Genomic DNA, 288,358 nt, shown 5'->3' with positions numbered 1-288,358 from the left:
TGCATTTTGTGGTATTTTGCATATCCAAATATCGTAGCAATTTGTCTACAGATAGAAGTTGGGCAGTGTTGTGTGTACGATTGATTTAATGAGACACAAATAAACAGAAATGTAATGAACAGTATAATACAGGGTAAGCCAAAAAGAAGTACCAATTTCAAATGTTTGTTCTACAAAAACGCTACAAGATAAAACAAATTTCATTACGACACAAGAAAGGGTATACAAAATAGATTTTTTTTCACTGTTTTAATATTGATGTCTTCAAGGTGTTGGTCATCATTAGCAATACACTCTTTGAGACTATTTCTGACTCATTTGGACATTTCAAGGGGAATTGCGGCGATTTTGTGGTGGATAGCATCTTTGAGGGCTGCAAGGTTTTGAGGAAGGTGTATGTATACCTTCGAGTTGAGAATTCCAACAAGAAGAAATCGTATGGAGCAAGATCAGGTGAACCAGAAGGCCTCCCGACATCACTGCGCAGGGAGATCAGCTGGAAATATCACCCGCAAAACTTGCAATAATCTCAGCACCGTATGAGCTGTTACTCTATCCTGTTGAAACCAGGCATCCACCACATCCATTTCTTCCAGTTAAAGGGCTGTAAAAAGTTCTTTAGCATTTCAATGTAGCGTTCTGAAGTGACGGTGACCATTGCTCCACTCTCCTCAAAAAAGTAAGGGACTACAATGCCAAATTTTGCAACGGCGCACCAAACTGTAACATGTTCACTGTGCAGGGGTCTCTTATGAAGTTCACAGGGGTTGGTTCCAGTCCAATAGCGAAAGTTTTGCTTATTTACAATTCAAATGGAAATGTGCCTCGTCACTGCACATGATGATGGCATCTCGATGAACGGTTTGCAGAACGTTCGTGCACGGCTCTCCCAGTCTCTCTCAGTGAGTTCCTGCACTACCATCATGTATGAATGGAAATTAAGGTCCTCATGCAAAATCCTCCTCAAAGACATGTTAGAAATGCATAAGGCAGAAGCATGTTTGCTCGCTGAACATCTAGGAAACTGCAAAATGGATGCCCTTACAGCTTAGATGTTTTCAGACATTCGTACAGTCCGAGGACGGTATGGAGATTTTCTGTTCAATGTTGTACCCGCTTGTGTACATTTAGTCACCCACTGAAGAATTGTTTTCCGATTTGGGATGTCACCGTTAGGAGAAATACTGAAGTGCGTTCGGAAGGCACATTGCATAGTGATGATGGATTTGTTGTTTTTGAAGAATGCTTCGACAGGGACTACAAGGGATCGCCTATCAAAGGACCCCAACCCACTTGGCTGCCTCTACCTCGCGCAATGACCTTCAGAAATGTGGTACTTCATTTTGGCTTGCCCTGTACTACAGCTTTCACTAAAGTTCACAGTGTACATCGCAATTTTGGATTGATGTCATGATCTGAAGTTGAATAAACTTAGACTTGTCAGACCAGCCCCAAATTTCCAAGTTAGAAATCCGACATAACTTCCTTAGCGTTAGACCCAAGCATCACTCGGGCTGTGAAAACAGTCTCAAAATAGTTAGTCCTGACTGTCACTTATGCAACTGCGTAGACACATCTCGCATAAGGATTGCTCGGGCTGTAAAAGTGCTAACAGAGTTAGTCCTGAGCGTTACTCGGGCAACGGTATAGGTGTGTCTTACATAAGCATCAGGCCTAAGCATTATCCAGGCAACAGCGTTTAGATGTATCTTCTCCTAGCCTTATAATGGTGTCTCACAAGGAACATTTTTCAGGAGCCCAGGTGTTGTATGCTCTTGACAGTAATGATGAAGTGAATCTGTCTTCAGGCATTGAATTTGAAATGGACAGTGAGACAAAAAGCAAATCTGATGAATCCAAAAGTGACACTCGTGTTTGGGTTTCTTTTGACCCTGCTTTAAATAAACTAGCACCAACTTATATTGATTTTGTGGGGTAGCCAGGACTAAAAGTGAATGTTGACAGCCAAGATCCACTTACTTACTTAACCTGAAAATATTTCTTGGTAATGATGTGATTGAAAGAATTCTTGTTGAGATCTTGTTGTTGAACCATGTTGGGTAAAATGACTGTACACTGTTACACATGTGTGAGTAGGAGGCAGCTAAAGGGTCTGAGTAAGTGTAATAAAATATCCGACCAGGGGGCGGCGAAGTGTGCTGACTGTTTTTCTCAGTTCCCTACAGACCATACAGACCTTTCCTGGGAAATCCTTCAAGGTTCCAGCGCCTCAGCTGACGTCACTTCCGAAGCCGACCCCTTTGCTGATGTCACTTCTGAAGCCGGCCCCTTTGCTGACGTCACTTCTGGTTCTGGACATTTTGATGACATCAGTTCCTCTACAGGCTTTTAAAGCCTCCATCTTGGGCTACTATAGTCAGTTCTGTTTTGGACTCTAATATGCACATCGTGCTAATTATTGCAACCCTTTTGCAGCTGGGAAAAACAATATACAGGTGGCTGCCCCAAACCTTTATAATGTCTTGGACTCTTGATTATCACAACACCTAAGCAGTTTTCCCATTCAAAGATATACTCCACAAAAGGCGTATATTGACATCATCATTATTATACTTTTTATACTTCTGAAAGTAGAAAGATGATATTTAATAAAAATATAATTTTTCAAGCCAAAAAATGAAATGCTTTTTACATGTTTTTTTGTGAAAAAATGCAATGCCTAATAAGGAGGTTAAGGGGGTGTTCAAGTTGACAATTTCAGCTAGCTTGACTTTTCACTACATTCATAATGGCTAACACGGTACAACACCCTAGTACAACTAGGAACTCAGAAATTCCAACTTCCCACTTCAAATGGAACACAGCATAAGTCCAGTATTTTTGAAGATAATGTCATTTTTTAACAGTCATGTCATATATTTGTCTCCCCCGGAAGCCTGTTTTTTTGAGTAAAACTATATTTACAAAACAATGCACCTTCCCCAGTGGCTTACAATTGTAATGAATAGTGCGCCAGATGAAGTGTTAAATACAGGCCTTGCAACTTGCAGAATACATTGATTTCAAACTAGTAAATGTTCTAGTTTAAGAAAACATGCCTTCATAGTTTCTGAGTTATGTTTATGCCAACAAAATGAAATAATGTATTTTCATCACAAATTGTTGCCACTGTTGGAAGGATACTTGTTTTTGAATTCATTATTATGTAACCAGCATCACATGAAGGATGTTAGAGAGCCAATTGTTATGGCAAGACAAATCCAGAAATAAACATGCATTTGTATCTGTACAGTATGACATTGCCTTTCAGCTAAAATGGCTTGGAAATGCACACACCCATGATGTTGAAAGTACTGTGTATATTTTTCATCACTATTGAAGTGGATGGATCTGGTAATTTTTTGGATTTTGTTTCACGTTTCTTCTGGTGCTTCATCAATGGTAATTGTAACTTTACAAATACAGCACATTGAACAAGGCAGGTCTGAAGGGAAAATTAAGATATGACATTATTATTAAAAACTGTCTGACTTCAAACATGCTGAACTTATCCTTTAAGGGTGTGTTTATAAAATGGATGAACTGAAGAACAAAATGCATGTTCTCCCCGTGTCTGTGTGGGTTTCCTCCGGGCGCTCCGGTTTCCTCCCACAGTCCAAAGACATGCAGGTTAGGTGGATTGGTGATTCTAAATTGGCCCCAGTGTGTGCTTGGTGTGTGGGTGTGTTTGTGTGTGTCCTGCGGTGGGTTGGCACCCTGCCCAGGATTGGTTCCTGCCTTGTGCCCTGTGTTGGCTGGGATTGGCTCCAGCAGACCCCCGTGACCCTGTGTTCGGATTCAGCGGGTTGGAAAATGGATGGATGGATGGATGAAGAACAAAATGTAAAAAATAAAGACATTCATTGTCAGACAAAGGAGATGACATCTAACATCATATACATGAACTCTCTCCTTTTGTAATCATCTACTTCACTGCTGTAATAATCCAGAAATTATTGTAAAAATAAAATCTCTGTAAACAATATAGACCTAATAGATGAAAAAATCTTCCAGGAAACAAGTCTTATTACTAGAAAGAACAACACCAGATGGCTGAAATAAATGGAATATGGTGCAAAAACAACTACACTCACCCTTACTGTGCAACAAAGTCTTCTGGGAAGCTAAATTTGGACAACAGCCAAGAAAGACAGAAATATTTTTTGTTACGAGTTTGTTGTGTTATAGCCTTTTTACTGGTTCATGTGATATTAGGCATATTTTTGGACTGGAAATTGTTTGTATTTCGACTTTTTTTACCTTTCACTTAAAGTTAACCCCCACCTTCCTGAAATAGAATAAATCAGAATACTCAACACTTAACATTTTAAGAAGCAAATGAATGTGCAAACTGAGAATCTGTTGAGCTCCATGTAGAAGTGTCTTGCTAAACATCCCCAAAAGTTTTAAACCTTCCTAAAAGGAATTGATAGTGGCAAGGATAAAAACTTCTCAATCCTTCCTTTTCAGGATAATGGGACATCTGGTAGATGAAGAATGAGCTTAATTCAAGTTAATGCACTTTCCTGCAACTTAGCCTTTAAATAGTGGTGCCTTTGCTCCTTAAAACATGCCATGCTCTGTCTCCTTCACTTATTTGCACAGTGTTGGCAGCAGATAAATTATGGGTGCCTAGAACTGCCAGGGCTCATTGTGTGGCAGACTAAACAGGGAGTGTCTTTATAAAGTTCTATTCATGTCTGAGGTGATAGTAAAATCAGCACAAACACTAGAAACAATTACGTTTACAAGAATGTAATGTCGAAATGAATGTCAAATAAATGTCGAAAGGAAAGAACTGAAAATTGTTGCTAGTCTTTCTAAAGTACTGCAGGAGAGACCCTCTTTTTTAGAAAACAGACAAGGTAATGAAGAAGCTTCTGAATTTATAGAAGAATATACTGTAGACATGATTAATGATAATTGCTGTACCCTCAATATGAGTATATGAGGGAGACCTCTGCTTGCATTTGGGGTGCAAACATCATTGTCTGACATAAATCATTTTACAATAAGGGGTGACAAATCTCTTTGGAACTGCCAGTGGAATAGAGGATAGCAGAGGTTGAAAGGTAATGACAGCGAGGTTCAATGATGTACCACAGGTAGTACATTTACTGCCTAATTCCACCTTCTATTGGAATCATTCAAAAAATTTGGATTTGTAAAAGGAAGTAGACACCATCAATGGAAAACACACATAAATAGTTTGCCAAAAAAGGAATCAAAGTGAAGCTGGTGAACTCTGATTTCATTTCAAAAATGCTGCTGAAAACAAAAGCAGGTCATCTATCCGGAGGAAAAGCAAAACCAGCTGGGAGAAACCAACAAGAATGGAAAAAAATGAAGTGAAGCACCAAGGCACCACAGGATGGGAAATGTCTTCATTGACAAAACTGGCTAGCAGAGATCACTTTACCTGGCATAAGCCAGTTGTAGCACATGAGGCTTCAGGGAGCCAGAATGGTTCCTCATTGAGAGCTGTTGTATAAAGTGAAAGACTGTTTTAATGTAGAATTTCAGAAACTGACCCAACATCTATTACACGACTTGCTATTTATTATATTCTATATAATCCTAGGAAGTTGAGTCTTCCAACATGTATAAAGGTTTCTTTCTGCACAAACAATGTGTTCCATGTAGAACAAAATGATTAAAACTCTGTAATGGGCAAACCACCTTTCAATATACTAGAAGGGGCCCGATATTGACCTTCTGACACCTTCTTCTTCTTCTTTCGGCTGTCCCATTAGGGGTTGCCACAGTGCATCGCCTTGTCCCATATCTTTCTGTCCTCTGCATCTTCCTCTGCTACACCCATCACCTGCATGTCCTCTCTCACCACATCCATAAACCTTCTCTTAGGCCTTCCTCTTTTCCTCTAACCTGGCAGCTCCATCCTTAGCATCCTAAACTTTTCCCAATATACCCAGCATCTCTCCTTTGCACATGTCCAAACCAACGCAATCTCGCCTCTCTGACTTTGTCTCCCAACCGTCCAACTTGAGCTGACCCTCTAATGTATTCATTTCTAATCCTGTCCATCCTTGTCACACCCAATGCAAATCTTAGCATCTTTAACTCTGCCACCTCCAGCTCTGTCTCCTGCTTTCAAGAAGTCAATGGAAAGGGATATTAAAACTGAGCCAAGGGATATTGGCAACTAATGAATGCAATAAAATAGTCTCTGCTCTGTTTAACTTTTACATTATTTAAAAAAAAAATATTATCTAAAATATTTTATTTTCATGTTATGGCAAATATATCTACTTGGGAGTATGCATAATAACAAGAGCAATGATGAAATGATACAAAACAGCAAAAGCAACGAAGAGAAAGGTCACTTTGAGTTTGTAATGAAGTGCCTAGTAAAAGTCTAACAAGGGAACCTGCACTAGAACATCAACAAACATCACTGCACCTGTGAAACAAGTACCTCCGTCTGTACAAACAGCTGTGCACCACGTCCATATCTTGTTAGATAATATCCATTGTCTTTATATGTATGGGCTTAGCCACACTGAACATATTTCTCTGGCAATTGATGAATCAACAAACAATACTAATGTTGTATAACTGCATTTTTTACCTTGAGATTTAGCCCACACAGCAAAATTGTCAGTGTTAAATTAACACTTAAAGTATATATGAAAAACTTTTTCTTTATGCATGCCTGGACAGGGTTATTTTAACACTGTAATTGTTAACTGAATACTGATTTTTTTATGTATCTTTGGGCAAAAAACAAGCATTTCATAAAATGCATTTTTTATGTTAATTCAACATTATTTATTATAGAGTTTTAATAAAACAGAAAATGAGTTATTTACCTTTTTTACTATTTTCTTTATCTCTTTCTTTATTGTTTATGGAGTTCTAAACATTTTACAAATTCAATTCATGTATGGATACTTTATTTCAAGGGTTCTTGCTTCAGCCTGCTGGATTCCACTGCTGCTGCAGTGCTCATATGCTAGAAAGTGTGTAGTGTGTAGTAAAACTGTCAGTAGAGACTGATTCAATGTGATTTGTACTGTGTAGACAGCGACTGACACAGTCTGATCTTTATCATCAGTATAATACAATTTTAAAATCTCTGTTATGCTCAGCAAATACTCATATATGTGATAGCCCAGTTAAAAACCACACACTATAGGAGTATGAATTCCAAATACTTTTTTACTCTAGCATTCTGAACAATCCATCCATTATTAAAACAGAGGTGCACTCCAATCTGGTTGGATGTTGGAATTCAATCCTGATGCTGTGCTTATACAAAGGGGTCTAATACATTCCACTCACAATTAAACCACCACAATTTGCATTAATGACATCTGGCACAATGAATGCCTGGATTCAATGGGTACATTCTGGTCTCTCTTTAGTGTACACCAGCAACAAGCAGCATGCTGCAAAACAAACAATGTTTTCTAATGTTCTAGTGTCCTCTTTTTGAGCTCTTTAGCCTTGTACAATTACACATGTTTGCTTTTTTTTCCAACAGGAGTGAAGGCTGTTTCCCCATCAGTAAAAAAATTAAAAGAATTTTTTAATTCTGATATGAATATGTTATTCAGATGGTATTTGAATAAATGTTACCAATTTGTTACTCTGAACAAGTCATGTTATTCCTGTTTTCTCCTTTCATCAGTGCTATGTTCTGATTTCAGGACTGTCATTTTTTTAGTGGTGCTCATTACTGACACATCAGTGACTCTATCAAACATGAAAACCCAAGCCACACTGCTACTGCTGATATAATTATGCATTTCTGTATTGTATTCAGTACCATGTTGTACTCAAAACCAATGCATTAGTTTTGGCTATTCTCCTGCTGCATTAAACACTCACATGGACACACACACAGTCTACCTGCTTACAAAGCAGTACCTACATACAGTATATGATGTGGTCATATGCAACAGTACTTCATAAAATGGCCATTCTGTGTAGGTAAAACTGACTTGCATTTTTACTAATTTTATACTAATATTATATTCTATTTTCAGAACATTTACTACTGTGTCTTTTTTCTCATGGCTAACTTGAAGAATGTTTCTAGGATATAAAATGAATTTAAAGAGAAATTTTAAAAAAAAACCTCTGTGTTCCCTTCCACACAAGCATAACACATGATGGGTACTTTAATGAAAGAAAGGGAATTAAAATGACCAAATGGAGACTTTAAACACCAAGTTTGCTGATTCAGTTTCTGTCTCACACTGTGTTACTGTATGTCCCTCCTTAACCTCCTTATGCTCCAACTATGAATTATATCTGTAAATAGCAGTAGTACTGAAAGCAGCAATATCAGATGTACAAAGTTAATTGAATTCTTACTTGCATGTCCAACTAACATGTAAGACATCTCCACTCTCTGGTTCTGTGATAAACATGATCGAGCAAGTTCACACTATCATCCTTCATGTAAATCACATTAACTGTGTGTCCATAGTAACATAGCTGTTCTTGCTCCAATTATAATGTATCCTGATGTTGTAAGTCAGATTGGATAAAGATGGCAGCTAAATGCAAAATAATATGAATGCTGCACAATATCACATTTAGAGTACTGCAAACTGTTAATATGATATTGTGTTGTTTAATAATTGAATTAAGTAGATCATACATTGAATTTTAAGTGTAATACAAATATAAACCTTTATATGAACGACATAGCCACCTGTAAAAAACAATATGTATCAGCCACATCCTATGGAAACAAGATTGTAGAATATAACAGACAGAGTCTAAAAAGTTCTCTAAATATCACCCCATTTTAAAAACACAGGTGTCTTAGTTACATCAGGGTTAAGAGAAATGGGTTACTTGAATGACAGGTTTTAACAATGGTGCGACTGAACAGTCTGTACTCTCTGCTCATCTGTCCGCTTTAATGTCTTCTTCCAAGCATGGCCTTCATTCACACCCGCTCTGCAGGAGCCACTTCAGATGGTGTGCAACTGCTGCTGCTGCTCCTCCTTCCCATCTGCAAAACAAAAACAGTTCAGGTTGCCAAGTGTCAGCAAGTTGTCTAATGATAATGAGTGCCCTAAGATATGCATGTAGGGAGAAGAGTTCAATGTAATAGGTATGAATAAAAAGGAATCATCTAAAAATGTAAACCCTGTACACAATGAACTATATGTGTATCAAAAGGTTAAGAGATTATAGATTGCTTAGTCAATATAAATCCTGTATACTGTACTGTTTTCAGTATAATAATCTGTTTGGTATAATATGAGTAGCCAATATGTTTTGCTTGACAGCTCAGTTTGGACCATTTTTCATCTGGTTTCCATTCTTTAATTCTTTTAATGAGGTGTCAAAAATGTTGTGGTCTAGGTGGGAAAACATTCAGCCAACTCTTCTGACATTCCTCAAATATCTTTTATTATTATGTGATGTGTCTCAAAGAATCTTATCTATTCAGTGTTCATCTGGCTGGGATTGGCGTTGGCATTATGCCAGCCATCATTCATAAAGTTTATTTTCAAAACACTCTGCATCAAGGGCATTTTACATCAGTATAATAATGTGCACTGTGCGACTCCCTCCAATTATTCCATCAATAATGAGCAGCATAACAGAGACCAGCCAAGCTAATTACAATAGCAGATAATGCATGAATGCACAGAACCTCCTTAGAACTGTGAAGGATGATTTATACATTATCAGTTAGGAGTTTGGCAATGGGGAATATGTTAAATACTTTAATGATAAGTCATCAGTAAAGGAGATATGTGACAAGGCAATGAGTTGGAAAGAAAAGCAAGAATGTCTCCTTGTTTCATACAGTCTGTTTTTGAAAGTGGAAAAGAAGTCATTTATTAGTGCAGAAGAATTCTTGAATTGTGAATTTTCTATGATTAAATGATATTTCAGTTTACAATTCAAAATAAAAATACACCTGAGCATCGCAACACTTTCATGATATGCCACTTGTAGTTACACAGGAACTGATCATAGAAATTCTGCAAAAAATTTAACCTAAACATTTTCTTACCAACAAGGCATGAAGAGTTGGAACAAATTCTGTTTGGCATATTTGTTCAAGGCGGCACAGTGGTGCAGTGGTAGCGCTGCTGCCTCGCAGTAAGAAGACCTGGGTTCGCTTCCTGGGTCTTCCCTGCAGTTTGCATGTTCTCCCTGTGTCTCAGTGGGTTTCCTCCGGGTGTTCTGGTTTCCTTCCACAGTCCAAAGACATGCAGGTTAGGTGCATTGGCGATCCTAAATTGTCCCTAGTGTGTGCTTGGCGTGTGTGTGTGAGTGCCCTGCGGTGGGCTGGCGCCCTGTCCAGGGATTTGTTTCCTGCCTTGCGCCCTGTGTTGGCTGGGATTGGCTCCAGCAGACCCCCGTGACCCTGTGTTAGGATATAGCAGGTTGGATAATGGCTGACTGACATTTGTTCAATCCTCATTCTATTTTTTTTAGTTGAATCTCACAAATGACGATTCATCCATTTTTTCTTTAACAAGATTGAAGAAACAGATCTGATGTCACAGGCCACATTATCAAAGCAAACCCACCTGTATTAAATGAACACCACTGTTCACATACTGCTATCACACTGGTGATTTTGTTGTGATTTCACATACTCTGTCTCATACTGGGTCACATCTTTGTGAAAGTGATAAAAACAGTTTCTGAAGAAAACAAACCTGTGTATGGGGTAATGTGTATACAGTACTTTATATACAGACTCTATTTTGGCTATAATTTGAACTGAGAACCCTGAAATGGTCCAACTGCGTTTCTGTGCCACTGAGTTTGTAAAGGATCTAGAGCCTTGGGCTCAAGAATTCTAGAGCTTTGCAACAGGATTGGTAACCAATGTACCACCGAGTTTCTAAAAGTTCTGAATGAGCTCTTGGCTCATTTTATTTCATTGCTAAAATGAAAATAAGTTGACCCTTGTCTCTGTGAATGGTATGCTGAAATATTTCCAGCTGTCTCAGCCATTACATTCCTTTCTCAACTAAATAGAAACACGAGTAATGTTAATATGAATGAAATGTCTTTGCCCTTTCCATGGAAATGTGCTGAAGGACGTATTTATCACTAGAAGCCTGTTTTTTTTTCAGCCCATGGAAATATAATGGAAGTTCTTATATCATGCATGGATTTATACATTCAAAATTTGACATTCTACTCAGGTTTTTGTAATTTTTTTTCCTGCCTTGAATTAGATACTGCCAGTTAAACGCTGCCGTTTCAGTCCTACACACAGTATATTGGTTGAACATATATATATATATATATACAGGTGCTGGTCATAAAATTAGAATATCATGAAAAAGTTGATTTATTTCAGTAATTCCATTCAAAAAGTGAAACTTGTATATTAGATTCATTCATTACACACAGACTGATGTATTTCAAATGTTTATTTCTTTTAATGTTGATGATTATAACTGACAACTAATGAAAGTCCCAAATTCAGTATCTCGGAAAATTAGAATATTGTGAAAAGGTTCAATATTGAAGACACCTGGTGCCACACTCTAATCAGCTAATTAACTCCAAACACCTGCAAAAGCCTTTAAATGGTCTCTCAGTCTAGTTCTGTAGGCTACACAATCATGGGGAAGACTGCTGACTTGACAGTTGTCCAAAAGATGACCATTGACACCTTGCACAAGGACAGCAAGATACAAAAGGTCATTGCTAAAGAGGCTGGCTGTTCACAGAGCTCTGTGTCCAAGCACATTAATAGAGAGGCAAAGGGAAGGACAAGATGTGGTAGAAAAAAGTGTCCAAGCAATAGGGATAACAGCACCCTGGAGAGGATTGTGAAATAAAACCCATTCAAAAATGTGGGGGAGATTCACAAAGAGTGGACTGCAGCTGGAGTCAGTGCTTCAAGAACCACCACGCACAGACGTATGTAAGACATGGGTTTCAGCTGTCGCATTCCTTGTGTCAAGCCACTCTTGAACAAGAGACAGCGTCAGAAGCGTCTCGCCTTTGGACTGCTGCTGAGTGGTCCAAAGTTATGTTCTCTGATGAAAGTAAATTTTGCATTTCCTTTGGAAATCAAGGTCCCAGAGTCTGGAGGAAGAGAGGAGAGACACAGAATCCACATTGCGTGAGGTCCAGTGTAAAGTTTCCACAGTCAGTGATGGTTTGGGGTGCTATGTCATCTGCTGGTGTTGGTCCATTGTGTTTTCTGAAGTCCAAGGTCAATGCAGACGTCTACCAAGATGTTTTAGAGCACTTCATGCTTCCTGCTGCTGACGAACTTTATGGAGATGCAGATTTCATTTTCCAACAGGACCTGGCACCTGCACACAGTGCCAAAGCTACCAGTAGCTGGTTTAAGGACCATGGTATCCCTGTTCTTGATTGGCCAGCAAACTCGCCTGACCTTAACCCCCATAGAAAATCTATGGGGTATTGTGAAGAGGAAGATGCAATACTCCAGACTCAACAATTCAGAAGAGCTGAAGGCCACTATCAGAGCAACATGGGCTCTCATAACACCTGAGCAGTGCCACAGACTGATCGACTCCATGCCACGCCGCATTGCTGCAGTAATCCAGGCCAAAGGAGCCCCAACTAAATACTGAGTGCTGTATATGCTCATACTTTTCATGTTCATACCTTTCAGTTGGCCAACATTTCTAAAAATCCTTTTTTTGCATTGGTCTTAATTGATATTCTAATTTTCCGAAATACTGAATTTGGGACTTTCATTAGTTGTCAGTTATAATCATCAACGTTAAAAGAAATAAACATTTGAAATGCAACAGTCTGTGTGTAATGAACGAATCTAATATACAAGTTTCACTTTTTGAATGGAATTACTGAAATAAATCAACTTTGTCATGATATTCTAATTTTATGACCAGCACCTGTATGTACTATGGCAGGCGGCTGGGGTCCATGCCCAGCCAGGATGCCCCTGCACACTATATTCAGGGGGAGCAGCCCTGGACAATGCAATAACTCCCCCTGGATGCTAGATGGCTGCCCCTCTGGGTTGGAGTGGTGCCTCGGATTCCCGCAGAGCTCCATGGGACTTGGAGTTGGGTGTAGCCCTGTTGGGTCCCGCAGGCACCACCAAGGGGTGCTGTACCTGGGACTGCTGAGCCCGCGTGGGCAGCATATTCGTCACACCCGGAAGTGCAGCTGGAATTCGGCGATTCCAGGTGAACTATAAAAGGAGTTAGCGACCACCACTCAGCAGCCAGAATTGGGAGGAAGAGGATGAGGTTGCCATGGAGGAGTGGTGGAGGAAGAGAAAGTACTGTGTTACTTTGTGTGCTTATTGTACTGTGCTTGGGACTGAGTTGTGGCCTGAGGAATTACGGGGAAGACGTGCCCTCCAGCTGAAGAAAAATAAATAGTTTATGTATTTTACCCGTGCCTCCCGTGTGAATCTGTGTCGGGTTGGGCGCAATATAGCGCCTTTTCTTACAGTATGTATGTATGTATATACATATGTATATGTATGTGCCTCACAGTGCTTGAAACTCGGCTCACTTTGATCCTGTGGAAAATTATTTGTGTAATACATGCTTATTTCAAGTACCCCAAAGTTCTGAGCTAAAAGACCACTGTGTTCTTCTCAGAAGCTGCACATTTAGGCCTGTCTTGTACAGGCTTGATGACATATATAAGGAGAATGGAGTTTAGTTACACCTGACTGTGTATGAACAGGATTACGGCTACCCAACTGTAAAATATTACAATTGTTAGAAAGTGCAGTGACTGTACCTCAGAGAGTTTAACTTGCCTATTCAATGCTTGCTCTAGCTATACAAACTGATAACAGCATTGTCCAGGTTATAGCTGGTATATTATGAATTTTTTTGTCCTTCTCGCTAGCAGTTTTTTGGCAACAGAGTGCTCTCTTCCTCTTGCTAAACAAAGAGTGAAGCTTGATAATTGCACAGCTCCTCCTGTAGGGTTTGTTCTTTCCATTTCAAGTGTTTGTTTCTTTGGGTACCCCACTTTCATCTGAAGATGTGCTGTCAAGTGAACACTAAACTGGCACAATTTGAGCAATTGGGACTGTGTGGCAGACGGTGGACTAGTCTTTTCATTTTACATGGTTTCACATCTTAGACCTGTTCCTCCCACTGGCCACCTTAACTTAAGCAGAAAAAAAAAAGAAAAGAAAATCAAAGGATGAATTTTAGTCTGAAAGAATTTCTCCTAAAATAGTACAGGTCAAAGCTCATGCAAAGTTTTAATGCCACCACATGCTACATAACATAGAAAATTCTAATATAGAAAGAAGTACCCACATATTTTTTGTTCTCTCATTTGCACATAGGAACATATGAACTAAAGACTAAAGGAATAGACTGAAATGCCTGCAATGAACGTAAAACATTACTTTTCTTTCTTTTTTTATTTCTAGCGATCAATAGTTTGTTTTTTCTTAAAAACAGTGTATTATATGAACACTTTAATGAAACGCTCTTATTCCTTCTTTTTTGCATTCTGTCTTCCATCATTAATCGTCAGTCAACATTTTCAAAAATAAAATTCACATAAAGTCTTAAACACAGTCTCTACTTGAAAATCATGGCACAGATGGATTTCTTGCAATATGATACACTTGAGTGGTGTGTGACAGTGCTGTACAGATGACAGTGAGGACTGGTTGTTATTGCTTGGCTGAGATTGATTGAGTCACTGATGCAACCACATGGTAAGTGTAAAAAAAAAGTTACCCTCAATTTGACTTTAGTGGCACCACTCAGCTAAGATGAGATTCTTTGTCACAGTTTTCTCTGCAGCAGTACTGCATGAAATCATAGATGGATATTAATGGTAAATCATTAGTATGTTTATGTTTGCAAGCTGCTGTGAATTTATATAGTTTAGTAAATGGTAAATAAAGAAATTTAAAGGTATGGTAGAAGGCAGATTGCAATAATATGTAAACATAAGAAAAACATGTTGATTATATAAAAATATGAGATTTTAATAAAAATCTGTGATTACAAAAGGTTTATCCATCCATCCATTATCCAACCCGCTATATCCTAACTACAGGGTCACAGGGGTCTGCTGTGCGACTATGCGACTCTTCAGTTCCACCCGGGGGGGGGGGTAAACGTTAACATTATAAAAAGTTATTGTCTGTTTTTACCTGCATTATTATCAATCTTTAATTTAATATTGTTTTTTTGTATCAGTATGCTGCTGCTGGAGAATGTGAATTTCCCCTTGGGATTAATAAAGTATCTATCTATCTATCTATCTATCTATCTATCTATCTATCTATCTATCTATCTATCTATCTATCTATCTATCTATCTATCTATCTATCTATCTATCTATCTATCTATCTATCTATCTATCTATCTATCTATCTAGAGCCAATCCCAGCCAACACAGGGCGCAAGGCAGGAAACAAACCCCCGGCAGGGTGCCAGCCCACCGCAGTACAAAAGGTTTATTTTCAGAAAAAAAAATTACTGGATTTACTTATACTAGTTAAGCCAGCATGTGCCACACAACTAAAATGGGTGATTAGCAATAGACTTTAGACTTTATTACATAAATTCAGTTTAACAATCTCTTTTCACAAGCAACCACACATATCATTTCCACATAAGATGTGTTACTAATACAGACAACAGCCTGGTTGTGTTTTAAATGTGTACTAGTAGTAATAAAAGCTTGTATTCTGTAAGATATGTTGTTTTTCTTGTGAAATGGATAACAGTTATCATGATATTACAAATGCAAACAGAAGAATTTATAGAATTTTAAGAATTATGTACTTGTGAAGTGGAGTGATCATTTTAAACCAGCAACTAAATAACTGTGCAGGAGCAAGTCAAATTTGAACTAATAAGAACAAAGAAGAATAGACACAGACGGTGATGGCTTTGATTTCTAAAGGGATGTTTGTAAAGTAATCAGTTTAAATTACAGAATAAAAAAGACAGCAATGCAAAGGATTTTCTTATTCCTCTAGATAATAAAGTATTATAAAATAAATGCACATCTTAATTCATAAGAACCAGAAAGAAATAAAGACTGAAATAAATATCTTAATTTTTACAACAATGTGAGACATTTTTTTTTCTATAACAAGCTAATTTTATAGTAATAAACAATTTTTTATTAATTTTTTATGATTTTTTTTTCACAATCATTATACTTATTGTTCTGCATATATTGCTACACTCATTCATTCATTTTCCACCAATTACCCGAAACTGGGTTGTGGGACCAAGAGTCTTAGCAGTGAGGCTCATACATCTCTTTCATCAACCACACTTGCCAACACATAACTGCAGGATCCCAAGGCATTCCCAGTCCATCTAGGAGATATAATCTTTCCAGCAAACCCTAGGTTTTCCCAATATCTCCTCCCAGCTGGTTGTGCCCGGAAAACCTCCATAGGGAGGCGTCTAGGAGGCATCCGTATCAGATTCCAGAACCACCTTAATTGGCTCCTCTCAATGCAGAGGGTCAGAGGCTCTACTTAGGGCTTCCCCAGGCATTGCCACTTTATTGTGGTGGAGAGTTTTGTGTGCCCTTGTGACCCTGGCAGCTATGTTCTCTGGAGCAGAAGCTCCTGATAGGGCCTCTCAAGGCAAATTGGTCCCTGGTGAGGGGTCAGACAAGGAGCTATTTACAGACCCATATGAAGCTACACGACAGATTTAAAAAGAGTACCCCACTTGGCATGGGGTTACCAGAGTTTCTTCCTGGAGCCAAGCCCACAAGGCCTGGTCAAGCACAGCCCAAAATTGCAACGTGGGACCACATTCCTATAGTCCCATCCACCTGTAGCAGGAATAGGAACCAGGTGCAATTTAACTTGGTGGCAGTCTAAGGCAGAGGCTTTGGCTGACTGCAACCCAAACACACAAACTGACTCTTGAGAAATATTTTTACATGTGAAACATAAACAGGATCAAAATAAAAATGGATAAAGGTGAAACTGGACCCCTGAAGCTGCTGACTTTGAAGTTGGACATGTTACCATCTACACTATTCTGCAACCAAAACAAGCTGGCATTTAAATAACATTTCGAAATGTTCAGTGTTAAACATCATTACATTTTTCACAGAGTTTATTTTTACATTAACTTTTTAACAAAGCTGGATTTTTGTGGGCCTCTGAGCCATGATATTGATCCATTAGTGATCTGCAAATAGCCAAGAACATCTTGTTATTCAGTGAGTGACTGAATTAGAGACATGTATATATATATATATATAATGTTAAAAAATTTTACTAGACATGTAATGTAAATCTTGTTCCATATTACAGGAATTTTATTGTGACTTGCTTTTTAAAAGACCAAAGGGAGCACGAGAAGGAGCATGCTTATTTCATGGATCTGCTAAACTTCTGAGGATCACAGCTGTTTGTGCAATGAATGACAGCATAAATTTACAAAGGACAGCACTAAGTTTCATACAAGATTTCTCAGACTTTCTTGGTATAACTGTGCCTAAATGGGTTAAGTTTTTAATTGTGGGGGATTTTAATATTCATATTTGCTGTCGTGATGGATTTTATTAATTTAATCTGACTCAATCTGTTTTCGGACCAATGCATAAATGTGGCCACATATTGCATTTGGTTTTATCATATAGCTTTAATATCAGTGATTTGCAAATATGTACACACCTTATTTCTGATCATATGCCTATTGTGTTTAGCACTAACATCCCAGGTTTTGTTGGGAAGTGTTGTTCTCCACCCTGCTACTCACAGGCTATCAATAAATTGACAATAACCCAGTTTGCTAGCACTTTTACTGCTATGACCACTGTATTAAATCCATTTAGAAATTTTACTTCAGATGAGTTGCTGCACAGTTCTAATTCATCCTATGAAACCATCCTGGACTCTGTGGCCCATTTTAAGGTTAGGAGATCGATAGCAAAGCCTCAGCCATGGCTCAATAAAACCACCAGAGCACTGAGGCAAGCCTGCAGAAGGACAGGAAGAAAGTGGAAGAAAGATAGGCTACAGATCTTTTATGAAATCCTAAAAAATTCCTTAGCTGTTTTCCAAGAGGCCATTAAGTCAGCTAGAGCAAAACACAAGCACCAACCAAATGTCCTTTTCAATACATTAAGCACTTTAATAAACCCCCCTGAGACATGACAATGGTAAATATATCTTCAAAGCGTTGTCATATTTTCTTGAATTTCTTTGTTAATAAGATATCTGCTGTCCGTGCTCATGTATATTCGAGGGGTGCACTAGTAGTAGCTACTCCAGCATGCACACCTACCTTAAAAAACTTTCATCCTATTTCTTTTTCTCTTTTTCTCCGATATGAAATCTTCCACAAATCCATTAGACCCTATTCCACCTTGGGTCCTGAAAGAGGTATTTGACAGCTTATGTCTTTTAATTCTGTCAGTTATAAATAGTTCACTAACTTCTGGACAAGTACCAGCACTTTCTAAACATGCAGGTGTGCAGCCTTTCTGCAAAAAGGCCGGTCTGGACCCAAGTGATCCGAGTAACTATAGGCCAATTTCGATCACCACATTCTTCTAGGGGACCTGGAAAATTGGGCCAGCATTTCAGCCTCTGCTCTCAAATGGTTTACTTCTTTTTTGGAAAAGAGAACGTTTTCAGTTTCTTTTAATGGATCATCATCTGATCCTGCCCCCATCCTGTATGGGCTACCACAAGGATCAGTGAATAGCTGTATTTTATTTTCATTGTACATGTTACGCCTAAGCCACTTTATAAAAAAGCATGGAGAGTCCTATCACTGTTGTGCTGATGATACACAGTTGTACCTCCCTTTGAGATCTGGCAGCCCAGATGCACTAAAATGTCTGTTTGACTGCCTAAGCGTCCTTAACCAATGGATGGGGGAAGACACAAATTATTATATTAACAAGTTTCAGAAGTCCAAAACTTAAAATTTCCAATCTAGGGCCAATCTCCGGTTATGTCAAATCCTATGCGAAAAATCTTGGCATTTTATTTGATTCCGATTTTAAATTTGATAAGCAAATAAATGCTGTTGGGCGGCACGGTGGCGCAGTGGGTAGCGCTGCTGCCTCGCAGTTGGGAGACCTGGGGACCTGTGTTCGCTTCCCGGGTCCTCCCTGCGTGGAGTTTGCATGTTCTCCCCGTGTCTGTGTGGGTTTCCTCCGGGCGCTCCGGTTTCCTCCCACAGTCCAAAGACATGCAGGTTAGGTGGATTGGTGATTCTAAATTGGCCCTAGTGTGTGCTTGGTGTGTGGGTGTGTTTGTGTGTGTCCTGCGGTGGGTTGGCACCCTGCCCGGGATTGGTTCCTGCCTTGTGCCCTGTGTTGGCTGGGATTGGCTCCAGCAGACCCCCGTGACCCTGTGTTCGGATTCTGCGGGTTGGAAAATGGATGGATGGATGGATAAATGCTGTTGGTAAGGCCTCTTTTTATCATCTGAAAGTCTTACACAAAGTCAGGCACATGTTCTCTTTTAGAGATTTTGCGACATTAATCCATGCTTTCATTTCTTCTCGTCTGGGTTACTGTAATGGGCTGTATTTTGAGGTTAGTCAGACTACTCTGTCTCGTCTTCAGCTTGTGCAAAATGCAGCCACATATCTGCTAACAAAAACAAAGAATATTACCCCATTTTTAGCATCTTTAGGCTGGTTACCTGTGAAACTTAAAGTTAATTTTAAAATGTTACTGTTCATCTTTAAAGTTTTAAACGGGTTAGATCCAGCTTACCTTATTGACCTCATACATCCCCTACTGTCCTTGTAGAGCTTGGTGGTCAACTGATAAGCTGTTGCTTTCTGTCTCAAACAGTCGTTTGAGGTGTAAAGGTGACCATGCTTTCTCCTTGGCTGGGTCTAAATTGGGTCTAAATTGTGAAATAGTCGTCCTCTCCATGTTCAATCAGCCCCCACCAATGAATGTTTTAAATCTAGGCTAAAAACCCACTTATGTACTCAGGCTTTCAGGTGTTTTAATGGTGTGTTTATATGTATTTTTTGTTTTACTCTATTACCCATATGTTGTTATATGTTTTATTTATTTATTTATATTAATTTATTTATTGTTAAGGCTGTAAAGCACTTGGTTAATCACTAGTTGTTTTTAAATTGTGCCATATTAATAAACTAAACTAAACTAAGTTCTTAGGCAATGAAGACAAAGGTTTTGAGGAAAGGTCGCTATTTAAAGTAAGTAAAACAGAAAATTAGGTAAGCTAGTTATACACTCTAATCAAGGCACCTCAGTGTGGTGGCGTGTTGCATGTTGACCTTGTGCAAGTAAAAATTTAAATGTATTCTGTACATTGGACAATAATGACCCTGTAAACTTATCAGTGTACCTCTACTCTCTAGGGAGCTTCAGAGATGATGGACCTCATTTTTTAAAAAATTTTAAAAAATTATATTGTGTCTTACCACTTTGGATATGTTTATAAAAATTTAGACGATGGCATAGAATGCAGGTTGTTAAGTAAAAACTGAATACACTAAAGACTCTACCCCAATCACTTTCTGCTGAGGCTAAAGTTAAACGGGCACAGAGAGTGGTGTAATTCCTGCTATGGAGAATGCCCTACTAGAGCAGACAACAGCCCCTAAATAACAGTACCAGGTGGAGGCTCCTATTGAACAGGAGGCCACTGACATCCTTCAACCATTTCTCCGTAACAGCATAGGCGGGAGACCCTCATGAAATATGCAGTCAGTTTTATCTATATCTCAATTTAAACTAAAATATTCTGATCACAGCACATTGCTTTATCAGGTTTCTTGTGGTATGTTCTCCATCTGACCAAAATGTGGAGACTACGGCTGACACCGTCATCTGAGAATTAGAAAGCCATCTGTGCTATGCTTTGACAAGGGCACAAATGCTGAAGAGTCAAGTATTCTATTATGTACACAGTATGAAGATTTCACAGTCATTTTCCATACCATAGCCTCCTATGGCTACAGACTGACAGTTTGCTTCATTGTCAACTCTTATAACACGGTCTACCCTTACCATATTGCAGGACCAGCAGGAATGATAACAGCAGTTGCTCTTGGTTCTACTTGTCTAATGCCCTGCTGTGTGGGGATTGTAAATGCTGGGGCAGGATGGCCTCCTGATTCCCCAGCTTAGGTTCTGAGCCATGAGTATGCTTTATCATTGTATAAATGCTATGAGACAGTTCAGGTTTTCAACAGGAGCCATATCTAAGTGACAGGGGCAATGGAGGCTTTCTGAGGTTCAGTCAGGGTGAATAGTAACAGAAGGCAGATATAAAATGATTATTAAGAGCATCCCACATTCTGTTAAGGTAAACAAGATTTGAAATACAGGAGCAAAAATATAAAATAGAAACAACATTGATGAAAGAGCAAGGTTTTTGGCTGGATAGAGAAAAGAACAGTTAAACAGGCAAACATATGTTTTTGTATTTCTAAAAATGTGCTCCATATTGAAGAAGTAGAATTTATCATCAGTTTTAGACTTTTGTGCATCCTCATTTCACCCATAAATTCAACACAAGTATTTACTTATAGGTTCAAATTTATAGTTTTTTATTTTTCTTCGAATTTATTAACCCACACCCAGATAGTAAAAGAATATCTTCTGTTATTAAATATATAATAACTGTCATGTAAATATTAAAATACTGTACATATTTAATTGAATTTAGTTATACTTAGGTAAAACATTCTGGAGCCTACATGTGTAACAATAAATGATTTATTACAAATTTTAATACATTTCAGGTTGTGACACAATCAAAAATGCATATATAGGGTTTCAGTACAAATAAAAGTTCTGTGGTAATTAACTGTGGCAAAAAAACAAAAAAAAAAACAATGATCCATTGTTTTAATGACTTTTAAGGAGTTTTGCTTTAGCTCAAGCTGGATTTGAATTTCATGAGAGGAAGAAAGTTTACCTAAGTTGAATGAAGACAGACACAATATGATTTTGGAGCTGTTTATACTAGTTCTTATTTTGTGCTTTTATGGACTAATTTTGTTCATTTTTATAATGGTATTTTTTTATTGCTATGTTTATTTATCATTTCACTGCTATTTCATTTATCCTGGGCACCACCATTGTGCAGGAGTTTCAGGTTAAAATAGCTTAGCTATTGCTGATGAAGTGTTCCTGTTGCTACCATGTGACACCATAAAGAGTGCCTAACGGCATCGTCACAGATTCTTCATTTAAGATGCATACTGATCCTACCATCCATGATTTTATATCAATTCTAAAAGAAAACTTTATGGTGTTACTTAGTAGTTTAAAAAGTTTAGAAGGTATTTGGAACTTGGAATGAATTAAGATTTAGATACTGGCTTGAGTTTTTGCGCTTCAGTACTTTGGTTAGTTTGAATTCCTGGTGTTGACCATTGCCTGTTATGACTTTGAGCTTTCTCTTATTTAGTTTTGGTCACATTTTACTTGAAAACTGTGAAAGAACTGAGACTTTACACCATCACATTGATGGTTCAGGGAGGTTTTATTCAATACTAGCAGAGACAACAGGACATAATACTTGTAAAATATAAAGTTCATATACAGTCGACCCTTGATATACGACCAGCCTGACATGCGAACAACTTGCTTTACGACCAAAATTTTTGTTTTGAATTACGACCAACATCTTGCGTTACGACCCGAATGCGGTCACGTGTATCCGCTTGTGCGATTGTAAACAAACAGCCGAGAGCGTTTGTAAGTGTCAGTCGGAGCCCAGATACATGTGTTTGTGGATGTAATTTCGGTCAGTGCAGTGATTTATATAATTTATTTCGATAATTGCTAAGGAAGGAAGCGAAAGTAAAGAAAGCGATCACAATCGAAACGAAGAAGGAAATTGTATGGACATATGAGAGTGGCGTTCATGTGACCGATCTCGCTAATATGTACAGCATGTCGAAATCCACCATCTCGACAATTTTACAAAGGAAAGATTTGTATAAGGAAACTCTTTCCAAACAATAACCACCTTCCATTTCATTCTACTCCTCCTTCCTTCCTGCAAGCCAAAGATGTCAACTTAAATGGTGAGTACAGTATGAAATTGTTTCTGGTAGGCTAGGCACTTTTTCTAACTTTTTGGTTAGTACATTAGAAAAATTATTGGTGTTTTTGATAAATTATACACATTATACAACCCTTTTCTATTAAAAAAAGTTAATTAAGTGTTGCAGTGGGCGGTTCGGAACACATTAAGGGCATTTCCATTATTTCTTATGGGAAAAATAGTCTTGACTTACAACCAACTTGAGTTACAACAAGCCCTCGCGAATGAATTGAGTTTGTAAGTCAAGGGTCCACTGTACTGTGAAATGCATGACAACTCCTAAGAGACCCATGTGAATATAGTAGCTCTTGTATGAATGACTTGAAAATACGCCTCTTCACAAAGCATCCTGGGACAGCGCAGACTTTCTAACTCTTTCTCTACTAGATCTATAGCTGTACTGACACTGTAAACTGTCAGCTGTTATGTTTGTGCCAGGGTAGGATTTATGTTTAAATTATTTATGTCTTTTTTTTAATTTTTATTTTTTTTATAATTGTCATTATTGTTACATTTTTGTCAGTGTTTTTATTATTTAGCTTCTATTTGTGAGAATTTGTTCTACCAAGTTCCTTGTATTTTGTGGTTTCCCAAGAGACAGGGCCGCCTGTTCACCTTTCTGTAGGGACTACCCTCAGCCATATAAAGGCTAAGGTGGCAGAATGTTAAAAGCAGTACATTGTATGTGCTGGGTGTTTGCATGTGTTTTGCTTATTTTTGATTGATTTTTGATCTTTTTGCTCTGTTTGTTTTAGCACATTATAAAAATGTGTTTTGGCACTCTGCTTGTTACTGGATTGCCTTTTTTAGGCAGCTTCTTTTGTGTCTTTCTGCTTTTTGAGCTTGTTTTGTTATACACAGCATTTCTGAAATAAATCATTTATTTATAAAGATTCTTCATTTTCAATTTTCATCTCCTAGCCAGGGATTTGTGTTTCTCCCTCCTCTAGCTGGGCATTTTTGATATACTGTGATTTTTAAGAATATATATTTAATTTAAGAGTGCATTTTGGCCCTGGTGTAGGCCGAAGCCAGTTAGTCTTGATAGATCTCAGGCTGTCTTTGTGTGCACCCTTTCTGGGCAGACCGGTGGAGACTCCAGCCTGCTTTCATGACCATTTGGTGGCCTCACACCACGTTGCCCATTTCAAGTGAGTGGAACACTACATCAGCCAAATTAGGTTATATTAGATGACCAGTTTTTAGCTAGGCTTAGGATGGATTAACTGAGAAAAGGCTATCCCTTTTATGTATGACAATAGTGGATGTTAATATAATTATAAAATTATAAATAGGCTGTTGCAGTAAGTACTATGAGGTCTGAAATTTCTGCAATGTTATCTAAGTCTGGTGTAATATATCAACTGGTTAGTCTTATGGTTTAGTCAGGGCACTGTCCTTTTTTTAGTTTCTGAATAAGACTTTGTTTTCTTTCTTTTTTGCATTTTATTATTTTTTAAATAATATTTGTGTGTTTAATATGAATTTCAATTTAGGCTGTTTTTTGCCTTAATCTGTTGTTAGCTCATATTTACAGTAACAAGACTAACTTTCGGGTTTAGTGTTGTTTCAGTATACCTCTGAGATGCGGACTTGCAGCAGACCAAGACTAAGACTAAGTGCAGTTGCAGTGTGCTTTTTGGAGCCGGAGAAGGGAAACAAAGTTGTGTAGTAACTTAGAATACATTGTGAGTAGATTTAATGGAATTTGTATAGTGGGTAATGGCGCAAAATTAATTCTGCACACATCTTAAAGACTGTTATGCACAAGAAAAACCACAAATGCCGTTAAAAAAATATAGAACAAATTTATATATTTGAAATGTAGTATAGTGTGATAATGAAACACATATGTTTAACTTATTGCCCAGAAAAAGACAAAAGCGATACACTGAAATATTTTTTATTGTGTAATATAACAAATAGAAAAATACAGATCAAAACATAGATCAACATACCTTTAACCATTAATCTTCAGTACAAAGATGCAAAGTCGTTTCTAATTAAGTGCTTGGGTGCCAGATCAAAAAGTGCGCATTGAAAGGTTCTACCAGTTTCTTCCACATTGTATTTACTCAGAGTTTTATGAAGATGACATGTCTTTAAGATTCCCCTCCAGATCTGATATGAGATCTGTATAATATGCATCACACAGAGTTTGCGTTCTATTGTGAAATGTGCACTACAACAAGAAATACTTTACGAATATTGTCCTGCCTCTGACTTGGTATTTTGTAAATGCTTTAGTGACTGCAGTGGCATAGCTAGGGGCGGGTGGAGGGGGCGGTCCGCCCCGGGCGGCACTTTATTGGCCAAAAGGCTCAGAACACTTCATGTGTAAGCAGCAGGGTTCGGAAAAATATCATTCATGAATGAAAAAAAGTCAAATTCTCTGATTTTCATCCACAAATGCTTCAAAAATCATTTTCAGACGGTCCTTCTGTGACGGCATCAGACACGGACAGTTGAAATTTATGAGGCAATAACAAAAATAAACAGAAACATTACACCGATAATAATTTCTAGGAAGATAAACAACTAATTCACAATGTATAATTTCGTTTCGTTATCAATCCGAATGCGTTCTTGCTCATCCCCACCTATCACTTGTACATCACACCGGTTCTGGTTTTCGCAGCGTAATTATATTAAACTAATAATCAGAACACGGCTTATCAGTGAGTCTGTACTATATTCTTGTCTAGTTGATGCTTATAAATAATTATGTGTGAAAAAAATATTGCTGTTTCTGTATATATAAATAAATATATGCAAAATGTATCTTATTTTTTCTCAATACGTCATTTTAATTTTCTGTTTAAATAAGTTAACATATTCAGATACGTTGGAGGGTGGTAAATTGAAGCCCCTCCCCGCCCCGAGTGGCGCGAACTCGAGCTACGCCACTGAGTGACTGGTTATTTATGAAAAACTAGGTTCATAATTAATGACACGTATCAACCCTTCTGTACTTTCTACATAATTAGGAAATGAGTTACAAGAAGACCAGCTGCCCCCCAGAGTCTCCATCCCATCACATATAGAAATAAAACAGGTAGGAGGTGGTTTTCCTCGGCAGCGGCCACTCATATATTAGATCGAGGGGTGGTGATATAATGTATGAGTAACATGTGTTGCATGTAAGAATGCAGGATAAAAGCTGAAAAATGCTGGAATTGCTTTTTATTCGCATATGCCAAGGCCCCAGGTTGTGCAAGTAGGTTACTCTGATGGTAGATCCACCCATGTGTTACAAAGAGAAAGTTATGCTTCAGATTTTCTAATAATTTTATTAAAATTTACCTTTCATTGCCATTATTTTCCATATAGGGATTAATTTAAAGATCTATTCATGCATTTACAACAACCTGTACAATAACGACAGCAACACTCATTTAGATCTAATGTACTTTGGCAACTGCAATTTGTTTTTTAATAAGTTTACAAGAGGACATACTTTTTCCCTGTGCTCTGTCTTTTCAAATCAACAGGAATGTGTAGATGCAAGTCCTTAATTGAGAGAGAGTGAGATGTTAATTGCCGACTTTCCACTGTTAACAGGCAATCAGAGGGCCAGTTGAGCAAACTGAGGAGAAACACAAGGCGAAAATATGATTACCTACGTATTAATTATACATGGTATTGATCCAGTTCTGCTGTTAAATACTGAATTGTCTTTAGAGTATTGGCATTTGGACTTTGCAATATTTTCTTGACTGCCTAATTTTTGCTGCAATCTTGTTTTTTAAGTTTTTGATAATAAACTCTTTAATTGTATAAAATATTTTTATCATGTTGGGCTGGAGTTCTATGGTTCACCTCTCCCATTTTGGTTCCTTTTTCGTGTGCAGGGCTTACTTTGAACTTGAGGCCTGGCATTTTCAGACATGTTAGAAATACAGAATAATTTTGAGTTTGATGGCTGTTCAAGAGTTTTGTGAAGCCACATCATAAGAACAGCATAGCTTTCTCGTCTAACTTCAAATACACATGTGTTTGATTTTTTGTTATCCCTAATATACAGTACAATTTCTAAAATTTTAGAGTTTTAACTATTTTTCTCAAATCTTCTTCTCTGGGAAATACATCACCTCATTTAGTAAAGAGAATTTTCTATACAACTGAACATTACCACAGAAGAAACTGACTTAAGCATCGCTGAAGTTTTCTGGTGGTATATTGTTTTTTTAGTTTAATTTCTACTGTTGGAATGTTAGAAGTAAATATTAATCTTTTCATGTGTTTATAGATAACACCTGCTGTTTATTTTTTCCAGATAAAATTTGTAGTACATGCAGTGTTTGTTTCCCAGTCTTTCATTCTCTTCTGTTTTTCAGCATAGCTTGTCACAAAGCAATTTACAATTTATATGCTCAACAGCATTTTTTATTTTGAATAACTGCACGGGTCTGATCAGAATGCTGTGCTTTACAAAAATAAACACAATTGAATTTAACAGCTAGTACCCTATAATCACATTTTATAATCACTTTTAACATTCATTCAAATGTCCCAAGTACTGCAACACTGAAGTATCTATTCAAAATACTAGATAATAAAAGGTTGAGACAGTTAAAAACAGTTTAAAAATTCAATGAAAATGCAATTAAACATTTTCTTAATTATCAAAATATTATGAACATATATTTCACATTTCATTCATTTACATTAATTTAAAGATAATAATATATGCCATTAATTATTTAATAAGGCACAACATTCTAGTTATTATAAGTGTATCTCTGACTTAAAAAGCTGTTTCAGATAATACTACAAATATTAAAGATGCTTCTTTTTTTAAAAAGAATCACAGTTTGACTTAAAAGAGGACATTATTTTTATAAAAAGTTTGAAGATATTCATCACTAATCACATCCTAACAACACATGGGCAAGATTTGGATCTTAGCCTTATAATGTCTATATTGATGAGTTATGTATAATAAAAGTAAAGAATTAATAATTATAATACAAGTAAGCAGTAACAAAGAAAGGATTTATTGCTTTATATCCACAATTCGGAACAATGGCTAAACAAGATTTATTTCTTTTTAGACTGTTAAGTGTACATACCACTATTTTTAAGATAACCTTATTGAAGGGTCTTGTTATTAAAAAATATGATGCATCTGTGTACTTTCTGTTTCTTCACAAATGCCAATGCTTTTATTGTAGATAGTAAGCATCAAGATGCTTTAACATCATAATGAAAAAAAATCATACTGAATAAAAGTGAAAAGGTCCCTTCAGTATATGAGATGGCAATTTTCTAAGCATGTTGCAGGCCTCTGGCCATTAACGCTACTTAAATAATATATTTAAGGTGCCCCCTAAAAATAACAGCTGTTATATATTTTGTTGCATGTATGAGGACTAAAGTTTAGTCATAAGAAAACTTATTCATTTTGTTAATTGAAATAATTATATACAGGAAGTTTGTTCCTTAAATAGTAATGCATGGAACTAACTTTTTTAAAATTTTGAATCCCAAACAACTATTTATCATATTCAGAAATCCTTTTTTTGTAAAAATTGATCTATTTGTATGGAATGATTACAATAAAATCAATAAAATAAAAAAAACAAACAAAAAAAAAAAAACACCAACTAAGATATAGGCTAGGTTAATTGCCAGTGTGAGCAGACCCTTTGATGGTCTGGCAACCCATCCAAGGCTATTTCATGTCTTGTGCCCAGTGCTGTTGTTATAAGCACCAGTCACCCCTCCTAACCCTAAATTGGATTATGTTGGTTTGAGAGTGTTATGCTACACTTTTGTTGTGATTTATACCCTGGGTAGTGAAATTATATTCAAAGGAAGTTGTTTGTCATCTATGTGAATAATAAAATATAACAACAGGTAATTATTAATTATAATATTTTTTTTCTTATTATTGAATTTAACTATAAATAATAACTAAATGAAAATTGTAAACAAATGACTTCTGTTTGCCTTATTTTTTAAACTGACTTGGCGGTTTTGTGACATTGTATAAGTCCATGTTGCATTTATTGCATTTTTGTTTTTTTTAGTTTTTATGTCTTCTCATTATTTGCATTAAACTAATTATGTGCTTTGGAGGAGTTGCCAATAAATTCACAGTTTAATTACCACAGCTAAAACTCTATTAAAGTCCAAAAAATCATTGCTTGGTTTTTGGTTTCTTTTCATATTCTCTACAAAAATAAAGGTGACTAAGCCATGAAATTTACAAGCCAACACAGTTCAGGTGGTCATACACAGACAGTAATATCAATATTGTTGTATCAATTCATCAACCAACAGATTTTCTGAACCAGCTTTTTCTGATTTAGGTTTTAGCACAGCAAGAGATTTAGATGCAAAAGCAGGAAGCAGTTAAGTGTGGGGTGTAAGTCTACCATTAGATAAACCTACTGGGTCAGTTGCAATGTGTGAGCTTGGGGTGATCCCGTGCTGATCTGGTTTCAGTACATATTTAAGATAACAAGAGTAACTTTCGGGTTTAGTGCTGTCACAGTGTGCCAATGAGCTGCAGACTAGCAGCAGACCAAGACTAAGAGTGTGCAGTTGCAGTGTGCTTTTTGGAGTCAGAGAAAGGGAACAACGTTCCTTACTAACTTAGACCTTCTTATGAGCAGGTTTAATGGGCTTAGTTCAGTGGATAATGTTACAAAATGAATTCCGCATTCATCACAGACTGTTACGAACATGAAAAAGCAAAAATATGTCATATTTTAAATTTATATTTGGAATTAAGTATAGCATGTTACTGGATCAGATTTTTTGACTAAATGCCACAGCGCAATACAATGGAAAACACGTGAAATATTTATATTGAGTAATATAAGAAAAAGAAAAATATGGATTATCATACACCTAACCATTAATCTCGTCAGTGTCCCTAATTAAGAAATCACCTGGGCTGCTGTTCAGAAATTGTGTATTCAAAGTTGCTGCCAGTTTCCTGAGATTGGTCTAAGCAGCTATGCTCTGTTGGGAGACTTTCTTCAATATGTGGAGATATCTTTGCATATCCTCTAGATCCGATATGACATCTCTCACAATATGTATTATATAGAACCTGCACTCTATTTTGAAGGTTCTGCTGTGATGACACATTCTTTACGAATATTACCTCACCTCTAACTAGGTATTTTATACATTTTGGTGACTTGTTAGGTTAACTTGGGTATATTGTTAAAACTGTGTGCATGATGAATGACAAGTATCAGAACTTCTTTACAAGTAAGCCCGCAATTCGCCAGCGAATCGGAAATCCAAGAATGGCAATCAGTTTCTGTGTGTTGAAATATCATGGAGGGTATATGCGGTGGTGTGGGCGGTCGCGTCCGGGCGGCTGTACAACGTGGCGTGCACGCTTTACCTCAGGTGTAGTTCAAAGGTCGTACGCATGGTAAAGTTTCCATTTAATTCACTAACCCTATTTGAACTAAAGTGGTTTCTTTGTGTGGGCACCTTCATTGTTTGTATCCATGACTGTACAGGTTGTGTTGTTTGGGCGCTCACAGGTTGTGTTGTCTGGGCGCCACTTACTGACTCTGGGAAGCCGCTGCTTTTGACTCTGGGGCGGGCGACACGGCGCAGCACGTTGAGTTATTTGGGTGCCACCTACAGAGTCTGGGAAGCCGCTGCGTTTGACTCTGGGGTGGGTGCCGCCGCGTTTTGGGAAGCCGCTGCATTTGACTCTGGACTCTGGAGCGGGTGCCAACACCGCAGTGTGCATGCGGTGGTGTGGGCGGACGCGTCCGGGCGGCTGTAGAACCTGGCGTGCACGCTGTACCTCAGGTTTAGTTCACAGGTCGTGGGCATGGTAAAGTCCGTTATGTGATTCAAACATGCCACACAGACCGCTGGCACATACATACTACTGTCTCTGGGAGGCCGCTGCATTTGACTGTGGGTTGTGGTGTTTGGGCGGTGTTTGGGCGCCACCTACTGACTCTGGGAAGCCGCTGCGTTTGACTCTGGGGCGCCGCGGCGCAGTGCGCATGCGTGTCGGTGCCTCCGTGCATAAATGAAAACTGTGGTTTAGTAATGTAGATTATCTATGTATTTAAGAAATGAGTTACAGCAATAATAGACTAAGATCCCCAAAGGCATCAGGGTGTCACGTGCATATATATAAACTCTGTGAACATCACATATAAAAATTTAACAAGCCTGGGGGGTTGTCCCCTTTGGTGATTTGAGCAAGCAGTCAATCATGCACTACATCTGGCAGGCAATATTATGTACAAGTCACCGTATATGTGTGTTGCATGGAAGAGTACAAGGTAAAAACAGAAGCAGAAAAATATTGGCATTACTTTTCCTCGTTGGTGACCAGAGCCCCAGGACACACCACCAAAGTCACACTGATGGAAGATCTGCCCATAAGTTACAGAGAAACAATTATGCTTCACATATGATTCTGATAACATTTGCTTCTCATCATAATAATGTTTACAATAGTGACAGTGGATATAAGGTAGTTTAACGATTGTAATTGTTTTTAAAAGTTTACATTAGGACATACTTTTTTCCTGTGCTCTGTCCCTTTAAATTGAGAAGAATATGTAACTGCAAGTCGTTAACTGAGAGACGGCAAAATGTTAATTGCTGGTACACCACCATTAATGGCCAATCAGACAACCGGCTGAGTAAACTGAGGAGGAACACAAAGAGAAAACAAAACTAGCTGCGTATTAGTTAAACTTTGTATTGATGTTGTTTTGCTGTTTACTGCAACAGCACTTAGACCAGATCATCACCTCTGACTATATTCATCATATAGATATGGTATCTGTTCTTGACTTCACTGCTAGTATGAAACTATCTCAGGTACACTGCAACTGACCCACAATGACTAAATTTGGAGTTGCCAGTTCACCTAACATGCACAACTTTGGGATGCTGGTGGAAAACCATTGCACCTGTAGACAACATGAGCAGGATATGTAAAACCCATACATAGCCGATATCACAGCAATAGCAGGTAATACATAATCTTATGTTAATGTGAAATATTTTTTGTGAGGTATCGATTATTGTTTTCCTTGTTGACTAATTGACAAAGCATACCAAAATATAGTATGTTATTATAGTAAATTTCAGCAGTCCACGTTAACCCTATTATAAAATGGCAATGGCAACAATCAAGAATGGAAAAAAAAAATAACAAAAAGTAATAATGGTTATATTTGTAAGGCATCTTCATTAAATAATTCAGCAAACAAAAACAAATATTTTTGTAGTTCCATTAAAGTCATTTGCATAATGATATTACTTTTTCAATTAACTAGATACAATCTTAATATATACAAATAATGAGTTCCCATTGCTAAACAAATTGTTCTGGAACCATACTGTGCATGTGCCCCAATTATTGCTTTGTTAAACAATGTATATATTTTTACAAGACACACAGTTCTTTTTTTCTTATGACTCTTTATTATTACTAAAACTGTTCTAATACTACTAAGACTGAAATACTTCAGAAATATTATTAATTGTACACATTGCAAACAATAGATAAATTGTACCAGTTCCAGTCTCTACCTGGTTATAAGGTATTTAGTGTTTTTTTTCTGACATTTCAGAATTAAATAAGTAGTCTTAATACTAATTTTAAAATGCAAGACAGCATTAACAAATTTAAATATTAATTTTCAAAAAACTCAAAAAAAAGTTGGAAAGATTAACGGAGAAAATAATACAGAAAAGCTTGAGGAAGCATTGCTAAAAGGATATAAGTAAGGAATAAGTAATCTGATTAATACAGAAATTTTCAGTCAAATTAATATTTTAGCAAAAATCAGTTGGATTACATATTAACAATTACCATGATATTTAAAGAAGAGGCAAACAAACTTCAGGAAATTCTCTGACAAATAAATATGTTAGTCCTTTAATGAGGAAGCAGATACCTGCTTATTAAGTTTCTCTTGTTGTCATATTCACTAATTAATTGAAGCTACAATATAGCAAACAATACTTACAGGAGAAATACTGACAAATTTGCAGAAAACAGCATACCTGTATTCTGTATGTATTGTACATGTATTCTACTGAAAAACACAAAATATTTCCTTCACCACCCCTTTCTCTCTCTATAGCCTGGGGTCTTTCTTTTTCCAACCAGTCAACTCCATCCCCAAATCTACACTGTAGTAACTTCTGCTCTGAATTTGGTTTTAAAACAAAATAATTAGGATTTATTGTATTATCAGATCATCTAACATGAAAGGTACCAACTAACCAGGGCCAAATCATTTTAGCTGCCCCTGGCGAAGCTGTAAATGATACCTTCCCCATCACCCCACTCCGCTACATTTCAGAAATGTATGATTTTTAGTATTTTACATATTGATATAGTATTACCTATATACTGTAACATTTTATATATAATCTGCTGTATGCATTAAGGAGTATATTTCTTTTAATGAATTGTATAATTCTTGGTAAATTATACCAAAGGAAACTAGCAGTTTACTACAGATATTATGTAAATTAATATAAATTTGACTTAGTTTTTAGTACAGAGTATATTTTATTTACAAAATTTATAAACACAACTAATATATACACATACATTTTATAACATACTAAAAAAAGCCAAGCAAAATGACACATTTTATTGGCTAACTAAAAAGATTACAATATGCAAGCTTTCGAGGCAACTCGGGCCCCTTCTTCAGGCAAGATGTAAGAAGAGGCCTGAGTTGCCTCGAAAGCTTCCATCCATCCATCCATTTTCCAACCCGCTGAATCCGAACACAGGGTCACGGGGGTCTGCTGGAGCCAATCCCAGCCAACACAGGGTACAAGGCAGGAAACAATCCTGGGCAGGGTGCCAACCCACCGCAGGACACACACAAACACACCCACACACCAAGCACACACTAGGGCCAATTTAGAATCGCCAATCCACCTAACCTGCATGTCTTTGGAATGTGGGAGGAAACCGGAGTGCCCGGAGGAAACCCACGCAGACACGGGGAGAACATGCAAACTCCACGCAGGGAGGACCCGGGAATCGAACCCAGGTCCCCAGGTCTCACAACTGCGAGGCAGCGGCGCTACCCACTGCGCCACCATGCCGCCCTGCCTCGAAAGCTTGCATATTGTAATCTTTTTAGTTAGCCAATAAAAGGTGTCATTTTGCTTAGCTTTTCTCTACATTCATAATGGCTAACATGGTACAACACCCTAGTACTATAACATACTAATAAATATATTAATTGCTTGGTGTTAGCTTCCTTTTACAAAGATAATACCAGTTTTAAAAAGTAAATAATATGTATAAAGTAATTTACAATTACAAAAATATAAGTCCTTGAACTTCAAAACTGCTTTTTTCTTAATTTCATCTTTGCAAACTAAGAACAAACTTCTTTTTAATCCACTGTTTCATCTAACTCTCTCTTTGATAAGGTTGCTGAGAATTATTTGAATCAAAAGGATACATGCTTACATATTACTATTACTTACAACTGGGCATTTTCATCTTTCTAAAAGTACACTTTTACAAAGTAATTGTTTCAGATAAGGAAGACAAAAGTTTTGAGGGAAGGTTGTTATACTCACTAATCATGGTGATGGAGAGTATTGATGTGTTGTATATTGATTAACACATGCAAGTAAGAAGGTGGTCCCTGTGTGGAGTTTGCATGTTCTCTCAGTATTCACAAGGGTTTCCTCTGGGCGCTCTGATTTCCTACCAGAGTCCAAAGACATGCAGGTTAAGTGGATTGGTGATGATAAATTATCCTTATTGAATGACCGTGTGTGTATGTGCTTGTGTGTATTCACCTTGCAATTGACTGGTACCCTGAAGCCTGCTGGTATAGGCTTCAGCTGCCCTATTAATGGATGGATGGATGTATGTGTGTGTGTGTGTGTTTACAACAGAGCGTCTGGATAGGAAGAGATGTCAAAAACAGCTATATAAAAGTTACCCGTAACCTCTTACCTGTCTCACTGTCGGTATTCTAAATCCTCGTAGGGCCCTCTAATGGCAAGCTGCTTGCTAACTGGGAACGACTTTATTTACACTGTTTATTTGACTCAGTTTTACCAAGCAATACAGGAATTCTCAAAAGTGACTTTAACGTAATGAAGATAGGACATTTTATTTTGAAGTTTTTCATAGCCCAGATAATGCTTCAGACATTGTTATCAGAAGTTCCCAGTTAATTTTCTGAGACTCCCAGGTAAGCATAAAAAGTTTAAAATAATAATTAAAAAAAAAAAAACAAACTCCAAAGTCCTACTTAGTGTTCCAGTATGCATTGCACTTCCGCTCAGCATGACAAGATTTCAGACTAGAAGTAAAAGGTCTCTTACCTGAACAGTTTAAAACATCTCCTTTACCATCCCTATAACCACCAAGGTCAATTCTGGTCCAGCCTTGGAAATACTTCCAGGGTTAAGGGCAGGCCTTAATAATAATAATAATAATTATTATTTACATTTATATAGCACTTTTCTGACTACTCAAAGCACATTATTAAGTGGGGCACAACTTCAACCACCACTAATGTGTATCATCCACCTGGATGATGTGACGACAGCCACTTTTGCACCAGTGTGCTCACTACACATTAGCTATTAGGTGGTGAACTGGTGAGAGGGATAGCCAATTAGAAACAGAAGATGATTAGGAGGCCAGAATGACTAAGCCGTGGTGGGCAATGTAGCCTGGGCATTGGGCTACACTGTACTCTTTACAATACATGCCCAAGGATCTTTTAAGACCACAGAAAGTCAGGACCTTGGTTTTAGATCTCTTCTGAAGGACGGTGTCATTTTAACAGCACAGTGTACCCATCACTGCACCAAGGCATTGGGATCCACATTCAGACTACAGGGTAAGCACCACCTGCTGGAATCACCAACAACTCTTAGAGAAGCAACCCAAGCTTTCCTAGATGGTCTCCCATTCAAGTACTGGTCAGGCCCAAACATGCTTAGCTTCAGGTGGATGACTGCTTCTGAAGTGTATGTGGTATGGCTGCTGGCTCAAAGAACAGTAGACCTCCCCACTGGGGCACCTACATAAGATATACTGCCCATATTATTGCACTGGCATTATTTGGGCTTGTTGTCTATATCCTTTGCTGCATTGTCCTAAAATTATGGCCTATTACTCACTGTCTCTTGCAAGCACTTGCTACAATTTTAGGTAAAGTAGCATCTCTTGCTTGGTTGCATTTGTTAGAAATTTCCAGTATGGTTAAGTAAAAAATAATAAAGTAAGTACATATTATCTACACTTGTACATATTAATCTCTCATGAGAAATCCTTGAAGCATTCATGTGATCAAACATTTCAAACATCAGTCGTTTTATAATGCTATTTTAAACATATGGACATATGCTGTTTTGTACTTGGAAGACTTGCCCCTAGCTCCCATCTGTAATAGGATGGATTTTTCAGGTTGTTGATCACACTTGCTTAGATGGAAATCTGTGGTTTACTGACACAATGCTGTTGTAAAATATTTGCGGTCTCTTGAGGGCAATGTAAATTTATGCCATAATCTTGCATAGATGACAGTCCCTGACAGTATATGCAGCATGCTGTACACAAAATCTGTTTATATTGCTCACAACTTTCTTTTTGACATAATACACAAGCTGACTCCTCAATACAAATGTGCTATATGAAATATAAAGGAAAATAAATATTGTGTTACTATAGTATCACAGTATATCAATTTTGCAAAGTCACTTGCAGTATTTTTCATTCAAAACCATAGTTTTCAGTGGTATATTTTTAATGTACACAAGCATAAAAGTATATGGATACTTAATTTTAACTTGGCAATGCAGAAGACAACTCTCTAGACATAACAAGAAACAAAGCCCTCAATGAGCTTTAACAGGCCCTGTTTTTTGATAGAGCCCAAGCCTTGAAGGGTATAATATGCAGTAAGCCTTAAATAATCTCGCTCCATCCTATATTTCAGAATGCCTTTCACCTTACACTCCAAATCATAACCTTAGATCTTCAAATGAGTGTCTGCTTATAATTCCAAGAGCTAAACTTAAAAGAAGTGGTGAGGCAGCCTTCTGCTCTTATGCACCTAAAATCTGGAATAGCTTACTGATAGAAAATCGTCACTAACATGATGGAGCATTTTAATAAACTGCTAAACTGCTAAAACCCATTATTTTAATATGGCTTTTTTATAGCTTCATTTTAGCATAACTCTGATATTCTGTATATGCATTTAATTTTCATTTTTATCATGGCTCTGCAATCCATAATACCCCCTTACTTTCTCTGCTGTTCTTTTTCTGGTTTTCTGTTGTGACAATCTGCGCCACCACCTACTGATCAAGGCACCATGCTTTCCCTACATTGATGGATTGGAGGCCAGATATCCACATGACCATCTTCATCTAATTCTTCCATGTGAAGCCTGAAAACCATAAGGACCGATTTCGATCATTTATGTTAGGTACAATGCCCAGTGGAGACTGGGTGGTCTCGTGGCCTTGGAACCCCTGAAGATTTTTTTTGTTTGTTTTTTCCAGCACTCTGGAGTTTTTTGTTTTTTTCTGTCACCCCCAGTCACCAGACCTTACTTTATTCTTAGTTAGTTGGCATTGCCTAATCATATTTTTATACTTTTGTTTTTTATAAACTTTTCTTTCTTCATCTTGTAACTCACTTTGAGCAACATCATTTGTATGAAAATGTGCTATATAAATAAATGTTGTTGATGTTGTAATGTCCAGTCACTGCAGAAGTGTGTCATTTGACAGTCCATGAAATAATAGAAAGCAGCCAAAATGATGATCAAGTTGCTTTATCTGTTTATGGAAGGTAAAAACTGTTTCTAAACGATCAAAGTGTCTGCAGTGGATAATTCATGTTACGTACCAATGAATTCAGAAAATAATTATTCAGACCCCTTCACTTTTTTCCATGTTGCAGCCTTGTGTTAAATTCATTTACATTTATTTTTCCCCCCATCAATCAACACTCAAAACCCCAGAGGGACAAAGTGAGAACAGGATTTTAGAAATTTTTGTAAATTTATTAAAAATGAAAAATCAAAATGTCACTTTGACACAAGTATGCAGACCCTTTACATAGTTCTTTGTTGAAACATCTTTGGCAGCAGTTACAGGCTTCAGTCTTCTTGGATATGATTCAACAAGCTTACGCACCTGGATTTGGGGTGTTTGTAGCGTTCTTCTCTGCAGATCCTCACAAGCTGTGTCAGATTGAGTGGAGACTGCTGGAGGAAAGCTATTTTCAGATCTCTCCATAGATGTTCAGTTGGATTCAATTCTGGATTCTAGCTGGGCAACTCAAACAAATTTCCATAGTTGTCTCTAAGCCACTCCTGTGTTATCTTTGCTTTGTGCTTAGGGTCATTGATCCGTTGACTGGTGAAACTTTGTCAAAGTCTAAGGTCCAGAGTGCTCTGGAGAAGGTTTTCATTAAGAACGTTTCTGTACATTGCTCCTTTCAGCTCTCCCTCAAACCTGTCTGGTCTCAGTCCCAGCCAATGCAAAACAACCACACCATGCTTCACAATTGGAATGGTATTGCACAGATGATGAGCTGTGCCTTATTTCCTGCAGACATGATGGTAATTTTGGTTTCCTCAGACAAGAGAATCTTGTTTCTTACAGTGTGAGAGTCCTTTGCATGCCCTGTTGCAAATACTACCTTTTACTGAGGGGCGACTTCTATCTGGTCACTCTTCATAAAAACCAAATTGGTGGATGTTGTAGTGATGTTTGTCCTTCTGGAAGTTTCTCCCATCTCCACAAAGGTTATTTGGAACTCAGCCAGGGTGACCATCGGGTTCTGGGTTACCCTTCTTATCATGGCCCTTCTACCACAATTACTCAGTTTGGCCGGATGGCCAGCTCTAGGAAGAGTCATGTTTGGTCCAAACTTATTACTAAGTTCTGCAAACAATTCTTTAGACCTCATAGCTTTTGTTCTGATACACATTTTCAACTGTTGGACATTCTATAGACAAATGTATGCCTTTCCTGATCACGTGAAATCAATTGAACTGACCAAAGATTGACTCCAAAAAAAGATGTGAAAACATCTCAATAATGATCACTAGAATGGAATGCACCAAATTTCACATGTCATAGCAAAGAGTCTGAATACTTGAGGTAATGTGATATTTCAGTATTTTATTTTTAATACATTTGCAAAAATGTGTTTTGCTTTGTAATTCTGGGGTATTGAGTGTTGGTTGAAGTGGGGATAAATACATGAAAATGATTTAAGCACATCACTGCAACATAGCAAAAACATGATAATATGCCTGAATACTTTCTGAATCCAATGTACCATGTGCATATTATATTAGTATTAGCAGAAGACTTCTTTAATTGATGATAAGTTAAAGATGGTAATTTTACTCTACCTCATGGTGGTGCCCCCAGTCACAGTAATTTCTTAATTGCCACTTACTTATTTCTGAGGTGTGAATTTTGCCTTAGCATTTTGGTGAGTTCACCCAAAGACCATTTTCAGGACAGGACAGGGCAGAGGTGAGGACTCTTCAAATATCAAAAAAGATAGACTGTCAGGGCAGATGTGAAAAAAGAAACACAGCCTTGTGAAGTAAATTAAGTTTCATCTGTACAATTATAGTTGTTTTTTTTACTGATATACTTCTGAAATATTCAGATAGTTAGATTAAGTACAAAGTATAATACGCTCTGCTGAACTGCAAGTCAAGTATTGCTTGTGTATTCATGCTTTTGTTGATAAGAGATAAGAAGCCAGTGTAAATCAATTGTATAACTGCTACCATAATCCACATAAGAATTCATAAGCCATTTCCAAGTTTTATAAATATGCCCTTTTGAGCCCCATTTATAATGTCATAAGCTAAAGCAGCTGATTGTGGGGACAATGTTTTAGTTTTATGAACTTTGGATACTTGCAAAGAGCTTTATTAGTTCAGGAAAGGAGCTGCTCAGGAAAGAAGTGGGTTTCAAACCAAGAATGTTCTGACTTACTGCTGACACTTCAAGCAACGCAAGAAATCAGCCACCTACAAAGACAAAACATATGGCAGCACCTGGTTGCAAAATGTACCTTGCCCCACCTTATTTTCTTTTCACTTATGGCACTATTTAAATATTGCTTAAAGATTAAAATTTATTAAAGACAGCTCTCCTGCCTGTCCATTTTCTTCATTTTAACCATCAGGAGCTGAGGACTAAGTTTCTTTCTTAACTAGGTCAGTCAGGGGTGAGGAAGAGAGATCACTCTCAATAGAAAAGCTACAGTGACAGTCATACTTGGGTGAAGTCTGAAGAAACTACTGACAGAAGGCAGTGGACTGTAGTTTTAGGTGCAACTGCATTGCAACTGTGAAGTATATACATATTTCCAAAGGTTAACAACTGTAAGAATAAGCAAACTAAACCAGTTACAGAGAATTAAACATTATACAGTGGGTCCTCATTAAAAAGAATCTGTCTATTTGAAAAGGGGTTTATGTTTTCAGGGAAGTGTCCCCAAAACATTTCCATGATAAAACACTTGTATATTTTGTTTCTAAAGCAATTTCTTTGCTTGGCTATTCACCTTTGTATTAACCTACTCTACAGTCAAGTGCACACCCTTTTCAGAGAGCAGAAAGCTCATACAGAAATGCATTATGTGCTTGCCTGTGCTGGCTCATGACATATATTGGTAGATCAGTGAAGATTTGGGTCACAGTAGCATTAGCTTGTTCCTCTGCAGAGTTAACTTGGTAGGTAAATATATTCTGGCAGGTCAACATCTCCTAAAATATGATCTGAAATCATCTGCTGGCAGCATTTGCTAGTGCAAAATTAACAGTGCCAGAGATTGCTCAATTTTCAATTTTGCAAAACCAAAAATAGCAGTCATTGCTCCTTGTTTTATTTTTGATATTGTCATTGCTGGAAAAACATACAGTAAAAAGACAATAACAAATGCCCTGGGTGACTTCCTGCTTCTCCGTGCACAAAAACTTTTGCCCAAGGCTGACTTGTACATTTGTGTGCTTTTCACCTGAAAATTTAAAAGGTGTGTGTCAAATTGTGGTAGGTCTGATATATTATCATATCAGGCTGCTAACTAACACCTGCATAACATAACTACAAGAGAAGCAATGTGTACAACATAAATTTGTGATAAAAAGAATTCAGTTAGCATTTTACTTTTATGCTTAAGTTATAAAACACTCAATTATAGAAAGCTTACACTTTAAATTATAAGAGAAGTCTCCAAACTTTCATACATCACCTTTCAGATGAGCTTGTGCCTCATTCAGGAGGGCTGAGACCCCCTCACATGCCTTTGTATTTCACGGCATCTTTTGTACCTCTTTCAGTCTTTACAAAGTCATAAACAAAGAAAATGTATAGCGCAGCGCCTGCACTAGCTTTGAAGAGCTACAACATTCAAACTCCTAGTAGATGAGTTTTTAATGTGTATTTGTAACCACCTGCAAAAATATAAAATCCAAACATAGAAGATAATAGAGGCTCACATTTCTCAATCTGAAGAGTATATTACTGAGATAATAATAATAATGATAATTTTTTACATTTATATAGTGCTTTTCTCACTACTCAAAAGCGCTCTTCACACAGGGAGGACCCGGGAAGCGAATCCACAATCTCCTTACTGCAAAGCAGCAGCACTACCACTGTACCACCTGTGAGGATAGATATTGATTGCTTTAAAGTCAGAGCTCTAGTAAACAAACAGCACATTAACATAAGGAGCCTCACCTTACAAGATGGTGAAGGTGAACATATTAGGCCAAAAAGACTACAACATACTAGACCTTTTAATATTATAGGGAAATTGGAGTGATTCTAGAACAACAAAAATGTTGCCTTTGGGAGTCATCCATTCAAAGCAGCTGTCACAGTTATCAAGTATGTTGTTTGTAGCTTGTTTTCTAAGGCAGTGCCAATATGATAGGTTATTCAAACACATGTAAAATGAGATGTTTGAAATGTTATTGAATGCAAAGGGTAGCTGTTCTGGAAAAGTCTTGAGCATACAGAGTGAAGTTACTACTACTTTGTGGGTCTTTACCTTCAAGAATTCACTGTTCATGTCAGAGTTTAGTGAGTTGCAGTGTTGTAGAATGCCGCTGGGAGAAGCCAAGAAAAGGTTTGGTGTTTACAGTTTCAAAATAGGTGTAAAATGTATTCAGCTCATCCAGAATTAAATTGTCACCGGAATTCTCTTTATGGTTGGTCATAGCTTGCAGGCCCGACCATATGTGCTGTGATTCAGAGCACTCAGATGCTATTTAACTTTAGTCTTTTTTTTTTTTTTTTTTTTGACCTAATAGCTTTTTTCAAGGTCATAGTGGAATTTTCTTAGTACAGCTCACTATTGCCTTAATTAGATCCAGAAGTTCATATTTTAATATTAAGGCAAATGTGATTATTTATCCAATGTTCCCCTTTTAAGTGGTAATAAATTTCTGCACACACTATTTAATACAGAATAAAACTGACTATGTTCATTAAAATCTGTGAAAGAGACTTTGAATTTACTCCAGCTAGATCTTTCAAAGCAGTTCATCAGCTGTTGCTCAGCAGTATCTGAACAAAGCTCAATAGTTTTCTCAATAGGAGGGATGCTCTTTAGAAAGTAGGAGAATGGAGGCATATTCAAATTTATCAAAGTGAGAATGTGAATAAAGCTGTATGCTCTCTTAGCAAGCAAGCTAGATACAATTTTATTTGTCTAATGTAAGATATTTGGCTTTATTTATAGAAGTCCAATATACAAACAATTAAATACATAAGTATTATAACAAACAAATACACACAAGAATTAAAAAAAAAATAAAACTTTGGACGTCAGCGTCAGTAATCTTTTCTCCTAGGAACCAAGTCACCCAAACTATTCTATAACATTTAGTAGTTACTGTATTTACCACTCTGATGCTGATCTTTCTGATCATAAAATAGGTAATTACAATAGCAATTGATGAGAAGAATTCATAATTAATTGCAGAATTACAGTATCTGAGAGTTCCTCTAGAGTGCCTCTTTTTCTTGCATAATGTGCCTCAAAAACTAATCAGCACATTGTCATCTCATAACAGGCTTAAGTTTCAAGTTTGGTATTTTTCCATCCAGCCTTTTAGCTCTAGACCATCCTCAAGAAACTGTGATACACATACACACACACACAGACAAACACACATACCCATCATTGATATATCGATGTTTTCGGTATCAGGGGACCCTAAAACATAGAGATTCATCGAATACCAGAGATCGATTTTTTTTTAATAAATCAAAAGCTTTCACTCATTCCCCCTTAGATGATAGGTTATAGTGGGGTGGGGGGGAAATCACAAAGCAAAAAGTAATCACAGTCACAGTGATCTCTTACACAGGCGTATTGCCATTGGTATAAAGGAATCCCAGTAGCATTTATGGTGTTTAAAGTTAGTGTGTCATAGAGAGGATGTGCAGCTTTATTCATAATGAAGACAAAACTGATGGCCATTATCTCCCCTGCTACTACTCCAGGGGGTCAAGAGCATGTTCCATAACTGAGCCTGCCTACTTAATTAGCTTGTTAATTTGATGGATCTCTGTTGAAGTGTCAGGGCTAGAAATCTAAAGCAATGGTCATTTTACTGAAAATAATTTTGTTAATACAGTACAAATGGAACCATTTATTGAACATATTCTGAAGATATAAAAGAAAATTGTTTGAGCTGATTTACATTTATCCACTATTGCAAAATTCAGTAAATGACCCAACCCTAAATGAGGTGCCAGTACATTGCACATCTGACTTCAGCATACTCCAAAGCTTATTTTAGTACACTTGATCAATCTAACATCCATGTCTTTAGATGTGGGAGAAGCATCACCATGTGCTGAAAACCTTCACAAAGAAATACAGAGAATGAGCAGAATCCACACAGACAGTGGAATTTAAACTCAGTTTCTTGAAGCAGCACACCACTCTGGCAAGCCTACTAGCCCTTCCCTAAACACTCTTTATATAAGCTGCTAACTATCTGCAGGATAGTATAGTCAGTTCTATCCAAAAAAAAAGCAGCCATCCCCTATCTGCAGTTTCAAATGTTGCTGTTGGGTCTTATGTAGTAATTACATGTTTTGGCATGTGGGTTTTTTTATCATGTGAAATTGATTTGTGAGAATTGCTAATCATTTTTTTTTTTTCACAAAGTTTGTATTTCATTTTGATCTACTACAGTGGTGCCTTGTTTTGCAAGCATAATTTGTTCTGGAAACGTGCTTGTAATCCAAAGCACTCTTATATCACAACGAATTTCCCCATAAGAAATAATGGAAACTCAGATGATTCGTTCCACAACCAAAAATGTTCATGTAAAAAAAATTTTATACAAAATATAAAGTAAAAATACATAAAACAAATTAACCTGAACTTTACCTTTGAAAAGAATTGTGGCTGTTGTGAGGGAGATGAGAAAGAGGAGAGGAGGAGGAGGGTTATTGTGTAGGACGACTTTCACTATAGCTAACAGAATCACTGCTATCTGTTGGCTCTCTGGAACCTTTTTTTTTTTGCGACTTTAACAAGGAACCTATCCAATGACAGTTGCTTTTGCCTCCTTTTGAGGATTTCGTGGAAATGTGACATTGCATTGTCGTTAAACAGATTCATCACTCGCACACAAAATAAAAAAATGCTTTATGCACACACACGTGGTCACAATTCTATAGTAAACAGTATATGCTCGTACAGATGTTGACTATACGAGTGAGGCATGCCAACTGAAACCGAGCAGGGAGACAATTACCCACAATCCTACAGCGAGAGAGAGAGTAAAACCATCGGCTCAGCTGTGATTATATGACACTCCAGACAAAGCGTATACAGTATATACTACTCGTATTGCAAGACCTCGCTCGTTTATCAAGTTAAAATTTATTTAAAATTTTTGCTCATCTTGCAAAACACTCATAGACCACGTTTTACTGTATATTGTTCATGTGACTTGGGAGATGTGTCATGTGACTACGATTTACACATTTTTTGATGTGATAAGCAGTAGTAAGTACGATGTTTAATGATGCTTAGTGATAGTTTGCAACTCAGGTAGGCCAAGTGCTAAGTTTTGTTTCTTCTGACTTTGCCTCTGTATTTTGTTCACAAGTGTTTCTTTTTGATCAACTAGATCCTAACTATGATTTTTGACTCATTTTATTATGTCCCAGTTTTGTCTTTCAGAATAATATCTGGAGATGCTGTCTTGTGACACCTTACAAATAAAATCTCATATCTGTTATATTTATTTTAAAAAATGTTTCTTCTTTGTTTGGATAGATAGATAGATAGATAGATAGATAGATAGATAGATAGATAGATAGATAGATAGATAGATAGACAGATAGATAGATAGATAGATAGATAGATAGATAGATAGATAGATACTTTATTAATCCCAAGGGGAAATTCACATTTGCAGTTTCCTGGTAAGTAATATTTGTTCATACATATACATATGGTAGTACACTGCATACACGTACATTAGCAAACATACAAATATACGATTCTGTTTATATGCTCAGTATTTGTCCTTTAATATTAAAAAAACAACAACAATGCAGTAACTGAGCATTAAAGACAAGAAAAAAAAAATTTGAATAATACACTGGCCAAATAAACTGAGAATGAAGAGAAGGGACAGGAGTAGTGGTGTAGTGGTGGCTTTATTGCTAAGGGCATGTTGATGATTGTGGTGGTGGGTAAGAGACTGTTGGAGGAAAAAATAAAGACAAAGTGGCACTTGTTTCAGGTGGAATCCCGTTGTAACGATTTTCATTGGACCTTAAAAATATTTTGTTATAACAGAAATTGTGTTATAACAAATATGAGGAAAATACATATACTGTTGGTGATTCACCATCTCTGACAGCAGCGGTACAAGGACAGCTCTGTGGCTGCTCTGCTGCATCTAACCACGAAACGTGCTTGTTATATGATGTTTAGAACATTTAACATCAACCTCTCACATGCACCTAACTCTGTGACCCAAGCTTCACAATACTTGTATAAAAAAAAGCTTCTAAAACTGCAAAAAGTATGTTATTTGAAATTGACTCATTAGATATAACTGGTTTTTTTAGATATACAGGTATGAATACAGAATGAAAATGAGACGTTAGATGTAACATTTTTTAATAGAAATACAAACTCTCTTTTAAGTTTTTTTTTGTGTTCAGGTCCCAGTGCCTCATCTTCTCTTCCATTTTTTTCCGATCCTTCAAAATCTTTGACTGCGTTGAAGGTATGATTCCAAATGCTTTCACCATGTCATTTTCTTCATTCTGTAGTCAACTTTTTCCAGAATTGTTCATTTTTCTTTCAGCGTAAACTGACGCCATTTCTCAATTTTTTGTTCACCACAAAGAAAACTTTGAGAAGTGCTATGAAAATCGCTATCAGCACTGACTCAGAATTCGCCTATGTGTATGATGTCTCGCCTACACTTGCACTGAGCCTTGCAGAGACTGCCCAAGACCAGAAAATTCACTACAGATGGTCGCTTTCTTTTGGTCTAATAAGAAAGAGACAGCCAGTTGCCAGTTTTCTTGAAACTTGGTGAAAGTGTAGGTGCGGCATTTTTTTGTATTGTATTAGTATCTTTGGTATAACATTTGTTATAATGAAATTTGCATTTTGTTAAAACGGAATCCATTTAACATGATGTTGTATGAACATTTGTGCTGGCCAACAAAAACCATTCATTAGTCTGAAAACTTAGCTAATTAGGTATTCACTATAATGGGATTTGACCTGTATAATGTGGATTTTATTAAATTTTTTCTGATTTCTATACCATATTTTTCTTTTCTCACTCTTCTGGTGGTATGTTACAGCTGGGGGTTGCTCCTTTGCTTCTGTTTATTTTTCTTTTTATTCTTATCTTATTTTTGTTAATACTTTTCACTTTATTTTGTTTTTATGTCATTTTTGTAAAACCTTGTTTTATATAAATGCTGTTTAATTGTTTTGAAGTACATATATCTCACTCCCTGTGATTTTTTTTATTCACAAAAATAAAACTGAGAAAGAAGGGAAAAAGATTTTCTACCATGTTGGAAATCCTAGAGAAAATTTACCAGGGGCTCTGGACATGGCAACAAAAGACGAATGTAAAAATATTAACAGGAATGGGAAGAGTGCTGGGAAAAGTGTATTGCATCTCAAGGAGAGTGTTTTGACAGTGATTAACAGGGAATCGCTGTCGCAAAATAATGTGTTTTTTTAAACAACTGTAGGAATTTTTTGGTCTTTACATCAACCCAGTCTAATTCTGCATTGTACAAAGGTAGAAAACACTTTAACTCCGTATTTACTGAATATATAATTTGTAATGGCTTTGCTCAAAGCAAACTCATCATTCAACATCTAGTGTTGAGAGAGATACATGATCTACCATCAATAGAGTGAATTAAGTAAATCTTTGTTCTTTCATGGTTAAGGTCAAGTATAACAATCAAATTATTCATCTTCCTTGGGACTTTTGACATTTTATTGAGTATGATGTGGAATGTGCGATCTGAGGGCTATAAGGATATTTGAGATATGTTATTTAAAGTAATGTTGACAATAAAACTACAAATTGTGTCAAGCAGAAAACAAGAAAGTTAAGAATTTTAATGGTTAAAAAAATTGCACTAATTCACTGCAGTGCCTTTTTCACATGCAACCTATGTGTGTAATGTATTGAGTTTTTGTTTATTTTTAGATTTATTTTGAGTTTTTTTTCATGTCTTTTATTTTTATTGGCTTCATATGTGTTAAATATGACGATGTTCCATGTTCTTTGTAGGTGAAAATCCAAGTGGCAGGACCATCCTGACATCACCATGGAGACTTAGCATGTGGGAATCATTTGCTGTGAGCTGGAGTTGTATTTCTCTTTGTAATTGTTTTTTTTCTGCATTTTTTTTATTATTTTTGTGTTTTTGGAACTTATCTGTAGATTGTCTTTAATGCATCTTTTTGCTCTATGGAGCTTTTTCCATATTTTTTGATATTTTGCAAATAAATCTTTGTTTTGTTGGCCAATCTGTGGACAAGTTGAGGGTTACGGATACAGGCTTTTGTGATATTTAAAGATATTGAAGATTATTTTGGGACCAACATCCCTTTTAGGACTGCAATGTCTCTGTAAGGATTGGCCCAGCAGGGTGAGGTTTATTCCAGGAAGGCAGTAAATGCCTAGCCTGGCCAGGAATGTCTTTGTGGAGCATTATTGGAGCCTCACACCATTTCTCATTCATGGAGGCTCAAATTCATAACACTGTGTAATGTTAGCATCTAAAAATCTAATGTAGATTAAATATCACCCAAATGTACTAGGCAGTAAAACATATAAACAGCTTACAGTACGCACAGAAAAACATACTGTAATGTGCCCTAAATAATTATTGCAACAGTACATTCAATATTTATGTTTACAATAACAACTTGAATTTAAAATAACATGAATTTGAAACAACAGTACAAAGTTATTTATTTTCTGCATATATACATTTAGCAACCTCTTTATTAGGTCTCTTTAATACCAACTAGAATCCTGAGATTTTTGACTGCTGAACAATGCTGATTTCATAACATAATGGAGTTCCTGCATTAATTTCAGCAAAAGGTTTATGCTGCAAACCTCCTGTGCAACCTTATTCAAAATCGGCTCAGTTGAACTGAAACAGTGGCATTTGAATGACACTGAATTTGTAATAAGAGTCTAAATATGTACCCAGAAAACACTTCCCTCACCATTACTTTACAACTGGAAGCTTGAACAGTTGGCACATGGCAGGGTGGCTACATTTTGCCAAATCCTCATATAAATGTTTCCATAAAAGTCACAAGTTTTCAGACCAGGCAAGATTTTAAGATCTTAAATCATCATGTGATTTTAAGAACCTAAATCATTTATTGTCATGTTCACGCTCCCCCTGATCTGATCTCACACCTGTTTTCAAATAAACACATGCTATAACAAGAGGTGAACTCAGATGAGAATGAGCAAGGCATGCCAAGCTCGGCAAAGTATCATGCAAAGTTTTTTTTGTGATTATGTTTTGTGATGGTTTTAATATAAAAAACATGTATATGTTCCCTATATAAAAGCCACATTGAATGTTATTTACCTGTTTGTTTACCTTGATTTATTTACCTATCTTCCTGGAGTGTAAAGTCACAAGTAGACTACAGAGCTTCCTGTGTTTGATTGACACGGGAATGCTGACAAAGTATACCTGTATGTGTAATGCCACTAAAAGTGCAGTGGCAGCTTTCACATGCAGCTATAGACTCTTCAGTAGGCGAGCGACTTTCCACACTAGTGTTTAGATCTGATGGTGCCATGCTGACAATTCAGTATGCAAGCATAGTATGAGAATAAACTAGGCTTGAGCTGGAAGAACGTTTTGCTCAAGTTGAGCTGCGGAGGTTGGGGGGATGGGACGACAATCTGCTTGCTGCTTGTGCTGACCGACACATTTACAAAACAAAAGACGCTGATGGTAGAGGTGCGAAGGAATTTAAGGTTGGCCAGGATTACGAGTTTTTTCGTAGGCTTCAAGGATTCTAGTGTTAAACAGCATTTACACAAATCTGAAATCAGATACAGTCTCTTGTTTTCAGCCAAATTGAAAGTGAATATTGATGACCAATTCTACATCTTTAATTCTCCTGAAGAAGCAGAAAAACAGTTAAAGACACTGATCCCGACATCATTCAAAATATGAACATGAATCACATTGTGTCCTGGAAATGCAAAGACGAGTCTGCTTGCAACTTGTTCTATCTGTAATTATCCATACCTATACACACTTTTGCTTTTTGGCAATTTTTGTTTTTTTTCTTCGCTTACCATATTGAAATTTATTCTATTAAGTATATGTATATTTTGGTAACCATTGTTATTTTTTACACCAACAACTGTAACTACCATCATAATAATCCTTAGCTATAATACCTGACAATAACATGATATCTAGGCTAAAGCTATTGTATGAAACAACAAACTACGTTTACTTAAGATTACAAAATGTCCTCAAAAGTTCAGGAGAAGTGTCTCTGTAACCAGACAGTGAACTTTGTGTGCTTAAATGCCAAAGGTTTAATAGTAATCTAAAGAGAAAAAAGTATTTTCTCAACTAACAGGACTAAATGCAAGATCGTATTTTTTACAGGAGACTCACTTAATAAGTAAGGAGCAGTTTCAGTTTTCGGTTTGGATTGGCCAAATCTTTCACTCCAGCTATACAAAGAAGACTAGAGGTGTGGGAGTCTTAATATATAAAACAATCTCATTTGTTGCATCAGATGTAGCATCTGATCCTGAAGGGTGATATGTCATGGTGATGGGTAATTTATTTAAATCTAAAGTAATTTTGATAAATATTTAAACACCTAAGGTTGATGATAGAGATTTAATCCAAAACGTATTTGCATCTATTCCTAAAATGAACACTCTGAAAATTATAATGGCCAGAGACTTTAATTGTGTTTTAAATCCAGACCTGGATCGGTCTTCAACTACAGTGGTGATAACATCGCACAGCTTGTAATGGATCATAACTTATCAGACCCATGTAGATTTTTAAATCCAAACTGAAGAGCATATTCCTTCTACTCATCAGTACATCAAGATTACTAAAGTATCGATTATTTCTTGAAAGATAATAATTTACTGCCCACTATCAAATCTTGCAAGTACAACATTGTTGTTATTTCCGATCACGCCCCTCTGATCATGGAACTTAAATCACTATGCCCTACATACATATTTTGTAGCTGGGGTCTTAACCCCAAGTTATTGGCAGATGAGAACTGTACAGAATTGATCTCCAAGCAAATAGACTATTTTTTAGAGACAAATGCATCCTCAGAGGTCTCAGTAGGAATGCTCAGGGAAACTCTGAAGGCATTTTTTAAGAGGACAGAATATTTCATATCTTTTCCACAGTAATAAATTGGAAGCCAAGAAGGCGTCAGAGTCAATCGGCAAAATTACCATAATAGATCAAGAATGCGCCAGGTCTTCAAATGATGCACTTTATAGGAAAAGATAGGTTTTACAATCAGAATTTGACCACTTGACAACAAAGGAAATGGAACAGCTCATCTTTAAATCAGAACATCATTACTATGAACACAGAGAGAAGGCTAATAACATCTTAACTCAACAAATCCACAAGCAGGAAATTCACAGTACAATAATAGAATTAACCAACACAGATGGAGAAAAATTATTGACCATAAAAATATAACCCACACATTTAGAAAATAATATAAGTCCTAATATTCTACTCAGTTTAAAGAAGATAAGACACAATGTAATGAGTTTTTTGATGCATTACAAATACCACAGGTAGATACTCTTAGTACTGAGGAACTGAATAAATCTCTAACACTCTCAGAAGTACTGGATGCTATAAACTCAGTCTAAAGTGGGAAAGCAGCAGACCCTGATGGCTACCCAGTGGATTTTTATAAAAAAAAAAATCAAATAAGTTAGCTCCACTATTACTAGCAATGTTTATAGCAAATCTAGAGACAACAAGTCATACCTCAAACTTTTTGCAATGCATTAATTACTGTCTTTCCAAAGAAAAGTAAGGACATATTACAATGTACATTATACAGACCAATTTCACTTCTGAATAATGATAAGATACTCTCCAAAGCTCTAGCTAGAAAGATTGAGAACGTGGTTCTCTCTGTAATATCACAAGACCAAACCAGATTTATTAAAGGTAGACACTTAGCTTCTAATCTTCAATGTTTGTTTCATGTACCATACGTATGCATGGATAAAACTACTCTATACCAGTGCTGAAGCCTCTGTCTGTATTAACAACATTATCTCAAACTACTTCAAACTACATTGTGGTACTCGACAAGGATGCCCTCTATCACCATTGCTTTTGCAGTCATCATTGGCCATTCACTTTCAAAATGCATCAGAGATGATGGGGATTACCAGATAAAGATTTGAACAGAAAATATCATTATATGCAGATGATATGGTACTGTATATATCAGTCCTACAATCTTCTGTACGAGTAGCCCTTAATGAACTAGCAGAATTTCAACAGTTATCTAGATTCAGTGAACGCTCTAGCACACAATATTAGACTGGTCACCTACCCATTTATTTTAGCAGAACAGTTTAAACACTTAGGGGTAAACATCACAAATAAATATAAAGATCTTTTTCAACAAAATTTTAATATAAGCATGGAAAAATTAAACAAGCTGTGAACAGGTGGTCTACCCTCTATCTCAGATTAGCAAGGAGTATCAACACTATGAAGATGACATCCTTCCCAAGCTTCTTTTTCTATTTCAGAGAATCCCCATATACATTAACAAATCGTTCTTTAAGAAATTAGACTCAATTATAACCTAATTTATTTGGAATTCAAAACATCTATGTATCCAAAGGGCGACTCTAAAGCAGAAAGCGGCATGGCACTACCTAACTTTCAGTTATATTACTGGGCAGCAAATACAGAAGCTATAAAGACCTAGAAATTGACACAAATTGATGAATATACACAAGCCTGGTCTGCAATAGAAACAAAATCTTGCTGTAATTCTTTTATTATGCCTTGCGTTTTAGAGCTATTTTGTGTCCCAGACAAGAAAATCTACCAAACCCCCCCTCGCCCCTTTCACACCACCATACACTGACCCCCCCCCCCACACACACACGCACAGACACCCTCCCCCACACACACACACTATTAATACAGGTTAATCACTTATTTAATTAAAAATAAATGAATGTAAATAGAGTAATAGTAATATAACAATAGAACTCTTTTGCATATAAATTGTGTATGCACCAAAACATACAAAACTTATATAGAACAATAATATTAACCACTTTATATGTAAATAAATTATTTAACGGATTCTACAAACTTTATATAGAAAAAGGAAGTACAGCAAATAAATATTAGAAATATGCCGCTGGTAAATAGAGGGACTTAACATTGCAAATAAAGTCTTTTTAAAATTGTACACAACTTTACTTTCTTACAGAAAAATAAGTTATAATATCATCATATACTGCACTCCTAGACACGTTTCTTAATATTCAGCATTGCAAGGCCATCAAGACGGTTTTGTGACATTGCAGACCTCAAGTAATTTTTAGGAGTTTCAGTTTTAAGAAACCTCTCTGCAGAAGCTACAGTTATGGGAGTAGTAGCTGCAATACTGAGGGCTATCCACATATTTAGATGTATTTCATTTAAATTAGTTTCTTGCAAGAAAGATAACAAGTTCAGTGTGGTCATGATAGCTTTAGGAAAATCCAGGAAATCTTCCACTTCTTGTGTCAGTGCTTTCCTATCAAGGTTTGACTGATCATTGTAGCATCACCAGCGACCTTGGGTTTGTGAAAGGCGCTCAATAAATGTAACCTATTATTATTATTATTATTATTATTATTATTATAACCACCAGTGCCTCTTTGTGGGGAGGGACAATTACTTCTGTAGTGCTAAATATCTCAATGCATAATATCCCCCTGGAGTGGATGTATTCATTAAAATTCCCTAGTTTTGTAGTGGCCAGCGTGTCCTTGTTGTAGTGACAGTGCTCCTGCCCCAAGATGCTCTCCCCTCAGGCTCACTCTCTCACCTTAGTGCCTCCTGACCCAGGGAACAAGCCAAGTAGGTGGCGGCAATGACCAGAGGAAGCTGCCTGGACTCAGTGGCTCACTGGAGGAGGATGGGACTGAGACCCAGCTGTATGCACATCTGGTAGGCTGCGCGTCACATGGGAAGACCAGGTAGTGAATCCAGACTCCTGGGGCCTCATGTATAAACGGTGCGTATGCACAGAAATGTTGCGTAAGAACGTTTCCATGTTCAAATCGCGATGTATAAAACCTAAACTTGGCGTAAAGCCACGCACATTTCCACGGTACCTCATATCCTGTCATACGCAAGTTCTCCGCTCGGTTTTGCAGACTGGCGGCACCCAGCGTCAAAGCAGTGCTACTGTTCCTGTGTGGTTTATCATTCTTTTTCAGATCCACATCCCTGACGCGGCTTTATAAATACACTGAAATTAACTGCATATTGTTTATTAGTTTAACGCATCTGATTGTAATTAACCAGTAACAATATAATGGTCCAAGGAATGGTCAAACTATTCCAAATACCATAACTGCTTTAACATTATTACTCTCACTGCACCTTCTTCTTCTTTCAGCTGCTCCTGTTAGGGGATGCCTCAGCAGATCATGTTTTTCCATATTACTCTCACTGCACCATCTCGGAGCAGCTGATCGGAAAGAGAATTATTGGTATACAGCATCAAGCACACGCTGCCTCAGCCATGCTTCCTATTTTAACTGCTTCTCACATGGCAAACGCTTCAAACCTTTCCTGTACAGACCTCGCAGTTCAGAAAGAGTTTCACCCCAAGAGCTCTAAACAAACTCAATCAGTCCATCAACTGCTCCTTGTAGAACTGTTTGGACTTGCACTACAGTTATAATATTGCATAACCTGAGCCACTTTATAAAGCGCGTATTTACATATGATGACAATATCATTTTTAAGATGAAATGCAGCAAAATATGTTTATTATACAGATAAAAGCACTGTATGCTTCACTGGGACAGGCGTGAACGATAGAATAAAAACATGTACTACGAAGATATTTCAATGTTCCTTAAAAGTTTTGAAGAATCTGTGTTTTAAGCTTACAGATGGCTTAAAGCCTATTACAGAGCTGATTGTGTGGCAATCGGTTACTTGGAGAAAGAAAAGGAAGGACAGGAATTGGAGGTTAGTACGTTTGAAAGAGACAGTACTGCAGGGGCGGCCTTAGGCATGTGCAAACTGTGCACCTGCACAATGCCGCCAAATCCCAGGGTCCGCCACACCAATATATATTGAATATAAAACAGAAAGAGAAAATAACGACACAGCTAAAAATGCAGCGGCAAATTTCAGCAAAAGGTAAACACTTGTGTCATGAGCACAAGGTGGCTAAGCAGTGTCCACAATGGACGTGGCCATCCGCTGTGCATAAGATACCATATTGACATTGACAAGGGGCCACCGATTCTTTCTCTGCCCAGGGCCACCGTGAGCCTAGAGCCGCCCCTGAGTACTGCTGCAATAAATTATTTCATCGAAGGTCACGCACAATCACTGCGCCACCGTGTTCCATTGTTTAATAACGTGCTTTAACTCCTATCATCATGAAAATGATATCACATATACATCTCAGTATTTTAGTTATTCTGAGAGCTGTAATATCACGAATGTAATGGATTCTGTGTCCTGTCGGAGGAAGAGAAAGCCAGTTTAAGAAGCACATAGTGATTCACACACAGAGAGCACATAGAAGAACACATACAAAACAAAGCATTTAATGTGCTACTTTAATTACGATGTTATTTGAGAAACTGGTTAATTAAACGATTTTAAGATGAAGTTTATGATGGTCTACTTTAATGACAAAATAAACTATGTAATTAAAGTGGAAATTTCGAGATTGAAGTTGACATTTCGTGCTTTTTCCCCACTATGTGCCTTTTTTTTTCTCTGTACCCTAATAAGCTTTCATTTGACACTCAGATGGTGGGCTACGTCTCGCCTTTTCACGGCGACTTTGATATCTGACAACTTCTTTTTTATTTCGGGCACTGTGCGACTTTGTGAACTTGAGCTTTCGAGTTTCTTCGACACACTGTCAGTTGATTAGCTTCCTTTTGTTGTTTATATCACTGTTTAAACTAACAAATAGTATGTTTTTCCTTGCCTCCACTTGGTATTCGCTGAAATTCTTCCATTTTCCCTCTTGCTTTTCCCATTGTCTTTTCACACTGATCTTAAGGGCTATTTATATTGCTTTGCATATTCAAAGAGGTGTAATTCTGGAAGGAGTTGGAGCAGGTGACAGCAGGCGCATGCACGAGCGTTACTCTTCACGCTGATCGAGATTTATGTACGGAAGAACGTGGAAGTTTGCGTACACACAGATTCCTGCATCTGGATTTTTCTGTGCATAAGCACATTTCAGCTTTTGTGCTTACATCATGTTATAGTGCGAATTCTACGCACGGCGTTATGCATGAGGCCCCTGGTCCTGGCAAACTGCTGAAGTTAAAGTGGCTCTACCTCATACCTACATAGCCTATACCCAGAAATTGACCTGCCCACTAAATACAAATTATCATCAATATATAAATAATCCAATTGTCCATGAGTCATGCAGAATATGGAACCATTGCAGGAAGCACTTTGAGGCAGAGAAGCTTTTATCTAGTGTACCTCTACATGATTATCACCTTTTTCTACTCTCTCATACTTACACAGTATTTAATGTTCAGAAAATGTCTGGGTTTAAAACATTTAGAGAACTGTATATATCGATAATGTCTTTGCATCTTTTGAACTATTATGCTTTAAATTTAACTTCCCATCAACATAATTTTTCTACTACTTGCAAATCAGAAACAGGAACCTGCCCATTTTTTCTCACTTCCTATCTATTTCTATTCCAGAAGAAATACTGATCAGTCTTCTAGGATCTCAATAATATATAAAAATATTTTAAAGTCCCTTCCTGTCAAGGGGCCCAGGGTACATTGGGGAAAGGATCTTTTACTTAACGTCTCGTCAAAGTAGTGGAAGGCAGCCATGCATATGATACACTCCAGATCCATTCAATTATTAAACTTAAAATTTTTTATTGATCACATTTAGGTTGTTTAAAATTGTCCAAAATGTATCTAGGCCAAGATTCAACCTGTGAACGTTGCAATCTAGCTCCAGCCTTCCTAGGCCATATGTTTTGGGAGAGCACAAAATTAACATAATTTTGGAGAAAAATCTTTGAATGCCTATCAGACAGCCTTGGTGTCACAATCCCTCCTAATCCACTAACATCTGTGTTTAGTGTACTCCCAGACAGGCTTAAAGCGGAGAAGGACAAATTGATTGTAATTGCCTTTACCTCACTATTAGCACGTAGACTTTTTCTTGCACAAGCAGAAGAATCCCAGCCCACCTGTTATAAATCAGTGGGTAACTAATGTTCTATACTATTTGGCTTTGGAAAAGATCAAATTTTCATTTAGAGGACCAATTCAAAATTTTTTAAAAATATTGTAAGATCTAACTAAAATAAAATTAGAATAAGCATTTATATTGGGGGGAGGCGGAAGGACATTTTCCCTTCTTTGCTGTTTTTAAAGATATGCTCTTGCTCTTTGCGCTCCTGTCTTTCTCTCGGGTGGGGGCTGAATTCTGGTTGTGTTAAGTTTGACTTGGTTATATGCAGTGTTATTTTTTGTTGTATAAGATAAACTTTATTGTATATAATGTTTTTTTTTCTTCTAGCAAAATCGATTTAAAAAGTTCACAATTTTTTAAGTAAATCATTATAATATTAAACTTCTGTTTCTGGTGCTGATGGGAGTTTACTGTATTGAAGTGTATAACCAATATGCTATAATTTTTGTTCCTGTGGGCTTATTTATATCCAAACAGCAATGTCAATTTTTCTAGTTTTTATGGGAAATAACATAAAGTGATCTTCTGGACAATATTTTTGTTTTTTTTTAACGTCTTTGGATTGCCTTGTGTTTACCTACTTATCACTGGGGTGAAAAATCTCCTATACTTTGAGTGTATTTGTTTGATGAGAAGCAGTCATGTAGGTTAACATCAATCTTGCAGGTACCCTATTCACCAGGGTCAAATCAATAACTTCAAATTAGCCCGTCTGGATCGGTAAGACTTACTGATTTTTTTCCTCCTTTGTCTGCAGCTATTAAAATTTGCTTGCATATTATACAAGTTTTTACATGGAATTATATTTTACATTATTATTATAATTTGAAACATAACACAATTTTGAAAAAGCAGAGTGAGATTGATTCACAATGGCCTAGGCCTTCATCCTGCATTGACTGCATGGGAGTTCTGAAAAACACCTCTAGCTGGCAATGCCAAAAATCCCCTTTTTTGTTTTAGTTCACTTTAGTTTATCCTGTATTTAGTTTTCTTTATTAAACTCTACCTACTCACTGCTGTTGTAACTATGATGTATAGATCTATCAAACATTGCATTTACCGATGGTGTGAACCTCTTGACAGCAAAAAATGATTAATGCACAAATTTGCATTCAGTGTGGGCTCGGACATCAATAACTCAGCTGAAGTAAACATGAGCTTTGCTTAATTTATTAGCTTCATTATAGATAGCTTGTTCAAGCTGAAATCCCTAGTGATGGCAAAGTGATCTTTGTGCTCCTGAAATAAATCCTGATGGGTGAATTAAGTTGCTTAATATTTGTACAGATTTAATTGTATCTTTCTTTTTGGAATAATGTATTCTTAGGTATTGGTTTTTGTTGCTTGTCCCACGTTTTTCACATTTTGGAAAACAAATTACAATATAGAGTATGAAATAATAATGTCATCTGTCATTATGGTGAATAAAAACATGTTTAAAGTTTGAATAAATCCATTAACATATCAAATAATTAATAGTGACCATGGAAACAGATATTGATCAGTCACTATTTATAACCTAAATGATGCAGCAGTCTTAAGATTTCTAAAGCATACTGTGGTGTAAGTATTTTCTAAGGAGTATGCAAATCAATAAGGTAAATTAGATTAAAACAAAAATATACCTTAAGATTAAATAATGTAGTCCTTACCTTATACTACAATGACAACAATAACAGTGAGTGGAATGTAACATGTTTGTCAACAGTACTCTCATTTCCATCTTTGTCACAAATTCATTTTCCAGAATCCTAATAGGGTAAACATCAATCCATCCCTCCCTTATCAAATCTGATTAATTCAATTTATGACAATTGGAGCGGAAGTCATCCTGGCAGCAATAGTATGAAGGCAGGAGATAAAAAATCAGCCTTCAGTATAATTGATAAAGTAGCATTCCTGTCATTCCTAGTATTTGCAAAGAGATGAATTTAAATTTTAAAAAGTATACATATAATATATATTAGGATGATGAGTGGCAAACAGGATCTTTAAATGGAATTACTTAAGCACTAGCCTGTTCTGGATAATCATAAAGTGTCAGGCACTACAAAAAGAATGAGAGAGAAACCTATGTGCATTAATATGAGAACAAAACGTTGTGTTGGGTCAGACATGAAGTAAAAGTGAGGCAGGTGGTGGTAAGTATCTATCTATCTATCTATCTATCTATCTATCTATCTATCTATCTATCTATCTATCTATCTATCTATCTATCTATCTATCTAATGCACTGTTTTTTTGCAGGCAGTTTAAATTAATGTCCGAGAAAGACCTGAAACACCTTTGTGGCCTCAATTCACCTGAAATTTGTTTGTGGTTTCAATTCAACCAATCATCAAAGAAAAGTTAAAGAAAAGTTTTACATTTCAACAAAACAGAATTCAAAGTGTGAATACTACAAACACGAATAACTGTTTAATAACTGACAAAACAGCAAGGAAGATGTACATTTCTTCAAAAATTATATGTTCCCATATCAGACTTTTATACATCATATGTAACTCTTTAAAAATATAATATATGCTAACAATATACACACAATCATCTATAAGTACTTTTAAAAATATAATATGTGGTAACAATATACACATAATCAGTCATTTGTAAATAATCTGCTGCCAAGATCACCAAACATATTATTAGCCCATGTTGTCAATTCATATGCAGTAGGTTGCTTTGCATTATATTAACTTTTTCAAAATATGTTATATTCCAAATTAGTCCATTCATCTATCTATTATCCAACCTGCTATATCCTAACTACAGGGTCACGGGGTTCTGCTGGAGCCAATCCTAGCCAACACAGGGCTCAAGGCAGGAAACAAACCCCGGGCAGGCCAGCCCACCGCAGTCCAAATTAGTCAGTATATAAATAGTTAAAGTTATCATTAACTGTCTTGCCTAGCTGTATACTGCTGCAGAGTTCATAGTGTAAAAGCTTTCTAAAGTTAGGTTAGTCACATTAAATTGAACAGAGCCAGAGTCTTTATTGACTGTCAGTGAGGTAGATCAATACAGCAGTGCAAAGTCATATTGATAGGGCTTCCTACAAATAAGGTGTCATTCCATTGTCTTGATTAGTTCTGGTTCATGTTGAGGCTGTATCTTTGGTGGTTTGAATTGAAACTTCACAGCTACCTTATATTAAATCATCAGTCCCAGCTATAGTCTCAAGGGCATTTGTGTGCGACATTTTCAACTTGAGCACTTATATTTTAAAAGCTGCAAGGGCAACAGACAAACAGGACAAAATTATTTACTGAGATTTCAGCACACTGATTATCAGCTGCGAACTGGGGCAGAGCTGGTGGTCCTTTGAGAATTCAAGGCAAAGGAAAGTGAAAATGAGACATACTATATACTGTGTGTATATATATATATATATATATATATATATATATATATATATATATATATATATATATATATATATATATATATATATATATATATATATATATATATATATATATATATACACACACAAAGTTAATTGTATTAATGATAAATTCTTTTTTCATTAGATGATGCCAAATATTCATACTTGGGTGACAGCACTTAGATTTGTTGGCCTTTACACTGAGACTACCCAGTTAAATTGCAAGCACTCATGATGGTTCCATTTTGCTGCTGTACTGAAAAAAAGGCCCAGAGAACATCCTGCATGACATACAGTCAAGACCCTTTCACTTCATGACAATGACAATGACAATATATACCAATGAACACTTAAATATTTAAATTTTACTGTATAATTTCTGGGCAGCACGGTGGCGCAGTGGTAGCGCTGCTGCCTCGCAGTTAGGAGACCTGGGTTCGCTTCCCGGGTCCACCCTGCGTAGAGTTTGCATGTTCTCCCCGTGTCTGCGTGGGTTTCCTCCGGGCGCTCCGGTTTCCTCCCACGGTCCAAAGACATGCAGGTTAGGTGGATTGGTGATTCTAAATTGGCCCTAGTGTGTGCTTGGTGTGTGGGTGTGTTTGTGTGTGTCCTGCGGTGGGTTGGCACCCTGCCCGGGATTGGTTCCCTGCCTTGTTGGCTGGGATTGGCTCCAGCAGACCCCCGTGACCCTGTGTTCGGATTCAGCGGGTTGGAAAATGGATGGATGTATAATTTCTGGTATTTTAGAATGTCAGTTGTATAAGTCAAATGCGGAACACTCACGCTGTTGGTCTAGGAGATGATGATATGCTAACGCCCACCTGAGAGAATAACCACGGAGCACACTGCATTTTTTTTCTATGTGTGTGCGGCAATGCGCTGTATCAGCGCGTGATCCTAACCTCTCACTATTGTGCCTACGTGACCACATGGTAATCCCCGAACTATTCTGAAGAAACGTTTGCACTGATTTGTGTTTTTTGTATCTCACACCCTCATACACCTTTATCGCAAGAGCATCCCTTATCTACAATGGAGCATTCGATCAGAAGAAAATATGAAGCTGGTGTGAGATTTGCTCGGACACCACCAGTCGGAAACCACATCTTTATAAATTGCACATGTTTATTAAACATTAATAAACACAGTCCCAACACTACACACAATGCACTCAGCAATAATCACCCCAATAAATCTGTTTCTCAGTCCTTGGCCGCCTCTATTCTCCTCCTGGGAGGTTCGTCCTGCTCCCACTCCCGACTCTGGCTCCCCGACTGTAGGAAGGTGGCGCCTTTTATCCCTGCCCGGATGTGCTCCAGATGTCTGATGACGTCCATCCGGCAGCACTTCCTGGTGTGGCGGAAGTGCTGCCCTTTGCACCAGAAGCACTCCAGGCATCCCTGGCAGGTTCCTCCGCCATCTTGCCGAGTGTGGTGGAAGTAACTATTTCCAAGTCCTACGAGGCTTGAGGCGCCCCCTTGCGCTGGCCACGGGCCCCAACAGGCCAGAAGCTCTTTGTTCTTCTCCCGTGGTCCTCTCCTGCTCCAGGGCGGTTGCCCCCTTGTGGCCCGGAAGCTATTCCTGCCACCTTCCGGTCCTTTTAGGCATCCCGGCCATCTGCCACACTGGTTTTAAATTAAACGTCATTAAAGTAACGAAAGAAATTGGTAATAAAAATCGATGCATCTGAGAAACTGGTGCAAGATTGGAGATTGGAGGAGGCAAGAAGATGTATATACGGGTGTATAAGTCGGGGTCTGATATTATGATTGATTTTTTGGGTTTCAAGACCAGACTTATACATGAGTACATACGGTAATTTTCATCAGAACATAAATGGAATAACTATTGCAAAAGTTCATAATTAATTGAACTCACTACGAAGCACACACCAACTGGATAGTCTTTTGTTTCCAGTCCAGTCACAGACAGCCCAGATATCTCCTGGAATTAAATTTATATGGTTGCTTCAATGACTGCGTATTGCCCTGCCCAAGCTAATTAACATAGCAACCAGCACAAAGAAACAGTGGTGCCCATAAATAAAACATACAGAGAAAGAGAGACACGTGATAATAGTAACTAAATAACTCATATACAGTATGTAATTATATTTTTTATTAACTAATGCTCTGTTGTAATGCTTGTAGTAGAATGTATACGTTGTAACAAGGCGCTATATAGGTGCCTGACCCAACACAGAGTTACACCGGAGGCACGTATAAAACCAAGAACTTTTTATTTTTCTTCACCTGTGGGGGACATCTTCCCTGTGACCCCCACAGGCACAACACAGTCCCAAGTAGACAAAAACACAAGCACAAACACTCTTCTTTTGCACCACCACTCCTCCTCCCAGCTTTGTCCTCCTCCTCCCGACTCTGGCCATTGAATGGTGGCTGCTGGCCCCTTTATAGTCCACCTGGAAGTGCTCCTGGTGGTTGACTGTCGAGTTCTGGCTGCACATCTGGGTGTGGCGAATACACTGCCCATACAGGCTCAGGAGTCCCAGCTGCAGTACCCCCTGGCGGCGCCTGCGGGACCAACAGGGTTGCACCCAACTCCAATTCCCATGGAGCCCTGCGGGAAACTGAGGCACTGCTCCAACCCAGGGTGGCGGCCATCTAGTGCCCAGGGAGAGGTATTGCACAGTCCATGGCTGCTCCACCTGAACATATAGCGAAGGGGCTTCCTGGCCAGGCATGGACCCCAGGCGTCTGCCACTACGTATATAGTATCTTTCACCCACACTGACACTATCCACAAAAAAACGGTTTAAAAAAACTAGAAGGATGTCCTCAAATCATGAAAGCTACATTATCTAAACCTTACAAGTTGTTACATATGTCAAACCAACAATGAGAACAAAAAAGAAGCATACCTCCTTGTGGTATGCAAATTACTAGCCACAAACTGTGAAATTTTTGTATAAAAATAAGTCACCATCACTGACAGCTGAAAGTACAATTTAACATATTCTTTCTTAGGTAGTGATAATGGGTCTGTCATCCTCTGGGTGACGGCTGTATTTTCACTTGAAGAGATCTGTCATAGGGCGCATACGTGATTGGGGTAAGTACCTAGATATAGACCTAGCTGACATGGGTTCCCGGCCTATGAACTTCACAATGGTAAATCTTGTCTAGTATGAGTAGAACTGATGTTTTTGATAATTAAAGCAAGCAAGTAACAGTACTAACAAATTAGGAGCATGTAGAATATGGGACAGGTATAGATATTTTGGTCTAAATTGAGGCTGATATACAGGACTTTCCCAGGAAATACAGAGTATCTGGTCATCCTACAGATATAAAGTAAGATTACTTGTTTCTATTTCATCTAACATATAGGTTTTTGGCATTTGAGAAGAATGCAGAACACATGAAGAAATACAGAAAACATATAAAACATATTAATAGATTTAATTTAATTTATTTATTTTTGGTTACATTTAAGGGCCCTTGATAAAGGATCAACCTAGGGTAAGAAAAAGCACATACTCTTCCCTCCAAACACTGCTGGCTCTTCCACAGACCAAAAATAACTGAAAAATGTAAACTTTGCCTATCAGAGAGAATGACTAAAATAGAGAAGAATTAAAAAATATTTTTTAAATCAAAGTACAATATACTTATAATAAGTTTTATGAGAGGAGGGCATAGGATAAATAACATGGCAATACACCGCATAAAATGCTGTCCCAGACTATATAATCTTCAGGTCTTTAGTAGGTCAATAAATGCATTAGTTTCTGCACTTTAATACAATTTAATATATGATATCTGTGTCTGTGATGTGCATACATATAGGTAGTCAAGCCTACCACCAGTAAAAAAAGGCTGGTATATTTTATTGGTGTTTAACCAAGGACATCAGTGTCTTAAAGACCTGGTGGCTTTAAATAGCAAAGGCACTAAACATTCAGACTATGAAGAGTCTGATAAAATTCATAAACAGGTAAAATTCAAGAAAAGGACATATATTGGTGTGTGTTTACATTTGTCACTTATAGGGTTCACCTCAGGGTATATTTGTTGCAATTTTGCTTTAGCCATATGAAGCCAATGCAATACCTTAAACTGCATTAAGGTGTGTCATGAACAAATAGATGATGAATGTATTCTATTAAACCCAGAAGCCCATTTATTACTGAATGCACACCTTCCTTAGCGGTTGAGTTCAGGACATGCCACACTGCTCTCATTTCTATCTTAGTAGAGGGGAGGCCATTCTCAGTCAGTGTGCCAGCCTTGCAGATGTTTTTTTCTTTATGGCCTAAATTCATTGTCACTACATCAAGCTGTTTTCCTTAGTATATGTTAAAAAACAAAGGCAAATCCTCTTAAAATATTTAAAAATTGACAAATAACCATTATTGTATGCGGTGCCTTTCTATGGTGAACATCATCCAAAGATGTTGTCCAAATACAAAAATCCTGAAGAATTGTCTGCCTGTATACAGTATGTTTATAATTGGAAAATACACCAGTAAGTGATTTTATTAGGGGTACACACAGTAAGAAGAAGGAAGGAATAAACCAAGGACTATGTGGCTTGAAGCCCATATTATTAACCACTGTTTAGTGCAGTCATCCAAAAAAATAGAACAGAAATGAGCATGTGGTGGCACAAATGAAACAGGCGTCATATCTGCCCTTTTAGCCTTAATGGCTTTTCTAAACAATCTGCTCTCTCTTGCAGGTCTGTGTTGGGAAGCTTGTACAGTACATACAGGATGAAGTTCTGCCAACTAAGATGGCATCCTCCATGAGCCCTCTGCTTCATACAATCTCTGCCTTAAGGGTCTCTACCTTAAGGGCTTACTTCAATGGGAGCAGGGCTGAGTGGCCCTCCATGGGTGGTTTCTTCGAGCTGGGGAAGGGAAAAGAGAAGATATGGTTAGCTTTGGTGCCCCCTCCTGTCCTGGTGGGTTATTGCATACCTGGTTCGAGCCAGGAAGGTGATCCTCAAGCGCTCATGCATGACAGGGGATATGACTGAAATTACAACCCCAATTCCAATGAAGTTGGGACATTGTGTAAAACGTATTTAAAAACAGAATACAATGATTTGCAAATCCTTTTCAACCTATATTCAATTGAATACACTACAAAGACAAGATATTGAATGTTCAAACTGATAAACTTTATTGTTGTTTTGCAAATCTTCACTTATTTTGAATTTGATGTCTGTTTTAACTTGCAATTGTAGATGTAGCGACGAACTGTGTTAACTGACAATGGTTTTCTGAAGTATTCCTGAGCCCACGTGGTAATATCCTTTATAGAATGATGTCGGTTTTTAATGCAGTGCCGCCTGAGGGATGGAAGGTCATGGGCATCCAGTGTTGGTATTCGGCCTTGCCGCTTACGTGCAGAGATTTCTCCAGATTCTCTGAATCTTTTGATGATATTATGGACAGTAGATGATGAAATCCCTAGATTCCTTGCAATTGTACCTTGAGAAATGTTCTTCTTAAACTGCTGGACTATTTGCCCACGCAGTTGTTCACAAAGTGGTGAACCTCGCCCCATTCTTGCTTGTGAACGACTGAGCCTTTTGGGGATGCTCCTTTTATACCCAATCATGACAAACACCTGTTTCCAATTAACCTGTTCACCTGTGGAATGTTCAAAACAGGTGTTTTTTGAACATTCTTCAATTTCCAGTCTTTTGCTGCCCCGTCCCAGCTTTTTTGGAACGTGTTGCAGGCATCAAATTCAAAATGAGTGAAGATTTGCAAAACAACAATAAATTTTTATCAGTTTGAACATTCTATATCTTGTCTTCATAGTGTATTCAATTGAATATAGGTTGAAAAGGATTTGCAAATCATTGTATTCTGTTTTTATTTATGTTTTACACAACGTTCCAACTTCATTGGAATTGGGGTTGTAAAAACTAAAACATTATACAGTATGTCAGAAGGAATATTTTGAAATTCACCCTAAATGAAACTGGAAGCCAGTATAAAAACTTAAGAACAGGGGTTAAATGGACATATTTGCAGCAGCATTTTGAATTTTTAGAAAGCTACAAATAGAACAATTTCAGCAGGATATGAATAACACAATTCAACTATCAATCCTAGAATAAATAATTGCATTAAATAATTTCTATACATCCTGCTTACTAAGAAAACATTAATACAGTAATCCATCCTCCATCGCGGGGGTTACGTTCCAGAGCCACCCGCGAAATAAGAAAATCCGCGAAGTAGAAACCATATGTTTATATGGTTATTTTTATATTGTCATGCTTGGGTCACAGATTTGCGCAGAAACACAGGAGGTTGTAGAGAGACAGGAACGTTATTCAAACACTGCAAACAAACATTTGTCTCTTTTTCAAAAGTTTAAACTGTGCTCCATGACAAGACAGAGATGACAGTTCAGTCTCACAATTAACAGAATGCAAACATATCTTCCTCTTCAAAGGAGCAAACAAATCAATAGGGCTGTTTGGCTTGTAAGTATGCGAAGCACCGCGGCACAAAGCTGTTGAAGGCGGCCGCTCACACCCCCTCCGTCAGGAGCAGAGAGAGAGAGAGAGAGTTAGAGAGAGATAGAGAGAGACGGATAAAAAAATCAATACGTGCCCTTTGAGCTTTTAAGTATGCGAAGCACCGTGCAGCATACTTAAAAGCTGCACACAGAAGGTAGCAACGTGAAGATAATCTTTCAGCATTTTTAGACGTGCGTCCGTATCGTCTAGGTGTGCGAACAGCCCCCCTGCTCACACCCCCTACGTCAGGATCACAGATAGTCAGCGCAAGAGAGAGAGAAAGAAAAGTAAGTTGGGTAGCTTCTCAGCCATCTGCCAATAGCGTCCCTTGTATGAAATCAACTGGGCAAACCAACTGAGGAAGCATGTACCAGAAATTAAAAGACCCATTGTCCTCAGAAACCCGCGAAGCAGCGAAAAATCCACGATATATATTTAAATATGCTTACATATAAAATCCGCGATGGAGTGAAGCCGCGAAAGGCAAAGCGCGATATAGCGAGGGATTACTGTATTCCTAGAATTGCTTGAGTGAAAAAAGCAAGTTTTCAATATTTGAATTATGTAAGTTAACATATTATGTAACAGTGGCATCACTAGGGTTGGTGTCACAGAGTGTGGTAGCCAAGGCCGGATTAAGACCCCCCACAGCACAAACAAGCATAAACAGTTGCAGCAAACCCCATATAATTTATAAGAAAATGCAAAGTAAACATCTATGCAGACACAAGTCTCTAGAGTGCTCTAAGATGGTGATGCTTTTGGTTAAGTACAGACCAGACAGAAAGAGGCGGGACCAGAGGACAGACACCAGAAGTGACGTCAGAGGTGGTAGAGCGGTCATTCGTCTGGTCTGTAGAGGGAGAAAGAGAAGAGGTATTAGTAAACCATTGCCACCTTGCAGATCAGTGAGGAATTACCACCACCAGCTCCTTTAAGCTGTCCCCAAGGTGCATGTGTGTGATACAGATGACTGATATATATATATACACACATACAGTGGATTCAGAAAGTATTCAGACCCCTTCACTTTCTGCAAACTTTTTTGTATTGTCATATTAATCTTAAATGGATAAATTAGCCATTTTACACTTTCAGTCTACAGTCAATAATCTCTAATGACAAAGTGAAAACAATTCTCCAAATTGTCATCTGGTCTTTTTGCTTTAACTGTCCTTGTGATGTGTCGAAAACTTGAGAGAATTCACTTGTGGCGAAATGATCTGACATGACTGGACATCATTTAGAAAATCACACATGCGTATATAACGCCCCACGATTCACACTGCAAGTCATGACAAAAACAAAGCCATGAAGTCCAAGGAACTCTCTGTAGACCCCCATGGTAAAACTGTGGTGAGGCATAGATCAGTACAAAGGTATAAAACCATTTCTAAAGCTTATAGTGTCCCCAGGAGCACACTACTGTGTGGCTGAGCTTGTACATTGAAAACCTGCCATAAAGTGCAAGCAACTTTGGGATGACAGTTCACTTTCCAGCTCGACAACAACCCAAAGCATACAGCCAAGACAACACTGGAGTGGTTTTGGAACAAGTCTCTGGCTGTCCTTTAGGGGCCTAGCCAAACTCCAGATTTAAACCTAATAGCACAATTGCGAAAAGACCTGAAGATAACGGTTTTTAGACAGCTCCCATCCAGTCTAATAGAAGATGGAGCATGAGAGGATCTGTCAGGAAGAAAATAATAAACTGCTCAGATTCAGGTGTGCAAAGATTAGAGAGACTTGGCCAAGAAGTTTTGAAGCTGTAGCTGCTGCCAAAGGCTTCTACGAAGTACTGAATTAAGGCTATGAATACTAATGAATGATGTTAGTTTTTGATTTTTAATAAATTTGCAAACATTTCTTAAAATATATTTTCACTTTGTCATTCTGGGTTATTCTGCATAGACTGATGGGCAAAAATGGCAAATTTATTTTAAAATTAAATCTACAACATAATAAAATTTGAAGAAAGTTCAGGGGTCTGAATATTTTCTGAATCCACTGTATATACACACACAAACTGTATATGGCTCACCAACAAAAGTACTCAGGACAAATGCACGTCAACAAAAGCTTATGGTGTGACAAATGCTGTCATCTAGGAGGTTGCTCTTATTAATCTAAGACAGATGCCTGTGGATTTTATTTTAGTGGAATTTTTCAAAAAAGGAATAGCACAAATTATATATTAATTAATTTTATTAATATTATCAGCTTTCAGGTTTGAGTCTTGTTATGGTGTTCCCGCTTTTTTTTAAAGAGCTTGTGGATGATTTCCCTCTAGAGGTAGAGGTGGCAAATTTAGGTATGTCCAGCTTAACTGTTACCTGCAACAATGATTACCGATATATAAATGGGTGCCACATTTAGATTTTTTTGTAAGGGACTGCATATGATGCAACACTCTACATTGCACATCATGGTTAATGTTTAATTTAAACGGTTTGTGTTTTCCCTTAATGTACAGTATGTACAGTGTTTCTCCTCATATTATAAAGTCACAATTCAAGTATAATTTTATAATTCATGAGAGGCATGTATAATCAGTCAGTCAGTCAGTCATTATCCAACCCGCTATATCCTAACACAGGGTCACGGGGGTCTGCTGGAGCCAGTCCCGGCCAACACAGGGCGCAAGGCAGGAACAAACCCCGGGCAGGGCGCCAGCCCACCGCAGGGCATGTATATCATAATGTAAATTTTATTTATTTGTGTACTGTATATGTAATAGAGAAAGTATTTCCCAGGATGGGGTTGTTTGCTAGGAACTCGCATTGGTTTCTGCATGCATTTTTCATCTCTGCATTTGTCACTGCCCACTTTTGTCAGTGCGCTTCTGTTCCGCATGTTTTAGTCATGCCATCTATACTGCATATAACAAAAAATGAACTTTAGCAATATGAACAAGCTTTGATATCAGTACAGATTGACCCTACAGAGTAAATATCATTCACACATATGTTCTTTTTTGACATTTGTTCCAGGGTAACTCTGAACTGTTCACTAGTCCCTCACAAACATGCACACATATGCATACTGATATTGGGACACTTTAGATACTACAGTCAGATTAGCATACATATCCATTAATAAAAATACACTACCAAGAACATACCCACAGGCCAGGCAAACATACAAACTTGGCACAGACAATGGCTTGACCAGTATTTAAACCCTGATCCTTGGCTCTGCACAAAGCACCACAGGGCCTAGCTTCTCTGCAATGAATTAATTTCTGATGCACTGTACTATGTAACTGAGAATTTGGAGACCTTTCCTTTTTATTTAGGTCTTTTGAGAGGGGCTTATTAGTCATGTAAGCACAGATTCTATATGCAAGAATGCTTAAAAAGTATTTGGGGATACAGAACGTAATGTAATGAAATAGTCAGAATACTTCTGGAGGAACAGTATGTTCATTTACATTTATTAATGCAGAGTGCTAGTAATGAGAAAAATCTGACCAGCTGGTCTATTAATTTTTTCTACCTGTGGATCCAGTAGTGCTAAAAAAGATGCCTGAAGAGATTCTTGTGGGATCTTGTGATGAATATCCCAAGGTACATGAATTTATCTTGCACATGTTTACAAAATTGTGAGCTCAAAGAAATAAATCTTGTTAGATGTGTCTGTAATTGGAAACAGGTTGCTTTTATTTAGGTTACGGTTTATGTTTATTCAGGTTAATTTACTAGCAAGCTATACCACCATGCTTTTCAGATGAGAGTAAACATGTTGCATCGGTTATATATAAAATATAACTATCATGTGTGTGAGGATTTCTGCAGGTCTCCACTTTCACAAAGCACAAGATATACAGCATGTATTGATTTTTAAGTTATACAATGACTGGAGGTTCAAAGGCAACAGCCAGAATCCAGAGTTATCTTGAGCTACAGTGAGTTTAGCAGAGTATTTTACAATAATAGGATTGATTATGGTTGAGGTAACAGATAATGGGTTAAGTGTTCTAAGCGTGAAAGTTAATATTTAATATAAATTTCATGTGCTATGTAAAAGTATTTGTATAGGCCAGTTCACAGGTCTTGCACTTGGACTCAGTTCTTTTGCTGCAGCTCCACTTAATAGCACATCCAGTTCAGCTAAAGAAACATGTTCATGCCCAAGTGTATAACAGTTTCATGGGAACTGAGGAACCTCACCATTTTGTACAGACAAATTCAGCATCCTCAGCAAAATGTAATGGCTGTGCGATAGCTATCAGAAATGTAAGCAGTCCATATGCCGTCATGTGACTTCATAAGTGCTTCTGCTGCTATGGTGTGGCACAGTGGACCCTTTTCCTTGAGGAGCTGAGAACCTTACAATTTTGCTGTAAATGTAAAGACTTTCCCAATTCCAAAAAAATTGTGCATTATTTTCTAAGAATGAGATGCAGCGTGTAGTAATACTAACAAATTCAGCTGAATTACAAAATGAAATACTTTAATTATAAGCCTTGGCAGTTTTGCAGCAGTACTTTTAATGAAGTTAAATTCCAAGGGTTGTTTTTAGGGCGGGTGGCACGGTGGCGCAGTGGGTAGCACTGCTGCCTCGCAGTTAGGAGACCCGGGTTCGCTTCCTGGGTCCTCCCTGCGTGGAGTTTGAATATTCCTCCGGGTGCTCCGGTTTCCTCCCACAGTCCAAAGACATGCAGGTTAGGTGTATTGGTGATTCTAAATTGTCCCCAGTGTGTGCTTGGTGTGTGTGTGTGCCCTGCGGTGGGTTGGCACCCTGCCCGGGGTTTGTTTCTTGCCTTGTGCCCTGTGTTGGCTGGGATTGGCTCCAGAAGACCCCCATGACCCTGTAGTTAGGATATAGAGTGCTGGATAATGGATGGATGTTTTTTAGGGCAGTAATACTGCAGTCTTGGCCCAAGATGAGTAAATGACAAGAGAATTTTGAAGATTTGTTTAAGTACTAGTTTGAAAATTGAAATAATGCTGAAAATAGTGACATAAAATGAAGATAGTCATGGAAGACAAAAATCAATAATGGCAACAACTCAAATTAAAATGTAACATTGTGTGAGAGTTTATCCCCGTGAAAAAACAAGTCTTGAAACAAGAAAAAGGTTTGGGGACCATCCCCGTATATTGTCCTCAGACAATATGAAAAAAACAGATCAAAAGTCTTATTTTTAAAGCTCAATTGACAGTTTTATTTTTGAGAAAATGGTGGTTTTATACAAGAAGGATTATGGGAACAGGAAATGGTTGACATGAAGTGACGTTAGAGACAGGAACCGGAACCAACATCATTGTAGTGAGCCAGAAGTGACGTGATCTGAAAGAGCCGGAAGTGATGTCATTGATGATGGCCGGAAGTTACGTTGTCGCGGCCATTTTGATACCCGGAAGTATAGGTAATTATTTTCCTTCTGGTTTTCTGTGGAAAGAAGAGATTCAGGTGAGTACCACGTGACAAGCCCATATCTCGCGATAGTTCACTCACCTTTAGGCTCTTTGACTGCCTCCTAATCGCACGTGTGTGACAATCGATATTAACAAGGAAACACTTTCAGACAGATGTCTTTCTTCAAAGAAATCTTTAAGTTTTTTTTTTTTTTATATTAGCAGTGCAATCCCTGTCGTACTTGTCAGAGGAAGAAGTATCAACAGTTGATTTTGCAGTATACAGATCATAGTAAACATTGTTAAATTAAAGTAGTTACAAGACACTGACTACTGTACACCCGAGTAGCGCATACCTAGTGTGCCATCTTAGAATTGTTTCAGGAGTACTGGAGGATTGATCCAACTAATATGTCAGAGGTATTTTAGCTTTCTTGTTATACTCATGTAATGAGAATAGGTTGAGAAAAGTCAAATAAAAGTCAACTTCTATTTTTCATCTTTGCTTTTAGCAACCAGGTTAAAGAATAGGCATCATTTTCCAAAAAGGCAACACAAAACACAGAATACTGAAGTAGTGTTAATTAAGAAGGAATCTCTGTGTGAGAATGTGTAATGCAGGTGTGAAAAAAACAACTTCCACCTCATGTAGAAATCACATGGGAAGAGAAAAAAGCAGTATTACATAAAAATTCCTAGCACACCATAACTAAATCAGAAGGTGCAGTATACCTGCAGAATGAACTGTTACTGTATTAAAGAGACAGCATTTCAACTGGCTCCCTGTAATTACTGTTCAGCTCAGTCACTTTAGATCAGACAGGCGAAAAATCTGAGAAAACAGATTTGTTGTCTCTTTAAGGGTCTAACCTTTTGCTAAAACTACAGATATAATGTGGTGTTTGGCAAGTACAACAATGAAATTGCCATGATTAGATACATAGTTCAATGTATCTGTTAAAGCTAATAAACTCATTACTGATACATTTTCAGCACCTCAGTGTGCACATCCTTACTAATTGTGACGCTGCTTTGCACTGCTTCTGGTAAAAAAAACACTACTTTTCTACATATTATACCTTGTTTACTTCCTATCAAGCTCTGTCTAAAATAATGTGCCTCGTTATTAATCATCTTAGTCATTAAAGTAATAGTTTCATTATTGTACATAAGCAACCCTCATTTATTAAATTTTACACCATTGCCAAAATATTTTTGAAGCTAGAAAGGAAAATGTAAATTGTACATATTACAGATGAAACGAGGAACCAGGAGATGAAACATGTCTTATAATTTCTACAAGATGCATCTCTAATACACCATGCCCAACCAGGCAATAGAATGATAAGCACATATTAGATGCTGCTGAGTTGCCAGGATTATAGAGAGATATTTCAGGAACAGAATATGATTGGAAGCCTTAGTACTAACCTTAAAAGGGAGTCCATAGTGGAGGTTTTATTGCAGAACCTGGCATGTCTTACTGCACTAGCCTGATTCTGCATAGTCCATAGTGACTCAATAAAAGTAGGTCTTATGAACACAAGAATAACACCAAAATAGTTATAAAACAAATATAAGAAAAAAACCACATTGAAGCCTCAAATGAAATAAAAGAAAAATATATAACTATTGCAAAAAAGGCAACATGTAAAACCCATCGAAGGAGAAAAAAGACTACCAATAGAAGATGCAGATAATAGAATCACTAAGATGGTGCCTGGTCTTCTATCTTAGATCAGAAAAGCCAACTTCTGGGTCCATCTTTATAGGGAATTTTTGTGGGTTACAGTGTCATACGCACAACAAGTAGTTATATTTGCTTGTGGACAAATACAACAATTACTGGCATAACTGTCTTTTAACCTCACAAGGATGAGAGCATGCACTGATACAGTGCATTGCCGCACTTACAAGGCAGAAGAAAAAAGAGGTAGCAAAAATAAATGATAAAAAAAGGAAAACAGTGCAAAATGTGCTCAAGTCATAACATTATGTAAGTTTACAGCCACCAAAGTCTGGACCAATGGTCAATAATTAAAGCAATGGAGAAAAGTATAAACCCATTCTTCACTCCACTACATAAATCTGTGCATGAACCAAAAAATAAACTACAAGAATGGACACATCAATGAGAAACAAAAGTGCTATGTAGGAAAGAAAGTGGTAGTTTCTCCCCAGGAAACCAGAGCTCAAGCTTCCCAGCAGACAACACGAATATTTTCAACCATTACATACACATGCATGGATGTTTGACCCTTTAAATAAACACATACACTACTGTAGAGTTTTTGGACACCTGATCGTCACATCTGTTTCAGCTTGTTGGCAATCCCTTTTCAAAACCATAGGCATTAAAATAATTAATTAATTAAAATAAATAAGCAGTAGCGTCACTATTTTCCTTTAGTTTATTTTATATTTTTATGTTAAAGCTATGTTTATACCTCATACCACATTATTTATGTTTTTTCCCTCCTTCATTTTTATTCTGGGTGCGGATGGTTTCCATAACTGGATATATAGCACAGGACAGAAAGAAATGTCATTAGAGTTTTCATTAGAACAAGGACAGATTCTTGTTATTTTGTAGGAAATTTAAAAAAACAAAATCAAAACAATAAAATTATTAAATAATTACACATATGAATCTACTAGAGACAAAGTCTGTTTACACTATATCTTAGGCTTTAGTAGTTTTTTTTTCTGTTTTACATTGAATCTTCTGACATTTTCTTTGCTTTGAATTTTGACAGGCTACATAACCTTTTCCATTCAAATTAGTAGTGCTTAGTGTTCCTTAAACATACTCTCCCTCTCTCTTGCTCTCTTTATATATATATATATATATATATATATATATATATATATATATATATATATATATATATATATATATTACAAACCATCTGATGGTTTGAAATAGCAAAAACAAGTCATGAATGCAGTACCCATTTGTCACTGAACAGCTGACAAAAATCTTTGCTACAATATTTTAAAGAATACTGCAAGGTCAATCATTCACTCAAAATCTCAAGCTGAATGAGCAAATTCGTATGCACATTGGACTTTCCATTGAGTCTAATAATGAAATTAAAGTCTGTTTATTGTGTCTGACTTGAATACATTAACTGCTCTTTTCTTAATTGCCAAATAATGGGAGCAACTATAATTTTTTTTTTCAAGCAGTCTCTCAACAGACAGATTCAGTGTTGTCACTCAGGAAAGCTACAGATGCCACCCAAAATAGGCAAGATATTGACTAAAAGGACAAATCCAGACTATACATATTCATGCATTACCAAGGCAATATTAGCTCTACCTAGCTTTGGGTTTATTTTATAGGTTGACAAAATATTGCAGTAGTTGGTTGCTTGAAGTGGCTGGACCCTGCTTTACATTCAGTGCTTCCAGGACAGGCTGCAAACTCCTGCAATGCTAACATTTGATTAAGCAAGTTTGAGAATGCATGGATGGGATGTTTTGATAAATGCTTTCGTAAATCTTTTATCATTTTTTAAAATTCTTTTCAGATTTTTCTTACAGTTGCACAATTCTTGATTAAACAGAAATCACAATTCAATGGCTTAGAAATGAGATTCTGATTTATGAGTTTTTCACACAGCAGTTTTTATTAAAGAACAATATATTTCATAACTTACCCCTTACGGTATATCTTTTGATTTTTGCCTAATAACATGTTATTACAAAAATACAGACAAAACTATAAATAAATTGCCTTCTACAATTAGACTTATTTTGAAGGTGCTCAGTCAAAGTCTCAGGAAACCATGTGGTTGTGGGTTTTTAAAGCTAAAATCAAGCATGATTTAAGAAACTTTGAAAATAAACTATAAACAAACTTATTGCAAAAATTCTGTACAGAACCATAAAAAAATGTCTTATTTAAAAGGTAAACAAAGAGCTTGTTTTTAAAGTATTAAATGGTTCTTGTCAAAAATATTGCTGTTTTCTAAGGATTAACATAATCCTTACCTTACACATCACAAGCAACTGCTTAAGCATTCTTGGGAAAGAAGACCAGCATGTCAACACTTTCAGGCTTTAGTGAAGAATGTAGGCAAATCAGAATGTTTCTCCCTGCATGGATCACTCTCTCTAATGGTGACTTCATGGCTGAGACTGTCACCTAAATATAGATGGCATTAGGAGTTAACCCATCCATCCATCCATTTTCCAACCGGCTGAATCCAAACACATGGTCACAGGGGTCTGCTGGAGCCAATCCCAGCCAACACAGGGCACAAGGCAGGAACCAATCCCGGGCAGGGTGCCAACCCACCGCAGGACACACACAAACACACCCTCACACCAAGCACACACTAGGGCCAATTTAGAATCGCCAATCCACCTAACCTGCATGTCTTTGGACTGTGGGAGGAAACCGGAGCGCCCAGAGGAAACCCACGCAGACACGGGGAGAACATGCAAACTCCACACAAGGAGGACCCGGGAAGCAAACCCAGGTCCCCAGGTCTCCCAACTGCGAGGCAGCAGCGCTACCCACTGCGCCACTGTGCCGCCCTAGGAGTTAACCTTCTCATTTAATTGCAGATTTATTATGAGAAATTTACACATCCAAGAAAACCTGGAATAAATAGCTTTCCCATTTCAAGGTGTCACATGTGCCCAAATACTTGAGTCTTTGCCATTTGTTAAAAAGAAACTTCTTTCACAACATTCAACCTGTTATCAGTTGTTGTGCAGCTCTTCTTCTCCTCTTGTAAATTCCTTTAACTCCTGTGCAATATTCACACCTTCATGACAATTGTCTCCAAACTATGTTTATCCATAATGGCTCCTCAGAGTAATAAAGTAATAACACATTATATTAGTAATAAAGTTAACTTTTAAGCAAATACAGTGTCCCATGGTTCTGCTACACCATAAATCTTTCGTAGCCACAAAATATTCAGAATGTCTCAAATCTATTTTATTTTAAGCTAAATATCTGGTATATAGAGCAGGAAATGCAATTTTGGTTTATTTAGCAAAAAATCTGCCAATGCGATGAGCAAAATTTACTTGACAAGACTTTTTTTTAAATAAGCTGAATAATTGTCAATAATAATTGTGTCAATAAATCTTACAGTAATGGTAACATAATTTGATAGCTTGATATAAAAAACTTTTCACTTGCTTACATTACATTTTTGCAGTGTACTTTGTTCACTCAAAAATTTGTTTTTGAGCATATTGCCAGTTGGGAGGGAGTGCATTTCTATAGTATTAATATTATTATTAGCTGATTTACATTTTTTATGTCATTCACTCCAGTATTTGTTTTCGCGTTTTTTGTCCATTATACTGTATAGTAAAGCTTTATATATATATATATATATATATATATATATATATATATATATATATATATATATATTTTTTTATTTAATTGATGTCTTTATCCCAAAAGCCATCGGCAAACAATAAAGTTCTAACAATGAATCATATCTTACTTTTACTTATTACAAATAGCAATGATGTTTACAGTCTGCACATTTATATGACACAAGTAGTAAATGAAACGTTTGCATTTTTGAGGTTGTTTTCTCTCTATAAATGTTCTAACAATAGTCACTAATGTAGACAACCAAGGAAAAAGCTTATGAGGGAATAGTGAGGCACAAAAAGGGAGAGATGTAAGGATTGTACTGAAAAGAATAGGTGAGAAGGAATAATATTGTGAAATACTGTTTGTGTGGTGTGCATCCCCACTCAGTTCTGGCCATGGGGAACCCCTTAACTGGCCTGTGCTACATTTAAAACAACCAAGGGACACTTTCTCTCCTGGCTTCTCTTGGACCCAAGGACACCACTTCTTCTTTTATTTCTCTCCCCTACCCTTTTTGCTCCTGGCTAAGCAACATCTATGCTCACAACCACAGCACCTGGCAACTGCACTCAAGCTTTATGACACGTTTGCTAACCACATTGTTCGTGAACTTCACCAAACTTTCCTCCTTCCACTTAACAGCTCACTCTCCACGCAAAATGTCATCCCATCTCTTTTTTCTGTCCAGGAACCTCCCCTGTTTCCCTCATCTGTCTACTCTATTGGTCAGTGCTGCTTTTCATTTACCCCTTCCATTGCTTCTGCTGGTGCCCTTTATTTGCATAAACTGGCAAGCTACAAACAACTGGCTGGCTCTTTTTCATCTCAATGCTATGCCAAGAAAAGGATGCAGCACGTTTGCATAGCCTGCTTGCTACAGTGTTTTTATTATCGACAAATAAAAAACACAGGTCAGGTATTTTTCTTTATTCTATAATGACATCAAATTTTAATTAAACCTTTCAAAAATAGTTTAGATTTTAGGATATTTTGTTTCTTTATTGTAAGGGTAAATATTGATATACTGTAATGCCCTTTCTTAGCAGCTATATACTGCCCTAGATGGACAATCGTGCCAAACTTTAGTTTTGTAAATTAAATCTGAGTAAGTCAGCTTTGCATTTTATATTTATAGATTAGACTTTTTGTTTTCTTCTTTTTCTATAACTTTATATGCTTAACTCGTGTCCCAGATGGATGGGGACCCTACTCAGCTGGGACGCCTGGATGGTCCCCGTGATGGACAATACTTCCCCTGGGCCACGAGGGGGCAGCCACCCGGGTCTGCTTATGGGCCACTGGACCGGAGTTGGGACACTCATCCCTGCCGGAGGACGTGGTCACCACCAGGGGGCGCCCAGACAGTCGTGAAGTCCTGGATGGCAGCACTTCCGCCACACCAGGAAGTGCTGCCGGAAGAATTCCCAGGGGCACCTGGAGTGCTTCCGGGGGCTCTCTTGACACTTCCGCCACACCAGGAAGTGTCATCAAGGGGAGCACCTGGGGCTCATCCGGGTCAGTATATAGGGGACTGCCTCCCTCCAGAAGCTGAGCCAGAGTTGGGAGGAAGGAGACGAAGCTTGTGAGGAGGTCGGAAAGAGAAAGAGAAAAGAAAGAAAGGAGGAAAAGAGTGTTGGAGGAAGGCATTTTGGTGCGTAAAGGAAGTTAAAAGAAGTGTTTTGGACATTCTGGGGTCTGTCTGTGTCCGAGGGTATGCTTTCCACAATGGCGGCCAATGTGGGGCCCTCCTCCTGCTAAAAGGAGGGGACCCCGTTTTCAAAAAAATAATTTTGTGGAGGCTGCCCGCATAGCGGATGAAGATGCACGCCTACCGCAGCACGCATTCCTGGGCCTACAACTCCAGAAAACACTCGCCGAGGACCACGTCTACCGGACACCTAGTACATTGGGATGGAAGAAGGGCAAAAATGCCCTGAAGGCAGCGATGCCTGTACCCCGCGTCGTCGTTGCGGATGCACGGGTCGGCGGAGCAACGGAAGAGGCCACACAGCCACAGCACGCTCAAGCAGACGGGATTCAGGAGCTAAGCCTTGCGTATGACGGCGATACACTTGGCGGGGCTTACCCTGCGGTCTCCTGGTCTTGCTTTTTAGCAGGGGATTGCCCGGATCCGCATCTGTGGCCAAAGCACGCCGACCCATGGAGCGATGATGAGACTGCGACGGGAGACAAAGAAGAGCCACTGCTAACTGCAGAAGGGCTGCGGGGCGGACGCTGCCCAGAAGACTCTTCCCCAACCGAGTCCGCTCATAGGGTGGAGGGAGCGTTGGAGGACTGGAAGTCCCTCCCAGAGACAGGCACAGGATTGGACGGAGTGTGTTGTGTACCCGCCGGTGAGTGGTCGAAGGCAGGACTAACGAACGTCAATCCTGGGACGGTCGAAGACCCAACTGAGCAGGCGCAGGAGCTCTATGGCTCCCAGCCGGATGGGAAAACTGAACAAACTGTAAGTTCCGTGCCGGCTGATGTTTTGGTTTTGCTGGCGGCTGTACGAGAGCTGGAGGATGCCCTTTGGCCCGTATAGTCGCTGTTTCAGGTCCTGCGCTTGATGAGAGAGGTGATCGACGGGCTGGAGAAGAAAACGAAGGCTTCCCTGACGACCATAAAGCAGTGGGGGGGTAAGTACACCGTGGGATTCTCCAGCCAGAGTGTTGATGCGGTGCGGGTAGGTATTACTAGCACCGTAAAGGAAAGGGGAAGCCCTAGCGAAGGGACCCGTGACGGCAGTGACCGGAGTTGAACAGCAGGGCGTCCCACAGTAGATCAGGGAACGAGTACTGAGCAAGCAGCGGGAGAAGAGACGGGGGGACAGTGCCAGCTTGTATGTGTCGGCACCCAAACCGCCCTGCTCCAAGAAGCTGCAGCACTCGGAACCCGATCGAGAGGACTGCAAACAGCACGGGGTCCCTCTTTGTCCCATAAGGGGATCCAGGCTGTTGCAGCACCCCAGAGTAACGGGAGGCCCCGGAGAAAGAAGGGGGGGTTTCCCGACAGAAAGAACCGGGGTCCGGAAAGCTCGCAGGTGGTGAGAGAGCTCTCCCCACGGCGGTGGAGAGCAGTCCCAAACCTAACTGAGGAGAAACAGGCACGGGCGTTCCCATCTTGTTTTCAGGTCCGGAGGGCACCGGAAAGACGAGGGGGCCGCTAGTGTTACAAGTGCCATGGGGCCAGTCATCTGTGGAGATGTTGTCCGTACGCCAGTAGGCGGCGTCGGGACGACGTCTCCGCCTCTTTTACATCATGTTTTGCAGGACCGGACCATGGACGATGGTATGCCGGCGCCCCGCCATGGGAAACACATAGCCCTCGCAGGACGGGCCACTTTGCCTTACGGGCTTCAGCTGGTGCTGGGGCAGTGTCCCAGATGGATGGGGACCCTACCCAGCCGGGACGCCTGGATGGTCCCCGTGATGGACAATACTTCCCCTGGGCCACGAGGGGGCAGCCGCCCGGTTCTGCTTATGGGCCACTGGACCGAAGTTGGGACACTCATCCCTGCCGGAGGACGTGGTCACCACCAGGGGGCGCCCAGACAGTCGTGAAGTCCTGGATGGCAGCACTTCCGCCACACCAGGAATTGCTGCCAGAAGAATTCCCAGGGGCACCCGGAGTGCTTCCGGGGACTCTCTTGACACTTCCGCCACACCAGGAAGTGTCATCAAGGGGAGCACCTGGGGCTCATCCGGGTCAGTATATAGGGGACCGCCTCCCTCCAGAAGCTGAGCCAGAGTTGGGAGGAAGGAGACGAAGCTTGTGAGGAGGTCGGAAAGAGAAAGAGAAAAGAAAGAAAGGAGGAAAAGAGTGTTGGAGGAAGGCATTGTGGTGCATAAAGGAAATAAAAAGAAGTGTTTTGGACATTCTGGGGTCTGTCTGTCTGTCTGTGTCCGGGGGTATGCTTTCCACACTCGCTTTGCTGCTTTCCTATTGATTTACCTTTCTTCTGTGTAGTTTGTTTCCTTAATTGTATCCTCATAATGACAATTAATATCAAGCAGAGCAAGCATTCCAGGCCAGTAACACTGAACTCGGAAAGGCTGCAACTACTTCATCCTCAGACCCACTAACATGCTCATTAGTAAATAATGGACTAAATAACCAGAATTACCTTGACAAGCAGAAGGAAAATCATTTAAATGAAAAAAATTGTAAAACCCAACTTAAAATACTGAGCTGTCCACATGCAGCCTACACATATTCTTGGTATATTTTAATAAAAATTCACCAATTTAGTTTTCTAATTCGACGTTGACCCCAACACATACACACTGGGAAATAACAGCTTTACTAAATTAGGCAATTAAAAACAGAAATTTATTGAAAGAAAACTGCAGCTACAAACTGAGATCATGATTTTAATACGATTAATTGTGTAGCCCTGATTCTACTTGGTCACTTGGTTCTACTTGGTATCTTCTTTTAATGACCCAATTTACATAAATGACATCCAGACTAAATTGCTTCAGTAGTTCTAAGTTGAAACTATTTTAGTTTAACTGTTAAGCATTAAGGAAAGGAACACAATAAAAGTTTATAAGAACAGCTATACGTGTTATGACTATTGATTGTGTTCTGATCATTTTTTAGGAATAGGTTTATGTGTTTCCATATTATATAGTTCAGAAATCAAGTACTGATTCGCCAGCATCCAAACACATGCTTCACAAAGGGAGGATGAATGCATCACTGCCTCCATTTTAACCCTGGCCCAACCTGATGTCATTTGCAGTTACAAGGGTCTAAACAACAAGGGCACAGTTCTACTCTAAACTACTATACCTTAAAAATAAATAAGTGCTACATGTTAGTTTATTTTTTATTACCAGAAATCTGGTTGAAAATGCACAAACAAACAACAGACAAAGAAAGAAGACTACAGAATAGAAAAGATACTCGTTCAAAAGATTTAGAGAGAAAAGAGAATAAAGACAGAATGTTTTATTAACTTTTAAATATGCCCAAACCTCAATACACACACTTTGCATAGATTAAACAAAAAAAAATGAAGACTGCAAACATCTGAGAATTGGCAAATGTTGTTTAATATAAAGAGCATTTGTACATAGGTATACTCAAAGGCAGGGTAAAAAAGTTTAACATTAAAATTGCAGAATAGGCTATGGTGGGTAAAAGATCTTTAAGCCAATAAGTAGCATTTAGTATTTGTTAGCTGCAGGGTCAAGCTAATACAGAACAAAAACATGCCATGTTTAGACTTCCGTTCGTTTGATCTCATGGTCAGTGACCCAGCAAATAACATTAAGACCTCTCAACTTCAGTCATACTTGGGGACGTTATTATTATTATTATCATGTAAGCTTTTCATGATTCAGTAGTCACATATTACTCCTTTCTTCACATCTACACAAACCTTGACTGCTCACTCCATCAATCATTGACCTCTATGACTTGTATTTTAAAATGACCTTCAACTTTCTCTTTTGTCATGATGTGAGCGAGAATAAAATTGGTTCTCACTCGGTTATTTCACAACTCTCAATCCAGATGTCATGATTTTTGCCCTTTTGTTCCAATGTCCAAATGGAAAATAGCATTACATTGACAAACATTGGTACTGCAAGAATATAATATATTGCAAAAGCATGTAGTCCCTGCACAAACATGAAGCAGCAAACATAGACATGACAGTGGATTCATTCAACAAATGAAAGACCTTACCGGGTGTTGGCTAGCATGATGTATGATATCATAAAGTGTTTCCTTGGGTAACACAGACACAGAATGTTCTGTGTAATCTGAATACCTCAAAAACAAAAAGTACCCTGAAGGAGAATAAAACCCATATCATATCATATTATCGATATAAGCTTTGTAGAATTCAGTGATTTTTCCAATGTATACAACAACAACAACATTTATTTATATAGCACATTTTCATACAAATGATGTAGCTCAAAGTACTTTACTGGATGAAGAAAGAGAAGAAAGACAAAATCTCCTAGAACATCAACCTCTACAATCCATGCCAGTCTTGTCCACTTTACCTGTCTGTGAAACAAACAGCATGAGAGTGTCTATCTGGCATTCATCAAAAAAATGAAATAAAATTGAATTTATTACCTACTAGCCATCCCCCGCGGCTCTGTCCATGTATAGTGAAACAGGACAGTGAGGAGGGCCATGCCCAGCTCTCCACTCCTGACATCACGCTTCCCCCTCCCTTCAGCCTGAAGCCTCTGTCTTGGATTCACATAGATATATTGCTCCTGCAAGAAAACTATGATTCTTAACGCAATGAGAGAAGTCGCAAAATCAACCGGAATGTTCAAGCAAATTATAGAAAAAAGCCAGATCTAAATCCGTTTAAGTGTAAGTGAGGAGGGCCTCACCACCTCTTCTCGGTGCGCTGCGTGTCTGTCGGATTCACTCAAATAATTTGGTACCACAAGCAACTATGATACTTAGCATAATGAGAGAAATCACAAAATCAACCGGAACGTTCAAGCAAATTATAGAAAAATAACCCCATCTAAATCTGTTAAGTAGCTCTCTCATGAAAAGCAGACAGACATACACACAAACAGATTCAGATAAGTGCATTGTTTCATATTGAGTGTATAGGGATTGAAGGAAAAAAGGAAGTGATATTCTCAGGAATTTACATTAACTATCATTTTTATATGTAACATTATATTGTGCTTTTATGATATTCACCATCCACAAGCATTTTACAAGTTAATTATAATATTGAATAAAGGTACATATTCCAATACTTAAATCACATGCAATTAAACAAATAGGTTAAAATCCTGCAAAAGATGGAAGTGATGTTTAGATATCTATGGAATTAAAGCCTAATTCAAACAAGATGAAAAAATACTAAATCATTTATCTTCTTATTCCAATTGTCAGCACGAGTGCTTGGGGAACAGCTTAAGGACCCGATTTGCACTGCGACAAGTTCTGCCGGGGGACAACGGCAGTGTGCTAGCCTCTCTCTCTTTGTTTCTTCAGAAAGACCGAGACACCGCCGCCATAAAGACCACCCAGATGACTTAAAGAGATGCCCTCTGCTTCCCCATTGATGACTTCAGACTCCCATACACCACCACAACTCTCCCAGCATTCCACGTTCTAATTTCCGGTCCTTCCCTATAAACTACGCTTCCCTACCCTTCAATGTCTTTTGAGTTTTGTAAAACAATTGACATGATTTTTCTTGCAGTATACAGGGCTAAAACCCCAAACCTTTATGAGTGTCTCATCTGGTTATTACACAATGTAGAATATTGATTTTAATTTTAGTGAACAGTAAATATAATTTAAAAATGCAAAGTAAGCTAAAACAGTTATAAAAATTCAATTTGTAGGGGAATCATGTTCTACCTGATTGCTGCTGGGATTTAGTACTCCAGCTGCACCAAACTTTCTGACTCATCTAGAGCTAACTAGCCAACTACAGTATTCAATCAGAAGCCTTTGACACACCAAAGGAATCCTCATGGCCTCTATCGGATACTGATGAATTAGAATCCTCTAATTGGAGGATGATGAAGAATCTCTTCATGAATTCAAGAGAATACACTAAATGATAATATGCAAGCTCACTTGACAATCTGAGAAAATGCCAATATCAAGCTGGACCAAGTCTAGATTCAAAAACATACTTACCTGATAGAGCAATGAAACTGGAGCCTTTTCAAAGGGAAATTGTACCACTGAAAATGAAGTTGGTAGACCAGGTTTACAGAGGTTATTGTAAAAATGTATGAATTGTGGGTCTACTTGTATTGTAAAGGATTATATTTGCTAGTCCTGACTATGGCCGAGATGATTTCTTGCATTAAATGGTGGCACCTTGCAGACTGAACTCACAATATATTTTTTGATCTAAATAATCTCAGTTAAGACCATTGTTTCTCATTATATGGTTTTTAAGATATGCTAATAGGTAGTGTGCACTTACCAACATGCATAAGATGCTGCGGGTTATTCACAAGGGTTCACGCATCAAGTTTTCCAAGACTACAGTGTGGTGAAAGATATGAATTCAGTAATCAATAGAAACAGAATTTCAACAGTGGATGCTATAGTGAACTTTTAATGTTAACTCAGACTGTTTTGTCCAAGTATGGCAAAATTCTGTATAATGAACTATTATGCTGATTGTTTCTACTAATTAAGGCAATCTGCTTTGTGCTACTAGTATTGTGGACAGTTACTGGGTTGCTAGTATTTGACTTAAATGCTGTTTTTACTTTTGGTCTGCATATGTCCTTAGTCTATGTTTCGTAGGGTGTACTTACATTAGGCACATTTGATCTGTAACCGTGCCCAAGCACAATTGTGATTCCCTACTCTCCCGCTGGCATGTACTCACACTGCTCTTTAATGTTCTGGGCCCAGGTAAGCTTTCATCATCACCATGAGACTTTGTGTAAAATCAAAACAAGACGGAGTGACACAATGCATGTCAAAATGTTTTTCATATTTTGTGGATATTATGGAGTCATGTAGGGCAGGATGATGATCTACCTTCTTACAGATTAATTGAGTATGCAGCATTTTGCTATTAATCATGCTGCATGTACAAGAAGATTTTTAGAGACAAATGATGTTAAAAGAGGAATTTGCAACTACAATTTACATTTATCTGTAAAGCTAGAATAAAAACCTGTTTTTAACTCAAATGGTATTGAATGAAATGACGTCTCATCATTGACGTCACATCTGTGTCAAGTTTAGTGATCACACTGTTCCCAACCCCTACTGAACTGTGCCCAGGACCACCTCTTCCAAGCAGGACATAGTGCGATTGGCCCGGCATGGAGGGATCACACTAGTCAAACGAACTAGACTTTGGGGGCTTACATGCAGACAGATGTGCTCTAACACAGAACAAACTGCTAGTGTGAATACACCCTTACTCTTCCTCCTTCTGATCCCTGCTGCTGGATGAATTGTGGCTTTGATGTTCATACATATTTTCATAACAGTTTTAAGATCCCTGGTCCAATTTGTTTAATTTTTGAAATTTCCTCTAATAATTTCTCATTCACTTCCATACTACCCATGCATGTGTCATTTTTACTTTCACCACATGTTGGCACATTTTAGTTGTTATAGCAATGAATATTAGTTTGATTACAAAAACCCAGAAAACAACATAAAGTTAATGTTTCGATTTCACCAATTAAACCTTCTGTATTAGTAGCCCTGCTGGCTGTGTGTCTCCAAGATTATGTGCTTTCGTTAACATGTAACGTTAGAGAACTGCCTAGTGCTTCAAAGCTATATGAGCTGAGACACCATAGTGTCTGGGCAATGTGGACATTTTGAAACTCCCAACTAAATACATTTCATTTTAAAATGAATCCATGGAGCAGCAGATTTTATCACTCATTTAAAAAGACATGTGTCAGAGTGATGCATCATCCAATAATTCCTGCTTTGTGCTCAGTATACCTATAATAAGGACCAACACACCTGACAATCTTGAACTGAATAAGTTGGTAATAAAATGGAAGGTTGGTTAGACACACAACTGTAGCCATGCTCATTACTATCAGAGGAAAGCTTCTTGTCATTTAGCAGGGCAATGTATGGTTCTGTATTAAAAGACAATTAAAATTGCCATCATTTCAACTCCCTTATTCAAATGTGCAATACTGAACATTAACAAAGACTGAAACTGGCCTCTGATTGACCTCATTGAGCCTTCAAATCAAGCACAAATGAGGTAATTTTCTTTATCTCTGAACCAATTCCATAAATGGATAAAAGTGTTAATAATTAAATCTTTTGTTTTCTTTACATATTCATATACTATTTTCTTTTTTCTTTTGTTCCCTTTTGCATTACTCTGTAACTCCTCATGTTTCATAGGTTCAGAACTACTAGGCTAGATTAAATGATTTTTTTTAGATAAAACTGGCCTGTTATGATCCACAATTCATTTGGGCAGTTACAATGTACCACACTGGAGACTCTTCAATCTCAATTCTATCTCAAAATTTGCAAAATTTAAAATATGCTAACCTTGAATATTGGTTTCATGACCTGGAAAACACATGACTCTACTTAGTGGCTAAAAATCATGAAGTTACAAGTTTGTGAAGTACAGCTGAGGTAAACAAATTCCTGTTTCAACAGGCTGACCTTCAGATCCATTGCACAATTGTTCAAAATTGACCTTTTGGCAACAATGTTCTCATCTTCACTTTGAAATACTGGATGTGATAACCATAGTTTAAACACAGCAATTATTAAGCCTCCTGTTAAGAAAAGATTGACAGAAAGAGGGAAGGATAGGGGCAACCAGGAAAAGAAAGACAGAAGGGCAAGGAAATATTGAAAGTCTGAAAACAGGCTGGGGTCAAAAAGTCAGACAAAGGAAAATATAAAGTTCATCAACCAAATCAAAATATTTTTTTTTCACATTTACATGTACATCTGGTACATCACTACAGTGATTGATGAAAGCAAAGTAGCTTGGACACATACAGTAGATCCATAAAACATACATCTAGTTCTCTGTATTATAACATACTATATGTTTAATGTATGAAGCCGACAGACAATGGAAAAGACAAAAGACAACTCACATAGTAAACTGTGCAGACAATATTTTCTGGGAAGTTGGTAAGAAGCACCATGGTTTCATGGATCCAGTGTCCTTGCTTCAAATCTTTTCTCTTGTTAATTGTCTCTGTTGTGTCTGAACAGTTAAAAGGGTTGAATTTTCTCTGGTTGTTCTGTTTTTCCTCTCTCATCACCAAAAAATGTGTGTTTGGTTTACTGGTGATTCTAAATTGGCCCCATAGCAGTCTGTATGTGTACATGAGTGGATCTTGTCTTGAGACCAACAGTACAGGGAGTATAATCTATCGCTGAGATTAGGTGTGTACTGTAATTGGAAGTAAAAATAAAAGGTATAAAGGCCAGCAAGATATTATGCAATTATCCAATCTAGAAGATATTCTAAAGCAAGAGTTAATCTAAGGTAGTAGACTTTAACAGTATGTGCCGTGGTTTAAGGCTAGGAAGCATTACTTGTCTAAAGATGAAAGCTAAACAAAGGACCTTAAAACAGAATGAAATGATAATAGGTAACAGTCAAAACATATAAGCATAAACCTGATCTAGATGTAAATTTCAGACAATTTTCCACATGAACAGCTGTACTGGCAGCTCTAACAGGAGCAAGCTAAGTTAAAATGATGGTTCTTCTGCTTCATTTTAAATTCTGAGATCGATGGGGCATCCCTCACATTTTCTGGCATGTAGAATAATTCTGAAACTTAAGATCCATGTAACGTAATGCTCTACTTCCTACAGTAATTTTATTTATCCTTGGTATTATAAGACTGTCTGCTTCTTGTGATCACAGAGTACACTCTGGGGTATACATATTAATAAGTTCAGCAAGATAAAGGGGAACATCTTTATAATTTGAAAGGAGATTTAAAACTTGACTTCAAAATCCTAACTGGAAGCCAAATTCATGTATTAACATCACCAAGTCAAAGACAATTAACCTACAGTAGTAGTATTTTGCTTTTAAGCGTAGCTCAATATAAGTTTTATCCACAGGAAAGTTCTTGAGCCAATTAATAATAAAAAAAAACTCAGTCTATGTAAATTATAAATAAAAAATCACTTCAGTGTGAAAGAAAGTAATCACTCAGGTGTTTTTAAAATTTTCTGCCCTGGTTATATTCCACGGGAAGCTGCTCTTATGCTAATGCTAATACTTTCATACCCAATGTAATCAGCCCTTTAACAGGGAGCACTTACAAAGAAAATAAAATTTAAAAAATATGTAGTAATAAATGCACTAAAACGTCATAACAGTCATGTATTTTTTACTTATGTAATTAAGATCACCATTGTAGTATATAGGCTTTAAATACTTTATAATTACAATTAAATGAATGCTGAATACTTTCTACTACTAATTATTAAAATTCTAAAAATTACCTACCATTTTTATAATAATTTAAATTATTTTATTTAATTTTGTGCATTTGTATATATTAGTATTCATATGCGTGTCTCTTTTCAAACTATCACACTACTTTAGTCAGATTAGTATGGAAAATAAAGTGTCCCAGTTGGGAAACACAGCTTTGTCACGTATGGATCAGTTTCCACCTGCAACTGGAGAGTGACAATGGTGAGTACTTCTTTTGGCAAGTACTGTTTATCAGAGCTCTTCTACTGTAAGTGGCATACATCTGAAGCATAGTATATTTTGACTGAAGATTTTAACAGTAGGACAAACTGAGAACTTTTTTCAGGGAAACTGTTTTGCCTGGGGTAAAATAAGCCAGCCATTATTAATGTTCACTTGATTTTCATTTTCTGCAAAAACAGACTAGTACTGGGTGTTATTATTTTATTTTTTACTTTTCTATTTATGTATTTCTGTGTCTGTTCTGAGCTATTATAAATAATGTATATAGTTTATGTGTATGGATAATACATTATGGATTTAAGCATTTCGCTCGTGTGATCGACAGGTTGATGGGGGGTATTTTACAATAATATTGGTTTAATCTTGGCCTTAAAATATCCGTCCCATATTATCAGGCATAGCAGCCTAATGGCCTCTACAATTTGTGGGTTTGCTAAAAATTAGGGTCAAAAAGAATATTAAGACAGTCAAGGAGAGATTTCCAGTGCTTGATAACAGTATATGTGGTGGATGTCTCTTTTTTGTTGTTTTGCTGCATTTAAACTCTTAGTGTATGAAGAGTTATGCCAAATAATAAATCAAAATGAGTTGCTTCCTTGACTAATCCCTTGTTTGTTTGTTGATAAACTTGTACTTGATACTTATTACTATCTATGTCTTTAATTAGTTTACTGCTGATATAAGTTAAGCTAATTCCCCTCTGGCTCTTAGGAAAAGCAAAATCACATTTTTTTATAATTGGATTACCAGTTTCCATTTTTTAGGAATTGCTTTAGAATGTAATTATTAATAAAAATGAAGAGTTAATGGTCTTATTTTGTGACCACTGAAATTATGCAAATAGGCAAGAAAAACCTAAAATGTAAATTAAGAAATAATAATCAAACAAGCACAACCAAGTCAATGGAATGTGTCATTTTCCTCTCTAAATTAATTGCCACCAAAGAGGCAGATTTTTTAAATGTTTTGAGATAAAGTCTGAATACTAAACACTGCACGACACCTTGTTAAAAAGGGGGAAAATGATTGGACAATTCATCACATGACCTATATATAACAACAAGCAAGGCAACCGTAAACAATATGCCTGCAGCCATGTAAAAATTATACATACAATTTACCAGGTGGCTTTACGCTTGTATTAAAATGTCTCTTTCCATTCTTGAGGAATATATATTTAATATAATAATTTAACTTACTTAAAATGTTTAAAAAATATTTTCAAAGTATTGTTGCCAACTAACCTCTAATGTCCCTTTCTTTTTTTAACCACCCTTAATAGAACTGCATCTTGCAGTAGCCCCAGGTTTACCATACCACTGGACAGCTTTCAGCTATTGCTGCTGGGAGAAAGAAGAATAGGCACTGAATTTAAAACAGAGTTGCAAGAAACCAGATCATAATTGTCTTGTGTGTTTCCATTGCTTTCACCACTACAGTGAACTTTTCAGATTATAATTACCCATTCTCTAGGGATTACAATTTGCACTGGGTTTGTGCTCTTGCTCTGTACCTGCCTGTTCATGTGTTTTTTATCTGGCTTGGGAATTGTTGGTGACAGAGTGCTCCCCAGTCATTTGTAAATCATCCTCAAATATTCAAAAGCACGATAGGACGATTGTTACATCTCTTTCAGAAAGCTGTTCACTGGGGACATTTCATCCATACATCCTTGCATCTGTGAAACTGGACTGTGTTTTGGACATTGCTGTGACTGATTAACATTTATCATTTAGTGCATAGCATCTTGTTGGTTTTCTTTTGTATTTGTGTTTAGTTAATTAATTATTGGTGTCAGGCTTTATGTAAGTGGGTTTGTGTGTATGCATTGTTTAATGGTTTTTGCATTTATCCTTTAATGAATACATTCTTTCTCATTTATTTATTTAACTTCTGTGTTATGTGTCTCTGTGTGACAGCTAAGTCAAGGCTAGGTGCAATCTTGGGGTTAACTAAATAAAAAAACAAAATATAGGCAAATCTGAGTGCCTCGCAACTAATAGAGAATTGAAAGAAAAGTCAAAACAAGTTATACTATCATTGTCCATATTGTAAATCTGCAAATTCAGCCCCAGGGACCTGTAACAGCAGGATGCTTCCTGACTGGAACTGTCTTTATTTCCAAACTTTTATCTTCAACCTAGTTCTACCACCAATAGAGAGCTTAAGGGACTGCAGCTAGACAAGGAATCGACAATGTAGCTTTTGGAGTGCTAATAATAATTAGATAAAGATACTGACTTTTAAGGTTTAACTTTAAAATTATGTTTATTTGTGTCAAACTCATTAATAGAAAATATATGGTTATGCAAAGAATCATAAAACCGGGGTACTTTAAATCTTCTTTAGTCCAAGCAGAAATAATATGATGCTGCTGATCTTTCCACTCCATTGTGTCATCAATGTTCTCAAGCAAGGTAAAGATATAGCAGTAAAGAGACAGAGAACTCTTACCTCTCATCAGCAAGCACAAATGAGGAAGCACACATCAGTACCAGAGTAAATTTACATTAACTTGCACTTTGTCACAGAGCACAGAAAATGTCCTGCTTCTTATTCCAACTTAACCAGTATGCACTACACGTCTGTTTAGTCTTCAAACTGGAACCAAAAGACCTCTTACGTGAACAGTTTAAAGTATCTCCTGTACAGACATCCCATTTGTAATCAGGGCAGTAAGAATGTTACCCCCACCCCTCATACGAGTATTAGAAATAAACTTGATCCATTAGGCTTAAAAGTCAAGATAGACGTAAAGAATTTTGGGGTACTTATTGACTCTGACCTAAATTTTAAATCACATATTAATCAGATTACTAGGACAGCATTTTTTTCACTTAAGAAATATAGCAAATGTTAGGTCCCTTATAACTTTGCAAGATGCTGAAAAATGAGTTCACACTTTTGTTTTTAGTTGACTAGATTACTGTAACGCACTCCTCTCAGGACTATTCAAAAAAGACATCAATTGGTTGCCACTAGTGCAGAATGCAGCTGCTAGAATCTTAACTAGGAAAAGAAAATCAGAGCACATCTCTCCAGTTTTGATGTCACTACATTGGTTACCCGTGTCATTTCAATTTGACTTTAAAATACTGCTTTTGGTTTACAAAGCCTTAAATAATCTCGCTCCACCTATATTTCAGAATGCCTCTCACCTTACACTCCAAATCGTAACCTTAGACCTTCAAATGAGTGTCTGCTTTAATTCTGAGAGCTAAACTTAAAAGAAGTGGTTAGGCAGCCTTCTGCTGTTATGCACCTAAAATCTGGAATAGCTTACCGATAGAAAAATCGCCAGACGAATACAGTGGAACACTAAAATAAACTGCTAAAAACCCATTATTTTAATATAGCTTCATTTTAGTGTAACCCTGATATTCTGCATATGCATTGAATTATCATTTTTATCATGGCTCTGCAATCCATACTAACCCCTACTTTATCTCTGGTGTTCTTTTTTCTGTGGTGGTGATCTGGCCACTGACCTGATCAAGGCACCATGCAGTCACTACATTGATGGATTGAAGGCCAGATGTCCACAAGGACTGATTTAGATTATTATGTTAGGTAGAATGCCCGGTGGGTGCTGGGTGGTCTCGTGGCCTCGGAACCCCTGCAGATTTTGTTTTTTTTCTCCACCCCTCTGGATTTTTTTTCTGTTCTCCTGCCCATCAGATCTTAATTGATTCTTTGTTATTTAGTATTGCCTCATCTTATTTTGATTTTTTATAAACTTTTCTTTCTTCATCTTGTAAAGTACTTTGAGCTACATCATTTGCATGAAAATATGCTATATAAATAAATGTTACTGTTGTTTCCATCTCCGTGAGCATCCAAAATATGTTACTACTTTTCAGAAGTGTAAATTACACTTAAAGAGTACAGTATAATTAACTCACTCTTGTAAAATAAAACTACATTTGAAATTAAAATAACAATGTGAAGATGTAAAGTATGAAAAATCAACACTGAGAGGTCAACTCTACACATCATTTGGGATACAGTATTACCTCTTGGAAATTTGCTATGTTTTGCACAGTTTTACCAGTATAGGTTACCTCCATCATGACCCTAAATCTGAATTAAAGAGGATTAGAAAATGGATGGATATTTGCTAGATTTACTTGAAGGTTGCAGATTAAAATGTACAAACATATTCATATCTGTTAATTTAAACTGGTGTACATATCCACTCCTGCCTCATGGCTATTGAATTTTGGGCTCAACTTCTTTCCTGGGCATCGACTGTAGATTTTACACATTTTTTTTTTGCACGTTTTTCCTGGGTACTCTTTTACCCTCTCACATCCTCTTGTAAGCAATAGTTTAATTAATCAAAACACATTAAAATAAATAAGTGGATAAAGTCATAATAAGCATTATCAGAAAAGCTTGGTTATACTTCTTAAAATTAGCTGGTAGATTCTAATGAAAATAAAATAAACCTGATAGGGAATTTCTGGACTAATGTAAAAAAAAAAAAAAAAAAAAAAAAAAACAACAAACATTATGTTTAATTAAGATAAAAAATTAAAGACACTCTGCAGCTACTGTGGCCCTCCTCGAGTCAGCCCACAATGCATTCTGCAATTGGGGAAAAGTCTAGCAGAAATGCCATTTCACTGCTGCAAACACAATCCCCTTTGGGATGCAAACTCAGATTACAGTAGATAGTGCCATCTCTCCACATTAAGGCAAAAAACAAGCCTCTTAATTAATAGAGGTAAAGGAACTTCTCTTAGTCTGAGTGACTGCTATGGACTTTTACTGCACACGATGACATCTCTCACAATATTTACTATAAAGTGTGATAAACGGCAGGACTGGGCCAACATCCAGGGTAGGATAAACCCCAGAATGTTTCCTTGTAGGGATGCCAGTATCGTGGATAGACAAGAGTACATGCTTCCCTGACACACAGGGTGGCAGCATTCCTGGACCAGTATGCCCACTCATGTGCCTGCAGGGCATGCTGAAGTTCCAGTTGGGGAGGGCCAACCCTATAATTTTTGGCGCATCCACCTGATCCGGGAGTGATGCCTCCTTCCTAGGTTCATCATAAAAGGGACCTCCCCTTTCCACTCAGTAGTCAGAGTCTGGAGAAGGTGAATGAGACTGCATGGTAGGTGGAAGTGGAGAAGACAAAGGGGAAACTTATTGCTTTGCTTGGTAGCTTGGAAAGAATAAAATTGAAACCCAGTGGAGGTATTGTGTGAAATAAACTCCTTGTATTTGAACTAAGGACTGTTAGTATTATGTAGTTGTGTCTGGGGGTTTAGGGTACTTCAATGCCCCCTACAGGTCACAAATGTAATATATTTTGTAAGAAGCTCAACCGGCCTTATTGCATTCTCTTTGTGGTGAAACATCCCATGATGGCTAGGATATATCAGTACACTGAATGTGAGTTACTAGAGCTGGTATTTTGCCACCATAAGTAGGCTGTCCCCTTTGACATGCTAATTTAATCATTGGTTGTTTTGCTCTTTTACAAAGTTGCACCAAAAAAAGTAGGACAACCAATTAAGCAAAAAAAGAGTCTCTTTTAGCCACTTTGACAATCAGGCCTTTTCATTACAAGTGGCAATGTCTCTCCTTTTTTGTATGCCATTATTTTTTAAATTGGAACACATGGTGCACACATGGTGCACACACTACTAAAGGACAATGCAAAAAAAAATCTACAATCTCTGCTTCCTCAATAGCTGCATGGTTCCTGTTTTACAAAGCACAACATTTTAAAGAAACCACAGCTTCACGGTTGGCAAAGCCATAAAAACAGAGTTTGTTTCAAACCACTCTTTAAGGATTCTCTATTCTAAAACAGGTTAACATTCTAATCAGGCACTACCATGTCATAAGCTAAGCCTTGAACTCATTCCTCTCATTGCAGAACATATTGTCAAAAGTTGTAGAATAAGCCTGAAATGCTGCCTGTATAGTAGCATACTATAGTTCTGCAATCCATAACAAAACCCTGAAGTAAAACTCTGAATTTGTTATGGCAGACTGACCTGCTAGACAGTACAATCATCATTTGTAATCTTTATAAACAGATTCTTGATGTCCAAAAACCCCCAAGGGAATCAGTAATTGGAAAGAACAAATAACTGTGTCCTGAGAATAGTGATGTTGCTTGTGGTATATTATGTACACTGACAACCAATCAACATTGAATGAATAGTAAATTTCATGCTGCTCAGATAAACACTTCATTTTGAAGGACATATTTACCTTGCAGTAGTGCTAGAAGGAGATTTGAAAAGAAAATGACAATGAAAATGCTTGAAATTGTAGTAGTATTCAAAATTAGTGCCACCCACTCACATCGCTAGAAAATTCTCCATAATCTCTGTGACCTTTCATGATGCCCTCACTTAACAATTGTACAAAGCTGATACTCAACTTCAGACTGTTCTCTTGATTCTGAACTTTATTTTTCACTCATAGCTAGAGAAAGAAATTCAGAAAATGTTAAAAAATGAAACAAAAGAAATGTCATTCACTAATCTCAAAATATGACATGGAATATATATAAATGGACTGGAAGACTGTCACACTTAACAGCGAATGCTGCTGTGAAAGACTAGTAGGGAAAAAATGGAAGAAACCTTGGGAAAGGCAGTTCAATGAGAGACCCCTTTCCAGGTAGGTTGGGCATGCAGTGGGTGTCAAAAATAAGGGGGAAAATACAATACACAGAACAGAACACAAGTAAGCCTCATTACAATATAATAGTGCAACAGAAACATTACAAGTACAGAGCTGAATTCAACATTAGATAATATTACATAAAATGATTTGAAAATAATACATAATAAAAAATAAATCTTGAGTATCATCCACATAAAAATAATTTTTGCCACAGTTACACATCATTTAGTTTTCACTTCAACTTCCACCAAGTAGCAATTTCTTGTATATTTTACTGGAGTAATCATCCAATTAATTCATTATGTTCATCCATCCATTATCCAACCCGCTATATCCTAACTACAGGGTCACGGGGGTTTGCTGGAGCCAATCCCAGCAAACACAGGGCACAAGGCAGGAAACAAACCTTGGGCAGGGCACCAGCCCACTGCAGGGTACGCACACACACACACACCCACACACACTCTAGGGATAGTTTAGAATCGCCAATGCACCTAACCTGCACGTCTTTGCACTGTGCGAGGAAACCGGAGCACCCAGATGAAACCCACGCAGACATGGGGAGAACATGCAAACTCCACGTAGGGAGGACCCAGGAAGCGAACCTGGGTCTCCTGACTGCGAGGCAGCAGCGCTACCCACTGTGTCACCATGCCACCTAATTCATTATGTGAACCTGCTAAATCTAATTTACGGTCACAGGGTAATGATAGATTTATTTTTGTTCTACATTGCTCGAACATTGTTCAATTAATTACCAAATAGTTAATACTTTTAACTATCCATGCATATTTTTAAAATTCATATTTGTGAATCTTGGGAGATGTTACAACTTTTAATATAAAAATTAAGCTCAATTATACATATTTTATTACATATTAAAGAAAAAAATATTAAATTTGTAAATGAAATAAGATTCACAACAGCATGTTTAAAGGAATTCAACTAGAAAATTAAAAAGAAAATCCACAAATACTCTTGTTTCATAGTGTTCTTTGACATATCTGGAATATTTTTTTTTTGTAATATCCCAATTGTACCAATAGCAAATTATTGATTTATTTCTTTAATTGTACAGTTGCATCGTGTTTGCAACTTTAGGATTTTTCTTTCTATTTGCCTTCTTCTGTCATCTTTTCTTCTTGTAATTAAATGACACAAACCACCTACTGAAAATTTGGCAGTCATTTTAACAGCAAAAACAAAAGTGTACATCAAACAATGGCAAAATATAATGATCATCATCTGCATGTTCAATTTCTATGCATTATATTTTTCTTTTCAGTCACCATCTTTCCCTTCATGACAGTATATGTACCAGTACAGCACATACTGTATATCATTCTTATATTTATATATATTTTTTGAAAGAGTACTGTATATAGTTCTGGTAAGAATAGCCCATTAAAGCCATTATACTTCTTTGCTCGCAGTCTACTCAGGAAAGGGTATTGAGTCAAGACTGTAAGATGTTCATTGGTAACTTGTTCCATGTATTTATAGTTCACTCCATAAACAAATATTTTCTTACACATGTTCAAAATTTAAATTTAACCATTTTCTATTTTTGTGTCTTTGTTCTGATTTAATTACAAATTTTAAAGTAACGACTAATTGTCACCTTACATAACCCCTTCACAATGTGAATTACATTCAACACGTCAGATTCCAAGCCCTGTTCGTGAATCCTGAAAATATTTAATAACATTTGAATTAATGCATTACCTTAAGTTTGTGAAATTTCATAGGTGTTAATTTCATCTACAATACTTGATAAATAATTTGTTCTGTGCGCTGTGTCTCTAATTCTTTGTGTACAATATATAACCAGCTCCCAAATGTGCCCTTTTTTCCTTGCTGAAGAACCTATTTTAAAAGAACACCTAGCATTTACCTTAGTTACTTTCTTACTCCTTTCATAATTTAAACACTGTACTCTTATCTTCTCTTAATTTCTGCTTGTTTTAAGCTTTTTTTCATGACCCTTGCTCAACAAAGTAAATGGTTTTTTAAAGAAAAAGTAATTGTTTCTTAAGCTATTAAAAAACTACAGATGAGACAATATCTTTTAGTCAGTACATGTTTGAAAATTATTTCTATTATTACATTTCCATTAGTTATTTATCTTTATTTTCAATCAATATTTATTTTTGTTTACATCATCAGAGTATAATTTTATTATGATGTTCTAATGGCTGTGGCTTTCTTGCTCGAGTGGCTACCATTTGATGTGATGCTGGCATGCAGGTGATGAGACCGCACCACCATTACTTAATATGGCAGTGTGCATCTCCTGGTATTCTGTCACTGAATTCTTTTCTTTATTGCTCAGACCTCAGTAGCATAGGGAAAGGTTAATAAACACATGCAAGAAGATTAAATGTTAGGGCCTTTTTCTTGTGTTGTTGCCCAAAATGACCCGTTTTTAATTATGACTTACAAATTTTGTCTCCCTCACTCCATGTTTTCACCTCGCCTGGTCCCTAATAATGATTTTTTTGTCTCTATAACTGCTTTGATTTACAGGTTGTCTTCCTTTAAATTAAAGTTAGAACAGTTTTCACAGTTGAAATACATTTCACAGTTAAATGGAATACATAGTAAACAAGAACTGATTAGAGTAGACAGCATTATGTTCATGAGTATTTAGATATCATTATTTAAAATATAAACATTAAGTCCTGTTGCATGGGACATTCAGCTGAATGACATACAACACAAAAAAGTATTTAACAAAAGACTATTGTCAGCCACTCAGCCCTAATAAATTAATATTGTACATAAAAACTAAAAATCTTTACTCTGCATATGCATCATACAATGACTGCTTAAAACATTCATGAACTTACATTGTATTACAAATTATAGAAAAGTAGTGTTTTGCAGCTTATTCAATATGATATATCACATTTGTGAATGATATGAATTACCATTGCATTCATTAGAATGTTGCAATTTAAAATAACAATTCTAATGATACAAATTGCACTGATCCTGTTCAATTTGATGCTTTCCACTGTGAAAAGTCTTGCAAATCACTCAGTCACTGTGGATCTCCAATAATCAAGTGATTTCCTTAACCTGCTTTATTCAGCAAATGGTCTTGAGGGAGAATGGTGCCTAAACAGATCACATCTAACACAATGCAGGAATCAATCCTGATCTAAGGAATCTTAGACAGTTCTTGTATTTTGATGGCTTTCTAACCAACATTTAATCACATTTTATTTTTACATCCCACTTAACATCTTTACATCCCACTGCACTTTACAGAGCACGCAAAAAATATTTTAAAGGAACAAAGTGCAGTGCTTTTGCAAATCAGTGCCTCAGCAGTTAACAGAAATATGCTAGGCATGTATTCACTCTGGCATGTGAGACTAAGTGTAAAGAAATAAAAATAAAACAAAGCAAGCACTATTAAAAATAACTGGGGTGTGCATATAGACTGTCACCCATCAAGTATCACTGTTTATTTAAATCCTTTGTAAAAATCAAAGGAAAAAACATTGTTCTGTTTTCAAGTAACCATGCTTTTTTTGAATATGTTGATTTCTTAAAGGTGTTTATGTTAGAGCTAATTTTGGTTCGGGATTGAATTCAGGTTTGTTAAGATTGACTCGATTGTATGTAATGTTATTTTCTTTGTTGTAAATGTAAGTCTTGATTGTATGAAATGTTATTTTCTACAAATAAAATCTATTTAAAAATGAAGCTCAATGAGTATTTTCTGTCCATCCAGTTTCTTTTTAAATTTTTATCCAGTTTAAGATCACTAGAAAGCAGAGCCTATTCTGGCACCACTAAGCACATATTGAGTTTTAAAACCCGGATTAAGCTACAGTCTATCACAAGGCACACCTCTCCATATACTGCCACACCAGATTAATTTGGAGTTGGCAGTTAACATATCATGCACATGTTTACAATGTAGGAGGAAACCAAGGGAAAATCTTCCCAGACATGTACTCTTAAAAATAAAGGTAGCCTACCAGAGTGGTCCTCCAGAGCAATGCCATAGGGGAACCATTTTTGGTTACCAAAAGACCTATCCACATGAAGGTTTCAGAAAGAACCTTTATGTATTTAGATTTATAACAGGCTCCATACAGTGTATAACCACGAATAGATGGTAACAGATTTGTAAAATACCAATGAGGATCTCTGCATACGTCCAGTAACACAAACTGAGTCCAAGGTTTCTTAATCTGTTAGTGTCCTGCAGCCCATGTTACATTAAAGTCTTTGTTTTATCTTTTTTTCTACATATTAGGAAGTTTTTCAAAGCACAAAGAACCAATTGCATATGCAAGGAACCCATCCCAGAATGAAATGGTGCTTGGTCAAGCAATGGAGCTATGATGGACCACACAACATTGCAAAAAGCCATATAGTGTCATTAAAGAACCATTATTTTAAAGAGCTGGGGAGAGTTTGTAAACTCCACCCAGCCAGTATTAAAAACTGCGCACCACCTTCTTCTTCCTCTTCATTTTTTCCCATTTCAATGTGAGGTTGATGTGCTTGATAAACCTTCTCCAAACATCTCAGACCTGTACCTTTTACTCAGTCAAGCCTTTTTCCTTCAAATCTTCTTCTTTTCATCCACCTCCAGTATGACCACCCTTGTTTTCTCATCCCTGTACTTCCATTCCCATCTTTTGCCCACATATTTTTGTCTATAATCCTTAATATCTGCTTCATTCATGTTGTGTTTGAAGCACATTTTTATATTTCATAAGACCGAAAATAAATAGTTGCACAACATGACAACTTTTGTTTGTCAATGAACACATTTGATTTTTCACAATTTTCTTACGGACTCTTTATTGCATTTTATTAAACAAGGAACGGTGTATATTATCCAAGCTTTCATTTCTATTCGTCCATTTATTTTATAGACAGTTTATTCAGTTCAGATGTGTAGAGGCCACTGGCTGTCTTGTCATCATTGAGTTCAAGATTTGAACCAAACATAAAAAGCGGCAGTCATTACAAGATACACAGATACACCTCTACCCTTTTATACTGGAAAAAGTTTGAGTTGCCATTTAGTCTCATGCCCGTGTTAAAGGGAATCTAGTGTACTTGGAAACAAAACAATTAAGAGACTGGGAAAATGCTGTAATATTCACTTAGACAGTGATGCATTTGGGAAGCTATAAGGCAACATCACTAACCACCATTACTGCAACACCATTCTGTCCTACTCTATAAGTACTAAAGACCACTGAATACTAAAACCAATGTCAGCACAAACACTGTCAACAATTAAAATGCTTATTAACTCAACCCAAGTGTAACTTCTTAAATCTCTAGAAAAATGGCCAATTTAAAAAACAAAGACATGTCAGCTCAACACTAATTTAGATCACCTGAAAATAACATTTGATGTGTGAGTCAACAGACAGTAAAAGATCCTGTAAGATGTTGAAGTAATTACTTTCTGCAGTGTTTTTTTTTTTTTTTTTGCTTCTTTAGGTAACTGAAAGCTGCAGCTTCAAGATCAGCAGCTCTGCCTCAGGACACATGTCAGCTAACTGTGAAATAGTTATTTTGAAAAATGAAATGGAATATCTACAGGTAGACTGATAGCTAATTGAATTGGTAAGGAGGTTACTATAGCAAAGATACAGAATGTCAAAACATATATCTCACATTCCATTGAGATTGCTCATTACAATGACAAAGTATTAAAATTCCCATCAAACAATTCAGCTTCTACTTTTAATTATACTGACAACCCTGGTTAAGCCATTGCTATGCCTTTGCAGGTATGGGGTTGGTGAAAAAGTAAAAATATTATGTTCTGTAGCAAAATTTTAAACTTTGTCAACTGAGTGCAACATATTTACTGTTTTGCTGTGATTCTGACATATGACCTTATGATTCTTGTTCTATGTTGTAATGAAGAGCACATTTTTTTATTTTGTTGTCTAACAATATCATATTTTAAAATGTTTAAACAGGCATGAATGTTAATGTCTAAATTTAAAATGTAGGGAAGCTGTATGAGCAAGTCCTTGGTCTGGGACATTTATGACTTACTAGATCAGACAAAACCTTTATTAAGTGCTGGACTAGAGGATTTAGGGCTTTGCATCAAGAGAGTTAGCCTGGGGGAATACAGGTGTCTGAGATGAAGATGGTAATCTGGCTTTGGGATATATAATGGGGCAGAGTAGTGCTGAAACAGGACTGTAATGAATCAGGGAGTTAAAGGGAGCTGCCTTGCACACTATGACATCCAATTGGTCTGGAAGGTACATCAAGGAAGCTGGACTAACAAAGTGGTAACAAAGAAGCCTAGTCTCCTGCCTGGTACTCTAACTTGGTGCATGAGGTGACAGATATAAAAAGTAGTGTAACATACTGTATGAGGGCTATAGTAGGTCTACATAATAAAGAATATAAAAGGTAGAATATGATCACTCTAAGACCATGCCATGACAAAACATATGTTATCTTAGTATTTTACTGATTTTTTTTGTCATCCGTCACTTATAGTAAAAGGACAGTAGTCTGCTTATACAAATAATTACACTTTGAAATAAAATATGTTTTTAATAGACAAGGAACATTGCAAATGTTTATTGTTTAATATTTTCAACAAAAAGACATATTAGCAATGTGAAAGGATAATGAAGTAGAAGGTAATAAATAACAAACTGAGTATCTATGGTCAAGCCACCACCTGAATAAGTGTAATTTCATAAAGCATTTTGTAAATATGTGAAACTATACAAGGATGAATACATTCATTTAATATAAAACAATGTCAGCTATCAATAAAAACTCACTGGAATTATTTATTAGAAATTTCTATAGCTATAATGAAGTTTTTGTTTTAGACAGTGTTTTTGAAATATTTAGCCTTGCTGAGGCATGTAATCCTAGAACAGTTTGTATGGCAAATATAAAAAAAACCAAAACCCATAAAATAGAAACTTTCAAACTTTATAAAAGTATATCACAATTGAACATCACAGATTGCAAACAGGAGACTAGGGTTCCTGGCCTGGGTGCTCCCTGTGTGGGGTTTGCACGTCCTTCCAATGTCTGTGTGGGTTTCTTCTTGGTGATCCGTTTCCTCTGACAGTACAAAGACATTCAGGTTATGTGGATTGGTTGGTGATGCTAAATTGGCCCCTGAGGTGTGTATTTTGTTCACCCTGGCGTCCTAACCAGGGATTGTTCCTAACTTTCACCTGATGCCTGCTGGGATGGGCTTCAGCTTTCCCACAACTGTGAAGCGGATAAGCGGGTTTGGAAGGTTGATGGATGGATTTATTTGCTGGAAGATCATAACATAGACAAACAGGATTTGCAAAGTCAAGTAATAATCTTTACTTAATATATGCTCCAACACTTCATATACAAGTAGAAAATTTGGAATGGCTACCTGTGCTTTGTTTGAAGAATGCAATTGGAAAGGTGGCTCCTTCAGAAAAGGAAACATAGAAAATAAAAAAAAACGTTTTTGGATTTTTTGACATACATTTTTTCTTCTTTTTTTTGTCTCTTAATATAGGGCTTGTTCACCACAGGGATGTGACTATGTTGCTACCCAGATCTAGAATCTTGGATTGTAAAAAATATTTGAGTGGAGTTGTGTATGCCTTTCCTGTGCTGTATGAATTTTTCTCGATGTACTTTGATTTTTTCTCCAACGTCCCAAAAATGTACTGTGTGATTCTAATTGGCAGGGCCTCAAGTTATGATGTATTACTGTCTTAATAATGAATCAATCTAAACGAAATAAAGATCACAGTATTCCTGGATAAATGTATGAACGAATGAGGCATAGCAATCTTTTGTCGAGACTTTCGGCGGGCGGCAGAATGTCGCGCCTGTCTGCCAGACTGGCACCTACAGTGAGCTCCTGTGTAACAAAGTTAATGTATTGGCAGTTCTCATCTTAGCAATTCCAAAGTGGCCATTTAAAATTGCATATGAATATAAGTGAGAACACGTTGCATATTGCACTAGCATCAGTCACCCTGTCAAAGGTTGGTTTTTACCTTCCTCCATATATTCTATATCCATTATGACCTCATACTGCATTGAGTGGATAAGGAAATAGACGGGTAATAAAGACTTGGGAGCCCTGGTCTTAGTTGAAGCTCCTGACTGTCTCACACTGAGCTATACATGTGCCCTGTTCTTGAAAAGCTAGTAGTGTCTTGCTGAGCAAAAGCCATCTTGCCCTGCCAAGCCTGCCATGTAATGCCAATTACTACAGTTTGTTCCTTAGAAGATGGCAATACCAAATTGTGCGTGTACACTGCTTCTGAAGGGAGTCATCTCATACCAAATACCTTTTTTTTCCAGGAAGGAACTCTTGTAAATCTTGTAACTTTTTTTTTTTAAACTAGTTTTAGTGATTTGACTCCATGTATTTACTGCTTGTAAATTTCATATACTTGTGTACATATGATAAATATAAGACCACAAGAGGCATAAAAAAGTACTGCAGATCCACCTCGGATGTCCCGTTCCAATTGTTACAATCAAAGGGTGGAATCAAAACAAATTAAATAAGAAAGTTCCTGCTTCGGTAACACCAATGTGGTTTTGTACTTAGTGCATACTCTGGATTATCAGGATTGTCTGTTTTTGGAGGTTCTTTGAAACAGTTCATTGTGATCATTGGTTTATCATGCTTAGTTAACACAAATTAAAAAATAACACACTGTCACATTGTCATTTAATTCGGCCTAATGCTATAGAGGGCACACTTTCAGCTATTTCAACAATAAGAACATATTGCAAGCATGACTTTCAACCAGACTGGAATCTCGAAATTCAGTGTCAGATAGTCAATGGCCAGGTCATGATGGTGTCCCCAAAAGAATATGTGGATGGTAAGTGTTGAATGCTTTTAATAATTTAAAGTCTTAACACACTTCATATTTACCTCAATGCTCTGTTTACCCACTAGTTGGACTGCAGCTGTGTTATATTCCTCCCATGCTCTGATATTGCTTCAGTTTTGAGATGTGTCCAAAGTTTCCAGATGTTTTTCAGCAGGGTTATACAGTGCAGTGCTTCATCTTTAACTGATTTAATAACCTTACCAAGCTAAGCTAGCTATGATAGCCAAATATTTGGAGAAACTCCTGGCTTCTTGTTTATTAGGATACACTGTAGATATAAACAATTTCATACTGAGATTCACTTCAAGGGCTATAATACTCTAGCAGGGAGCTCCTGTTGATAGGCTGCATACCTTTGTCCTTGTAGTCCTCTCTTTCTCTTTCTTTTCCCCTCTCAATGTTTCTCTTCCTAATAAAGATCAGTTCTCTTTTTATCGTTCTTCATCCTTTGTGGTTCTGGTAGAAAGTCAGATAACTTCTTTTCAGCAATAAAAGATGTCTAAAGATGTTCACTGAAGAGAAAACAAGTACAACTTTAACACAGCCATTGGTCTGCCACTTCTGGCATCCTGATCAAATATTTCTCTATAATAAAATCCAGTTGTTGAACCATTCTATGACTATGATAGTATATACTGTAGGAGGTAACCCAATCAGGATGAAGATTATAGGCAGGAGATGTCACAGGACAAGGGCGTGACCTTTCAGAGCCGTAACAGCAAGAGGGGAATCCGAACCTGTATTGTCCCTAAAGTTGCCATGCTAATTTTAGAAAATGGCCCAAGCTGGTGGTTATGTGTACCCTCTGGATGTTTTTCCAGAAGGGCAGCAGGTAGGAGCACCAGCATTAAAGAGAAAGAAATGCAACCTGTAGAGAAACATGTCATGTTCCATCAGGACAAGAAAATGGAGGTGATCCTGCAGTTTCTAGGGTTGCCTGGTCTCCTGCTAAAACATAAAATGAGGCCAAAGGTAAAATGAAAAAACAAGAGAAAGTGTTGGAAGATGTAAAAAGAAATGCTTATGAGAGGCACAATAAGGTAGGCACGTGGACGAGCCACTCTACCTGGTAAGCAAGTTCTTGAACACATATAGTTAGGCCTTGTTCTTATTTATGTAATTTGTTCTTTATGTTTATATACTTTTAGCACCATATGGAATCACCTAGAACAGGGGTAGGCAACGTCGGTCCTGGAGTGCCACAGTATGTGCAGGTTTTTGTTCCAACCCAGTTCCTTAACGAGAACTCAATTATTGCTGATGAAGCACATATTGCTTAAGTGACATTTTAATGCTTCATTTTAGTGGTCTCGCTTGTTAAGGTTCTCCAACCTTAATTGCTTATTTCAATCTTAAACTGCTGCATTCAGTGTTTTAATTGCTCCTTATTAGCAATAAGATGTAAAAGACAAAGCAGCCAGCAGTTCTCCAGCTAGCTTTTTTCCAATTACATCTGTGTGTGTTCATCATGCACGGTTTGATTTAATAAAACTCTTAATAGAAAAATGTGACAGACTGAAAATTATCTGTTTTAGGCTTCAAATCATTTGGATGATATCCTTGGAAAGGAAAAAAATCTACGATATATAAGCCTTACATTGCACAGACTAACAAGCCATAAAATTAAATAAGGTCTGAGATTGGCAATGATTGGTTTCTAATTAAGCAATTGGGTTGGAATGAAAACCTGTAGCCACTGCGGCTCACCAGGACCGACATTGCCTACCCCTGTTTTACATCTTACTGCTAATAACGAGCAATTAAAACACTGAATGCAGCAGTTTAAGATTGAAATAAGCAATTAAGGTTGGAGAACCTTAACAAGCGAGACCACTAAAATGAAGCATTAAAATGTCACTTAAGCAATATGTGCTTCATCAGCAATAATTGAGTTCTCGTTAAGGAACTGGGTTGGAACAAAAACCTGCACATACTGTGGCACTCCAGGACCGACGTTGCCTACCCCTGACCTAGAATGTATCCCACGAAAATGTTTTATTACTAATTATTTTTCAAAAGCTAATTTTAAACTATACTATAGAGATGTTTATTTGCAAAGAATAGATATTTGGTGCATTATTTAGAGATGCATACCCTGAGGTGGATATATCACAATTTAACAACTCCTTGTGGGTACTGTAAAAAGATATCTGTTTTAGATCTATATGTATTCCAAGTTAAATCTACATAAAGTAAAAGCTAGATGTGAGAGACACGCTGTAGTTTAATGTGGCACATCAAAAACAGTTTTTAAATTTAAGAGGACTTAAAAAGGAGGAGAATAAAATGGTCTAAATGATTTTTTAAAGAAAGAAGACTGCATTTTTAAAATCATACTAGCATATGAGATATTTCAGTATGTTTCAAAAAATGTCATGAGAGCTAATACTGGCCTTATTTAAAGACTAGTTGACTAAATACTTTTGATTTCTTGAACATTTTTAATTTAAATGTTTTACCATTTTTTTCAAATGCTTATAACATAATGAAAAATATTAAAAATATTGCACATTTTACATACAATTCCATTACATACACTATCACAGTTTTCTTTTTCAAACTTATGCAAATAGCTTAATCATTATTGATTATTAACACCTTTTATATCAGTATCAAGTTAATGTTTTGAAGTTTTGCAAATTAAACTGTATATACATAGATATTTATGTTTGTGAAAATGGCTGCAAAAAGAACAGCGAACCTAAGGGACTTGAGACTGTAAGGGTCAAGTCTCAAGCTGCTTGAGCCCTCATGCAAAGAACATCTCTGATTAACAGTGCTCCTCACCATTCCTCTGTGATTTTATGCTTGGCTAGTTTGGCCATATCTGTCATTAGCCACATTGTTTGCATCATTGATCTAGGCTAGAGGTATACTGATACTGCAAGGCTATCGTAAAGGACTACAAAAATAAAAACAGAAATATTCAGTATGAGAAGAAAACATAATTATAACATTTACTATGTGTGTACATGTGATATAGATACTCTATGACTATCCATGGTACCTGTCAAAGACAGGTAATAGAAAAAATAAAATTTTTTTGCTATCTCCTGCTCTATGTGGACCTTCAGAAGAGGGATACCACTTCCACTGTATTTGCATTTGTGACTGTTTCTTAATCGCTACTCCTTTTCTCGAGTGCGTTCTCATAAAGCCTGCTTCTCAGACTCGGACATTATTTTCAAGGCAATTTTCTCACCTTCTGTCCAGTTTCATCTTTGAAGGTGACTCTCTCAGCATGCCTCATATGCCTTTACTCCTCCTTGTGCATCCACACTTGCACTTCCTCTTTCGTTGCATTACTAAAGCCAAACTGACCAATCAGATTGCTCAGGAGGACTGGACAGACAGAACTTTGTGTTTTATTATATAGTAAATGTATATATAGTATGATATATATTGGCACATTGCCTGGCTAGAAAATGGTTGCCATGTCAAAATGATCACCAAAATTTCACGATGAATATATGCCTGGGTGATCTTAACAACTGAAGAGGCATTTAGGAGCTTTGATTAAGGATAGTGTATGCTAAACAACCTAAAACAGGGTTCCACACACCCCTATCAATAAAATAATGAAGTCATACTTAATCCAGAAACAGATGGCATCCTCGGGAAAAGGTTTGGCATGTTGTTTCTCTGATTTTTAATGGAATACACCATTACAGCAACACAACAGTATTTTTTTTTTTAGGTTTTCCTTGAAGATCATTGCTTTACTGCTATGTAAATTACCTTTTACTGTCGTGCAGTGTAATTTAATTGACTTCTTGATATGTTATGTAAGTCACTGTATACGAGATTACATAGATTGCTTGTTTAATATCTTGTGCAACAGTCTTTAGTTAGTGTTATTAGTCACAGGACTCAAACATTGTAATAATCTTAACTGCTTCCTCTGGTGCATTACTGAAGATTCCTAATTCAGGAGTTGGATTTCCATTTATTTCTTGTAGATGTATAACTTGATTTTGCTAATTCACTATTATTGACATATGTAGGTTGAGTTTTGATATTGAGTTCTATATCTTGATGAAGGATGTTTTGCCTGAAATATGTTAGTGGCTCTTCACCATTTTTTAAAAGGCTCTAAAGTAATCTCAGAAAATGTTATTATGTGATTAAGTAATATAGAGTATTCTGTTTGCACCTGCCCTAGAAATCAGGCATTTAGAATGCAACTAGCAAAATACCCGCGCTTCGCAGTGGCAAAGTACTGCCCTAAAATTGTTATTAAGAAGAAAAGTAAACATTTTTAAACTGAGGGAAAATATACAAATAATTATTTGTTAAGGATCTCTTTATATACCACGTTGTCAGTTCGGCCCTCCGGTTGTAATATGACCAAGCTGTGCGCTGAGCTTACTCTTGAGCATGCAACGTACAGTTGGCCATGTGAAAAGCAATCTTGCCTCAAATCAATGCCAACCTTTTGTAGGGTTTGTCCCTGAGACTTATTAATTGTCATTGCGAAGCAGAGCCTTACTGGAAATTGGAGGCTGTGGAATATGACCCGGACACAGACAGGCAGACATATTTAAATCACCCCACACACGTTTATTTTGGGTCTCCATTATACAGTCCATCAATACTCACAAGCCTCAATACCCCACAGTCCAGGCCTTATCACAATGCCTTCTCTCTTTGTCTCTTCAGACCGCCTCCTTCTCTCCTTCAGCAACCTTGTCCTCTCTTCCACCCGACTCAAGTCCATCTCTGAAGGGAGGCGGCCCCTTTAAATAAGCACCCGGATGTGCTCCAGGTGTGTTCCCGGCAATCTCCCACCGACATGCTCCAGTGTGGTGGAAGTGCCAGCTGTCTCCCCGGAAGCACTCCGGGTGTCCCTGTTCCTCTTCCCCCCAGCACTTCCTGGTGTGGCGGAAGTGCTGCGGTCCAGGGTCCTCCAGGTATTGGGGTCTCCCTGGCGGTGACCACGGGCCCCTACAGGGTCGAGCTTCCCAGCTCTGTACCCGTGGCCCCCAATACAACCAGGGTGGACGCCCCCTCGCATTCTGGAGGAGGAATGAGCCCTCCTTCTGTCCTCCTAGGCGTCCCGGCCGGGCATGGACGCCCACCGGGCACCACAAGGTGTTTGAATTGAAATGGGAGATCAGAGGGTATAACGGGGATGCGAGGAATAAAAACTCTCTCCCCTGAGCCACTGCCAGTAAAAATAGTTGCCTCAATTAGGTTCTTTTGCAGACACGTGACCTGAAGTCTCGTGCCATTACAAAGTTTTGGTGGCTGTGCGCAAATCCACAATCGGCTTTTTTGAGCCAAACCTGTTGTTTTCGTATGAGCCGCTTTTTATTATTGGGATCGTACCTAGAAACAGAAGCTCTATTAACTTGTGGATTTGCATGCAAATATTTAGCGGCAGCGTCTCTATTAACTTGTGGATTTGCCTGCAAGTATTTGGCGGCAGCGTCACGAAGTTGTTTCCGTCTAGCTGCATCAGAAAATGTACCATGACGTCTGACATGCCTCCTTTTTACTGTTTTCTCACAGCTTGGATTGCTGCTGTCATAATCGGTTTGAGTTTCATGGTTTGTTTCAATTACGTTAGTATTTGCAGGACTTGTTGTGTTGAAGTGACATTCGGCATCTGTAAAGCGTTGTAAGCATACAACCGGTTTCATCGATAACTTCACATCCAGCTTTTGAGAGTTGAAACATTCATAAACATCAAAGTGTCCACTACTCAAATCGTCACCTGTGAATCTAAGATGTTTAAGAGGCATTGGCGGTTCTCCAAACGTGTAAAATAGGCAGGCAGCCAACTATGTGGGAGGCGTGGGGATGGAGGACGCAATATAGACAAGCAGCCAACTACGTGGGAGGCCGGGGGATGCAGGACGCAACCCTGCCTTACACAGTGACCGATCTGCAGGCTATGGACGTAAGTAGGATTCAGTTATGACCGTTACGTGTAGAATTTCGAAATGAAACCTGCTTAACTTTTGTAAGTAAGCTGTAAGGAATGAGCCTGCCAAATTTCAGCCTTCTACCTACACGGGAAGTTGGAGAATTAGTGATGAGTGAGTCAGTGAGTGAGGGCTTTGCCTTTTATTAGTACAGATTAGGTATAGCTAAAATGATTCTGAAAGTGTCAGAGCCTTGATATGTGTATGTCATGACTGCAATCTGAAAAAACAAAAACCTTTTGGAAAGTACACTAAGTGCATTTTAGTGATTTGTCCAGATCGTTGCCACAAAAGGGAGATATTACCATCACAGCCCAAATACCCTATAGTGTTAAGCTAAGAAAGAAATGTATAAACAGCTCACCTGATTCTGTTTAGTAAAAAGTCGGTCTTTGTCTCAAAATAACTTGTATGCATTGAACAATGTCTATAAATTATGTTCAATAATAACAGATCCAAGTGGACATTAGGAATTTTATGATTGAGAATTGAAAGTCTTTGTCATTAGTATGTCACTATTCCTCTAGCATGTCATAACATTGCACTATACTAGGTTGGTGCAAAGAAGGACATATATCATTACAAATTCTTTGGCAATACCCTCCTGATGATGAGATAACGTAAAAACATGAGAGCTAAAAAGCATGGGAAAGGTTAAGAACATAGTATCCTGTTGGGCAAAAACATGATTTGTAATAGTCCAAGACCTGATGAAGTATTAGGAGGCAGGGCAGATGAAACTGAGGTAGTGGGTAAGAGGTGTGAGGGAGTACAAGAATTCTGACTTAGAGTTTTGGAAGTATGAGGAGAAAATTGGGTGTACTGGTGGAAGTGCTAAATAGAAAGAGAGCAAATGTGTGTTTGTGGTCGGGCGGTGGAAGGACAGACTGGAAACAGTCGGAATGTTGGGACACCAACCAGGTCGTCCCTTTTTAGCGTCACCAGATGAACAGACAAAATATAAACAAAAAGCAACGAAAATAGCACTTCAGTGCTGTTCCGAACTGGGACCTCTTTCAGCACAACAGTCCTTTCGAGAGTCACATGCTCCACTGTGCAGCTCATTCCAGTCTCCCGGCAAAAGACATCTTTCTTTTTGCCAGCACTTCCTTTATAGTGGTATTTCTGGAAAGGGAGGGGTTAAGTGCTCTTGCCGGGCGGCTTCTCAGAGCTGTGAGGGAAGAAGAACAGGATAAGGTCAGTGGTAGCCCCCCTCTCATCTCGGCGGGCTATTGTATACCTTTCCCTGGCCCTTAGAGGAGTCCTCCAATGCCCATGCGTGACAGTATTGTATAGAGAATATGAGACAAGATGAAAAGAAATAAAGTTACAAGAATACTTATTGGAAATAATGGAAGGTACAAGGTTTTTTTTTTTTTGCATGGGAAAAGTGATGGTAGTTCTAGCACTGATTAATGTACTGATTATGTGGTGATGGTGAAGAAGGTGATTGATCTTGTTGTAATTATTAACATCTTGATTGTTAAACAACTGATGAGTATAGTCTTAGTATGTGATCCACAGATTTGCACAAGTGATGAAGATACATTTTGGAACTTCGTGGTGGAGATGACATTGGGGTGCCTCAGAGAAAGGTGTTTGTAATGAATGGTGACTTTAACAGTCATTCTGGAGCCAGTTTTGAAGGACAACATGGAGGCTTCAGCGTCGGTACTGGAAAAGTTGTGGGTGGGAGTATTCAGGAATTTGGTGTTGTAATGGAAAAAAGTTTGTGACCTATGAATATACAGTAGTGGTGTAAAGATAATGATATACTGCAAACTCAGTTTTTGTAAGAGATCTACAAGTCAGATGCATGAAGAAAAGAAAATGGATATATGACCTGATGCTCAGGGTCTGTATGTTGAATAAGGAGAGTGTGATAAGCAAATTTGTAGAAACACTGGTAGCAAGAGAGAATGATGTTTGAGAACCATTAGGTTTGAATGGCAAGTAAGAAATAATAAAGAGTGTCTGGTTGAAAACAATAGATGATGTATGACAAAGGGACCACCAAGAAACAATAAAACACGGTGGTGGAGTCCTGAGGTATAGATGTCAGCCAAGGTAAAGGGAAGATGCTCTAAGGAGTGGCAGAAAACAAAGGCAGAATGTGCCAGGGTGCTCTTTAAGGAAACAAAGTGAAATAGTAGAAAAACAGCTTCAAGACTGGAGTTTACGAGAGAGTGCAGAATGAGGAAGAAAGAGGAACATGTTCAGAATTGCAAAGCAGATAGCAATGTGCTTGAGAGAGTTCTAGAGAAAAGAATCAGGGATCAGGGTAAAATATAGCAAAATGCAATGTGGGGAAGGAAACAAGAGATGTTAGTTTTTCCCGTCTGGTAAAAAAGCAAAAGCATCAGGCAAAGGGAGAGAAGCTGCATTATGCCACAAGAGGTGGTGAAATGGGAATTAAGAGTTCATATTACGAATAATTGCATGAGCTTTTGCCATGTATTCTTTACTAGCAAAATACCCGCGCTTTGCAGCGGAGAAGTAGTGTGTTAAAGAGGTTATGTAAACATATATATACATATACATATATATACATATCTACATATACATATATCTATATATACATATATATACATATATATATATATTCACATATACACATCCACATATCAACAAATATATACATATACATATACGCACATACATACACACACATATACATATATACATATACACATACATACATAGTGCGTTGTAACACGGGCTGTGCTTGTTACATGGGAGGGAGACGACAAATCACAGCTTCCCGCTTTCTAATCGGGCCTGTGATTGGTGCTTTGACTGATGCCTAGATCCCACAGTATCTCCCCTTAGGAGAGGCGTCAGGCAAGTGTAATTGAATAGTGGTGCTGCAAGTTTAGCTTTACACCTGTTTTTAAGGCTTATTGACTGAAAGAGGCTTTCATGAAAAAAGTTAGGGCTTTGCTACAGGATACACCCTCCACAAGTTAAGGAAGTAAAAATAAAGGTATATATTTCTGTTTTATTTAAACCTTTTAAGTTTGTATGCGGGCGGCATGGTGGCACAGTGAAAGGTGCCAGTTAGGAGACCCGGGTTCGCTTCCCTGTGTGGAGTTTGAATGTTCTCCCCATGTCTGTCTGGGTTTCCTCCAAGTACTCCGGTTTCCTCCCACAGTCCAAAGACATGCAGGTTAGGTGCATTGGCGATTCTAAATTGTCCCTGGTGTGTGGGTGTGTGCGCCCTGCGGTGGGCTGGCACCTTGCCCGGGGTTTGTTTCCTGCCTTGTGCCCTGTGTTGGCAGGGATTGGCTCATGTATTTAGGATATAGCGGGTTGGATAATGGATGGATGGACATTTGTATGCATAGCACCATTTGCCCGTTTTCGTTTTTTTTCTTCAGTAATATTTCAGCAAACCCGGAGCTTGTCAGTTCAAATCCTGGTACTGACACCACTGTGTGACCCTGAGGAAGTCACTTCACCTGCCTGTGCTGCAAAAAACAAAAGTAATGTAAAAATTGTACCTCAGATGTTGCAAGTTGCCGGAATAAAGGCATTAGTCAAATAGATAAATATGTATTATACACATAGGAACTATTCATTTATTTTCAGTTAAGTCATCTGCAGCAAACCTTTAGAAATGAAGGTTTCTCCTTTTTAGATAGTGCAAACTGTTTCTTCTTCACTGAGGTTTTCTCTTGGAGAGCTTTTTTCATTTCATTGAAAATTAAAGCAGCAGCTGCCAAAATATGTAGCTTTCTTATTAATTTTTCAACATTGTGTAAAATAATTTTATAAAGTAACATAAAAGGTTTAAATACTGGTTATCCTTTTACACTAAAATATTACTAAAGAGATACAAAAAAAGTAAAATGCATATGTTGTTTCTCTTTAAGGAGATTAAATATTACTGAAGAAAGAAAAAAAAAACTAAAACAGCCAAATGGGGCTATGCATACGAACTTAAAAGGTTCAAATAAAACAGAAATATATACCTTTATTTTTACTTCCTTAACTTGTGGAGGGTGTATCCTGTAGCAAAGCCCTAACTTATTTTGTGAAAGCCCGTTTCAGTCAATAAGTCTTAAAAACAGGTGTAAAGATATTGACAATAAGCCACGCAAACCCACCAAGACATGGAATCGTTTAAATCAAGGCGCTGCGCTACCTTCTTCCAGATTGGCCCCAAGGAGTTCATATTTTTCCAAAGCAGTTCTGGGGCCTCATGTATAACGCCGTGCGTAGAACTCACACTATAACATGGCGTAAGCACAAAAGCAGGAATGTGCGTACGCACAGAAAAATCCAGATGCAGGAATCTGTACGTACGCAAACTTTCACGTTCTTCCACTACATAAATCCCGCTCAGCGTGAAAAGTAACGTACATGCACGCACCTTCTGTCCCGCCCCAACTCCTCCCAGAATTACGCCTCTTTGAATATGCAAATCAATATAAAATAGCCTTCTGTGAAAAGACAATGGGAAAAGCACGGGAGGAAATATAAGAATTTCGGCGAATACCAAGTGGAGGCAAAGGAAAAACGAACTATTTGTTAGTTTAAACAGTGGTATAATCAACAAAAGGAAGTTGATCAAGTGACAGAGTGTCGGAGAAACTCGAAAGCTCAATTTCACAAAGTCGCACAGTGCCCGACATAAAAAAGAAATCACATATCAAAGTTGCCGTGAAAAGGCGAGTCGTAGCCCACCGTCTGAGTGTCATATGAAAGCTTATTAGGGTACAGACAAAAAAAATAGGCACACAGTGGGAAAAAAGCACGAAATGTCAGCTTTAATCTCGAAATTTCCACTTTAATCACGTAGTTTATTTTGCCATTAAAGTAGAACATCATAAACTTCATCTTAAAATCGTTTAATTTACTAGTTTCTCAAATCCCATTGTAACTAAAGTGGCACATTAAATGCTTTGTTCTGTATTTGATCTTCTATGTGCTCTGTGTGGGCTTTCTCTTTCTCCGACAGGACACATAATCCATTACATTCGTGATATTACAGCTCTCTGAATAATTAAAATACTGAGATGTATACGTGATATCTTTTTCATGATGATAGGAATGAAAGCATGTTATTAAACATGGGAACACGGTGGCGCAGTGCTTGTTCATGTCTCATGCAAGAGGCTTGCAGCGCCATGCACGACCTTCGATGAAATAATTTATTACAGAAGTTCTGTCTCTTTCAAACGTACTAACCTCCAATTCCTGTCCTTATTTTTCTTTCTCCAAAAATCCAATCGGCACACAATCAGCTATATAGACGTGAAGCCATCTGTAAGCTTAAAACGCCGATTCTTCAAAACTTTTAAGGAGCATTGAAATATCTTCGTAGTACATGTTTAATTATTCTATCCGTCTAGCATTCCAGTGTCGCGTCAGCACCAGCAAGAATACAACGCAATGCAGGAACAATCCCTGAACTAGCTAGCACTGCGGCACTGTGTCCTCACATGTTTAATTATTAACAATACAGATTATTTAAATGAAGTTAAAGTTGTATCTGTATAATATAATCAACATATTTTGCTGCATTTTATCTTAAAAATGAATATCGTCATCATATGTAAATACGCGCTTTATAAAGTGGCGCAGGTTGTGCAATATTATAACTGTAGTGCAAGTTTACAGTGAGGTAATTGTACTTACTGTATAAGTAAACAGTTCTACAAGGAGCACTTGATGGACTGATTGAGTGCGTTTATAGTTCTTGGGATGAAACCTTTTCTGAACTGTGAAGTCCATACTGGGAAGTCTCTAAAGCGTTTTGCCTTGGCTCAGGCAGCGTCTGCTTCATGCTGTATACCGATACTTCTCTTTCCGATCAGCTGCTGCTGTGATTCCTCACTCAGATACAGTGATATAAATACTCCGAGTGGTACAGTGAGAGTAATATGGAAAAAGATGATCTGCTGTGGCAACCCTTAACGGGAGCAGCTGAAAGAAGAAGATGCAGTGAGAGTTACAACGCTAAAGCAGTTATGGTATTTGGAATACTATGGCTATTCCCTGGACCATTATATTGCTGCAGGTTAATTACAATCAGATGCATTACACTAATAAACAATATGCAGCTAATTTCAGTGTATTTATAAAGCCGCGCCAGGAATGTGGGTCTAAGAAAGAAAGGGTGATCACACAGGAACAGTAGCACTGCTTTGACGCTGGGTGCTGCCAGTCTGCAAAACCGAGCGGAGAAATTGCGTACGCCAAGGTATGAGTTACCGTGGAAATGTGCGTGGCTTTACGCCAAGTTTAGGTTTTATACATCGCGATTTGAGTGTGGAAACGGGAGTACGCAACATTTCTGTGCGTACACACCATTTATACATGAGGCCCCTGGTCTCCATCGGCATCTGTAGCTGAGTCGAGAAACACCATCCCATACTATTAGTTAACGATTAACACATTTCTATATGTATTGTAAGCATACAATACAACTGATAATATGTTGCGCTTATTTATCTGGTGTACCGACATTTTTGCGCGTTTAACGGCTGAAATCCAACGTGGTTTGTGCCCTTCAGAATGAAAACAGTTTGCATTTACCTTTTTAATAAAAGGCGAGCTTTTCAGCCTGAGAAATCACCCCGTAAATGCACACGTTTAATTGCACATGTGTTAATATGTATGCTTACACAGTATTAAAAGACACTCAACAATTAACATCATTTACCTTCGTTCCCGCATTTGAGTCGTGCTGTAAATTCTTACTGCGAAATATAATTGACAAATAATTTGGTGAATGAACTTGTGAAGAAGGTGGAGCTTGAGTATTACGTCACTTCATTAACGAAAATGCCGTGATGTGCGGAAGGGCGGGGGGAGTGTGGGGGTTGACGGAGAATGCGAATTTCTTCAGCGCTCTTTGGGGCTCTTCCTTGTTTTCAGTTCACGTGATTACGTAGGAGGCGTGATGACGCGATATGCAACTCCGCCTCCTCCATTACAGTATATGGACAAAAAAGAGGTTCCAGTTATGACCGTTACTCTTTGAATTTCGAAATGAAACCTGCCTAACTTTTGTAAGTAAGCTGTAAGGAATGAGCCTGCCAAATTTCAGCCTTCCACCTACACGAGAAGTTGGACAATTAGTGATGAGTGAGTGAGTGAGTGAGTGAGTGAGTGAGGGCTTTGCCTTTTATTAGTATAGATCACTGGCATTTGGTGTGTATACATTAAGCACAGTCAGTTTACATTCATATAGATTCTCTACCAGCATTATATGCCACCCTCAACTGTCTCATACTATATCAAAGACTATGAAGACAATTGTTTTATGGATTAAAATTCCCATTCCTCTGGTTTTCTTACAGTATTTGGAGAGAAATGTTGACCAATCCAATCTCAATTTAGCAAAAATTTATATTTACTATTTCAGTGGGTCTCTCACAAAAATACCATCTCTGTCATCAAAGAGAAAAGATATGAAAGCACTTTTTTCCTTTTAAGGTCATGATTTAGACCTTTCATATTCGAGGTACCAAAATTTCACCAGTTTTTCTATTTTAGGAGAGTCATTGTTCCCAGGTATGACAGAAAGGTGGCATCCTTTCAAAATATGACTTTAGCCACCCATTAAATATAAACACAAAATAAATAAAAACTCAGAAGAGTAAAGTGAACATAAAAATTGAAAATAACAGGTGACTCCCCTCCAATATTTCCCATCATAGATGTAATAATGTTCTGAAATACAAAGTAGCATGTCTAGGAAAGAAGTAAAAATCAAAAGAAGCAAAGAGGAATGCAAATGATGAAAAGAAGCATGCCTTGTTTAATGCCATGCCTGAAACAAACACCATTATCCCCCACCTCCACCCCAAAAGCACTTACTAAACTGGTTAAATATCAATACCCACAAAAACATTGGGGGACACAACATAAATTCATGCCCACACCTAAGTTATTAGCAAACAGATGAAAAACCTAGTGATGATAATAATTACCTAGAAAAAATCCATAAATAGAAGGGCTGTCATATTAGTGAAAACTATATATTCTAGGCAAAATCTATTCTTAATATTAATTTCAAGAAGCATTATACAAGTGCCACACCTTATCAAAGTACTTTCTCAAATTTTCCTTATGATTTGTCAATGACAATATTATTACTGTTGGAGTGCTTATTCACATTTTAAAAGTTGTGCCTGCCTGGTACCCATAGTTAGTAGCTGTATTTTCACCATTAGAAAAATGGTCTTTCCTGCTGTTGGAACATGGAAATGTATAAAAATGTAAATCATATTATTAAAAAAAGAAATGTCACAAAAAATGAAATGTAAAGCATTTTCAGCCTTGACCCTTTTTAATTAAGCATATTGTTTTCACCTTTTCTTCTTGATCTTTCTTCAGATGCCCCAGTTTCTGCTCAAAGTGGTATCTTCGCAAATTAACTCATCCTTTACACCTTTATTTGTATGCTAAGTTCTTTGTGTTCCTTCATTCATTTCTGTTTTCATTTCTTTCATATCTACCCAAAGATTAATTACCAGTATGTATGTATGTATGTATGTATGTATGTATGTATGTATGTGTATGCACAGTGCTCAGAAGCAGAGGTTTCAGATGAAAAAGTGCCCTTTGTTGTATTATTGTGCATAAATATGATGAGCCCTTGGTCCCTGGTCCACTCTCAGCTTTACTCAGGCTACACTGGGCACTCAGTCATCATAGGATGCAGAATATTTAACTCAGGAGCTCACCACAGTTAAAGTCTTTGGTACAGCAATGCCTGTGTTGAGATATGCATTGATCTCTGGCCCTTTGTCCATGTGTAAAAGAGTTTGCTGCATCACTAGCTTTGACTTAGATTTATCTGACTCTTTAGTAATCATGTTCTTTAAAGTCTCCCTCTTCTTTTTATTGTGTGCTTATTTCTCTTCAGAAACCAAACGAGAATAATTAAAATACTTGATACTTCATATTGTTGGGAAAAAAATTGAAAAATAACACTGCTGCCAACAGAGCCATCTCAAGCTTCCATGTTTGACACTGGACAAGACCAAAGACTAGATTTTTTAAACATCCAGTTGTTACAGACATGAGGACCAGCCAGTGCAGGAGCTTGGAAGAGCTGCATTGTACGTTAATTGTATAAGATTTTTGTGACAATTCTGGTGATGTCTGTTCTAGCTCCATTGTTTTAGAAAGTTAACAAAAATATAATTCTGTAATGTACCCAGGTAAGGAATTTAGGTAGCAATACAATCCTTTTTAGTATAAATATGTAATGTCAAAATTAAGAGGTTGTTGTTTTAATAAAACTTGATTGGATAACAACAGCCAATGGGATTTTTTATGTTGCCATGTTGCCTGTCTCTCAACTTGAAGTTTTTGCAATTGTGTTAGAATGAAATCATAACAAAAGTTTAAATACGGAAGAAACAGGAATGGCGATCTACTAAAAATTGCTTAGATTAATAAAATAACAGTTGGAAATCAAGTTGCTAGCTACTGGGCCTCAGAACAGTTAAATGATCTGCCTGCTTCCATAAAGAGATGACCCTTTTGTCTAAGGTATTTAAATTATTCCAGTTTGAAGACTCAATACTTCAATCTAGCATACCCTGCTTAGAGCTGCTGATTAGTTGTTCTTATGGTATCTGTGTTTGTTAGTTATTTGCTCAAAAATATCAATAATTATGAACTGTTACTGACACCTCTCTATTTTGTGTTTCTTTTCAGCATTCTGCTGTAGTTCTACTTCATACCTATGGGAAATATGGCAGAGATAGTCTGGAGCCTTGGAATCCAAGAATGGATCAAATGATTAATGTATTTTGTCTTCTTATTAGACTGCCTGCACAAACTAATAAAACTGAAAAATGCCCAGGAGGAAGTGATCAACCAGTTGGCCTGGGTCTTCCGAAATGAAACTGTCTGATCTGACTTTATCTATGACTTTACTTTATAACCAACACTGGACCGCAAAAGGTTTATTTTATACAGAGATGATCCTGACTAGGGTTTCCTCTAGTTTTAACTACATTGTTAACTGACCATATTTCCATGACAATATTAATGAACATATTTTTTTAGAATTTTTATGTTAATCAGTTTGAAATTGATTTATTTTACTGTATGTTTAAATAAATCAGAATTTTTATGTGTATACATTATATAATTTCTGAAATTTATAGTTATAACTAATGTATAAATTTGTTGTGGCATTCATACCGCTTTCAGTGAAGAACAATATACCAAAAAAAAAAAATGAAATGAAATTGACAGGGTACACATTTTGAATTTTTTGTATGCATTTTTAGATTCTGTGTCTGTTTTGCTCCTAGTCTTATGTATATACATGAAGGTCAGATAATTTTTTTATTTAATGTGAAATTTTAACTTACCAGACTCGGGCCAGATATTTTTTAACAGTCAGCACTTACATAGTTTTGGTTGGCATAGATACTACTTTAGATAGACCAGGCTTGATTCATTTTCTAAGACACAATTACTGTTTAAATGAAAATCTCATTAATGCTTTTAAAAATTAAACATCCACATGTTTACAATATTCCCTGTTCAGCACTCAGTATGAAATTAGCACTTTCCTGAGAGAACATTTAAGAATCTAATTATAAGGCTGTGAGGTGTATCTCATAATTTCATGAACACTGGAGTCAGATCAGGATTGAATGGAGCTAGAAACCCTCCAGGCAACACTTTGTTCTAGGTAATAAACAATTTAGGGTATTGGGGTTAAAGGGTGGGGTGCTAGTGCACTGCACAATAAAGGGTATACCCAAAGTTAATGGCAAATGGAGAAAAATTGGTTCCCCTCGCTATTTAAACTCAGTCACTAGGAACTGTGATACAACAACAACAACAACAACATTTATTTCTATAGCACATTTTCATACAAACAAACTCAAAGTGCTTTACATGATGAAGAAAGAGAAAAAAGACAAAATAAATAATTAAAATTAGGGAACACTAATTAACATAGAATAAAATTAAGGTCCGATAGCCAGGGAGGACAGAAAAAAAAAAAAACTCCAGACGGCTGGAGAAAAAAAAATCTGCAGGGGTTCCAGGCCATGAGACTGCCCAGCCCTCTCTAGGCATTCTACCTAACATAAACGACCTCAATCAGTCCTCATTGTATTCAGGGTTCACATGGAAGAATTTGATGATGGTCATGTGGACTTCTAGCGTTTAATCCATCAATGTAGGAATATCACAGTGCTTTTGATTAGGTGGTGGTGGCGCAGATCGCCACCACAGAAAACCGGAAAAAGTAGGGTTAATACAGATTTTGGAGCCACCATGAATAATGATAATTAATTGAATATACGGATTATCTGGATTTAACTAAGATGAAGCTATGAGAAAGCCATGTTAAAGTAATGTGTTTTCAGCAGTGTTTTAAAGTGCTACACTGCATTAGCCTGGCGAATTCCTATTGGCAAGCTATTCCGGATTTTAGGTGCATAATAGCAGAAGGCCGCCTCACCACTTCGTTTAAGTTTAGCTCTTGGAATTCTAAGTAGACACTCATTTGAAGATCTAAGGTTACGATTTGGAGTGTAAAGTGTAAGACATTCCGAAATATAAGATGGAACGAGATTATTTAAGGCTTTGTAAACCATAAGCACTATTTTAAAGATAATTCTAAATGGCACAGGTAACCAATGTAGTGACATCAAAGCTGGGGTGATGTGCTCAAATTTTGTTTCCGAGTTTTTTTTTAACAAGGGGGCAATTACTTTTTCACACAGGGCCATGTAGGTTTGGATTTTTTTTTCTCCCTAAATAATAAAAACCACCATTTACAAACTGCATTTTGTGTTTACTTGTGTTATATTTGACTAATGGTTAAATGTGTTTGATGATCAGAAACATTTTGTGTGACAAACATGCAAAAGAATAACAAATCAGGAAGGGGGCAAATAGTTTTTCACACCACTGTATATACTGTATATATACTGTATATGCAGCACAGTCCCCAGTGATCCTTATTGTCACTATTTATAAACAATGTTTTACATCATTTTTGAAAATGCATACAATTATTTTAACAGTGAGCAAAACCTATCCTTTATTTCAAAGGTGAAATTCATGAAATGTGACATCTCAAGATTCTTTATATTTAAAAATTATTGAAATGCACTGTTAGCTTTTCTGAGTTTCTTTCAGAAGGTTAAGGCAAATTGTAGATTCAGGAAGCAGTTCATTTTTAGACCTTTTTCAGGTTATCTGTTTTTTTTACTGTAGTCAAAAGATATGTTTTGAAGGTGATTTGTGCCATTAAATTGTAAGAATGTGATCAAGAGTGTGCTCCACAAATAACCTGATTACACCTCAAGGTTCTGTTCTGCCAGGCACTGTTTACTATGGAGGATTTTATTCCATATAAAGACATAAAAAAGCTTTATGGTCTCTTTTAAGTTTTTTTGATAACAAACAGATTCGGAACATTCTATTTAGCAATGCCATTAGATAGTAATAGATGATAATGAAACCTACACACTACAATCATGTATACAAGTGATTAAAACTCAACAGAAATAAGTTGTGTATTAAAGTGTAATTTGAATGTTAACATTGACATAGATCTCGTAAGAGTGCCACAAACAAGGAGATGGAGCTGCAGATTAGAGTTATCTTCTTTTTACTGCTGATTGCTAAGTGGGAAAATTCACTGTATGAATATAGCTACAGTTTCTAAGCAAATTGTGTCTTTATTGTATTGTACAGGTTGACAGAACTGGACAAGTAAGGTTGAGTGAATTACTTGAATTCTTTCCGTATATGTGAGAAGAACTGGAACACCCTCCAAGGCTGGTTGCTGCTGCAATGTTCAGCCGTAGTAGGCATGGTGCAGGCATGTTAAAAATAAATACCAAGCATATTGGAATTAAGTTCTGTATGTTCCTTTTGTTTCATTTCACAGAAAGAATACAGTTTAATAGGCAACTGAATTGCAAAATAAAGGTCTCAATTTATAAAAATGAGTTCACCATCAGTGGATATCTTTATACCATTAATACTATTGACAACACCCTGGCCTAAGTTAGTAATGGTCCACAAATTATCAAAATCAAAACCCATTTATCTACAGTAATTGTTTGTCTCTTCTCATTTTACTACATTCTTTAACAAACCATTTCTTCTCAACCCATACATGTATTTCCAGATATTTGAAATTTCAAGTTGTTATGAGTTTTTGCATTTAGCAGTGATGTTAATACCTCTTTTTGACTTACAAGTCATATTCTTTGCAGTTACAGGAGTCAATATGGCATTTTCAGTATGAAAATAAGTCAAGCAGGCCAGGATTTTATTGTTTTTTCATGCAGCTAAGCCACCTGCACCCAGCCTTCTGTTTTGATGGAAGAAAAAGCAGCAGAAGACAATCCAGTAATGGACTTCAAAGAACTCGCTGCCTTTATCTTCATCACTTTATCTTGATTATTTTCTTCCCCATTTCCCTTTCACCTCCTGAAGCAATCACCCTGCCTCTTCTATTTGTTGTCAATTTTTTCAATAAGTGTAATAATCATGGTATTTTGTTTTTTATCTTTACAAATACTGTGCACAATAAACAGTAAGTATTATACGTTGAGTTTGTTTGCCGCGTATGCTATGTATTATATAGTAGCTATAAACAAACTTCATGAGAGTTGGGAACTGTAAACAGTGGCATCATTGAGTCACCAATGAAATGCAAATACCATCTTTAATCCATTGAAGTGATTGTGGTTATTTTAAAGGAATTTAGTTTTATTTTAAGAAAAAATGGTGTCAGTTTTGAGGACTCTGGAATGTATACTTCCTACTTAGATTAACCATAATTACATTTTCAGATTACAAGAATTTGCCTTATGAGGGTATTTTTAGGAATGCATTATGCTTGGAAAGAGGTGTAAGACTGTATTATATCCTACAGCTGACTACAGAAACATAGTAAACTTCTTGTTCATGGTGTCCTCGACAATGCAGAACCACTATACATAACAAGCATGTTCTTTCACAACAGGAGTCATTAATGTACATTTAAAAAACATAACTTATAGTTCATTTTATAGAACGTATCAGGGCTGTTTGAATCAAAGACATTGTGTAGCACATTTGATGAGACACTTTGATTTGTGTTCCATCATAATGACATTCATTAAAGAACCAAACAATTAAGTAATGTGTTGTCTCTTTTAAACTTAGTCTTTATCATTGCCAATGGTTGACTTTTGGACACTTGAGTTTCCTTAACCTCATAATTTACCAAGTTTTATATTTTGGCTGTTTTCTCACATTTATCTCAACTGGAGACACTGTATCAGTAACTTTTATTTCAAACAAGAAATTGTCTTTTATAAGTTATTTCCATTTTCAGACACAAAGTAATTCACCTCTGCTCCAGCATTTAATAGTTAAAAGCGTTAGATCTTCTTGTGGGAAGATCTTTAACAAGGAGTAATTCAGAGATACTATCTATAAAATAAAACATTTAAATTGTGTGATTTGCAGCTCTGGCTGGTATTAAGATTTTTTTTTCTACTTTTGCTTTTCTGTTGAAGATATATCTTGCAGAGATATCAGTATAATGTATAAGCAGAAAACTTCTTCCTGCCTAATATAAGCAGTAAACTTGTCCATAACAAGTTAAAGATAAAGTTGTAAAATGTTTGTAGGTTTGTTTCCCATTGTTTCCAAAATTCTACAGCTCCTGGAAAGTTTCTTCGGGCACTGAGTATGATGTGTACAGAAGAAATTCCACAGTCCAAGTGTGTTTGTTTCAAAGGTTTTATTGAAATTCAAAGCAAAAATCTACTCTATATATATATAAAATCCTAAGCCTAAAAGTGCAACAATTTTGTGCAACGATTTTATGTGACTTTTTTTGTCACTTTTAATTGGGCTTATTTTAAAACCTACATATATATGTTTGGTATAATTCTTTTCAGATTGTATCAAACTTTAATGTGATGTTGTTAGATTTTCAGATTCTTATTCCATTTTTAAATTATAAACTAAAAAATATCAAGAACTCACGTCCCGCGAGACAAGACTTTATGCCAAAAGATTTAATCACGCCCGGGGCTGAAAATAAAAGACAAAGAGTAGGACATCTACTCTACAGGCTTTTAAATGTTTGATGCAGATCACGCGGCACGGCAGCAGCAGCAAGCCAGCAGCTGATCGAGCAAAGAGAAGGTAAAAAAAAAATTATTTGTTTCCCTTTGTATCACCAATTAAGAGGGGGTCTCAGAGGAGCGACCGCGTCTCCTTGGGGAGCATTCAGCCCCCCTCTTCACAACGCAAGCAGCAGAGAGGCAAAGTGGCTGGCGCATAGCGCAGGCCGGGGAGGGTTGGAGAGCAAAGCGAGCAGGGGAGAACCCCATAGTAGTTTATACAAAAATTAAGAGAAAAACTAACAATACACACAAAAATAATTTCTTCCTTATGATGAATCCGTTTGAGAATGACTGCACATTGTTGAAGGTATGGATGTTCTATTTAAGAGTGTACTGGAGGGGTTATTCAGGATTTGAATCAGTCAGGACTGACTCTAGCATTTTTGTCACCATAGAAAAAACTATACATGTCATACCAAAACCTTATATACTGTACCTTCATACTTACATAGGGCTTCATAGCTTTTTGGGAAAGTATGAGAGATGAGAGGGTGTCCTAAGGAAGTTTAATTCACTTAATGTGTTAGAGTAGGTTATGTGCTTTAGTCCTGGGGGCACCTGGTGGTACTGTAAGTGCTCTGATCTCTTTGTATCATTGTGAACAGTAAAGGAGATAGATGTTTTGTTTTTTTTTCTATATTCAGTTTTAATCTTATAACCTTACAATTTATTTCTCTTTAAAACTGCTTCTGCACGTTACAATGTAATGATAATTCTATAAAATACAATAATTTGTAAGATGTTCCCTGAAGTCGAGTACTCACTCCCACAACACTTAATAACTTAATATTAATTAGATTGCTTTTAAATTTTGGTACACTTTAATGGTTAATCTCTAATAGTAGCATAAGAATCCTAAATGTGAAAGTCAGGAGTTTGGCATGGCTGTTACAGTATATAATTTAAGGGCTATCTTTTACTGTGTATTTTTGTTCTTTAATGTCTATTTTCCTTGGCTGGCCAAAAGTGAAACAATATATGTTATCCATCCATCCATCCAGTTTCCAACCCGCTGAATCCGAACACAGGGTCACGGGGGTCTGCTGGAGCCAATCCCAGCCAACACAGGGCACAAGGCAGGAACCAATCCCGGGCAGGGTGCCAACCCACCGCAGGACACACACAAACACACCCACACACCAAGCACACACTAGGGCCAATTTAGAATTGCCAATCCACCTAACCTGCATGTCTTTGGACTGTGGGAGGAAACCGGAGCGCCCAGATGAAACCCACGCAGACATGGAGAGAACATGCAAACTCCACGCAGAGAGGACCCGGGAAGCGAACCCAGGTCCCCAGGTCTCCCAACTGCGAGGCAGCAGCGCTACCCACTGTGCCACCGTGCCGCCCCTAAACAAACATATTCAAAGAAAAAAAAAACATAAATGAGTCTCAAATCTAGTATAGTAAATATAGTAAAAATATTATAAAGAAAATATTATTTGTAAGAGGCACAAGTCTCTCATTTTAAATCAATACTGTCAAGGAAATAACAGTAAGTATATTTTAAGCCATATGGTACATTTTACTACATCTCTATATGTGATTTTAATCTTTTGCAGGAGACTGCTGTAAAATTGTCAGGCCTATTCAGTTTTCATGGTCTCATCACTTGTTTCAATCCTTATAATAGCCCATTAGAAAACAATGTTATCTGTCCCTGTCAGCACACTATAAAAAAGGCAACCTGACAAATGAAAATTGCCTGTCAAAAAAGTAACACATAGTATTATGTTGTATTCTATTGTTAACCACTACATTGTATGATTTAATGAAAGGAATAAAAAAGATTAATTGAATTTTTCTCATGGGGTTGAGCATTCCATTTGAAAAACTCTAATATGTGTTACAACCTCTTTTATATATACTTTGTGTTTAGAATGGCTAACATCACTAATTAGGCAGAAAGGAGAGACACTTCAACACACAGGTGCATTAATTGCTCGATGAGTACTTAATAATTATGGTATAATTACTGTTTAATGTGAAATATTGTGAAAACAATTGATGGTTAACAATGTGGAATTTGGATAAAACACATATAAACAAAGTAACAAACAGCTAGTATCTTTATAATGATGTGCCACGTACACTGACTAACTGCTGCTAGACACCCTGTGTACTTTCCTTACACCTTCATGGTCTCCTTCTCTCTATTCTTCCTGACCAGACATAGGCTGGCTTATTTAAACCACTTAGTGCAGTTATCTATGGAACAAGTAGTCTCCTCCAATTTATGGAAAAAGGTCATGAAATCTTTGTACCCTGTGATTCCACAATGGACTTCCATGATACCAGATGAATGATGTGAAATATGAAGATGGATTTTGCATAGTGGCACAGATGCATCTACATTGAAGTTCACTGTAGGGAAATGTGTTTATCTTTCTACTTAACTACAGTATTTTTCCACTTGGCTAACTAGTGAAAGTCTGTTTCCATTTGTGTGACTTGAACTGTCTTTCTGGCTCAGAAACATGAACTCATCCAATGACATAATTAAGGTACATCACACTACTTTCCAGAATCAGGTTTACATCAAATATTTACTAAAGGAAAAATGAAAAGTGATTGTTATGTAATCTAATATATATTTATTCCTTAAACTTTAAATATAATAATTAAAAATATGTTGTATGCGCCATTTATTTATTTTTTAGGTAAAAATGTAGTGATATTTAAGAAATAAAGCACAGTAGGGAGTGCCAATAACAACTTCGTGTTCGTAGCACTTATTTCCACAAATTATATTTTACATTATTACTGAATAATTTTCTATTGTATATAATTGTGTGGATTGGATAATTTGCAGCATTTTAACACATAGTATTTCCATAGACCACAAACACTCAGGGTGGTCCGCAGGAGCCATTCTCTCAAGCACATCCCTGCAATGTGTAGGGGCCGGAGTCTCTGAAGGCACCTGGAGCTGAGGCTGAACATTTTGAGGCTGTTGGGGATCTATCTGTGCAAGACCCCACTCTTGGTACCACTTGTGATGTGTGGGTCACAGACTTGCACAACAGAGAATGAGGTGAGTCCAGGTTTCCAAAAAGCTTTGTTCTCAAAACATTTATTCAAACAGAAGCAGCCATCTCTTAATCACACACATAGCAGACAACCAATTCCTGTGCCCATTGGGGGATACCAGGGGTGTCAGTTTCTCACAACCCCTGCGGTTGCTACTGGTGATGATTTGAGGGATTCACAAAAGGCTGAGTTGCTGACCCCGATTGGAAGGAACTCGGATGTCTTTTGTCCTTGCCTGGTTGGACTGAAATTGAAGAACACAAATCTGTGACTGAGCGCTTGGTGTTAAGTTACAGATGAGGCCGTATTGTATACTGGAAGCAAAGAGGACTGTGGCACGAGATGAGATGAAGCAGATGCTTGAATTGGATGTAATTTGTGAGAGTAAACGCAAATGCCTCAGTTCAATTGTTCTGGTACCAAAACTGGATGGCTCAGTTTGAGTTTTGTATAGATTTTAAATGCTTGAATAAGATATCCAAATTTGATGTGCACCCAATGCCGAATATTAATGATTTACTGGAGAAACTCTGGCAAGCCTCATGTACTTCCACTCTGAATCTCACTAAATTGTACTTTTCTTAAACTCAGTCCTTGGGACTCTCTGTGGCTGTAGGCTTTTGTTCCAACCAGATTCAAAATCTTTGATAATAATTGATCTCATTTAATTAGCTGGTTTTTTCTCTTCTCTTATTCTATATTCAGAAAAGCACAACATTATGACTTTTATATTTATAAAAAATTTTGAAGTGTTTGTACTTTTTCAATACCTTTAAATGCTTGACTCATTTTTTTCTATTATTTTGACCTTTTCTGTGTAGTTTGCTTCTTTTGTTATATCCTAATAATGACAATTAGAAAGAAGCAGAGCAGACACCTAGGATAATGATGAAAGGCTGAAACTACTTTAGCATTAGACACACAAATTAGTAAAAAGTTGATAAATAACCAGAAAGCCTGGAAAAGAGAATGACAATCAGGATAAAAATACTGTTAAAAAGTAAAAAATACATTTCCCATATAACTGCTTAGTACTTTTTAATAAAAATTTACCAAACTTAGTTTAGTCATTTTTACTTTTACTCCAAAACACAGAAACTGGGTAATAACAATTCTTTTCATTAGGCTAGCAATCCAAATAACAACAGAAGTTGGTTGGAACAAAAACCTATAGCCACAGTGGGTCCCCAGAATCAAGATTGAGAACTAATGTTCTAGAGGAATTCAGTTGTAAGAAGGGTTGTTCAAATTCGCTAGACTCCCATTTGGACTTCATGGCGCACCTTTAACTTTTCAACGTATGATGGATCAGATTTTGTGACCCCATTCTGTGTATTCTGGAGCATATCTCGATGATACAGTCATTTTCAGTAATGACTGTTGGTCACATCTCGTCTGCTTACAAGAAGAGCTTGACAGCTTGGGGCAGGCTGAGTTGACCAACCCTAAGAAGTGTATGTCGGAAATGTATTATATTTGTGGTATTCTATGGGGAACGGTTTGATTGGACCTGAGTTGAACAATGGGAAAATTTGCTGGCATATCTTCTACCGAGAATGCAAAAGTAGGTTCAGACTTTCCTAGGACTCGCTGGTTATTATGAAATCTTTCAGAGTTTCAATGGAGAAGAATATCCCATCATGTTTCTGAGTGGGTATCGTCATTACTTGACCATCAAGAAAGAATGTCTGGGCTCCGCTACTACTTGTTAAGTAGGCTGTTAACCTTGGTGACTGATCATGCTCTTCTCCAGCGGCTCTACATGCAGAAGTACTGTATGTGAACTCCTGGCTCACTAGGTGGTTTATTAGCTTATAGCCGTTTTATTTTAATGTCTGCCATTGCCCTGGTTTTGCGCATGTCAATGCTGATGTTCCTTTGCATCTAGCCACGCCTAACTTTGGAACACCTTTGTGAAAAAAGCTGGGGGTGGGTGGGTGTGAAACCCTGGCACCCCTCAATGAGCACTCAACAACCACCCCAACTATGCTGTGAGCTGAAACTTTGTTAAAGCAGATAGGATTTGGTTGGCCACTGTTGCCTCAACTGCAAGTTCTCTGGCTTACCACATAACATGCCTGTCACCTGATAGTTGAAGTGGTGAACATTTAAAACCGGCCACTGACCTGATTGTGTGCTCATTTTCTGTCTTCTCTCTGAGGAAATCTGTTCTTTCAGGAGGAGCTAATGCTGTTGGCATCACTGCTTGAATAAATGCTTTGAGAATATCCCTGTCTTCACAACAATAAAGCTGATTTTTTGGAAACCTGGACTCCTGGATTCCCTCTCTCTTGTGCAAGTCTGTGACCCACACATCAGAATAATATATGTAATTAATATGTGTCAAAACTGAATGTCTAAATGCTGTGTAATTATTGTCTGAATGCTGTACCTATTGTATTATGTTGTATTATTTTGAAGTCACATAATCGTAAACAAAATCCATCCATCCATCCATCCATCATAAACATGTGAAATGATAACAACAAACAAATACATATTAGAACAAATGAAGACATATTTCAGGAAATTAATAATACAAATTGTGACCAGCAACCAACTATGCAAACCACTGGGGGAATGTTGGGGCACCAAGTGGGTGAAACTCCTTTTAATAATCAAACCAAAAATAAAGGGTGCTTGATGGTACAATAAAAACTCACCTTCTGCAGCCAAGGCAACTTTTCCTTTAGCAAAAACTTGACAGGCTTTAGGAGCTGTGTCCTTCTAAAAGTTTAATTCCCAAATAGAAGCTTCTTTCTAGTTGGGATACCTGTTTTTTAGGGAGCCTAAAAGACCCAGAAGACCTTGAAACAATTACATTGGAATAAAATCATTATATCTGTGCAACCACCAAATCAAGCCTTGCTGAAAATCATGGACAGAAATATATCGGTGACAACATATCTTCAGGAAATGTTAGACATTAAGGATTTAGTTAGTGATAAAGAAGTCTGAAATAAGTCCAGAAAAATTTTAGTAACTAAAATTTGCTATAGATTAGCAAGTTCCCATACTTCATAAGACACTCTATTATTTAATTATATATGATAAATCAACTGTAAAATCAAGCTCTATAGATGGTAAAGGGATGCTCCACATTGTCCCAAACTATATATTGTAATAGACTGAGCTCTGTTTTATGTAATAATTAACAAGGAATAATAGAAACAAATGTTACTGACAGTTTAAGGAACAGTGACTACAAATTGATTATATCTGAAATTATCTTTAAAGTTACATAAACATACACAAAAAAAAGAAAGCGCAGAAGGTAGAATTTTCAGGATGAGGGAACATCATCAGCAGATGTTATTTGTTTTGAAAAATCAGCGCTGGTCACAGTTTGCATGGAATTGAGCTTTTGAATTGAAGATACAAATAGGGCTGTTGGCCACTGAATGAGGGGGAGATGCAGATTTGTAACTTGAAAGTTCAGTCCCATTCAAATAGCATTCAATGTTCTCTCTAGAAGCTTTTATTTGCCAAAATGTTAGCAAAAAATACATGGCTTTTGCACATTGTGAGCATATAATTTGATGTTGCATACGGATTATAAAACAAGAGTAACGTGAGATTTATTTTCATGAATGTTTTTGATAGTGTTTACTGTGATCAAGCGTTCATCACCATAGACTACTATTCTGATTTAAAATGTTTAATCTCTGTTCTCCAGGAAAACATGAGATTAAAACATTTTCTCGATCATCACTACCAAATACTAAGGGTAAATAACATATTAAAAAAATACCATTTTTGTGTGGAGCTTTCTTTTAAAAAAGGTGCAAGTAATTTATTTTTTCAATTATATCACATTGATCTAAAGGTACTGTTTATTGAAGATCAAACCTTGATATTTAAAAAAAGACAAAACATTTCATGGGGTGTATTTAATTTTTCACATGACTGTATATCTTTCCTTATTACAATGGCCAGGTAGATCTTAAGATTATTTTCATCAACAGAAAGAGTTGTAACTCAGTCAGATAGAAGAAGCAGTGTCCTGGAATGTAAAACATAGTTTTACTAAAGACTCCGCTATGAACAGCTTTTCTTTGCACACAGCTGAAAAAAATGTATGGATACATGCTTGCATACATTAGACATATATAAACGAAAGACCTGTGTGTGTGTGTATGGAGCAATCAGCTCTGCTCATGCTCAACCACAGCCACAAGATGGAGCATGCATGCACATTTAAATTTTTTGAGTGCTTGCATGCACCTTCTTACTATGAAAGATGTGTGTGTGTGTGCGCGTTTATGGAGCAGTCCGCTTTGCTCATGCTCACGCTCAACCACAGCAACAGGAGTTGGTGTGAATTCTACAGAAGATATATAAGCTTGTACAAGTGTGGCTTGCACTTGTTGAGATGGTGCTTGTAGGCACCTCTCACTCATCCCAAGCAGACAAACTCAGCTTTGTGGCACATGCACACTGTACGTTCACACAATGAGCTACCATACATTTGCCTGAGTCAGGTACTAGCCTGTCTCGCTCAATTTGTGCCACAGCTGCACTCAACTACACGTCCATTACGGACAAGATATGACCTGTCCTGACCCTCTTAGCTGACACCACTGCAATTTTACCAATATAATAAAACTGCTAGGGAGCCTTCAGGTTGTTTTTTGTCCCAAAGAACACACTCAGCTACTCTTTCTAAAATCCTTATGTTGTCAATAAATTCAGTGTCTTTTTGTTCCACTCCAAAATAATGGTGTAAAACCTGGAGCCACATATCCTAACAACATTAAACATTACTAGCCAACCCTACGCCGCATAATTATGTATTGATGGGTGAACACTTCCTGAACGACACAGTTGTCCAAATGGGGTGGGTTTGAGGATACGACTGTGAGCGAATGAAAAGATGGAACTCTAGAGAGAGCAACATACAATTGTCCGTGACTGAAAACTGGGTTTGGCAGATACAGTCATTGTCATTGTCATTGCAAAGGCCAATCTAACAGGAAATTGTCTGCATTTAAGCGTAAAAGGCAAATTTGAATCTGATGGGGTCAGGGATTCTCTCTCTCGCGTGCACGCCCATGTGTGTGTGTCTCTCTCTCGCGTGCACGCCAGTGTGTGTGTGTCTCTCTCGCACGCGCACGCCTGTGTGTGTGTGTGTGTGTGTGTCTCTCTCTCGCACGTGCCTGTGTGTGTGTGTGTGTGTCTCTCTCTCGCGTGCGCCTATGTGCATGTGTGTCTCTCTCGCACGCTGCCTGTGTGCTGTGAGTGAATGAAAAGATGGAACTCTGGAGAGAGCAACATACAATTGTCCGTGACTGAAAACTGGTTTTGGCAGATACAGGCATATCTTTTTGAAAGTTTGTCCCTGCGCCTTATTAATTGTCATTGCAAAGACCAATCTAACAGGAAATTGCGTGTAAAAGTAAAAGGAAAATTTGAATCTGATGGGGTCAGGGAAATCTGGGGAATAAGGACAGTTTGTGAGGTAGCAGCTGCTATTGTTTTACACTCCAGTACATTGCGGTGAATGCTGGTAACAGTCAGTCTAGTGCGTTTACAAAGACTTCTTGCTGGCATGAGGTTTCTGAGAAGAATGACGACTCAACCAATTTTAAGTTTGACTTTATGCGGAGGCATGCCAGTGGGAGTAATGGCTGCCTGGCGGGTCATGGGAATAACGCCGCCGGATCGCCAGTCGGCATCGTTTATGGTCGGAACTACGACGGTATGTGATCTTCTTCGAACCTTCGACTTTCATTCTTGATTAATGAAAACATTCTTGGCAAATGCTTTCGCTCTCGCGCAAATTGTTCACTCTGTAGTGTGTGTGCCATGGTCAGCTGCTTAGTGAAATGTTGGTGGGCTTGCCATGGACTTAGTGAATCTATAATAATAAAAGGCAAAGCCCTCACTGACTGACTGACTGACTGACTGACTGACTGACTGACTGACTGACTGACTCACTCACTCACTCACTCACTCACTCACTCACTCACTCACTCACTCACTGACTGACTCACTCATCACTAATTCTCCAACTTCCCGTGTAGGTGGAAGGCTGAAATTTGGCAGGCTCATTCCTTACAGCTTACTTACAAAAGTTAGGCAGTTTTCATTTCAAAATTATACGCGTAATGGTCATAACTGGAACCTCTTTTTTGTCCATATACTGTAATGGTAGGCAGCAAGATGGCCGTAGGAGACTGAGTTGCGTGTCGCGTCATCACGCCTCCCACGTAATCACGTGAACTGACTGTGAACTCAGTACGTAGAAAAGAAGGAGGAGCCCCAAAGAGCGCAGAAGAAAACATTCATTACACAATTGACAAGGCAGCGAAACAATAAGAAGTGAGTGAGTGACGCATACAAGCATCTTCATAAGACACGAGGTATAAAAAAGCACGGTGTAAACCGTAAGTCTAAATTAACTTTATAGAAACGCTCCCGCTGCCGTTTGCAATACCATATTCGCGAGATACAAGTTTAATGAGAAGACACGAGGTATAAAAAAGCACGGTGTAAACCGTAACCTTAACTTTATAGAAACGCTCCCGCTGCCGTTTGCAATGCCATATTCGCGAGATACAAGTTTAATGAGAAGACACAAGGTATAAACGAGAGTTTGCATCACTTTGTAACAGAGTTAAAATTGCTGTAGCGAGAAACTTTTAACTGCCGGGTCTTAGCTAACATTAAATAAACCCGTGGACATCGCAACATCACACAAGAGAGTGGCTCACGTGAAGTGACTGAACGCAGCAGGAGTGATCACTTCCATGAATGAAACCTGTTCAAAAAACACATTACACAATTGATAAGGTAGGAAAAGAATATGAAACAAGGCACGGTATAAACCGTAACTTTAAGTTTATAGAAACGCTGCCGTTTGCAATACCATATTCGCCCCTGCGAAGCGCGGTGATTTTGCTATATATATTAAACTATTTCAACCATTGTATGATCTGCTTCTCGCAACTGAAAGAGGGCACCGTGGCAGAAGTTAGCCGACTTGCTCACCAACCACAAGCGTTACCTGGTAGGTAACCACCCATACAATCAGATTGTGAATCAGACTACGAATGCCTGCAATGTAATTACCCCGATCTACATGCTGTCAAATGAACGAACCTCACGCCGTGGCACAACGTTAGGGGCTTCGCCTCTACGTCCGAGGATCGATTCCCGTAAGGGAGTGCAGTGACTGTGTACTCCTGATGAGCCCACAATTACGGCGAAACACGTGTCGCATACTATGCATGTTCAAAGCACGGTGTAAACAGTAAGTTTAAATTGAGTTTATAGAAACGCTCCTGCTGCCGTTTGCAATACCATATTAGATGACTTTGTAACAGAGTTAAAATTGCTGGAGCGATAAATTTTTAACTGCCGGGTCATGTCGCGTGTTCTTGGGTAGGTACACCAAAAAATGTATACATTTATGCATGTAATGGGCAAACAAAAAATGTACTATACCCGAAAGCACTACAGTAGTACTCAATGTATCTTTACTTCTTAAATGTTAATGTTTTACTGTTTAATAATTTATACGCTTCTTATCTGTTATTCAGATTCTTTTATCAAAATACCAGTAACAGCGCACTGCACGATAACGTGGAGTGAATACACTTGACATGACCATTCATAGTATTTATCCTCTTTCTCTGTACGTTTACCATTCGTTTGCTCAGAGGTTGATGCGCTTGCTGCTTAATGAGCAGCTCTTGACCCTAGCGTCCCGCTGCTTCTCTTCTTTCGTCGGCATCTTTTCCCATTAAAACTGATTTTTTTTAAAACTTAGTATGTTTTCTTTAATTTTTTAGTTAAGCTGGCACTTAAGTCTTCAATCTGCCTCAAGAATGATTAGCGAAGGTGGTAGACAATGAAAACGTCGGCCGTACGCATCCGCCACGCACGCACTGGTGCGCGCAGCTGTGAGTTGATTCTACAATAAAATAAAATAAAGATAAAAAGAGTAATAACTTGCAGCACCGCTATTCAATTACACTTGCCTAACGCCTCTCCTAAGGGGAAATACTGTGGGATCTGGGCATCCGTCAAAGCAGCAATCACAAGCCCGATTAGAAAGCTGGAAGCTGTGATTTGTCGTCTCCCTCCCATGTAACAATCACAGCCCGTGTTGCAACGCACTATGTATGTATATGTATATATGTGTATGTATGTGTATATGTATGTGTGTATATATATATATATATATATATATATATATATATATATATATATATATATATATATATATGTGTTCATATGTGTGGGAAAGCGAATAGTACACGTGACGTAGTATCTGTGTACCAAATTTCAAGTCAATAGGTGAAACGGTTTGCGAGCTACAGCTGATTTAAAATCCTGGACAGACAAACGAATAGCCACGGTAGTGTTTTATAGAAGAACATTTTAATGTTTAATAATTTATATTTATATGCAATGTGCTTCTTATATATTACTTCATATTCTCAAATGATAATGATGTTAATGTTGTTTATATTGATTTCTATGTTATTGTAAGTGCTCTTTATTTGTGGAAAAATAAATTTGGCAATTAAACTTATTTTATACATACATTTTATTTTTTTCTCTTGCACTCAGTGAGCGAATCCACTGGGTAATCAGCTATATATATATATATATATATATATATATATATATATATATATATATATATATATATATATATATATATGTATGTGTATATATATATATATATATATATGTGTGTATATATATATATATATATATATATATAGATAGATAGATAGATAGATAGATATATGTGTATGTATGTAGATATACAAATATGTATATATATGTATATATGTTTTATATATATGTAGATATACAAATATGTATATGTGTATATATGTATATATGTGTATATATATATGTAGATATACAAATATGTATATGTATATATATGTATATGTGTCTGTATGTGTGTGTATATATATATATATATATATATATATATATATATATATATATATATATATATATATATATATGTATGTGTATATATATGTTGATATATGTATATATATGTGGAAGTGTATATGTATATATTTATGTATATACAGTATGTTTATGTATATATATGTTTACATAACCTCTTTAACACACTACTTCTCCGCTGCGAAGCGCGGGTATTTTGCTAGTTATATATATAGATTAATCACAACTGACTCTAATATACAGAACTAGCAAAATACCCGCGCTTCGCAGCGGAGAAGTAGTGTGTTAAACAGGCTATGTAAACATATATATACATAAACATATATACTTATATATACATATCTACATATACACATATCTACATACATACATATACATAGCAATGTAATTACCCCGATCTACATGCTGTCAAATAAACGAACCACACGCTGTGGCGCAATGTTAGGGGCATCGCCTCTGGCGCTGACGTCCGAGGTTCGATTCCCGCGAGGGAGTGCAGTGGAGTGTGTACACCTGATGAGCCCAGAATGAGGGCGAAACACGTGTCGCATACTCTGCATTTATTTGACAGTAAACTATTTCAACCATTTCTCTCTATATATATATATCTCTATCTATCTATCTATATACATATATATGTCTATCTATCTATCTATCTATATATATACATCCCCGTGCTTTGCAGCGGCGAAGTACTGCTTTTACATTTTTATTAAGAAGAAAACCTTTCCAAATTGAGTGAAAATCTACCAATAACAATTTGTTAAGGATCTGTTTTTTTGTGAAGCTGACTTCACACAGCCTCTCCGCTGTTTTATAAATGAACGTCATATAAGGTCTTCCTTTTTCGTTGCTTTGCCAACGGAAGCAGCCTTTTTATTTAATCCTGTTTTTACGATTGTTCTGTTTGTATATCGCGTTGTCAGTTCAGCGCTCCGGTTGTAATATGACCAAGCTGTGCAAGCACACTCTTGAGAATGCAACGTATAGTTGTACAGGAGAAAAGCAATCTTGCCTGAAATCAATGGAAACCTTTTGTAGGTCTATGAACTTAATTTAAAGTTTAGGTTTACATGGTGCTCTCTTTCCGAAGTACCTGCACTCATGAATATGTCTGTATGCGTCAGTTGCTCAAATCCCCGCGGTTCGCACTGGCGAAGTTCTGCTTTTAAATTTTTATTAAGAAGAAAAGAAAACCTTTTAAAATTGAGGGAAAATATAACAATAACAGTTTGTTAAGGATCTGTTTTTTTTGTGAAGCTGCCTTCACTCGAGTGATCACTTCGAGCTTTAAGCCTGAGAAATCACCCCGTAAATGCACACGTTTAATTGCACATCTATTTATCTATCTATCTAACTATCTATATATATATATATATATATATCTGTAACCATCTATATATATATATATATATATATATATATATATATCTATCTATCTATCTATCTATCTATCTATATACATGTATATCTCTATCTATCTATCTATATATATACATCCCCATGCTTTGCAGCGGCGAAGTACTGCTTTTAAATTTTTATTAAGAAGAAAACCTTTTTAAATTGAGTGAAAATATACTAATAACAATTTGTTAAGGATCTGTTTTTTTGTGAAACTGACTTCACACAGCCTCTCCGCTGTTTTATAAACGAACGTCATATAAGGTCTTCCTTTTTCGTTGCTTTGCCAATGGAAGCAGCCTTTTTATTTAATCCTGTTTTTACGATTGTTCTGTTTGTATATCACGTTGTCGGTTCAGCACTCCGGTTGTAATATGACCAAGCTGTGCAAGCACACTCTTGAGAATGCAACGTATAGTTGTACAGGAGAAAAGCAATGTTGCCTCAAATCAATGGCAACCTTTTGTAGGTCTATGAACTTAATTTAAACTTTAGGTTTACACGGTGTTTTCTTTCCGAAGTACCTGCACTTATGAATATGTCTGTATGCGTCAGTCACTCAAATCCCCGTGGTTCGCACCGGCGAAGTTCTGCTTTTAAATTTTTATTAAGAAGAAAAGAAAACCTTTTAAAATTGAGGGAAAATATACCAATAACAGTTTGTTAAGGATCTGTTTTTTTTTGTGAAGCTGCCTTCACTCGAGTGATCACTTCAAGCTTTAAGCCTGAGAAATCACCCCGTAAATGCACATGTTTAATTGCACATCTGTTAATATGTATGCTTACAAAGTATTAAAAGACACTCAACGATTACACAGTATTAAAAGATACTCAACAATTAGTCATTTACACACTCAACAATTAATGTCATTTACCTTTGTTCCCGCGTTTGACTCGTGCTGTAAATCTCTTCCTTGTTTTTACTTCACGTGATTACATAGGAGGCGTAATACGTGATGACGCGATACGTGACTCCGCCTCCTCCATTACAGTATATGGACAAAAAACAGGTTCCAGTTATAACCATTACGCGTAAAATTTCGAAATGAAATCTGCCTAACTTTTGTAAGTAAGCTGTAAGGAATGAGCCTGCCAAATTTCAGCCTTCTACCTACACGGGAAGTTGGACAATTAGTGATGAGTGAGTCAGTCAGTCAGTCAGTCAGTGAGTCAGTGAGGGCTTTGCCTTTTATTAGTATAGACTAGCAAAATACCCGCACTTCGCAGCGGAGAAGTAGTGTGTTAAAGAGGTTATGTAAACATATATATACATAAACATACTGTATATACATAAATATATACATATACACTTCCACATATATATACAAATATCAACATATATATACACATACATATATATATATATATATATATATATATATATATATATATATATATATATATATATATATATATATATATACACACACATGCAGACACATATACATATATATACATATACATATTTGTATATCTACATATATATATACACATATATACATATATATACATATACATATTTGTATATCTACATACATACACATATATCTATCTATCTATCTATCTATCTATCTATCTATCTATCTATCTATCTATCTATCTATCTATCTATCTATCTATCTATCTATATATATATATATATAGCTGATTACCCAGTGGATTCGCTCACTGAGTGCAAGAGAAAAAAATAAAATGTATGTATAAAATAAGTTTAATTGCCAAATTTATTTTTCCACAAATAAAGAGCACTTACAATAACATAGAAATCAATATAAACAACATTAACATCATTATCATTTGAGAATATGAAGTAATATATAAGAAGCACATTGCATATAAATATAAATTATTAAACATTAAAATGTTCTTCTATAAAACACTACCGTGGCTATTCGTTTGTCTGTCCAGGATTTTAAATCAGCTGTAGCTCGCAAACCGTTTCACCTATTGACTTGAAATTTGGTACACAGATACTACGTCACGTGTACTATTCGCTTTCCCACACATATGAACACATATATATATATATATATATATATACACACATACATATACACACACATACACATATATACATATACATACATAGTGCGTTGCAACACGGGCTGTGATTGTTACATGGGAGGGAGACGACAAATCACAGCTTCCAGCTTTCTAATCGGGCTTGTGATTGCTGCTTTGACGGATGCCCAGATCCCACAGTATTTCCCCTTAGGAGAGGCGTTAGGCAAGTGTAATTGAATAGCGGTGCTGCAAGTTATTACTCTTTTTATCTTTATTTTATTTTATTGTAGAATCAACTCACAGCTGCGCGCACCAGTGCGTGCGTGGCGGATGCGTACGGCTGACGTTTTCATTGTCTACCACCTTCGCTAATCATTCTTGAGGCAGATTGAAGACTTAAGTGCCAGCTTAACTAAAAAATTAAAGAAAACATACTAAGTTTTAAAAAAAATCAGTTTTAACGGGAAAAGATGCCGACGAAAGAAGAGAAGCAGCGGGACGCTAGGGTCAAGAGCTGCTCATTAAGCAGCAAGCGCATCAACCTCTGAGCAAACGAATGGTAAACGTACAGAGAAAGAGGATAAATACTATGAATGGTCATGTCAAGTGTATTCACTCCACGTTATCGTGCAGTGCGCTGTTACTGGTATTTTGATAAAAGAATCTGAATAACAGATAAGAAGCGTATAAATTATTAAACAGTAAAACATTAACATTTAAGAAGTAAAGATACATTGAGTACTACTGTAGTGCTTTCGGGTATAGTACATTTTTTGTTTGCCCATTACATGCATAAATGTATACATTTTTTGGTGTACTTACCCAAGAACACGCGACATGACCCGGCAGTTAAAAATTTATCGCTCCAGCAATTTTAACTCTGTTACAAAGTCATCTAATATGGTATTGCAAACGGCAGCAGGAGCGTTTCTATAAACTCAATTTAAACTTACTGTTTACACCGTGCTTTGAACATGCATAGTATGCGACACGTGTTTCGCCGTAATTGTGGGCTCATCAGGAGTACACAGTCACTGCACTCCCTTACGGGAATCGATCCTCGGACGTAGAGGCGAAGCCCCTAACGTTGTGCCACGGCGTGAGGTTCGTTCATTTGACAGCATGTAGATCGGGGTAATTACATTTCAGGCATTCGTAGTCTGATTCACAATCTGATTGTATGGGTGGTTACCTACCAGGTAACGCTTGTGGTTGGTGAGCAAGTCGGCTAACTTCAGCCACGGTGCCCTCTTTCAGTTGCGAGAAGCAGATCATACAATGGTTGAAATAGTTTAATATATATAGCAAAATCACCGCGCTTCGCAGGGGCGAATATGGTATTGCAAACGGCAGCGTTTCTATAAACTTAAAGTTACGGTTTATACCGTGCCTTGTTTCATATTCTTTTCCTACCTTATCAATTGTGTAATGTGTTTTTTGAACAGGTTTCATTCATGGAAGTGATCACTCCTGCTGCGTTCAGTCACTTCACGTGAGCCACTCTCTTGTGTGATGTTGCGATGTCCACGGGTTTATTTAATGTTAGCTAAGACCCGGCAGTTAAAAGTTTCTCGCTACAGCAATTTTAACTCTGTTACAAAGTGATGCAAACTCTCGTTTATACCTTGTGTCTTCTCATTAAACTTGTATCTCGCGAATATGGCATTGCAAACGGCAGCGGGAGCGTTTCTATAAGTTAAGGTTACGGTTTACACCGTGCTTTTTTATACCTCGTGTCTTCTCATTAAACTTGTATCTCGCGAATATGGTATTGCAAACGGCAGCGGGAGCGTTTCTATAAAGTTAATTTAGACTTACGGTTTACACCGTGCTTTTTTATACCTCGTGTCTTATGAAGATGCTTGTATGCGTCACTCACTCACTTCTTATTGTTTCGCTGCCTTGTCAATTGTGTAATGAATGTTTTCTTCTGCACTCTTTGGGGCTCCTCCTTCTTTTCTACGTACTGAGTTCACAGTCAGTTCACGTGATTACGTGGGAGGCGTGATGACGCGACACGCAACTCAGTCTCCTACGGCCATCTTGCTGCCTACCATTACAGTATATGGACAAAAAAGAGGTTCCAGTTATGACCATTACGCGTATAATTTTGAAATGAAAACTGCCTAACTTTTGTAAGTAAGCTGTAAGGAATGAGCCTGCCAAATTTCAGCCTTCCACCTACACGGGAAGTTGGAGAATTAGTGATGAGTGAGTCAGTGAGTGAGTGAGTGAGTGAGTGAGTGAGTGAGTGAGTGAGTGAGTGAGTGAGTGAGTGAGTGAGTGAGTGAGTGAGTCAGTCAGTCAGTCAGTCAGTCAGTCAGTCAGTCAGTCAGTGAGGGCTTTGCCTTTTATTATTATAGATAATTATATTAAAGAATATATTACACAATTACTTTTTAATGGTACAAGACCAGACCAAAATATTAACTGAAAAGTATCTCAGAAATTCTTTTTTTTCTTCTGGTAAATAGATGATATAGTTTTTCAGCCCACCCATTTTTGCACAAGAAACTCTCAATACACCTATGCATTACCCAAGGCTTAAATTTTGAAGTCTATGGATAACCTTTTCTCCACTTGTGATAGTATAAGTACAAATAAAAACAAAACATACACATGAAAATTAATAGGTTATTAAAATGTTTTTATTGTAAGTCCATGTTAAGCCTTTGTACAGTCTGTACATTAATTTTAGTTTTGTTGTATACAGCTAAGTAATTCAATTCCATATTGTTTTACATAATAGCTTTGTTAGAATATTAGCTACTAATGTTTTCATTGTTCTTTGCTGAGTTGCCCAATAAATTCACTCACACTATTTTCATTTGTTTCACACCAAACTGTTTTATCAGTTGTTTGAAAACCTTAAGTGGAGGTTGGCCAGTGAGGACCACAGATCAGTAAAACAAAATTATTTCCCAAAAACCCTTCCCTTTGGAAAGGTTGCCTAAATATTTAATGCACACAGTAAAACAAAACAGGAAAATGCAAAGCAAATTAAACAATAAAATAATGCGCAATTTAAATAAAAATACAAGAACCATAAATTAAAACACTAGGTACACATAAAACCTAGAATGTTATATTCAAAATCAACAGTCCTTAAGGTTTAATAATGACCAGTGAGCCTGACTAAGCATCATAACTTGCACACTAATGCTGAAACCTATGAAAAAACTTGTAATACTGGGCCACCTTCCCTCACACCTCCTCAACACAATCTTTTGTTTTGTAAATGTGTTGATCAGTACAAGCAGCAAACAGCCTGCTATCCCATCCCCCACTGACGCAGCTTTAGTCGTATACAAAGTTCTCCCAGGTCAAGTTTGTTTATCTAGGTGTGAGGTGCATTGAATTGTATAGAGAGTAAATAATATATTGTTATTTGGAACACATATTTACGATCAGTGTAAATGTAGGATGACAGGAAATGCAAGGTGAGAAATGTTGAACACAACTAGAACAGAAACTTTTTTCATGTTCTACTAATAACTGGCAAACTGCTGACATAAAATGTATAATGTGTGAAGACTGAAGTCCAAATATCAAATAAAAACTTTCACAATAGACACAGATATAAATGTAAGAGCAATCTTAGAAAGTTAAAGTTTTGAGTTAAACTCATATTAATGTTTGCTTAATTTGAATAAAATATAATTTCTTCCATAGTCATAGACAATGGTACGGTCCTTTCCCCCTATAAGTTAGTAAGAGATAGAACCTTCTTGCTATAACTGAGAAACAGTATGATAATAGATCCAGTTGTGTTTTGAACAGGTCCCAGTAAACAGGGACTTGAAAGACCCATTTTCAAGTTAGAATTGGGATAGGCATACAGTTTTCTGACCATTTTGAAATGGTTCAGAAACGTCTTGAAATGGTTCAGAAATGTTAAGTAAATAGTAACGATTTAAGATGTAACAAGATTAAGCTTAGAACTGAACTTTTCTTATTATAAATTTTTCCCTTTTTTTGCTTTGTGATGAGTGGTTCTAAGTCATTGGGACCATCTGATGTCTTTGTAAGGGGTCTGTTACTGAGTATTGATTCCACTTTACACATCATTGTATCAAGATTGTCATCATCGAGTGTTTGTTGACTTAGTGTTGAATTTAAGATCTTTCTTATGCTTCTGATTTGTCTTTCCCACACTCCACCTTGATGAGAGGCTGATGGTGGATTGAAAATCCATTTGATTTCTTAATGCATCATAGTGTTGCCGATTTTTTCGTGTTCCAAGTTTTTAGTAGCTTCTTGTAGCTCTCTGTCTGCTCCAACAAAATTTGTTCCATTGTTTGAGCGCATGATTTTAACTTGTCTTCTTCGGCTCGTAAATCGGAGTATGGCTTGGATACAAGAATCAGTGTCTAAGCTATGTGCACAGCTGTGGTTGTTAAACACGTGAACATTACTCCGTACCTCTTGACTAGACTTTTAAAAACGAAGATATTTTATCTGCTGGACTTTGATAACTTTCAGAAAATGCAGCTACAATAACAAAAAAAGTGTGCTTTTTTTCTAGAATTTAACCAAAGTAAAACAAATTGGGATAGTGTAGGACACACCCACCCACATACTGTATATGTCTGCTTGGCTGGTTCAGAGATAAGAACTGCTGTCTCCAAGTCAAGAGGTTTCAGATTCAATCCCGGGGCCTTGGTGCATTAACTGTTTTGAGTAGTGAGCAGCTATTGTTATTACTATTATAGAATAAAAACAAATATATGATTTATTTGAGTCTGTAACAGTCATATAACATAACAGTCTATGTAAATTAATGATACTTGTAAAGTTTAGTTTTTTGTTTTATTATTCACTTATATTTTAAGCACAAAAATAGTTAATTATACCATAGAATGCACAGTGTAATAGTAAACTAAATGTAAAAACATTGAATAACACTGAGAAAACCTTGAACAACAGAGAAAACTAACATTGTAAGAGTTTGCGCTAGACCCTTATGAACTGCTCGCTGTAAACACAGGGAAAAATAATTAAATGCCACTTCACTTGCAGAACTTTTAAAGCCATCCTCTACTGGCTTAAAATTCCTTACCTTCGTCATTCGAGAAGGATTTTTTTTCAGCAAATCACCATGAATCTTCCTGGTTTTCTCGCATATGATCGGCTCGTTTACGCTATCCCCTGCACGTTGCTTCTCGTTCAACCACACTAGCAACAGTTTTTCCACCTCTTCCAGCACTTGAGGCCTCTGCTTTGTTAACATTATAACTCCTTTTGCAATATCAGCTGCTTTGTTAGGCCCTATATATACAAACAAAAGAAAATGGGAAACGGAGAATGGGAAACCATTGGCGCATACGGATGCGCGTAGGGAAACTGGCCACCAGTGTTTTTGCTCTCCACCAGAGCATGTGGTCGTGAACAGATGCAAAATTTTGGCAAACTTTTTGATCGTAACCCGATTTGTACGTGTTCGGAAATGTTCGTGACCAGAGGTTCTACTGTATCTCTCTATACTGGTAATAAAGTGCTCTATATCTTGGACCCGGTCTCATCACTGCCATTCATACTAAATTTGTTAAGTGGATTTCAGAAGATCTCTCTGGATTTGAAATAGATTTGAATAATAGCTTTTTCTTCACACTGAATTTTCTTGATTTATTGATTTTTCTCAGACCATTCCTATATACAATACATTACAAACTGCACAGATGTAAACAGGTAAGATGGTCTTGTGCTAACTAACTTTCTGTTGTAATACCTGGCCACAAATGTAAGTACTGTCATCAATTAAATCATACCTGCTTGGTAGCCTTTGCCTTGTGCTTCATTCTGTACAATTTATCAGCAGTTCTGTGGTCCACCATTTAGTTAAGATATGCTATTACTGAAGAACATATTTTTCATTTCTCCATCCATATATCCATTTTATTCACTTCTTTACCCTCTTCAGCATTATGTATACAGTATGTAAGTCACTAGATATCCAGTTTTTTAGAAATCTTCTTATGGGCAATGTCTATTCATCCTGTGAACTGCAATCTCAGAAAATATAATCTCCCAGCAAAATTATTTATTTCTGTATACAAGCTATAAATTTAGTGAACGATAACATGACTAATTTTCCCTCACCTTCCACCAGCAATAGTGGTTGGATTCTGATTCAGATATCGGTAAAGTTTATCAGTAAATTTCAAGATGATCCAATGAAATAACAGGAAAAGAATCTTACAAGCTAAGTTTGAGGCAAGCAATGGGACTTATTGCAATTATTAATAACTAGTGTGGATCTGCTGAATTTCTGAATTTGTTTTTCAAAATGAATGGACTGTGTTCAACAGTGACTTTACTTGCTTAATATTTTCTTGAAAATTCACCATGTACCCAGTTTAGACAAACTTTTTTTCCCAGTGCTCCACAATGCTTTATGAGGTCAGTGTGACATCGCAGCTGTAGCAGCCACTGTTGGATGGGACATGTTCCTGAATATATAACACTGATCCAAGTAGTGGTCTAAAAATTAGCAGAAAACTCATAAATACATTTAAACACAAAATGTGCACGTAGAAGGAACTGGAAATGGGTTGATTTATTTGTGTGTTAAATGTGTGCCTTTTTGTATGGACTTGTTTTTGGCCAGTGTGTAATACATACCTTAATAATTACCCACAATTCTGTACAACTGATGTAAAAGAGAAAGGAGTGAAGATTCCACAGCTTTTAGTGTTAGATTTATTTGGTAGCAGTGGCAGTGAAGAAGAAAAAACAAAACAGAAAAAAACAAATTGCAAACTGTACTTTTTGAATTGGAAGAGGTGGGTATCTGCTATTGAAAGTGTTGAGGGGTTGGGGACAAGCCTTAGTGAATTTATGCTCCCTGTCTGCTACTGTTTCCAAGGAATTTTACTGTTCTGGTATTTTATTAATTTTATCTCAAGAAGGCATGGTGGCACGGTTATTAGCATTGCTGCCTCACAGATCATAATTGGTCCAGCACAGTTGGCAGCAGACACTTCACCGAGTTTGGCAAAGTTCCAAGACACTTACACAATTTCGCCAAACACAAGCAGTAGTGGATTCAGCGGGGTTCACTCATCACAATTCATAACATACATATCTTTACAATTTGAGCAATGTGTGCTATACTTCAGTTAAATATTCAACTTGCTGGATTGAAAATTGAAATTGCTAAAGTTGTCAACAAGTGCTGTCACAATAGTGTATGTCATGATTTGGTTTAATATTTTTTAACATTTGAAGTAACACCAGATTGGATAACATTAGGAAAATCTACTGTGGTATTTTGTACTATATTTTTTGCATGAACACTAATGTTGCTTATAGTAACAGGGAGAATTGTTATCCACTGCTAATATCTTAATGGGAAGGCAATGTGTTTAATTATCTTAAGCTTGAAAAAAAAAAAGATAGTCTTTAATGTGGCATAATTGCATTACTATTATTAAAAATAGTTTGACATATGTTTGCTTTTTGTTCTGCGATGTTAATGTAAAATTGTACAAAATAAACAGAACACAACAAAAGAATGAAATAAATATTTTCACTAAAGTTTTTACAAAGAAGAAGTTTAATTTTACATTCAAAAGTAAGGGTGGTTTAGAGTCTAAATGAGTCTAAGTCTAATCAAATACCTAGGCTGAGAGCAATTTTTTAATTTACTTATTAATATACTAGCAGGAGTACCTGGCATTGCCCGGGAATGTATAACCGGTGAATTTCCTAAATGAAAGAAACAGAACATAGAAATAGAACAAACAGTTTTATGATTGACATTTCATTGTAATAGGTAATATAAGTGGTCATTCCAGATACACTATATTTCTTGTTGTGCCTTGTGGTGCGAAAATGAACAAATTCTGAGGATTGCCCACTGTAGAACATGCTACGTAGAGTTGTCCGTGTGAAAAGCATGGATTTTCCAAATTGATGCATTTAACTTGCAGTGATTGCCCTTGAGCCTTATTAACACTAGAATTACCAGAGCCTACGAAAAAACTTGTATATCCGGCCCACCTTAAATCGCTTCTTAAATCCGTTCACACCTCTCCACCAGCATCCTTTGTCCTCTAAATGTGCTGATAAAAGACAAGCTGCCAGCAGCTGGCTATTCCATCCCCCCACCGACTTAGAACGTGAGCGAAGTTTTCCCAGCTCACGCCTTGATTGATTATGTGGGAGTGAAGTGGAGTTTTACAGTGGAAATAACAGATCATTATTCTAAAGTAATCTGTGTAAACACATTGTTAAAACAGAAACTTTTTCATATTTTAGTAATAAATGTTACAAAATGTAATAGGCATAAACTATAGAATATATAAAGCCCGAGTTCCAAAGATCAAATAAACACTTTCACAAAAGCTTCAAAAATGATTAAACAGCTTCTGTGGCGTAGTGTGCTAAGATTTGCCTCTTAGCGCAGAGCAGCTTTTCCTTGCCTCATAGACCTGAGTTCGGTTCCCCGCTGGGGATGAAGTGTTGCTTTTTTTTTCTTTTCTTTTAAACCTCAAACGGACATAAAATTTATACATTGGTATGCACTGTCAGTTACTGAGATCGTTATATTTTCATGTGGGATGCTCCTTTTCAAATATTTTTTTAACAATTGAGACTGCAATTAACAGGAACAACTGTCCTTATAACTTATTTTTAAGATCCATAACACACAGACAGACAGAGCACTGCGTAATAGAGAGACAGACAGGCAGAGAAGTCACTAGATATATAAATAAACAGGGAAGCCACGTGTACTGAAAGAAAAAAAGAACAACATGTGCGTTGTCCCTGACTCTCTAAGTAAGATCGGGGGAGGGGTGATGTTAGAGCGCCTGCGCTTATTCAGTACAGCAGGGACAACGCACATGTTATTCTTTTTTTCTTTCAGTACACGTGGCTTCCCTGTTTATTTATATATCTAGTGACTTCTCTGCCTGTCTGTCTCTCTATTACGCAGTGCTCTGTCTGTCTGTGTGTTATGGATCTTAAAAATAAGTTATAAGGACAGTTGTTCCTGTTAATTGCAGTCTCAATTGTTAAAAAAATATTTGAAAAGGAGCATCCCACATGAAAATATAATGATCTCAGTAACTGACAGTGCATACCAATGTATAAATTTTATGTCCGTTTGAGGTTTAAAAGAAAAGAAAAAAAAAGCAACACTTCATCCCCAGCGGGGAACCGAACTCAGGTCTATGAGGCAAGGAAAAGCTGCTCTGCGCTAAGAGGCAAATCTTAGCACGCTACGCCACAGAAGCTGTTGAACTGTTCTTGAAGCTTTTGTGAAAGTGTTTATTTGATCTTTGGAACTCTGGCTTTATATATTCTATAGTTTATGCCTACTACATTTTGTAACATTTATTACTAAAATATGAAAAAGTTTCTGTTTTAACAATGTGTTTACACAGATTACTTTAGAATAATGCTCTCTTATTTCCACTGTAAAACTCCACTTCACTCCCACATAATCAATCAAGGCGTGAGCTGGGAAAACTTCGCTCACGTTCTAAGTCGGTGGGGGGATGGAATAGCCGGCTGCTGGCAGCTTGTCTTTTATCAGCACATTTAGAGGACAAAGGATGCTGGCGGAGAGGTGTGAACGGATTTAAGAAGCGATTTAAGGTGGGCCGGATATACGAGTTTTTTCGTAGGCTCTGGTAATTCTAGTGTTAAGTGACATAGCAAAAGCCAAACGAACATGAAATTGTAGCCGTTTGAAATCAAAGGGTAAATCATTCAGAATCAGTGGAATTCTTGGTATGAAAACATCTTCACGTCTTGCGCAATGTTTCAGACACCCTTGAAATAGAGTTTTTTCTGGCATCGGAAGTGGACTTTCTAATTTTACGTCTTTTTTTCGGTGGCATGGGTATATTAGCGAAAACCAGGACAATTATAATGTGTTACATGATATTACGTATGGAATAAGCACCACAGCGAGATGAATGTACGTTATTTACAATATGTCGGAAAGCAAATAAATAGCATCAGTCAGTCAGAAAGACCAAGACTGAAATCGTACTGTGAGTTGGAAAGTGAACAACTAGCACCACAAATACGGAAAGCCAGTCACGCGCACTGGGTCGTTCATGTTTTACATCCATACGGCAGTTCCTCTTCACCTGATGAAAGCAGTCGGCCTTCTCATACTTGGACACTTAAGCCATCTGTTGGCAATTTAAAGAAACATTGGTAAAGAGCAATGCACAGGGACCAAACGTGCTGCTAGATGGCGCCGCCGTTAACGTCTGTTGCAACGTGCGGCCAACTTGTCAATGATAAGTACAGGGACATGTGCCGAACATTGTGTCCGTGAAAAGGTGCCCTGCGCTTCACCACGAACATTTTTCCCAACCAAACATACCTCATGACTTCCACCTGGTCACAAAGGAGCCCCATCCCCAGTTTGGTGGCGATCGGAATCCTGGTGCAGATTTCTATGGCGGACAAACAAACATACATACACACATACATACATCGACTCTGCTTTATATATTAAGATTAGTAATAAACAGAACTGTAAACTATGCAGAGAATAGCGATCTGGTGCACTAAAGGGGATTCATTACTGATTCTGAGAGGCAAAGGAACCTCTTTTGGATTGAACAGAGAAAGTAACGTTCTAAACCGGATCTATAATCAAAGGCATTACTAAACATTACTCATTTTGTGATGAGGGTTATGGTGGCAGCATACATGGCTGATTGTTTTTTTTTTTTTGCTTCTAGATAGATAGATAGATACTTTATTAATCCCAAGGGGAAATTCACATACTCCAGCAGCACCTTACTGATACAAAAAACAATATTAACAATATTAATATTAAATATTAAAAAACAATAATATCTACATTACTGGTAAAAATCCTGGGAGCTATAGAGTGAGTATATTGCCAGAATATGAATAATGGTAGCATGTCTAGCTCTTATATAGTAATATAATTTAACATTGAATGTATTCTAAAATATGTTTTATATTTTCTTTGATTTTTAAACTTTATATATTTACATATCAGTTTAAAGTATTATTGCTTTTGACAAAGCATGATTTGGCATCACTTATTTTACCTTTTTTTAATGTCACTATCCATTTTTACACTGCATCCTTGATTACTCTAAAGTAATTTGTTTCCTTCTACACAATTTAATTTTTACCTCCTTTATAATCTTTATATCCATTCATTTAATTGGGTTTTTTTATTTACTTTGTACCTGACATAGCATGTTTTGATATGTTTTCATATATTATAACTTGAATGTGTAATGTATTTTTTTCTCTAGAAACCTTACCTTTAACAAATAACACATCATTGCTTTGGTGTACATTTGACTCTGAAGAATTAAAACATCAGTGATTCCTATGAGTCAGTTATTTTACTTTCTGTTTTGCACTGTTTTGATTTTTGAAAGCTTCCAATGAGACCCATTCAGTTATCTCCCCTTGTTGAGCTAGTGATAACGTACACATCTGTCTTAAATATAATTTGCACTTCTGTCTTTCTAAGTAGAATGTCCCAGTGGTACTATTACAGATGTTGAAACTACATTTCATTGCAAAATTGTTACATTTTGGTTAACTGCATTTTCTTGTGAGCTTACTCTGCACGGAAATATCCTCATATCTAACCTGATATATACAATATCATAACTGGCAGGAAAACAAAATTGCTGCCATGTTTCATGTGTCAGTGTGCAAAATCCAGCATTTAACTAGTTTGTCTGTTTTTCTGTGGTAGGACCTATAACTAATGTCAAAAATCCACATTATGCTACAGTTCTTTTTTACCATGTAATGTTTATGAATCGTCTAGTATCCATCATCAGAATGCAGACAGAGGATGAAGCACTTAAATCTAGGCCATGTTTGCTCCCCTTCACAATTCATATTTGAGGTGGCATTGGCCATTTATATATATAATTGCCAAGGTGACTGAAAAGAAATCCATGCCAAGAGTGTTAACATCTAACAATTGTACTAATATCAGTCATTCTTGACTGAACAATACTTGTAAGTCTAAATACATAAATGGGATGGAAACCTAATGTTTTGTAGTGTCTAGAGTATTGTATACAACCTTTAAAAGAATGACATCTTTCCCTCCTTAATACTAAACTCATATTCTAATCAAAACTACCAGCCAGTGTGATTTGTGCAAATTTGCACAAAGCTTATATTTTAAGGTTTCTGTGGTTGCCATGACGAATAATAGAAATGGTTGAACATTATGCCATCTTACATTATTAAATGTAAGAATGTTGTGCACTTAAATTAAGACCCAGATATTATATACTGTATTTCAAACATGAAAGCCAATTTTAAATATGCTGATAGACTGCCAAGGAGAGAAAACTTTCACACTTCCACAAAACTTCCATAAAAGACTAATTTTATAGTATTTCATTTCTTGTTTATTTGCCACAGGCTGATGTAATCCCATTACAAGTGTGGAGTTTAGTAAGAAAAAAGTCTGTCTTCTATTGATGATTTTTTTCTTTTTCTTTTTCATTCTGGAATGTGTATCCTCTTACCATCTGAATACAGACCAAGTGAACATCTTCAGGGTGCTGTGGCCAGTATTCTAGGCTAGAAAGTAAAAGTAGTCCTGTGCTGGATTGTATTGAGCATTGCAGTCCCTCTTAACTGTAATCAAACAAATCCTTCAGGTTGCCACAAGACTAAGCTACAATTTTGCTTTTTTATCTTTATTTCTTTTCAGATTATGTACCCCATTTGTCAAAATTTCTTACTTGCAAATTTGACAGTATCATTTCTCCTCAACCTAATGCCTACAAATTAGGGTTTATCAGCCAGTCAAGGGGGTTTACAATATGTCAGCTAAAAGAAAGAAGGTTTACCATTACATCTTCTGGGATGCCTGCTGAGGTGTATCTTGTGAATGTTGAAAGATAAGTAACTTGTGGTCATCTTCTGGCTGCCTTTTAACAGATTCCCAGGGACTTGAGCTCTCTGCCTCTAAGATTAATGAGACATTGTCTAAGTTGGGTTAAATTGTGACTTGTGAATATCCAGGAATGGGAATTTACTTCTTCTGAGGTAATCCACCTTAAACAAATAAACATTTAGCACTAACAGTACCCACTGATAAAAGCCTTTCTTGCTGAGTTTAAGACTCGGTGTGGCCAACTGTATATACAAGAAACCTGATACAGGAACAGACAGAGAAAATAGGAGAATGGAACCAAAATGTTTGGAGGGAAGTTCCACAAGCATCAAAAAATAAAATAAAGGGTCAGTTGCAGTCTCTATGGCAAAATACTTGTGGTTGTTTAGATTAAACTGTAGTTACATTTAAATTACAGCACATTAAATTGTCACATATTAAACATATACAATGCATGTTTCATAATAAATAACAAATTCAGGTAAGAACAGTTACAGTTCTGGGAGCTATTTTCCCTAAAAAAGAAATTGTTTGATATTGTGCAACAAGTAAATCGTTCCACGTTAACATTTTATTTCAGAACATATCTCTGGTTGCCACAACAGAGGAATAAATATGGCTTAAGTATTAAAAGCTGGAAAGAGGGCTGACTGTGAGTTGCAGCATGGTGTTAAAGAATTCAGTACCCTAGACAGACAAATTCAGCAGCTCCTAGCTAGACAATTATCTAAAGCTTGTTGGCTACAAGAAACTTTCCCTACAGCTGTAGTCAACTCTGCAATCTTAACTCTGTGCCATGCCACTCATAACCTGAATAAAGTCAGCCTTACCCCGTTCCTACAATGACAATGATGTACTCTGGAAGTTTCAGCATAGAATGTGCAGGCCAAAGCCTAAGTCATAACCCTCTCTGCTCCCCAACCATACCCAGAGAATATGGTGATACCCTTATTATTGGAGATTTACTTGTGCACAACCTGAACATTTAGCTATCTCACCACAAAACCTTTGTGTCATGTTAACTCAGTGCACGAGTTCTAGATGTTAAAAGAGGTCTTTTTAGTCTTCAAGATGTACAAGAACATACTTTTAGTTTTATAGTACTGCATAGCTATGTTAATGAAATTCAAGATCGACAGTTGGAAGTTATGAAGATAGACTTTGCATCTCTTTTTCAAGCCATGAAGGACTAACCTTGCTGTGAGAATCATCATTTCTAGTCCACTGTCCATGCTGAGATCAGATGAAGCCTGCAGCCATCTCCTGATCTTGAGCACCTGTCTGAGAGCCATCTGCAAGAGACAAAACATCTCCTTTGTGGACAAATTAATTCTTTTATGGGGAGGCCATGTTTCTTCAGACATGTGATGGCTTACAACTGAATATATTTGGCATTACAAAAACATCTCTAACATAAAATATTGCTCATGACTGCCTAGCTTTAGGCCCAGTGTTAGCCATGTTAAAATATATATATTTTTTTGTGGATGGATGAATGGATGGATGAATTTACCTATAGATGTGAACTATGTTAATTCTGTAATAACAAGTCATAGTTCAGTGAGATGGTCGAAACAAATGTATAAATGTGAATAACTTAATTGTCATCTCAAGCTGCTCTAAAACTTTAAAGAAGCTATGCTTCTAGAAAACCTTCAATGTGGCCTTATTTAATGTTAAAGCGTTAACCACTAAGACATTTTAAGGTGTTTATCTTTTTAGTGATAGGAAAACAGACTTTCTAAAATTATATGAAACGTGGCTCAGCAGTGATGGTATGCAGTGTTAATTGAAAAATTCCCTTTTAGTTATTTTCTTCACTGTGTTCGTGAAAGAGAGGCAGTGCTTTAGCAAGTATTTTCTCAAGCCATTTAAGCTGCAAAGATACCAGTTTTGGTATTTTTGCATCTTATGTCTGTATGTTGCTGTAAATTTTCAGGAAGTATCCACCTAAACATAACATGTTTGTTATTGATGAATTTGCAGACTTATTACCTATAATAATAAGAAATTATAACAGGTTCCTTATAGTAGGTGATTTTAGTTTTTGTTTGTTTGTTTTCATAAGCGAATACACATACTGGACCTAGTAGTTTCAAAAGGATTAAAAATTGTTGTGAAGCAGGAAATGGATATCTGTGTATCCGATCATTTCTGCATTTTAATCGACATGGAAATATTCCATGATATTCTGTATGTTGTAACGCATGATTCTTTTCTAGACATACTCTTATTTTCAATTAACATGCTCCAATTTGTCCAGATTATCTTGGAATACAAGATTAGCTGACTTCCATCGACTGGTGCTGCTGACCTGCTACCACTGTACCACAGAGAGCATTTCAACCCACTGTATTAGTGTGTGGTGTCTTAGCTGCTCATCGGTTTTATTGAAGGCACAATGGATTGTCTGGGTGCAGCTTCCAACCCTGGAGGACATCCATAGCACACACTGCTTCAGGAAAGGCACCAGCATCTGCATAGATTCCACCGACCCATGCCACAGTCTATTTGAACTTCTCCCATCCTGAAAACACTACAGAGTATTTCATGCACACACCTCAAGGCTCACAAACAGTTTCATGCCAAGAACTATAAACGCATTCAATCAGTTCATTAAGTAGAGCACTTTGCACTATATGCATATGTACATTGTACTCATGTTTTCATATTGTATGTTTTTATTGTTTTATGGTGCTATATTTGTCATTTTAGGGGAAGATTATTGTTTTGTGGAGGAATTACACATTGAATCTCTTTGTACTGTGTACAAATACAATAAAGGAATTCAATTCAATTAACTACCAAAGTTATGCAGATGTCACACATTTTACTAGTCGTAAAATCTATTGACCCTGAAAATCTGTGCACTCTAATCCAATGTCTTACTTGTACTTCAGAGTCAATGAGTAGTAATTTCCTCAAACTAAGCAAGAAATAAATGAAAATCTCAGTTGTTGGCTGAAATGAAAAAATTGAGACTCTTAGAAATAAACTTGATTACTTGGCAATACAAGTTAAGGTGGAAGTAAAGAATTTATGTGTTATTATGTCCTAAACATCAAACAGCATATTAATTATATAACTAAGACTGTAATTTTCATTTAAGAAACACTGCAAAAGTTATAGCTTTTTTAATATAATGGAATGCTGAAACGTTAATTAAAACTTTTATCTTTTAGCTAACTAGGTTACTAAAATTACTACCAAAGAAAGACATAAATCAACTGTAGTTAGCGTAGAATGCACCAGTAAAAGAACATCTGGGCACATCTCAATGGTCTTCACATCACTATATTGGTTATATGGGTCCTTTAGAATTAATTTTAAAATACTGTTAATGCTGTATAAATTTCTGAATAATTTTGATCTTTAATCCCCATAAACTGTATTCCCTGTCATAATCTTAGATTAGGGTTAAACAAAATCAGTCCTTGAGGGCTGTAGTAACTGCAGATTTTTGTTCCATACTAAATATCTTAATGAACAGTCAGTTATTGCTGTTGGGGCACTTATTGTATTGTATTGTATTGTACTTATTGTTACTATGGGTTCCGCACCTGCAGCTTCAAGCCTACCTCGGACTGAAAATATTACAAGAAAAAAATCCAGAAAGTTCCAAGAAAACAAAACTTGAATTTGCTACTCATCCAGGACTTCACTGAAGCTATGCGAATTAAGTAATCTGTAGGCATATCCTGCTATAGCCTCCTGCCATAGGAGATGAATAAAACGAGTAAACTTACAGCTCCTATATGGCAGCCACTTGCAGAGCCATCACACCGCTCTTCAGTTGGATAGTTGTACTCAAAGGAAGAACCCTTGTTCTTCCCTGTAGATCAGTCAACCCCATTCTCGGGCAATTGTCACTTTTATAAAAGGAAAGCAGTTTCTCGCTCACCTAACCTATCTCACCTTCTGAGCACTACAAAACAATTTCCATATTTATACTCCCCATAATACTGCAGCTCTTAAACAAAACACAAAAGATTTATGCATATTCCAATAAAATAAAGACACTAAAACAAAGAAGACACAACAATCACTAGCCAAAAAGTAAAATGAAATCAGACTTCCTTAAACTTGCCTCCCCCAAACCAACCAAAATAAGTCTGTCCATAAACCTGCACATGCACATGCAAAAGGCTGTTCTGGGTAGAAACGACTTGGACATAAACAGACTGCCTGTAAGTAATAAGTACACAGTAAGTTAAATACTAAAATTTCAGTCAACGAACCTGTTATTATTGACAGGGACAGATGTTTCTTTTAAATAAAAAACATTTAGTTTTGTCATTACAGTGGAACCTCGGTTCACAAACGTCTTGGCACACACAAATTGGTTTACGACCAAAAAGTTTGCCAAACTTTTGCCTCGGTTCACGACCACACACTAGGTATACGAACAAGCCAGTTTCCCTTTCGGTTTGTACATGTTCAGTCTCTCCCTGTGCATTTCCTGTGCAGCGAGCAAGAGAGAGAGAGCGAGAGAGAGCGACACACACGCACACATACACACAGACAGTGCGAGAGAGAGACAGACGCACACACACAGGCAGCGCGAGAGAGAGACAGACGCACACACACAGGCAGCGCGAGAGAGAGAGCTGGACGGATAAGGTAGGAAGGCAGTTAAAGAATGAACTGGGCTTGATTTTGTTTTCACTTCTGTTTACAGCGATCAGTTCATAGCGTGCATTGTTGCAATGTTACTTTTCTTGGTGGTTTATTAAATTACGGATTTTTTTCAAATGTTCATTTTTTTCCCTGTGCTTGAAACTCATTAAAAAAAAAGTGTTTTTAGCCAGCGGTTGGTAGCGCTATAGCGCGAACTATTGCAATGTTAGTTTTCTCTGTTGTTCAAGGTTTTCTCATTGTTATTCAATGTTTTTACTTTTAGTTTACTATTACGCTGTGCATTCTATGGTTTAATTAACTATATTTGTGCTTAAAAACTTAAAAAAAATATATATTTACATACAGTTCGTATGGTCTGGAACGGATTAATTGTATTTACATACAATCCTATGGGGGAAATTGCTTCGGTTCCACTGTACATTTTGTGCATCCTTTATTTCTGTGAAAAAATGGCTTCTGAGACCAGTAGGGGGCACCATTCAGCCCCAAGTCCCAAATACACCAATGCAAATACAGGTCCTGGGTTCAAATAAAGATTTTATTTTCCATAAATACCACTCACAGGCTTCTCTCAAATGTTGCACAATACACAATATCCAAACAATAATCTTCTTCCCCTCTTTGTCATTCCTCTCCTTCCTCTCTTTCCAGGTGAGTTTTGTCCTCTTCCATTTGACTCTGACTCCCTGAGTGGGGAGGAGTGGCTTCCTTTATACCAGACCCAGGAGTCATTTCAGGTCTTCTTCCCACAGTTCCCTCTTCCAGTTCCCACAAGACCCAGCAGAGCTGCCCATTGGAACTCTGTTTCACATGAAGCCTGTGGGAATGTATATTGGAGACCCCCCAGAGAGCTGCTGCCACCTGTTGGACTTGGGGAGCGAATGGCTCTGGGTGGCGGTCTCCTTCCATCCTTCCGTTAAACTGGTCTTCCAGCTGGGTAAGGAACCTTGAAACATCCCAGCCGGGACGCCAGGCCATGTTTGGTATCCATGGCACTCCTAAAAACAAGTAAGTGGTCAAAGCAGTCCCTCAAAGGTTAGTGCTATCTTTCATTAAGAAAATAAAAATCTTAGAACTTTTGAAAAGTGGCATGTCATTTGCTAAAGTCATTATTCCTGAACATTACAGTATAACAACTATTTACATTGTATTACATATTATAAGTAATCTAGAGATAATGGACCTGAGCATTCGTGAATTTTTGTATCCATAGGTGATCACAGAACCCATCCCTCATGGATACATAGGACCCACTATATTTATTTATCTTGTTTATCTATTACTGGCAAGTGCATATTGGTTTATTTTTAATGATATCATTTGGTGTTTCATTTATTTATTCATTCATATACTTATTTATTTCCAATTTATTATTTTTATTTTCAAGTTCCATTTTTTCTTCAACATCTTGTAAAACTGAGTTACATGTTTTGCATGAATTGTGCTATAAAAGTAAATGTAGTTGTCATTCTAAAACCCTTTTTAAGTATTCTGTTGACAAAGAGCGTAAAATAAGTCAGAGTGCTGAACCATTCCCTCATGATGCTTATCTACTTTAACTTGTTCTACACTCTGACATTAGTAATGGTGCATTTCATAGTATGTGAGAGGATGTAAGGTTTGCAGTGAACTTAAAGTTTATAATAGTTGCCCAGCTATTGTAAGATATTTTGTCTTCTTAGCAGATGAAGATGATTTTTTTTAATAATTTATGTCTTTCTCATGGAAATGTTAATAAATTTCAAAAATAGCAATGAAAAACCACTATTAAGAGATCTGTTCAATGTCTTTATTTTTCCATCCCCCTTAGTTTCAGACTGAGTACCTCCAATTATATCCCATTTTTGGCAGACATTTTGATCTCTTGTAGGCATAATGGTAAATTTACTCTTTGGGTTTTATCCAAATCTAATAGTGAAATTGAAGGGGTGAGGGACTGTTTGTTTGGCAGATGATTTCAAAGAAGAAGAATGTGGCACAGACAAGAACAAGGACTAGGAACACTCTGATGGAAAGAGAGAGCAAAATACACAATGCCAAATACTTGGCTAACATACCAATATAGAGAGAGATACTATGTCGGTGGGAAGTAAACCCTGTAACACAGTGGATGCCACAGATGCCATTCATCTGAGATAACTAGAGAGACAGATCATGTGCAGAAGAAAATAATCTTCTAGTATGCTAAATGACAGACAGTCTAGGTTTTGCTAAGATCCTTGAATTCTCTGAGACAGAGATCATAAGAAGCTTACACAAGCCTCGTGTAATTTCCCCAGGCCTTTGAGGAATACCATAGCGTTTGCAAATGGGGCTGGCATGGCTGTATTACAATTTTACGAGAACAAGAGAGGCCAAAAGAGCAAGTTTTATAGTTTTAATTTTTTTAAAGGCTATAGGAGTTTAACAGTGCAGAGTTTCAGGAGCCACCAAAGGGAATTCTGGCTGGGTTGTTTCAAGATTGTATAGCCCCATCAGTAAACTAATTATGATCCTTGTTTTGTGGGTTGAGGTTTCCCTTTACCGGCATATCAATGAAAATGGGGTCAGAAGATGAAATATGGCAAAGGCACATTGGCACGAAAGACAAAAGGCTAAAGAAAGAGAGAGAGAGTTAAGTGGAAAGTGAAAGGGAGTATTTACTTTGGGTTTTGAGAAATAGGAAAGTGAAGAGCCTTCATCCAACATAGGTAGGCACAAAGCATAGTGGGGCTTTTGTCATGTTATGAATACTTTGATTCTTTCTTGTCTTTGTATATCCTTCCTGTTATCATCACTCCGATTACAGAAACTGATCAATGGTAATAAATTACTTAAAAGACAGCGGTAAAAAAAGGAAATTGAGAGAGCCAAAAGGGATAGGCAGGAAAATTGTAAATAACAGTATTTCCCAACTGCCAGTCTTTGGGCCGTGACTGCTCCATAGAAAATGCTTACTTGTTCACCAGAATAGGACAAGGCATTTATTTTCCACAGTCATTCCCAAGTGCTGATCCATAAAAAGCTGGCAAGGCATGTCGCCGGTCCACATAGTTCTACACTGTTAATAAATCTAGAAGCCTGAAACTCATATTGGAAGCACTCATCCACCTCTCCTTCCAAAGTCTCTGATCTAATTTTAATTAAACCCAATGAGGTCTACAAGGAATGTCTCAAACAAAAAATTATCTAAATGTCAAAAATGCTGAAAACCACAGGTCTAGAAAAAGGCAAGGGTCTAATAATAATCAAAAATATCAAACAAAACTGAATCTGTAAACTGAAACTGAAAATCAGACTTGTAGTCAAAGAGATTTTTGCAAAAAAGGCCTTAAACTAACACATTTTATTGTATCTAACTAGTTCCATTCATCCATCCATCCATTTTCCAACCCGCTGAATCCGAACACAGGATCATGGGGTTCTGCTGGAGCCAATCCCAGCCAACACAGGGCACAAGGCAGGAACCAATCCCGGGCAGGGTGCCAACCCACTGCAGGACACACACAAACACACACCAAGCACACACTAGGGCCAATTTAGAATCGCCAATCCACCTAACCTGCATGTCTTTGGACTGTGGGAGGAAACCGGAGCGCCCGGAGGAAACCCACGCAGAGAACATGCAAACTCCATGCAGGGAGGACCTGGGAAGCGAACCTGGGTCTCCTAACTGCGAGGCAGCAGCGCTACCACTGCGCCACCCTCTAACTAGTTCGTCATTTGTTTTTTTTTCAGGCAAATAAGCAGATAACTAGCCACTACGCACCATCGCACTCTTATACAAGCAGAGGGTGATGACACACTGCATCAAAACAATTGTAAAGAAATTCCTTACTCCCTAAATGGATGAAAATAACTGTGACACTCTGAGTTGAGCATCCACAAACACCATGTGCATTATGAGCAGCTGAATTGCCCTTTGCCAAGCACATGCTATCAATTTTAACTTGTCAACCATAAGATATCCTTGTAACATGTTGTTGGACTTTTGTCTGTGACCTGGGTCACAAATATACGTGCGAGAACCAGCAAGTCATTTAAACATGGTGTCGGTGGTTCACTTGTGAGTAAGAAGTTGGGAGACAGGATTGACAGACACAGGGGAGTGAAGGTTTCTTTTGGCTTAGTTCATTTTTGGGTTTCACCGCTTAATTGGTTTGCAATTTAAAGTGTCTATAAATTTGCTTTTAACAGTTTGATTTAAGTTTGCTTTTAACAGTTTGATTTTTGTTTGTGTTGATTTTGTTAAGGGATTTGGTTGATTGTTTAGAATTTTAGCAGCAGGCCATTTCCTCTCAGGGATGTAATTGGTTTTGCCCACTATCAGAGTAGTCTATGGAGGAAATGGCTCTCACTTTATAAGGCTGCAACAGTCGTCCAGAAGGGGTTGCTTAACTTGGCTTTGTGATTTAGTTGAGGTACGATAGAGAGAGAGAAAAAGAGTGAACTGAGTACAGTAGTGAGAGAGAGGCTGGGTGTCTCAGTGACTGAATGCCTTTAGGAACTCTAAAATACTCCTGTTTAGTTAATAAAACATCTTGGTGTTTCAGAGTGCTGAGGAGCTTTGTTTTTGCTTTCTTGAGCTAATACAGTGACTGTATTTTTTGTCATTTGCATTTGATTTTAATAGGGTAAGTGCCTTATTACTTGGAATAGTCCTTCACTTTGGATTTTTGTATATAGTGCCAGTGGAGTATTTTGATTATTGGTATTATTTTTGTTTTTCTTCTTTTTCACTCTACATATATTTAAACTTTGAACTGTTTTTAAAGGACTGTTGTAATAAAACAACTTTTTTTTTGTTCTTTTGATTTTATTAAAAACTGCCTTGTCATTGACTCTACTTTGGTCACCTCTTGTCCTAGTCGGTCCAGAAATACTAGCAATTCATCTGTTCCTGCAGGTGGCCTGTTTATATCTTCATGTGGCAATGGCAGAGTCTCGTGGTTTTAAATGAAAGGATCCTAACTGTGTTTTTACCTTCAATTTTCAACCTATTTATTGAAATATTTATTTGTGATATTAGCCTTAATGAATTCATTTATTTTATTATGGATTATTGCACTGCACTGCACTTTTGTTTTAGAACATTGTTGTAGAAAATAAAATAACTTTTGCATAATTGCACATCACTTTTGTTGTTATGGGTCCTCATTGCTTGACTCATTCTGGTCATGACTATTGACAGTCTCAGGTTCAAGGACATGATGGCAGCTACAACCAACCCAAACCATCACAATAACTAACACATAAAACTAACACATGATTTTATATTGTCGGTGTGATAATATCATGTGCCACAACTTCATGTAGTGATGTAATGGCAACAGGGCACTCCATTGCCAATGACAAACAGTCACAAAATGGCAGCATCTACAGTCAGAAATGATAAATAAAATGATAATGAAAATGTAAACAAAGCAATGTTAAAAATTAAGAATGTCATGAAAAACAAAACAATATGTAAACAGATCAAATCGAACTGCCATTAGACTACATAAAAACAAAAATTTACAAACTGCTAAGTTTGTCAACTTTGAATTCTCTGAATAAAGTGTGTGTTCTGTACAAGAATGGACTGAAATTCAGGACCGGTTCTTGCTTTGCTCCCTTTTCTGACAGCACATGTCTTAGTTCTCAGCAACCCTTTAATAACCATTTTAATAACCTGTTTGGCAGTGTTTGACCACTTCGAGCCTGTCACTCTCCCCTTTTTAAAGCAGCTGGTTTCCAGTATGAAGCCATCTGGCTCCCCCCTTGATGTTGTCCCTCCTTGACTTCTTAAGGAGGTATTTTCTACCTTAAGTCCTTCTATTCTTACTATTATTAATAGTAGTTAACCTCTAGTGTGGTACCTAAAAAATTTAAACATGCTGTTGTGCAACCTCTGCTGAAAAAAAACAGGTCTAGACCACTCTGTTATATCTAACTTTAGGCCTATTTCCAAGCTACCTTTTTTGGACGAACATACAATACTGGAAGTGTTCCAGTCTGGGTTTAAAATTTACCACAGCACTGAGTCCTCTTTGTTAAGGGTTTTTAATGATATTCTTTTAACAGTGGACTCTGGTGACTGTGTACTACTTATGATTCTGGATTTAACAGCTGCCTTATACACTATAGACCATGAGATTCTCATCTTCAGGCTAGAGCAGTGGGCGGGCATCACAGGTTCAGCTCTCCAATGGTTTAGGTCCTATCTCTCAGACAGAAGTTTTTGTTTTAGCATTGATGATTTTACTTCCACCTCTGTTGCCCTCCCCTGGGGGGCTACCACAGGGTTCCATCCTGGGACCTCTTCTGTTCTCCTTGTACCTGCTGCCACTTGGCGCTATTTTCTGGAAACATGGTATTTCCTTTCATCTTTATGCAGACGACTGTCAGGTTTATTTCCCTCTGAAGCACCCTCATCCATGTTCTGTCCAGCCCCTGTTTGATTGCCTTTTTGACATAAGGATTTGGATGGCATTACAGCTCTTATGTGTTTATGTGTTTCTGTTTCTTTTACCCTTTGGTTATTGTGTGTCTGGTTTTTATTGTACAACACTTTGGTCAGCTTTGATGTTGTTTTTAAAGTGCTTTATAAATAAATAAATAAACCCTAAACTGGATAAGTAAGTAAAAAAAAATAATAAGCTGTCTTAATGTATCCATTTGGTTGCTATTAATATCTCATTAATTGCTGTAATACAACACCATGAGGCCACTGAATTTACAAAACATTAACTCTTTGCTAAAAGAAGTGGGAAAGTGATAAGGAAGAATACAACAATAGCCACAATTAAACAACTAATGACACTTCAGGCCTACAGTAGAAGAGATTATCTGGAATACAGTTGATGAAAGTCCAACGTACTACTTCTCTGTTTCCCAGAGATATCAATATTTTCTAGCTCAGCTTGTGTATAGCCTGGAATTTTGTACCCTGTCCTGCTAGCACGAGGGCCATGAATTACCATGAAGGTTTACAGCCACCTGCAAATAATGCCATTTACTGTACGAGTCACTGTGTACAAGACATCTCTAACGCTTTGAAAGGCTATTTCAATGAAAAGATGTCCAGGAAAGCTTGTGTGATTTCTGTTATGAAACATGACAAACATGAAAAATTACTTACAGTAATTAAAAGCACTCTTCTGTGATCTTTACAACAGGAGTTGGAGGACTGATAACTGCAATAAACAGAAAACCTGGAACAAGAGTTTTCTTATAGATAGATAGATAGATAGATAGATAGATAGATAGATAGATAGATAGATAGATAGATAGATAGATAGATAGATAGATAGATAGATAGATAGATAGATACTTTATTAACCCCAAGGGGAAATTCACATACTCCAGCAGCAGCATACTGATACAAAAAACAATATTAAATTAAAGAGTAATAAAAATGCAGGTAAAAACAGAAAATAACTTTGTATAATGTTAACATTTACCCCCCTGGGTGGAATTGAAGAGTCGCATAGTTTGGGGGAGAAACAATCTCCTCAGTCTGTCAGTGGAGCAGGACAGTGACAGCAGTCTGTCGCTGAAGCTGCTCCTCTGTCTGGAGATGATACTGTTTAGTGGATGCAGTGGATTCTCCATAATTGATAGGAGCCTGCTGAGTGCCCGTCACTCCGCCACAGATGTCAAACTGTCCAGCTCCATGCCTACAATAGAGTCTGCCTTCCTCACCAGTTTTTTCAGGCGTGAGGCGTCCTTCTTCGTAATGCTGCCTCCCCAGCACACCACCACGTAGAAGAGGGTGTTCGCCACAACCGTCTGATAGAACATCTGCAGCATCTTATTGCAGATGTTGAAGGACACCAGTCTTCTAAGGAAGTATAGCCGGCTCTGTCCTCTCTTGCACAGAGAATCAGTATTGGCAGTCCAGTCCAATTCATCATCCAGCTGCATTCCCAGGTATTTATAGGTCTGCAACCTCTGCACACAGTCACCTCTGATGATCACGGGGTCCATGAGTGGTCTGGGCCTCCTAAAATCCGCCACCAGCTCCTTGGTTTTGCTGGTGTTCAGGTGTAGGTGGTTTGAGTCGCACCATTTAACAAAGTCCTTGATGAGGTTCCTATACTCCTCCTCCTGCCTACTCCTGATGCAGCCCACGATAGCAGTGTCATCAGCAAACTTTTGCACATGGCAGGACTCCGAGTTGTATTGGAAGTCCGATGTATATAGGCTGAACAGGACCGAAGAAAGTACAGTCCCCTGCGGCGCTCCTGTGTTGCTGACCACAATGTCAGACCTGCAGTTCCCGAGACACACATACTGAGGTCTGTTTGTAAGATAGTCCACAATCCATGCCACTAGGTATGAATCTACTCCCATCTCTGTCAGCTTGTCCCTAAGGAGCAGAGGTTGAATGGTGTTGAAGGCGCTAGAGAAGTCTAGAAACATAATTCTTACAGCACCACTGCCTCTGTCCAAGTGGGAGAGTGATCGGTGTAGCATAGATGATGGCATCCTCTGCTCCCACCTTCTCCTGGTATGCGAACTGCAGAGGGTCGAGGGCGTGTTGGACCTGTGGCCTCAGGTGGTGAAGCAGCAGCCTCTCCATGGTCTTCATCACATGTGACATCAGAGCGACAGGCCGGAAGTCGTTCAGCTCACTAGGACGTGATACCTTTGGGACTGGGGTGATGCAAGATGTTTTCCAAAGCCTCGGGACTCTCCCCTGTTCCAGGCTCAGGTTGAAGATGTGCTGTAGAGGACTCCCCAGCTCCAGTGCACAGATCTTCAGCAGTCGTGGCGATACTCCATCTGGACCCACTGCTTTGCTGGCACGAAGTCTCTTCTTCTTATTTGTTTTAACATAGACGTTTTATATATTATTTTGATTTGTTATAAACAATCTTTGTATAAAGGTACTATTTTAATTTTACTGTTTTCATTCATTTCAGTTGTCAGTTATTTTTAAAGATGATGAAGGAAAATATATTCATTTTTTCCATTTTCCTAACTTACTTCGTTCAAAATAAGCCTGTGGAGACCAGGAGTCTATCTTGTCAGTGTTGGAACTAAGGCAGGAAATAACCGTGGACGGGATTATAGTTAAAGGCTCAGCACATTGATGCACACACTGACACTTGTTCACAGATGTTCAGGTTAAAGACACATGTTAACTTAATATGAGTAAACAAAATCCAACATGGTGAAGAGGTGGGTGAGGAATACAATCTGTGGCTTTAAGACGTCAACATTAAACAGTATGCCATCAAGTTATTCATTAAGTAAAACGAATATCAGAAATATCAAAAATAAAATATATATGCAAATATGACATGTTTTTCTAATTCACTCCACAGATTGTCATAAACGTTTTTACTAAGAAGTCATTATGAGGTTGGCAAAGGTGACAGGCTTACAGTTTTGAAGGTGTACTGCCTTCTAACACTTATGTAGTCTTTAGATGGATGTCAGAAATCAGATTAATTTTCATGAGTTATATTTTTGAAGATACTATAAATATGGAAAATCCTTATACTTCTGGGATATGTTTATTAAAAATGAATTAATCAAGATTATCCAGGTGCATTTGAAAAACAAAATATTTCTCTTAGCCAAGCAGGTTCTCCAGCTTGCAGGAAAAACTTGGGAGTTGGTGGCAGGATTGGCAGTCCAGCTATTGTAAAAAACTTCACACTGTTCCAGTGTGTTGCTGAGGTGTCACCCATTGCACTGGGGTTCCAAATCCAGGCGGTTCATTGTGTGGGTGGATGCGGCAAAGCACTATTAGCGCATGCTCCCAAACTTGGGGATATATGAAAATAAGATGTAGCAAGGTTCGTAATGGTTATTTGTTAAATTGCACTCCAGAACGTTTAAACTGCATATTCATTGTCCATTTGGTGAAAAATAGTCCATTTTGACATTAAATGTAGCTCATATACTGTATTTTCATATTTTACAAGAGTAGAATTGAGCTGTTGTTCATTTCTTGTGATCTATTTTTTTAAGTTGGGATTGTATGACATGGGGTATTTAAATGGCAGCTCAGTCATAATGTAAAGGAAGGTGAAATAAAATATAGAGTCCAGCATCTGCCAGAATCTGCAGTTCTTATTAAATTAGATGTAATAAGGGATCAAATTCATGACAAGCAGTTTGGAGAAGAGAATGCCAGTGCTGTGTGCTATGTGCCAGGATAACACTACATATATTTGCAATTTTAGAAAATTAAAACACATGGTGCTGGATATTTTTGCATCTAGACACCAAGTAAGGAAACTAGCAAACAAGCTGTTCAATTAAGGTAGGAATTAGTCTTATGTATATAATTAAGGAATGGCTAGAATGAAAATTAGTCAGACACAGATTTTGTGTTGTGGAGGCTGAGAAGCCCTTTTCTAAATCATAACGAAGAAGTGTTATTTGTAAAATGGAGTTGCACAGGTTAGAATGACATCAGAATGTTTACATTTTTTAATTCAATTTTATGAATATTCTTATTTCTTGTGTTAGTGTCACAAGATGCTGGAGGCTTTCTAGTCAGCATCAGCAAAGTATGAGCACACCATGAACAGAATCCGAGTCCACTGCACATAACGCTTTTATGCACGCCTACCTACTCATAATGGGCTGGTTTTGAGTTCCAACTAACTTTACACAAATGTCTTTGAGGAGTGATGGAGAACAGGATTAACCCCTCAAAAAAAACCAAAAATTGGAGAACATGCAAACTCATCACATAGATCGATACAAATAAAGAACACTTATGTATATCCATGATGAAATCCAAAATTAAAGGGGGAGCATACACATTATCCATTAAAACTTGAGACATTTCCTTCCACATCAGTTATCATCAGTTACAAGCTAAAAGTTATTATCGAATGCAGCATATTTCAATTTGGAAATCAAAGTGTGCTGGTGAAATAAAAGAAAAACAAGCACAAGCAAGGATACATCACATGACGAGGGTTCTACATCAGATCAAGAATGTAGTTTTGCCATGGAAGTAAGTAAATAACTCAAGGTAAATAGGTAAATAACATTAGATCTGGCGTTTATGTAAGTAACATATAAATGTTAATGTTTTGGGCACATGCACCGTCCTTTGTATGTAAGAGCCAGATCTACAGCGTAAAGTCACGAGTGCAGAGCATCCCATGTACATATACAGAGTACAGCGATGGCAAAAGTGCATTCTTGATCCGATGTAGAATCATCATCATGATTTGAGTTTACCTCTGTTATAACACGTCTATGTGATAAAACAGCAATGTCAAATGCGCTTGGGGGAGCTGGGATCGTGAACGCAGCTGAGAGAATAACAGAATAAAAAAAAACAACGCTAACCTTTACAAGTATCATAAATCACACCGGCTGTTACAGACTGGAATCAAATGTAAGTTTTTATTCTAAAATAGTAAAAATACGAGCAGCTCAGTTCTCAAAACGGATTTGTCCGGGATTGAACCCATGAATCTTTGATTACCAGTCAATAGCTGATACCGTTGTGCCACCAAAGCTGTCATAGCAAATGCGTGTCAATGTCACAGGTAAACGTGGGTTGTTTTTCTGCAGTTATATTTTTGAATAAAAGTGCATTTGTTCTGTTATATTTGTACCTTTTGTGAAAGTGTTTCTTTAATATTTGGAATTCAGGCTTCACACATTATATACTTCATGTCTACATTTTGTCAATTATTACCAAAACATGAAAAACATTTCTGTTTTAACGATGTGTTTACTGTACATAGATTGTTGTAGTCACGAAACACACATGAAATGCAAGTGTTCCAAATAACGATATAGTATTTATAAAAGGTGTCATTTTGCTTGACTTCTAACTCTATACAACTCTAAGCAACTGACACGCAGGTAAACAGACTTCAGCTGAGACAACTGTGCGGGGTGGGGGGATGTGATAGTAGGCTGCTTGCTGTTTGTTGCTTATCCACACATTTAGAAGACAAAAGACGCTGACAGAGAGGTGTGAAGCGTTTTTAAGGTGGAACGGATCTACGAGTTTTTTCGTAGGCTCTGGTAATTCTAGTGTTAAACCTTTTCTAACATTTTAGGCAGGGCTCTCTTGTCATATAACTATCTGAACTGAGCAAAACAACAGCAAAACATAACAGCATTATTTCTATAGAATATTTACATACAAAGGATGAAGCTCAAAGTGCTTTAGAACAAATCAAAGAGATAGCTACAAAAAAAATGAGCTAAAAATAATAACAAATAAATAGTATATAGCAAATAAATAATGCACTCATACATTAGATAGATAAATATATAATTAAGAGTAGTACAGTCCTTAAATATAGAATTTTTGAAGTCCCTAAATGCGAGTCTGATGATCAGGTCAGGTGACCAGGGGGAACAGAAAACATAAAAAAATTCCAGTTGAACTGAAGAATAAAAAACAAAATCTGCAAGGATTTCACGCCAAAAGACAGTCCAGCCTCCCCTGAGCATTCCCCCTAACATAAATATTCTTACGTAGTTCTTTTTTGTTTTTAATGCTTCATCTTTGAGGATTCAATGCAGTGGGTCTTGTGGCAAGTTGGAATATCCACTTTCATTCAGATATTACAGGTGGCTGCACAGGATTTTGATCAGGTGTTGCTGACGCAGAACACTATCAGTGAAGAATGGAAAGAGAAAACAGAAAAGTAAAGATAATAATAATAATAATACATTTTATTTATATTGCACTTTATATATAATGATTGCAGATTAATTAAAGAGTATGGTCATTCTTTGCATATCTTGTTTATTAGAGACAGACCTTAAATGTAGCTACCAAAAAGCCAAATTAAAAAAAGTCTTTAGGAGTTTTTAAAATAATAGCTTGGCATCACATACAGTATCTCATTTGGTAAAATATTCCAGATTTTTGGTGCATAACAGCAAAAAGGTGCCTCACAACTTCTATTTTGCTTATCTCTTGGAATAATAAGCTTCTCTCAATATATAAAATCCAACTCTGTCTGTCTGACTGTCTGCTTTTTACGAGAGAGCTACTTAACGGATTTGGATCAGATTTTTTTCTATAATTTGCTACAACATTCCAGTTGATTTTGTGACTTCTTTCAACGCGCTAAGTATCATAGTTCGCTTGCGGTATCAATGTATTTGCGCGAATCCGAGAGTGACGCAGCAGGCTGAGGGAAGGGGGGCAGGGCCCTCCTCACTCATGCACCAGCCTCGGGGGGTATCTTACATCCACTTAGCTAGCAAATGAGAGAACTACTTAACAGATTTAGATCGGTCTTTTTTGTAGAATTTGCTTGAACATTCCAGTTGATTTTGCGATTCTCTGATCGCGCTAATAATCATAGTTCGCTTGCAGAAGTAATACATTCACACTAATCTGAGACAGAGGAGGGGCCGAGGGGAGGGAGAAGTGTGACATCAGGAGTAGGGAGCCATGCAGGGCCCTCCTTGCTGTCCTGTTTCACTTCTATGCGGGCGGAGCTGCCTGGGACGGTTCTGCATTAGCGGCTTAGTAAGGTTCTCTTTCCTCGGTAGTTTTATTTTAAGCCAGGTTCTCTTTCCTCGGCGGTTTTATTTTGCCAACGTGCTCACCTCCATTGTCTGTCAGCAGCTAAGTGAGTTCCTCTCTCCTCAGTGGTTTCATTTTGCCAATGAGCTCACTTCGCATGTGTATTAGCGGCTAAGCAAGTTTCTCTTCATTTCGGGATGCTCTTCAGCAATATTATATATATAGGAAGGGGAAAGAGTGTTAGTTTGATGGAGTATTTCTTTGGAACATAATGTCTGTACTGCTATATTCTTTGTATCTAAACTGTGCTTTATTGTTTGTGTTTTGCTCTCTTAAAATGATAACATTCTTCATTAACCCTTGAAAAACCAGTACAAGCTGTACTGAAGGTATGTAAATTTTGAAAGTGTTTAAGTTTTATATGGGCAAAAATTCATATTTTGAAACATCTGTATAAAAACGATTAATGGTTTATTAATGATAAATATTAATATACAATACCAATACCTATCCTTGCACACAAGCAATCACACCATAAACATTTCAATTTGCATTTAAAAAATCTGTAAAATAAGTAGTATTTTAAAGTGTAATGCTCACTTACAAACTAAGTCCTGCAAATTTCTCATTAACTGGTATCTGTGCCAAATTACCGGAATGAATCTTTTAGGAAACTGTTATGTTCTTTGGTAACATATTGGCTTCTAAATCTGTATGTTTTTAACATGTGTATTACAAATTTTATTAGTTTTGTTTCTATCTTATCTGTTTTTTTAGATATTTCAACAATAAAGTATGTTTGCATTGCAGAGACTATAAGAAGAAAATACAGTAAAAAAGTTTTCATTTCAAATAGACTTTTAAATTCATATTGTTAGGAATATGTAGGCTGTATTTATGTTGATCTTTTTTACATAAAATATACAATGTTTTGCAAAAAGGGGACTTTAAGTTTGATTTGAAGGTCTCCAAGATGCTACTCTGTGCCACACTATGTTAACTTGTTCCATGTATCAACAGTGTTGTATGTTTAGAAATACTTCTTTATACAGTAGATATTATTCTTCTGCTTTTCTCCTACATTGCTGATATCATAAAGTAACACCTACAGTCTAATTTTACTCCATTGTACTTATTATATCAGAGCCGCATTTATGTCAAGCTATATCATAGCATACAAATGTGTCACCTCCAAGGTACAGATGTTTGGAGGATATGTTATTGCCAGCTGTGGCACATAGCTAAAGGGATTTACAAAAACATGCAGATAGTATTTATAGTCATTGCATAAACTGACAGAGTAATTGTATTTGAAGAATTATTATGGACAAGTTTTTTACTCCTAATTCTCTGCCAGATTCTTCAGTCAGAACACCTACCCTAAGGTGTTTACAGCATTTTCTTCCTTTGGGTATGTCCTTATGCATTTAATCAATCAACCAGTCAGTCCTTATTACAGAGTATGTCTTTCATTTTGGCCAGGATGTCAAAGTATTTTATATAATAAATTACAGTACACTCAAATTTAAACATCACATGTAGAGCAAAATGACACATTAAGGGGTGGTTGCTAGTGCTAAGTAAACATTCAGGGAACTATTGATATGTATGTTTGTGGATATAATGTATATATACAAGTACAGCACATGTCCAGCACTTTCTAAACAAGACAGAAATTGAATGTTGAAATTTGATTAAGTGTAAGAATGCTTTCCCTCACCATGATGTTACTTGAACAGCATGACTCAATAGAAATAAGTGTATTTCCTGAAATGAGCAACACGTTAAAAATAATAGCAAAAGGAAAGTAGACAGCTTGTGGCACCCACTCAGAATTTCTTTTAGGCCTCTACTAATACTGAGCTGCAGAATCTTCTGGAAAGCCTTTATGCAGTACAAATATACAAATAGACATGGAATTATTTCAGCTGCTTAGGGCAAAGTTATTAAGCAACTGTAAATGAACAGCAGGCAGCTCAGAGAAAGATGTATAAAAAAGATATTTATATGCATACAGTACATATAAACATGTTCAGCAGCCTACCATACTGTATATCCAAAATGTGGGTAAACTTAAACACCGAACCTCAAATGCCACCAAAACATGAATGTCACAAGACTTCTGAAGGTGTCATGTGGTACAGAATCTGGCACCAATATATTAGCAGCAGATCTTTTAAGTCCTGCAAGGTACGAGGCAGGGCCTCCATGGATTGGACTTGTTTCTCCAGCACATCCCACAGATTGAGTTCTGGGGAATTTGAAGGCCAAATCAACACCCTGAACTCTTTGTTGTGCTCTTCAAACTATTCCTGAACATTTTTTGAAGTGTGTGCATTAACCTGTTAAAAGAGACCACTGCCATCAGGAAATACCATTGCCATGTAGGGGTGTATGTGATCTGCAACTATCTTTAAGTGGTACATGTGAAAGAAACATCCACATAAATCCCAGCACCCAAAGTTTCCCAGCAGAACATTACCCAGAGCATCACACTGCCTCTGCTGGCTTGACTTCTTCTCATAGTGCATCCTGCTGCCATTTCTTCCCCAGGTAAATGATAAACATGCTCACAGCCATCCACATGATCTAAAAGAAAATGTGGTTCATAAGACCAGGTCATCACTTTTTATTGCACCATGATCCAGTTCTGATGCTCACATGACTTTTGTAGGCAATTTCGGCAGTGGACAGGTGTAAGCATAGGCACTTTGACCGTGTCTGTAGCTGTACAGCCCCATAGGACCAAATGAGCTAGTCTTCACTCACCACGTGCATTAATGAACCATGGTTCCTTTTGGCCATGGTTCACCAGTTGCCCTTCCTTAGACTACTCATACTTTTGGTAGGTACTAACCACAGCATATAAGAAATACCCCAGAAGACCTGCCATTTTGCAGATGCTCTGATCCAGTCATCTATTCATCATAATTTGGCCCTTTTCAAGGTCACTCAGATCCTTACGCTTGCCCATGATTCCTGCTTCAAACACACTACCTTCAAGAACTGACAGTTCATATGCAGCCTAATATATCCCAGCCCTTGATACGTGCCACAATAACGAGATAATCAATTCACTTGTTCACTGGTTATAATATTGTGGCTGACTGGTGTATAATCACTGTATATTGTATTAAAGGTATTGTACAATTACTTCTCAATCCTTTAATTAGGAATTCAGCTGTGCTGTTGTCAACAAAAACAGGAAAAAGAGATCAAGCTGAACTGACTTTTTATGTTGACACAGATAATCCAGGCATATGACATATGTTTAATGATTTGTATATACATAGTGTTTTTCTTTTATCTGCTTTGTAGGGAAAAAAAATCTTATTAATGTATGAAAAAATATCCTCACAATGCTTTGCATGCAGGCTATAATTACTACAAACAAGATTTAAATAATGCCTATTTTTCATTTCTATTTACTGTATGTAAGCACCCAATTCATGGTTCATTCCTGCCCAATGTTGCACCAGTCCTCTACAACACTGTAATGGAATGAGTGGCTTTTGAAACATTAATGAATGAAAGAATATACAGTGTACAGTATATACTTCAATTTGTATTCTGGTAGAGGCCGGAAATCTAATTCATTCAGTACAGGATTGCAGGATTTTGATTCTTCCTTGGCAGAACTGGAAGTAACAGAGAAATGATGGAGCCACATGCATTGCAAAGAGTGATTTGTCCATTGCAGCCCTGCAATATAATCTTAGTTCACCCCATTTTGTTCTTTTATTCTATTCTCTGCTTTCTATTGACTACACAGCTATCAAGACACCTCTTTTTGTATTGTTTAGTATTGATTCTGATGTTTACATTATTCTTTCTGGCAAAGAGAACACATGACTCCCTGGTTGGTACAGTAATAAAATGTGTGTGTGGTATTCTGATATAAAAAGTCATAGCATGTAAGATTCTTCAGGCATAAAAACATGTACAACTCATTCAGTCTTACTCTCCTAGGAGCTGAAGGTATTTGAAAGCATGGTTCTGAATTGGATAACAAGCTTTAAGTCATTAATTAATATTTCTGGATGAGACTAAGTAGAGTAAGTAGGTTTTGGATTTCTTCTAACAGAAAGAGTATTTAAGGAAAATAAAAAATTCTTAGTTGTGCTGAATTATTTTATGCTCCTAGTCAGTAGGTTGTTACTATGTCCTCATGCTGAGTAGCCAACATTGCAATTACCCTAATTGACTTCAACATTGGTTGTATGTGTTAATGATTTAAATTTAAGCATGGGACAGGGTATGACAGCGACAGTTTACATTCAATAATCAAGTTATTTTAGGAACCATTTGTTCCTAGCAATTCCAAAAACAATTTGAAAGTGATGAGCAAATGCAAAATCACAGATTTAAGTACAGTATACATTTTGCTTATGTTGCAAAGCATTTTCTATTTACTAGTACATTGGTATTTGTTTTATATAAGTATGTGTTCTATTATTAATTGATCATTCTTGTAACATGAACTTATCAGTTTCAATTTGACATTTTTCTAGTATTGTCAATGGAGACAGGAGATGTATTAAAAGAAATTCAGTTCCATTCTACTCAGCTAAATATATTTATGCAGGATCCCCAACAAAGTTTACCAACAATTTCTTTTACTAGTAGTAATTTATTATATTATTTCTGTCAACTTCAACTACCTTGCATCTTTGAAAAAAATATATTTGTCTCAACTGTGAAATATGACGGCCCGGACACACACAGGCGGACACCAATTCAGCCATCACCACACGTTTATTACACAAATCTATTATATACAAAGTCACTAAGTGCACCGCCACCAAACACCCCCCAGAGTCTCTCACAATCCCAGCTTCTCTTCTTCTCTAAACACAGGGCCTCTCCTTGCCTCCTCTGCACCGACCTCGTCTTCCTCCTCACCCGACTCCGGCCTTGAGTGCAGGGAGGCGGCTCCTTAAATAGGCGGCTGATTGCTGACCGCACCCAGCCACCTGTGACACAATTTAAATACTGAACTTGCAGCCATTTTTTCAATTCTTCATTAACCCGTCGATCACTTCCCAATCAAAGGTTAAAAATCTGAGAAAGCAAGATCTGGGCTATAGGGTGGATGAGAAAGAACATCACACTTTTCTGACTGTTTCTTGAGTTTTCAAACTTTTGTCTTCTTGTACATTGTCATGTTGAAGGAGAATTCCATCAATATTTTTGAAAGGCTGAACACCTACAAATCCTTGTGCATCATTTTAACAGTTTCAATTTACAAATCTAATCTAACAGTGTAGCAAAATGTCTTAACAAAATCACTCTAAAAAACAATGTCTATACTGTAACTTTGTCTCCTGAAAGTATAAACTTAAACTTCTTCAGAGGAAACTATTTAATGATTTTTTGTACTATAGTTTAAAATGACAGATCTATGTTCCTTCCCCATTTACAATCTGTAATGAAATGCTTTTTACCTCCAGCCTTGTAATTGTAAAGCAAATCTGAATTGCACTTGTATATGGTTAAGCTTGGTGCAGTCTTGAAGAACATTTCAAATGAACACACTATATGTTGAAATCATTTGCTTTTAATTTTGACTGAATTAAAGAAAGCATTTTAAAAATGTAAATGTGTATATATACAGTGCCGTGCAAAGCACTTATTTCCTTGACTAAATCTCTAATTTTTTACTGAACAATACAATATATCCACTGTATTATATATGTATACAGTGGATTTAGCCCATACCAGATTATCATCCACTTTTGTGTACCAACATGGATGACTCTAAAAAGCACAAGAGGCCAAATGATGATGGACATATTGTTTAAGAGACCAATTCTTCAGTATGTTATGCACAAAATATTTATTTTGTGCAGTAAATCATAATTGAACTGAACAGTAACAAAAGAAGTAATTATAATCAAAAAGTAGGCAGAGGCCCCAACATGGATCTAATTAACAAAGGCAAATGAACTATAAAAAGGAGAGGTTGAGAAATTGCAGTAGGCATATGCCAAGATGGAGTCAGGGGCAAGTCACAACAATAACCTTTGTCAAGACTGTTGCTTTTGGCATGGATGGAGTGGGACTGTCTTTCAGCCCTGGAGTGACATGATATAGACTAGACCACCCCCACTCTAGTGAGGAGAGGTGGGAGGGTGGACATTATTATAGGCCGCCATAGTAACTGCCAATAAAAGAAAAGAGGCATACAACTCCTAAATCAGCTGTCTCTCATATTGTCAAGAGTGTTGTTTTGTAGAATATAGGTAGCTTCATCTTTGTACCCTTGACAGTTAAGGTTTTACAAAGTTTTTACCAAATCCACAATAAACTATGTCTTGGGGGTTGCTGAAGGTTATGGCAGATAAATGCAATCAAGATCTTTAGAGTGGGGATGTGCAAACTAATCAAAGCTTGTAGAAGCCTTCTGTACATTCCCTTCATCTGCCCAAGGATCTCTTTCTTTATCATCCTCAGCTGTTTTTGCCTCTGTCATGTATGACCCTCTCTTGTTTCTGGCATGAATACTGCAGTTGAGCTAATTTCATCCTTTCCCCCAAAATAAGCCTTATCTTTAATAACAAAGAAATAATGAAAAATCTGAATTAGTGTAAACCACTCTAATTTGGGGTTTTCATCAGAAATGTAATGATTTACTTACTGAATAATAATAAAACAAGCATGGCTGTGTCAAATATTTAAAATATTAAAATGTCTAAATATTCTTAATTTTAATAGAAATGTGTCATGTTTCACGCACTGATGCAGAACTACATCACTAGTAAAAGATCAAAACTCAAACATAGCATCATATTTGTAATTACTGACCTTGAAATAGTCTAAAACAAAGTCCCACATGTTTGTGTTTGAAATTTGTCATTTTGATTTTCTAGGAGTGGCTCTTGGAGGGCTAGAACCACCAGCAAAGAATGATATATCAAAAATATTTTCATATTCATGATCTGCAACATCAAAACACCTCCACGTGCCTATATTACCACTCCCCATATTTTCAAAGTTTTGTGATCTTTGAAGATTTGCTCCTGCATATCCCATTAGGGGGTAAACCCCTGGGGTCGGTTGATGTGACATGTAGAATTTCAGGTCTTTCTGATTATTTTTGCTGCAGATACCTATAGACTTACTCTTTGTCATTTCCTGTACAAAATATGATCCACAAATGTCCTAACAATTAGGGTTTTCTGGGAGTAGAAGGTGAAAAATAGGTGGAAATCCCAAAAATCTTGATGCCTTTCACAACCAGACATCAAAATAAATTGAACAGTATACCATATATGGTGGGTTTCTCATACCGGTGAATCAGGAGGTACCAGACAAAAAAAGAAAACTGATGTGATTTCAAAGTGTTCATAAGTAATTCTAATGAACACAATTGGACTACTACCATGTAGTGTGTACTACTATGAATCATGGCTAATTATAACTTTGCAATACATAATATATAATGCCTATAAAGCTATAATATTTTATTGCATATCTTTCCATAGATTATTTCTTCATATCCTGCAGTCATAAAACTTCACACTGGTCATGTAATTTTCTGTTGATGTCCTTTCTCTACTGCATCCTCTCCCTATCTCGTCAGCATCACCAGTCTGACTCTCCATGGCTGCAAAAAAACAGCTATTTGGAGCAGAACTGTGAAGCACAGACAGCATTTTCTTCTCCCTCCCTGGGCATTCATAGCAGGTAGCGTTTCGGTTGCTTAATTTTGCATTGTAAATTCAATAAACATTTCCCTTTCCTACTAAGCTAAACATAGCCTTAATTCTAAAGCCTAAAGCTAGCTAGCAAAGCTAGTTACTGCTGCTAAGTTTCAACTTCACTTGTTGGCCACTGAGTTATTTAGTGAGCTAATGTTAACAATGGTGACATGTAAAATGCAGCACATCAATTTCAGCTACATATAGCATGTTAATAACACTAGAAATTCAATGCCTTTTAGGTAACATTACAGATTGTAGGGCCAGTCACATTTGATACTGTAGCTAGCTAGCTTCTTTGCTGTCACTCAGTGCTACTGAAGTCATGAACCAAAGCAGTGTTGTAAAGTTAACAAATGATAACCTTTCTCCCCTGTACTAGATAAAGCTGATATTTTTGTACATTACACTTCAACGTTCAGCAGTGCAGTGAGTGGGTTTAGAAAATGGATTAATGAATTGTTTGAATTTCACATGCGCAAGTTTGTACCATTTAGGAAGGGGTCACTTTCTTTTCCCGGATACCAGCACACAAAGCAGGGTTATTCCAGTCAGAAAGGGATGTCTTTTTATGGATTTACTAAATGTGTGTGCATTTACTTATGAGAATTTGACTGAGCTCGACTGGTCCAGAAACACTACTGGTCCATTCCTGATGGCCATTCTGCCCCCTATCTTTTGGACAAATTCTAAAAATTCAACAAATAACAGCCTTAGGTTAAATTCTAAGGACAGTTCCAAACATTTCCAAATATTACTTCCATGCTAACACTGAAACTATAGGGAAAGGGGCTTTTTCAAAGTCAGGTGCAGTGTGCATTGAGTACAGCATCCTCCTAAGATACTCTTCTCTTAGTTATGTCACCATAAATATGTCCTATCTATCTGGTTTAACACTGTTGTAGTTTGCACTTGGTGAAGTGGAAAAAAGTTGTATGTTAACTTAAACCGTAAGTACATGATAAATGTGTCAAATGGGAGGAGACCATTCAGTCCATCAGTCTCATTTGTTTAGCTACATTAATAGGAAAGCTGCCCCATTATCTTATCCAAACACTTCTTAAGTGATGTCAAAGTTTCTGCTTCGCATACATGTCTCAGTAGTTTGTTCCAGATTCATAACTCCTTGCATAAAGAAGTGTTTCCTGGCTTCAGTCTTAAATGCACTTCCAAATTCTGCTGGATCTACTTTATCAATGCCTTTGAGGATTTTGAAGACCCAGACTAGGTCCTCACACAGTCTCCTCCGCTCGAGTCTAAAAAGGTTTAATTCTCCAAGGCTGTCAAAGTACAACATGTCCTTAAGTCCTGGGATGTACCTGGTGTAGCAGACGACTAGAACCCTTGCCTGGCTGAGACACCTCCACACTCAAAGTGCCAGTTGATAGAATGTTCACCGGGCATTATCTCTCCCGGAGCATCAGATGGCAGTCCCCCCCCGGGTTGTGGCAACGCCACGGTTTCCCACAGGACTTCATGGGAATTGGAGCCTGTTGGGTGCCATGGGTGCCGCAAGGAGGAGCTGCGAGAACTGGAACTTCAGCCTTACCCAAAAGTGCTTCTGGGCAAAGCCTTCGGGATATCGGAAGTACTTCCAGGGGTCACTTTTAAGAAGCTTCCTGTCTTCCATTCTGGAGCCAGAGTCTGGTGGTCGAGGACGAAGTTTGCCAGAGGAGGAGTGGACATGGAAGACTGAGAGAGGAAGAGAAAGAAGAGAAGTGCTGTGTGCTGTTATATTGTGTTGTATTGGTGCTTAACTGTGCTTTATACCATGCCACCCAGAGGGAATTTTTGGGAAGAGTTTCCTGTGGACAAATAAAAATCCTTTTTGTGTGCTGGACTTGTGCCTTGCATCTGTTTGTGTTGGGTTTGGGGAGCTGGTTCTCCCCCTGGTGGCCACACTGGTTGCTCTTCACTGCAAAGCTTCAAGGGCTGCTATGCCAGATGTGATCTCACTAGTGCATTGCATAGTCTAACCATCTCTCACTTTTTATTAAACAATTTTTACAATATAATCTAACCATTTTAATAGTTTCTGCACCTTGCTTAGATGATAAAAATGTTGTGCTGACCACCTCATAAGCAGGTCTTAGTAAATAGTGGTGCATGTTATAAAATTAATACTCCCACACATTAAAAAGACTTCACTGAAATGAAAAACTACATATATGCAAATATATAAAGTATAGTGGACCTTGAAAAAATATGTAAATCACAATAAATTTGTTTTGTGTGTGTTCACATTTGGAAGTGTAGCAGTAATGAAACAATCATACTTAACTCAGTTTAAACAGGCTTAAAAAACAAAAACCAGACCAGTGGCTTCAAGTATAAAACATACTCACGCTTAGAAACGCATAAGCCATTTCTTACGCTAAGGTCTAGATTTATAAAACACAAATTTGCGTGAAATTTGGTTTAATGTTACTGCAAATTTTGACTATAAATAAGTCCTATTTAGACTCTTTTGGTATTGGCATTTTAGCAACTCCAGGTGGCAGGACAGTGAAATGAACAGAAAATCTTGTTTAATTCTGCATTCTAATGACAGACCAGTCACTTTCTGATGTTCCTGAACTAATTATATCACTAACTAACGTTCTCTCAATACAGCTGTCATCAATGTTGGCAGTAACGCCTAATGAATACACCTACTGTTAATTGCCTGAGTGTGTAGCCTATCTATTTTATTTATAAAAATGGTGTTCTGTGGTGTACGATGTAACTGACAATGGCTGTGTTACAAAGATGCCAACCATTACACATAGCATTACCCTGAAGTATGTTTACCACTCTACTTGATAAAATTAAATGATTATGGGTTCAGCCAGGCAACATCACAACAACATTAGTCAGACACATTTGAGCAACATTTATTAGCTGTATATCAATTGAATTAAAGTGTTTTCTGTTTACAAAGGCAAATTAATTATGTGATTTTGCATTTACCACAATGTGTTTGGAGTCAATTGTACATCAGGAAAATCAGCAACTGCTGCAAAATGCCTTTTGTGCTTGGATTGCTTCCTCTTACCATAAGGAAATTAGATGTATGTGGGCAGCATCTTAATTATACCATCCCATACAGATAGTGAGACATGGCTCAGTGATGCCTGCAAGATCCCTGAATGGTCAGCCAGTTCACACTAAAAAGTGCCTGTCACAGTTTTAAAAACATGTAATGGGACTGGAATTGTGTGATTTCTGCATGATAGTCTCTGTAATGTAGGCTCCTATTCAGCACACACCTCCAACAGGACATCTGTAGGAAGGGTAAATTGGTGCATAAGTGAGCTGTCATCATGAACCAAAAAATCATTGTAATCCTTGTAAAGTCAATCATGTGCAGCCTGCAAAAGTCAGTATTCTCCAACAGATCTAACACAATTATTGCCAGTTATATCATACAACACACACCTCAACTTGTATAATCTTTCTTTCTGGTGATAGTGGGTACCCCTCATAGCCTGGCTCCTCATACCACTTGCCAACCCATAAACACCACAAGAGAAGAGATATAATGAAAGGCACCCCCACAGATGGTCAATGATAAAATAGTCCCTTAGGTTATTAAAAGATCAAGGTGATGTTTGAACACTGCTGTACAGCCCTACAAAGGTTTGCCACATTGTAATGGCTTGTCCAGTACTGTACAACATAGCGTAGAAATATGGACTGCCTTTGCCACTTAAGATAGGCCAGATGAGCTCATGGATGATCCAGACCCTGCCTCTGAGGACATCAACATAATGGCATTTCAGAGGGGTTGTATGGTGAAAATAAACATATTTGAATGTATTAAAACATTAACATTTACTTGGCAAAATGATTTTATTTTTGACAAGTTCAATAACAATGTTTTTAATATATTGCAGTTCTACCCATAACACCTGCATCAATTCATACTCTGTTTCTTTTTGTGTCTGCTGCATGATTGTTACCGCCATTCAGCTTCTGTCAATTGCTCCAACATCTGCTTTTTGAATTTTATTTGTAACCCCACAGAGAAATGAAAAAAAAAGAATGTTGTTTCAGTTCTCCACTTCAGTCAGTAATATCTCAAGTTCATATTCACTGAAGTTTTGTTTTCTGTGTTCTCCTATAGTTTCTGGTAAAGATGTCATTCAGGAACATGGCCAAATATACATGGTGATTAAATCACACACACATAGGTTGGTTTGAGATTTATAAAGGAATTTGGCATGGCATATTTCATATGGGGCGGCACGGTGGCGCGGTGGGTAGCGCTGCTGCCTCGCAGTTGGGAGATCTGGGGACCTGGGTTCGATTCCCGGGTCCTCCCTGCGTGGAGTTTGCATGTTCTCCCCGTGTCCGCGTGGGTTTCCTCCGGGCGCTCCGGTTTCCTCCCACAGTCCAAAGACATGCAGGTTAGGTGGATTGGCGATTCTAAATTGGCCCTAGTGTGTGCTTGGTGTGTGGGTGTGTTTGTGTGTGTCCTGCGGTGGGTTGGCACCCTGCCCAGGATTGTTTCCTGCCTTGTGCCCTGTGTTGGCTGGGATTGGCTCCAGCAGACCCCCGTGACCCTGTGTTCGGATTCAGCGGGTTGGAAAATGGATGGATGGATATTTCATATGTACAATTTTATAAATCCATTTCTTTTGCATGTGTGCAGTTTTTTGCCTTTCAAGTGTAAGCAAAATTTTAGTATGAAATCTAAGCAAGGTTTTATACGTGAGGTTCCAGGGCTTCACTGATCTGTCTCACAAACAGGCTTACCCCAAGCAGCTTGGTGCTAAACTCAAAAGATGTGTTTCAAGGCCTGCACAGGCCAAAAATGGAGCTCAGGTTTTTAAAAATTCAAAATGCTTTAAATATAGAAAAACTTAAGAGAGAGGATAACTAGAAATGTCTGACTTAATTGGATAAAACAACACAATGTTCTTTCATAATTCAGTAATTTAGCAAATAACATCAAAAGGAGCACAAAGATGACACAGCACAGGAAAATGTAAAAATAAGGCAAAGTGGCTATGCCTAAACAGGCAAGCCTAGCAAATCACATCTAAATTGCTATTCAGCAATCCTAAAAACAGAAGGGCAAAATAGCCACAAAACCAGAAATTCAGAACAGCATTCTCAAAGGCAAACAATACTCCACAACTCTTAGTGAACTTCTGAGGGTTGTACACCTCAGCCTGAAAAATAAAGGCTAAGGTCAGTCCCCCAATAGTGACATCATTGGGGCCGCATCTGTTGGGGTTCCGTCTGTAAAACACAAGGATAATAACAAAAAAAAAAAAAAGATACATTAATAATAAATAACAGAGAATACAAAGGAAATAATAATTCCAAAATAACAAGAATGACAACAAAAATGAAAGCATATTTAAGTCAGGGAACAAACCCTGGCTAAAACATAACAATAAGCAGCAAACTACAAAAGAACTACACCTGCCGTTTAGTTGAACTTAGCAGCTCCAAAAAGTTTTAAGCTGCTCCCCCCTCTCAAAAATATCACCTTTGATGTAAGATAGTAACCGGCCTCTGCTTTTTGAAGTCTATGACCACCTCTTTGGTTTCACAGTCATTAAGGGTGTCATTGTTCTCCTAGGAACTTTATGTAAGCTGGTAAATCCCTTCTCTGTAAGCTGTCTCATCATTGATGGTGTCATCAACAAATTAGAAGTTAGAGGTTTTTCTTGCCACAGAGTTATCAGAGATAATTCAGGCATTGCATAAAAAATGCTTTTATCTATTCTTGCCTTGCATGCACCTGAACTATAAAGAAAAGATAAAGAAAATGGAATAGACGTTATGCATAAGCTTTTAAAAATAAGCAGTATCATCTCTCACTCATAACCACAATACAACATCATCATCCATGAGGCTTGCTGGCTGAACATCTGTCTTAGGAAACTATAAATATCACTATACACTAAATGTAGATTAACTGTATATGGTAAGTTTCTACATACTAGGTTTAGTAATTATCTAGACTCCTATTTACTGTCCTCGTCAATGTGAAGCTGTGTTTGAATATTTTAGACACCATTATAGCCTTCTTCTCAAAACCATCTGTGGAACACTATATATTGCATTTGCTTCATGATAAAAAAAAACTAGGTGATACAGTTCATAGACATATAATTAAAAAGTACCACATTCTTTCCAGCAAATGAGAACAATTCATATCTTTGCCAGATTGACTCAGACTCCTCATCCATTTATTCATGAATATACTCATTAAGGAGTAGGCAATTGTCCATAGTAATGTCATCCATTAGAGTGTACAATTTCAAGGCTACCAAGAATGTCTTACTCGTATTTTTCTACTTCAGCTTCCTATTATATGGTAGATAATGACATAAAGTAGAAGAAACATAGTGACTACACCCAAAAAACCTATAATAACTGATAACACAATTGCTAATCTGACGGCCCAAGTGGTTCTTCACGTTTTCACTAAAATTCTCCTCCTTTTTTCTCCTCTGATCATGTATGAAATATGAAGGGCAAAATATTTAAACAGACATCCTCTGATGAAAGATATAGATGCATTGTTGTTCACAGATGGTACACTAGAATAATCTAATTCCAATAGCAATGCAGTTTTTCTGTTAAGTTCTCTGGTTTAAAACTCAGATCCATCAGACAAGATCATAAAAAGGTAAAAGAACATCATAGAAAACACTTTAGAAACCAAATTCAATCATTTTACATAGATAGATGTTGGTTTTCAATATGTAAAATATACAAGTATAGTTATGATTTTTGCAAGGTGTATCCAAAGGAAAAAACAAAACACAGTTATGCTTATCAACTGTGATGTAAGCTGCTGATTAGAACTGTTAGGGTAAAGTATATTCTGGCTATATAATCAGAGGGAATGGAGAAAAACAAGGAAAGGGAACCCCCTGACTTACTTATTGGAATGAAATTAAAAGAGCTCTTTACACAGGCATTTATTGTAACATAATTATGAAATGCCAATTTAAATGCTTACACTCATTTGTAATAAATTACTATATAATGTTTAAACAATAGTAAACCTAATAAAAATTCTGTTTAGAAAAGTATTTGTTTATAAATTGAAACATATTAAAATATTTTTATTCAAATTTTATTTAAATATACTGTATATATGGTCAGCTGGGATTGGCTCCAGCAGACCCCTGTGACCCTGTGTTAGGATTTAGCAGGTTGGAAATGACTATATATGGTCAAATCTCCAACACCCAGCACTTAATAAACTGCCAACATCTATTAAGCACTATTTGCAAGATGGCACATTACATGACCATACAGTATTGTGATGCTGGCTTGCCAGTCTATGACTTTCCCTCTAGGAACCTTTCCTTGCCGTTGGCATAGCTTTCTGCCTGCCAAGAGCCGCAGCTATGATGTCACCTGAGCTGAGTTGTGTCAGTATTTAATTAAACTCAGCCTCATTTTTGTCCATTTTCTGCTACTTTGATGTAACTGATTGTAACTTCATTATTTTTCAGTCAATATTGATGGCGTACACCTCAAAATAAAGGTCAGACATTTCTCTTTTAGAATTTTTGCAGCTGGACATTGTACACATTTTATATCAGAGTCAGTTGCAAAATTCAGTAATGTTTTTACTAAAATAAATGCACTTTGATAGTTATTTTTATTTCCACAGGTGTTGGAATAATCTTCCAGACACTATAAAAGTGTCAGAGAATGTGTCAGGAACACTCAGGAAAAAAACTGTTATGAGAAATATGTCTAGTTTTCTGTTTTAAAGCACCAAAAAGAAAAGGATTTTATGTCTCTGCTTTTACTGTTTTCCAATAAGTATCCATAGCATACATATCCATTACTGAAAACCCATGGGTTTTGTATCATTATGTACATTGTAAAGGGCAGAACTTGCTCTGTTAGTATAAAAAGAGTTGGTACACAAAAAATAAATAAATTATATATATATATACTGCGGTGGGTTGGCACCCTGCCCAGGATTGGTTCCTGCCTTGTGCCCTGTGTTGGCTGGGATTGGCTCCAGCAGACCCCCGTGACCCTGTAGTTAGGATTCAGCGGGTTGGAAAATGGATGGATGGATATATATATATATATATATATATATATATATATATATATATATATATATATATATATATATATATATATATATATATATATGTATTGTGAGGGATGGCCGGCCAAATATTCCGGTCCACACTTCCAGGCCGCCAGATGGAGCCCTCCCAGCAGCATGGAAGGTCCCCAAATTCCAGCAGGGCATTATGGACATTGTAGTTTTTATAAACAACCCTGCTGGATACCGTGGGGACCACCAGGAGCTGCTGTAGGGAGGCTTAGAGTGCTATGTGCCCTATAGCCCAGAAGTGCGTCATGATCACATGACCGGAAGGAACAACATACTTCCGGGTTGAAGAAAAGGACTTTTAATCTGACCCGGAAGTGATGAGGACATATGGATTGTTGGGCTGGAACCACTTCCGGGTCAGGGGATATAAAAGGACTGTGGGAAAGCCCAGACACTGAGCTGAGCTGGGAGGAAGGGTGACTAAGTGTCTGGGAGAGGAGGATTGAGATTATTGTGTTGATTAATTAGAGAATTGCATCGTATGAGTAGTGTGGAGTGGAGGGTGCTTTGTGCACGTATTTATAATAAAAATAAGGAAAGTTATACTTTTACCTGGTGTTTGGCGTGGTACTTGAGGGTTCAAGGGAGCACTAGTGCCCCCTACTGTTACACTGGCATAGCCGGCAGGATTCTCTGGCCATCGGTTGGCAGAGGACCTGAAATTAAATCATTTGTGTGTACAGAAAACCCTAAGAAGGTAGCGTCAGAAGGCACGGGGGTAGAAACGCCACACTACACCGAGAGCGCTGTGTTTGTAAGCCTAGATATACTTCGGTCCGCGATGGGGAAGAAATCTGGCAGAAAGAATGGGAATAACCAAAAGACTCCGGTCCTAACCGATGCCGAGAAGGTTTGGACTTACCTGACGGGCAGTGAGGAAGACTGGGCGCTGATTAAGGCCGAGCAAGCCCGAGCGGCGCGACAGCAGGAACGCTGTCGGATTTCGGACACACCGGACTACCTAAATGAACTGGGAACAAATCATCTAAGTTCAGAGGTATGTGCCGTAAAAACGGCCGAGACGCCAGGGATTTTCTATTCTTGTTTTGCAGAGGCCTGTCCGCCAATAACAGACGGTCAGTCAGACGCCTGCCTCACACCTAGGCAAGATGGCCGTGACTCTGAGAAGGCGAGCCATTCTAGGAGTCTACAAGGGAGAAGCTCATTCGACGATATCAGTCACGTGGACTATCCTGGGGCAGGCTGGGTAAGCCGAAACCAAAACATGGTGTCACCTGACCAGGAAGAGACCCGACGATTCACCGAAACGGAGCACGTGATCTCGCCCAAAGGATTTTGGGAAGGAGAAGGTCAGCATCGGTCTGTAGAGGAGGTCATTATTTCCCCGACGGAACCGAGCTCCTTGAAAGGGAAGGGGGAGGCGAGCGAAGCAGCGCCGAAATTAAATAAAGGTAAAGAGGAGCGGGATGTGACCAAACGGTCTGCCGACAAATTAGAAAAGGCAAATCGCAGTTGGCCGGTAGCGGCCACCCGATCCTCTACAGACTGCAATTCCCAAGAGCCTCCACGAAGCCCGTCAGAGCACGTGCTGATAGCGGACATGATCATTGGCTCCCAGCCGGTAGGTAAGGAGAAGGCGGAAGTTAACTTGCCTCCGGCCGAATTAAATAACTTTATGGACGTGTGGGTACTCGAAAAGCTAATCGAGCCCGTACGTAGTTTCTTACAGATGCTGACGGCGATTAAGAAGATCGTCGGGGAACTGGGAGAGAAGGCCGAAGCACCCATACGGAAAGTGGATGAATTCCTGCGGCGTATAGGACAACCTCCCGTCTTATATGACTTGGCGGTACAGGTGGATAATGGTGGTACCATACATTATAAAGGGACGCAGTGCGATTCGGGCCCACGATTAATAAGTAGCGGTTGCCAAGTCACTGCGAACCCAACAAGGGAATGTGGAACGATAACCGAGTGGTCGGGGGAAGGAATGATCGAGTCGGGGCAGCTGTATGAGATGGCTTCTTGGAGTGATTCGGACCTCAAGACCCTGACCCGTGCTATAAGTGAGTTGACGGTATTAACAGAAGGGGCGGGGGAAGCGCCAATCAAACCGGACCAGTTGGAAAATACCGTCTCTCAGGGCGATGCGGTGCTAAAGACGCCGCCTCCGAATAAAGTACGGTCAACGGGCGTGCAGACAGCAAAGGGGCTCTCTTCTTCCAATAGAGAGACCCAAACTGTGCACAAGCCACAGAATAAGCAGGAGATCCCAAAAATAAAACACGGGTCTCCTGACAAATCGGAAAGAAGGGCTGAGAGCACCGAGGCGGCCATAAAATCTCCCTCGGCGGAGAAAAGGGCGGAGTTGACGGAGTTCCCGAGGTGTTTCCAGTCTCGCGGAGGAAGACAACCAAGAGGGCAACGACTTTGCTATGACTGTCGTCGGCCGGGCCACGTATGGCGAAGTTGTCCTCGGAGGGCAGGGGATCGGAGGGACAGCCGATACACCGTTCTCCCTAGGTTCTCTGGGGAGTCTAGACAGCACAGCCAAGGCCCAACTGATGGGTCCTCCTGTAGAAAGACATCCCTCATGGGGCTGGCCACTTTGCCCCAGTGGTCTTCGCTAAGGGGAGGGAACTGTGAGGGATGGCCGGCCAAATATTCCAGTCCACACCTCCAGGCTGCCAGATGGAGCCCTCCCAGCAGCATGGAAGGTCCCCAAATTCCAGCAGGGCCTAATGGACATTGTAGTTTTTTTAAACAACCGTGCTGGATATTGTGGGGACCACCAGGAGCCACTGTAGGGAGGCTTAGAGTGCTACGTGCCCTATAACCTGGAAGTGCGTCATGATCACATGACCGGAAGGAACGACGTGCTTCCGGGTTGAAGAAAAGGACTTTTAATCTGACCCAGAAGTGATGAGGACATATGGATTGTTGGGCTGGAGCCACTTCTGGGTCAGGGGATATAAAAAGACTTTGGGAAAGCCCAGACACTGTGCTGAGCTGGGAGGAAGGGTGGCTAAGTGTCTGGGAGAGGAGGATTGAGATTATTGTGTTGATTAATTAGAGAATTGTATCGTATGAGTAGTGTGGACTGGAGGGTGCTTTGTGCACGTATTTATAATAAAAATAAGAAAAGTTATACTTTTACCTGGTGTTTGGCGTGGTACCTGAGGGTTCAAGGGAGCACTAGTGTCCCCTACTGTTACAATATATCTATACTAATAAAAGGCAAAGCTCTCACTGACTCACTGACTGACTCATCACTAATTTTCCAACTTCCTGTGTAGGTGGAAGGCTGAAATTTGGCAGGCTCATTCCTTACAGCTTACTTACAAAAGTTAGGCAGGTTTCATTTCGAAATTCAAAGCGTAACGGTCATAACTGGAACCTCTTTTTTGTCCATATACTGTAATGGACTGCAGCTCGCTGGCCGTGGGAGGCGGAGTTGCGTATCGCGTCATCACGCCTCCCATGTAATCACGTGAACTGACTGTGAACGCAGTACGTAGAAAACAAGGAAGAGCCCCAAAGAGCGCTTGAGAGCGCTGAAGAAAACATTCATTACACAATTGAGAAGGCAGCGAAACAATAAGAAGCGAGCGAGTGACGCATACAAGCATATTCATAAGTGCAGCTACTGCGGAAACAAAGCACGGTGTAAACAGTAAGTTTAAAGTAAGTTTATACAAAACACTCCCGCTGCCGTTTGCAATACCATGACTGAACGCAGCACATGTGATCACTCATTACACAATTGAGAAGGCAGCGAAACAATAAGAAGCGAGCGACTCCTGTACAACTATACGTTGCATTCTCAACAGTAAGCTTGCACGACTTGGTCATATTACAACCGGAGTGCTGAACTGACAACATGGTATACAAAGAGAACTATAACAATTGTAATAAACAAACAATAAAACAGCGGAGAACCCGTGGATTAAATAAAAAGGCTGCTTCCTTGGCGAAGCAAGGAAAAAGGATGGCCTTATATGGCGTTCGTTTATAAAACAGCGGAGAAGCTGTGTAAAGACTGCTTCACAAAAAAACAGCAGAGCGCCTTATATGAGCAGGCAGTCAGCTAAAGAAGGGAATCAATAAATAACTATAATTGTAATAAACAAACAAAAAATAGCGGAGAATCCGCGGATCACATAAAGGAAATGAGTACCTGAACAGAAAAGTGAGTCTCAAATACCTACACAATAACTATAACAATCGTAATAAACGAACAATAAAACAATACAGAACCACTAAGCAAGGAGAAAGGACGGCCTTATATGGCGTTCGTTTATAAAACAGCGGACAGGCTGTGTAAAGGCAGCTTCACAAAAAAACAGATCCTTAACAAATTGTTATTGGTATATTTTCCCTCAATTTAAAAAGGTTTTCTTTTCTTCTTAATTAAAATTTAAAAGCAATACTTCACCGCTGCGAAGCACGGGAATTTGGCTATATGCAGTGAGTTTGTACGCCTGATGAGCCCAGAATTAGGGCGAAACACGTGTGGCATACTCTTTGCATTATTTGACAGTAAACTATTTTCAACCATTCTGTGATCTGCTTCTCACAACTGAGGGCACCGTGGCGGATGTTAGCTGACTTGCTGGCCAACCACAAGCGTTATCTGGTAGGTAACCACCCATACAATCAGATTGTGATTCAGACTACGAATGCTGTGAATATATATATACTGTATATATGTAGATATGTATATATATATATATGTGAATGTATGTATGTATGTATATATGTATGTCTATATTTATATATATATGTGCATATGTATATATATATATATGTGTATATATATATGTAGATATGTATATATTTATGTGTATATATATGTACATATGTATATATATATATGTAGATATGTAAATTTGCATATGTATATATATGTATATGTGGATGTGTATATGTATGCATATATATGTATATGTAGATATGTGTATATGTAGATATGTATATATATATGTATATATGTATATGTATATATATGTTTACATAACCTCTTTAACACAATTGATCTGGTCAGTTAAATAGCAGAGGGGGTTGTTAATCAGTTTCAGCTGCTTTGGTGTTAATGAAATTAACAACAGGTGCACTAGAGGGGCAACAATGAGACGACCCCCAAAACAGGAATGGTTTAACAGGTGGAGGCCACTAGCATTTTTCCCTCCTCATCTTTTCTGACTGTTTTTTCACTAGTTTATATTTGGCTATGGTCAACTATCATGAGGCGATACCTGGACCCTACAGAGGTTGCACAGGTAGTACAACTTCTCCAGGATGGCACAATATGTGCCATTGCCAGAAGGTTTGCTGTGTCTCCCAGCATAGTCTCAAGGGCATGGAGGAGATTCCAGGAGACCGCCAGTTACTTTAGAAGAGCTGGACGGGGCTTTAGAAGGTCCTTAACCCATCAGCAGGACAGGTATATTCTCCTTTGGGCAAGGAGGAACAGGATGACTACTGCCAGAGCCCTACAAAATGACCTCCAGCAGGCCACTTGTGTTAATGTCTCTGACCAAACAATCAGAAACAGACTTCATGAGGGTGGCCTGAGGGCCTGATGTCCTCTAGTGTGCCCTGTGCTCACTGCCAGGCACCATGGAGTTCGATTGGCATTTGCCATTGAATACCAGAATTGGTAGGTCCACCACTGGCGCCCTGTGCTTTTCACAGATGAAAGCAGGTTCACCCTGAGCACATGTGACAGATGTGAAAGGGTCTGGAGAAGCTGTGGAGAATGTTATGCTGCCTGTAACAACGTTCAGCATGAACGGTTTGGTGGTGGGTCAGTGATGGTCTGGGGAGGCACATCCATGGAGGAACACACAGACCTCTACAGGCTAGAAAACAGCACCTTGACTACCATTAGGTATCGGGATGAAATCCTTGGACCCCTTGTCAGACCCTATGCTGGTGCAGTGGGTCCTCCTGGGTTCCTCCTCGTGCACGACAATGCTCTGCCTCATGTGGTGAGAGTATGCAGGCAGTTCCTGGAGGATGAAGGAATTGATACCACTGACTGGCCCCCACACTCGCCTGACCTAAATCCAATAGATCACCTCTGGGACATTATGTTTCGGTTCATCTGACACCACCAGGTTGCACCTCAGACTGTCCAGGAGCTCAGTGGTCCAGATCTTGGAGGAGATCCCACAGGACACCATCTATTGTCTCATTTAGAGCATGCCCCGACTATTGAGTATGATTTTGAGTTGCTGCAATGAAATTTAGGCAAAATGGAATAGCCTGCCACATCATTTTTTCACTTTGATTTTCGGGGTGTCTTTGAATTCAGCCCTCTGTAGGTTGATAATTTTCATTTCCATCAAATGATGTGGCATCCTTTCATTTCTAACACATTACCCAGTCCATATCAGTATAGATATCCAGCATGATATTTTTTTCTAGGTGAGATCTGATGTGTTTTCAAAGTGTTCCTTTAATTTTTTTGAGCAGTTTTTATATACATATACTGCTCAAAAATGTAAAAAAAAAATTAAATATAACTTATGGAAAATATTTACTGAGTAGCACTGTGTAATTGTTGAGAACAAAATGATTTGTAACAACAGTCAATGGAAACCAAAATCACCAACCCATTGAGGGCTGGGTTCAACGTTGCAATGAAGTTTAAAATCAAAAATTGAAATCACAGGCTGATCCAATTTGTAGGAGTTTCACCATGTCAACTCATAATGTGACTGAGTAGTGTGTATGGCCCCCACATGCTTGTATGCACTCCCAACAATGTCTGGGCATGCTTCTGATGATGCAGCAGATGATGTCCTGGGAGATCTCTTCCCAGACCTGGATCAGGACATCTGTGAGCTCCTGGACAGTCTGTAGCACTACTTAGTGGAGTCGGATGCACAGATACATAACTCAGAGGTTCTCAGTTGAATTCTGTGAAGAAAATATGGCGCCAATGGTGGAGTTTCCAATTGTGGTATTCTCTGGCAAACACCAATCAAGCTGCAAAGTGATGGGCTGTGAGCACAGGTCCCACTAGGGGATGTCAGGCCATCATTCCACCCTCATGGAGTCTGTTTCTGACAGTTTAGTCAGAAATATCCGCACCAGTAGCCAGCTGCAAGTCATTTTATAGGGCTCTGGTAGGGCTCTTCCTGTTCATCCTCGCACAAAGGAGCAGATACCAATCCTGCTGCTGGGTGAGGCCCTTCTACGACCCTTTTCAGCTCTCCCTGTGTAATGACCTATTCCCTGGTATCTACGCCGTGCTCTTGAGGACACAGGGGGACACAGCAAACCTTCTTGTGACAGCACATATGGATGTGCCATACTGAAGGAGCTGGAATGCATGTGCAACCGGAATTGGTTGCAGGTACCACCTCATTCTACTGGTAGTGACAAGGACACTAGAAAAATGCAAAACTGGAGAAAAACAGTCAGGAAGGACAAGGAGAAAGCAATTGTCTGTGGCCATCATCTGCATAACCATGCCCTTTTTGGTGGGTGTATTGCTGTTACCTTCCCAGTGCACCTGTTGTCACTTTCATTTGCACCAAAGTAGATGAAGTTGATTCACAATCTGTTATGCTTCCTAACTGGATAGATTGATATCCCTGAAGTTTAAATGACTTGGTGTTAGACTGTGATAATTATATATATATAGAATATATAGAAAATAGAATATACAGAATGAGGAAAACATAGAAATTGAAATGTGTAGTCACTTAAAAACTAAAACACCTCTCTCATTTAGTATATAATAGTCTGTCTGTTAAATTGTATGCAGTTGATATAGGATGATCAGAACAGGCGGTTTGAGTTGGTGGTTGGTTGTGTGTGTGTGTGTGGAGGGCAGGGGTTAATTTTACAATACAGGTTCTAACTTGTATTGACTCACTTGCTCTTGTATAACTTTTGAGAGATGTCAGACTTGAAGTTGTTAACTTCCACTACATTTCACTTCCAGTAAGCTGCTGAGATCCTGGCCATATTCTAAGAAATATTTATTTTATTTGCATTTACCATGCAATTTATTCTTGAACAGGTAGTGAATGCAATTTCCTGTTTCTTGCTTCAGCCACAGTGCAGAGCTTTTACTTAATCATTTTTTTCTATAACTCAGTCACTCGGTCCTCCAATGAATTACAGGCACTGCTTCACAAGATCACAACAGTCTATGTCACTGGTAGTGGCAGTCCAAAGATTGAAAAATAGAATTCCTAGATAACATGAAATTACAAGAAACCAGAGTGGAGACTCTAAGCAATAAACTTTGAGAGAGTTAACAGATATTGCAAATAGCTTCAAAATACAGGTTATGGGAAATAAATCTGAAATAATAAACCAAGGATTATGGAGATGATGTGTTGTTTTGTCCCCAAAGAAACACTTATGAAAGGCATTGAATTTTAAGAAACATAGGAGGTGTAAGACTCCTGCTTTAGAAGACAAGAGGATATTCACATACATCTACCATGCAGATGTGAACTAGTGAAACTTATGAAGGATTATCAAAATGCGTGCATCGTACCAAGTTGTAACCCTAGTAAATCACTCCACTGGTAACATCAGTGAATGTTAAGTTGTCCCCTTCCACATATAGTAAAAGTCAGGTGGCCGAGAGCAGTCTGGAGTGTATGAATATTTCAGACGTACAGTAATCACTATTCAGAGGCACAGCAGTCTGGAGGCTACTGGAATTCATGGCAAAGTTCTTACCCTTAAAGTGATTCAAGGATTGCCCAAAAGTAAACCGCAGGGCACAGTATAAATGCCATTCTTTGTGAAAACATTTTTCTCTGGAAATGGCTAAAATGTGGCCATAAAAGAATGCATATTGTCAGCAATGATGACTAAGTACACTCTACATTCCATCCATCCATCCATTATCCAACCCGCTATATCCTAACTATAGGGTCACGGGGGTCTGCTGGAGCCAATGACACTCAATTCCCCACACATTTCCTCTGTTACCATTGACACAAGGTCAGGTTGGATTAATGGATCCTTGTTTTTTGTACCAAATTCTAACTCTTAATAGTTGCACTCTGTGTCAGAAATTCGGATTCTTGAGACCAGGGACCTCATGTATAATGCCGTGTGTATAATTGACACTAAAACATGGCATACGGACAAATATGGAAAAGTGTGTACGCACAAAAAAATGCAGATGTATAAATCTGTGTGTAGGTCAAGTTCCACGCACTTGCCCTTTACAAACCCCAATGAATGTAAAATTTAACGCATGTGTATGCGCCTACAGCCCCACTCCAGACTCCTCCCAGAATTTCGAAAATCAATATAAATATCACCTTCCTTTCAGTGTTTGGTTAAATAACAATGGAAAAGTCACGTGAAAAAAAGAATTTCAGCAAATGCAAAGTGGAGGCAAGGAAAAATATACTATTTGTTGGCTTACGCAGTAGCATAAGAAACACAAATGTGGCAGAGACACTTGAAAGTTCAAGTTCAGAAAGTCACACAGTGCCGGAATGAACAAAGAAGTTGTCAGATATCACAGTGAGCGTGATAAGGTGAGTCGCAGCCCACTGTCTATTTCTTCTGTCTCAGGCAATATTTCAAAAGCTGACCCCCATTCGATGCTCAGGTGGTGATGGTGCTGCTGTGCTGAGTATGTTTTTGGGCGCTGGCTGCATACACATCTCTGCAACCGGTGGGAGGCCATCTGGGAGTGTGCTGATGGACGCTGTTCTGGAGTCACAAATTGCAGTAGCTGATGCTGTAAGAGATGTGGGCAATGAACTAAGGAATATAAGGGCTGTACTATGTGATATTGACCACAAATTAAATGAATTGGTTAAAAAATAAATGCTGCATCTGATTACCTGTTTTTGCATTTTGCTAATTACATTCAAACAAAGTTATAATGTTGCCCGACTTGACAGATCATTTGGTGGGTCAGGGTCAGGTTCATCTGTTCAGGTACATGCTTGCACACTGCAACACACTTTCTGTGCACTATAGAGCAGCATATTAATAGAATGGAAATGCTTTCTATTTACATAAGCATATTAGTTCAGTGAAGGTGCCTTTATAGCGTAGCGACAGCAATGAGTGCCACAACAGACAGATTCTCTGCTCTTTACTTTAAGGTGACTCACTATTCTTAAAAGGACTGCTTGCCTTTTGCCGCACTTGTTGAAAAAAGCACCTGCAAGTGGTGCCTCTTTTATAGGTTTTCCAGCTATATATTATGTAATGTCAGCTCATTTTTTTGGTGATTCATCTCCGGCTGATGTAACTTGTCCAGCATCGTTGCAATAACAATGTGTGTGCAGTTGACCACTCCGATTACATTTGGAAAACTGGACATTGCTGTGAATTGTCCTTTTACAGTATGTTTGCCAGTTTAATCACCGTGTAAGAAATCTTGTATATGTCGATGACAAGCGGATAATACCATCCTGTATAGCTGATGTGGCACGATTCAGTAATGACTGCAAAATACCTGATCGATCAGCAAATTCAAGTTGAAAAGCTCTTGCGGCTAAAAGCCTGAGAGTGAAACTTGCAAAGGATTAGGTAGAGCACAATTCCTCAAAGTCTGCCTTTGTAAAGCCAGCGCCAGTTCAGCACACAACTCTAAGAGAATACTGTTGGAAATCAAAATTGACTTAGAAGACAGTCATCATCATCATCTGTAAATACACACTCTCTTCTAATTCTTCCAATTGTGATGTCTTCTAACAACACTAAAGCAGCCATGGTAATTGGAATATTTTGGCCATTCTGTGCACTATTATATTATTACAGAATGATGACAATCAAGTGAATTAAATTTGTAAACAATATGTATTTGATAAAACCCAGATGTGAATCAAAAAAAGAAAAGCAGACCACAGAAACAGTAGTCCTGCTTTGACGCCTTGGTGCAGCCAGTTTGCAAAACCGAGCAAAAGCAAGGGGGTACCCTTCTGTGAAAATGTTTGTGGCTTCATGCCAAATTTGGTTTTCATACATCTCGAAGTGAGCTTGGAAATGGACGTACACAACATTTTTGTGTACATGCACCGTTTATACATGAAGCACAAGGTGACAGTTTTCCAGTCTTCCAATCTTCATTCATCCAGCGATCTTTGCTTAAATAACAGGAGTGAAAGGCAGTGTGGTCTTCTGTTGTTGTAGCCCATCTGCCACAAGGTCCAACATATTGTGCATTCATGGATGTCCTTCTGCATATTACATTTGCATTTGATGCCTGTTTGTTAGCATTACCGCGTCTGGTCATTCTCTTCTAATTCCTCTCAAGCTGTTTTCATACATATAAAATAATATATTCCTTTATGGAAGAGTTTAACTGGGTTAGTGAATATAATTGTTATCTTCGAAATACTATGTGCACTGTATATGCTACCTTACTACTGCTTGGTGTGCATCATGCCTCAACATATGTAATATAGAGCTACTGAATGTGTTGTACATGTGTGTTCACTAAAGTGATCATCAGTACATTAAAATTCATTTGCATTACATTAACTTGGTTGCTTCTGGTAATAAGAGCAGCTCCAAACAGTCAGTCAGTAGTTAGCAGTCAATAGTGATGACACAACAATACAATAAATTCTGGAAGAAGCAGTAGTTTTTCTAAAATAACACCTCCATTACTTCTTTGCCTGAAAAAAGTATTTAACTTTGAATGTTTAATTATTTGGAATTCCATGTTGTTTTCTTCCTTCATTTATTTATTGTGCCACATGCAGTATGATACATTCTTTTTAATTTGTATCCTAGTCATGTTTTTTATTTCAAAGTTGTCATTTTCACAATTTCATTTACTGTCATTAGGCGGTATTGCATAGAGTCATTGCTTTTGTTATTAGTTTTGCATAAAAACGTATGCAATTTTCAGTAATTAATTGGACAATGCACACATCTATGCTATGATACCAAGTGCTTAATTTCCAGACTTTTCCTGACGTCCCAAGGCACACTACCTGACATCCCAGAGCAAAAAGACGGATGGAGAATGTAACGATTATGAATCATATGAAGTAAAAGATGTTCAAGAAGCATTGATGCCCAATGGAATACAATGCTTGAACTTCTGTGATCCTACATCAGATTTACTGGAGAAATTTCAATTTTCATTACATTTTACATTCAGTTTAATGCAATCAACAAAAGGAAGATAGTGGGTAAAATGATCACTACACTAAATATTGAGCACCGGCATGCCTTTTATCAAATAATTATTGTGACGGACAATACCAACTCCAGTCATAAATGCTAAATTTTTAATGGTTGTGGTGTTAAAACATATTTGTATAAGACCCTGCTGCACTGTGTTAAAGGGCAAAGTGAAATTGTCCAACCCTCTGCTTCTGCTGGATTTCCTGCAAATGTATTACTTGGCAGGACGTATGTTCCATTTTTAATGTAAATTTCCAGTTCCCCCTTAATGAAACATTTGTTTTCTAGAATGGGCTTAACTATCCAAGACACTAACAATATAAAAACTGCAAAAATACTGATTATTGTTGAGTGTACAATGGCCTCCGGCTATGCATTTAATTGCACAGTGTCAGAAACTCCACACAGAGTCATAGCAAAGTTTGGGGCAGCCACCCGTATAATTGGTATCCTGGCTACAAAGTCGTGAATATGTTACACAGCACTGATGTGCACAACACTGAGTCCAAAACAGAACTGAAGGAACAGGGAAAAGGTGGAGGATTTTAAAAGGGAAGATAGGAAGTGAGGTCAAAGGGGTAGGGCTCACAAGGGTCTTCAGTCATAGGCTCGAGCTCAGACATGACATCATAGGGGCTGGAGCCGGCAAGGTCTTCTTCCATAGGCTCAGATCCAGAAGTGATGTCAAGAGGGCCAGGTGGCATCTCCCGTAAATGATCTGCAGGAAAGGGAGAAAAAGAGTCAGTGCACTCTGCCACATCCCGGTCTGATTCGGAATTGCCCTTACTCAAGCCCTTTAGCTGCCTCCCATGCGCACATGCGTGACAACAGATAAGCTGTTATGAGAAATGATACAACTTGATGGTCCTTTTGGTGGAAAGGTTCTACTGTTATTAGCAGACATTCGCCATTGTCTTACAATTATTCAACATTCAATGTGGCCTGCCATTGGCAATATTTTAAACAATAGTGTGTAGTATCAGATCTGAAGACCCATAACATAGTGAGTGGCTTTAAAAACTTGTCGATGGTAGTCTGTAGAACACTCATGCACTCTATTGGTAAAAATGTGATTGAAATTCCTAATGAGTTTGAAAATATTTTTCTATTGTTAGAGACACCTGTGCTGAAACTATTTCAGTCGACATGTTATGATCTACATCTAATGTGGATTAGATGTGGATTGAATTAATGATAAAGTATTGCATATTTTAGAAGGTGAATGCCAAGTTTAGATTAGTGACTGCTCAATTGACTTACAAGATAATTTGAAAGGAAGAACTTTCCAACAGAATTTCTTAACAGTGTGACACCTTCCGGCATGCCTGTCCATCTTTTGAGAGTAAATGTGGTTGCTATTGTGATGTTGCTGAGTAATCTCAACCTGAAACATGGATTGTACAATGTAACAAGATTAATTGTAAAAGGTCTAAAATCTAATGATGACGAATCATGAGGATGAGGTACTGACGGCATCAGCAGATGGAGAATTGGCATTGATTCCAAGAATAGACTTATCATTATTGGATATAAACTTTCCTCTTAGGATGATGTGCAGGCAGTTTCCAATTAAGTCTGCAATTGAAATGCCAATTAAGTACAGTACAATAAAGTACAATGCAACTTATACAACACAACTGCACATAAGTGCTGGTGCAGAGCACTGGGAACAAATTCTCAGGTAAAATATAAGTATAGATTATAGGAATTACTAAATACCAACAATATCTGTTCATTAATTAGTTGATGAACTATGGCCAGTTGACAATTGAGGAGATTAAAATTGTAAAAGAGAAAGACAAAGTCAGACACAGTAACAGTCCTGGAGACCTCAGCAAACTAACCTGCTTACCTGCTTCTGGGCATTCTATAGTGGAGTCTCTGATGGCCATCCAGTCTGATGAGATAATCTTTCCATTGATGATTCCAATGCTCCTGTAATTCAGATTACCTTTCCTTATGCAGGAGAGCAGCTTGGCAATAGAACAGTGGCGCCAAGGGCCACATCAAGATACTAAGAAGAGAAACAGATTACAGGAGGGTAAGTATTACCTTTTAAATATATTTTTTTTACTTATATTTCTGTATAAATGACTAAGAAACAGAGATGCAGTATGCACAGCTAATCAACAGCTCTAGTCAGGGTATGCTAGACTAAAGTAGGGAGTCTCCAGCCTGGAATTAAAAACTGGGACTGAAGGGGCATCTCTTGTATTAGAAGGTAAAAAAAAAATAAATTACATTTATATAGTGCTTTTCTCAGTACTCAAAGCGCTATCCACACAGGGAGGAACCGGGAAGCGAACCCACAATCTTCCACAGTAGTTCATTCCACAGCTTCAGGGCTCTGTAACTAAAAGCTCTACCACCAACAGTCATTTTATTAATTCTTGGAATCATACAGTAAGTAGGCTTGCATCTTGACAACTCAATGTGAATTCTGGTTTGTAAGTACTGTGCACTCCATTTAGCTGCAATGTTTGGGGGCTGAAGGCCCAATTGCAGGGAAGCGGAGATTGCAAATAAGCGGAGTTAGCTTGTAATGGTAGCTTATAATTCGTACGAATCACAGCCAGTTGACTCTAGGTAGGCTTGTATAAAATCCAAGCTCTTCACTGCATTAGCGAACGTCAGTGCCATGGCAGGTGCAGTCTGAACATCATCAACATCAGCCACGTCCAGTCTCTCCTCTTCTAGTTGATTAGCGGCTGGAGTAGACGCCTTCAGACTTTTGCATATCTCTTCGTCTGTTTTATCTGCACTTGTTGGAGCATTACTGTCAATTTCAACAAAACGATCAAAGTCATTAGTTGACATTCCATCAGGCAGCTGTAGCCCCACGCTGCTGCTATTGTCCACAACTGTTGCTGAGGTACCCGGAACTGGGATAGTGCTATCTCCCTCCACTGCTTTCACAAAGCTTGCCCGTCTATAGCAGTTAACGATTGTTGACATACTGACACGACTCCATGCATCCTTCTGCATGTGCAAACTGTCAAGTAGCGTCAGCTTACAGGCCAGTTCAATTGCTCTTATTGTTTTATTGTCACCTTGATCCGTGATAGCCATCAGACGGCGAAGCATGAGGGATCTGTAATTTCGCTTGAAATTTGCTATTATGCCATGGTCCATGGGCTGAATTTACCTTGTTATGTTGGGCGGCATAAAAACGAGCTTGATGTTTGTCAGTCTGATATCATCACTGTGTGCTGCACAGTTGTCACACAGCAAAACAATTTGTTGTCTTTTGGACCTCATTGAATTGTCCAGCTTCTTCAGCCACTGCAGCCAAACTTCACTGGTCATCCAGGCGTTGCTATTTGCCTCGTATGCCACTGGAAGCTTCTTGACATTTTTGAAACACCTTGGCTCTTTGCTTTTCCCTATTACCAGCTGCGGCAACTTTTCTGATCCATCCATGTTACAGGCCAGTAGCAGCGTCAGTCTGTCTTTTGGAACTTTAGTCCCAGCAGCTTCATGGTGTTTAAACGTTAATGTTCCCTTGGGTATGGCACGCCAATAAAGCTCGGTTTCGTCAGTATTGAAGATATCACGTTCATCATACTCTTTGATAATGTCAGGAAGAACTTCAACTATCCAACGCTCGGCACCAAATTCATCAGCGTCCTGCTTTTCCCTGTGCTGCTGTTTAAACTGGATGTTTTCTCGTTGCTTCCAGCGCTCCAGCCATCCATTTGTAGCATTAAATCCCCCTATGCCAAAGCTAACAGCATGCTGATTGGCTTTTTCAATCAACATCGGTCCACTAACTGGCAGCTGTCTGCTTCTAGCTTGTCTGAACCATCGCAACAAAGCGACTTCAACATCCTCAGATTTTCCTGCCCGTTTTCTTTTTCGGTCAGGATTAGCGTTTTTTTGCCAGTCATCAATCACCTGCTGCCATTGCTTAACAATGCAACAGATTTGACTTGGATGAACACCAAAGTGCTTGGCAACAGAAACTTGACTTTCCTTACTATTAATTCGTTTTAACACTTCTACTCTATCCGCTAATGACAGGGGTTTTAATGTTTTTGAAGTCTTACACGCTGCCATATTAGACTAGACCTAATGTAATGATATTCCAGCAACTTTTCAAAAAAGTAAATTATGTTGAACAGTTGATGTTCTTTTCAGATCTGTTGGCTTTCTAAGTTACTGAAATAACAGACACCGCCCATGCATATTCTGGCACTGTCGACTATATATGGTGTCATCTCTCTCTGTACAGTGTATCAACTACAGTCGACTCCACTTGTGTGCACGTCGGTTGAGCGCACACTCCGCTTAGCTGCACATGACTTGCACGGTTCCTATTTGCATAAAGTCAAGTGCAGCCGACTCCGCTTAAGCTCATGTGGCGATCTCTTCCGGAGGTCGTGCACTTAAATGGAGTAGTCTGTACAGTAAGCGGAAAATGGACTCGCATGGCCATTGCAGCTATCTGAAGCCAACTGACCTGAAAATCATGAAACGGGAATATTAAAAGCATTGCAACAAACCAGAAATTGCAGATAAACGAATTGCAGCTAACCGAATGCAGTTAGCAACGGAGTGTATAGCGAAAAAAACGGGCCCAAAACCTGCATTGCAGCTACAGTAGGTGGAGATTGCAGCTAATCGAATTGCAGGTAAGTGGAGTTGACTGTAATGATATGTTCAGAACATTATGTAGAACCTTGGCCATTTAATGCTTTATATGTTAAAAGAAGGATTTTGAAATCAGCCCTAAACTTACCTGGGAGCCTGAGTAAGGACTTAAAAAGTGGAGTTGTATGTACATACTTTCTGGTTCTTGTGATAATTCTTGTATCAGCATTTTGAATTAACTGAAAGCTGCATGAAGAACAATATGAACATGCAGAGAATAATGCTTTGCAGTAGTCAACACTAGTCATAAGAACACACTTTAGAAAAAAAATAATACTTCCTTGCCTTAGCCTGTCTTTGGATGTAGGAAACTTTATGTTGATCTTTCCCAAGTAAGAACAGCATATGATGTGCAAAAGGAGGTATTGCAGACAATATTGCAAGAGAAATTAGTAGAAAACTCAAAGAAAGTTCTTTTTGAAAATGTACCCAAGTTACAGTAGGTATATATTTGGTTAATCCTGGAACTAAAAGTGATCAGTGTAATAGATAAATGTACCACCACTGCCTTCAAAAATAGGAGGCCTGTGAGGTAGCACATACAGGGAGGTTCACGTCCTCTACCCCGAGTAATTCTTTGGTGAACCAATACATGGCTCTAGAATCAGTACACATTATGCATCTTACAGACAAACTAGTTTTAATGTGAACTATGAAAATCATAGTGCTTAATGTAGGTGATAAAAGGATCATTTTTAAACTTTCCTATAAGCAAGAACTTGTCAAAATATTCTAGGTAATCTGGAGAGAAGTAGTGTGGCCAGAGTTCTATGATAGCATAGGAAACAATTTTGGAGAGGACTGGTACACTGTTTTTTTGTATGTGGCACATTATTTGGGCTTTGGCTAAGTGGATGAACCACTCCATCTTGTAGACCAGATCCTAAATGTGTATGTTTGGAGAGAAAGCTAGCATTTATATGTAGGAAAACATTACTTTGAGTATGAATTTGCTTTTTTGTCACTTTTGTTATGGGTTGGGTAGCTTAAAGATGTTCCTCCATCATTATATATAAGGAAGTGAAGACAGCATGACAAAGAAAACCAAATGATGTTGATGAACCCTGGAGAGATAATACAAATAGTATACATTTAGAAAATCTAATTTACACACTTAAATATTCCTAGCAAACATAAAAAAACTATATTGTTTGTCGCTAAAGTGATGCGGTGGTGCAGTAGCAGCTCTGCTACCTTGAAACTAGGAGAATGGGATTCACATTTCCAGTGCTCTTTGTGTGGAGTTTGCATATAATTCTTGTATCTGTGTGGGTTTCCTCCATTTGCTCCGGTTTCCTCCTTCAGTCCAAAGTCATAGTTGTTGGGTGGATTGGTGTTGTTAAATTGCCCCAAACGTGTGTTTGTGTGTAAGTGCATTCACCCTGATCTGGTGCCCTCTCCAGGGATTATTACTGTCTTGTTCCCAGTGTTTGCAGGGATAGGGTCCAGCTTCCCCGTGACCCAGCTAAGGATAAGAAAGTTTGGAAAAAGGATGGATGAATGTCTCTACAATGCATACTGGTTATTTTACAACAAGTGGATTTGGAGATACTAGGCTACTCTGGGCCTCCCAATCATTTTCATTTAGTTGTGGTGTTTAGAAATAAATAAAAGTTAACTGTGAAAGTACATGGTTAAGTCAATATAATTTTTACTCAAGCCATTCTTCTGTATGCTGATATTTTATATTTAAAATACATACACTGTGCAGTAGGAGAGTTGGGATCAAGTGCCTGCTTGTGTATTGGAACATATGCAACTGTGAATTCTTTTACACATAAATTTTCACCATTTATTTTGTTTTCACACATTAAGTCCATTGTGGAATCTTTATCTTTTAAAAGAGTTTAGTAACACTCTATTTGTCATTCAGAAAATCCACAAGTCTTGTTAAGTATTGGTGAATCCCTCGTAAAACGTTAGTCTTCATCAGCTGTTAGCAGTCAGTGTCAAGCTGTGTAAAATATGTTTTAATTGATAGAATGATGATTAAAAAGAATGAAAAATTGTAATGAATGATAGTGTTCAGTGATTGAAAGCCCTCCACAGCAGGTATGGAAATAAAGCACAGTTGCTATCACCGGTTCCCTGATGTGCATGTCCGGGTTAGCAGAGAAGCAAGATAAGACAATAATTTAGGAGCTGCGCTCTGCAAGTTCCTGCATACTGTGAATTTTTTTTTCATTGTTATTTTAAAACAATGTAAATGCTTCCTTAGGCAAAGTGATCCATTTTGATTTCTGTTCTAGCTACCACCTGTGTGATCTTTGCACTTCTCCCCAATACATGCATGCATTTTCTCCAGTTACTCCTGTATTAGGTTGGTCATCCAGTAGTGTGGACATGGTTGTGTGTTTGACTGAGGCTTTTGATAGACTGGCTTTCAATTCTAAGTATGGTCCCTGCTTTGTATGTGTTTGTAATGTTGATTAAATAGATTTACTCTCATTGTAATCTTGTAATGAAGAAAGCAGGTTTATAAAAGTGCATGAATGTAGTAATGCTATCTTGTGTCCACTCTATTAAATAAATATATACAATGAAATGAGAAAGTATTAAGCTACCAATATCTTTCTCAATTTGGTATTTCACATTTTAAATCTAAATATTAGTTCTTAAGAGACCTACAAAGCTTTCCGTACCACTTCAAATCAAAATACAAATGACATCAGTTTTTAAAAGCTTTAAACTTTCAAAGCACAATGAAAAGCAAAATGCATTAGATTCAAAAAAGTACTTATCCTCTTTCTTAAAACAGAATACATTTACTCACATATAATGCATTACGACAACAAGTCCCCCTACTTATTGATAGACTCTACTTGTGTGGGAAATTACTTGATTGCCTGTTTAAAATCAATCTGTAAGGATAAATATCCACTTTCTCTCCTTCTCTCTTTCTCTGCAAAGTCCCACAGTTTGTTTATAGAGTTTCAAAAGTGGATTACCTGCTTTAAATTAATCTGTAAGGATAAATAACCTTTCTTTCTGAAAAGCCGCATAGTTCGGCTAGAGAGTTTTAAAAGAAAGATACAATGTGAACACAAAAGAGCACTCTAACAAGTTAGAGGTCTGATTATGAAGAAACACATATCAAAGGACATCTTTTGCTGCTTGTTGCAGTTCATTATAAAAAAAGTTTTTAAAGTACACAAATTTCATTATACATGGCCTAGATCTGGTTGTGCCCTAAACCTAGTTTACAGACAAAAAAAAGCAATGTTGAGGGAATGTTTAGGATATATGACTTCATTAAGTAATTGCATTATTAAGAGTGTATTTTAGTTATTGTTCTTTTCAACTTTAAGATGTTAAAGTACTTAAGACAATACATTTGTATTAGGTAGGTCATACTCAACTAACATAATATTGACTACGTCAGAATTTTGATGAAGACTGAGGATTTGGCTGAACTGGCTGAAAGAGCAGAAATTCTTGCAAAGTTTGAGCTGCTCAGCATTCATGTGAATCTAGTAGTATTAGGAACCAGATATTTCAATGAAATGCACCATCTGCTGGATTTAAATGTCAGAAACATGTTTTGGACCCGAACAGCTCACAATAATTCCATAACAGCAGATGATTGAATGTAATGTCCCAGAACCTGGCCTATTTTAGACCAGCTTTAGGTCAGACAATGAGCGTATCAGAGCAGCAGCAGGAAAAATAGTCATCAAGAGATCTGTATATTCTGTGACCCCTGAACTACAGCAGTGTAACTGCAAGAGCTGAGAACCATCTGAACACCATTGCACACTGGGTGCTTCCATTACCACCACCTGTGATAGCTGCTAAACATCCAGGTTGTACGGTGTGATTGTCACACTCATTTGTATTGCTTCCCTTTTGGCCTAATTAATGTTAAAGACTATAATGACTGAATATAGCATCTAATATATTTAAACCTGCTCACCAGATTGACTTGTAGATCTATTCTGGGATAAATATAAGGCGGAGGTGCCTTCTTTAAAAAGATGGGTCACAGTAGCAATTAATAATGGGTGAAATTGGACCATAGTCCTGGGTGTAAGTGCATTGAAGCTATAAGCTATCTCCTTTCAGGTAGGTAAACACAGGAATACAGTATAGAGGGCAAGAAGACAAAATGTAACAGAACTGTAGGTCTCCGGGAAAAACATTGGAACATTGAAATGAAGGATTTTATGCTTTAGGAAAGCCGCCTCAAAACCTTTTCACTATAAAACAGGAAAGCTACTTCAAGAACAGTTACAGCTCTGAATGGGTTATAAAATGCAAACTCTGCTGGTTTGATTAGTCAAAAGTGAAACATTCTGATTCTAAGTACCAAAATAACTGCATGTCTTAAGTGCTTAATGTTAGACTTTCAATGAAATTTTCAAAGTTACTTATTAGCTTAACAAATTTTACAGTAGAGGTAATCAATGAGGCAAAACTAAAAAACACTTAAGAACGGTAATAAACATAAATGCTAGTGTCTTGGGTGTGAATTGCACAGACTAAACCATAAATATACCAAATGAGTGCAGTCAATTCATATTGTAAATTTATCTGTCATCAAATTCAGTTTAAGGTTGGGTCTTATACAGTACATCAGTAGCAAGAGCCAAACTCACCAAAAAATTGACATAACTTGGACATAACTTTAATCCATCAAAGTTTACACACAAGCACAGCCATACTATACATAAAGTAACAACTTGGAATTGCAGTATTGAAAACTATCATGAAAGCAGGTCTTTGGACTTTGGTAACATATTGTAAAATACCACATGAACACAGAAAGAATATAATGTCAACAACATGTTCTTCGATACTAGTAGAATTTACGGTTTTCATTCTGCAAGTAAATTTATTGTTCTCATGGAATGGATAACAAAGTATGTGTAGGAACAGAGAAGTTTACAGAACACTATTGACACTTATGAACTGAACAGATCATTTTAAACTCCCAACTAAATAATAGTTCAGGGTCAAGAACAATGTAGTATAAATAGATACATATATTATGATTTCAGAAGGGACTTTTGTGTTTAATCAGTTTACATTATAGAATAAAGAATATGGCAATGGAAGTTCAAAGGAAATCAAAAGATGTTATGCTTCCAAGAAACAATATAGGATAAAATAAATGCTTACCTTAAGGCCTAAGAAATTATCAATAACATTTAACAATGTGAAAACCATACATTTTTTAGAATAATGTGCAACAATATTTTCAATTAAAAAATAGTTTTTTGATATTACTTTTGTAGTAGTGTTATTCATTCATCTGCATATATTTTATATAGGAAACATAAACAAGATCAAGATAACTAAATAAGTAGGTAGGATTTGAACAAGGCGGCACGGTGGCGCAGTGGGTAGCGCTGCTGCCTCACAGTTGGGAGACCTAGGGACCTGGGTTCGCTTCCTGGGTCCTCCCTGCGTGGAGTTTGCATGTTCTCCCCGTGTCTGTGTGGGTTTCCTCCGGGCGCTCCGGTTTCCTCCCACAGTCCAAAGACATACAGGTTAGGTGGATTGGCGATTCTAAATTGGCCCTAGTGTGTGCTTGGTGTGTGGGTGTGTTTGTGTGTGTCCTGCGGTGGGTTGGCACCCTGCCCAGGATTGGTTCCTGCCCTGTGTTGGCTGGGATTGGCTCCAGCGGACCCTCGTGACCCTGTGTTCGGATTCAGCGGGTTGGAAAATGGATGGATGGATGGATTTGAACAATGAGGCTTAAGATTTTTAGTCGTACACCTACCATCTGCATTATTCTGCAACATTGTGGAGAGTGGTACTATGATTTCCCCTTTCCACTATTTAATGTGAAACATCATCCTGTTTTTTTCTGATTTTTTTCACCATCATATTAACATTTTAGGTGAAAATTAATTTTACTGAGCATCAGGGTCATGAGATTTACTCAATAGGGAAAACTGATTTTCCTTAGTTTGTCGGAAAATAGCCAAGTAGTTCTTGATAGTCAATGAGTTAATCAGAGGGTCTCTTATACAAAAGATCCCCTTATTACCACTTCAAGCCATGCCATTGAAAACACCTAGGTCTGAATCGCTGTCTCTGTTTCCTCCGGGCTCACACTTGACTGCATTTCCATTTCCTTTTTCAACCTCTATAAATCCTCTCCTGCCTCTGTTATCTACATTACTGAAAATTGTTTTCCCAGATGTGAATTGCTGTCTGTCTACACCATACAATTATGAATTAAAAAATGACTATAAACTCACTTGAAATGGCATTGCAATATTTTTCACACACTATAGAATATGAAGTACACCTTCAGCATGAGTATGATGTGAGGAAGAGAGAACATGTGAAATGGATGGAGCAATTGAGCCAGAGTGAAGAGTGAAGAGGTTGATAGTAGCTCACTTACAAAGTTGTTTCACAGACACGTCAAATCTAAAAATGAATGCAAATGTGGGAATAAATATTTAGCCTTCTTTGTGAAAATGGAAGGGTTGATGCACCATGGGACTTGACCTTAAATGAGGCACACTTTTAAGAGAAAAAAATATAATGTTGACCTCAGCTATGCTGAAATGCTGGTTCGTGTATTGAGTTAGGGCGGCACGGTGGCACAGTGGGTAGCCCTGCTGCCTCGCAGTTAGGAGACCCGGGTTTGCTTCCTGGGTCCTCCCTGCGTGGAGTCTGCATGTTCTTCCTGTGTCTGCGTGGGTTTCCTCCCACAGTCCAAAGACATGCAGGTTAGGTTCACTGGTGATTCTAAATTGTCCCTAGTGTGTGCTTGGTGTGTGTGTGTGTGTGTGCACCCTGCGGTGGGCTGGCGCCCTGCCCGGGGTTTGTTTCCTGCCTTGCGCCCTGTGTTGGCTGGGATTGGCTCCAGCAGACTCCTGTGATCCTGTAGTTAGGATATAACAGGTTGGATAATGGATGATTTGAGTTACATACATACAACAGTCACATGTATGAACTCACATGATTTGATGGCAAATGCATACACATGCAAAGAAAACTGCTTAATTTTGCATTTGCATCCTTTGTCAAGTCTGCCATGTCTGCGAAAACACTACAAGTGATATGCATTCACTCATGAATGGCTTCATCCACAATACGCCATCTTGTTTGTTCTCTTTTCACCATGTAAAACTGATGCTGGCTGTTCAACTCAAATATAGCTTTGCTGCAATATCAGGCACTTGGCACACTTTTGTGCAATTCTACATCATGCTTTATAAGTAAGGGCAGACATATCCATTGATGACCAAGGAATCGGCATTATATACTTCAGGGGGTTGTCCCTTCCAGCATTGCCTTCTACAACTCTGTGATGTTAAGCTGGCCTTTATTGAACAGTGCAAACAGTGCCTACAAATAACAGTGATATATCTGAAATGATAACACCAAACACCTAGTGATGTAGTCATTCTCATAATCTAAATTAACAAAATGCGGATTTGTTATGTGAAAACAACAAGTACACCTGTATATTTATTACCACTTCAAATTTATAAAATTAGAATCGGAAGTCCAGATTAGGTGCCACTGGTTATAACCTCCTTAGGGAGAGTATGCAGGTGGAACCCATCTTATTTAAACCACAGATATCCAGGGTTTGCTGCTGTCTTTGCTATTGCTATCTGTAGTGTCATCATGTCAAGATCAAAAGAGCTTTATAAGGCCCTCAGAAACAAGACTGTGAGTCTGGCAAGTACTTTAAAGAGATCACCACATTATTTGAAATCAGTCATTCCACTGTAAGGTAAATCACCTACAAATGGTGTAGATTTCACATTACTGCTAATTTGTCTAGGACTGGCCACCTAGCAAATTCAGCTGAAGAGCTGAATGTTTGATACTAAAAGAAGTCTCCAAGAACCCCAAATAAATTTATCTGCAGGTTACTCTTGCAAATGTTGGTGTTAAACCAGAACCAGAAATGGACCATTCAACATGATAGCAATACGAAGCACACTAGCAAATCCACCAGGCCATGATTTGAATCCTCTTGAAATGAGTAGTACACGCAAGAAACCGCAGAAACATCTTGCAAATGAAGGAAATTTAAATGGATCAGTAGGTCAAAATTTTACTGAGTTGATGTCAGAGATGGGTGGGCAGTTATGCAAAACACCTACAAGAAACGATTTCTGCTGCAAGGTGTATTACCCATTGAAAAAAGTATAACATTGATGTTGTTCATTCAACATAAATTTTCTCTTTCAAGCAACTTAAGATTAGTCATTTAGTGTTGTAGCTTGAAATATTTGGTTTGTTTGTACCAAAGTAAGTTATGATGGAGGGAATAGACATAAAAATCCTATTTCAGTTAACCTAATATTTTAGGTTGTTCGTGTGCTGTGTGCAAGGGGCCGTTTGTATTTTTTTCTGGTCGAACTTTCCAGCTTGCTGGCTTTCCAACTGCCAAAAAAGAAGAACACTTTCCCGAGTGGAGTGGACGTGGCTATACAGATCTGGGCATTTTCAGCAGCAGACTTTTATAACGGAGGATTTCTGGTAAGTAATCCTGTTTCTCAACTGTTAATTTTAAGTAAGGACTCGTAATAAACCATACTTTCAAGAAAGCTGTAGAAACATTGTGGACACTTTTTCTATGGTGTCGTTTCTCGTGACTGAAGACAGAGAGATATATTTAAAGTTAGTAAAAAATCTTTTATTCAAACACATTAGGCAGAGGCAAAGTGACAGAGAAGTGCAGTCCCAGGACACCGCCCTTCATCTGCCCCCCGGCCAGGGTATTCCAAAGTTTTTATAGAGCTTTGTCTTGTGATTTCATTACACAAGTACTGCAAAACAACAACAACGGTTAGTTCCTTAAAACAATATATAAAAGCTAAGCTTTTTCTTATATCTCTAACTAAGCATTTTCTTACTGTCTCCAATATTAGCCAAAGACAAATGTCATGTACCCCTTGCGACCTTGTGACTTCTTCACCCTGTCTCATTTTACTTTGAGGAAGTTAACCTAGAAAACAGTTTGAATCATATAGAAACTGATTTTGTTGAGCCCTTGCACAATATATTTTTGTCAGTTCATAGCCAGAGCTTGCAAGCATTGCTGAAATGAAAGTTTTTAGTCACCAAATACACAGAGTACAAGGTGCTCAGTAGAACATCTTTCTTCTACAACATTTAATAATTTTTTGTTGTATATTTAAGATTTACACTGCAAAATGCTTGTGTATTTGCACTAGATTTTTAAATAAACGTAAAAAGTACAGCATTGGAATGTGTTATGTTCATAATATTTCTAATAGCATAAAAACAGGTTACGACCAATAAACCGTTTAAATTGTAACAACTTTAAAAATAGATTTACTTCAGTATAAAACAAGTGAATTACACCCATTCACTCTAAATGATTTGCCTCAACTTAAAAATTGTGGTTTCAAGAAGATAAAAAGAATTATATTGGTTCAGATTGAAAATATTAAGTGTGAATCATTACCTTATTATTTTAAGTTGAATGGAGGTTATACTTTTTCAGTGCAGCTGCTGAGGCCAATTTTCTCCATTAAACTATTACATCTATTGAATTTTTTATTGCACAAATGATTGGAAAAGCAACTTTTATTTAAGTATATCACCTTTATCTATAGGCATTGTTTTCCTGTTCAAATATGTTGAAAAATCCAACAACTTCTATACAGTAATCCCTCGCTACTTCGCGGTTCACTTTTCGCAGATTCACGACTTCGCGGATTTTATATGTAAGCATATCTAAATACATAACGCGGATTTTTCGCTGCTTTGCGGGTTTCTGCGGACAATGGGTCTTTTTACTTGCTTCCTCATTTGGTTTGCCCAGTTGATTTCATACAAGAGATGCTATTGGCGGATGGCTGAGAAGCTACCCAATCAGAGCACGCAGTTAAGTTCCTGTGTGCTGCTGATTGGCTCAGCGACGGAGTGTTGCATTAACCAGGAAGTCTCATCTCACTCATTCATCATTAACGTGCTAATGCTTCAGGGGCCGTGTCCAAGCACCAACAGAAGATGCAAATGATTGCAGAAAAGGTAAAAGTTTTGGATATGTTGAAGGAAGGGAACAGCTACACCGCTGCAGGACATCGATTCTTTTTATTTAAAAAGGAGGAAAAGCATATAAGATCTACGGCCGCAGTGTCCTTTAACCAGGGTGCAAAATGAGTTGCAAGTGGACGTGATAAGGCAGTAGTCTGGATGGAATCTGCTTTAGGAATCTTTGCAACAAGGTCGACGACGTCATGACCGCCTACAAGCTGCTACGTGTACTTGGCTATACAGTAAGTGTAAACTTATCTACCGATTTCATATTGCTTAGCAGTTGTCCCTGTTTTTAATAGAGTAAATGGTGGGTTGTAAACAATACAGGGAGGGTTTAAAAACGTCCAAATACACGTTAAATAATTAAATAAATATAGTGTCCCTACTTCGCGGAAATTCAGTTATTGCGTTCGGCCTTGGAACCTATCTCCCGCGATAAGTGAGGGATTAGTGTATGTTGTACACTAAGTTTTTCACTGGTGACTAAAATGTTCAACCATTTGTGACTAGCTTCATGTCTAGAAAATTGGTCAAAGAAGCAAAGTGCTGCAGTAGCATATTAGTAATAGTAGATTATAAAAAAGTATATAAGCTCAAAGGTATAAAAATTATGGACAGTGAAGGTAAAATACTTTCTCTTAAAAATGTAAAAAGTTATGTAACATTTAATAGAATATTACCTATATGTAATAAACAATAAATTGTGTTTTTTAGGAGCATTTTCTATAAAATTGTTGTTTTTGTACCTGCAAACATATAAATACTATTTTCTGACAGTGTTTACATTAATTTAGGTGAATTTATATTCAAAATCTCTTTCACTAATAGATTTTGATTTAAATATATAAGTAGAAATGGGTTAATTATTTTTGGGGTCCAAAGTGTATAGTATATACCATATGTAAATTGTTACATATTTTTGTGTGATGATATTTACTTGCCAGATTTTTCATATTTTTTTTTTTATCACAAAGGGTTTTTCAGAAAAAACTGTTAAGAATTAGAAAACCTTTTTTGATCAGTTAGTTCATTTTTTTTTGAAAGCTGAAATTTCAAGATTTTCAAGTTTTATTTCCCTGCAAGAGAATTGTATTTTTTTTTCAATTTAATCTTCATGCATGTCACACCACTATTTTAGAATCTCTGGGGACAGAAAATGGGTTCCTAAGTGACGTTGCAGGTTGTTAAGGACTGTCTCCAAGAGGAACCATGATTCTCGTCAGGAAGTCAAGCTTATAAATTCCAGAGCAGCACCAGTAGCCCTTTGTCTGAGATTATGGATCTGACCTGTGAACAAATGCAGTTTACTGATTTAAGACTTTGGCATTCTGGTTTTCAGTTCATAGGTTTCACGTCTAAACTCAGTTGTCTGCAAAAGCTTTTTGACCTACTACGACCTAGTAAATGACTCTTCTCAATTAGAGTCAAACTACAGTAACAGTTTAACCCTCTGGTTTTCTTAGCAAACCACAATTTCTTGAGAAGACTATTTGGTTTTTATCTTCTTTGTTAAAAGACTGACACATCTCCTGGCATGTTGCTGATTAAATCTTAACAGTTGTTCTTTCTGTCTTTTTGTCAGCAGACTATTCAAACAAGTCTGTTGGGCATAACAAGGTAGGCAGTTAGTGCCCAAGCTGCTGCCCAGCTGATTTGCTTGAAGTTTTTACGACTGTCATAACAATAAAATATTAAACTACTGTAATTTTCAATGTAATGGCAAATAGCACTTGCTGAAGTTAAAATGAAAAAAATGCATTTACTACATATTATGCTACAGTACCACAGATCATTCATTTAGCATAAACTGCAGCATATAGAGTAACCTGTGTAGAAACACAACAAACATATAAGATGTAAGTTGCCTTGGATAAATGCATCTGCTAAATAATAATATCCCGTAGAAGCACAAAATTAAAAGATTACAGGTAAGAAATGTTTTCCTTTTTTATTTATGCTATGGATTTTCTTATTCCATTCATGTGAATTACTTTTATTTTGGATTTTGCTAAAAGGCTTTAAAGTGAAGATTCTTGGATTGTGATTTTTTTTCTGCCTAGTAGGTTTTATACTTAATGCTTGAAACTTGCCATCTCAGTAGCTGTGGAACTGTGGAAATCTCAGAGGAGCAAAGCTACATGATATATCAAGGTAAAAGAATGGTTATACAATAATATGAACAAATTTGGGCTAACATCATAACATATGGTACAGCTTTCTGGAAATTAAAGAAAGGAAAACAAGAATTCTATTTAACAGTATCAGTGGATATCTAATCAATTTTTAGTAGCTTGAAAGTGCACAGGTATAGTGATGATTGTGGTGTGGTGAGTGTTGATTCTAATTTCCACATACCCTCAGACTAAAGAGTGTTGTTGCCAATTTTTAATGACATCACTGCAAGCAGTGTCCAATCTGAACAGAATAAGGAATGGTGAAAATGAAAAATAATATTTTATGTCAGCTTCAACATAATGTATATTTATAGAATAATGAACATTCAAGTATTTGGGACATACACTGACATTAAAGTACATTTGGCAACTTAGATACAAGGATCAGTTAATATTATTAATGGTACCTTTTATATATACTGTAATGACTTGATTGGATTTTTTTTGTAAAAATGATAACATTATCACAAGATTTCATTATGTTTTTATATGTTTTTGTACAGTGGAATAATTAAAAAATGCAACTGCTACAATTCAGAATAACACCATTATGCAAAATGGATGGAAATGTTACTCACTTCAGCAGTATCACATTCTTGTTAAATATTGTACTGTAGATTTATTAATTAATTTATGAAAATATAAAAAAGAAAATTAAAAACACTTGGAATTCTTTATTTTAATTAAAATTTGGGAGATATGGTATATTGCTATGGATTAGTGAAATAGGACTTTTCCTTATACTATTGCATCTCAGGTTTAGCATATTCTTTACTTTCTAAATACTTTTAAATACTTAAGACTTGGCATCATGGCTTGAGTATATTTTGTGTGTTTGCAACACAGCTATACAGAAACATAAGACAAAGTTTTTTTCATTTTAAAATATACTGGTATAAACAGACCACAGTTATAAAATAAAATATAAATACTATTGTTGTCAAGTTGAATCCCAGCTGCTATGCATCCAGGTTTTTCCATAACATTTTATGAAAGGCCAACAGTAAAAATATACAAAGTGCCTTTGTGAGAAATAAGAGCACAAGATGGTACTTACAGTCTGCAAGCATTTTTGCTTAGAGACCACCAGAGGCCAACTTTGGAAGGGCTGCATCAGCAAAAATGAGGATTACTTTGGTGTATACTTGCAGTTTAAGAAATGTGCTACTGCAGTGTCATAGGTCAGTCAGGTGTACATGAGATAACCTGAATGTGGGAAAATACACTTTAGCTCAGGTACTGGTAGCAGAAATCATTTGTAAAAGCACAAAAAATGCATTAAAAGCAATGTAAACACACAAGCAGTTGACAATTCAAACAGTTTGGTATTACACAACTGTTGACAATAATTTAAATTTGAACAAGTGATAAGTGTGGTGCTGTAAGTTTTAAATGTTAATTTTACTAATACTACTAATTAGTAATATTTAGTGGTGAACTGGTTTGTCCATCCATAATATGTAATGTCAATAACAAAAATGCTTCAAATATTCAATGCAGCATATATAGTAATAATTACACATATGACCTGTAGTTGAAGAAAACACATTTCCCAAAACAGTTGAAAGAATCAGTGGTATGAGCTGAGCAAAAGGAAAGCTCACTAAAATGATTTATGGAGAGAAGGGTTTTGGGGGAAAGGTAATCATTTTCCTTAATTCTTGAAAAAGGTCTTAGTCTGACAGGTCTCTTGCTTATACATATGTTGATGATTGTTATTGTTTTGTTATCTCCTCTGAGTATGCTGCAAGAAGTTTACTAAGAGGATATTTTATGAGATTTCGCTTTTTTTCCTAAGTAGCATCTACTGCCTATTTTTTTTTTTTTGATAACTTCTCTGACTTTTTCATGAGACTTTTTATTAGCGACTATAAATACAGTTTCCCAAGAGGAGAGGTTTTTTACTCATTCTGCAGTTTTCAATTACTGTTGTAAATAAGCACTTTATTCAAGCTGGCTTTTAACAGCACTGTACTGTCATTTCCTTTGTAACAAGCTCATGCTCAAGTGACTCAGGATGCATATGCTTTATGACACCAACTGAATCCTGACTACATATATCAGAAATAATAACTCTACACAAGTAAAATTCTAAAGAAAAAAGTAGTTAAAAGAAAAAAATATGATCTGAATAATTTCTTTGATAATTTAGTCAGCACTTCAATCACAAGAGGATACTGATACGACTAAAACTATTGGAGAATGTAGAGAAAATGGTGTTAAAAAAGGACATTTCAGCATGAGATCTTCAAATTAACCAGGAAGCAAAACACTAATGCAAACATATGAATAAGATGGCTAGATTGTAATAATGAAGAAAGGGGAATTTTCACTAGGGATCAAAGGAGGTAAAAGGGTGCAAGTTTGATTTGTTTGCAATATTGAATATGTAATATATTTTAATAGGGTGCCATAGTGGTAGCGCTGCTGCCTCACAGTAAGGAGACTTGGGTTCGCTTCCTGGGTCCTACCTGCGTGGAGTTTGCATGTTCTCCCCGTGTCTGCGTGGGTTTCCTCCCGGTTCTCCGATTTCCTCCCACAGTCCAAAGACATGCTTGGTGTGTGTGTGTGTGCCCTGCGGTGGGCTGGCGGCCCACCCGGGGTTTGTTCCTGCCTTGCACCCTGTGTTGGCTGGGATTGGCTCTAGTAAACCCCCGTGACCTTGTGTTTGGATATAGCGGGCTCTAGATAATGGATGGATGGATAATATATTTTAAAAAGTTGCTCATTCTTTGAACTCAATCAGGATAACTTATTTTCTTTTTAATTTTAGTGACCAGATGTTGATAGTGACAGATCACATCTATCATCAAGCATATTTCAATTTTGTTTTTTGTCTAAATTTGAATGTTTTAATTGTATTTATTTAAAGCCCTAATTTTCTTTTGAATTGTTTTCTAACACGTATTTTAATTGTTAGTAACCAAAGGATCAGAGAAGCCTTTGGCTTAAATTATTAGCTGAGCAATAATTATTTGAATATTCAACTCAGTGAACTTGATGAATCACACAAAGATACTGCAAAAAATGACATATCATGCATGCATATCAAATTTAGTTTGTCTGTAAGTACCCAATTAAGTACCTCACTACTTGTGTAAATGTTTATTTCATACAGCTGTATTAAAAATAGCACCCCAAACTTCAAACTTCCTGGTTCAAGCCAAATTTTCTAGTCAAAACCATGTAAAGTTATATCAAAACCAAAGTTTTCCTTCAGACATCACACAAAAGCCCTCAAAACACATACACTACAATATAGCCTTACACCATGCTGAGATCAATTCAAAACACTACTATAAAAACCTGTGTAAAGGCCAGCCCTGACACAGACAGGCATAGGACACGGGTTCAAAGCACACAAAAACGTTTTTTGTTTTCTTTCTGCTCGTGGAGAATGTCTTCCCTGTTCCCATGAGCCCACAACAAATTCCCAAGCACAGCATAAACACAATACTTTTACTTTTCTTCTTCTTCTTTTCCTCCTTCACTCCTCCTGGTAAGCTTCGTCTCCCTCCTCCCAACTCTGGTTCCCAGAATAGTGGCTGCTGGCTCCTTTTATAACACAGGTGTTATAACACAGAAGTGCTCCAGGTGCTTGATGACTTATTTCTGGCAGCACATCTGGGTGTGGCGGAAGGGCTGCTCTGTAGGGCTCAGCAGCAGCTACAGCATCCCCTGGCGGCATCCACAGATTCCAAAAGGGCTGCACCAAACTCTGTCTCCCATGAAGGAATGTCCTAGGCACCGCTGCAACCCGGGGGCTGCCATCTATCGTTCCAGGGGAGTTACTGTCCTGACCAGGCTTGCTCCCCCGGTCCATACAAGACAGAGGTGTACCTGCCGTCTGCCACACCTGTTATTACAATGAGTAATGTTACTTATACCTCCCCACGACATCTTTACATAATGAACACTATATAAACAACAAATGTACAAATTAAAAATATATATATATCCTTTAATGTACAATGCACTACGTAAAGAAAATTCTCTTTAGCCACAGGGTCCCTTCTCTGGTCAGCATCAGGCCAGATAATCTCATCGACATCAGCAATGTGAGCCATGGCCAGGCAGTGAGGAAAAAAGAAACCTTTGAATGCCTTATTCGTCCCTAGAAAGCATCAACTGGGATGTCCAAACAAGCTTCCTCCATGGTCTGGAGGATGTGAACACAAATGTAGGGGTCTTGGTCATAGTCCTTCCAGCACCATGCTGAAAAAAACTCCTCTATAGCATTTAGTGAAGGAGAATGTGCAGGCTTAAAGATGTTGCTGAATCGAGGGTTGTTGGGGGACCAGTCATAAAACAGAGCAGCCCAGTAGAAACTGACATTGTCCCAAATTGCAACATACCATGGCTGCTCTGATTGTGCTGGCTTCCTCTAGTTGAGTTGTTATACATGACCTCAGAGACCATTGAGGAAAGCCAGTAGAAGCATGGTGTTGTATGTAGCAAGGATTGCATGTCCATGGAGGACCCCTTGTGGCACACACTGTCACATTCCCCCCTCGCTGGCAAAGGGACATTCACAAGGGCCTGTTGGCTAATTATGTTCCTCCACCTTTTCCTCCTTTTAGTGAGGTTCAAGACTGTCTCATCAATAAAGATGACTTCATGAGGAGTGTGTCTTGCTTATTTCAAGGATTTTCTCTACAAAAGATGACACACAATTCAGTAATTGACTACCCTGAAACAGAGTACACAAAAAAGGAGGCCATAAACACAGTTTATTCTACACTATATAATGTTGTACAGTACTATAATACATATACTTCACACAGTATGAACAATTCATTCCATCATCCCACTGCTATCAGGCAATTCAATGCTTCCACCAGATGTACTCGTTAAATTTATTTAGTGATTGATTGACTGTATTATCTGTCTTGTGATTCTGTGTTCTTGTTTTTTATGCTTCTGCTGCTATATGCATTTACATTTCCGTATGGGTTTAATAAAGTTTTATCTGATCTAATCTAACCTAGCAGATCTGATGGTTGAGCTTTGTGTTATGGGGTTTAGAGAAAAATCAGTAAGGCACCAAGGTTTACAGAAGAGAGAAAAGCCCCAATTTTATTTACCTGATTTAATTCCTGTTTTTATTCCTTAAGATTATTTAATGGTAATTTATTGACTAGCTGCATGGGGTTTTTGGGACAATAAACAAACCAAAGACTCACTAGCAGTTTTACTATATTCGTTCACTTGGAGGTGTCAGCTGACTCTTAGGAATTACCCAGTGCCAAGGATGTGGACCCACCTGAGCTTGCTGCCCCACTGGCTTTTGTTCAGAAGACACTGGCGATACCATATCTTAGCAATATCACTGGCATATGAGTCCTATAAATCTTTGTCTCGAGAAAATACCTCCAGATAGACAATGTTTTTAGTGAAAACTTCAAGCTTTGCCTTTTGTTGGTGAGATGCTTCACTTGCACTTTGTTGAGCTGCTACGTTTGCTTTTTTTCGATGTTGTGTCTATTCATCTGTGTCATTAGCACAATGTCGTTGTTACGTGGTTGCTGCACACAGGTCTTTTGTAGTGAGAAGTGAGGTGCATGCAAAAAAATGTAAAAGTGCAAGCGGACTGCTCCATACACAAACGTCTTTCATTTATATATGTCTAATATCTGATTTTAACTCCCTCTGAGAAAAATCACGGTTTTATGGGATTATTTATTTATTGAAAGAAGAAACTGCAATGTAATTTGTTTTTGACAATGTCCGTTGTATTTAAAAAATACACCAAGCACTTTGGTTTGCATCAGTCTGTGTTGTTATGTGTCCTCATAGCCCTAGCCATTCTGGTCCTGACTATCGATATGCAGAAGTAAAAAGGGATTATGCCAGCTGCGGGTAACCCAAGAATCACAATTAGGAATGAACTAGTGGTAGTGAGGAATGAAGATGGAAGAACAGCAACACATAGTTTGTACCAGACATTAAAAGAACCCATGTACAAACGCCAGAAAGACTTTTTCAATATCAAACTTTTTAACTTTTAACTTTATTTATTGCTTGTTTTAAGAATGTATTTTTAAAAATTCTTATTAATGTCCTATGCTTTAAACGAGTTTGGGTTTGTTTTTATGTGTGGGGATTTTAAATATGCTTTTAGTGCCAGCTTCCAGGGTTGCCACCTTGGACCTTAACCACCAGTTTGCACGGATTGGTCTGGTTGTGCAAAAATAACTGAAATTTAATTAAATAGATTTAACCAGCTTGTAGTTTTAAACAAATCGTTAGAAATTATATATGAACAAACCAATTAACCATAAACAGGATCTGAAAATTTACATTTTTAACATAAGATAACTATAGCAGTTTTGTCAGGCTATTCACACAAAGAAGTTAATCAATCAGTTTTTGTTATCAAATACAGATTTAAATGTCTCCAAAGTGCAGATCTACAAATACATTTATCTGTTGCTTTTTTGTGTGAAGAAAAACTTTCTAATGTTTGTGCATAATTTACTTGTAGGCGCTTTCCATCTTTGCACTTTTTTCTGGTTGAAGAATTCTTTTTAAATTAACATGGTGTAGTACCTGTATGTCAACATACTACAGAAGAAAAAAGCTATCCAATGTTTGTAGTCTTTCAAAATTATAGTGACTGATGTAAGAAACACAACAGTTTTTTATAATCATTTTCTGAGATTGCTTTCTCCATTAAAGGGCTGAAACCTATTCCAGTTGCATCAGGCATAAGACAGAAACCAGGTAGTCTATCACAGGGCAAACACATACCAATATCAATACTCATTTATACATTAATAAAGTCATTAGGCCAGATATTGACTGACCAGGAGACTTCAATCATGTTGAAAATATTTGTGGAGACAGATACATTATTAAAAATGAAAACTCATTCACAAATTGGAAACTCTGATGAAAGCCCCAATGAAAAATAAAGCAGATTAAAATATGTATTGCTGAAGGCTGAAAAGGCTTGTTTCCGCATTTGTCACTCCTATTTTTTGCCTATCATAAACTTCTATGGGCTTTTCTCATTTTCATCACAATGACACCATTGCATAAGAAGCATCAAACATTGAACTCTGAACCTGGTCTGAAGTACCTGTATTTGTACCTGTCTTTTATATTTTTGACTTCCTGCCCATTTTGCAAATTACTCTAAGATCACAGACAATAAATAAAAGGGACCTACTGTTGAAAAGGAACATGAAAGTGGATCATCCTGTTATGTAAGAGGGTTGGAAATTGTGGCAGAGATAGAAACAGGATAATCTACGAAACCATGGCACTAAAACTAACCATGCGACATTTGGAATTTAGCTGGTTAAAAAAAACAACTCATACCTTTCAGCAATCATGCTCTGTTACAATGGAAAGTAATCCCAAGGTATCCTGGGTGCTTTGCAAAAGTTTCTGTGCCATGCAACTCATTGGAAGGGTCATAGCCATGGCAGAGAGCATGGTCTCTCTGATGCATTAAGCCTTACTACAGTTACTACAGTTATTACATTTGTATATGTATTTCCCATGATAACTTTAATACAAAAATTGTTTATTAAACTTATTGAGACATTCACAATAAAATGTAAAGGAACACCGGGGGATGCAGCAATCCGTATGCAGATGGTTATCAAATCCTCATTACATCTGACTGTCCATGAAAACCCTTCCTAATACTCTATTCTTATGATGATGAACAGATGGGAGAGTAAAAATTCGATGACCTAGGAGGTAGATAGGACAGTATTAGGAGAAACAGGCAAAGAAGTTTGTGGTTATAAGAATAACATATCAATGTTACCAATTACCCAAAGTTTGAATACTCATACCTTTAATAGGTTTTCAATAGGTCTCTTTATACTGGTCTTCAATATAATCTCAGAAACGTGGTAATAAAGGATTTTTACATGGAATGCAGTCATACATTTTTCCAAATGAATACCTTATAATGTGCTATAGACTTCATTACCCAGCTACTAATTATTTCTTGACTTTAAATTAGTGGCAATACATTAATCAAAATATATTGTGCATTTCTAGTGATGTAAACAAATTAAAAAACAATTTTACTGAGTGTTTATAAAAATGATCAGTCTTTAATGAGTGTTCTGTTTAAAGGAAATCTAGCACTTACATTTAATTCTAATAGACTGTATCTATTTAGTTGAATTTTCATTAAGTATAATTGTTGAGGTAATTTATTTGTATAGCTACAGTGCTAGAAGATATATTGTAATGTGTTGTTTATAGAAACCATTTGATTTGTTTGTTAATCACACATACTGTAGATGCAATAATTGGCCCATTTATATTGCTGAAATAAATATCTTTATTTTTTCTATAAGTTTTACTAGGAAAGTTTTAATTATTTTAGCCCATCAACATGATTTGCAACCACTTCAATTAACAACAGTTTTCTCATGGAATAGAAAACATATGTTTATTATCAACACTTAAACCACTTGCACTAATACATAAAAAAGATTCATACAAATGCCTGCTACAAACATAACACCTTACAAATATATATATTGCAAATTAGCTTTACAAATGCACGTTACTCTAAATTAAACTTAAATTACATATCTTTTATATATAATTAAGAAGTGTTCTTCATCTACCAATATCTTTAATTCACTGTTAGTAAAGAGTAAACACCATGGAGTTTGTTTCACTGCAAGTCCATTGAAAACATGGGAATGTTTTGGAACTTCATCAAATTCACTGAAATGCACTGAAATCAATAGGGAAGGTGGAACTGAATTAGTTTTGTGTGTATTGTAATGGTGCAGTGGTCTTTTAAGTGTCCCTAAGGGCTAGGGAAGTGTCTGCAAACTATGTTGAACCGATTACTGTGGCCAAAAATGTGAGCTGAGCTGTGAGGCAGCAGTGCTAACCAATACGCCACCATGCCTGAAGCAACAAAAGATGCAGATGTAACGATAGTCACAAACAAAATAAAGCTATTGGCCACAGACTAACAATAAGCAAAAATATATACACTCACTGGCCACTTCATTAGGCACACCTGTTCAACTGCTTGTTAACACAAATATCAGCCAAGTACATGGCAGCATCCCAATGCGTATAGGCATGAAGACATTATCAAGACAACCTGCTCAAGTTCAGAAGGGGGAAAAAAGGTGTTTTAAGTGACTTTGAATGTGACATTGTTGCTGGTGCCAGACGGGCTGGTCTGAGTATTTCAGACAACTGTGATCTACTGGGATTTTCACGTACAACAATCTCTAGGGTTTACAGAGAACTGTCAGAAAAAGGGAAAATATCAAGTGAGCAGTACTTCCCTGGGCAAAAATACCTTGTTGATGCCGGAGGTCAGAGGAGAATAGCCAGCGCTGTTTTCGTTACAACCGAGGTATGCAGATGGGTTACAGAAGCAAGAGACCACACTGTGTGACACTCCTGTCAACTAAGAACAGGCAACAGAAACTACAACTCACACAGGCTCACCAAAATTGGACAACAGAAGATCAGAAAAACAATATCTGGTCTGATGAATCTTGATTTCTGCTGCAACATTCCAATGGTCGGGTCAGAATGTAACATCAAGAACATAAAAGAAGGGATCCATGCTTTCTTTGATTATTGGTTCAGGCTGATGGTGGTGGTATAATGGTGTGGGGAATATTTTATTGGCACACTGTGGGCCCCATAGTATCATTTGAGCATTGTTTAAATGCCACAGCCTACCTGAGTATTGTTGCTGACCATGTTCATCCCTTTATGACTGCAGTGTACCTATCTAATGACAGCTACTTCAGCTGGATAATACACCATATCACAAAGCTCAAATCATCTGAATCTGGTTTCTTGAACATGACAATGAGTTCACTGTAATCGAATGGCCTCCACAGTCACCAGGGGCCTCATGTATAAACGGTGCGTATGCACAGAAATGTTGCGTACGAACGTTTCCACGCTCAAATCGTGATATATAAAACCTAAACTTGGGGTAAAGCCACACACATTTCCACGGTACCTCATACCTTGGCATATACAATTTCTCTGCTCGGTTTTGCACCCAGCGTCAAAGCAGTGCTACTGTTCCTGTGTGGTCACCCTTTCTTTGTTAGCTCCACATTCCTGACGCGGCTTTATAAATACACTGAAACTAACTGCATATTGTTTATTAGTGTAATGCATCTGATTGTAATTAACCTGCAGAAATATAATGGTCCAGGGAATAGCCATAGTATTCCAAATACCATAACTGCTTTAGCGTTGTAACTCTCACTGCATCTTCTTCTTCTTTCAGCTGCTCCCGTTAAGGGTTGCCACAGCAGATCATCTTTTTCCATATTACTCTCACTGCACCACTCGGAGTATTTATATCACTGTATCTGAGTGGGGAATCACAGCAGCAGCTGATCGGAAAGAGAATTATCAGTATACAGCATGAAGCAGATGCTGACTCAGCCACGGCAAAACGCTTTAGAGACTTCCCAGTACGGACTTCGGGGTTTAGAAAAAGTTTCATCCCAAGAACTATAAACACACTCAATTAGTCCATCAAGTGCTCCTTGTAGTACTGTTTGGACTTATAAGTACAATTACCCAACTGTAAACTTGCACTACAGTTATAATATTGCACAACCTGCGCCACTTTATAAAGCGCATATTTACATATGATGATGGTATTCATTTTCAAGATGAAATGCAGCAAAATATGTTGATTATATTATACAGATAAAACTTTAATTTCATTTAAATAATCTGTATTGTTAATAATTAAACATGTGAGGACACGGTGCCGCAGCGCTAGCTAGTTCAGGGATTGTTCCTGCATTGCGTTGTATTCTTGCACTGACGCGACACTGGAAAGATAGACGGATAGAATAATTAAACATGTACTATGAAGATATTTCAGTGTTCCTTAAAAGTTTTGAAGAATCGGCGTTCTAAGCTTACAAATGGCTTCACGTCTATTACAGAGCTGATTGTGTGGCGACTGGGTATTTGGAGAAAGAAAAGTTAGGACAGGAATTGGAGGTTAGTACGTTTGAAAGAGACAGTACTGCTGTGATAAATTATGTCATTAAAGGTCGTGCTTGGCGCAGCAAGCCTCTTGCGTGAGATATGAACAAGCACTGCGCCACCGTGTTCCCATGTTTAATAACATGCTTTCATTCCTATCATCATGAAAAAGATATCACGTATACATCTCAGTATTTTAATTGTTCAGAGAGCTGTAATATCACGAATGTAATGGATTATGTGTCCTGTCGGAGAAAGAGAAAGCCCGTTTAAGAAGCAGGTAGTGATTCACACACATAGAGTACATAGAAGATCAAATACAGAACAAAGCATTTAACGTCCTACTTTAGTTACAATGGGATTTGAGAAACTAGTAAATTAAACGATTTTAAGATGAAGTTTATGATGCTCTACTTTAATGGCAAAATAAACTACATGATTAAAGTGGAAAGTTCGAGATTAAAGTTGACATTTCGTGCTTTTTTCCCACTGTGTGCCTATTTTTTTGTCTGTACCCTAATACGCTTTCATATGACACTCAGATGGTGGGCTACGACTTGCCTTTTCACAGCGACTTTGATATGTGATTTCTTTTTTATTTCAGGCACTGTGCGACTTTGTGAACTTGAGCGTTCGAGTTTCTCCGACACTTTGTCACTCGATCAACTTCCTTTTGTTGATTATACCACTGTTTAAACCAACAAATAGTACGTTTTTCCTGTGCCTCCACTTGGTATTCGCTGAAATTCTTATATTTTCCCCCGTGCTTTTTCCATTGTCTTTTCTCAGAAGGCTATTTATATCGATTTGCATATTCAAAGAGGCGTAATTCTGGGAGGAGTTGGGGCGGGACAGAAGGTGCGTGCACGTGCGTTACTTTTCACACTGATTGGGATTTATGTAGTGGAAGAACGTGAAAGTTTGCGTACGTACAGATTCCTGCATCTGGATTTTTCTGTGCATACGCACATTCCCGCTTTTGTGCTTACGCCATGTTATAGTGTGAGTTCTACGCACGCCATTATACATGAGGCCCCAGATCTCAATCCAATAGAGCACCTTTGGGATGTGGTAGAATGGGAGATTCACATCATGGATGTGCAGTCAACAAATCTGCAGCAACTGTGTGATGCTCTCATGCCAGTATGGACCAAAATATCTGAAGAATGTTTCCAGCACCTTGTTGAACTCATGTCACAAAGAATTAAGGCAGTTCTGAAGGGAAAATGGAGTCCAACCCTTTACTAGCAGTATGTACCTAATAAAGTGGTCAGTGAATGTATATAATCATTGTGTTCACAGAGATCCAATTGTGGGGGCACTGATTGGCATGCCACACAGAATTTTATGGTGTCACACTGATTGGCATAAAGACTCGGTGGTGTCCACACAGCTGGCTTGTTTTTTGTGCAGATGCCTCACACTTTATTCTTCCATTAAGAAAATAGAGACACCTTGTAAATAGTAATAAATCTTTTATTATTATTATTATTATTATTGTTATTTCACAGGGTCTCATATGTTTTCTTACTTGGGAAGTGGGAGGGTTTGTTTTGACTGCTGTTACATCTTGTGGCTGTTTATGTGTTCAGCATGTGCTTGATTTCCTTATATGGATCTGGCACATGAGGACAAGGATTTGAAGACAGGTTTGTGCTACTGTGCTGCTCTGTACCTGCACTTCTCTAAGGTTCTGTGTGTTGCAAAGGATCAGTGTTGTATACTCAGTGTGCAGTTCTTGCCACCATCTGATCTGTGCTATATAGTGAGAATCATAACATAATGTACTTAATCCAGTAGTGAAGACAACATACAATTAATCTACTAAAATGCTTAATAGATGTTCTGGCAGTACCCATTCATAGCATTATCAATAGTTCATTACTAAATGGTGCAGTTCCTAATGCATTAAAAGTGTCAGTTATTAGAATTTTAATTAAAAAAACAAAGCTAGACCCATATATGCTTAATAATTATAGACCCATTTCAAATGTACCTTTTCTCTGTAAAACAATGAAAAAGTAGTTGCCACTCAGCGTTGGTCAGTCACCTTACACATCACAATTTACTTGAGAATTTCCACTATGACTTTCACACCAGTCACAGAAACAGTTCTAACCTGTGTTTAAACAACATTCTATTATCCACTGAAGAAGGAAATTCCACAGTAATTAGAAATTACATAATTATGTAATTATGTCCACATAATCGGCCTGTGATACATTCTATTTTATTACAGGCTATAAAATTTCATTGGGCTCACAAGCACTGTCTTTGCCTGGTTTAGCTCTTATTTATCAAATGGATTCCAGAACAAAAAGAAATGCTAAAAGTATTCCATCATTATAGTCAGATGTTAAATATGGTGTCCCACAGGCATCAGTACTGAAACCTTTATTGTTTTCCATTCTTCCATTGGGAACTATCATTAGAAAACATAACACCAATTTTCTCTCTTATTCAAAATGCCCCTGTTTATATTTCTTTTAGACATAATAACCTTTCTCTGATGCTGTCCTTAATTAATTGTGTCAGTGAGTTAAAGGAGTGGAAGAATGAGAACCACTTGTCTCTGAATATAGAAAAAAATGTGTTATTTATATGGGAGAATGATTCTGACTGTAACATTCTGTCACTTTTTAACTCAGTTGGGATCACTGTTAGTTTAATGGAATTAGTGTGCAATTTAGGCATTATTTTTGACACTAGCACGTTGTTTATAAAACATATTACAGAATTATCCAAAATTTTGTTTTTTCCATTTTACAAATGTGTAAAATTAAGACATTTTCTAAATATGCAGGATCCTGATAAATTAATTCATGCATTTATTTCCAGTAGTACTGACTAGTTCAGTGGTTATTCACTGGCTGTTCATTGTTCTTTATGCAGCTTTCAGTTCAAAGAATGTAATGAAAGAATGATTAGATGACCCAGAAAGTATGAACATACAGTTATAACTCCGGTTTTCAAGTCCATGCACTGGCTCCCAGTTAAGCTTAGAGCTGATTTCATAATCCTGCTTTTAACATATAAAACCTTAAATGGCCCAGATCCTGTTTACTTATCTGAAGTTATTGTTACTTACAAAACTAGAGCACATATTAAGACCTCAAGATGCTGGTGTACTTAAGATTCCAATAAAATAACAGTGGGAAGTAGAGCTTTGAGTTACATGGCCCCGAGGCTGTTGAATGATTTGCCTGCTAATATATCAGATGCCCTTTAATTTTCATCTTTTAAATATTTATAAACTGTGACTAACCCTCTTCTATTTTGTTTCTTTTCTTGGTATGTTAATGTGGAACTTGGTGCCACTGCTGTACTGCCAGGCTGCTCTTCTGCATATGGAAAAGTCAGCTTGGATAAAGGAGCACTGGAATCATTGGACGGAAAGATACTCCTATCTGGACGGCCTAGCACAGACTCTACTATGGAATGCTCAGTAGGGGGGTAGGCTGCTTCTTGGACGAGGTCTCCAAGATTGTCTAAGTTTGATTAACTAAGATTGTGTCTAACTTTGTTTTTGACTTTCTCTTTTACAATTTTCATCTCCAGTGTTGTCACATGGCCATAATTCATCACTTAATTAATGGGCAGATATTGTTGGTTTCTATTTTTCTAATTTTCAGGATTGACTTTAAAATTCTGCTTATGGTTTATAAAGCCTTAAATAATCTCGCTCCATCTTATATATCGGAATGTCTGACATCTTGTATTCCAAATCGTAACCTCAGATCCTCAAATGAGTGTCTCCTTAGAATTCCAAGAGCAAAACTTAAAAGAAGTGGTGAGGCGGCCTTCTGCTGTTATGCACCTAAAATCTGGAATAGCCTGCCAATAGGAATTCACCAGGCTAATACAGTGGAGCACTTCAAAAAACTGCTGAAAACACATTACTTTAACATGGCCTTCTCATAACTTCACTGTAATTTAAATCCTGATACTCTGTATATCCAATTCATTATAATAACTATTCATGGTGGCTTTAAAATCTGTACTAACCCCTACTCTCTCTTCTGTTTCCTTTTCCGGTGTCCTTTTGGTGGTGACCATCATCATCAAGTCCTTCTGTGAGAACTCTAATTACAAAGAGGACTATTTCATTTATGTTAGGTAGAATCCCCAGAGGGGACTGGGCGGTCTCGTGGCCTGGAACCCCTGCAGATTTTATTTTTTTCTCCAGCTGTCTGGAGTTTTTTTTTTTTTTTCTGTCCCCCCTGGCCATCAGACCTTACTCTATTTTTATGTTAACTAATGTTGTCTTATTTTTATTTCTTATTTTGTCTTTTATTTTTCTTTTCTTCATTATATTAAGCACTTTGAGCTACTTTTTGTATGAAAATGTGCTATATAAATAAATGTTGTTGTTGTTGTTGTTGTATTTATGTTCATCAGTTTCTACTTTGCTTTCTATGTGTTTTAACAAATTAGTATCTTTATATGTACTAATTTTGTATTTAACAATTAGTATAATATACTTGCAGTTTACATGAATATTTGTTCACAGCAATCTGCACCTGCACTTAATGAAGAGAGCTATACAAAAAGAAGTTAAATTTTATTGTGTCAATGTAGAACAGCAAAGTATTTTCATAATACTCTGATTATGGTCAGCAAATGTACCCCTATTTTTAGCACATGTGGGGTGCCAATACGGCTGGAGTGATTGGGCAGTGACATAAAATGTACGGTGGAGTATGCTTACAGTTTCTGTGCATGGCTGATACAGCTCTGTGATGTCACTGGCCTCCCAGAGCATCATGGGACACTGAGAAAAAAAAGTTTGTCTAAGCCAACTACATGGCAAATCTCCAGGGAATTATTTAGTGAACACAGCTGTAAAAAAATGCTTTGCTGAATTTTACAGTATGTACTATTAACCATTTTTATTTAGAAAGCAAGGCAAAATGCCATCTACTTTGTGGGTGGTGAATCTAGTTTATGACTCATAAGCAATACTTAAATTCTGCAGAGCATAGAGTTGGAATCTTAATAGGATCCAAGGGGAACATGAATATGTTGAAGGAAAGGTAAATGCTCACTGCACTAAAACTGGAACTCCAATAGAAAATAATAGAAGGGGTATACATCTAAGTGAAAAAATACAAGTTTGAAGGATAAACATGTAAACAGAGTTTTAAAGACTATGAAAGTCCGTTTAAATAGTGGAATTAATTGTGACATTTTTACAAAGTACTTTTAAGCTCAAATGGAATATGTGGGAAGGCAGAGTGATTGATAGATTAACGCTTATGGTCAACAAAACTAACATTAGTTGAAGCCTAAACTTCTTTCTGTTTTACTTCTCTTCACAGGAATAGGAACATTTTTGCTAGGTCATTCCTTTATTTATGGGAGGTTCATGTCTGTTTACATTTGGTCTGGTCTTAAATATCCTATAATCAAGAAGGATGTCAGGCAGTGCACAAAAATAAAACATTTACATTTTTAAACTTATGTATAAGTTGAACATAATCAATCTTGGCAATGTGGCACGTGGCTGGGGGTGGTACCCAGCCAGGACGCCCAGGAGGACCAGAGGAGGGCTTGGGACCAATGCCACACCCGGAAGTGCTGGGGGGGACAGGAGCAGGGACACCCGGACTCCTTCCGGTTGTGCAGCCTGCACTTCCGCCACACAAGGGAGTGTCAACGGAAGAGTGTCGGGAAGCACCTGTAGCCCATCCGGGGGTGTATAAAAGGGGCCGCCTCCCTCCATTCCATGGCAAGAGTCGGATGGAAGTGCACGAAGCTCGGTGGAGAGGAGTGGAGGCGGACTAGAGACTGTGAAGGCATTGTGTTGTGTGGCCAGGATTGAAGGGGTGATTGGTGCTGAGGCACTGGGTTTGTGCTCACCATATTAGTGTAAATATTGTAAATAAACTTGTGTGTGGTGAAACCATCATGTCTACCTGTCTGTGTCGGGGCTGTTCCCCACAGCAGGAAATAAAAAACATATAGTGTATGATATTGACAAATATGAGTATGTATGACTAAAGAGAAAGTTTATTGTTAAATAGAGCATATTGCTGGCTTAACGTATTTTCCACAACATGGAGAAACCAGAATTGCATTTGTAGTGTACACATCTGGAACTTGAAACTCTTAACAAAACATTTTATTCTTATAGCTACATTTAGTCTTTCCTTTAGGTAAATTTGAGGCAAGGAGCCTCAGCAAATTATATCACACCTAAATAAGATGGGATTTAACACATTGCTTTCTGAATTTAAGGTTGGAGATCACAGATTCTTGGCATTTTTACTAGGTATAAGTAAACCAACCAAATCATTATGAAATGTCCACCAAAACTGAAATCAAAGTTGCACTCTTAACTGTCCATGTTAGGGAAACAGCATGCTTTGCTGTAGCATTGGAAGTCATTTCTAGACATACAGTTGGGCCTAACAGCTAAGAGAGTAAATTTATATCCCAAACTTTCCAATCCCTTCCCAACTTCTAACTCACTTTGTGATACAGAACGAATCACTTAATCCACCTGTGCTTCTAGCTGTGAAGAATGCACACAGATATAATTGTACTTCAGCTCTGTAGCTGTGAACCTCCTCAGGATATTTTTCACTATAAAATAGAATTAGACAATATTGTTAAGGTAATTGTGCCTAACATTGCTTCTAATGTTATTGACTTTGTTACGATTACATTTACTTTACATTATTTTATACCCAGAAAAACAAAGCTGCTAACTTGTTGTACGTAAGAAACACATATTTATTCCCATTTGAAAAAGTGAAAAAGGCCTGTACAGTTGTGGTATCACATCCAGGGATAACTGGTTTGCATCTGGTGTGGCAGGAAGAGGGGCTGGAAAAAGTGGATTCAGACAATGCATGGGTAGTTAATTATGTTCTTGTGTAATTTTAAAACTACACCAATTAAAGTTCTCTGCTGCATTGTTTTAAAGTAAGGTAATGATTTAAGGACTGAAAGAATATGCCTGAGAATGTGGTGTCTTTGTAATTCAGAAAATAGCTTCACAAAAAAACGATCACAAAATTTTCATTCTTCCAGGTGTTTAGGTTTTATAACATTTTTGTAAACAGCTCAGCGCCCAAGTCATAAATCCAAAAGATATAAAAATAATTGCAGTATACCCACTCTCACATTATTAATAATCCTACAGACATTACTGAAAGCCATGTGAAGTCGACCACTTTAGCTAATATAAAACAATTCTCTATTTAACTTCTCATTGAACATGAAAAGTATACTTTAGTAACTGGAACACTGAAGTAATTATAGTTTTTAAGTTTCAATGTGACAGGCAGTAGTATTGTTAATACTAGTGACTGACACATAAAAATGGAAGCCCTTACATTTTATAGCATACTAGTAGAAGTTGTTGGGAATTAAATTGTAACATCTGTGCAGTCTTTGCCAAAGGGCACTCTCCAGTATGAAATACTGTTCATTTCTTTCATCATTGGTCCAGTTACTTCATTGAATGCAGTCTGAATTTGTAGTGCAAAAATATTGAAATGCAATAAGGAGTTTCTTGAAATTGACCTGTTAGGTAAATAGTACTAGTATGGATTTTGTATGTTACTAAATGAAGACATTTTATTTTATTCGGTCTTGAGCAAGGTTGCAAGAACTAAAACAGATTTTTAGCATATAACAGTTCCCACATTCTTTTCTGAGCTAAAGTCTAATTGACCTTTTTCATTTTAAGTTAAGCTATTAAGATCAGTAATATCTCAGCTGAACTGAATTCCTTTCCATCAAATATGTCACATCATATGAATGCTGCATTTTTTGCCTTTGCAACCTTCTTATATAAAATATTTATGTAGGTGTGTATTTGGCAGTATTGAAGTTCCTGCATTTTTATACATATATTTCTAAAACAATTATGTCAGTCAGTTTTTGTAATGAATACACAGTATAAAATGTGCAGTAGTGTAAGTAACTGCAATTATTAATTCAAACGTAAGAACTCTTTGAAGTTAGTTTAATTGTGCTAAATGATTATGATCTATTTTTTGCTTTATAACATGCTCATAGCTTGACAATAGAAATCTGTTTGGAATTGTGCATGATAAAGTAAACCATGTTTGCAAATATTATTTCATATTCTCTTCATACAGTTTTGTTAACAATATTCTCAATTGTATAGCTTTCCTTTTTATGTATTGAGGCAGCTGATGTACCGTATGTGCCTCCAACGACATCTCTTAAGAGTGTTTAATTTCTGCTGCTTTCATTTTTTGTTTGCCACCTCTTTTTACTTAAAAGATAGGTCTTGGTCCTAGCTATGTTTTATACAGTAGCTCCAATAGGCCATAGCTGAACTTATTCAAATTAACTGTAGTTAACTTGATACATGCACAGTTCATCATTATATATATGGCATTCGACCATGGGGCCCAGCCGGGCTCAGCTTGAAGAAGCAACGTGGTTCTGCTCTCTTGTAGGCCCACCACCTGCAAAAGAGGCCATAGGGGTCGGGTGCAATGCAATATGGGTGGTGTCCGAAGGCGGGAACTCTGGCGTTCTGACCCTTGGTTGCGAAAACTGGCTCTTGGGACATGGAATGTTACCTCTCTGGTGGGGAAGGAGCCCGAACTGGTGCGTGAGGTTGAGAGGTACCGGCTAGATATAGTCTACACACGGTCTGGGCTCTGGAACCATTCCTCTTGAGAGAGGCTGGACTTTGTTCCACTCTGGAGTTGCTGTGGGTGAAAAGCGGCGGCCAGGGGTGGGCTTGCTTATGGCCCCTCGGCTCGAGGCCTGTATGTTGGGGTTCTCCCCGTTGGATGAGAGGGTTGCTTCCCTGTACCTTCGAGTTGGGGGAAGGACTCTGACTGTTGTTTGCGCTTATGCACCGAACGACAGTTCGGACTACCCAGACTTCTTGGAGTCCCTGGAAGAAGCACTGCGAGGTGCAGCTCCTGGGGACTCTATCGTCCTGCTGGGAGACTTAAACGCTCACGTCGGCAACGACAGTGAAACCTGGAGAGGTGTGATTGGGAGGAACAGCCTCCCTGATCTAAACTCGAGTAGTGTTCAGTTCTTGGACTTCTGTGCTGGCCATGGATTGTCCATAACGAACACCCACCATGTTCGAGCATAAGGGTGCCAGGATACCTAAGGTCGCAGCTCAATGGTCGACTTTGTAATCGTGTAATTGGATCTGCGACCTTATGTCTTGGACACTCGGGTGAAGAGAGGGGCTGAGCTGTCAACTGATCACCTCCTGATGGTAAGTTGGATCAGATGGCGGGAGAGGCTGCCGGACAGACCAGGCAGACCAAAACGTATAATAAGGGTCTGCTGGGAACGTCTGGCAGAGGAACCGGTCAGAAAGATCTTTAACTGCCACCTCTGGCAGAACTTCAACCTTATTCTGAGGGAGGCGAAGGACATTGAGTCTGAATGGGCCATTTTCCGAGCCTCCATTGTTGAAGCAGCAGAACGGAGCTGTGGCCGCAAGGTTGTCGGTGCCTCTTGTGGCGTCAATCTACGAACCCGGTGGTGGACACCTAAGGTTCCTGAGGCCGTCACGTTGAACAAAGAGTCCTACCGGGTCTGGTTGACCAGTGGGACTCGACAGGCAGCTTAGGGGTACCATCGGGCCAAGCGTGTGGTGGCATCAGCTGTTACTGAGGCAAAAACCCGGGCATAGGAGGAGTTTGGGGAAGCCATGGAAAACGACTTTCGTTCGTCACCGAGAAGGTTCTGGCAAGCCATCAGGGGCCTCAGGAGGGGAAAGCGGTGCTCCACCAACACTGTGTACAATGGAGATGGGGCCCTGCTGACTTCAACTGCAGACGTTATTGACCGGTGGAAGGAATACTTTGAGGATCTTCTCAATCCCACCAGCATGTCTTCCTTAGAGGAGGCAGAGCTGGAGTACTCTGGTGGGGCCCATCCATATCAGGGGCCGAGGTCACTGAGGTAGTTAAAAAGCCCCGAGGTGGCGGGGCCCCTGGGGTGGACGAGGTTCACTCTGGGTTCCTCAGGGCTCTGGATGTTGTGGGGCTGTCCTGGTTGACACGTCTCTGCAACATTACATGGACATTGGGGGCAATGCCTCTGGATTGGCAAACTGGGGTGGTGGCCCCCCCTTTTAAGAAGGGTGACCAAAGGATGTGCTCCAACTATAGGGGGATCACACTCCTCAGCCTCCCCGGTAAGGTCTATTCAGAGATGCTGGAGAATAGAGTTCGGTGGATGGTCGAATCTCGGATTCAAGAGGAAGAATGCGGATTTCGTCCTGGCCGTGGAACACTGGACCAGCTCTACACCCTGGCCGGGATCCTGGAGGGGGCATTGGAATTTGCCCAACCAGTCCACATGTGTTTTGTGGATTTGGAGAAGGCATTCGACCGTGTCCCTCGAAGCATCCTGTGGGGTGTGCTCCGAGAGTATGGGGTACAAGGCTCGTTGTTACAAGCCATTCAGTCCCTGTACAGGAGCAGCAGGAGCCGGACTCGTTTCCTGTTGAGGTTGGACTCTGCCAGGGCTGCCGTTTGTCACCGATTCTGTTCATAAGTTTTATGGACAGAATTTCTAGGCTCAGCCAAGGAGTGGAGGGGGTATGGTTTGGTGACCTCAGAATCTTGTCTCTGCTATTTGCGGATGACGTGTTTCTGTTGGCTCCATCGGACAGTGAACTCCAGCTCTCACTGGAGCAGTTCGCAGCCAAGTGTGAAGTGGCGGGGATGAGAGTCAGCACCTCTAAATCCGAAGCCATGGTTCTCAGCCAGTCTTGTTCATGAGTGGGAGTGGGAAGTCGACAGACGGATTGGTGCAGCATCCGCAGTAATGCAGGCTCTGCAACAGTCTGTCGTGGTGAAGAGAGAGATGAGCCAAAAGGCGAGGCAGTCGATTTACAGGTTGATCTACGTTCCTACCCTCACCTATGACCACGAGCTTTGGGTAGTGACCGAAAGAGCAAGATTGTGGATACAAGCGGCCGAAATGAGTTTTCTCCGCAGGGTGGCTGGACTTTCCCTTAGAGATAGGGTGAGGAGTTTAGTTATCCGGGAGAGACTCGGAGTAGAGTCGCTGCTTCTCCGCATTGAGAGGAGTCAGTTGAGGTAGTTTGGGCGTCTGGTCAGGATGCCCCCTGGACGCCTCCCTGGAGGGAGGTGTTCCAGGCATGTCCCACTGGGAGAAGGCCACAGGGCAGACCCAGGACATGCTGGAGGGATTATATCTCTCGGCTGGCCTGGGAAGGCCTCGGGGTTCACCCAGAGGAGCTGGAAGAGGTGGCTGAGGAGATGGAGGTCTGGGCTTCCCTGTTTAGGCTGCTGCCCCCGTGACCCGACCTCGGATAAGCGGTGGATAATGGATGGATGGATGGATGGATATATATATATATATAAATATTGTTTTATATGCACATAACATTCTCATATCCACTTAATCCAGTCAGGGTCACCAGGGACAGCACCGGCACAAGGTTGTAAACAGTTGTGGCCAGAACATTAGTGAATTGCAAGGTATACTGTAATTATATACATGTGGCCAATTTGGAAAAGTCAATTAATCTAATCTACATGGATTTGGGGATTTTTGATGGAAACTGGAGTACCCTGTGCAAATCCCACATTGTCTACATCTGGATGTGGGACTAAACCCCAGAATGCTTGATCTGTGTGGTGGCAGCAATACGTATTACACCACAATAAATGGCAAGTGGAATGGTAGTATGGGCTTTCTTTCAGCTCTATAAGACTGGATCTGAATCCCAGCTCAGATCCTTTCTATGTGGAGTTTGCAATCACTCAATATGTCTCAGAGGGTTTTTCACTGGTTGCCATTGCTCTGATCCACAACCACAACATGAGTAAATTAGGCTGATAAATTGGCTGGGTGTGAGTTAGCACAGATGTGTGTGTGTGACCAATGACTGACAGGCACCTCTTAATAGGGTTGACTTTTCCTTTTTCTTTTTACTTTGTGATGCTGACATTCTACCCTTCTCTGATTCTAAATTTTAGATTGGTGGTGTAGGAAAGTTAATTAAGAAATGAACAAAATAACTTTTCTTACGTGAAAAGTGTTTATTTCTGAACTTTTCTTTTTTTTTTAATTTCATTGTAATCATTCCATACAAATATATCAATTTTTACAAAAAAATAGGATTGAAAACAAATCAACGTCTGAACTTTTCACTAGACCAAATAAAAAAAAGGATAAAACCTAACCAAACAGAATTCAACCACGACCCAAGAGAAAGAGAGGAGAGTCAAAAGCTTGGGAAAATAGTTTGGAAAAAAACAGGGAAAATGTCCATTTCCCCCAATATTAATGCTTATTCTAAAAGTGTATTGAGTAAATCTAATTAAAAAAAATTTAACAGATCCTGTAAGCGAGAAATTGATTTTTTTTCCAATTTCAAACAGTAAAATATCAGTTCCTACTGACTTATAAAAATGTGGCTTGGGATTCTTCCAGTTAAGCAAGATAAGTCTATGTGCTAGTATTGTGGTATAGGCAACTAAATTCAATTTGTTCTTCATCACTTTAAACCCATCTGCGAGTACACTAAAAATGAATGTTAATGGGTTATGAGTGATTGTGATACCAAGACCGCCTGATAGGCATTCAAAGATGGTGCACGCCCAAAACATGTGGCCCAGTGAGGCAAGAGCTAAATTGCAATTTTCACAGGCTGGATCTTGCCCTGGATACATTTTGGACAATTTTAAATGAGATAAATGTGATTGATGAAACAGTTTAAATTGAGAGATTGAATGCTTTGCACATATGGAGCTGGAGTGTATTCTGTGAATGGCTGCCTTCCACTCTTTTTCTGAGATATTAAGTGAAAGATCCTTTCCTCACTGTACTGTAGGATCTTTGAAAGGAAGAGACTTTAAGATGTTTTTATTTGCTGTTCAGATGTTGTCTGAGTCTTTAAGATTGATCAGTATTTCTTCTGGAATAGAAATGGGTGGGAGGTGTGGAAAATTGAGTGCGTTTCTTTTAGCAAAATTTCTGATTTGATGAAAGTGTGGAAAAATTGTGTTGCTGGGAAGTTTCATTTGAAGCGTAATTGTTCATAAGATACAAAGACATTATGTCTGTACAGTTCTCTAAGTGTTTAGTACCAGACATTTCCAAAGATTAAAAACTGTGTAGGTTTGAGAGGGCTGTTGAGACAATTTTTAAGTATGTTAATTGCCCATTTACATGTCATTTGGAGTTATTACTTGTCAATCAAACAAATTATAATAACTTAAGAGATACAACAGTTTTCTACAAAAACAAACCAGAGAAAACAAAGGAAAAACAAAAATGCAAAGGAAACAAAACAAAACAGGATTTAATCCACATCCAAGAGAAAGAGATAAAGAGGAAAGAATGACACAAGCAGAGAAAACCCATGTAACCTCTAAATATAATAGAAAAATGAATATCATAAGAGAATGAATATTTATTGGAAGTTATTTTTTGACAATTATGTTACCCAGCAACCCCACTTCCCCAACACCAACCAAACCTTCCTCATTCACTTTCTAGATTTGTGGTTGAGCATTTAATGCACCATTAGCCTGTGTCATTATGGAGATTTCAATATAAAACTCTACATCTTTAGTGACATTGCTGCTGCTGTGAAAGGAAGTGGTATTTTTATGGCTTTTCATCTTTTGCATGAACTTTAATTAATGATTATTATATTTCACTTCCGGATTTCTTCTTACAGTTAAAACTCTAATCTTCTGCTCTGTTCCTGATTTTGTCTTTGTATTCCACTTGAATTCTTATCTCTTGCTTGCTACATTACTGCTTTACTTAAATTGGGTTTTGTGCAATAATTTGAACTTTGTTTTGCAAAGAATTAAAAATGTGTAAAACAGTAACACCACAGTTTCTCCTTTGACACTTTTGGGACTTTCTCTGATCCAAATCTTCTGTTGGTTGCCAACGTAATGATATTAAATATTGTGCCTAAAGTTAGACAATAAAGCTGGAGTAGTGTGTTTGAAGAGTAAGATATAGCTGCAGCCTCAGAGAGTGCAAGAAAATGGTGCTTTGTAGTTTTGGTTTGTTGCTGTATGGAATTTGAATTTTTCTTGCATAGTTACATACTTCAAATTGCTCCATTGCAGATATGCATGTGTCTGTTTCTTTGCAGTGAAGTGTATGTAAATTGATATTTTAAAATCTTTCGTCCTGTCTTGAGCTCAACTCTTTACAGCCCTATATCGGACTGAACAGGTTATGGAATCAGCTTAGACTTATACAGACAGTGATATTTTTGCTGTAGTTTTTGGTTGTTCGTGAAAGTGCAGTTCTGAGAAAATAGTGCTCTAGCAGGAAAATGGATGATGAACCTAGAATGGAGTATAAGAGCAGTATTTTCCTGGAACCAGGTAGACCATTACCAAACAAAACTAATGGAATAACAACTAGGTCAAAAAAGCCAAGAAAAGGAATTTTAAAAATTGGATCCCTTCAGTATGATTCTGCAGGCGAAGGCTTTGATCTTAGCTGAAGCTTTTTATGAGAATTACCTTATCTCTGATGGCAGCTGTCACTTTACTTAAACCTGTATTCAGTTCTTTGTATTGCCTGCATTCTGTATTTGCAGGCACAGGCTCCTGCCCCTAAGTGTGCCTGTTAGGCTGTAAGGGTAAAGTAATAAGAAAAATAAAATATTTAAGCTATTTTAGTGTTCTGAGAGGTCTCTAAGTCATTTAAAGATCTGTAAACAAAATACGCTTTTTTTTTGTAAATCCTATATGTGATACTTGGGGACGTAACATATTACATTTTTTGTGTATTTTGAAAAATATTAATCATAACCTTCATTTCCTTCATTATTTTAAAATAATTATTTAATACACCAAAAAAAAATGATTAATAATAAATTTAAAAGTAAATAAGACAACAACATACTGTAGATCAATGCTGCTGCCTTATATGTCAAGAAACCAGGATTCATTGCTGTGTGTGGAGAGTTGGCTGGTCAACCCTGTGTTTATGTGAGTTTTCTCCCAAATCACAAAAATGTGACATTTAAAATACTTTGTAACCTCACACTGGCCCTGTATGAGTGTCTGCTTCTGTGTGGCCAGTGCCATTGGGTTAGGCCCAGGAATGAAACTGCAGTGGAATACCAGAGCTTGTAAAACAGATTAAATGAATAACCAAATAAAGAAAAGACTAAAAATTCAATTTTCTACTTAAAAAAAGTTTGAGTGACATCAAATTGATTCTGCTTTTAAGAATAAAAGAATAAATATATTCTTAATAGAGCTGAGAATTTACAATATCAAAATAATGAATTCAGATAAAAAATAAAAACAATATGTTAATAGTACTTTAGTCTGATTACTGATGACCTATCTATTTTGTATTGCATTAGAATTCTTCTATTAAGAATATCATTCAGGTATATTTTAGTTAATGAACTATATTACAAGGGTTGTCAGGAGCAGAGAGGAAAAATTAATTAAAAAAAGAATAGTTACTGTAAAATTTACATTTAAATGTTTACTTTCATTACCTACAAAGCCGAATTCAAACATGTACTGTAAGCTACCTTCCAATAAAGGATTTCTGAAGTTTATGGAGGGTATGGACACAGTGGCATCACTAGTGACAAAGCCGACCTTAGTCCATCATATAACTTTGCTAAAATCACATTAACTATCCTTCATTTTCTGTAAGATTTCTACAAAGTGAGACTTGATTTTCCTCTTCTTCTTTACTAACTAGCCTAAGTTTATAGCTTAGCCTTATATTTGCATATTTAGAACATATAATATATAGTGCCTTTATTAACTTTTAAGGACCTTATGTATTGTAAGAAATGCAGCATTTCATTAAGAATATGGTATTTATGTACATGCTGAAAAAGCTGAAAGCAGTTTCGTATACTGTGATACATGATACGATGAAAAATAATACACATTCAGAGTTCGGTCTTATATTTCAAGTTTAATTTAGACTAACAACCCCCACCCAACACAATGTATTTTTGCAGAGTTAAAAATAAAGCCTTCTTATGTATAGAAGCTTCAACCCACAGAACAGGAAACAATTAAATCTGTAACTGTTGGGTACAAAGGTGAAACTTGTTATGTCCTGTGGTGCTAACACCAAAGAACACGTTAGTGAGATCCAGAATTAATTACTGCTTCATTGGCAAAGGAATTTGCAGCTCATTATATTGCCTTCCAGCACTGAAGTACATACAATAACAATGAGTAAAGCAGTTTAATAAAATGTTAACTTAACAATTAGGCATCAAATACATTCATTTCACTGGAGTCAATCTTGTTTGCTGCCTAGGCAATACAAAATACTAATTGACAAATGAAAGCATAAATTATACTCTTTTTTTTGGACCTTTGTATAATTAAAATATAGCTTTAAATTGGCTCATATTTACAGAGATGGATAAGAACCAGTGTTAGAGGCTTAGTCATACTTTATTTCATCTTAGAATGTGGGAAATATAAATGTCCACTTGTTTTTAAAAGGAACCTTGATTGTCGATTTATTTTGAATAAAATCTTAAAATAATAAAAACGAAAAGTTTGCGAACATTGCAAAAACTTTTATGAAAGTGAATTTATGTCTGGCTTTGGCTTGTATCTTCTCTATACCCCTGAACAACTTGGCTGTGTTTTATTAGATCTTACAGTGTAATTAAAATGGTTGCATCACCTTTCAACAGTTTTCTGTCAATTTTACTGAAAGATAGACACTTCTACATTAATATATCAATATATCATGCTTAGGTACTGCTCATCTCAACAGGAATGGATTCATATTGTAGTGTAATTTTTGTCTGGAGAAGTGCAGAAAGCTTATTATGATTTTGATGAACACCTAGGCGGATGTAAAAATCATAATATTTGCTCAATACAGGTTCACATTAGATCTAAGTGCAAAGAAATGTAGAAACTGGAACTTCAAAAGCTCATGGCCAGTCTACTTGCATGCATTGGATGTTTCTGGGAAGATGATCTGCTTGCTGTAGTTAGGTAAGATTTTAACAGAGTATGTTGTTGAGATTGACTCTTGTAATTATCTAACTACTAGAATCTCTTGTCAGGTTATTGTGTAAATATTTCTGGAAGACTATGGAAGAGCTCATGGACATAACTGAACACTACCTCTCCACGAAGGAAGAGAAGCTCAATGAGAAAAAAAAAGTCATGTACACCTCATTCTCCACATATTGATATTGCACTCTGTAAACTAAATGTCCCCTCAGCCTCATTGCTGCTATAAGGGCACAGAGTTCGGTCACATTGTGCCAAACTGTCTCAAGCTGGATGAACCTATGTGTGATGGGGGTGGGTGTGGGGTTGGGGGATAGAGGGAAACTGTATTATTATTTGACTGGGGATAGCCCTTTAGCTCTTCCTTTCGCAGGTATGGTACCAATAAGCATGAATTAAGTAACAGCTTTGGTCAATTTTGGCAACAACATTGTCATTTTCCCTCACCACTACATATCCAGACTCACACTCCTATCTATCCTACAGCTGTATGCTCTCTGATGTTTCGGGGGTAAGAAATGGATGGGATTATCATTCCTGTGGAAGGTAATACAGGAAATGAGTCACTAACTCTCTTAGAACAAGTGTACTCCTCTGCCCAATCAGAGACCAATCACAAAGTCACATGTGACCTACTAAAAGCTTTGAAGTTTATGTTTGAAAAACAGCCCGGTCTCTTTAAAAGGGAGAAAATGATGATCGACTCCATAAAAAATGTAAGGAACACTGCTGTTTCTGTTAACAGCCAACGCACATTAGATGCATCTCCTGAAAGGCTGCATTTCGTAATTGAAAATTATTTAGTATACTGGGTAACAGTTCATCAAGGAGAGACCGACCAACTTTTAGTGGTACCTTGGCCATATTATCATGAGGCGTGCGAGGTGGTACTTATCAACTTATTAGGAGCACAACTTGGGATGAATAAAACAATAGAATGTATTAAGAGGCAACTCTACTGATCCAGGATTAATGAAGAGTCGCAGTGGTTTTGTGTCTCATGTCTGGAGTACCAGCTTCACCAAATTCCACAAACTAAACAAGCACTATCATGATAGCATATCACCATAGACACTGGCAGGCCATTGACATAGCCTTCTAGAAGGCAGAAGTCTATTGGCATGGGAGGCAATCCCACTTAGAGTGACAAACTGCAGATGGACCAGAATTCCTTGACAAATTAACCCCCTGGGGGTTCATTATTACTTGTAACAGACAAAGTCACGCTAATTTTCAAAGACAATCCACAGTTCTTCTTATAATAAAAAATGTATAAAATGTTAACAATTAAGCATCAATATACTGATTTTAAATTAAGTATCATCAGCCCTTATTAAGCCTTCTATAGCATCATAACTACATTTCAGACCTTGTAAAAAAGATTACATGCATTCATTGTTAAATTCCAAATAGATTATTTTGACTAATTAACCATATTTTTCTAAAAAATACGAGGCCAAACATTCTTGTAAAATGTGTTGATGTATTATTTGATTAAAATGTACTCTTGTTTGAAATGAGATTGTTTTAAATTTTGTAAGAAAATATCAACAATTCAAACATTGGATGTTTTTCTGGACATTTAACCATTGCTGGATATTTTAACTGCCAAAATTATCGAAACATTTCCATTTTTGACAGTTTAACCTTTCATACTTTTTAGTCTCATCAGTCATTCATAAAATCTTGTACCCTTGTATCAGATGGATACTCCGTGACTAAAAAATGATGTTAAAAAGGAAAAATAAGACAAAAAAATGTGAACTTGTGTTTCGTCTAATACAGACTCCAGACTCCTTGGTGGGTCAAGGAGTCTAAGTCACTCTGAACTGTATTTTCCCTGCACTGGAAATTTTGCTCCTATTTACAGTAAGTAATAATGATCAGAGAGTAGAGAAATGCAAAAAAAAAACTGTTCATTGTTCTTGTTTAATTAATTAAAAACAATTATGTTTAAATATTTTTTCTAAAGAGTGAAACAATGGTTCAGTTGTTAGCACTCCTGCCTCAAATCACCAGGTTGCTGGACTTGAATAGTATACCTAAGCAAATCTCCACTGTGTGAGCATTAGTCTTTCCAGGTTCAGATTGTATAATACATGCCTTACCCATTATAAAGTACATTTCAGCCAAATGAATTGATAAGCTACTAATTTAACGAAAGGCAGCTACTTGAAAATAAAGTGTTGGAACTGGAGTTCCATTGGAGAATCTCTATTTTCAAATAGGGCAGTTAGTGGATGAGGGTCTCAGACAACATAATAAAAACAGATGACTGTTACAGTCAAAACCAAACTATGTGTTCAAATGAGACTAGTGCATTGTGGGACTTAATTCTACATATATGTTAACCCAGATAGTCATGTGTGATATTTATTTAAAATTATTTTAACCTTTATCTAACTTAAGGAGGAGTGTATTAGAATTACATTCACCTTGACTAGGGTTGTGAGAGTTAAGATCAAACTGTGAATTGTGTTGTAGACACTGATATTTTGTCATTACTCCGTTACTTATAGGATTGTTTAATACCAATGTTTTTATAGTAGTTAAATGGAGTAGTTTTGGAAACTGAGATATTTTACATTGAACTAGATCATTCATTTCTAAGCTGTTATGGTCCCCTGGCTCAGATGTATTTTCTTTTTCATTTAATCTTTTTGTGGTCTTTTAAATATTTTGTTGAAAGCATTTTGTCTTCTGTTTTGTATATATTATTTTGTTTATTCATTACAGTACTTTATATCATTGTAAGAAATATTATTTTATCATTGTTTTACTAATTTCTTGTATTTCTAGTCCTAATCATAATGAGACTAGGGGGGTGGGCCGTTTGATGCAGCATCTTTGGGACTGGTTAAAGGGTTTTATATGCCTGAAACCACTGCAATGTGGACTTCAGCACTGGTAAAACATCTATTGGAAATTTCTTTTGCAAATATTTGTAAGATTTTGTATATGTTTTGAGTCCTTTTTGCATTTGTTTTTGAGTTTCATTTTGAAAGTGTGGACTGGTTTTGTTTTATATTTTTTGAAGTAGTTTTTCACTCTGTTTCTGGATTTGTGAGTGTCTCAAAAAACATATTTATATTTTAAGGGACATTTCTTTTGTTATTTTAGTTGAGAGTTGTTTTGGGACTGTGCAGGTTAGAAGCCTCTTTCTTGAGATTGGGGGTGAGGCTTATTTTGATCATAGACCTTATTTGAAGCCTAAAGTTTGATTTTGAAGACAAAGCCTCAATTTTGTGAGAACAAGCACTGAAAAAATGTGTTCTTGGTCACAAAAATTGTACGATGCTAAAGTATCTTCTGTATAAAAGTCTACATAACTTTCTTATCCCAGAAATGAAATGCTGTTCAATATAAGTAACAAAAAATATAACGATTGAAGATGCCACCTACTATACATTGGTGTTATATTCTCAACAGAAGATAATAGTAATGATAAAGATAATAATAGTACAGTAATAACCTACGTATACTGTATGCATTGTTCTGGGTCTTTCTTTTCACAAGGCTTCAGGTCATGAGAGCACAGAAACATAAGTTATTAATATATCAGGTAAGTTAATTATTATTTTTTGTTAAATGAAATAAAGTTATGTATTTTAATACTTTCTTGTTAACCATGGTGTCAGAGACTTGTGTTAGATGTGTTGGTATAATATACAAGTAAAAAATAGTACAACTATTAGAAGCAGAAAAAGGAGGATGTGGTATCAGAATCCATTTTCACTGTAACCCATGCAAGTACAGGTTGAAAGAAGAACCAGACTATCCATTACAGAATCACAGTGCTGGAGGTTATATTGGTAGCAATAGGTACATCAAGACAGGAGTCAACCGTGAATGGGATCTGACTGTCATCAGCCAATTTAGGATTTCATTAGACATTTATGAAGAGTATCCCCTTTATCCTGTTTTCAAACTACATTTCATTCAGGATAGAGAAAACATCTTGCGCTTACTGTGGAATGCTGCTTTTCAGTAGCCCCACATACTGTATTACTGTAGAGTCCCATGTATGATAACATTGCAGCAAATTAGACTCCTATACTTTCTTAAACTTTTTAAACTATTGACATTTTCTGTCATTGTCTACATTTAGATAATCGAATCATGTCTACCAGTTATGTAGCATGACTTTTTCAGCAACTTAGTGATAGTAGTCTGTGACTCACAACAACAACAAAAAATATTTGATTTTGTCTTAATTTATAGGGGTGTGCTCCTGTGCCCCAAAGAAAAAGGAAAATGAGTGTTTTGGACTTTGCAAACAGAAGAGAGCCACATTTGTATGATGTCATATGTATTCCGTACCATGACAGAATAGAAAAAGGAAAAAATATGCCAAGACAACAACTGATCTCACCATACCTGGAAAACATTTGTATAGCCAGTGATGCCCTCAAGCTGCAGGTTAATTGGCTGTTAAAGGCAGTGACACCAGTCAACTGCAGGCAACTTGACAAGTTCTCTCACTCGAAGTTACTTTGTATCCCAATGAACTAAAAATGTGTTCTGTCATAGACAACATTTTACTCTTATAAGCATGCCTACTGCATCTAATTCTTCTGCTTCCGCCTTTAATTTTACCACTTGTGTCCACCTTACTTCCCATGTGGATTTAAGTTCAGTGTGTGTTCAGGAAAGAACATGCTGCTACATAATTGATAAACCTACTTACTTCCTAACTTTATTTGTAAATGTATACATTCTGCAAAAAAAATAGGTCTGTTTATTGAATATTTAATTGTTCATTACTGGGAGCAATAGATAAAATATTATACCATTTTATGAGTAAATCAATGAAGAATGGCTGACTGCCTTTCCTATATTAAAAGATCACAAAGATTAATCATTTAGTACAAAGATGTGCTGTGTATATAAAGTAAACTGTTTCCATGAAGGGATTTGAGTCTACTAGTGAGATACATTTTGTAACTAAACGTTATTTATTTCTATTAAAAAGAATTAAAAGTGGCCTGATCTTCATATCAAGCAATCTTTTATTACCATTTCTGTGCTTTCTCTTGGAACTCATGGTTCTGGATGTTCTCAGCCTTGATACTAATGCTGTTCTATACGTGCAGGGTTTGGGATGTAGAGCCATGAAGTAAATGCAATGGAGAATGCAAAAACCTTTAGAAAATCCCCAGTAAACAGAAATGTGAAAAGTTGTCGGTTCCTGCAAAATAAAGTTCCTTTTCATCACTTTTATATATGTACGGTGATGTGTGGATGACAGAAACTTTATAGTTGTAAATTACTCATTTTATCTATTAATAATGATGATAGAGCTGAGCCTTTAAACATATTAATAGCATTACATAAAATTTATTTAATTTCTATTTACTATTTTTATTTATCATTTATTTGTTAATTTTTCCACTGCTTATCCAAGACTGGTTCATCGGGAAAACAGTTTTAGCAGTGAGGCCCATATGTCCCTTTCCCCAGCCACATTTGCCAACATTCATACTGTGGGATCCCAAGGTTCTTCCAGCTTGGATATATAATACTCTACGGGGCCAGAGTGTTCACCAGGTTGTGTCCATAAAAGGCATCAGGAAGGCATCTTTATCAAATGCATTAACCACCTCTACTCCTCTTGATGCAGTGGGTCAGTGGCTGTACACCGAGATTCTCCTGGATGACTGCGCTTTTAATCCTCTCTCTAACAGAGAGCCCAGCTACCCAGCACTTGTATGTGCTATCAGGTCTTTTCTGTCATTACTCAAAACTCATGGTAGGGACAATGATTGACAGGTAAATCGAGAGCTTTGCCTTATGGCTTTGGTTGTTTTTCACCACTACAGATTGGTAGTAAGACCACATTACTGCACTCGTTGCCCTGATCTACCTTTCAGTCTCACCATCCCTTTCTTCCTCACTTGTGAACAAGACTCTAAGATACTTAAACTTCCCCACTTAAGGTAGTAACTCACTTCCCTATCAAAAAGGATAGTCCACCTTTTTCCTACTAAGGACTATGACCTCAGATTTGGTGGTGCTGATCCTCACCCCTGCTACTTCACATTTAGTGAAGCCAACAGGACAACTTCATCTGCAAAAAGCAGAGACACAATTCTAAGGCCACTGAAATGTGCACCATCCCTTTGCTCAAACCCTTTTTCTCCCCTGCACATTGGTACCATTCTGGCTTAGGCTAATATTTCATAACAGTGCAGGACCGTACTGTACAATTGATATGTTTGTTATTAGAGCATTCATGGCACTTCCGGTACTTGTTAATCTTACTAACTAAATGACCAGAAAAACAACTAAACATAAAGATCAGAATAATATAATGTCAAAGAAAAGTAGAAAATAATGAATAAAAACTAAATTATTTTCATTCTTAATGAGAGAGTATTGACAAAGTAAGATAATTTGTTCTTATGGTAAATTAATTTGAAATACTGAACCAAGGTCAATTTTTCTAGATTATTCTGATTTACTGCATTTATTATGGAAAGATTTTTCTTTTGCTTACTTCTGATTAGTCTAAACAAGTCAGGTGAGAATGTTTAAAGAAATGTATACAGACAAGGAGCAATAGTCTCCCTTTATTTGACATTTCATAAATCAGTACCTAAAACACTTCTCTAATGATAGTGACTGTATAGTTTTCTTAAAATATATGATTATCCTAATCAAATTATTCCTAGTAATATTTTACAACATTAATATTAATGCATTCTCAATCTCAATAATTTAGTTTGCAGTAGACTGGGGATCAGAATCTATTCGCGCAGCAGTAGGTACAAGGAGGGAAAACACACCAGACATGAAATGAGTCCATCACTAGGTTGACTCACATTCTTGCCTACAATCACATTCATCAGAAATGGCTTTTTAACCCAATACACACCTTTAGAACATGCAGACTCCACTAGACACTGGCCAAGCATGGGATTCAAACCAGAACAGGACAGCATTAAGAGGAAGCAGTGTTAAGTGCCATGCCACCATACAGTTTATATTAATATCAAATACATTTTTAACATTACATCTTCTGTCCACATATTATATCCATCCATTTTGTAAGCAGAAATTTTACATCTCATGGTCATAGAGAACCATAACCTGCTTTGTCAAACTGGATGTAAGGTATAAGCCAACCACATTTGAACATCAGAACAATCAGGACAAGAAAAGGCCATTCGGCTCAACAAAGCTTGCCAGTCCAATCCGTTTAATTCTTCCAAAATAACATCAAGTCTAGTTTTGAAAGTCCCTAAAGTCCTTCTGTCTACCACACTTCTTGGTAACTTCTTCCATGTGTCTATGGTTCTCTGTGTAAAAAAAAAACTTCTAATGTCTGTGCAAAATTTACCCTTAACAAGTTTCCAACTCTGTCACCATGTTTTTGATGAACTCATTTTAAAATAACAGTCTCGATCCACTGTAATAATTCCTTTCATAATTTTAAACACTTCAATCATGTCTCCTCTTAATCTTCTTTTGCTTAAACTGCAAAGGCTCAGCTCTTTTAATCTTTCAGCAAAATACATCCCCTAGTAGCCATGGAATCAGCCTTGGAATTAGCCTGTTGCTCTTGAAAGCTTGCCCTAAACTCTCTCATAAACAGCCAATTAATATAGCATGCACATTTGTTTTAAATGAGTAATAAAAGAACATTACCAGGATAAAATCCTTTTTGAACACGAGGAGATCCTGGAATCTCAAGACAGACAAAGAACAGACCAGGTGCACATCCCCTTGTGCACTGAGGCAGTATTTCTAACCACACTCTGACACCATGCCACCCAGAATGAAAAGTGTGTGATGAAATAAACATGTTTTAAAATAACAGAATATCATCAAATCACAGACAGAATAAATACTAATATAAACTTGTAACTGAAAGAATGTATTTCATTTTTTGTATTTTCAGTCTCACCAAACATTTTACTAATCATCCAGAGGTCGGCTGAAGCATCTGCAAAAGTGCCCTGCTAGTTCTGAAACATCAAGAAAACTAGATTTAACTGTATCTACCCCTACTTTATACAAATCTTGTAGTCTCAGTAGAAAATTAAAATCTTTCTGGCATTACTTGGTAAAATAAAGACACTCACTTATGCTTGCAATATTCTTCTTTATGTATTTGTTTGTTTTCACTTTTGACAGGCTATTTCTATGCAAATAGCTTTCATGTTTCTTAATCTTCCAATTTTGAAAGATAGAGTAAACAGGACCAAGTACAGCTGCGTTGAAGTACTTTGTTGAGGACACCTTCATAATATTGCTGAGTGTGTCGTGTGACAAAAGGAATATTATTCTTTGTTAACATTGCCAAACTGAGCTGGGCATGCTTCCAGCTCATCGTTCAGTTCGATTGTCAACACGTCATTAAACTCTACTTTCATAAGTTGAAAATTGATATGTTCATTATTGCTAAAAGCCGTCTTTGATGATCTTAGTATGTATGTTCAGCACATAATGGATCTGTGTGCTTTATTTGCATTGATAAATAGTTGTATGGATTTCTTTTTTTCAGTCTTGCATGTTTATTTGACAAAACTAAGACATTTTCAGAAAGAAATATGTACAAAAATTACCCTTTGATTGAATTTTGTTTTAAAATAGCTACCATTTCCAGTGTTTTGTCTGTGTTGTTGTATATTCTATCTATCTATCTATCTATCTATCTATCTATCTATCTATCTATCTATCTATCTATCTATCTATCTATCTATCTATCTATCTATCTATCTATCTATCTATCTATCTATTGACATAAAATCATATAAGAATTAAAATTACCCACAAATGCTATTAACCACCATTTGTAAGCACTACTAATGCACTTATTTAACTCCAGAAGTATATTCTTTGATGCCTGCAAGAAAAATAAAGCTAATGAGAACCATTCTTGAAGAATAATTTTAAAAGTTCTGGTTCTGAAAGTTTAGCACGGTGGCCCAGTACTTACTACTACTATCTCAATGAACCAGAATTCCAGATTTGAATCTCATGTCACAGTAGGCAGTTTCTCTTGTGTCCTTGTGCCTTTATGGGTTTTTCAAAGGGCATTTGGGTTTTACTACCATATCCAAAAGATATGTCAGCTAGCATCATTTGCAATTCTGAACTAGCACAATATGAGTATCAGTGAGTTTGTGAGTGTACACTGTGATAGATTAGGACCCCATCAATTGTTGGTTCCTGGCTTGGGCCTCATGCTGCCAGAAGAGATGTCATGACCCGGCACCCCTGAGCTGGCAGGAGATAGTCTGAGAACTTTTATTATGTAATCTTCCCAAATGCAGTGGCTAAGAGATCCAAACGGTAATGTTGATACATCTCAGCACTTTTCAAATATTTTTGTAACAATGAGTCATACTCAAAAATAATAGAGATAATAGAATATCATTACATATATTAGTAGAATACATAAAGTACTGTGCCCTCCATAATATTTGGGACAAAGAGATATTTTTCCTTTATTTACCACCTGCTCCACAATTTAAACTCACAAATCAAACAATGCAGATATGATTAAAGTTCACATTGCAGACTTTCATTCAAGGACTGCATACATTTCAGCCCTACCACGTAGAAATGACAAAACTTTTATACATTGCACCATAATGTCTGGGACAATTGTTGTCACAGCTGTTTGTGATCACTCGAGTGTGTTTCATTGCTTCATCAATGCAGGCATAAGATTCCTAGTCTTGCTTCTACCTATAGACTACCTTTAGAGTCTATAGTTGTCATTGTTCTACATGGGGACAAAGAGCTGTGCCAATGAAAGTCAAAGAAGTCTTTATAAGGCTGAAAAACAAGAATAAAAATGAGACATTAGTAAAATCTTTGGATTATCTAATCAGCTTTGTGGAGTATCCTTAAGAAGAAAGAATGCACTGGTAAGCTCAGTAATCTCAAAGAGACTGGTAGGTCAAGGAAGACCTCCATTGCAGATTACAGAAGAATCCTCACTGTGGTAAAGAAAAAGTCCCTATCACCGGTCTGACAGTCCAGATCTTCAGGTGGAAGAGACTATTATCTGCAGAAGAGTTCACAAACACAAGTACAAAGTCCCCACTGCAAGATGGAAACCAATAGTTAACCACAACAATAGGATGGCCAGATTACATTTGTGGAATTTTTTAGTTAATATATAATCTTTACAAATTATTACAGTATATACATAAATGAAGTTGTAACAATGAATAATTATAACTTAAGAAAGTGGACAGAAGGGAACTAAAGGGTTAACTAAATGTAGCTTAAAGCTTGAGCATGCCAGGTCTGCCTCATGTTACACAAAACCAGCAGCTTGATTGTCCATGTTTAAAAGGAGGTAAATGAGTAATGAACACTCATTCTAGAAAGCAAGGATTACATCTTGCCTGAAGAAGGGGCCTGAGTTGCCTCGAAAGCTTGCATATTGTAATCTTTTTAGTTAGCCAATAAAAGGTGTCATTTTGCTTGGCTTTTCTCTAGAAAGCAAGAATAAAGTAATGGGAAAGCCCAAAGACCCCTCCTATGAATCTTCATTAAGTCAACAGAAAAGTTTACAGGACTCCTCTTTCATCAAGGCAGCATTCAGGTAAATGGGAGAGTCTGCAGGAGTCTGAAAATACTAGTGACACCAGATGATTGGATGAAATAATAAAGCTATGCATATTAAGAGTCAAATGACATGATGTATCAGATGAGGTAATGTTAACAGAAAAGCATAAAAGCAGACAAATTGTTTAATTAATTGCTCACTCCATGGGCCAAGACATTTGTGCATATCTATGTGCAACTAAAGAATTGTTCTGCATTTTCATCTTGTCTCTGTGAATGACTTGTTTTGAAAACAGAGTAGGTTTTTTCCACAACACAGTTTGCGGAAAAGTACTTAAAAGAACCTGCAGAATTCTGGAAAATGGTGATGAGATGATGAGCCTGTATCAAAGTGATGGCAACAGCAAAGTTTAAAAGCGAAAAGGAAATGCTCAAGATCCAAAGCATGCCACCTCATCTGTTAGACATGGTGGTGTGAGTGTTATGACTTGGGCATGTATGGCTGCCACAGGTACTGGCACCCTTATCTTCATTGATGATGTAACTGCTGGCGCAAGTGGCACAATAATGTCTGAGGTGTACAGAAACTTCTTATTTGCTCAAGTTCCAGTAAATGCCTTCAAACGTTATCTTACAACAAGATAATGATAGCAAACATACTGCTAAACATTTTTGAATTGCCAAGCAAGTCTCCTGAGCATGCCTTCCATATGCTGAAGAGAAAACTTAAGGGCACCAGCCCCTGAATCAAACAGGAGGTAAAGATGGTGGCATTAGAGCCCTGGAAGAGCATCACAAAAGGAGATACTTGACATCTGGTAATGTCTATGAATCACAGACTTCAAGAAGTCATTGCATGCAAGGGATATGCAGCAAAGTTCTACATATGACAGCTTTAATATACCGACCATTGCCATGTCCCTTGTATAAAAAGTGTTGTAATTTCTACATGGTGTAACTGAAAGGAATGCAAATACCCAAGCCATCCATCCATTATCCAACCCGCTATATCCTAACTACAGGGTCACGGGGGTCTGCTGGAGCCAATCCCAGCCAACACAGGGCGGAAAGCAGGAAACAAACCCCGGGCAGGGCGCCAGCCCACCACATGAATGCAAATACCCTTAAATTAAAATGTGACGTGCACTTTAAACACATCTGAATTATTTGATTTGTAATTTTAACCTTTGGAGCATGTCCCAAACATCATAGAGATGTTTTTAACAGCACTTTACAACAGAGTTAAAAACAGAGCACAAATAAGTTTGTGGTGGCTCAATAGCTTTCATACACAGCACACTCTTAAAAATAAAGGTTCTGTAATGGCATTTTACTGGGTTGTGTAGTTACTCCTGGAACCCTTGGTTGACAAAGAAATATTTAATTATGGGAAGGGTTCGCTGTAAATGAAATGGGTTCTTTGAACTTTGAAAATGTTCCTAATATGTGGACAAAACAGAAAACTTTAATGTATAGGAGATTCCTTAGAAGGATACTGACAGATCACAAAAAAACTCAACTTAATTATTGTATGTAGCGACAAGAGTCTTTTCAAAATTAATAGGGAAATCTGTTATCTCTTAATGTTTATTAATGGAGCCTGTTACAGATCTAAATAAATACAGGTTTTTTCTGGAATCTACATGTGGATCATTCTTCTGTGAACCAAAAATGGTTCCCCAATGGCATTGCTCTGAAGAGTGTAGATTTCAGTTCAACAGATGTATAAAGGGCATCGATTGGTGTGTTTTAGTGGTGTAGGGTATATGTGACTAACTGTTGTTCAATAATTTTAAACATAACAATTATTGGATTATTGCAAATAATATTATTCAATCAATTCAGACTTATATACTGTGCTCTTACATAATTGCTTTCCCCATCCATTTATTTCAAGAGAAGTGACTTTTTGGACTCTAATTGTTGAGTTACTAATGCAAATAACACTACTAACCAAAAGGGTGGAGGGACGAATGCAGATGGGGCGGTTTCTTAGACAGGAAAAAACCAGATGTGATGAAAACAGAAAATTCGGCAAACCTAAAGGAAGATGCAAAGCTCAATGGTTAGCAAGCGTTGTAATGTACTGAGCACCGCAACAAGCACCAATACATAAACGATGAGCAGGGATCAATGGGTGAATTGTGAACTGACGAGTGGAGTTTTGAGACCTGTAGGTACATTACCAAAGGGTGAATGGCATGATAACTGCTGGAAGTCTCTTCCAAACTGCTGCAGAGGAGGGTGAGTGAACAGTGCAATAATAGCTGTGCAGACAGTTCAAATGTGTACGGACGTCCACCCCAAAGTTTGGATAGAACATAGCTAAATATCCGTTTCAATTCAAAAGAATATACTTTCCTATAAAATTGTGTTTTCCAATGGCCATCAGTAATAACCAAGTCATTAGAAAAGCAAGAATTGAACCATGGCAGGAATGTTTTACTCATGGACAATTGTGTATAGAACCTTCAATAGTAAGCCGTTCCAGTGACCTATAATGTGATTATTACATACTATTTTGCTTTTTCAAGGTGACTTACAAAATTTAAGATACATGTGGCAACATTTCTTTTGTTTTAATAAAATACAATTTCAACCCACAACCTCAGGGTTTAAAGTCTTGTTTCAAAGCCCTTGTTAAAAAAAAATACAAATTACACAGTACTTTTGATACACAAGATTAACAGATGGGACTATAATGTAAGCCCTCTGTTTTATAAAAAGACAACATTAGTAAGGCAGGGTAACACAGCTTGTTTGTAAAAAAAATACACAATGGGTTCAACAAAAAAGACAAACTTTTCTATCTGTTGTAAATGTAGTAATTTATATTCAGTCAAAGTCACACAGGACTGCTGCACAGCTGCCTGTTCATGTTAGTCAGTGTCCCTCAATTGTACAGTATGTAAAAATGTCTTAATGTTATTTGGAATTGTCCACTGGAGGAAACATTAACATTTTTGTACCATAATAGCAATTTGATGTAATCCAATCTAAAATAGTTACACATTAAACATTTTTATCTGTTTCAATCTCACTACCAAAATAACATATACAATGAATAAATACATTCAGATGTGCAAAGTATTTAAAATTAAGTCATTTTTTTACTTTCTTTGTCATTTTAAAGATAATACTTATAATCATTATGTCAAGAGTCAGTTTTGGACAGAGTCATCTTCGGTCATTCCAGTTTTGAAGCTTTTATTAATTTGCCTTTTAAAGCTCATATAGTTTTATTGTAGTCTTCTAAACTAAGACTAAAATGACACTACAGTCTGTATATTTCTTAGAATAAAGAAGAAGCTTGCAAAAAACAAAAAAGAAAAAAAAAATCCGATTGAACATCAGTTTTTGTTACAGCAGTGTATGTAGCCTTTCAAGCGTTGCTAATAACACTTGTGAATTTATTTTCTCCTCTCACTATGTGCTGCGGCATATGCTTTGGTGTATGTAGAAACTTCAGTAAACTAATGCTTCTTTCATCATGCATGGCATTTTGAGGAAACTTTTGATGAACATGCACTAACAGCTTTTGTCAATAGATCCAGAGGAAATTTATTTAACATTTACTGACAGCCCTTTGAAATTCAATGTCAAAGGTGTCTGACGCAATTAAAGCTTATTTCCTTCATGGAGTCTATGGTATTTTAAAAACCCTTTCTCTTTTAATTAAATATTTGATCCAGGGGAAAATATGGTGTTTAAATCCAATACACTTGAGCTTTTACACATCCATGAATGTAACCGGGCTGGTTTCATAATCATATCCCAGGATGATGTTGCAGCTTATAAAATAAATTGGTCATGGAATAATATTGCAGCCATTTAATTGTGAATGTCAGCTCAAGATTAATGCAGTATTCTAGGGCCCTTTTTGTGTGTTTTTGCCCTTTGTATCTTTAAAAGGGTATGTAGATTTGACCTTTTGGGTATGGATATGTCAATTCATCCCAATAACATTCTTATACACATGTACGTTTACACTTATCTGGTAGAAACTTACAGGTTTATTATTGCCATATAAACAGCCATTCTCAGTAAGGTTTTAGCCTACATAGTATTCTAATAATTTACAGTGTGTATAGTAAATATCCAAGGGCTTAGCCTTTTCTACATGTCAAAATGAAGATGAGAAAATACAAGGTGCATAAAACTTTGTCTGTGCACACAAAGCACTGTTTACTGTGTATCCATCTACCTGCATTTTTCTTTAGCATAAAAAACACATTTAATTCCTTAAATCAACTGGTTGTTAATTGCTGATCTCCAATCAGTTAACAGACAGTTAATTAAAGGTAATCAATGACTGTGTTTATACAGAAGTCTAACTTCTATCGTACTGTGGTTAAGCTTTACTTCAGAATAAAATCACAGCAGTGTTCTTAAAGTGACACTTAAGTGTGGAAATTAATGCAACAGTAAGGAACAAAGATTTGCCGTTTTCTTGAGTATTGTGGAAAATAAATTGATATTACAAACCTTAAGGGTAAATAAACCTTCAGGTAAAACCAAGATAGTTTTTGTTGAAACTACTACTCAAAGTGTTGTATTATATTTATTTCACTTTGTCTTTAAAGCAAAACATCCGTAACACACTTTTACAGTCTATGTAATTTGACATGAATATTGGTTCAGTTCATTTTGACAACACATAAGGAACACAAAGATGTGTTTGTCTTTTACCTAGAAAGTAGAGTTTTGATTACAGACTATTCATTTCTGCAGTGGTGTCTTGTTTTTGCTCCCTCAAAGCAGATTTCTAGGGATCTCTTACTTCATACAAAACAAATACGGCAGCGGTCAAAATTGCTTTATACTTTTTTAATGGAAGTAGTTTCTTCTTCTTTAGTTTAATTCATTTCATAATTTATTTCATTATCATCCACAAATCCAAGGAAAAGAAGCATGAAGGAAAGAGTACTGGTAACTTAGCACGTATAAGTAAACACTATGAGATATTTCTCATTTAAAGTAAGTCGTTAATAGCTTTAATGTGGTACAGTAAGCATAATTAAAATGGCATTTTTAGTATAAATTAAGAATAGATTAAAACACAGTCCTTGAGTAAGTAATATAGAGTTTGATTATTAGAGGAGATTTGCTGCTGATTAATAGTGGGCAAATGTGCTTTTAACAAAATAATTGGAATAGTGCAAGGACTTTATATAATAAGTGCAGGAACTGAAACAGAAGAAAAAAACAGCATATACTAGCTTGACAGTATTTGTGTCTTCTGTTTTCCAGAATTCTCTTTTCCTATGTCTGTTTCTGAGACTCCATCCACAATAAAGTACAAATCTCACCTGAAAATGCAATGTTACTCTCCACTGTTATATATTACAAAAATAAATCTGTTTTGTACCTGCCTTACTGATGTTGTCTTTACTGTGCTGTTTCTACTTTATATATCTCTCAATACTGGATTCATTCTTACTATTTTATTTTAATTTTTTTTTACTTTTGCAAGCTTTTTTTAAGTTTGTTTCTCCTATGTTTATCAGATATTTTAAATATGCTGTAATTCAATTTATCTTGCTGCTCTGATGTGTATTGTTGTGTATTTTGTGACGTACCATTTGATTTTATTCTCTCTGAAAAAAAAACCAAACTGTATACACTATAATATAAAGATTGATTGAATGGTATTATACAAAAGACTTTCCTCTAGTAACTATATTAACTCATTTGGTGCTGCTCACCACCCATTAGAGACTGAATCCTAGGCCTACATGCTCAGCCTTGCCACAGCCTAAACCCGTTGATCTATAAAATTACACCGGATGTGGCATCACTGCACATGCCGAACTTGAGACTTATAAAAATGAAGTTTCACAAAGCTTTCACAGGGCTATTTTTTGATATACTATTTCTTTTTGATCTTGTAATTCCATCTACTTTGACGTATCTCAGATAATTAATTTTATAACCTACATGTAGGAAACGTATCAAGCTGATCTGTGCTAACCCATAGTGAAATATGAATTCTCCCAGTTTTACTAACCACACTACCTGTTTTAGAATGAAAATTACTTTCATCCAGACTTCTGCAAATCTTTTTTTAAAAGCAGCATATAGTCAAAGACTATACTCAGACGGATTCTATAATTCTCAACTTTGAAAGTATTAGTATTTATTTGTTATTGGTAATTTTGCAGAAGCTTAAGAAATCTATCCACCTAAGTGGATAAGTGCCTGTATCTTTGTCTGTGTGTCTGTCCAGTTGCTATGTCTCTGTCATTTCAAAAGATGGCGCAACACAAACTTTTTTTGTTAATAAAATGCATTGCATTTCTCATTCTCATAAATGGCGCATCACAAACATTAACACTACTTTTACAAATCCAATACCAAATCACATATAACAGAGACATATGAATTGCATGGTGCACTGCAAACGTTAATGCTGAGGTCTCCATTAATTACTTAGATTTTAACCCATCTTAGATGGCTGGCGCAGCTAGTTATCTATATTATTGCACTTGTATATTTTCTGGCTATTACATGTGAAATGTTTTTGTCTTCTTGTGCAAAAAACTTTTTTTGTTAATCTACTGTCTTTGCTTAAGTGTTACCTGCATTTATGTCATAAAACATGGTTTAGCTGAATAAACTGTGTTTTACTATATTTGCAATACTCTGTATTTGTGACTCAAGAACAATACACCATTCTGTATTAAAGTCACTTTACACTGCAAGCAAGAAATATTTATGTCAAGACTTTTGTATACAGTGTATCAAAAAAAAGTATTTTTTTATTTATTATATACATACTAGCCTCATTACTTTCTGAAGACAGGTAAAATAATAAATTTAAAAACATTTCATATCTCTTGCGCTATGTGTACCTTTGGCTCCTTTCCTCTGTGCACTTGTGTGTTTGAACATGTTTTGACTGGTGCATCCTTGTCTTAAGCGTGTTGCTGTAAAGCCTGCTTCTCGGATTCGGTCGTTTTGAGGCACCTTGCTTGCCTCTGTGCAATTTTATACTTCCCATCTTTGAAGGTGACTCTCAGTATACCTCCTATGCCATTAGTCTTCCTTATGTGTCTCGCACACTTCCTCTTTCGATTGAGTCCCTAAAGCTAAACTGAAAAATCAGACCAAAGCCAAACTGACCAATCACATTGCTCAGAGGAGTTGGACACAAAGACACACAGACCTTAGTGTTTTATCATATAGTACATCACACATCACAATTTCAAAATTAAAATGATTGTGTTTTAAGCTGCAAAATCTGGGATGAAGTGTCCATTAGAAATATAAATAAGTATTCCAATATTTTAGTTAGTCCTGCGGTGGGTTGGCACCCTGCCCGGGATTGGTTCCTGCCTTGTGCCCTGTATTAGCTGGGATTGGCTCCAGCAGACCCCCGTGACCCTGTGTTCGGATTCAGCGGGTTGGAAAATGGATGGATGGATTTTTTAGTTATATATGATAACTAAAGCTTAAACATGAAACGTGGAATCAATCTATTCTCCATTACATTAATGTATTTTTAATAAAATATGTAAAATGTTCAATCAAGATGGATGTTCTGCGTGAGGACACCAATTAATATATGTCCTTCAATTTTTCAATAAAAACACTAAGTTACATATTACAACTTTAAAACATTACAACAATTACCATGAGAACAGGCAATTCAGCCCAAATAGCTCTGGATGAGGCCTACTTAGGTTATTATGTCACTAAATAACAACCTCCCTTGACTTGATTTTCTCACACTGTTGTGTTTTGAGTTGCTTCTGTGCCCCTGTCTGTACTAGGACATTCAATGCTAACATTTCTGCAATGCATTTCTTTCCATTTAATTTAATTTGGAACAAGTCTATATTCTATCAATTTTCATCTGTAATCAGTCAGCTTTTATTTGTCAATATTTTAGCACAAGGTATTTTGTAAGGGCGTGTTGTGATTTTACTGGGTTTTTTTGCCATAATTTATTATATTTCTTGTCATTCTATATTATGGTCATAACCTTGTGATTTGTAAGACACCTTATTACTGCAATATGATGGACATAACATCATGACTTCTCGCCTACATGCCATATAGAATGCCATTGACCATTAAGCACTTAAGTAGCCAGGTATAGCATATTTTCAGTTCTTTATAGTTTAATTTCAGTTTATTTTTGTAAGCTTCCAGAATAAAGAAAAGGAAACTAATACCTTAAAAGCAAACATTGGAGAATTAAGGAATCGAAAGAAAGAGTGAACATATAGTGCAAGATTGAGCTAGTATGGCAGCCCAAAGCTGAAATGAAAGAAAAAGCAGGAGCGAAGAACAATAAACAAAGATCCAGTTTTCTGGAAAATGTGAAATGTGGAACCATCAATGAACAGCTTAGCAAGCACAAGCACCACCAACTAGCATATTTTCATCATTAAAGACTGGGATAAGAGAATGCCATTTAAAGTTGTACTGAAGCTTTCTCTCTATGAATAAGATAAAACAAGATAGAGCCAAGAAACGTTTTACTGAATTCTACATTCTGTTTTGTGGCAAAGCCTACAAGTGCTAAGTAAACTTTACTCTTAGACTGGAGTAGAGAAGCATGCCTTTCACAGATCTTTCTAGCTTTCTAAATAAATTTGGATGTTATATACAGTCTCTAACCCTGACCCGATAAATTGAATTGATTGAGAGAAGTACATTTAAAGTAGCAAAATTAAACTGCAGCATGACATTGATTTTTCCCTCATATATGACCTTATGAAGCTTTTTTTACCTGTGTTCTTTTCCCAAAGGTACATTTCCCTCTAAAGATATTTTGGTTACAGTTACCTAATTACTTTACTAAGTCCTTGACTAAGACAACAAAGATCTGTTTTTGCATGCTCACAGAATTTCCAAACTTACTTTACCAGTTCCTTTGGGCTTGAATCATGAATGAAATATATCTATGAGTTTTAAAGTCACTCACAATTTAGATGTTGTTCTCTTTAACAAATTGAAAAACTAGCATGATGTGTGAACCTTATTTAGTCTAATTTGGTATGCAGCTGCAGTGACAGATTTAAATCCACATATTAAATGCTGGACATATTTAATCAAAGCCTGTGTATTGCTTCAAATGTTTTCTTGTTCTACAGTTCCCAGCATATATCTTTGAGATTTTGTCCTGAGATGCTATCTGGTTAATTTTTGGCCAACTCTCTTGCTCATTTTATTTTTAACACCCTGAACCAATTTGTCCCTCTTACTACCATCTTCTTTCAATGATCAGTTTCCCCATACCATCCCTACTACATCAACAACTCCTACTACATCTACTGGAATGGCTGACCTGTGCTGACCAACTTTGTGGTGTCCTTTGTCACCTGTTCAGTTTGTCCCTAAGACTTCAGAAAGTGTCACTGCTGTGGAAAACATCTTGCAGTGTTCCTGTTCCGAAGAAGACAGGCACCTCTTCATCTAATGACTACAGACATGTGGCACTTCCATCTGACATTATGAAGACCCACTGCAGTTTACCTATCGGACAAAGACTGAAGTGAAAGATGTAATAATCTGTCTTCTCCACATCACTTATTTTCACCTAGACAAATATTTTTTGATTTCTGCAGTGCTTTCAATACCATCCAGCCATCCCTGCTAAGTGGTAAGCTCATAGATATGCAGGTGGATGAGCCTATGATGTTTTTGATAATGGACTATCTGTTGGGCAAGCCACAGTTGGTAAGATGCAAGGACTGTGTTTCTGATACGGATGTGAGAAACACTGGAGCACCACAATGAACAGTCCTATCTCCCTTTCTATTCATTCTGTACACCTCAGACTATAAATATAACACCAGATGATTCTGCACTTATGGGGTGTATTGATAAAGGGGATGAGACAGAGTATTGGAATCAGGTGGAGAAGTTTGTTTTTTGGTGTCAACAGAATTATCTGCATTTTAACATCAGCAAAACCAAGGAACTGGTTTTTGACGTTCACCACACCAAAAAGCCTGTATGTTCAGTCAGTAACCAAGGAGTGGATGGAGGGTGGTCCACTCCTACAAGTAGTTGGGGGTCCACATTAATGAACTATATAAGAAAGGGCAAAGCAGGCTCTTTTCTTCCTAGGAGACTGCCTTCCTTAAATGTGGGAAGTGACATCCTTCACCTCTTCTACAGCTCTGTGATGGCCATTGCTATTTTCTACATTGTGGTGTGCTGGAGTGGTAACATCACTTCAAGAGAATTAAAAGGACAAGCTCAGTTATACGACACATTCTAGTCCCCATGGACGTAGTAGTGAAGGAAAGAAACGGAGTGCCATTATGAACAATGCTGCACATCCTCTCTCTGACACACTAACACTGGGTACTTTCAGCCAATGATCTATTTAGCAGAAGTGTGTCTAGAAATGCCACTGGGACTCCTTTATACAAACAACAATACATATTTATAATGTCTCACTGTGACTGAACTTTTTCCTTTCTTTTAATTTTCTTGGTTTATACTCATTCTGGTGGGTGTTTAGACCAAAGTGTGTGTGTATATCTATGTATTTATTTACATATTTATCTACCTATTTATTATTATTTTTTTATTTTATTGATTTTAATTAGAAGCAGATGACATTGCATACAAGCAAGTCAAATTTAACAAAGCAAAGCACGATAAAATTCAACCCACACCCAAGAGATAAAGAAGAGCCAGCAACCAAGCTACTCTATAAAAGGAACAAGAAAGGAAGGGTATCCTTTTCCTCGAAATGAAAGCTTATTCTAAAATGTTATTGATAAGATCCAGCCATATTTTTAAAAAAAACAGATCCTCTAAGTGAGAATTTGATTTTTTTCAATTTCAAATAGTATAGAACATCAGTCACCCATTGAATTAAAAGCGGAGGGGTGGGATTTTTTCAGGTGAGCAAGAAAAGTCTACATGCTAGTAGTGTAGTAAAAGCAATTACAGTTTGTTTCTCCTTCTCCTCTTTAAGCCTGTCTGGTAGTACACCAAAAACAGCTGTTAGTGGGTTTGGAGTGATTGTGACACTGAGGCTCCCTGATAGGCATGCAAAGATTCTTTGTCCAAAATGTTATTAATTTGGTTCATGCCCAAAACATGTGGCCCAGTGAAGCTGGAGCTGGATTGTAATGTTCAAAAGTTGAATCTTGCCCTGGAAACATTTTGGGCAATTTTAAAAAAGATAAATGCGCTTGATAAAAGATTTTAAGTTGAATGATTGAATGCTTTGCACATATGGAGCTAGAGTGTATGCTGTGCATTGCTGCATCCCACTCCTTTTCAGAAATATTAAGCGACAGATCCTTTCTCCAACATACTCTGAGGTCTTTGAAAGGAAGGGACTTTAAAATATTTTTATAAATTGTAGAGATGATATCTGAGTCTTCAACATTGATCAATATTTCTTCTGGAATAGAACAAGGTGGAAGGTGAGGAAAAATGGACAGGTTCTGCTTAACAAAGTTTCTTGCTTGAAAGTATTGGAAAAATTTTGAAGATGAGAAGTTGAATTTGAAGCATAAATGTTCGTAGGACTTAAAGACATTATCTATGTACAAGTCACTTAGTGTTTTAATCCCAGACATTTTCCAAACATTAAATGGTGTATAAGTTTCAGAGGTTGCAAAAAAGTAGTTGTCACATAGAGGTGCAACAGATAAAAGCTTCTCTATTTTAAATCTGTAAGATTTTATTTTTATTGCAGACCAGGTGTATATATATTCATAGATTTGTGTCAGTGTCCTGGAGTCTCATGCATAACACATAGAATTCACACTAAAACATGGCGTACGAACAAAATCAGAAATTTGCGTATGCACAAAAAAATCCAGATGCATAAATCTGTGCATATGCCAACTTCCACGTTCTTCCGTTCCATAAATCCCGGACAATGTGAAAAGTAACGCTTGTGCATGTGCCTGTGGCCGCACCCCGATTCCTCCCAGAATAACGCCTCTTTGAACATGCAAATCAATATAAATAGTCCCTTATGTTTTGTGTTCTGTAAAAAGACAATGGCTAAAGCACGGGGGAAAAAGAAGAATTTCAGCGAATACCGAGTAGAGGCAAGGAAAAATGTACTATTTGTTGGTTTAAGCAGTGATATGAACAACAAAAGGAAGTTGACAGTGATATAAACGACAAAAGGAAGTTGATAGAGTGGTGGAGAAACTCGAAAGTTCAAGTTCAGAAAGTCACAAAGTACCAGCAATAAATCAGAAGTGGTCAGATATCAAAGTCGCAGTGAAAAGGCGTCTCGTAGCCCACCGTCTGAGTGTCATATGGAAATGTATTAGGGCACAGAGAAAGGAAAAAAAACTGGGACACAGTGTGAAAAAAGGTTGAAATGACCACTTTAATCACGTAGTTTATTTTGTCTATAAAGTAGAACGTCATAAACTTAAACAACTTTGAACATCTTAAAATGTTTAATAGTTTCTCAAATCCCATTGTAACTAAAGTAGCACATTAAATGCTTCATATTCTATGTACTCTTACATGTGTGAATCAGTAGTGCTTCTTAAACTGGTTTTCTCTTATGCCTAAAAGTCACAGAATACATTACATTCATGATGTTACAGCTCTCTGAACAATTTAAATACTAAGATGTATACTTGATATAATTTTCATGATGATAGAAATTAAAGCATGTATAAAACATTGAAGCACAATGGCGCAGTGATAGGGACGAGCTGGCACCCCTTCCAAAGATTGAACCTGCCTCCCACAAGATGCTTGCTGCCCCATGCATGACCCTCAATAAAATAATTTATTGCAGCAGTACTGTCTCTTTCAAATGTACTAACCCCCGATTCCTGTCCTTCCTTTTCTTTCTCCAAATAACCAATTGCCAAACAATTAGCTCAATATTACAACTGTAATGCAAGTTTACAGTGAGGTAATTGAACTTATAAGTACAAACAGTTCTACTGGGAGCACTTGATGGACTGATTTATTGCATTTATAGCTCTTGGGATGAAACTGTTTCTGAACCGCAAGGTCCGTACAGAAAAGGCTCTGAAGCATTTGCCGAATGGAGGAAGTTTAAATAGACTGTGCGCATGGCCGAGGCAGCGTGTGCTAGAAGCTCTATCCTGATATTTCTCCCCGCTCTCGACACAATCTGTGCTAGAGCTTTACGATCAGCTGCTGTAGAACTGTGATTCCACACTCAGATACAGTGGGTGAACTGAGACTAATAACGCTAAAGCAGCTATAGTATTTGGAATAGGTTGGCCATTCTGTGCACCATTATATGGTTACAGGTTGATTACAATCAGATGCCTTAAACTAATAAACGATATGCAGTTAATTTCAGTGTATTTGATAAAGCCGTGTCAGGGATGTGAATCTAAAAAATAAAGGGAAACCATACAGGAACAGTAGCACTGCTTTGACGCTGAGTGCCGCCAGTTTGCAAAACCGAGTGAAGAATTTGCGTACGCAAGGGATTGACCTGGCATGAAAATGTGCATAGCTTTACATCAAGTGAGCGATGAAAATGGGCTTACGCAACATTTTTGTGTGTACGCACCATTTATATATGAGGCCCCAGGTCTTTATAGCTTGTATGTTTGCTGCGGTGTAATAGAAGTGAAAGTTAGATAGTGCCCTACCCCCTTCTGCTTTAGATTGTCGTAGAGTCGCCCTTTGGATTCATGGATGTTTCAAATTCCAAATAAATGAAGTTATGACTGAGTCTAATTTCTTAAAAAATGATTTCTTAATGTATATGGGGATGCTTTGAAATAGGAAGAAAAGCTTGGGAAGGATGGTCATCTTAACTATGCTGATCATCCCTGCTAATGCAAGATGGAAGGTAGACCATCTATTCACATCTTATGAATTTTTGTTGAAAAAGAGCTTTACATTTACTTGTGATATTTACCCCCAGATATTTAAACTGATCTGCTAATATAAATAGTAAAATGTCCAGTGCTAGAGAATTCACTGGATAAAGCACACTTTTATTCAAACTGATTTTGAGTCCAGATATCTTTTGAAAGTCTGCTAATGCTTTTAGGACAGCTGGCACAGAATTTTGTGGGTGTGATATTTACAGTACCATATCATCTGCATAAAGTGATACTTTCTATTCAAGTCCTTCTCTGAGAATCCCCTTTATTTCTGATGCATTTCGAAAGTATACAGCCAGTGGTTCAATGGCAATTGCAAAGAGCAAAGGTGATATGGAGCATCCTTGTCAAGAACAATGTTCTAGTTTGAAGTAGTCTGAAATAATGTTGTTAACACAAACAGAGGCTTCCGTACTAGTGTAAAGTAGTTTGATCCATGTATGTATATTTGGGCCGAACCCAAATTTGTGCAATGTGGTGAATAGATAGTCCCATTCAACCATATCAAATGCTTTTTTTTGCATCTAAAGATAATATGATCTTTGGGGTGATAGATTTAATGGGTGAATATATTATATTAAACAAATGTTGAAGGTTAGAAGTATTATTTATTTAAAGAGTTTCTGTAAAAAGCCAAATTTCCCCCAGGGAATATATAAAGTTCTATCTATCTATCTATCTATCTATCTATCTATCTATCTATCTATCTATCTATCTGACATCAACCACTCTATTGAGGATTCACTGGCACTGATAAACTTGTCTCTGGGTACCTCCCATTAAATCTTAGGTTACGTATTCAAATGTAGAAGGGAAATTATGTAGGGGAAAAAATGTCCAAATAGGTAGCCAGTTTCAGAATTAAGTCTAACATTTCATAATGTAGCAAAGAGGAGACACCACCAATGACATTGCAGATATTGTTATTGTATAGTAAGCTTCCTTAAATTGTTTTAAAATGTTTTCACAGAAATTTTAGCCAGTTTGTTTTCACTTTTTCTAGCTCTGGTCATTTCTGTGAATCATAGTCTTGCTCTCAGTAAAACATTTCTTCCTCTTATAGTGCTTTAAGGAGAACATCTGCAAACTGTGGAGCTATTTGTGCCATTTACAATAGGGATATTTCATTTGCAGCCTTTGGGCCATTAGTATTCTGTGATGTGGTTATTTTTGGTGCACAGCAATCCTTGCTCTACAAAGAAAAGTTTATGTAACTTAAGGCTCATTTCTGCCGTAGTGTGTTGTCATCATATTGTGACAAATGAGACAGAGGGGATAAGTACAGGCATTCTGTAAAGAAAATGTACATGTTTTCCCAATAGTGAATTTAAATGTATTTGGGGCTCTTGGCTAGTTTGTGATCTTTCTCAAAGGATTTAGGTCAGATGTGGATTTTTGGCCATTATTTTTATTACAGCATTTTTTTGTTTTGTTTTGCTTTTTCTTTAACACGGCTCTCTTATCAAAGTACATATACACCAAAGAGTATGATGGTGGCACTGAATAATGCTTCTTGAGTCATAGTTCCAAGATGCTATATTTGATTCCCACCCTGCTTAATGCACAGAATTTGTACATTCTACCATGTTAGCTTTTATATGGGTTCTCCGATTTAATCTCACTTCCCCAAGCTGAGTAAATGAGTGCTTCTAAATTAACCCAGTGAAAGTGCTCATTCTCTTTAGTGGACATATCCATCCAGGGCTGGCTTAACCCTGTATGCAATGATCATAGTATAGGCAGTTATTCAGTCAGAATATAATAGAAAAATTTAGAAAGTAAGGTAATGGATATTGTGGACCACCAAGGGGTCGTACAGCTGGCCTAACCGACACAGACAGACAGAAATCAATAATGTCCAGCACACATGTTTTAATTTAAGTGGGGCAGCACTTTTTCTTCGTTCCCCACTACAGAGCAGAGTACAAAAGTAGTAGCACATAATTCTCAGTCCCTACTTTCTCTGTTTCTGTATCCACTCCTCTCCCAGAAAGCTTCATCTTCCTTCCTCTCTACTCTGGCTCCCCAGATGGAGTGAGGTGGCCCTTTTTATAGGGCACCCAGAAGTACTCCAGGTGCTGCGGGTGTGGCAGAAGTACAGCAGTCCAGGGCTCAGGTACTGTCCAGGCAGCCCCTGGTGGTGGCCATGGGCCTCACTGTGAGCCAGGGGGCATTGCGCTTTAGTATTCCAGGGGGTATTGCCCTAAATATGCCATCATCCATGGTCCTTCCATCACAGGAGTGTCCTGGCTGGGCAAGGGCCCCAGCTGTCCACCACAACATAGATGATTTGATGTAGTGATACCATGAAAGTTATAATTGTGTGCTTAATTTTTTGAATATTATATTCCTCATAAATGTTACTGGTGCTTTAGTCAATAGCTGCAAAATACCTAAATGTAAAATCAGCTATTTTGGATATTATTCTAACTTTCCTAATTTCAACTGATTTTATATATTTAATAGATTTTACAGTCTAATACAGGAACAAAACTCAACAAACCTGGGCAGGTTGTCATTTCAGTGATAATTTGTCATGTGAAAGTGGCAATTCTAAAAAATGGAAGCCATTACTGAAAAATAAAATTTTGAATTTCACATAGAGCGTGTGACCAAGTCTTTTATTACAAGATAATGACAAACAGATATAGTCCCATAATTGTTTCATTCTTTCTTTCTTGACTGAGATTTGGCATTTTTTTAATCTATGCAACAGGAAAGCATAAAAGACCCACAATAAAACTATAATCCTCTAGCTGCTCCTTACAGAGTTTTCACTTCAACTGGGTAGGACAGGTTTTCTCTTTAACAAGTCAGCTTTCCAATACACCTGTTCAGTGGCCTGTAAAATTACTTTCAAGTCAATGATTGTGCATAAGTGCTGAATAGTAGCCATTTGCTGTCCAGACTGATCTCTGGAGAGCTTCTCATGTGAAATGTGAGGCTTCTTCTGAAAAAAAACGCTCTTCTTTTTGCCCACTTGGAGTGCTTCTAACCTGGGTTCATCAATATTTCCTTTTAATTTTTGTATATATGGTAATGGCAGGCACACTGATGACATATTTGATTTAGGGAAATGGTGTACCTGCAATAACTGTAGATTTTCCAGGTGAGTTGCCTTTTAGTAGTATAAATTTAAAACGGTAGTGTGTAGAGTAAGCCAAGTTGTTGTTGGTTAATCAGACAGAAGAAAGTGATAGCTCTCTGTCTAGCTAAGTGATATCTCTCCAAGAGAACAAGAGAAGAGTGGAGTGGGGTAAGCGCAATAAGTCAAAAGTATCATTTAGAGTTCTGGACAACAAAATACACCTAAAAGAAAATGTGCTAAAATGTAAATTCTATGCGTGGTTACTATTTTTCATTTGGGTGCTTTGTTACAATATAATAATGGGCCCTTTTAGGGAAAATGTGCAATAATTAATGAAGTACAGTATATTAACTTTTAAAATGCATTCTGCCCCAGTCGTAATAATAATCACTTAAGAAGTCAGCATATTTAAGAAAATTATACTACTGGGAAAATAGGACTTGTGTCTTATATTATTTATTTAGTGTCTTAACTTGTAGCCTTTTAGCATCATCCTGGAAAAGTAATAGAATGCAGATAACAGGCATTATTTCATAAAATTACTCTGCTTGGAACATATGTATTTATAAGGGAAACATCCACAAGCTGCATACAGTGTGCTATTCTAGAATAATTAAATTACATGGAAGTTGAACATAACTCCCTGTTCATGTAATGGTTATATGCTGCAACATTTAATTAAAAAAGTATTTAACTTACTTTTTAAAACTAGTCATTTAGCCTGTTACAATAACGGGCGCTAGAACAGTAGTGCATAAACATTAGTAGGAACAGTCTATATTAAATGGCAAGGGACTTTGACCTCATTCTTTTTGTTGGTCGTATTTTTCTTTCTTTCAGCCTTTCTTTTGTTGATGTTTACTGGCTGAGCTGACCGTTCTTCGTGGGCTGCCGCCGTGTATTGTGTGTCTTTAATTTTCTGTGACAGTAATACTGTCTTGTACGTCCGCTGGCTTGTACGTCCGTAATATACCTTTAATTTTCTCTGGCGGTAATACAGGCGTGCGCGTCGGTAATATGCCTTTAATCTCCTCTGACAGTAATACTGGCTTGTATGTGGCTGTAATATGCGTCACTGTATTGTGTGCCTTTAATTTCCTCTCGCAGTAATACTGGTTTGTATTTCCATAAAATGCCTCTAACTTTCTCTGACAGTAATATCGCGCATCGCACCATGCCCCGCGCATGCGCACTTCACCAGAAGCCCCGTGCATGCGCACTTCACCAGAAGACACACACACACGGACACCTGGATGCACAAAGGGATTTTACTAAAGAGGATGATAGCTAACTCTGTTTGCCCCTTGCCCATGTTTATGGTAGACATTTTCACTTAATATTTTTCAGGAGTACTTGTAACAGTTTTTTAATGCTTGGAATGTTAAATGTCAGTCGATTTATTGCTTAAGATGATTCAGTGTATTTGTGTATAAAGCACTGTTTGCATTATATAGGTTCAACATACTTACACTTGTGCACAATTATAACGCGCAGAAAATTATAAAGTATAATGCACAAATTATAAAATATTGATGCACATAAACACACAAGCACAACAACTATAACAATATAAAGTCCATTAACATTATAAATGAAATATGGCCAGCAGTTCACAAAGGAGATGAAAGCAAAAATTCAAGACTTCCCTGGAGAAAACAAACTACTGTACTTTGAGGTCACTGCTTGGTTAAAGAAGAGAATGTCACAATTCTGATGACCCTGGCTACCATGCCTCCCACACCATGTTGGGCGTTCTACAATATCATACATATTATACATGCTGAACCTAAGAATTATATTGAATTCTTGCATAGTTGTCTTTATTAAGGCTATGCTAGGCTAAAGGAGTGAGTTTTCAGCATAAATTTAAGAGCTGAGATGATATGATATACTTCACACAAGCAGGGTGACCTTTCCACAGTGTCAGGCCTATGTACTATAGAGAACCATACTCATATTAGGAAGACCAGCACTCTGGTGTGTATGCAGTGATAAGTAATTATGGCCCAAACCACATAAAGTTTTCTATGTCAGAAGAAAACATTTAAAATCAGCTCTGAACTATACTGGAATCTATTGTTAACTCTTTCAGGGTGGATGTCGACTTTTGTCAAAAGAGGAGGGGTTAACAGTGGTAATCAACTGTAAACGGTGACAAAACCCACCATTATTTTTCATTGGACTCTTTTTGCTAGAAGGAAAGATAGTTTCGTTGGTGTGGTTGTGGTTCCCTGTGCTTATGTGAGTAGTGAGGAGCAAACAACAGCAAAAATGGCATTGACGTCTGGCGAGAGATCAAGGCGAATGCGTAAAGCAAACTACTCCATGGTTGACGTTTAGCATATTATTGCTAAATTGGACTCTGACTTGTGAGACTCTGATTTTGGTACAAGTGATCGACACGACTGTGAGGTACCAGCATCAACTGATCGTAGTGCTGAACGGGTTTGTGTAGCTGACACGCCTATGGCAATGTTCGCCTGGAAGGACCTCCCCCCCACACACTTACAATGACATGAGGTACAAACCAGATCGACCATGACTACCACTGCTTTCCCCACATTGCACCACGTGAAGACAGCCTGCTGTGGATTCCTGGCGAACTGGCGCATAGAGCACACAGCGACAGACGTTTTATGTTGATTTATGGGTGAAATCATTGCTTTGTGTGCTTTTCAGAAAAATGTGTTTTTTGGGAAAAAAATATTCAGCCCTCAAAGAGTTAAAGAGAAAAGAACAGAAGTTAAGCATTTGTACTTCTCAGTTGTAGAATTAATCTTTGCAGCACCACTTTGGAATTACTGAAACCTACAGACAGAACATCCTGAGCAGCTCATAAATAACGCATTACAGTAGTCACTTGAGCTAGAAATAAATGCAAGAATTAACTTCCTGTTTACTGCATATGTTGTGCAAGTTGTAATGCAGATTTTCAGTTGTATTTTACAGCTGGGAGATAAAAAATAATTAAAAAGAAAATACAGTACCTTGTTACTGTCTTTATTTTTTTTCTCACAAGTTAACAACATTTCTGTATTTAAAGGTAAGATGTTATTGTTTATGCACTTTTAAAAAGTTGACACACTTGTCAAATAGCACAGTATAAAAAATGCTCTGAAGAAAACATTATCATCTACATAAAACATCATATATATTGTCACACACGTGCACATGGGAGGCAGCTAAAGGGCTTGAGTGACGGCAGTTCTGAGACATGCCGGAAGGTGGCAGAGTGCACTGACTCTTTTTCTCTCTTGCCTGCAGACCATTCCCGGGAGATTCCAACTGGCTCTCATGACATCATTTCCGGGGCCGAGCCAATGGAAGGAGACCTTACTGGCTCCGGCCCCTCTGACGTCACATCCAGGCTCGAACCAATGGAGAACAAACACGACCCTGATCCTTATGACCTCACTTCCTGTCTTCCCCTTTAAAACCCTGCCCTTTTTCCTAATTCCTCAGTCTTATCTTGGACTCAATTCTATGCACGTCAGTGCTGTTTACTTCATAAAAACGACGTTTGGGGCAGCCAGGATACCAGATTATACGGGTGGCTGCCCTTTATCTGAGTATGTCTCATTTGAGTGACAATATACACGTAATGAAAGTAAATAATTTGTGGTCTAAAGATATCTCTTAGTGGTAGCATGCAAAGTGAAAATAGTAACTGACCTAATGATGAGCCGTAAGCTGATACTGTGTCTAACTTCAAAACCTTGATAATAAAAAATTGTCATCACATTCCTGTATCCACTAAATTTCATTGAATGTAATTTGTAAGACTAATGTAATTTTTGCTCAGTGGATGTCAAAAGCTGCTGTTAAGTCTAACAACATGATTACTGTAGCAATTCCTCAATCAGAAGGGTGCACCTGAAGTTGTCAGGGTGTTCATTTTTCAGGTGAATTAGAAGCAAGTTGGTTATTAATTATTAAACATATTTAATTTTAGATTTGATATTTTTCAATAAAGGTCTGTCAATCCATACTTTACATTAGGAGACATTGCCAGACAACAGAGAAGAGATCAGTTGATAATGTTTAGAATAGATTCTGACATAACTGTGATTAATGCTTTTGCTGGTCTTGTTGAGACCAGGACTTACAGTCAGGTAGCAGTTTTCAATATAGAAACTAATGTTATTATATCCTGTTCTGTTACTAAAGTGAAATTACTTAGATCATTTTACTAGGAGATGTGCAGTTTGATGCTGTCCAAGATAACACTGAAATGAGTCTTATTTTATTTATTTTCTGATAAATGAGTTTATAAGATTTATGAGGCTAATGTCCAGGAATTTTGCATGGTAGTTCAGATTTTACTCTTAACACATTTGTACCTTTTCTACAGTATATATTATACAATAGTTGGTTCTGTTTTTACCTATTAATTTAGAATATTATTCAGAATGAGATTTCTTTTATACCTTTGTTTTCTAGTAGAACACTTTCAGAAAGACTTTCCAGTCAACTGATGTTTTTTGCCCCACCAGAATTAAGTTAAAGTTTATCACAATATCCATAAATAGTTATGTATTGTTAAAATTAGGATTTTGCAGTCTGCCATCTTTAATATGACAATACTGATGAGAGAAGGAACACATCAAAGGTAATTAAGTAGTGATCAGAGAGGGCAAAGATTGATAATTAGATTTAATGTATGGCTGTGAGTCAGATCTTTAAAATGTTGCCAAAACTCAACATATGGTAAAAACATATGGTAAAAAGTGAAATTCTCAAAATCTATGTGAATATTAAAATTACCTATCAACACTACATGACTACAGATTATATCTAGATTAGGTAAAAGAGTGCCAAATTCAGCCATAAATAACACATAAGGACTAAGAAACCTACAAATTACTATTAACTTAGTAATTTTACTTTTGTGTATTTAACATTCAGTTTTTTAATATCTTCTCCCTGGTAATAGTAGGAATGATACTCTGTTTCTGTTATGGCTGATTTAGCAGGATTAAATTGTTGACGATTTAGCATGATCCTAGATCTGTCAATTCTTTAAAACTCTTGCTGAATGTATCATTACAGCAACAATTCGTAAACCTCAAACCTGCTCAGGAGCAGGTTTGTTCTATGTAAACAAGAATCAGCTCACACATTTATCTAGTTTCTGTGCATGGAAATCCATTCAGCCATGGCTTGTCATTCATAGATAAGCAACCAACTGCAATTGGTGAGCAGATAATAAGAAGAGAATTTCAAGTCAAGAGAATTTTGCACAATCTTCAAGATCCTTTAGCCTGTTCGGATAATCATCTTTTTGAGACATATCGCTTCAGCCGAGAGGTAATTTTATACATAAGAAATTCATTAGCTCCTTACAGTATATTAGGAGCCAAACTTGGATAAGTCGTGATCTCATGATCACGCAGACTACTGTGCATTGCTCTGAGGTTTTTCGCAAGCAGTACTTTTTTGTGTACGGTAGGTGATGCAGAAAATCTGTCGAAGTGCGCTGTTTGTCAGGCAATTCACAAAGCCTACTTGGCCCTGAAACACTTCCTTAGAGTTTTTACTGTTTTTCCTGGAGAACTGCATGTGCAGACAATTAAAGAGGCATTTTATACTATTGCAGGTAATATACAGGCAAAAGACATGTCTCCTTAAAGAACTTTAAAATCAGTTTAATATTCTCATTTCCTAGAATTCCCTAATATGATTGGAGCATTGGACTGTACTCAGATCAAAATCAAGGACCCCTCAGGTGCAAATGAAGGGGACTACATGAATAGAAAAGACTTTCACAGTATTGATGTACTTTACAGGTAATTTCATCTATAATATTACAGCTGAAAATAACCAATAGCTCTGTTGACATAGTGAATAAATTTGTGTAGCATACATGCTATAAATGCATTCTCAGATGATTTCAAACATGGAAGCTAGATGGCCAGGGTCAGTTCATGACCCTGGACACATGAAAAAGGTAATACCCATACATATTTAGAAATCATGGTAAAGCATTTTTTTTACTTAAAATTGTTTCATTTTACACAGGTCATTATGGTAGGATCATGGTTGAAGAAAGTGGCTATGCCTGCAGACAGTTTTTAATGACCTTATTCCCCAACATCAACACTGGCCAAGAAACCCAATATAATGCAACCCTGTCTAGGATAACGGTACAAACTGAAATGATCTTTGCCTACCTAAAGGAGAGACTAATGTCTAAAAAGGCTAAGGGTTGCACTCAACAGAGCAGTAACATACTTGTTGCAGCATAGCCACCATCTGAAAAGAAAGGGCCCCTGAGGTGGCGGTGCCTCACCACCTAATCAAAGCACCATGATGTCCTTACATTGATGGAGATAAGGCCAGAAGTCCACATGACCGTCATCATCAAATTCTTGAATGAGAACCCTGAATACAATGAGGACTGATTGAGGTCATTTATGTTAGGTAGAATGCCTAGAGGGGGCTGGGTGGTCTCATGGCCTTAGAACCCCTGCAGATTTTATTTTTTTCACCAGCCATCTGGAGTTGTTCTTTGTTTTCGGTCCTCCCTGGCCATCGGACCTTACTTTTATTCTATGTTAATTAGTGTTCCCTAATTTTAATTCTTATTTATTTTGTCTTTTTTCACTTTCTTCATCACGTAACGCACTTTGAGCTACATTGTTTGTATGAAAATGTGCTATATAAATAAATGTTGTTGTTTTTGTTGTTGCAGCCTGATAATGACCTTTAGCCACTGCACCTTGACCAACCCAGTGGCAGAGCTGCCAGAGACATAATCATGGCCAAATATCATCAATAATGACAACACATTTGCTCAACACAAATGTTATGTTTATTACCCAAGACTCTTTACTTCCTTTCAGACTGAAAAGGAGAGAGAATGGTAAGTACACACAATGTGAGAGAGAGAAAGACAGACGAATTCTTTACCATTTGTTTCTGAAGTAGTTATATCTGAAACTTGATTTGGTTTCCCACACCTGTTCCCAGGTCCTGACTGTGCTTATATTTAATCTGCATTATAATGAATAAATAATAATGAATGCTGTAACACTGTGAAAATGTAACTTTGTATAAAAATAATAAAAGAAATACTTATGCGTTTAATTTGTCTGCCATTTTTTGCCAGCCAGTTTTGGACACTTTTGTGGTGTTTCCTTTTATACATACCCCTCCAGTAAAACATCTTGCTCAGCAAGAGAAAAAAATGGCACTCTTCCTATTGCCATCTCTATTCATCAATAAGCGACTTGCCAATTATGTTTTCTAGCCAGTATATATGCTTTTCAAGCCACAAGGGAGCACGCTATAATCTTAGATGACTGAATCCAGATATGCTAATATAATCCTCAGGTGTGTTTGGAGAACCGACATAACTAGATGAGTTTAACCACCATTAGTTGATCCAAGATGTGGCTTCTGATCTAGAAGGATTTCATCAACGTATGGAAAATACACCCCTGGTCTTCTTACTATAGTTAAAATGAAAAACTTGACTAGTGCGGTCTTTTTCAACCAACAGTGCAACCGGCTATTTAAGTCGATCTCCTGCAATGTGAACATATATTTGAAATCCATCCATCCATCCATCCATTTTCCAACCCGCTGAATCCGAACACAGGGTCACGGGGGTCTGCTGGAGCCAATCCTAGCCAACACAGGGCACAAGGCAGGAACCAGTCCCGGGCAGGGTGCCAACCCACCGCAGTATATGTGAAATCAGAGTTGTTAAGTGAAATTACATTTTTCCTCCTAAGCTAATAATTGTTATGCTTTAGCAACACATAAAGGTCAAAAAGTGTGAGCAGGCCTTACAATAACACAAACCCCTGGGCAGGACTTCATTAGGTCTGCCTCAAGTCTCACCCCAGGTAGCGAGGCTCCAAACGCAAAAGGCAAACTTTTGAGCCTACATAGGCCCAAAATACGTTGCAGGATTATTAAAGTTAAAAAGATCTAAATACTGAAAAAATGCATGCAAATCTCTGGCTTAAAACAAAAACTAACCTTTGGTCTTCTAAATTTTAATGAATTTATAAAATACAAAAGGAAGGATAAACAGGCTAAGGGGGGGAAAAATAAAGGTAACACAAGGCTAACAAACCCAGTCTGTAATCCAGAAATCAGCAGTGATGTCACAGTAGACCAGCCTCTTGGGGTTGCACCTATAAAATACAAGAAACAAAGTCAAAAAGCATGAATACACAATACATTAATACTAAATATATAAACAAAGCAATATTAACAAAAATTACAAAATAACAATGTACACAATAAAACTAATAATTTAAAAGCAACAGAAATGACAAAATAAGAAAAAATATAATTAAGCCAGGGAACAAACAATGGCTGAAACATAACCATAATTGAGACCTTTAATGTCCATGCTTACACAATTTAATGAATTTATATTCAGCGTTTTTTGTATGTTTGAGTTCATCTTCTCAACATTTTTTTTTTTGCTTGTAGCAAATGTTCTTCCTTTTCCACTGCTAAGCCCTGCTAGTGGTGATACAACCAGGAGAGTCTTAGAATAATAGTGTGAACATAGACTAAGATGAGTCTGCTCTAGCTCTACCTTATTTTCTTAGTTCCTCATTTTGGCTTCCTACACATGACTAGCATCAAACATTTCAAAGTCCTTGTCCTCTAACAATGAAGAACCATGAAGAATGGTACACTGAAACACACGGATTGTCTTTAATAACAGTGACTCATAATTTGCTGAAATAGCAATAATGACAATTGTCATAGATATTTCTGTAAGACAGTCCAATGAAAAATAAAAAGCAGAAGAAGATAAATAATAATAACATAAAAACAGCAGAACTAGGTAGTGTATGATTGGAAAAAAACTACTAATTTAAATAAAAACATCCAAATTATATCTCCCCCTGTTTTTGTAAGAAAGGTAAAATGCACAGAGAGATAAATTAAAAAGGAAAAAAAGACATATTATTTCCAAAAAAGTGTTAGATTGATGAATACACAATAGTAAATACAGAACAAAATGGTAGAGTTGGAAAAAAGAATGGTTGACAATTGTAGTCATGTTAAAAAATATTATTATACATTTATTTTTATAATAACATTGCCATGCTGAAAGTTCTTCACAAAGATCAAAAAGGGTACAATAAAAATACAAGTACTAAAGAATTTCAAATAAATAACATTGGATGCAAAGAAAACCATAAATACATGAAATATAGAATTCTGAGTTAGAAAAAGAAACCGTACACAGGAATAAAGTACTGTATATTCATCAGTGCTGCCATTCCATCTCAATGCGCACACATTTACTACAGCAAATTCCCGTTGGCAATGAACCTTACAGGCTCTATAAGGATGATGAAAGGAAAAGTCTTAAAGGAAACCCAAAGGCTTTAAAATGTCTACTACTGGGAAATATAAGTGTGTCATACATCAGCTTTGCTTTTATTATTTTTTTCTCTTTAATTGACTGTTCATTTGTGCTATGAAGATATTTAGAAGCCATGCACAGAATGTTCTGGTCCCCGTGCTTTTTATACTGTATTACTCGCAGCAATATTTTTTTCACAGTCTGATTTTTGGCAGAAAAAAACATTTTTGGCTGTCTTTTTTATTACTAAGTTGCTATACATTCCTTCTTAGAGATCATATTTACAGTAGCATTGGCACAGGCAAATTCTCATTCAACTGCGTATCAGTAAGTGCCACTAATTAGTGACATGTTTCTCTGTTGGCATGATGGTTATAATAGAAGGTGTTGTGTAGCCACACTACAGAATGTTTATAGACATTACCTCTTTCTTTTTATTTCCCTTTAATGGAAGACAACCCATTACAAAATACCACAGCTCTGTCAAACACATAAGAATAAAATAGCAAAGTCAACTTTATACTTCAAAAATATTAAATGAAAGAATAAAAGACTCCAAAAGAGCTCTTTTTTATATGGTAAAACATCATGTAGAGTAACAAAGTTATGGACAAGTCCAGCATATTTACTTTAGAGATACAAAGAGTTTAAAGTTACATGAGTTTTTGCAAAGTTCTGAAAATGAAAACAGAAAGGAACACTGAACATGTGGATTATTCGTGCATAGACAATACGGTCTGTGTCTTTTGCAGAGACAATTAGAGGTACACGGTCTATATAATTTACTGTTGTGTGTATAATTTTGGGTTCTTCCACTAAAAGTTTCCTAAGATGCTTTTGTTATTGCCCATTTAGTTGTATGTATGTTGCTATATGATACAGTATATACATTTTTGAAATCAAAAATGTTAAAATGAGCACAACGGAAATATTCAGCGTGCAATACACTATGATCTAAGTACAGTGAAATTTTATGCTGACATCAGAAAATCGGCTTGTTAGACTGCTTACACTACAAGACAGCTGACTGAAATTTCTGACATGAAATGATCATATGACAACCTATTCATAGGATGCAATTGGGCTTTGCAACCCCTCTCATACTGCATATCAAATGATGGCTGATGAACCTGAAATCAATGATGAAAATCCAATGTCAACTGCAAATTAGGCTTAAAATTATGGCAATATTAAACAATGTACATGTATACCCAGCATTAAAGAGAATTGCAGCAAGACACAAAAATGCTTTCCTACTGAGCTATAGAAGGTGGATCGGAATTCTTCCAATTGAATTAAATAAGTCTTTGTGCAAGGATTATGATATAGGATATAGAATGGTATAATATATTACAATGGATTTTTCATTACATATTTTTGTCCCATGTGGTCAGTGCTTGAAGTGAGTCAGTACTCATTGGTACGTAGTACTGGCACCTCTTACAGTTTCAACATAGAATACTAGTAGGTTTTCTCTTCACAAATCTTCACTGTGGAAGTACTCTCAGATCGACGGTCTTTGAATCATGACAATGTACTTTTCACTTTGCCAGCATCTCTTCAGAATTCTTCATGGGGAACCTCCCCCCCAAGTCTTTGTTCAACTGTCATTGTATCGCAACAATCTAAGTTTCACTTTTCTTAGAGCGCCAGTGAATATCGGCACCTTGTCATTGAGGAACCCCCCAGCTATTTGATTGAATGTCACTGTATCGCTATAACTTGAACACCACCAATAATTTCGTTCCACTTCAAGCACTGCATATGTTATTACTCCAAAAAGCACCAGTAACATATTGGAAGTGGTTTTAAATCCAAGGCTTTATAAGAGACATCAAATATTTTGCCCAAAATGGTTTTAGTGTAGGACATTCACAGAACACATGGCCTAGCAATGCAAGCCCTCGATGACAAACACTCATAGGGCTATATATTACATATTTTTAACAAGATATTTATGATCAGTGAGATATTATCAGTTGAATTATGGCGACTTAATTACTGTTCTGTATTTTGTGAATTGCTGAGTTGCACTCCTTTTCTGAAATTGTAATTGAAAGATCCTTTTCCCATTGTTTCCCAAGGATCGTTAAAAGGTAAATTACTTGAAATGATTTTTCCTAGTTGCTTTAAATCAATGATATGAGAATACATTAAGACTACTGTAGCTACACTTCATCACTGAAGTTTCTGAAATTCTGCAGCTACTAGAAAGGTTCATACATTGAGTATTGTGAGTACACAAAAAAAAAATCCACAGTACAAGTTTATTTATTTTTAAACATTTAGTGAAATTCAAAACAAGGAGAGTCCATATAATAAAGAAAAGAAAAATTGATAATATACATAAAAATAATTTCTTGTCTGTGATGTTTCAGTTTCAGGCTTAAATATTTTAGCTAGATTTTTTCAAGTTACTGTGTATTTTTCTGCAGACGTTTCTACATTGGCACAACATACATTCTTGTATACCGTGCAGTATGTATCAGTATATACATTGGTAAATACAGTCAGAAAACTAAGCCTCTATACCTTTCTATTTGAAGGCAAACAATTTCTCTTTCTATTTCAGCTTATTCTAGCAGTTGCTCATACTAATTTATATTATAAATAATATAAAGTCACATACACTGTACAGTATAATTTGTAAAATTACCAGATGACACCTTACCTATAATTTCCAAACTGCACAAGGACCATATGTATAATATGAGTGCTTACTTCATGGCAAAACTGTTTGAACCCAAATAGAAGCATGTCATGCCAGCCATTACTATTAAAACAATGTCTAATGTACTGTATACAGTTCTGGTCACTGTAGTAATTAAGCTTAACGGACAATGAAGAAATGGACCACACAAAAAGGCTTGCTCAGACAAGCTAAGGGAACTTAATCTATATCGAGACCTAATCAAAATCTTCTAAATAAGACCATTTGAAATATTATTCTCAAACCTGCTTAATCCAATTCACGCTTCTAGGGAGCTTAGGGGCACAACAGAGGAAACAAACCTGACAGAGTGCCAATTCATCCAAAGTCCCATTCACACACACAGCCCCCCTCACAATCACATAAGGAGGCAATTGTGAATCACTAAATAACTCAACCAGCACATCTTTGGTGGTAAGAGAGGAAAGCTGGAGTACCTAGAGAAAACACACACAGAATCTAGAAGAATGTGCAAACTCACAGAAAGCACAAATGTGTACAAAAATTAAACCCTGGACACCAATTGAAGCCTATTTGGAGCCCTAGGTGGTGTTGACATATATTGTCCCTCATTGTCCAGAGTGCTTCCCCCTTCAACAGCACAAATGGCACCCCTTTGTTCATATTACATGCACTCCTTAAAGTCCGTGACATATAAACAAATGGGGGAGCATTTACTTTCATAAACAGCGCCAAGCAGGTAACGCCACCCACTTAGTATCATGAGAGATCAACAACCAGGGGGATGGTGTTCCCCTTGGTGTCCAGAGCACAGGCTCCTTCAATAACACCAACAGCACCCCTTTGTGCTTTGTTCACATACCACAAACATTATTATCATAATTCTACGGTCCGGGTTTTCTCTCAGTGCCTGGAATGCACATCCCTTTACTTCCATAAGAGGCACCCCTCAGATGATGGTGCCCTAAGCAGCCTTCTTAGACACCTAATGGATTCATTGGCTCTGCTGGACACCTCAGTAAAGCAAACGTGCTAACTGCTGTGCATCCAAAATAGGCAAAATTCTTCCCACAAATTAGTGAAACCAAGAAAAAAAAACAAATTGGGTTTACTTAATTCTCACTTTGTGGTTCTGAAGAAAAAAATATAAATTTACATTTAACATACTTTGAATGCTGCTATGCTTCTCTTTTTGCTGGAATGTCTTAATTTGTTATATACTGTAATAATCATAAGATCTTTGGAAACCTAAATTAGACAAAAAGTAGAAACTACAACCATTTATGTGAAATAAAAGGAATGGCAGAGAAGGTCGGCATCAACATGTTTCTGTCAGAAACAAGGCTAGCAAGGCCAAATGCTTTTGTTTAATCAGAAACAAACTTGACAATGACAGACAAACACATTGGCATTATGAGAAAGACAAGACCAGTCAAAATATTTATATTAAAAGAAGTTCTTAATACTGAACTGAATAACAGCAATTGAAAAGACAAAGATGTGACTGCTCCACACCATTTTAAACTGAATCCAGTAGTCTTTGAATATGAATGTTTTCTTTAACCAAGACATTTAAAGAGTCAAATGGCAAAACTAAGTTAGAGGCCACCATTTACCAGTTGCACACAGAAAGACTCTAGCATGTCATAAATGTATAAAATGTTTTTCATTTTTCCTCTTGAAATGAGTACTGAATCACTTATTTCCTGAAATAACTTGATACCCATAGGAATCATTTCTTTATTTGATGATAATAGTAGCTGAATGTTAATGCTTCATTTGTTAATTAAAGTTAGTGCAGAACTGTATTAATGGTTTTACAAGTTGAGAACATATACACAGAACATTTTTGCATATGCTATTCATTTCATTTTGATTAGTTACCATGACACATGCAGTCTTTGCAGTTGCTACTGTGCATTTATATTTTTACCATACATGTTCATTTTCCGAATTCCTTTCACTGTTCTTGATTTTATTTATTGGGGTATTTTATTTACCCCATTTTTTGACACCCATTGCACACCCATTCTACCTGGAAGGAAGTCTCTCTCTCTCTGTATTGCCTTTCCCAAGATTTCTTCCATTATTTCCCTACAATGTTTTCTTGAGGCATTGTTGTTGTTATTGTGCTCTTTTGAACCACACTGCAGGCGTGTTGGTTCCTCAAATTAATAACTGTCAAAAGATTATTTTATTCCATTGGTGCTAAGTGTTGAAATATATGTTAAATATACAGTATATTTTTAAAAGTTTCCAAGTTTTGCTACTTTTGTTTTCGTTATTGTAAAATAGCAACTATGAGGTTATAGATTTCTCTATAGTAGTCATTCCTTTTAATTTATAATCCCCAGTCTTGAAATGAGTTCATTTGCTTTTCTTGAAATTCTTTTATCTCATTAGCCCTTTTTTAATATAAATGCCAAAATTAAAACAAAACTTAACTTGCAACATTTTAAAATGTTTCTGACCCTACTAAAATGAACGTTTGCAGTACCTTTTAAAAATCTGAGTCTCACTTATCCATCATAATTCTGCTTTTCTTTGTCAGATCTCTATGATGTAGTTGTCACACTTCATCGACAAGTGCTAACTGCTGTGTAACCAAAATAATCAGTGTATTCCCTCATATAAATTAAAACAGAGTGCCATTGAGCTCTGTCATGTGCAGTCCTCAAAATAGCAGGGAGGCCCATACTGTTGAATCTTGCCAGTGCTGACTGGAGCAACACTTGTCTTGGGCGTCCTCTCTTGTTCACTCCTTCAACACGGCCATGACGTATGATATTTGCAAACCTATTGTGGTCCATTCTGAGTACAGGGCCAACTCCTCCTTGATTTACCTTCTCCTCTCTTGTATACAGAAGTTTGACGCTGGTGTGTTCAACCATGCCCTGCTCAGTTCTTCTGACGTCTGACAAACCAATTATGTACAACTGCTTGTTGAGCTCATCAATGAGCAGTTCCAGACTACCTTCTTTCCAGTGGGTCCTGATATTCTGAGTGCCAATTGAGACCAAATGTTTTCACAAACTAATTTTGTTTTGTTCTGTTTGTTCGATATTTACGTCTCTTCCTGTAGTTCATTTTTTGGACAGATTCCAGGGTTACCCTAGATTTCAATGGGCCACTTGTTTGCCCAGATGACCACCCAGCTGGCATTCAGTTTTGCTTGTCCTTCTTCCTATGCTTGTTTCTTGTGGTTAATTCACAAAGCAGTTCCACTAAACTCTCTTTACTAGCTGGTTCCCTAGCATAGGTACCACCTTTGATCTTAATGTTAGGTTCTTCCACCATTTAATCAGCTTTTCACTGCCAAGGGCACTATCACACCCTTTTCACAACTAGTGAGTTGGATCACTTATTTGACTGGAAGCATAGTCAAAGTCTCAAAAGGTTACTATAACACTCAGTATAATGTCATGAGCTATACTAATTGTGAATTTGCTAAAAACTACCCCAAGTGCATTTTAATA

Source organism: Erpetoichthys calabaricus, chromosome 4 (assembly GCF_900747795.2).
Source record: "Erpetoichthys calabaricus chromosome 4, fErpCal1.3, whole genome shotgun sequence".
In the NCBI taxonomy this organism is placed as follows: domain Eukaryota; kingdom Metazoa; phylum Chordata; class Cladistia; order Polypteriformes; family Polypteridae; genus Erpetoichthys; species Erpetoichthys calabaricus.
This window is presented reverse-complemented; position numbering follows the sequence as displayed.